This window comes from Acanthochromis polyacanthus, chromosome 19 (assembly GCF_021347895.1).
Source record: "Acanthochromis polyacanthus isolate Apoly-LR-REF ecotype Palm Island chromosome 19, KAUST_Apoly_ChrSc, whole genome shotgun sequence".
In the NCBI taxonomy this organism is placed as follows: domain Eukaryota; kingdom Metazoa; phylum Chordata; class Actinopteri; family Pomacentridae; genus Acanthochromis; species Acanthochromis polyacanthus.
The window spans coordinates 13,272,589-13,559,051 of record NC_067131.1 but is presented as its reverse complement, the minus strand read 5'-3'; the positions used below and the strand labels follow the sequence as shown (position 1 = coordinate 13,559,051).

The 286,463-nt window shown below is 40.0% G+C and overlaps 15 protein-coding genes, 3 long non-coding RNA genes and 1 pseudogene across 23 annotated transcripts in view; 9 read left to right on the top strand and 10 right to left on the bottom strand.

Moving 5' to 3' along the window:
• Positions 1-8,724, bottom strand: part of mmp25b (matrix metallopeptidase 25b) — a 12,124-nt gene extending 3,400 nt beyond the window's left edge. The window contains exons 1-10 of the mRNA XM_022219561.2: positions 8,624-8,724; positions 8,423-8,514; positions 6,735-6,867; positions 6,462-6,603; positions 5,431-5,726; positions 5,064-5,246; positions 4,045-4,129; positions 3,711-3,793; positions 3,420-3,572; positions 246-539 (exon numbers count right to left, since the gene is read on the bottom strand). Coding sequence (XP_022075253.1) covers positions 246-539; positions 3,420-3,572; positions 3,711-3,793; positions 4,045-4,129; positions 5,064-5,246; positions 5,431-5,726; positions 6,462-6,603; positions 6,735-6,867; positions 8,423-8,506 — 1,453 coding nt within the window. The 5' untranslated portion in view covers positions 8,507-8,514; positions 8,624-8,724. The remainder of the gene's footprint in view (positions 1-245; positions 540-3,419; positions 3,573-3,710; positions 3,794-4,044; positions 4,130-5,063; positions 5,247-5,430; positions 5,727-6,461; positions 6,604-6,734; positions 6,868-8,422; positions 8,515-8,623) is intronic.
• Positions 8,725-12,410: 3,686 nt separating this feature from the next.
• On the bottom strand, positions 12,411-20,881 carry LOC110969534 (paired box protein Pax-6-like). Its single transcript, XM_022219622.2, is given in 9 exon segments — positions 12,411-14,822; positions 14,935-15,067; positions 16,980-17,053; positions 17,401-17,557; positions 17,650-17,732; positions 19,403-19,555; positions 19,558-19,596; positions 19,754-19,980; positions 20,773-20,881. Coding segments are annotated over 8 exon segments (846 nt in total). The 5' UTR covers positions 19,860-19,980; positions 20,773-20,881; the 3' UTR covers positions 12,411-14,721.
• Positions 20,882-27,810: 6,929 nt separating this feature from the next.
• Positions 27,811-33,939, top strand: zgc:92313 (uncharacterized protein LOC436869 homolog). The gene is made up of 6 exons (XM_022219551.2): positions 27,811-28,135; positions 28,334-28,446; positions 28,609-28,688; positions 31,165-31,436; positions 33,080-33,240; positions 33,419-33,939. The coding sequence occupies exons 1-6, from the start codon at positions 28,090-28,092 to the stop codon at positions 33,671-33,673; spliced, it is 927 nt and encodes a 308-aa protein (XP_022075243.2). The 5' UTR covers positions 27,811-28,089; the 3' UTR covers positions 33,674-33,939.
• Positions 33,940-34,193: 254 nt separating this feature from the next.
• On the bottom strand, positions 34,194-41,293 carry mapk7 (mitogen-activated protein kinase 7). Its single transcript, XM_022219702.2, has 7 exons — positions 41,138-41,293; positions 39,029-39,306; positions 38,738-38,903; positions 36,681-38,221; positions 35,486-36,582; positions 35,148-35,272; positions 34,194-34,539 (listed from the first exon to the last, which is right to left on the bottom strand). Exons 2-7 carry the CDS (start codon positions 39,300-39,302, stop codon positions 34,392-34,394), a joined length of 3,351 nt encoding a protein of 1,116 aa, XP_022075394.2. The 5' UTR covers positions 39,303-39,306; positions 41,138-41,293; the 3' UTR covers positions 34,194-34,391.
• Positions 41,294-42,459: 1,166 nt separating this feature from the next.
• On the top strand, positions 42,460-45,000 carry vkorc1 (vitamin K epoxide reductase complex, subunit 1). The gene is made up of 3 exons (XM_022219684.2): positions 42,460-42,708; positions 43,344-43,453; positions 44,518-45,000. The coding sequence occupies exons 1-3, from the start codon at positions 42,527-42,529 to the stop codon at positions 44,727-44,729; spliced, it is 504 nt and encodes a 167-aa protein (XP_022075376.1). The 5' UTR covers positions 42,460-42,526; the 3' UTR covers positions 44,730-45,000.
• Positions 45,001-53,075: 8,075 nt separating this feature from the next.
• On the top strand, positions 53,076-56,048 carry si:dkey-32n7.7 (serine protease 27). Its single transcript, XM_051939982.1, has 9 exons — positions 53,076-53,225; positions 53,819-53,839; positions 54,050-54,212; positions 54,401-54,669; positions 54,777-54,922; positions 55,010-55,310; positions 55,425-55,596; positions 55,685-55,950; positions 56,044-56,048. Exons 1-9 carry the CDS (start codon positions 53,153-53,155, stop codon positions 56,046-56,048), a joined length of 1,416 nt encoding a protein of 471 aa, XP_051795942.1. The 5' UTR covers positions 53,076-53,152.
• A 925-nt stretch (positions 56,049-56,973) lies between these two features.
• On the bottom strand, positions 56,974-186,878 carry LOC127531196 (integrin alpha-M-like). Its single transcript, XM_051939992.1, is given in 31 exon segments — positions 56,974-57,793; positions 57,998-58,108; positions 58,192-58,305; positions 58,414-58,524; positions 58,629-58,712; positions 78,923-79,021; positions 79,115-79,184; positions 104,221-104,307; positions 104,393-104,472; positions 104,566-104,664; positions 143,017-143,158; positions 144,357-144,430; positions 144,574-144,699; positions 174,240-174,394; positions 174,477-174,619; positions 174,789-174,922; positions 175,052-175,264; positions 175,371-175,517; positions 175,634-175,770; positions 177,135-177,255; positions 177,414-177,487; positions 177,636-177,749; positions 177,752-177,782; positions 178,090-178,240; positions 178,630-178,775; positions 178,894-179,018; positions 179,279-179,393; positions 180,656-180,732; positions 182,797-182,885; positions 183,086-183,188; positions 186,651-186,878. Coding segments are annotated over 31 exon segments (3,402 nt in total). The 5' UTR covers positions 186,688-186,878; the 3' UTR covers positions 56,974-57,700.
• On the bottom strand, positions 135,030-135,849 carry LOC127531197 (uncharacterized). Its single transcript, XR_007938178.1, has 2 exons — positions 135,455-135,849; positions 135,030-135,265 (listed from the first exon to the last, which is right to left on the bottom strand). It is a non-coding gene; the product is annotated as an uncharacterized LOC127531197 (long non-coding RNA).
• Positions 147,501-148,218, top strand: LOC127531199 (uncharacterized). The gene is made up of 2 exons (XR_007938180.1): positions 147,501-147,627; positions 148,136-148,218. It is a non-coding gene; the product is annotated as an uncharacterized LOC127531199 (long non-coding RNA).
• On the bottom strand, positions 167,218-167,820 carry LOC127531198 (uncharacterized). Its single transcript, XR_007938179.1, has 2 exons — positions 167,713-167,820; positions 167,218-167,522 (listed from the first exon to the last, which is right to left on the bottom strand). It is a non-coding gene; the product is annotated as an uncharacterized LOC127531198 (long non-coding RNA).
• On the top strand, positions 167,519-194,531 carry aldoab (aldolase a, fructose-bisphosphate, b). The gene is made up of 10 exons (XM_051939995.1): positions 167,519-168,379; positions 168,524-168,633; positions 168,747-168,860; positions 189,576-189,702; positions 190,974-191,090; positions 191,375-191,641; positions 191,731-191,891; positions 193,097-193,355; positions 193,714-193,913; positions 194,070-194,531. The coding sequence occupies exons 5-10, from the start codon at positions 190,979-190,981 to the stop codon at positions 194,160-194,162; spliced, it is 1,092 nt and encodes a 363-aa protein (XP_051795955.1). The 5' UTR covers positions 167,519-168,379; positions 168,524-168,633; positions 168,747-168,860; positions 189,576-189,702; positions 190,974-190,978; the 3' UTR covers positions 194,163-194,531.
• Positions 194,532-196,231: 1,700 nt separating this feature from the next.
• zgc:123217 (uncharacterized protein LOC641414 homolog) lies at positions 196,232-204,155 on the bottom strand. The gene is made up of 6 exons (XM_051939996.1): positions 204,058-204,155; positions 203,306-203,320; positions 203,050-203,212; positions 198,822-199,090; positions 197,283-197,431; positions 196,232-197,044 (listed from the first exon to the last, which is right to left on the bottom strand). The coding sequence occupies exons 1-6, from the start codon at positions 204,110-204,112 to the stop codon at positions 196,736-196,738; spliced, it is 960 nt and encodes a 319-aa protein (XP_051795956.1). The 5' UTR covers positions 204,113-204,155; the 3' UTR covers positions 196,232-196,735.
• A 6,881-nt stretch (positions 204,156-211,036) lies between these two features.
• si:ch211-180a12.2 (uncharacterized) lies at positions 211,037-224,964 on the top strand. 2 transcript variants are annotated; one of them, XM_051939994.1, is made up of 13 exons: positions 211,037-211,288; positions 216,170-216,496; positions 217,289-217,582; positions 217,744-218,049; positions 218,295-218,405; positions 218,869-219,030; positions 220,094-220,324; positions 220,413-220,463; positions 220,550-220,804; positions 220,884-221,231; positions 221,322-221,594; positions 224,190-224,465; positions 224,660-224,964. In XM_051939994.1, the coding sequence occupies exons 1-13, from the start codon at positions 211,237-211,239 to the stop codon at positions 224,689-224,691; spliced, it is 2,718 nt and encodes a 905-aa protein (XP_051795954.1). In that variant the 5' UTR covers positions 211,037-211,236; the 3' UTR covers positions 224,692-224,964. The 2 variants fall into 2 exon arrangements, with proteins under 2 accessions (XP_051795954.1, XP_051795953.1); XM_051939993.1 differs by having other exon boundaries at positions 220,010-220,324.
• Positions 224,965-227,203: 2,239 nt separating this feature from the next.
• si:ch211-136m16.8 (titin homolog) lies at positions 227,204-235,201 on the top strand. 2 transcript variants are annotated; one of them, XM_051939991.1, is made up of 6 exons: positions 227,204-227,577; positions 230,737-234,123; positions 234,213-234,408; positions 234,499-234,578; positions 234,798-234,889; positions 234,985-235,201. In XM_051939991.1, exons 1-6 carry the CDS (start codon positions 227,524-227,526, stop codon positions 235,049-235,051), a joined length of 3,876 nt encoding a protein of 1,291 aa, XP_051795951.1. In that variant the 5' UTR covers positions 227,204-227,523; the 3' UTR covers positions 235,052-235,201. The 2 variants fall into 2 exon arrangements, with proteins under 2 accessions (XP_051795951.1, XP_051795950.1); XM_051939990.1 differs by having other exon boundaries at positions 227,210-227,577; positions 234,795-234,889.
• A 1,259-nt stretch (positions 235,202-236,460) lies between these two features.
• Positions 236,461-247,488, top strand: LOC110969040 (uncharacterized). 2 transcript variants are annotated; one of them, XM_022219067.2, is made up of 11 exons: positions 236,461-236,591; positions 240,444-242,814; positions 242,971-243,016; positions 243,275-243,403; positions 243,999-244,088; positions 244,239-244,349; positions 244,623-244,739; positions 244,873-244,995; positions 245,507-245,578; positions 246,646-246,708; positions 247,020-247,488. In XM_022219067.2, exons 2-11 carry the CDS (start codon positions 240,538-240,540, stop codon positions 247,079-247,081), a joined length of 3,090 nt encoding a protein of 1,029 aa, XP_022074759.2. In that variant the 5' UTR covers positions 236,461-236,591; positions 240,444-240,537; the 3' UTR covers positions 247,082-247,488. The 2 variants fall into 2 exon arrangements, with proteins under 2 accessions (XP_022074759.2, XP_022074758.2); XM_022219066.2 differs by having other exon boundaries at positions 244,873-245,004.
• Positions 247,489-248,464: 976 nt separating this feature from the next.
• eif3c (eukaryotic translation initiation factor 3, subunit C) lies at positions 248,465-258,629 on the top strand. 2 transcript variants are annotated; one of them, XM_022219062.2, is made up of 23 exons: positions 248,465-248,607; positions 250,129-250,246; positions 250,333-250,398; positions 250,486-250,675; positions 250,782-250,907; positions 251,213-251,264; positions 251,669-251,793; positions 251,929-252,059; positions 252,240-252,393; positions 252,517-252,620; positions 253,318-253,459; positions 253,661-253,789; positions 254,379-254,472; positions 254,710-254,897; positions 255,098-255,322; positions 255,429-255,620; positions 256,526-256,697; positions 256,785-256,944; positions 257,239-257,304; positions 257,467-257,554; positions 257,651-257,816; positions 258,006-258,047; positions 258,293-258,629. In XM_022219062.2, exons 2-23 carry the CDS (start codon positions 250,149-250,151, stop codon positions 258,370-258,372), a joined length of 2,790 nt encoding a protein of 929 aa, XP_022074754.1. In that variant the 5' UTR covers positions 248,465-248,607; positions 250,129-250,148; the 3' UTR covers positions 258,373-258,629. The 2 variants fall into 2 exon arrangements, with proteins under 2 accessions (XP_022074754.1, XP_022074753.1); XM_022219061.2 differs by having other exon boundaries at positions 258,006-258,056.
• Positions 258,630-258,908: 279 nt separating this feature from the next.
• Positions 258,909-268,161, bottom strand: prodh2 (proline dehydrogenase 2). 2 transcript variants are annotated; one of them, XM_051939566.1, is made up of 11 exons: positions 267,536-268,161; positions 266,925-267,356; positions 266,527-266,717; positions 264,985-265,111; positions 263,943-264,014; positions 263,758-263,838; positions 263,481-263,636; positions 262,734-262,900; positions 261,926-262,036; positions 260,085-260,173; positions 258,909-259,444 (listed from the first exon to the last, which is right to left on the bottom strand). In XM_051939566.1, exons 2-11 carry the CDS (start codon positions 267,150-267,152, stop codon positions 259,263-259,265), a joined length of 1,404 nt encoding a protein of 467 aa, XP_051795526.1. In that variant the 5' UTR covers positions 267,153-267,356; positions 267,536-268,161; the 3' UTR covers positions 258,909-259,262. The 2 variants fall into 2 exon arrangements, with proteins under 2 accessions (XP_051795526.1, XP_022074755.2); XM_022219063.2 differs by having other exon boundaries at positions 263,493-263,636; positions 267,536-268,129.
• An 819-nt stretch (positions 268,162-268,980) lies between these two features.
• LOC127531110 (nicotinamide riboside kinase 2-like) lies at positions 268,981-270,719 on the bottom strand (annotated as a pseudogene).
• A 5,269-nt stretch (positions 270,720-275,988) lies between these two features.
• The window catches only part of tbx6 (T-box transcription factor 6), a 15,689-nt gene continuing 5,214 nt past the window's right edge, over positions 275,989-286,463 (bottom strand). The window contains exons 1-8 of the mRNA XM_022219056.2: positions 284,811-286,463; positions 284,132-284,345; positions 282,693-282,960; positions 282,445-282,588; positions 281,757-281,827; positions 281,608-281,666; positions 281,202-281,481; positions 275,989-278,379 (exon numbers count right to left, since the gene is read on the bottom strand). The exon at positions 284,811-286,463 is cut by the window's right edge and continues 5,214 nt beyond it. Of these exons, the coding sequence (XP_022074748.2) occupies positions 277,245-278,379; positions 281,202-281,481; positions 281,608-281,666; positions 281,757-281,827; positions 282,445-282,588; positions 282,693-282,960; positions 284,132-284,345; positions 284,811-284,880 (2,241 nt within the window). The 5' untranslated portion in view covers positions 284,881-286,463 and the 3' untranslated portion in view covers positions 275,989-277,244. The remainder of the gene's footprint in view (positions 278,380-281,201; positions 281,482-281,607; positions 281,667-281,756; positions 281,828-282,444; positions 282,589-282,692; positions 282,961-284,131; positions 284,346-284,810) is intronic.

Below are 286,463 nucleotides of genomic sequence, written 5' to 3'. Positions count from 1 at the left end.
TTTCATCTGTGTTCCTGCCCAACACCTGGGTTTCTGAATCATGTGTGACTAATAATTTGTATCTTCTCATCTCGACTTCTATCAGTTACCTGGCATTGCCCTGAATACTCCCCATTCCTTTCAGCATCTTGTGCGTGCAAACTGAAAAATGTTCCCAAACTCGAAACCTCCTCAAGCCTAGTTCATTTATCTACAGTTTGTGGCACAGATTTATTGCATGTGAACGCATGACAGCGCAATGTTACCTTCACCCCAGCTGATGATGTCGTCCATGTGGAGGGGGATTCCTTCCCACAGTTTGTTCTCTCGTGGGTAGTCCAAATCGGGCTGCCTGGTCGCCTGCTCACCCTTCCGGCTCTCATCAAACCTCCAGTACTCCCCTCCGCTGAACAGGTAGGTCTTTCCGTTATGAGCCCAGATGAAGGCTGCATCCACCCTGTCCACCAGCTGGCCGTTCTTCCTCCTCATGCCCCAGTCAGAGAGGGGCCGGGGGTATCCAGCCATGGCCTCTGTGTCCTTGAAGACCCAGTACTTAGATCCTGGACAGGTGGAGGGAGGTGTAAAATATCTACAATTATGTGGTAGGGTTTCTTTTTTGCATTTATGACTAATATTAGGACAGCACTATGAGGTATGAAAGGTGGAACCAGTCCAACCGTGGTCCCAGCTGGAAGAGTTCTATAATATCGTTTGCAGGGCCAATAGAAAAATCATAGTTTTCCAGCTCACAGTGCTTCAAGAAAAGTAATACATGATTAAAGCTAATTTTGATGCCGATTACAGTGAATAAAAATTAGCCTCTTAGGGTGGAAAATTAAGGTTATGATTGGTAGAATACCGAAATTGAAGAATTTTTTTTTGACCAAATCTGCACCATCATACAGCTGGTTTGTATTCTATCAAAGCAGGGCTGTGCCATTGAAGATCAGATCTACATATCAATGAGCTCACAACATTTCAGGACTCTAGCTACATTATTTTTCAAGTTGTGGCACTGTAAACATTGCTCCACAGACTGGCGTGAAGAAAATGCCGTAACAGTTGTCTGACTCTTCATCAGACAGCCTGTTACTAAGAAGTTCTAGAGCAGCCAGTTGAGTTTACATGTTTTGCTTTGGCGTTTCCTTCTTTTGTGTTTTATTTTGGAAGAGTGGGCGATTTACTCATTTCTGCCTGACAGAATCATAAAAAAAGTTACTGAAATCAGTAATGACAGCATACTTGAAACCATGTTGTCTGCACTAGCGTCTAGCGTGACAAAGAACAGTCAGTGGTTTGTTTTAAATTATTATTAAGACTCTTACATCTTTAGAAGCTGTTTCCATGAAAACAATGCCCTGATATGCAACTCTCTCCTCATGCACCCCTTCCCACTTGGTGCAGCTCGAGCACACCAGCTCGCCTATGATTCTGCTTAAACACTGTAAAACTACTCTAAGTGTAAGTGGTGATGTTGGAGTAATTCAGAGGCATGTGTGAAACGAAAACTGATTCTGTGGAGAGGAATGACACACGCTGTTCATCAAACTTGTTACATATCAAACCATTTGCTGCACTTTCAATGCTTATTTGGTTCATGATGTTTCTTCCAGGATATAAATCCACGTGATTTGTCTTAGTGGGGGTCTGTTATGATCCCTCGTCTGGCTCTGATCCTTTCCCCTCCTTTCCTCCTTTCTTTCCCCTCATAACCATATCTGTCTGTTATCTCTCTCTTCCTGTCTCTGTCTCTCTACTTCTTTCTCCTCTCAGCTGCCTGCACTCTGCTGATTACTGCAGCTGACACTCATTACAGTAATCAGTCACTCAGCTCACCTGCTCACTATAAAAGCTCACCTCATTCAGTCACTCCCTGCTGGACCATTTAGACTGCAGGTCCACATATAGGTCCACTCATTTTCCTCTTTTGGATTCCCACCTGTCCCTGTTCTGCCCCCAGCCTGCTGTAACTCTGTCTGGTGTTCCACCAACTCCCAGATTCCCCGAGCCTGTTTACCTGCCCCCTTTAGTCTATTTTTCCCCGTCGAAAGTACCCACTTTTGTTTTATTAGTTTAGTTTATTCATCTGTGGGTTTTGTAAATTAAATTTCCCCTGTGTTGTTAGTTGTGTTTTCATTGATTTTTGTTGTCTTGCTTGTTTTCTCAATTAGGTTTGGTTTGTCAGATTTCAGCCCTTCCTCCCTGTCAAGTTATCCCTCCTGTTTCGAGTTCCCTCCCTAGTTTGCATCCTTAGGGTTTTGTTTAAATAAAGTACCTTTTTCTGCCAAAACCAGTTTGTCTACTTCCTCCAGCCCCCCCCACCCCCAAACCCCCTACCGTAACAGGGTCTTTAAATATAGTCCTCCTCCAGTAACTATAGTTAAACATCCTGCCACAAAATCTCCCCTTTAAAGAATAGCATCAAACTGTGAGAACCGTGTTCACACCTCCTACTCCACTGATGAGCGTCAGTCACCACGTCTCACGTCTGACCGTCTTCAATTTGACAGAATTTTTTTTTAAAGTGGTGAATACTGAGTTGACCACGTGTAAAATCTGGGGTCACAGGTATATATATATATATATATATATATATATATTTAGCTAAAAATTCTTTGAGAGGACGATTTCTGTTCCATTTTTCTTCACGTAGGTGGCAAATTTTGTCAAGATGTCATTGTTTGTTCTATTCCGATATTTCACCAACCGCAACGCGTTTCATTTTCACTCTAAGAGGCCGAATTCTTTTACCTGTTATTGGCACCAAGAGCAATTTAAAAAGGAGGGTATGGTGTGAGAGGCCAACTTTATGAGAGAAATATTTTAGATTATGTGGGTTTTTTGCATTTATGGCCAATATTAGGGCAGTATTAGGAAGTATGTTGGCTGAAACCAATCCAATAGTGGTCCCAACTGGAAGAGTTCTATAATATTGTTAGCTGGGCTAAAAGAAAAATCATGGTTTTCCAGCTCACAGTGCTCAAGAAAATTAGTGCATGATGAAAGCTACTTTTGATGTCGATTACAGTGAAGAGAAAAAAATCAGCTTCTTAGGGTGGAAAATGAAGGTCATGTGATTGGTAGAATACTGGAATTAAAGAAAACATTTTTTGACTAAATTTGCACCATCATAACTGGATTGTATTATTCTGTCAAAGCAGGGTTGAACCATTGAAGTCCAGATCTACATATCGGTGAGCTCACAAAATCTCAGGACTCTAGCTACATTATTTTTCAAGTTATGGCACTTTAAACATTGCTAAACACTTCTTTTTAATCTCAGTGTTACCCGTGACCTCAGATTTCACACAGATTTAACATTCACAGAAAATAATCTGACGAGATGATCGAGCATGAACTATTTTTTAAAACTTGGTAAATTGAGGTGGAATGACCCACGAGTCAAAGCTGCAGCTGAACCACAAGATTTAGTTTCCTACCAATGAAGAAGATGATTTTGCTGTCGCTCTTCCTCTCATAAACAGCATCAATCTTGTTTGTTCCCGGTGGAAGGCCTCTCCAGAAGTTTTTGATCTGAGCCGGATTCAGGGACACTAAAGACCTGTCGCGCTGAATCCTCCAGAAATGTGAACCTTTCCAAGACAAAAAGATACCAACATGATCACTGTTTGTTCATAAATAGATGGTAAAGAGGATCACTAGGAGTACATATAATAACCTCCTGAAATATCTATTTGTTACATGAACAAGTCCCAATGTTTTCTTTCTACCTTTGAAAAAGAAGACCTCTCCCCTGATGTTTGCGATCGCGTCAAAGCCTCCCTGACAGCGCTCATGGAACGATGGATCAGAGCTGGAACACACAAGGCTCAGTCAAACCTCCCATCAAATTGTCATTTTCTTGGATGTAATTTGATCGAACATTCACTAGAGGGTGCAACAATATACAGAGCTGCTCCATCACAAGGCTTTTAACTTTAACTGATCATTAATCTGACATGATTCATCTGCATCTAATTGCTCATGAGTGCATTACGAGCATAAACAAATAAGTGCTTGTTGTCTGGATGGAGTAGCAGCGGGATGTTTTCTGGTTTGACTCACGGCTGCGTTGGTTTTGGTTGAGGTTTACTGGGCAGACGGGGCAGGTTAGGATCAACAACACCTGGTCGATCGGCGTCCTTCACACCTACAACCGGAACAGTGACAGCAGACAACGATGACTAAAAGATGACGGCACAAGAGAACTTTGCGAGCAGCCCACATTCTTCTCAGCAGCCAGTTAGTGCAAAACACACAGAATGCAACCTGTTTCTTTTTTAAGGACATGAGGGGAAATAGTGCATGAGGAGTGCACTTTTACACACATTATTACAGGATGAGTAAAATATTTCATGAGAGGGGATTTTTTCCTTTTCACTGGGGAATGAATCATCAAGCTGTAAAATAATATGCCTGTGACGGATGATGGAAAACAAACATTTGAGAGTTTTGAGGAAATTTTCCATGTAGCATAAGCTGTTAAAATACTTTTAAAAAATGTTTTTACAAGCACAGGGCCACTTCTTCTTCATTTAAGAAAGAGATTACAAATTCATAGCCAACCACAAACTGAAAGGAGAACATGTCTTGATGGACTGTTACTAAATAAAGTGTGAATTTTAAGCAAGATAGCAGAGTGAAAAGGAACTCACGGAGTGCCTTAGCCCCTCTGATGGCACAACAAGGCAGTATGCATCCGTCTATTACCCAATCATTTACCACAACAACAGTTGAACTGGTTCCTCAATCAATAAATTAAAAACTACAAAGAGCTCATAACTCACTGAGAATGTTGCCTCCCCATTTTTTAAACCTATGGTTTGAGTTTCCTGTGGCGTAAATTCCATGGAAGTACTTTGATTCGCTGAAATAAAACCACAGAATGAAGGTGTAGGGGACTGCAGCATCCTGCCCAGCTGCAAAGTTATTCTCAGCCCCAACAGGAGGTTTTGTTTGGCCCACGGTTTCCTCAGGTTTCCTTTTGCAAACTGAGGTGAAGATGCAAACACATGAAAGCACAGCACACTTGTATGCTGGACGTAACACATGTGACATATGATGGCGCAGTAAGTCAGACTGACCGTAAAGCTGCTGGATGGCCAGCCTGTCGTCCATCGGCAGCGTAAATGTGGAAACATCTCCCACCGGACCCTGGTAGTACGGCCTCATGATGGACGGATCGGAGGAGGAATGAGACAGGCCGAGCGCGTGGCCAAACTCGTGCACTGCAACTGTGAACAAGTCTGTGCTGCTGCTGCTGTCACCTGAGAAAGTGTGAAGTCAAAGTGTTAGTGGATCACATAGGAAAACACAAACGGGGCAGTTTGTGTCACTGAATCAGTGGATGTGTTTTGTCTTTTGAATGCTGTTTTTGATTACTTTAGCTGTTTGTCTTGACTACCTCAGGTTTTCTACATATCCTATATCCTGTTTTCAATCAATAAATACCTCCATAGCTCCAGATCTCATGATCGTCAAAGTGTGTGTCACCCGCCACCGCATCCCTGCCGGGAAAGAAGGCGTGGGCCAGGGTGCCACCCCGCCCGTCAAAAGGGTATCCGTCGTCATGGAGCAAACTTGCAAAAGATACTCTGATGTCTCCTCCAGTGCTGCCGTCGCCGGACAGCTGCTGGAACTTTAAGGGGGTCACATCACTCCAGGCTTTGAAGCCGTAACGCATGAGGTCATCCACCAAAGTGTTGGAGAGGCCGGGTGATATGGAGGGAGATGGGTAGCTGTGGATACTGAAGACAAGAACACACTTTGAATAAGAGATTATTTTTAAAATTTTCCTCTGAATCTGTTCACTGTGAGGCTATTGTTTTACTATCTGTTTAATTTATCACCAAATTCCATATGGCATTTTAATTGCATGATCAAAACGTCATCAGCCATTCAGCTGATTAAAACTTCTACATCTTAAAGGGATATTTTGCATTTCCCCCCATCCTTAATGCCTAAATCTTTCATGATAAATCTGTCTGTGTTCTATATTTTTCTTGTCAACAACCCAATCAAAGACCAAAACTAACTGTGAAACCCGTCTACGAAGTACTCTCTGTATTCCCAAAACCTGATATCTAATTCCTCTGAGCCACGGATGCACAAACTGTTTGTTTTAAATGAAACCCAAATACACCGTCCCGGTATTTTGTGTTAATCATTATTTTAAGAAGTAATAATAAAAAAGACAACAAATACCCAGAGGCCATTTCTTCTCAAATCATCATATTTTTAAAACAATTTTTGCCGGACTATCTCTGATTTGCTTGAAATTTTGATGGCACAACGTGAATATTTATGAAGATATTTGTGAAACTGACAATCCAGTGATATATTTAAAAACGAACCAGACTTTGCTATATTAGGATCTGTTTGGGATGTCATGATAAATTAGTGGAAATTTTGAGGCAATGGTGGCTGAATATGATTCATGCGGGGAAGTTAAAAGCCACAGAGTAACATGACAGGAAACACACCTCCATGTGAGGTCTGTCTTATGCCACCTCAGGCCTGACAGGGCGTATCTCTTCCTCCTCCTCCTCCTCAGCAGGTCCACTCTTTCAACAATGTCAGGGAGGGAGCAGCGTGGTGTGGACATGAGTTTCAGGGTTTCACTGTCTGCAAGACAAGTTGATCACAAATGTGGAAACTAAAAAGCAGATTAAAGGCAGTCCGAGACCTCATATGATCCTGGACATGTGAAATTTAACATATATTGTCTTGATAGATGCAAGTTAAGAGGTTTTTACCGATCACCCCAGTTTCCTGGATCCCTCCGAATCTCTGCATGACTCGAATAGCCTCCTCGATCCCCTCTTTGGTCTGCAGTTTGCTTGTGCGTGGGTCAGGAGGAGGAAGGTAGCCATACCTACTCAGCCAGTCCTGCACAGAGAACAAGGAAAAAAGATGTTTGACAATGACACAAAACATGATTACCACAGGTGTCAGAAAACACATATTTATTGTCTTAATGGGCCATCAACGAACGCCAAACCACAGTGAAGCAGCGACATCACTGGAATTCATCGGGAGCTTGAGTTCACTTTGAGGCCATGTGATACATAAACTGCTCCACTTCCACTTTAAATCATCAGTGTTCACAAAGCAGCGTGCCAGACACTTTTTTTCTCGTCAATATTTCATTTCAGTGTTCAGTAATTTGGTGGATGACGGAAAGCCAAACAAGACAAATGAATCATAATAACTGAAAGAGAGAACAGCAGGTGTAAAATCTGTCTCTTTGAAGTGATTTTGAAACTACACCCTGACTACACCCTCCACTCTGCACTGCAAGCAAAGGAAATGCCGCTCACTCTGTCAACAGTTTCTGGGTTTTACACTGTAAAAAAAAATCTTCATTTCAATTGACTGAATTCACTTCTTAGTGTTTATATTTTATTTACAACAAAAACAGATATATTCTGCTGTTTCTTTTCAGCAAAACTGTGTGAGTTATTATTTTTTTCCCCGTATTATTTATTATTACTGATTTCAACTCGGCACATTGAATTTCTGTGTTCAAACATGCTGTGCGTTCTTATCCTCAATCTGAAATACTATGCCACCTCATAAGGCTTTCCCCTGCACTCAGATTTATCTGCATCTGCAGAAGTGAAACAATGCCTTTTTTCTCATAGCAAAGAAACAATGATTCCCATCAATGTGAAGTTGTGCAAAAGCAAGCGATATTTATACAATTTCTAAGGAAGTGTGTGAACGTGGGAAGCTCGCAGATTTCCAAATTGTGTTGCATTTGTGGTTTGAGACCTTTGCGTCACTCTCTACATGTGACTGCACTTAACTGAAATCGGCTTTTCTCATATGTTCATCACACTGTTCACTTATTTAGTGCAAAAAATAAAAATGACCATTCCCTGAAAACCATAAAAACTGACCCAACGCGCAAACAAAAGTTTTTTTCATGTTTTTATGATCCTCATGAGTCATCCGGACGCTGCCTTATGTGCACTATAACCCCCTTCTTCGCCATATGTTTCCTCTCTCATATCAGCCAGAGAAAAGCATTCATATTACAATATAAAAATACATGCAAGTAAGTGGGGATTGTCCCTAAACAAGTAAAATGTGTGACTAAAAGATATGATTGAGATAGAAAATGCACACACACACACACACACACACACACACACACACACACACACACACACACACACACACACACACACACACACACACACACACACACACACACACACACACATAATAATCCTAATCATCAAAGTGATATTTATCATCCTTTAGTGCTTTATCACACACTCAGACATAAGAAAATGTTCAACTATTTCGACTGCAGAACTGGAAAATGAATGGTAGTTTTGCTCAGTCACACTATATGCATCTCCACAGCTACAGAGCAGCGACACAAACATCTTAACATTGTGTGAAAGCGTATTTCTTGTTAATATCTTCTACTCACCACTGCTCTGCTGTACTGGTCGGGTACCACTGGTGTGCTTCCCACTAAGGTGAAAATCATCCCCAACAGAAGACCCAGCTCCATTCCAGCAGCTGCAAAAGAAGTGCCTCATTATTAACAGGATGCTTATTATGTGCAGGAAATGCAGACTTTTCTTCCTACAAAGCATCTCACATTCTAAAGAACCGAAACAAAGCTTACCGTTGTTTCTCCACTACAGCTTCTGTCTCTCTTGGGACTAGGCGGGCTTGATCAATATCTCCTCTCTGCCTCTCTCCCTGACTGTAGAGCAAGTGGCTTACTTTTTTTTTTCTTCAGTCTTTGTCTCTACGTCTATATAACGTGCATAATGCATGCATGTGGGGATGGTTTCCTTCTGTCGTCACACACAGTAAAGGAAGTGAGCACACACTCAAAACTGCACCTTTATGGAGCCATGCCAGTAAGATTGAAAGTTCAATGTTTGTATTTTCGCTTTGAATTCAACATTTTTCAATGCCAAAACTTACTGTCAGCATTATGGCTCCATACCACCTTGCATTACTTTTTAGATGAATAGTATCAATAGTTCAAGAATATTTACTCTGATACCAAACCTCAAAACTAAAAATTTAGATGTATTATATTAAAAATACAAGTCTACACTCACAGTAGTGAAGGTCAGTACATCTTTAATTATTGAGATTCAAATCCTTTTTTTAAAATCCTGCATATGTCCAACTTTGTTTTTTCATTCCATCCATTTTACTTTAATTTCTTTCATTACAATTCTGTAATTCGACTCCTTATACAATCATACTGCTAAGTTCATGTACAGTCACTTGCACCATTTTAGCACCTCATGTACATAATTTTCAAAATGATGTTTTACTGTATTGTTATCTCAGCATAATCCCGTTTTGATTTTTAAATTTAATTCTGTTTATCCTATTTTAACAACCACATAGCTGCTATTGTACAGTTGACACTAAAGCTTTTCTTAATTAATTTATTTTTTTAATTGATTTTGGATTGAATTGAATTTTCTGCACACTGCTTTAACCTGCAGGGTGTGATTGTATTTTATTGTTTCTAAAATGGGAAAGTCAAGGACCAGCATGAACAATGCAATTCTATTTTCAACCTTAAGCAACATTCGTGAAAAATAGGGATGAGTTGATTCAACGATTAAATATTATTAACCGTCAATATTTCAGCACCAGATATACTAGTTAGTTAAATTAATCCTTGATAGTTTACTGATGCACAACTGTTGCATCTAAGGTTTAGATGAGCATGTTAGCTTGGGGGACTACAGCAAGTGGCTAACTATAACCCTAAAACAGTCATATTTAGCCGCATTTTGATTCTGAAAATGCTGCTGAAAATAAATTTGTATTGTATATAGGTTGTGTAATAAACTGGCACATACGCACTTGAGCAATTCATAACTTCACTTAGCACAGCTCAGTCGATGCTAACATGCTAGCGGTGCTAGCCATAGCACCACAGTGCAGCAACCTGACAGTAGCATGTATGGCATTTTAAGTGTTAATTGTTAGTTTGTATCTAGTGAATTATTTTCATGTTTTGTGGGATAACGTGCAATGTACATATGTATTTACTACTGAAGAAATTCACTGTTTCAAATGGGACCGGTTTTAGTCTTGCTGTTAAATTGTGCTACATTTTGATGGTTTTATGAATGCTTCCTCACTTTGGGACTTCTCTAAATTTAGATTTCTGTTCAACTGGCCAGGAAATTGCTTGTTCCCTGGTAAAGGGGAAAAAAGAGAACAGCAGTCATAGATTTGTCCAAGATTAGAGTTTCTATTTGATGGTTGACTAAACGGTTTAAAAAAAAGAGACCTTTGACAGACCAGAGAAAAGGATATTATTAAAATGTCAAATTCATTAGAAATAATCTAAAACCAAATCCTAATTTTAGGATAAAAGTCCAAATTCATTTTTAAAGTTGAAGTGGTATAAAATTTTAGGAAAAGAAATTCATCATAATAGCACTTAAAGAATATATTTTATACTAAAACTGGTAGATTTTTAATTTTATCAATTATTGCAGATTACAGTTACAGATTTTTATTCTCATAATGCTTTAACTTAGAGTACATTTAAAATGATCCTAAAGTCTCAAATTGATTAAATTAATTGCATTTATTTTTGGCTCCCGTGGAGTTCCAAAGGCCTTCCATTGGAGTGAAAAATTATGAAAAATTAAGTTTGAAATGTAGTTATCATATTAAAAAGTAATGTTTTGAGTGTGTAGTTCAACAGAGATAATAAATTTGAGGAGTATTGGCAAGGCTGCATTAAGCTGGAGTGCTCTGGCATCTCACATCACATCTCAGAGTCCCATTACATTTGTGGCTCTGCATTTTTATTCTCTCTGCAAAGCATCACTGGTGTTATCTTACCCCGTTCCTCCCTCCCTCCCCCTCTTCCCCTCCTCCCGTCTTTAATTTCTGTTCATCCTCCAGGGCCCAAGTGAGTCATGCCATTAGCACAGAATGCAGTCCGGCTAATGGCTGGCCAGTTTCCATCATGTCCACTTCATGTCGCTGCTCTGTGGAAAATGAACAGTCTTTTAGCTGCTCAATATTTAGTAGTTGAGGTTATGATGCACAGTGTATGTCAGCTTAGACTGTTGGCCTTTGGATGACGTGAAATTAAATCTGAACAATGACCTCTGGGAAATGGAGTCTATACTAAACACTCTCCCCAGACTCCTGATGTTTGAGTGCTTTCACCAGATTTATTGTCAGATCTACATATATAGCATTTTCATGTCTTTATTCTTCACCTTTGCCTTAAACAAGTGTGATATCTTAAATCTGCATTAGCTGCTTTTTGTCCACCCTGTAGAACAGACACAAGCTTGGACACTAACAGTCAAAATCATCACCTCTTAAAGTTGGAGTGCAGGACTTTTACATATAAATGAGTTCACAAACTGCTAATTGAGTCTATCAATGCCTGGTGAATATTTGTATTTTGCAGTATACTGGAGTTTTTAATCTGATTTCTGTTGTGTTTTTCCCATACTGGAGCTCCAGTAGTGAAGCTTTTTACCTCCACCAGTAAAAATTGATTGGACGGAGCTGGTCAGGAGACAAAACAGGCTACAGCAGCTATGAATTTATAAGAAAGAACCAGGAATCTGACGCTGCATAAAGAAACTCTGCTTTCAGGGGAACAGTTATACTTCCTAGAAAAGAAAGCAGCCATGGCGATAATATACAACATGAGCATTTGTCTGCAGAGTTGGTGTATTTACTCTCAGTACCAGCAGGGGGAGACAAAACTTCCACACTGGAGGTTTAGTAGCAACAATGTGCCCAGAGTACCATTTGTATTGATTTGGGTCCATATTTCTGTCTTTTTATTAAGTTTCGCTCTTAATAAATGCATACATTTTTGATGTTTTTTGTTGCTTAACTCATCAATTTGCTCTCCAGACAATGACTAACTTTGTCAGTCTGCTGTTTGATGTAGGGAAGGAAATGAACAATGAGGCAGTCATTGAAAACAGCCGTCTGCTAAGACCGCAAATGATGCTGATAAAAGCAGTGAGATGGCACACTTCCTGAAAACTAAAAAAAGACAAAAAGATGATGAAAATGCTTGTTAGGAATTTAGAGTTTGTACACTAATCACTGAGTGAATCATTTTACATGAAAATAGTCATGTGATTCATTGTTGACATAAAAATAATGATTATATCAGCTTTAAATAAACCAAATGTTAGCATCCTATTACAATCTGTGACCCTGATAGTCTGTTAGGCAATTTAGTTCAAGTGATCTATTATTTTAGACATATTATCTTGGAAGTAAAGTAGAAATTCAGTTAAATTGCATTTTACTTGGATAACTGTGATGTCATCGTATCACATTTGTCAAACATCCTCCTTGTCTTTCTGTTATTAAAACTGCCATGTTGAGTTGTTAATCTTTTCTTCCTGACACCACAAATGCAGACTCATGAATTCATACTCATTACACACAGTTTTATTTTCATTAAAGGGATCCAAGGCCTTCACAAAAGGGTTGACTCTTGGTAGCTATACAGTACTAACACAACACGCGACGACAACCAAAACAACACAAAGGACTTATGTGAACGAGTGAAAAGACAAAGAAATAAGAGCTGAAAGACATTTTTCATATGAGATGCATCAACGGAACCGACAGTCGGAGGAAAAGTGAGCAGAGATTCAGACTCTCTTTGTACAACGCTTGCTTCGTTTTCTGCGAGTTGCTGATTGTCTAGAGCGGCTTGTTTTTGGTCATGCACGGTTGTTAAAGCCATTTGCTGTTGTAGTGTTGCGGTAATTTCACAGTTTATCCTTTTCTGATTTCCTCCACCGCCAGCTTTGATTGTCATTTTCTGTCCAGTGTTTTGCATTTGACGTTTTGCAGGCAGCTTTGTTTTACTGCAATGATGCTTGATTGTCACCGGCTGATGAATATGTGTCATTAGTGATGTACAAAATAAAATAAAATAAAGATACCCCGCCCATACAAGTAAGTGTCGCTGCTAATTCTGCTGTGCAATTGTTTTTTGATTAACTAGTAAAAAACAAAGTCCACATATATACAAAATAAAGAGAAAACTTTAAAAAAAACATTATTTTTTTTCTCTAACACCTGTAAATCTGTGACGTTTTCTTAATATTTATATTAATTTCATGTTTCACGGAGCATCCCTAACAATTTACTCGGGCAAATTAAACTTGTGCTTTCAGGATGATTTGAGTCCACAGCGTGCTACATTCTTCCCTCCTGTAACATCTGACAATATTCCACAGTTTTCTTCATCATACACAGATGTCTGTACAAAAATATGCAGTCTGAGTGTAACGTTGCTGGCAGGAGAGGCAGGATTTACACTTTTTATGGTATGTTTTTTGTTCTTTTTTTTAGTTTTAGTACAAGTGATTGCCATAAGCAAGTCTAAAATCTTCACAGTAGCCTCACACAGCTTTTGCTCAGGGAACAGGCTAACTATCACAATATCATTGAGCTGCTCAAGTAACAAGAAACTGTGGTTACACTTCACAATACACCTGGCATCTGCTGGCACTTACTCAGTACTACAGAATCACTTATTGAGGCATTTTTGTGCGACAGAATTATGATTTTAAGTCTGTCGTTTAGACTGAATATAGGAGTCAAAATCTCATTTTCATGTTTGATATTTGAAAAGCTGCTGTTTACAATTTATGTCCTACAATAACTTGGGAGAAATTGAAGGTAATCAGCAGTCTTTTATCACATCTTTGACAAAAAGTATATTTTAAAAAAAAGAAAGAATTGAACCTCAAAAGTTTTGATATTTAGACTCGCATTCTGTCTTATGTTCTATTTTCGACGGGGTTTCTTGGCTTTTCAATCATAAAATTTATAAAAATAAAAGCCAAAATGTGTGTAAAATTTATACTAAAAACAAAGTGAAACTAACTTACTAGAGTTTTGGTGTTTAGACAGATTTGTATCCAGTTTTTTTCTCCCACTATTTTGATATTGTAATTTAAACTTCTAAAAATAAAAGCCAACATGTGTGTAAAATTTGCACAAAAAACAAAACAAAAAAATAATTGAATTCAAAATTTCACTTGCTCGAGTCTGGTGTTTACTCAGACATGTATCCAGTCTTTCATCCTGTTTTTAGGTGGATTTCAAACTTAAACTTACAAAAATAAAAGCTAAAATGTGTGTAAAATTTGGACTTAAAAAAAGAATTGAAACTCCACTAGAGTTCTGACATTTAGTCAGACATGTACCCAGTCAGTTCCTGTGTTTTTTTTGTTTTTTTTTAAACCACTAAGCTTATAAAATTAATAGCCAAAATACGTGGCACAATAAATTGCAAAGGGTCCAATGCTAATTCTCAACTATACGTGATGAAAAAGTTCAGCTTGCTGCATCTCCACAAATATCAAACCCTGACTTCAGCCTGATTCTAATCCCATTTTAATCCTAAACACACCTCAGACGGATCCTATTCCTAATCCTGACTACAGCCCTATAATAATTAACACACTATCCAAAGAAAAAATAAAACAAAAGTGCGACCTGATAATACTAAGACAACACCAGTATGACCAGAGTACTGTTAAGTGCAACCAAAGCTGCTCTTGGCTGGATTTGTAAACATTTAATGCATTTCGGGCTCTGCAACCCATCGAGGCCCCTCTGTAGCTCAGCCCTGTGCTTCCTTAAAACCTGTTTTCTTGCCACTTTTTTTTTTTACATGCCCTTTTTTTCCCCTTCTTCTTCTGCTACGCAGCGATTGTCTGTTGCTCACTGTAATCTGGCCCAGTATTGACCCAGGTTCTGACTCATGCTCTGCGGCTCGGTTCCTGGGACCTGGACTGGCACTGACACTCCAGGAGATATGAGGCCTGAAAGGGAGGAGACGGAGGAGGAAAGGCTGTCAGTTTGGGGGCTCAGTTTACAGGTTAATTCACTGCGCATGTCAGTAAGACATAAGGGGCGTGTTCAATAAACGCTCACCTGTGTTGGAGTTGGCGGAAGGCGGAGTCTGCAGGTGAGGGGAGGAGTACGCCGAGGAGTCAAAGCTGCGCGGTGCAGAGGGAGATGGAGGTAACATGCAGGAGTAGGAGGAGGCCGACTGAGGAGGAATCGACTGAGAGTGGACACAGGAGGAGAGGCAAGATTAGATTTATAATCCCAAAATGACTGTATTATCATCTAAGAAAGTCTGTTTTGAAGTATGTAGCCATTCTAGAAATTGGAGGACATTTTACTTCCCATCCATCAAATTTCAAATAATTCACTAACAAAATAATAAAACATGCAATTGTTGTGTAAATGTACTTAAAGAAAGAAAAAGAAAAAGAAAACTAGAAGAAAAAAGTGTAAAACTAGTTTTAAAATACCAAATAAGGCTGGAGTACCTAAAAATTAAATTTAACTCTCACTTTTTTGGTATTATTTTTTCCATCGATGTCTTGTAATTGTGGGATTTTTTCCCCCTCTTCTATTATTCATATTTTTATGACATTGTCAGCCTTGACTGAATGTCTCACTCTGTTTCATACTATCAGGAGAAGACTAATTCTTTTGACCATTTTCTTTGCATTTTTCCATGAGTAAGTTTGTCCTCTTGGTCAGCAGTAACAGCTAGCTAAATATCTGACTTCTACATCTGAGAAAAAGCTAACATTAGCATGGATTAGCAACCCTGTTACTGCGATTAGAACAGAGTCAGCAAATGAAACATGTATTAAAAATGCCATCATTGATGTGTAAGCTGAGCCAACCAAGCCTTTGATAGTTTATTACCTATTATTGATAAATATGCAGCAGAAATTTGTAAAAGAAAAGGTTAATTTTTCAAAAAAATTTGAAGCCTAAATGTCAATTTCACTCTAACCACACGGAGGCGCTAGAGTATTACAGTGCAGCAGGAGCCGAATTCCTGACACCAATCCCTGATCATTCTCAAGTACAGCAGAGCATATTTTAACATAAATGTTAAACTGGAAACCAAAAATGTGTATTTTGATGTTGAGGTTGAAGTGACAATTTGCTACAATGAAACCAACGTCAGCGCTTAGAATAGGAGCCTCAAGAAACATATCTGTGACTATGAGAATTATTAATTAAGTGCTCTTCATTCAAAAAATATCTCCAGGTTGAGCGGAATTTAGTAAAGCATCTAGTTTTAGAATCAGTCTGATAATTCGTAATTTCCAAACAGTAGCAGGGTCTAATGAGACCTTCGATACCACAGATTCTGCGCATTAAAATCTAAATAAATCTGCACTTTCGCTGTTGAGAAATCTCCTTGATTTACTAACTCATAAAAATAGGGCTGCTCTGGGTGCAAATATACATATAACATAAATAAGCAAAGAGGCTGCGCTCACATCTACACTGCAGTTTTATTTTATTACCAAGAGGAAACCTTCCAACTTAAGGATATCATCTGTGAGTGCACTTCACCGCACAAATTAACGCCTTTTTGCAGTCAGGATTTGACAGATCGTATCGAAAATCAGCATATAACTAACATTTATTTCCAACAGCCTGATAAATGTATTAACTGAAAGATATTTCATTTACTGTCATGTGTGACAAGTAAAAGCAGCTAATCCTCACATTTAAGAAGCAGAAACCATCAAACACTGACACTGCTTGAAAAATAACTTAAATGATCTTTCAATCGATCATCTAACTAGATGTCGCTCTCATTATTTACATATTTGCTGTCTCTTTGTGGTTTTTGAATGATTTGTAGTAGTAATTGTAATGAATTCCAACAGCTGGACTGGGACAAGAGCAACAATAATAGGTGTGATCATATTAACAAGAGATTATGCAACACTACAAGATGTTTCATTATTAATATTAGAAGCTGTGGTTCTGGTAGTGTTACTGTGTGTCGTAGTATTAATTTCTTTGCATGTTTACTCTGATCACTGGGGTTTCAGACTCTAGAGTGGATAATGTACGGGTCGGGCTGTGTGCTGATGGTGACGTGCTTCGCTATAGTTTGGAAGGTGCTGATGAATGATGAATGATGAATGTCCAACCTGGACTCCAGATGAGAAAACTGACAGCGAGCTGTAGCTGGGCAGGGACGACTCAGCCTGACTCAACATGGACCCTGGAGAGAGACGCACGGAGCAGAGTGAGGCGGTGAGCTCACACACACTCACACACACACACACACTCAGTCACATGTGATGGGAGCAGAGGAAATGTTTTAATATGGATGCACTCTAATGGAGAAACTCTAATGGTTTGCCTGCCTGAGAACGTCAAAGAAGACGAGCTCAGGGGTTTGTAATTATGAACTAGTAAATATTCCTGCCAGCAGATGTACAGTATAAATCATACAGAGCAAATGTAAACTCCTCATTCCCTGCAGTGTGAGCAAACAAACAAGAATGTGTGTAATTAGAGGTGGTGATTATGGTTATAATCAGGCAGCTGTGGTGACCTGGGGTTTACCTGAACTGCTGCCGTGCTGCTGGTGATACACGGACGTGTTGAACGAAGTGCTCAGAGGGGCTTGGCTCTGCGAACACGAAGTCACGCCGCCTGACCTCCTTTGGTTGCGCAGCTTCTCCTCCCTCCTCCACTTGGCTCTTCGGTTTGAAAACCACACCTGCCAATCACAGAGTCCCGTCAGGCCCGCTCCTCGTGTAATCATCTATCGGCAGGAAAACACGTTTTGCTGCAGCTTAAGTGTTGACGTACCTGTATCCTGGCCTCGGGTAAATCAATCTTGTTCGCCAATCTCTCCCTCGCAAACACATCTGGATAATGTGTCCTTTCAAACTCTGTGGACGATATTAACTCATGTCAAACACACAATGTGAGTCTTAATCCAGGCTGACAGCACTACAGGAAAACAGCTTGCCTGATAGCCCCCGCTGAGCGGCGTCCGCATATTTTGGATTCATCGGCGCATCTTCAAGTTTCACTTATAATTAACAACAAAAAGGACTAATTTCAGCGGATATTAACCTGCATTTTGAGCAATAACTGCTTAATATCAGCATCACTAATTATCTTTCCGTGGAACGTATAAATCCAGGAGGCTGAGCTGTGTCCTTACAACCATATTTGAAATATTTATCTGTTGCACTTTGTTTAAATTATTTATCATTATGGAACACGCAGAAAGTTCAAGTGAAAGGATTCAAGTTGAGAAGCTGCCTAAGCACTTTATTTCAAAGAAGACCTACTAAAGCAAAGGAGAATCCTTACAGGTTTACATTCTGTCGTCATTTATGGTTTCTTAATCCTGAGCATCTATTGTGTCTCACAATGTCAGAGTTATTAGTGGCTTATTGTAAAGTGCACAAGAGGCACAGCAGCTTAATGTAAATGAATTCTGAGCTTGTTTGAACATCAGTGAGTTCATACTAATGAGACTTTCGGTTTCAGAGTATCATTTCTCACGGTGGCAGTTAATTTATAGTTGACAGACTGCTGACATTTTTGTTGTTGACAAGTCGAAATGAGAATCTGCCTCGCCCTCTGACAGCCTGACTCATCCTCATGAACTCTCATGAAGTTCCAGGTCTGGTACCAGAGACGTCTTAATGGATTGAAGTGTCTGCGCTCCTGATGCTCAGCATTAGTTTAGTGTGTCAGGCAATCAATTAATGGTTTGTTAAGGTCGCAGATGGTTCCCGCCGAAAAGGCAGCCAAACTTCTAATTACGTTTACAGCCGAGCATATTACATATTAAAGGGTAAAGTTGACACTGGTAACACATGGTTAAGAAAGACTTTTTCTCAAGACAGGGATGGCTCTGTAAATTAAGTCTGTCTCACAAATTGTTCTAATTGGCCTGGTTATAATTGGCGTCTGTGTCAACACATGATTGTTATTGTGCCGTGGCTGTGCACTGAGGTCAGTGTACCTCATTAATGTCATTTGCACAGAGTGACCACACTGATACGTTTCCACTCAGCTGCACAGTGGACATTGCGTCCTTATTTAGCTCAAGGGCCCTCTGCAGCCATATCCAGTCAAGGGTGGCTTTCTGATCCCTCTCAGTGGTTATCAGGCCACGAGGGCCAGATCTCGCTGCATAATACAGCCACAGTAATGATGCATTATCAAAACTCTGCTGTTCATGCTGCCAGGGGCTTTTTTGGAGCAGATCAGGAATATTTTGTGGAGTTAAGATTGTGGATGGATAATTTGCATGTGGACATTTTCATGGCAATGCTTCGTCTCCCTCAGAGGGATTGATGAAGATTCTGACCTGCTAAAATACACACAGCCTGATTGTTGAGGTAATTGCTCATTTGCTTTGATTTAAATTTGAATTTAAAGCTGTAAACATGTTTAAAGACTACAACCCAGTAACAAAGGTGTTGGCAGGGGGAAAAAGCAGCAGGACAAGCTGCGTCATGACACACTCTGCTCTGGCTGGCGCCCACGGAGGGCAGCGATTGGCTGGAACAGGGAGCTGTGCGTGCTTGCATGGCCTGACCTTTCTCCAAAGCCTCGATCTGCTCCTGTGTGAAGCTGGTCCTGTTCCTCTGCAGCTTCCTCTTGAGCTGCAGCCTCAGCTGAGACTCCTCGCCGTCGTCCCGCTCCACGGGCACTCCTCCCCCTCGGCCCGCTCCTCCTCCCCCGGCCTCACCCCCAGGCTGCCCTCCGTGTCCAGCAGACAGCCCTCAGACACTGGCGGAAAAGGAAAGGTGACAAAAGAGATGCATCAAGACAAAAATCCCTACAACAGAGCGTCACATTTTCAGCAAACAGAAGGGCGGGGAGACAGCCACAAGTGCAGTTTTAATGTCTACGTGACCTGAATTTGGTTTACCTGATGCTTTCTCACCTGTGCTGTGTTGCGTCTGAACGCCGGTGGGGTCATGGTACCAGTTGTTGGGCCCACTCCAGTTCGAGCCGCTCTGCAGGTTCAGCATGGTTAACTTCTCATACATACTACGAGTGTCCGAACCACCATGAAGAAGAAATAAAAGCAAATCCTGTCCTGTGTGCGTTCGCCCTGTTTACTGTCACCTTGGCTCCTCTCTGCCTCCCTCAATCCTCCAATCCTTTCTCCTGGGGGGGGCGGCGGGAGGGTTTTGAGGTGGGAGCAAAGATAAGAAGAAGAAGGAGGGGTTCATATCGCATGAGTTCACACATGGTTGGCATTGTGGTGAATTAGCTTCATGATGACAGACAGAAACGGAGTTAGTTACATGCTCGCTGTCGTAGCGTGTGTGTGTTATACATTGCTACGCTGGTATACCACGGGGAGATAAGGTACATTAGAAGCCACTCTGAACGTCATGACATTTATGATGCTGCTCGCTTTTAGCTCTATTTTTTCCTGATAAGCTCGAGCATGCATGTATGCACGAGATGAATTTATACGCATACAAACAGCGGCTGTGTGAAGAATTTCACATAAAACGCCCAAACCAAGCTCAAGTTTAACATTCAGTACAAGACATAAGGTGCACAAGTGTGTCCTTCATCATCATCACGATCTACCTGAGTAAATATGTGGGAACTAAGAGATGAATAAAACCGATTTTGTTCTGCTTTTAACCTGTGCTGAGAATAAAAACAGGAGCCAAAGCCATGTCGATACTGAGCAAAATCTCACAAAGTAGAGCAGCAGCACAATGTCAAAGGTCAAATTTGATTCGTTTGGACGTAGCCGTCACGAGAGAACAATTCAGTAACCTCGTTTTCAAGTAAATTCCAGAAAATATTTATGCACTCGGTCTTCGGCGAGGCTGAGCTCAAAGCTTGCACTAAAGTCTGAAGAAGAAGAAGTGATATCAGCGCCGAGCGAAACACGGGAAAAATAAAATACTCAGATTGATGGGATTTTTGCAAACTTACCGAGTGTCCAGGTGAAATGATGCGGGGGGCGTCCTGCGTGTCACTCTCCTCCTCCGTGGACCTTTATTCCCCTGTTTCCCCCCAACGTCCCTTGTTCTCCAGCTTTGTTGACAATACTGTGAGTGTGTAAAGGAGAGAGTGGGAGAGAGATGGAGGGAGTTAGACAGGGTGAGAGAGAGTGAAAACCAGAGGGGGGGGCTCTGGAGAGAAATGCGTCTGCGGGCACTCTTGTCCTCCGAGCGATGGGGAGAGAGAGAGAGTGAGAGAGAGAGTGAGGGAGAGGGTGAGGGTGAGGGAGAGAGGGAGCCACCGAGGGGTGACAAAGTGAGTCAACATCAGTGTCAAGTTTGAACTTAATGCCAGCGAGAGGAGGAGGGGAGGCCTAGAGAGTGGAGCATAAAGCACAGATAATGGAGAGATAGTGGATGATAAATAGATGATGGAATTCAATTTTAGCCATAAATTACACATAAATATTGAGCACAACTGGCAGACAAGTGTGTCGCGATCAGACAATTGACATTATTAGATTATTAGACTCAACGTTCACACGAGTGACGACTGATTGGTGTGAATTCTTGTTTGGATGCTTAAAAGATTTGATCGTTCAAAGTGTAATAAAGCGTCCATATGTAGCTGCTGTTTAATTATGTCACTACTAAAAGAGAACAGAAGAATAAAAGACTGGTGGGAATTATTATGATTAATGGGAAAAGAATATTAGGGATAATAAGACATTGTTATATTATCCGCAATAAATAATTTTATACATCACAGTGTGAGAAATGTGATAATTAAGAGGTATTTTGTTACAGTAGAGACATTAGTAAAATATAATTTTATGATTTTTCTATCATCTAAAGACACTTAATATTAAATAAAATGTCAAGTAAAATAACAACATAGAAAAAATATAAAATCATAAACAATGAGAAACTACTATTAAGAAATGTTAATCTAATAAAGAGATATTTCAAAGTGTTAAATGAGCAATATCAGGATCAAAGGTTGATTCCAATTTATTTAAGATAATGGATTGGATATTGATGATCAACATTTTTTAGTCATTAAATACATTTAAAAAGTTCTTTACAACCAGGTATTAGTTAGCTAAGAGTGTGACATTTTCAGCTCACTGATAACTTATTGTGTTGTATTTCAATAAAATGGATTTAGATGATTTATTTCATTTAAATATTAGGGTTATTGATTGATTACAATCTTTCTGAGATGCTGGATGGATAAAGGTGATCAGTCATGTTACTGATTCATTCAATGAAACAATTTGATACTTTCAGCTCATTAATAACTTATTTTGGTCATTTATTTCATTTAAATAAATATTAAAGTCATAATAATGATTTAAATTAAATTTTAAATCCCTACTTGTTTGTTTAGAAAAAAATGAGGGACAATGAGGCATCATTTTTGTTCAATCTGTAACTCATTAGGCTCCAGAGATGTTTTTAGAATAACATAACATGACAATATGCGTTTAGAAAAATCTCAATTTACGGGCTGTATTTAAATACTGTTCCACAAAAGTCTGCTCGCTCTGCATTTTATCATTTCTTATCATCTGTTGGTTATTTTCTCGGTTAAGCGATTCATTTTTTTTGGTCCCAAAACAGGGAAAATGTTCATTACAATTCATTTCATATTGCTTGTTTTTTTGCAAAGCTGACATGCGATTATAAACTGATCAAATTAGAATATGGTGTGACAAGAAATAGCAGCAAATATACAGATTTAAGAAGCTGGCAGCAGCAAGTTTTACTATTTACATTTAAGGAACAATTGAAATATTGATCTAGTTATTAAAAGTGCTCATGATTTCATTTTCTGTCCGTCGTCTAAGTGATTATTTGGCTCTTCTTCTGTTACAGGCCTGCAGAGCTGCAGTAGGTGGGCAGCGGCGGCTACATGAGGGTTAACAAGTGCTCACAGTCTGAGTTACCGCTGCTTTTCTGAGAACACCTGGGTATTGTTCTCCGACCACAGCAGTATTGTTCTCCTGCTGATAGCCCGCTGAGCTTAAAGCTATGGGACAATAAACAAAGGCATTGTCTGGGGCCCAGAGCGGGTTAAAGGAGCACCACACAGAAACCCCCAGCCGTAGAAACACAGGCCTGATGTGAGGCGTAAGTAATGACGCAGGTATGACGGTATGTATGGCGGAGTCAAAGAGCGAGAGCAGAGCAGGACCGGGGGTTTATATATATCTCTTTGCAACGGAAGGGAGAGAAGAAGTGAGAGATGGAAGATGGAGGCAGAGGGGAGAGATAGAGGGAGTGAAGAGGAAGTATGTGACTTTGGGGTGGGTGCAGGGGCTTGGGGATGGGGAGGGTGCCAGCTTGTTTTATTTCCGGTTGACAAGACTTTGCGCTCCCTTTCTCTCTGTCGCTCCCTCTCTCTTTCATACTCTGCTATTCTTTCTCCTCTGCCCCCATTGCTCCGTCTCCCCCTCCACCCACCCACCCACCTCCCCTCTTTCTCTGTTACTTTCCTCCGAGACGTGCCTCGGAGAAAGGAAAGGACTTGACAAGTTCAAAGGTAAAAACAAGTAAGAACAGTGGTGGGAGAAGCATTTAGACACGCTAAAAGAATTAAAACATTCACTTAAAAGCCAAAAAGCATCCGGCATTTGAGATTATACTTGAGTAAAAGTGAAAATATACCATCAGAAAACAGAAGAAAATAGAGCTCATTGTGCAGAAAGAGCATGCATGCATGCATACATAAGGAGTGCTTTACTGCCATAAGTTCATAAAGCATTCTTGCAATCTTGCACAAGACAAACACGATTATCCTTTGTAAAATCATAATCTGCAAAGTCAAATAAATGTAGTGGAGTTTAAATATATATGAATACCATGTACCTGCCTCTGGAATTAAGTCCAGCAGAAGTATGAAGTAGCAAAAATCTGCACGCACAAGTACCTCAATGATGTACTTTTTGCATCAAATGGACTCTGAACACGGGATTTCGGGGCTAAATGAGGGAAAGTTGAGCAACAAAAGCTAAACCTAAAAACGTGATATTAACACCACACACCCACTCATCCACCCCCTTTTGTTTTCTAGCTGGTTACCCTTTTGCTTTGCCTTTATTCAGAAATCGTGGCCGCATCTTATTGTGTTGCAGTCGTTGGAATGTGGCTTAACCTATGTGCTGAGTGCAATAATGTCTGTGTGAGAGAGAGAGAGTGTGTGTCTGTGTGTGTGTGTGTGACGGCGCGTGCTTCACTGCAAAGATTCATGTAGCTCCAGGACATGCATTTTTTTTAGTGCATCTTGTTAGTTCATTCCTGTCACCTCTCTCTCCCTCTCTCTCTCCCTCCCTCTCGCCATCCCTTGCTTTTTCAGCGCTGAAGGGGGGATGGGGAAGGGGGGGGACTGACGGGGCTGGGAGGGGAGAGAAGGGGGGAGGCGGTGGCGGTGGAGGCAGTCACCATGGCTACAATGCCACGACAAATATTCATCAAGTCGTTAAAATAAAAACAAACGGGAGTGCATTATAATTGCTCTTACTGACTGGATCCAATAATGCGTTCATATATTATGAGTGAGAGGAGCGGAGTGGAAGGACTAGCACACACAAAACTCATGTTAGTGATTTAAAAAAAAGTGAATATCTGCTGACCTGCGGGCCAACGAATGTGACACACACACACGCAGTCTCACTCGCACGCATTTCAACTCTTTTTGTGCAACTTTACTTCCCCCATTACCTGCTTATGGAATTCCCTATGAGTACTTTCGTGAGTCTCTCCTCTCTTTTCTCTTTGTCCCTCCATCTCTCGCTCTTCCTTTACTGTTGTGTAGCCTCAGGCGATACTGTGATGTGTCCTCCCTCTGTCCCTCCCTCCCTCTCCCTCTCTCTCTGTCCCTGTCACCTTCAATTGCTCTGTGAAACTAGACACAGTGCCTGGGGCAGGGAGAGAGGGAGGCAGGGAGGGAGGGATGGAAGGGAGGGAGGAAAAGAGAGAGGAAATAAGAGAGACAGACAGCTTTATAGACAGACAGAGGGAATAAACATTTGGTGTCATGTAAAAAAAACAAATAGGATTACCACGGTCCAGATGTGTGGAAAATCAATCGACTGAGACGTCTTCATTTTTAGGATTGAGCCAAAAAGACGGAACGCTCAAATACCGTCGTACTGGAAACAACAGAAACACAAATCTGCCCAATTTAGGGCAGAGTTTGACCCTTGACCTGGCTGTGTGTCTTTCAGTCAGTTCTTGTGTGTGCTTCACCACAAACACCTGTTAAACTGGTTTGTACTTCCACTTCTGCTATTTATCCTTGGACACACTGAGAACAGTTCCTTCCTCTCAATACCTGGAGCACAAACACTGCCAGGCCTCTTTCAAGCAGGTTTGATAACTACAGTGATGCAAATTTAGGATAATAACTTCTTTTCATGCTCTGACATTGTTCTCACATGAGCCATAACCTCCCTTTCACCCATAAATGACTAAATGGATGCGGTGTAAATGAACAAAGAAGCTCTGATTGACAAGTGAATACCTGAAGCTTTGCTAATTTTCACGTGAACCTGCTCATTTGTAAAAATAAAAAGATTTTTTTTTGCACTTTTAGAAACACTTTGCAATATCTATTTTCTACAAATACTAAAACATGTACTATATCAGTATTTTTTACGTAGGTGCAGTCTGTGCAATATTAATACTATTATTTCTATTTGTCAAAAAACGTGCAATACCACCGATATGTGCAATACTGTTATGTCTATATCTAGTACTTATGCATATATGGGTGTATTTCATCATTATTTACACTATCTATGCTGCTGTAACACGACAAATGTCCCCATTGTGCGATTAATAAAGATTTATCTTATCTTCATAGATGCTCTTGTTAAAACATGAATTCAGGGTGTCCAAGCAGGAGAAGACATTTTTACTTAAAATTACACACATTATGAGAATATTATGAAAATCTGATATGACAAACTCAAGAAATATATATTAAAAAAAACATTCACTCTCTCATAGGAGAGCCCAGTAGGTATGAAATATAACTCACTAATCCCCAAACTGAACTTTATTAATCCCAAAAGCAAGTCTTGTACTAAATATTTCTTAGGAAAAAATGATCATAATGTGAGAATAATGCAGCACCTATACATGCAGTCATGGCAAAAAAATATTTAACCCCCCTTGTTTTCTTCAATTCTTTTGTTCATTTTAATGCCTGGTACAACTAAAGGTACATTTGTTTGGACAAACGTAATGATAACAATAAAAATAGCTCATAAGAGTTTAATTTAAGAGCTGATATCTAGCCATTTTCCATGGTTTTCTTGATAATAACCAAAATCACTGAAGTTCTTACATCAACAGCTACAGCATTGTACTGCCAAAAACAGAGCTTTTAGGCATTACATATTTTCTGTTTTAGTCACATAATTCACACAGGAGTTAGTACTTGATTGCATAACTATTGTTTGATGACTGCAGCCATGCGTCTTGGCATGCTCTCCACCAGCTTCTGACATTGTTCTGCTGTCACAGCAGCCCATTCCTGCTGCACAAATTCAAACTAATTTGCTTTGTTTGGGGCTTGTGGTTCTCCACTTTGCGTTTGATGATTTTCCACAGGTTTGCAATTGGATTTAGATCTGTGATTGAGCAAGCCAAAGCATGGTTCCAGTGTTCTGGTTCTCCATCCAGGCTTTAACTGACCTTGCTATGTGGCAAAGGGCATTGTCTTGTTGGAAAATTCAGTCATTGGAGGCAGGAAAGAGTTTTCTAGCTGATGGAAGAAGACTGTTTTCAAGAGTAGCCCTGTGCATGACCTGGTTCATTTGGCCTTTGCCCTGTTCCACCCAAACTGAAACAACCCAAGATCATCACTGGTCCACCTCCATGTTTTACTGTAGGGGCAGACAGTCTGGTTTGTAGGCTTCTCCAGGCTTCCTCCTAAGCACTAAGTTGGCTGGAGTGGACAGCAACTGAAAATTGGATTCATCATTGAAGAGAACCTAAGCCCAATCATCAACAGTCCAATCTTTGTGATCCCCAGCAAAGAGTTATCAGGCTTTCCTGTGGCTTTCGTTGATGAACGGCCTCTTCCATGCCCTGTGTGACTTCAGACCAGCTTCAAGAAGTCAGTTTCCAACTGTCCCTGCCGAACAAGTCACATTTCTCCACAGTGCCCATTCATTTTTAAGGTCCCTGGACGTCTGATGACGATTCCTGGCACAGGAACAGATGAGTGCACGGTCGCCTCGTGGGAAAGAAGGATGTTTCCTGCCGAGACCAGCTAGCAATTTGGTAGAACCATTTTCGGCTTCTTTTTTCTTGGTGTAATGAACTGATGTCTGGATATCTTCAGTTTTTTTTTGCTACCTGTCTCTCACTCATGCCAATTTCCAGCAGTGCCAAGATGGCTGCCTTTGTGGCTTCACATAATTCTTTTGTTTTAGGCATTATGTGAGAGCTGACAACTTTTGAGTTGTGTTACAGCTTGAATGTAAGCAGGAAACCACATTAGGCCTTTGTATGTGCAGTGCTGCTTATGACATGAAATGGCCTCTTATCTACCCTGGGAATACAATTAGGCTTAAGCATGTCAAATAGGACATAAAGAGTTATGTAAACAGCTCCATTTTTTGTCATGTTCATTGTATTCTTCAGGTAATATACCTTTAATGGTACCAGGCAATAACATGAGCAAGAAATTGAAGAAAACAAGGATGGTCTAATAATTTTTTCCATGACTGTAAGTATAATAGTACAATTGGCAAATAGATAAATAAATAAATAGAAAAATTAGTATGATAAAATAATGGATTAGATGCCAGTAATTTATCAACCTAAATACTAACCTTTGCAGCACCCTAAAGGCGTTTGTCAGAGCTTCAGTTCTTGGAATCAGGGATCATTTTACCCACAAAAGGCTACCTCTTCCTAAATATTCCATGGTGGAATCTGATTGGTCGGCCGTTAAATTATTTCCATTCCAATGGCTGAGATGGACTAAGGGGGCGGGACATAAGTTTGATAGGTTGCAGGTGGGGCTACAGGTAGCAGCTGATGGAAACCGAAGCGTTTACTCGGAATTTAGTAGATACAAAGGGATTTTGTTAAACCTGAGATCCTGTGAGGATTTATTATCGACCGAAGAACGCGATTTTAACACGTGACTTTATTAATTAGTTTTTCTGTTGGAGTTTCTGTTACAAGACAAAATAAATTCTACATTAAATGTAGTTTTATTGAAGTAAAATTTGATTTATCTGCGTCCAAGGTATAGTTGTGATAGATTTGTAGCGCAAAACGCAACAAAATGTCGCTGAAACTACGGTTCTTTGCTACTTTCTGGTGTTTAACAGGTGAGTGTCCACCGTTATGTTGTTTCTCCTCCCTGTCTTTTCCTCCTCTCGCCATGTTTCTTTGTCCGCCTGAAAAACACATTTTATGCTCGTATCTAATTAAACCAAACAGAATAGTCGTGTTTTACGGTTAAAAAAAAAAAGCTCACTTGCTTTAGTCTGGGTGGAGTAAAAATGTAAATAATGCACATTTTTAAGGTATTTCGGCTTCATATGCGCAAGAATGTGGTCGACCCCCGTTAATGGAGAACAGGATTGTGGGAGGGATGGATGCCTCAGACGGGGCTTGGCCGTGGCAGGTGGATATCCAGGTAGGAAACACGGGTTTTTACACCCTAATCCTGTGATGGTGTTTGGTCCAAGTTGTGCCTGTGGGCAGATACACGTGTGGTTTCAGTGTATCAGACTGCTGAGAGAGAGGGTTTGCCTGTGATGCTGAGGTGACTCACCCTTCCTCTCCCCTCGGCTTGCAGAAAGGCCGTGATGGTCATGTCTGTGGAGGCTCCATCATCACCGAGAACTGGGTCCTATCAGCCGCACACTGTTTCCCCAAGTAAGAAAGCTCTCCTCAGACACACAAATCATCAGGTAACCTGGATTAGCTGCTATCTGTGGACTTCTGTTGTGAGTCTGTCCTGACAAAAGCCTTTAACACATATTTTCAAAAGCAAAATGTTTTAACCATCCATTATATTCAAGTAGTACGTTCAAGTTAGAAGAGTGGCATATTTTCACTACTGTCCAAAAGTTTGGGATCACTGAGGTGAAATTTTAAATAACTTTATTTATATAGCATATATATATAAACTGCTCTGACAGACTGTATATAAAGATGGACGTAGCATCTGGCTCCAAAATTGAAGCCAACCCGGAAGTGTCAAAAACTTGCAATATCACGCCGTCCGCTAGGGCTGGCTCCAAAAAGCTTTTGCTCCATAGACCCCAATTCATTTTTGGAAAAAGTAAAATTTGATAGACTGATGTTCTACAGCTCAGGATTTTTCCCCGTTTGTTTTCATGGTCAAAATGAGAGATCAGGTGGCCAATCTTAAAATAAATCCATACTGAATTTTAAATAAATCCTTAAAGTTGGCAGAGCCAGGGGGCGTGGCTATACCTGATTGACAGTCCCATAGACTAGTCCTGCCCCTAGTTGCTCTCCAGTCCAGCCTGTTTGATGACGCTTTTTACGTCACTGGCTCCAAAAATTTCAAAATGGCGACTAGGAAGTAGCAAAATTCGGGCTTCATTTTCTCGGCGTTGAAACCAACGGGTGACGTCATGGTTAGTTCACGCCTGCTCTGACAGTTAAAACATGTAACAGACAATCAAGCAAGACATTTCACTTGAATCAGACGCTTTAAAGCAGATGTTGCACCTCATTTCACTATCAAAACTTTTTTAAAAATACTTGTTTCTGTTTACTTGTGTATATATATTTAATACTTGTTTTATACAACTGTTTGTTGTTTGTTATACTTTGTTTTGGGTTTTTTTTGGGAAGTGCCAACAAAGTTTTGTTGCAGAAAATGCAATGACAATAAATATCCTTGAATCCTCGAATCTGTAGGAGACAAGTCAGAGCAGTCAATTAAAATAAATAGTAATGATAGATTAGCATGCAAATCAAACAAGGAAACTAGGCAGTTAGAACATTAAATAATAAGCTTGAGGGTTAAAATTTAAAGTTAAAAAAAAAATGGAGAATTAAAGAATTACAGAGACAACACCAAAACAACCAGGCAGCTAAAATTAAAATAAAACAAGGAAGAGCATCTAAAATAAACAGGACTTGATACAGAATGAAACGCTAAGGCTAAATAAAGCTACAAATCAACTAAACATAAAAACAGGTCTATAAAAGTGGGCTTTAAAAAGTGATTTACTTTGTTTGAGTTGGTCGAAATGTAAAACCTCAGTCAGAGATATTGGGTGTTATGACGGTGGTTTTCTGTTTTGTTTGTTAATCCAAGGTTTTCTCCACTAGGCTTTGTGCACGGTACTATAAAAGGGTCTGCCCTCTACACAAAATGAACCGATACTGTGCCGCCCACTTCAGTCAACACTAATTGTTTGTTATACTGGATGGCTACAAGGAATGTAAAAGTCGTTACTGTAACCTTGTTAAACATCAATCATTAAACTTGTTAACCATCGAAGTTATATATTAATTTTTCCACTCTCAAAGCAGCGGCTAATTTCAAATATGACAGCTGCACAATCCATCTCTTAAACTTCATTCATTAAATTCTAATGAATCAATTTAATTCTGACACTGTCCCATAATGGAGGATAGTTGGATGTCATATTAGTTTTTGTCCATATCAAACTGAAATTAATGTTACTGATTGAATATTTTCTGTGATAAACACCAATAAACTAAGCAATTTACTAATCTGTGCTCTACTAGCTGCAGTACCGGCAGTGTAAAACAGACTTGGTAGCAAATCAGGATCCAATATACAAACCTGTTTGTGCATTTTCTGCGACTGAATGCATTCATGTTCCTGTTGCAACTTCACAGCTTTGTTCAGTGTCATTAGTAGCATCCAGTTTAATAGGTTTTCAGATATGATGGTTTCATTAGCTGAAAATCTGAATATTGTCAGGAAAACATTTGGTGAAAGGCTGGTGCTTCTTGAAATTTCAAACTCGAAGTTATCAGCATCAGTTACCATGGTGATCTAGCAAGTCAAAAATGAGCCACCTTCATTACATCGAAAACTGTGGATTTAGGCTCGACATAACTCTAACCCATTCTACTTGATTCATAGTACAGCCCTCTGAAAGTCTTGTAGACAAGGATTCTGGACACAAATCCTGCAAAGTTGTGCTCTTCATTTGATTCATTGCATGTTTTAAATTTCCAACCTATAATGTGACCATCACCCGCATTTCAGGGAACATCTGCTCGGCATACATTCAAACTTTAGTTACTATAAAATATACATGTAAAGGTTTCACATTTCACATCCCCCTAGATTTCCAGTCGAGCAGGTTTCATGTGTTGTCCGTCTGTCCTCTTTCAGTCCATCTGACTTGAGCTCCTACATCATCTACGTCGGCCGATACCACCTGAACGGATACAACCCGTACGAGTCGTCGCACCGTGTGAGCCGGGTGGTGATCCCGTACGACTACGACGAGCCGCACAGTGGGAAAGATGTGGCGCTGGTGCAGCTGTCCAGCCCGGTAACCTGGTCAGATCGTGTCCGCCCCGTGTGCCTGCCCTCCTCTGGCACCTCATTCCCAGATGGCATGATGTGCTATGTGACCGGCTGGGGGAACATCCGGGAAGGCGGTAAGGCTTGCTGAATTCTGCATGCAGCTTTTATTTATTTACATCACAAACTTTTATGTCGAAAGTCAAACGATTGAAGAAAACTGAAGTTTCCGTTATGATTTGTGTTGCACTTTAAACATGATCATTGCTTGCAGGTGCATGGTATACGACAGGCGGGGTTACATTTCTTTGTTTTTTTTGGTATTCAATTTAACCCTTTACGCTTCAGTGCGTCGTAGGTGTACCGCCGGCGGTACACCTACTAATTTGCATAGGAATTTCAAGAAGGTCCGACGGCTGCAAACACGATTATACAAACACTATACGCCGATGGAAAGCTTAGATTCTCATGAATCCGCCGGTATAAACCACTTTCAGATGCGATTACTACAGCGGGTGAGAAAAACACATTTGTCCGACAAAAACGAATATTCATCCATCCGTTCTCTATACACGGCTTCAACGCACACAGCGCGACTCACATTTCCGGGTTCATTACTACACACAAAAAAAAGATTCCACAAAAAACGGCCATAATCCAACCTTTTACATCCAGACGACACAAGTCAGTAAACTATTTTGTCCAAAAAATGTCCTGAAGTCGTATAAAATCCCCGAATCGGTCATTTTCAAGGAAATGCACCTCGTGATGCCCATCCAATATTCCCCGTATTTTTCGTAATTTTTTTTATTTAAAAATAGAATATTAGCGATTTTTTTGTACTGAAAACGGCTGGAATTGACTGAAGCTTAAAGGGTTAATTAAATTCAAAAACTTTATTTGTCCCCTGTGGGCAAAGAATTGCAGCAAAAACTGTGCAACAGTAGTAGGAGCCATGTGGTAGTTAAATGAGGATAAATTAAAATATTAGAAATAGAATATGCCGAGATAAGAATAAACATCATGTTGACAACAAATCATGTACACAAGGTGCTAAAATGGACCAAAGGCGCAATGGCTGGGTTAGAATAAATATTTTTGATGACTGTGCTGCTAAAAGCTGTCACCAAATTGATCATTCTGCCTTTTTTTTCCACAGTAAACGGTCTTGCCTGATGCAATGCATGATGCAATACATGCAGTAGAACAGACTTAATTATATGTGTATAAATATTTAAGTTTTGTTTTTTTTTACAAAAAAAGCTCAGTGCCTTGTGGATGTTTTTAGCAGCTGTAAGAGAGACAAATATGCGAGACATATGTTGAAAAGTCAGTGTGTCTGTTCAAATGCCCCTCTGTTCTTTGATTAAACCCCTACAGACTTACCTGTGTGTATCAGTGTTTCATATTTGGAGGTTTTTCTGCTTTATGTTACATAAAGTTGTATTTCAGGGATATATGTTTGGACTAGAGAAAGATTCTGAACAACGGTGATACAAAAAGTCCTACTCCACAAGTTTACAGGATCGGTTCCTTAGGTTTTTTTAAACTCCGAAAGTCTAATTTAGTTTTTGAAACTGTCATTGATACGCCACATTTTTAAGGTAGAAATGCTCAGCCATGGTGTTCACAGCTTATTCTCCTGCCTTATAAAGACCACCATATGGCACCTGTCACCACAATGGGTGGTTTCTTTTGTACCATATTAGGTAGTAGCAAGAAAGAAGTTCTGAAACTCCTTTTGTTCTTCGTCTTCCATCTGTCGTCGTGCCCCTCTCAGTCCCTCTGTCAGGAACCGGGCCTCTGCAGGTAGTGCAGGTGCCAATCATCTCCCAGAGTTCATGTCAGGAGATGTACCAAACAGACCCGAAGGAGCAGGTGGACATCCTGTATGACATGATCTGTGCTGGATTCCAGGAGGGCGGCAAGGACTCCTGCCAGGTACTGCTGGATCAGCTGTTTGTGTTTTTGTGTTTACATTCACAAAACAAGAACCTGCAACGAAAATAACTTGGATTACTGCAGTCAGATCGTGCCTAGTGTGTAAAAACTTGTTTTAGCACTTTGATTCCTCCCAGGGGTGAAAGCCAAGTGAGTCTGTGTGTACTTTTCTTCTCAGGGGGATTCAGGAGGGCCCCTCGTCTGCCAGATGGTAAATGGGACCTGGGTGCAGGCAGGGGTGGTGAGTTTTGGTCTGGGCTGTGGTAACAGAAACAAGCCAGGTGTGTATGCCAGACTGACCAGCTACTCACGCTTCATCAGAGACACGATACCAGAGATCCGACTGCACGGCCGAGCTAATCAGAACTGGTGTAGTTGGTCCGTCATGTCGGTCAGCGTCCTGTCCACGCTGCTGATGCTGCTTCACAGATGAGACGCTTTAAAAACTGGATTTTAGGGAGGCAGAATGTAAAACAGTCTGAATGAAGGAGATTGCTTGTGAATGTCTGGCTCAAAGTGGTCCTGAATAGTCCAAGTCTGTCACATGCACATCAAGCCATATCAAACCTAAAATCCTAATTTTTAAAACTGCATTATGAACTCTGATTCAAAGTAGTTTTGATAGGTTTGTATTTTAAATCAGAATTATGAACTAAATAAATCATGTCTTTTTGTATTTGAAATAAATTGTTAATTTGATTTTTAAAATCAGCTCTTTGGTCTTTTCAGCCACCTTTGTGTCGTGTTATTTATGGACTCATTCTTCAGTTTTCTCCTAAGGCAGCCGTTTCAGCTGGAAATACGGAAGAAGTTAGTGTGAAGTAATTTTACCTTGCTTGGGTAAAAGTATTTAGCGTACAATATGTTACATTTTTTTCTTTAAATGACCGACATATTTTAAATGACCTTATCTAGGCTTACTGTAGTTTAATAAATATCCAGACACAGACAGGTGATGACAGTTTTCTTTATTAAAAACAAAGCACCGCATGTCATAATGGTAAAAAACAAAACAAAAAACAACTGTTTAATCGTGCCTATTAAAAAAGCCAGCTTTTAAATTAATTTTATAATTTTTAAAATCAGGGTTCTCATGGTAAAAAAAACAAACATTTACACCAATCCAAGTGTCGTCTTCAGGAAAGGGTCAGTCAGGCATCTGGGGGAATGGTATCGGAGAGAATCATGGGAGAACCGAGCTGCAACTCCTGCTGCAGCGACTCCAAATCAGCTGGAGTCATGCGGTGAATCTCGCTCCAATCAGATAAGAGGGAGGCCGAGAGAGGGGCCGAGTCGTAGCTGACGGAGGCAAAGAAAATGCAGAAGGCATGAAAGAAAGTGCCAACACCAAAAGTCAACACTGTCCTGAATATTACTTGGAAGCAGCACATTTTATTTGTACAAAAAGCTAGTCCAAATTTAAGTCCACTTTTTCAGTGTTTGGTCAATGTTAATTAAATTTGCTGCTTGGACACTTTCTCATTTACTTTATTATTAAGGATAACTCTGAAGACATCAGCTAATTCATTTACTGAAATTAAACCATCCAGAGGAAACATGAAGCAGGTTGGAGGACTCTGATTACATTATACTTTTGACATGACAGCGAGATCTGTTGTTTGCACTTGGTGTGTTGACATGCGTCATCCGACTTGACACTGCAACTCTGTTCCTCTGCTGGGTTTAATGACCGTCTAAAGCTTCCATGTACAAGTAATATTCTAACAGAATAACAGAAGTGGAGCTATTGTGCAGGTGTACAGCAATGGCTACCAGGTGCATGGCTGCAAATAACTGTCTTCACTTGAATGGGTTATACTGAGGCCAAAACACGTTTTTTTTGTGGTTGTTTTTTTCCCAGCAGCAGACATCCTTCTTTCCCCCATAAACGCTGTATTAGACCTCACCTGTCAGAGTGTTGCAGGTCAGTGAGGGACTGGTTGAGAAGGTCATCCAGATCAAAGCCCACGCCGTACCCAGCCCCACTGCCCTTAGGGGTGACTGAGAACACAGGGGGTAAAACGTCCTCTACCTGACAGGAGAAGGTGGAAAACATTGGGTCAAGTGAACTCTGTAGCCTCTGGATCACTTCAAGGCAAGCAGAAGATTGTGACTTTTAAACCTGGTATATATGTACAAGAACATAATATATTTAAGGCATCAGTAGTGTGTTGTTTATATATGTAACATCTTACGGGGAAAAATGCTTCTTGGGAAAAACTTTGCATTAAATTACTATGCACACCTGGGACTTCGAGAGTTGTAGCGTCACAGTGTGGATGTCAGGGGCGATGGAAGGTCCTTGCTGTCCAGTATCTGTGAATCCTAAGCTGGGATGAGGCTGAGAAGGGACCCCTAAAGCCCCACAGAGAGGGTTTGTCGACTGCGGTCCGGTTTTCTCTCCTACAGAGGGACAGAGCTTCTCCATCGGCCCGGCATTTGCAGTCAAGGAGTTGTTGTGGGAGTTGAGGTTGTTCTGACCCCTGATATCCACGTTCCCGTTTGTCTCTCTGGTGCTCAGCGTTGGAGCTTTAGACAAAAAACTCTCCAGGGGAAGCAGCTGCGACTGAGTTTGAGCATCAGGCTGGGTTTGACTCTGAGGCTGGAGAAAGCTCGACGGTTGTGACGTCCTGTTTGGCTGTTGCGGTGGCCTCGTCTCTAATTGCTGCCCACTCCAGTTCCCCAAGCAGTTGAATCCGCTTTGCCCATTGCTCTCATTGTGAGGTTTGAGTGTGTTGTTTTTAACAAAGCCACCAGTGACGGTCATTATATCCAGCCCTCCGCTTACAGCAACAACCATATCCGCTGGAGGCTTCCTCTGGCTCATGGAGAAAAGTAATGATGGCTGCTGGGCGCTGGGAGGCTGGAACAAGCCCGGCTGGTTGGGTTTTACTTGAGAAATTAACTGTTCGTGAGGCTGAATTTTCCGGCCCTCCTTGTCTGTTTTGCTGTTCAGTGCTCCTTGAGTGTTGTCGCCAATAACAACACCTCTGTGCGAGTTCACATTACAGTCCTTCTTAGCTCCGTCGTTATTATTAGAGGTCTGCGATTTCTCATTGCAGCTGTCCATCATCTTTGTCCAGCGCTGCAGAAGGCTTTTATCATTGTCACTCAGCAGAACCCCACCCAGCGAATCCCCTTTCTTTCCCTCTCTTCTTTCCTTTTCCTTCATTTTCCTCTCCCTCTCTCTTGCTCGCTCCTGCCTCTTCCTCCTTTTCTCCTCTCTCTCTCGTTGACGCTCCTGGGCTGTGACAGGCCGACGCGACTCTGGAACAGAAGACAGGGCAGACGATGCACCTCCTCCTGCGCCAGCGTCAATGCCCAGAGCAGAGGTACCTCCATCTGCAATGAAGACATCAGATTCAGAGGAAGCAAGGTTAAAAGATGGCGTGTCGGTGGGAAAAAAGCAAAGTGTATCAGGAAAACAATGAACTACCCACCCCTGGCTTTGTGTCTGTGAGCTGATTTCATTAAAGCCGCTCTAAGTGCAGCTTTGGTGTCCTCTGAAATGGCGCCTTCTTTTCTGGTTCCCTCTGCTGCACACGGAGGAGGCCTGACATTCTTGGACAGTGACTGTGAAAGGGACTGAGAAAGCGACTGGGCCTGTGCCACAGAGAGGGAAAGGGAAGGCACAGCGGTGGGAAGGGGAGTCACGGTCTGTGCTGGTGTGGCAGGAATGGAGGTGGGAGCCTGGCTCATGGGCTGGCTCTGGGTGTTTGGAGCCAGGGGAGCTTGACTGCTAGTCAGCTGCTCCTGAGCCTCACTGTCTCTCATTGTTTCTGATGGTGCATCCTGACTAGACACCGGTGTTGTTAAATCTATGGTCTCGGGCTGACCGCTGTCCGAGTTGGCGCTGGGCATGTCCACGTCAACCGGGCCGCCTTCGCTTTTAGTGAGGAGAGGCAAATCATGGGTCACATGAGGCGGGGCGACTTCTAACAGAGATGCGGGCTTATTAAATGTCTTCATCTGATTTGTAAATGCGTGGCTCCCCTCTGCTGGTGCGTGGTCCTGTTGCTGCTGAGATTTCACCTCTCTCATTTGCCGCGGCTGTATCTGTGCCGTTTGTGCCAGGGGAACCAGTGTCGACTTGCTCAGGTTGACAGTCGCAGGCTGAGCGGTACTCTGGTTGCCGTTTTGTGCTGCAGGTCCGCCGTTTATCCTCGCCAAGGGCCTGAACTGCAGCCTCTGACGGCAGCTCTGTTTGTTTTGGTGAAAGTCCTGAATCTCCATCAGTATTGCCTCTTTGATTTGTTCTCTGTTCATCTGGAGCTTGTCGAACTCAAAGTCAAAAGCTGGCACGCAAATCGGCTCGTCGTCTGGGTCGTGGTACTTCGCCAGGTAAGAGTGCTCCAGAGCTTCTGTCACGCCGATTCGTTCACGAGGGTCAAAGCGCAACATGGCCGCCAGCAGGTTCAAAGCCTCTGGTTCAGCTTGTGGGTACAGTTCGGCCAAAGGCACAGCGGACCGTGATGGAAGACTCTGGACATAAGAGCGCACCCTGTCAGCCCTAATAGCACCTATTAAACCCTCAGGAGGAGTGCCTAACACATTCAAAATGAGCTGTAGCTGGTGTACGTAGTGCTTCCCGGGAAAAAGCTGCTTCCGCCCCAACATTTCGGCAAAGATGCAGCCCACCGACCACAAGTCGATGGCCAAGCTGTAGTGATTCAGAGACAGCAGGAGTTCAGGAGCACGGTACCATCGAGTTGCGACGTATTCGGTCATGAAGGAATGCGACTCCTCCGGATGTGAACTGAGACCCCTTGCCATGCCGAAGTCGCCAATCTTTAGCTCACAGTTTTCGTTCACCAGCAGGTTGGAGGGTTTGAGGTCACGGTGGATGACGTTGGCAGAGTGCACGTACTTAAGGCCACGGAGGAGCTGGTACAGAAAGTAGCGTGTGTGCTCTGGGGTTAGCGTCTGGGCGGAGTGTATGATCTGGTGCAGGTCACTCTCCATGAGGTCCAACACCACATACCTGCAGGCACACAGGAAGAGGAAGAGTGAGATGAGGTAAGTACACGATCTGCTCATTTGACAGAAAGAACGAACGTCATTTTGAATCACTGGCTGAGAGCAAACTGTGGCCAAGTGATGAGAATATGAATAGTGGTGGAATTTAATGTACAGCAGAAAATGACACTAGGACTTACAAAATTCAACCAAAACCTACGAAACAGACCTAAATCTCCTAAACATGAATCATCTGAAAAAACTCCCTTCATTTATGATGGTTTTCCTGCATATCTTACAAAATATTCCATCTCAAGTTTTCAGGTCAATATTTTTGGTTTATAGTGAGAAACTCAAGTCAAATAATGAGATGTGGGTGAAAAGTGCCTTAAAATTAACCAAATGATTAATAATTAATAATAAAACAACCATCACTGTGAATATCTCAATACATTTCTAGATCTAAATTTTAATAATAAACTCAGAGGTCTACAGACTGCTCTGGCATAAGGAAGTTAGAATGAAAATAAAAAGTACATACACAGACTTGAAGGCAGAATGAGGAAGGTTCGGCTGCAGGATGTCTTTGATGGCAATAATGTTGTCATGTTTGAAGTGCTTCAGAATCTTCAGCTCTCGCAAGGTGCGTTTGGCATTTGTCACCACTTCAAAAGCATTGGAGATCTTCTTTATTGCCACCTGCTGGCCTGTGAAAGGTAAATGTAGAGCACGGTTTGAAGTGCAATGTAAACTGATGTCTATGCTCATTCCATTATGAGTGAGAACTGTAGCGCCGACAGAATGAGTGTTTACTCTACTAAATGAGCCCTACCGTTATCCCTCCTCCTGGCGGATGAAACGACGCCATAGGCCCCAGTGCCGATGGTTTCGATAACGTCATATTCCTCCCCGACGTCAAACTTCACGTCGAGGGAGTGTGCTTTAAGCAAAGCCAAGTTTTTTGCTGCTGTGCTGGTGTCTGCGCTGCTGCCTGTAGCCTCGACTCCACGCTGGTTCTGGGTTTCTCTGCTTTTGTTGGTGGCCATTCTTTCAGGGGACGCTGCCGGTTGACCATTTTTGCGTTCCCCACCCTCCTTAGTTGACATTTTTCTGTTAAAAAAAAAAAAATCACGGATAAAAACGGATTCATATTTGTACTGCTCAAATTTGGCCCAGCTGTGTGTTTGGCTTTTTTTTTTTTAAAGGCAACTAAGCCTTATATCAATAAGTGCGATCATTATTATGAGACTGAATATTTTCTAATAATTTACACTACAATATGCCAAACGCAGGCAACAATCACAAAACTCTAAATGACTAAATACTTTTTTTTAATGCTTACAATCGCACTGAAGAATCATTTGTTTGGACAATAGAATTACGTAGTTCAACATAATCTCATCATAATGCGATTCTGCTGAAAGTTGAAGAACAAAAATAGTTACTGACCAGCTTGAGATGACATGAAAGTGGAGCTAAAGCAAGTATCAGCTATTTGATGATCAAATAAATCAATGAGCCAAAAATGGCCGAAAAATACAATCACAATTGTTTTTTCTAACTTCTCAACAGTTCTTAATTTTACGCTCTTGTTTGGACAGAGTTGAATTAGTTGATTTTAGCTCTTGGATTCTTGACACTTAACAGACTACACAGTTGGTTATTCAAAAAATAATAATAATAAGCACTTAAAATCAATGTGGAAATAATTGTGATTAGTAGTGGCATTTAACAATAGTGGTGTGTTCTTTAAAAACAAAATCAGTGTCATCTGAGAGTGAGCAAAATGTGATAGAAAAGAAAATTCATAGTGGCCCAACGCTGCCTTCAACACTAACCTGTGTTCTTGCAATAATTAACTCTTAGTGAATGAAACGAAAAACAAAATCCACCGAGCCTCTGGTCCTGAACCAAGAGCCACTGATTCAAACTAGTATTTACTTTGAGACAGTGTGAACTTTAATGCAAATCTGTCAATCTGCACAACTGATCTGTTTTTTTAGGAACAACTGGAAATATAGTTCATGGATGGGCAACCACACATGGATTTTGAATTTAATCTACTTCATCAGTGTTTGATGGGACTACAATATGTGGTTTGAAAAAATACTATGAATAATGAGGTTGAAAGCATAAAAAAAAGTCTCCTTATAATGAAATATGAACACTGAACCATTTTACCCAGTGATGAGTTAAGATGAAACACTATTTGCTAAAGTATATTTTGAAAAGGATCTGTTTGTAGTAATTGTTTCTCAAACTACTAACAAGGAATGTTAATAATGTTGTTCTGTAAACAAAGCATCCATTGTGATTTGTCAGTGTCAATCTACTTATTCTGTTTGAGGAAACCAGAAACTGCCTAAGACACCACCTTTTACCTTAAAGGTCATTCAGTAGTTGTCAAGGTACAGCTGAGACTAAACAATCACAAGTGTAACTTCGATTGATTAAGATATAAAACAGCAATCTTGACGTGTTTCCGATGAAAAAAACACGTGTATTTCACCTTTTAAAAGGTGACAAACCAAACTAATTAAGTGAGAAGAAGCTAATAGGACAGAAATGAGGTGTGACCAGCACGTTTCCTGGCGGCAACTTCACACCGTTAGGCCTGACGGTGAAGTGGTCGAAACCTGTAGCTCTCAGCCAAACAACATCTCCACATCATAGCTGGGGTCTATGAACAAGTAGCTAGAGGACAAATCCCCGAGAGCCTACAAGGACGATTTAGTTTCCCTACAAAATAGCGAGAAATAAGCCAACTGCATGCTAAAGACGCAGCCTTACCCACTTCTAGACGCAGGGGCGTAGGCTAGTTAACGTTACCTGAACCTCTGGCTTTCTAGGAACGTAAGCTGTTAAACCACATCTTAACCGTTTAAATAACCCAGCAAGAAGGCACAGATAAGTGTTTCAATATAACGGAATATACTCTCACCTTTTGAGTCAACCACCACATCCGTAGTTGTGTTTTTAATCCCGTAGCAGCACGACTATCTCTTGTTTTTGTCTGCCGCTTCCTCGTACAGTTCCGTATTAGGTTTGAGTGCCATGCGGCGGACCAATGAGATGACGGTACTTCGACGGGGCCGTCCAATAGGAGAGAAGGACAGGGCAGAAGGCGGGACATTACGACAGATAGTAGGGTCTCTGTTTTGATTTATTTATTTATTTTTTAGGGGGTGGTGACGCTGTTTTCAACGACTTAATTACTTTAGGAGGGGCCACAATTGGAGAAAATTACTTGCAGTTTAGACGGATGAAGCACAACAATAACAACTGCGGAACAAACACCAGGAACACTGGAAAATATTAATATTACTACTAATAATAATATTAGTACTAAAAATAATACAAATCCAAAAAAAGAAAGAAAGAAAGCTTACAAGAAAGTTTTATTTACACTTGGCTGCAACTCAGAAGGAAATGATGTACTTTTCACTCCAGTACATTTGGAATATTTTATCTATAGTATTAGAAATAAAAAAAACAATATAGTGGTCTCAAGACAGTCTGATTCAACACATTTTTGTTTAACCATAGCTATCCATCTTGTGTGTACAATAGAAAGCTAAAATAAGCTTTAAATATAAGGCTTTCACACAAGATTCCTGATAAAAAAGAAATTATAGACGAGTATCTGTTTTTATTGAGTGACGCTGCAGATTGGAATTTTAAATCCCATTCTTGGAATTATTGTATCTGCGTTATTAAAGGTTAATTCCTCAAGAAAAACAACAGACATATCGGATAACAATGTAAGACCCACTATAGTTGATATGCATGATAGACTTGAATATTAATTGTGCAGAACAAACTACTACTGATGCTACTATTAGTAGTACCATTAATAACTGTAATAATAACAACAAAACATGTTTGATTGTCCCGGGTAAACTATTACACTTACATTTAAGTGATAGAGGTTTCTTTGCTTGAACCAAAATTTGAATGCAGGATTTGTACCTTGTCTAATGTATTATTTAATACTTGCTACTTTTATTGGAGTAAATCCGGGTACTTCTTCCCCTACGTGTTGTTTATGAGGTAATAGTTCAAATAACATATTGTACAGTAAACAGATGCGGCTGTGTGGGAACAGTGAGAGCAGTTAACATTTTTTCAAACAGACTGAAGTTCACAGTAAATATACAGTAAACGCCCATCTGGACCAGAGCGTCCAATCAGAGGCGGCTGCAAAACTCAGCTGGGCCAATCAGAAACGAGGATCTGACTTTTAACACGTCGCCCAGAGGATAGTTGAGCGACTGATTCCAGACTGTTTCTAGACTCCTCGTTCTGTCATACATTCATCCAAAGTGTCCACATGGCTGCGGCTGACGGGTTGCCGAAGTGGGAGAGAAAAGTGCGCATATTTTTGTGCCTTTTCGGTTTGGTTTTGTCCCTTTACGCGCTTCACGTGGAGCTGTCCCGAGAAAACGACCCAGACTACAGAGCGATGTGCGACCTGGGGGAGTCTGTGAGCTGCTCCAAAGTCTTCACCTCCAGGTAGGGCTTTATCTGTTTGTTTTCCCACCCAACGCATCCGTGCGCAATCGGTCTCCTTTTACCTGCGCTTCAGTGACCTATGATTCACATTTGGGTTCAACTTTTACTTGCAAAACTGAAAATTTGGGACATTTTATGACAGTTCCAACCCCCTTCATTGCCACGTGTTACAAATTCCTCTGGAAACGCTTCACGTCATGTACGATTTCACAATTTGAGAATACAAAGTTCAGATTTTTCTTTGGTTTTCAAGTTACAAGACCACGTCTACACATGATGTTTTTTAAAAGATAAACTATGTTAATCCTGGGGAAAATTCGTGTGCTCGATATTGCTTAGAAGAAAAAAAACATGAGAATAAATCTAGATTCTGATAGAGTAACATTACTAAATGTAAAAAAAAAAAAAAAAAAAAAGGCAGCTAAAGTAAAACTATAATAGAAAAGTAAGAAGTAACAGAGTCAGAGAGTAAAGTAATATTGGAAGCAGTACTGGAACACATTCAGTTCAGAAAGTAATATTGCAAAGGATATTGATCATATTGTTTAGTGTTAAAATGAAATGCAAAGAATTTTTCATTTTATTTTCAAGAATGTGCTCTTCTAACTGTTCCCTCTTTTTGTTTTTTTTGGCAGATGGGGACGCGGTTTTGGTTTGGTCCAGTTGTTTGTGGCCCAAGATCACCCCCTGAACCAGCCCAACAGCGTGCTTGGCATCCTATTTTACACTCTGCAGATGGGCCTTGGTTAGTCTGTCATTGTATTCTGCAAATTACAGTGCAATTCTGAGTGGTTTCAGGCAGAATATTCTTTGCAATCCATGGCTGGGCATGCATTTCGGCTATTTGAGTATTGCATCTTTTCTAAGTTAAACAATGCCTTTGCTTTTACATGTACACTCCCCTCTGAAAGTACTGGAACAGTGAGGCCGCTTCTTTTGTTTTTGCTGTAGAATGAAAACATCTGGGTTTGACATCAAGCGATGAATATGAGACGAGTGATAAACATTTCAGCTTTTATTTCCAGGTCTGCAGCAAAAACAAGAAAAGCACTCAGAGCGCAATACTCCACCAAGACTGCTCAGTTGTACCTTTATCGACGGATAAAATCTTGAAAAAATTCGTGGCAGAAATCACGGCAAAATAGTGTGACCTTTTAATATAGATGTACCCACAAACAAAATGACCTTACACAGAGCACAGGCGTGTGTTATGCAGGTGTGTATGTACGGATACCAAATTGAGGGACCTAAATATGTAGCGGGCAGCGGGAATCGATGGCACTCGGAAACACCCCCGTAATTGAATCAATTTTTCCTTGTATCATTTCCGAAAGAAAAGTCCCAATAAGTCCTCAACGGTCAATTTATAGTAGGATCACAATCATGTGATTATCAGCAGGCAGCTGATGTAGTGTTCACATGTTGTCATGGTTACAGTGCCGCTACCTCACAATGATACAGAAATCTTTAACAAATCCATGGTTCCAGACTATAAGCCGTATCTCTTCCAAAATCTAATGACATTGTCTGTGCTTCCCTGAAAATTTCACCCAAATCCATTTGTCCATTTTTGAATAATGTTGCTAACAGACAGACAGACAAACCAACACTGATCGTCGCATAACTCCTTGGTGGAGTGACAAAGAAATTGGCCTCATTGTTCCAATACTTTCAGAAGTGTGTATGTATTAAATTCCAACTCTATTTTTAAGTCTTTGTTAGTTTGTGTTAGGTTTCCAAATAATCCTCAGGTAGTGTTTTTTTTTTTATTCCAACCGATGATCTGAAATCCTTTGTTTTCGTCTGCAGGATTGTCTCTGTCTAAAAAAGCAGCAGCGTTTCTGGTGTTCGCCTCCTGGGTGTCTGTGGCCGGTTCGCTCTACCTTGCATCTATTCTCGCCTTCGTTCTGGGGGATTTCTGCATGGTCTGCGTGTCAACATATATTGTAAACTTTGTGTTGCTCTACACCAACCTGAAACGAAGGGGAGCCATTGAAGGAATGAAGGAAAAGGCTGGATAGAAAATGTTACTTGTGAAATGCAATGCCTTCCCCCCCCCTGCTAACCTGAAGCCACACTGGATCTGAAAAACAAATTTCTCTCACAGTATTTCTGCCATGCTCACAAGTGCATGTTCACAACTGTTTAGCTCAGTGTATTTAGAGAAAAAAGACTGGATATTCATCTCAGAAGATCTATAGGAGGATTTTCAGGAGAGGAACTTGATGAAACGGCAGTTATTCTTGTATGTCATTGTGCATTTGTGCTGCTGATATACATTTTTGAATACTACCTCTTGTGTGATGTGATTTAGTCCTGACTTGTTAAGCAGACAGAAGTCCTTAAAGTGGATGTTTGCTAATCTACAGTGAATTACTCGCTGGTATCGCACACACGCAATGACTCGATTATACCAGCAGAGGGAGCTAAATGCCCAAGTATGATTTCATTTCAATTCAAACCAGCTTTACTGACATGAATGTTGCAGATGCATTATAGTCAGACTATATTATTGACTAACAACAACTTACACAAGCAAAATGTTCATTAGAGCAAATGTACACAAACAGAACCTGACTGAACAAAGGAGATTTAGGTTTTTTCAATTGCGTGGTTGAGAATTTCTGGATTCATGATACTTATGAAGGATATTTCTGAACACTTGACACATTCAGTCAGGAAGTGAATTATCCACACTGACAGAGGGCAAATGTTGTGTTATTTTTAATATCACATTCACCTATAAACCACATTATTAGGGTAAAGTGAGGAAAGTTGATCATCTTACAGTGAAATGTCTTGAAGCCTGTTGTTTATGTACATGTTCTCCCACACAGGACTGCCAAATGAGCTCAGAAATAATTTGAGGAAAATGACAAACAGCTCAAGGTACTAATCTGTCGTCTTACCTCACAATACACCAATCTGATGGAGCATCTGTAGGGTGCATCAGAACAAACTAGATCCACAATAACCCAGAATACCCCAAGGCTCCACAGAGGATTTGACAGGACAAGTAGTACTTGCACAGTACTAAAAATATGGTGTAAAATTACTAACAGGGTTGTGAGACAGTAGTTTATTTCCACGAGCCTAAAAGAATACTTTTAAAGAATGAAAATCAAAATCTCACTCTTTTATGTTCAAGCTGCTGATTCTCCACAGAAGGGAATTATTCATTAATAGTCAGAGCAGACACATGCAGCACTGTGTTAAAGAAATCCTTTATCAAGTTTATTAAGTTAGCAGTGCTGCCATTAGCAGAAGCACAGCCTTCAGCACAGAAGGAAATGGTCTCTCACACTCTGACACCCAACAACAATTTGAATAGTCACAGAAACCACACCTGCACGGTTACACGCATCAATGTGGGGCCTTGGAAACTTCTACCACCGTTTGCATGCAAAGAGTGTCAAATTTGCAGACTGCGGTTGTGAACATTAAAGTGTCCCACTGAGCAGCTAGCCCTCATCTGTTAGTGCTGTTGCTTTGGCGGGGACATTTGGATGGTAGATTTAGTTTAATTTAATTAAACTACACTATATTGCCAAAAGTATTTGCTCACCCATCCAGATAATCAGAATCAGGTGTTCCAATCACTTCCATGGCCACATGTGTATAAAATAAAGCACTTAGGCATGCAGACTGCTTCTACAAACATTTGTCAAAGAATGACCCGCTCTCAGGTGCTCAGTGAATTCCCGGTTGCCAGGAGAACGATACTTGTCGGGCCGCATTGTGCCAAGTGTAAAGTTTGGTGGAGGGGGGATTATGGTGTGGGGTTGTTTATCAGGAGCTGGGCTTGGCCCCTTAGTTCCAACTTTGTGGGAACAGTTTGGAGTTGGCCCCTTCCTCTTCCAGCATGACTGTGCACAAAGCAAAGTCCACAAAGACATGGATGACTGAGTCTGGTGTGGATGAACTTGACTGGCCTGCACAGAGTCCTGACCTCAACCGGATACACCTTTGGGATGAATTGGAGCGGAGACTGAGAGCCAGTCCTTCTGGTCCAACATCAGTCTGTGACCTCACAAATGCACTTCTGGAAGAATGGTCAAAAATTCCCATAAACACACTCCTAAACCTTGTAGACAGCCTTCCCAGAAGAGTTGAAGCTGTTGCAGCTGCAAAGGGTGGACTGACATCTTATTGAACCCTATGGATTAGGAATGGGATGTCCCTTACCTTCATATGCGAGTCAAGGCAGGTAAGCGAATGCTTTTAGCAATGTAGTGTATGTCTGATTGAATGTTCTTTGCTAGAGCACTGTAGCAAAAATATATCATAGCATAAACATAGCATAGCACACTTAAATTATATATAATTAGTTATTTATAGAATAAGGAATTCATTTTTAACATCACTCAACACACAACTTGTCAAATACCCAAAAAACCAACAATACCTACATGCTAATTTTATTTACTAATGCAGTATCTATTCTTGCTTCACTAAGTTAAACTTCTGATATCTACACACAGCTTTTAATATGGTTACACATGAATCTTTTGCATTTTAAATCATCATGTAAACCATGTCGTCCTGTCATCTCAGTCCAGCTTACTGTCTTCACATGAGCTGTTTGCAGTAGCAGGAAAACTGGATGACTTCATCACATCCTGTGCTTTATCTGAGTTTACAGATTTTTACTGAGTACTGATGAGCAACCTGCAGACACACAGTCATGTTTCAATCATTTCTGATTGCATTTTATTTCCTGATGTAATCTAAAACCAAGTCTTTACCTCAGAAATTTCCATTTGTTCTTACTACTTCTTTTTGTCATGTAAACCTTTACTGTTCTTTGCTTCATAGGGCAAAACTATTTGGATAAACTTCCAAATAACATAAGGACACATGAACACAGTCACAAAAAACATAGAAAATAGATATTTAAGCACCTTTAATGTAATCAAACAACACAACAAAATGTATATAGACAATCTTTTGAAATGATACCGAGATCATAGAGAAGTGTCTTTAAACGGAAAGTAAATATTGCAGGTTTTGCTCATGTGAAGTAGTTACCGCTGAGTCTAATAGCACACTGACGTCACAAATAATGAGGCGGCAAAGCTAAATTTCTTTCTTTTAACAAAAATTATAGCCAATTTTTTGGTTCTGACTTCCCTGATGTGAACATTTATTGCTTTTGTCTTTATTTTACATAACCGGAAGCTGAGTATTGGCAAATAAAACAACATTTGAACACTTTAAACTTCAATTAATTTTTCATATTATGGCAATAATCAATAATTAAACTTCTTCTTGAAATCAGCAGATGAATGTTAATGACAGCTGACTAGACAGATGAAAGAAATTTCATCTTTTCTAATTTAATCTAGTTATTCTTCCTCTCCTCTTTATTTCAGCTGTTGTGCTTTATCGCCCATGTCAGTCCCTCAGATAATGAGTTACTCTTTCTCTTATCCATTTCACAGCTTACTTCCTCGTGGAGAAGTTTTCCATTAAATGCTGTGATTTTTTTTTTTTGGAACGCCAGTGACTTATTAAGTTGTCATATTTAATCTGTCATGTTCACCATGACAAGGCTGCTTCTTATCTTGACAAATAATGACCAGGAACAATATTTTGACTTTAGCATCCTTTCCTTCTGATAAAACTGTGAGCACAAAGGTTGCATTTTGCATTTCACAGCACTGCAAATGAAGTAGGTAAACCTATCCTTGATGTCTTTAATATTTCACATGCACAGTGGCTTATAATTAATCAGAAATACTTAATAAACCTTCAGATTTAAATTAATCATCACATACATGAGGTACTTTGTAATTTTTGTTATAAGAATGACCGGTGACATCATGTGACATCAAGCAAGCTTGGAAAACCTGATTCACCAACATGATTTAGTCCTTTATTTTGAAACGTCAAAGCTAAAACTGTCATTTTTTGTCTCATTTTTCTATATTAATACTTTCTTAGGCACAATGTATAGTTGTCACAATCCAGGGGGCCCTTCAAACAACGCAGCCTACAAAGGACATGTCTTTGAAAGATATAAAGCTCAAACTCAGTGTTGTTAAATGGACGCTCCGGCCTTTGAAGGATCTCCTGTTTTCATCACCAACTGTTCCCGCCCTTAGCTTAGCGTCTCAGAGCGCCACTCCTCGTGTCGAGCAACATGACGGCCGAAGTTGACATTTGGCACAAAAGCTGAGACTTTAGTCGGTTTTGACAAGATGGAACTGGAAATTTTGATTATAATTTTTGTATGTTATCATATGCAGGAGGGAATGGAGATAACCCAATACTTTTGTTAAAAAGTGCAATCTTTGACCATCAAAGTTTGGCCTGTGAAGTCCACTAAATTCATTAAAAAAAAAATCTATCAATTTCTGGCTCATAGTGAGTCTTGGAATAGGTTGAGCAATGAAGGAATCAACCCGCTGGATGCTACAGGGTCCAGGTATAGATACATATTTTAGGAGTCTTTGAAACGAAACGGTCCTCGTCGTGCCCCTGTGACAGATTCGATCTTTAAAGCCCTTGAATAAGGACAGACTATGCGTAATTTCTGCTGCAAACTGTCTCTCAATCAAAGTAGTTTGATGGCATCTTGAAGTAGTGTGGGATCATGGGAGCTGTTTTCTTTACCACAACTGTCCATGAATATCTCATTCATGATCACGTTCACAGATGAGTCTTTTTCACGTCATGTTTAGTCATGTACATTAACATTCTGTCATTTCATTCTAATGAAATGGCTGCAAGTAAGACTCATTAACAGCTAATTCATATTAAATAAGTCACGTACCCACTCATCTACAAATGATCAACGGATACAGCTCCGTGGATAAAGCACTACAATGAAGCATTACATTGAATAAAATTGTGAATATCTCTGAATTAGGGGACTGTTGGAAACATTAGATAAAATACATAATATTGGGAATCATTTATTATCATTTAACTGAACTGGATGTGAATTACCTGGTTGACATCAGATCTGCAAATGTCCAAACATGGTTTTGAGGACAATGTGTCAGTTTGTCTATTCTTGATCAAAACAACTCTGAAATCAAATCATATTTTAGGTGTTTCTAGTGTTTCAACAAGACTAAAAAGAAGAAGAAAACACCGTAAATGAATCCTACTAATAGCAATAACTGAAACAATGACTAACTAACCATAATTCTGGTTTAATTTATGAGTGTGCCTGGTCATGCAGTGACTCCAGGAAGTAGGAACTTGGTTACTTATTGTCTAACAGTGCACTGACAATGGGTTAATGTACTTATATTTGCCTGCCGTTGATTCTGTGAGGCATTCTCGCTTATTTTATGCCACTCATGATGACAGCTGTATACATAATATCTCAGGAAAGTCTTGAGAGATTTGCTTCAAGTTTGCCTCAAACATCCAATTTGGCTTTAGGATGAACTGATTAGATTTTGGTCAAACATCACTGTGACCTCACAAAACACGTTTTGGGTTAGAACTCAAGAGTTTATACGCTGGTTCTGACAAACTGCATATAAATGTCTGATTGGATAAAATTATTACCCAAAAGGTCAACTTCAATGTGACATCTTGATGTTATACAAAAACCAGCCTGAACTCAGAAACAGAAGGGGAGATGGTGATCATATTTTACATTTGACTGGACTCAAACTTGCTGACGCTAAAAATCTTTGATATAAACTGATCAGGCATAACATTATGACCACCTTCCTAACATTGTGGTGTTCCCCCCCTTTGTTGCCAAAACAGGCCTGACTCGTGGAGGCATGGACTCTACTAGACCCCTGAAGGTCTGCGTGGTATCTGGCACCAAGATGTTAGCAGAAGATCCTTTAAGTCCTGTAAGTTGCGATGTGGGGGCTCCATGGATTGGACTTGTTTGTCCAGGACATCTGGGGAAATGGAGGACAAGTCAATCCCTCAAACTCGTTGTTGTGCTCCTAAAACCATTCCTGAACCATTTTTGCTTTGTGGCACGGTGCATTATCCTGCTGAAAGAGGCCACAGCCATCAGGAAATACCGTTTCCATGAAAGGGTGCACATTGTCTGCAACAATGCTTAGGTAGGTGATAAATAACATCCACATGGAGGGCAGGACCAAAGGTTTCCCAGCAGAGCATTGCCCAAAGCATCACGCAGCCTCCACCGGCTTGCCTTCTTCCAATACTGCATCCTGGTGCCATGTGTTCCCCAGGTAAGCACCACACACACACACTGGACCATCCAAGTGATGTAAAACAAAACATGATTCACCAGACCATGCCACCTTTTTCCATTGCTCCATCGTCCAGTGCTGATGCTCACGTTCCCATTGCTTTTGACGGTGCACAAGGGTCAGCATAGGCACCCTGATTAGTCTGCAGCAAAGCAGCCCCATAAGCAACAGACTGTGATGCACTGTGTATTCTGACGCCTTTCTATCAGAACCAGCATTAACTTCTGAATCAATTTGAGCAACAGCAGATCTGTTGGATTGGCCCACGTGCATCAATGAGCCTTGGCCTCCCATGACCCAGTCGATGGTTCTCCACTGTTCCTTCCTTGGACCACTTTTGATAGATACTGCCCCATAAGAGCTGCAGTTTTGGAGATGCTCTGACCCAGTAGTCTAGCCTTTGTCAGACTCCCTCAAATCCTTACTCTTGCTCATTTTTGCTACTTCTGTCCCATCACCTCTGAGGACAAAATGTTCACTTGCTGCCTAATATATCCTACCAACTAGCAAGTGCCGTGATGAAGAGATAATCAGTGTTATTCACTTCACCTGCCAGTGGTCACAATGTTATGCCTGTTTGGTGTATTTAGGCTATATAAATCTGGACATTCATGGATGTAAACTGCTGCTGGACTGCACTGGTAAGCACATGTGTACAACTATAGCGATGAAATATAAGCGATGATTCTACTTTGAGTAATTCAACAACCAGAAACGCTACAGCAACAGGAGCACTTGCATATAAATTCTGTTAAAATGGAGTATGTTGTTCATTTATGCTTTATTAGTATTATGTCACTGTAATTTTACTGAGCAACCTATTAAACTGGTTTGCTCTAAATATCGTCGCTCGCTTGCTAAAATGAGTGTATTTTATGGTTGTGACCTCTTATGGGAACAAACGCAACTCGCATTTCACCAAGAAGAGTAGAAACATGTTAATCAAGCAAACGGCATCCTGCGTGGTTTGAAATGTTATATAACAGCATTCGAAAAGGCCGTTCTCCTCTTTGTCAGACTGTATATCAGGACATGCACACAAAAAATGATTGATTAGGCGTAAAGGTTGCCGTCATAATAGGTGCTTGTCTAGCTTTGTTCTTTGTTACATGAGACTTGTCAACAGTGTGTCAGAAAAAGCCATTTGTCACTCTGGTTTAAATTCCTTACCTTTGCGCAGAGGTTGCGTGTGTTTCTAGGAAAGATAAGGACGGTGGTTGTCAGTGATGAGTGGTAGAGTTAAGATGTTAATGGAAATGTTTCAGTGTGCAGTATCTGAGTGACGTACTTTGACATGTTTGCTAATATGTGTGGACAGAAGTGACAGTACTGCAGCTGATCCTCCTGAATTCATGACCAGCAAATCCCATAACTGACACATGATAATTATTATTTTCAACTATAATTGATTATGCTGCCACTAGTTTGTATGAAGAGTCAGATCATTTGTGTGACTTGAAAAGCAGGATGTAAGCCTGCATTTAGTCAATCAACTGACCACACTCTGGATATATTTGTTTTAATCTGATTAGAAACGTTAGCAATTAATTGGTGTATTTAAAAAAAAAAAAGGAGTCATGTGTAGATGCCTCAGCATCCTGGTAAATCATGACAGCACAGTGATAACGGTTATCCTCAAGACACGAGTGACATAACGAGAAGGTGTTTTGTCAATGAAATACCATTCAGAGTCTATTTTTGGCCCACAGACAATGACGGCAGACTCTTTTGTGTAACTTTGTAAAAAAAAAAAAAACTCTTCCACTGCAGACTGTTTCCCAACTGTGGGACATGTTAAGTATTTGCACCTTCTCACATTGTATTTGCAAATGTCCATGTGGGACTGGTTTGTCCACACCTTTGAAATGCATGCAGAAATACTATTTTTTACTATGCAACATTCCATGATGAAAACCACAATCAAGTTAAAATCAAAAGTAAAATAAAATTAAGATTTCCTCTGCACTTATCTTATCTTCTAGTTGTCAATTTAGCCATCTGCCTTCAATATGCCTTTAATTCTTGCTTTTAAAAGACTTGCTGTGTAATGTATTATGGACAACCTAAAATAATATTGGACTACTTTAACCTTTGTCCCAAAAATTAATGCGAAAGGAACAAGGAAATGGTTGATTTTTATTTTTTATTTTTTTTGGCTTTGGGGTGCATTATGGGAGGGGCAGATCTCGTGGTCAGGGACAGGTACACCAAAGTATATAAAGAGTGACACAGAAGAACTGTGCACAATGGCACAAAGCCACACAATGGCTTTGAGGAGATGGATGCTCGTTTTGACTCTGGTGAATCTTCTGTCTGCAGGTGAGTCACTCATTAGTTAGAAATACAGACTTTGGTTGGAAATTTTCTTTTAACTGAGTTTAGTGCACAAAGAACTGAAGTACTAGAGACTTGATTTTTAGATTGATATCCAGAACACATGATCATTGAAATATATCATTGAACTATTTGTTGAAAAATTCAATATGGTTCTGCTGTAAAGGTAATGGCAAATGGTCACAACAAGAAATGTTTCCGATTAAGTTTTTGTTGAAAATTAGAGGCGTTATGGCAACTAATGAACATTTGCAATTTTGGCTGGTTGAATCCAAAACTGACAACTGAAACACCTTGACTGTACGTGATTTTTTTTTTTAAATAGAAAATTAGTATTTTTAATTGGTTCACAATCTCATTTTCAACAGGAGACAATATTTTTTTTCCTGCTTTTAGTATGTTTGCGAGTCTTCAGGACTATTATTTTTATCTATCCATCCATTATCTATACACCGCTTATTATTAGTATTTGTATTATTATTACTTGCTGGTTAAACAAAAATATATAGTTCCATTAAAAACTGAAGCCTGCTTGCTTATTTATTTAAATGTAATATTGCTCTTTGTCTCTCTTCCAGAAACACATGCTCAGCTTGATGGTAGGTCAAAATAAGAATTTCTCTAATTTCATGTAAAGTGCTACAGTTTAATATTGAGATCTGATAACAAAGCCTGATATAATCTAGTCTAGTGTCTATGTGGATAAACCATTTTCCACTCAGAATTTTAAGTAATTTATTGAATTTGTTTTTGACTTTATCTTGGCTTCTCTTGCCTCTCATGTTTACTCCAACTCATCTCTCTTTCAGTCTGTGGCACTGCTCAACTCAACCCCAGGATAGTTGGAGGTGAAGATGCTGCAGCTGGAAGCTGGCCCTGGCAGGCCAGTCTGCAGAGATTTGGCAGTCATGTCTGTGGAGGTTCCCTCATCAACAAAGAGTTTGTGCTGTCAGCTGCTCACTGCTTCTCCAGGTAAGTAGAACAAACTAGTCTTTATTACAAATCCAGGCAGGACTGAGGTGTGACAAGTATTTGGCTATGATATCAGATTGGAGATGCTGAATATTGAAATTGCCAACATTCCTGAACTACTTTGTATAGGCAAAGATTATCAAACTGACTTTTTCTTATATTTGTTTCATGTTATATTTAACCTTAAGCTCAGATCCAGATGGCTGGACTGTCGTGTTAGGTCGGCAAAACCTGCAGGGTGAAGATCCAAATGAAGCGTCCAGAAGTGTTGCCGGAGTAATCTTGCATCCAAACTATGATAGTGACACCAACGACAATGATATTGCTCTGCTCAGACTGTCCTCACCAGTCCAGTTCACGGACTACATCAGACCTGTGTGTCTGGCAGCAAGTGACAGTGTGTTCAACAGTGGCACTGATAGCTGGGTCACTGGCTGGGGTGCAGTTGCAGAAAATGGTGAGTTTGATTGCTGCTACTTATTAGGTTTTGTGTACTTTAGAGTTTATTTGTTCTGACATCTGTTGGTTTATGTGTGAATTTCCTCCCATGTTCTTTCTCCTCAGTATTGTTACCATCCCCTAAAACTCTCCAGGAAGTGGAGGTGCCAGTTGTGGGAAACAGACAGTGTAACTGTCTGAATGGAGTCGACACAATCACAGACAACATGATCTGTGCTGGTGTTCTGGCAGGAGGCAAAGACTCATGTCAGGTGACTGTTTCTTTTCATTTGTCACTTGATGATAAATGTTTTTAAGATTTTTTTCAAATTCTCAATGTGTCCTCTGCATCTTCTCAGGGAGACTCAGGAGGTCCAATGGTGAATCGGCAGGGCTCTGTGTGGGTCCAGTCTGGAATTGTTAGTTTTGGTTTTGGCTGTGCTCGGCCCAATCTTCCAGGAGTCTACGCCAGAGTGTCCCGTTACCAGACCTGGATCAACTCCCACATCAGCTCTGATAAGCCAGGCTTTGTCCAGTTCACCTCCAGTGGTCTGGATGCTGACAGCAGCTACACCTGTCCTGGCCTGCAACTTTCCACAACAGCTTCACCCACAACACCATCCATTCCTTCTCCTCCTACTTCTCCAACAACTCCTTCAAGTTAGTGTCTCTCATATTTCTAAACTTTTCACTTTCTGATAACATATGAATGACTTACGTTTTCCACATCAGTCTTTTTTCTGCATTTCTAAATCTTTCAATTTTCTGACTTAGGACCAGTTTGTGGCAAAGATCCTCTGAACAGTCGTGTTGTAGGTGATCGTGGCATTGTCACTGGAGGAACATGGCCCTGGATGGCGAGCCTCTCCAAAAATGGGGTCTACACATGTGGAGGAACTTTGATCGCTAACAAGTTTGTGCTCACCACTGCACTGTGCTTTTCTACGTAAGTACTTCTGCAACATGTGTCTTTTTATTAACAACGATAAGAACTGAAGATCTATTTCTAAAGTTACTTCCCATCCTCCTGACAGTTCCAATCCTGATGTCCGTGAGTGGAGAGTGTTTGTGGGTCAACGACTTGTGAACGGATTTGATGAGTTTGAGATGTCTTTGGGTGTTGTACGCATTCTATTGAGTGAATTGCCGGGGTTCAATATTGCACTACTGGAACTGGATGAACGCATCAACTTCAGTAATTACATCCAGCCTGCATGTTTGGACGTTGACAATGCCAGATCCTTCCCTGTTGGGACTCCATGTTGGGTGGCAGGCTGGGGCACTGGCAGCAAGAACAGAGGTAAGGATTTATCAAGGCTTTGTGTTTGATGCAATCTTTGCTCTTAAAACACGCAAAATATGTGTGGATCCTTCATTTATTTCCTCATTACAGATTGATGATTCACAGAAACTGCTTTCATGTGAATAAATGTGATTCTTGTAGGTGTTGGTAAAGCTGGTTCAACTCTTCAAGATCTTGAAACTCAAGTGGCAAGTTGTGGCAATGCTTCTGACACAGACAGCATTTGCACTTTCACCATGGACCTTCAACAGGTAAAACATAACAGATCCCATCGACCAGTTTTTCTCTCACAATTGCGGTTCAGAAACTTTCAGACTGGTAGTGTTGGTAGGTCTCTGATGATTCATCTGTTTTGTATCCACAGGGAGATCAAGGCAGCCCTCTGCTGTGTAAGTCAGACTCATCATGGTTCCAAGTAGCTGTCGTAACAATGAGTGGAAATAAATCAGGCTGTGCAGATGTTCAGGTCTTTGAAAAAGCTTCGAAATTTGCTTCAGTGGTAAAGGAGACAGTTGGCGACATCCCCTCCCCTGAAGCTGTAGCAGGAAATTCTCCAGGTTTCTCCATTTCGTTTTTCCTGTCTTTCACTGTCCCCATTACCTTGATGTTCCTGTTGCTTTGAGCTGCTTGAAGTCTTATATTGCACTGAAATTTTAATTAAATGCACTTACACCACTCAGGTCAAACTGAAGAGCATCTTCATATGAGGCACTTCCAATGAAGTTTACATTTTAAGAACAATAAATAGTATCTTATAGTCATGTCATGCTTTTCTATTAACTATACAGGAAAACGTCATTTGAAACTGTTCTACTGAATATCATTAAATGGACAGCGTTTACATTATTTGTTCTGCCACATCTCATTATACTCATGTTGTGCCTTTTTTTCTTGCTGCCTCCTAATGTTATAAATTACGGTTTGTCTTCACATGCAATGTAATTTTATTCACATACATAAAAAAATATTGAAGCATAAAATGAATGGCTTGTGTGAATAAAAATTCAAAATACTGCAATATTGCACATTTCATAATTTATTTCTTAACAAGGCAGTTCACATTGTCAGCAGTAATAATATAGCTATTTTTGTAGCAAGCTAGCAACTTGAAGCATTTTTAGAAGTTTTACAGTACATAATGTGATAAAAAACTAGAATATAACAGATCATACTGTACAGAATTTCTTGTATGATACATTTAACTGTTTGATGGAAAATCTTGAAATTAACAATGTTTGAGTAAATATAAATTCAGAAATGTATCACTGTCAACCAGCAAAAGGTGGTTCATAAAATATACATTCTAAAGATCCTATCACATTACATCACCTGTCTGGTCACTTAGGTTATGTTCAAAAACATTGCAGATAAGCTCTACTTGTGCAAAGTGCGCCCTAAAAAAGAACATAACATTGATAACTGAAATTCATTTGTGACCCCAGGTAGGGAACCTCTGTTATAGATAATAATGAATGACTATGCAAGGGAGGGATTTCACATGAAAACAAGCTGTATTTTAGGATAACAAATCAGAACTGGTAGCACAGAACCATGTTCACTCCTATAAATCTCAAGATGTTCATTTCAGGTATAAAAACCCTCAACACTGGTACAAATTAACTAATGAGAGATAACAGTTCCACCGGAGATGTGTGGCTGGCTTTGCTTTGATGTCAGCACCAGACACTAAGATAACGGATCTGAAAAAAAGCTGACGTCTTTGAAATATCAACAGTTTTTTAAATTTTTATTCTGGTGCCTCTCCATTAGCCCCTGGATCTGCTCCATCTTCTGCATTTTCATTAATCATGTCTTGGTATTTACTCTTGAAAAATTCATCCTGAGAGAATAGAAAAAGGTATAGGTATTACTTAAAACTGCTGCAATCAGAGTCATCATACAGAAATGAAAGGAAACAAAACCGATATGGTGAAAACTATTAATTACGTATTTGAAAATGAAAAGTCACTGTGAATACATATTTTGCCATAAAGATGTCCTTCCCTGTCTAATAAACTGAAAAAGTGTATGAACATTGCCCCACCTTATACAAGCCAGCAGTGAGTAAAGTCAGAAAAGCCAATCCTCCCAGGGAGCCTCCAAAAATCTCTTTAGCGAAATCTGGTTCAGGATACACCTTGACCTCAGTCTCAATCTGAGAGAGAAAGTCACAGAATGTGGATGAAATTGAAGCTCTTTTATAACACAAATTAATTAGAGAATCCAATGTGTACTCACTTTGAGAACAGGTGGACTGTTGTTAGACCCCGTTGAAAAGAAGATGTACTGGTTTGTGTCATACTCCAGACTGGCTGTGCTGGTCAGCAGAAATTTTGCAGATTTAAGTCCAACCTGAGAATAAAAAGCAGTTGTGTGAGCCTTTTGATTATATATATTTTTTTTGTCTTTTTTCGATTGTCTTAGAAAATTTCAGACTGCGTCTCAATGCAGCAAAATTACCTGCTCTATCCACCCTGAACTAATGTTGGCAGAGATCGTGTACGTCTTAGTATCCAGGCTTTCCATGAATCTGGTGCACCGGAACACTCTACATCTGGCTACAGAGCAGTCCTGAGAGGGAATAGAGAAAACTGAATGCAAAGAAAGCCACAGTATAATTTTTAAATGTAAAAATAGGTCAAATTTCAACAGATAAATTGTAGAGGCATACTTACCACCACCATAGTTTTCCGTATCTGAGCAACAAAGTCTCGGACAACAGGTTCTTCACTGTTTGTTTCTCTTTGGCAATCTGGAATCTGTAAATGAGCTCATTTTTGTCAGTTTGACTCTCTCAATCAGACATTTATGGGATCAGTAACATATATTACCTGCAAGCTGCTGAAATCCGCCCAAATGTCTTTATCATTGAGCTTAACTGGAACCCTGATCACCACAGTGAAATTCGGAGCCCTGATGTCATTTGTAACCTAAGGAAAAGGAGAAAAGATAATTAAACATTGAGATCAAGTCTGAATCAAAGCAGTTGAAAAATAATGCTATTATTATATGAAGTAAAATGTTACCTTAATTGGCTGCAGGACTGGCTTCTGCAAATCATTCTTTCCAAAGCTGAAATTGTTGTAGCTGAGGGAGCTAAGCAGATATTTTGAACATGTATTAGATATAAGGAAAAGGCTCTTTATTAATATTATATACTATATATCACTACATACTAAAGATTACTATCACTTTATATATGGTTTCTTTTGTTTTAGCGAGAATCACACAAACCTTTCGATGGTAACGAATATGCTGTATTTCACATTAATCCCTTTCTTTTGGTAGAATTCACTTTTAGGGTCGTGCTCCTTATTTCCACTGAAAGAAAAAAGGGAAAATAATCATATATGTCATTATAGATCTGTTACACAAATGAGGCATGTCTGTAGCAGATGAACAGTACCTGCTGGCATTGGCTGTGATGTAGATTCTTTCATCCAGTTGACTGTTGGTTTCAATCCCATAGGAAACAACGAATAAAGCCTAAAGAAAATGAAATGAGTGAGAGCAATCAGACTGTCTCCTGCTTGACTTGGTGGTCTGTGCAGCAGCGAGGAGGCAAACAACCAACAAACCTTAGCGTTGTTCTTGAAAATAGGCTTATCAATGGTGCAATCTGTCTTTCCAACCACTAAACCATCCTCACTGTCCAAGGATCTGCACTCAATTCTTCCCTTTATTAAGAAAAAAAACACGATAAATTACTGCTGTGTGGCTTTGGAGAGCAGAGATGAACTAAAACAGATTTGATCCTGATGTCTTACCTGAAGTATTGTGAACTTCCTATAAGAGATCCCTGGCGGGTATGTGAGTGTAACCAGGCTGTTGTAGGAGTTTTCTCCATGGTTCTCCACTGAGACTGTGACATTCAAGAGCTCATCGATGCCCACTTTAACCTCTGAGGAGCTGACAGATTATGAGGAGGGACAAGAATGAAGGTTGATGCCACAGACAATGTGACACAGGATTACTTTGAAATGAACTCTGACATGGTCAGAGTGGAAATGCTAACAAGCTGATAAGAAGTCAGTATGATATTTACTGTTGTCGCTAGCTTAAGTTAGCATGCCAGCATTTTCTAATAGCAACAACAGTGGAGGCTGTCATTCGTTTTACAGGTATTGGTTGCAGACCAAATAAAAATTGCCCTGGTGATGATGCGACATGAAAAATTAAAGGTCCAACGTGCAGTATTTAGGGGGATGTATTGGTTGTAATTGGTATTAATCACCTGAAAATGGTAGCACAATGGAAATTTCTATATTTTACTGGGTTTTAACCCTTTAAGCTTCAGTCAATTCCAGCCGTTTTCAGTACAAAAAAATGCTAATATTCTATTTTTAAATAAAAAAATTACGAAAAATACAGGGAATATTGGACGGGCATCGCGAGGTGCATTTCCTTGAAAATGACCGATTCGGGGATTTTATACCGACTTCAGGACATGTTTTGGATAAAATAGTTTACTGGCTTGTGTCATCTGGATGTAAAAGGTTGGATTATGGCCGTTTTTTGTGGAATCTTTTTTTTTGTGTGTAATAATAAACCCGGAAATGTGAGTCGCGCTGTGTGCGTTGAAGCCGTGTATAGAGAACGGATGGATGAATATTTGTTTTTGTCGGACAAATGTGTTTTTCTCACCCGCTGTGGTAATCGCATCTGAAAGTGGTTTATACCGGCGGATTCATGAGAATCTAAGCTTTCCATCTGCGTATAGTGTTTGTATAATCGTGTTTGCAGCCGTCGGACATTCTTGAAATTCCAATGCAAATTAGTAGGTGTACCGCCGGCGGTACACTGAAGCTTAAGGGGTTTTAATATATTTCTGCTAACACTATTTACTTTGCTTATTTAATATATTAACTGTATATATATATTCATGATGTGAAGGCCAAAGACAGTCTTGTTCGTCCAAGAGTTTGAAAAACCGTGTTTCATGGCACTTATTCAGGTTGTTTTCTCCTGACTAGATTCTCGCTTGTGTTGTGTCTACTCTCAGATGTACTTTGCTTTGGATTCAAGTGTCTGCCAAATCAAACTGTAGAATTGTGGAAAATCATAAGAGACTAAACCTCAACTTCTTTTCCCTCAACTAGAAAGTGCATGAAAGACCAACCTCTCTATGAGCTGAAATTTTACTCATTGGTTCTTTTCTTTGGGAGCAAGAGTTCATTGCACCAAGTTATTCTGATGGACACTTGTTCTTTCTGAAATTAGTTTTTGTAGAATTTCTCCAACAAATACTTCTTTTGTTATTTTAGAAATTGCCCTTTATACACACGTGGACAAAATTGTTGGTACCCCTCAGTTAAAGAAGGAAAAACCCACAATTCTCACTGAAATCACTTGAAACTCACAAAAGTAACAATAAATAAAAATTTATTGAAAATTAAATAATCAAAAACAGCCATTACTTTTGAATTGTTGATTAACATAATTATTTAAAAAACAAACTAATGAAACAGGCCTGGACAAAAATGATGGTACCTCTATAAAAGATTGAAAACTATTTGACCAGAGTGACATGATTAACTCAGGTGTGTCATTTAATTGACATCACAGGTGTTTCCAAACTCATAATCAGTCAGTCTGCCTATTTAAAGGGAGACAAGTAGTCACCCTGCTGTTTGGTGAAAAGGTGTGTACCACACTGAACATGGACAACAGAAAGCGAAGGAGAGAATTGTCCCAGGACATCCGAAAAAAAATTATAGACAAACATCTTAAAGGTAAAGGCTATAAGACCATCTCTAAACAGCTTGAAGTTCCTGTGACAACAGTGGCTCATATTATTCAGAAGTTCAAGACCCACGGGACAGTAGCCAACCTCCCTGGACGTGGCCGCAAGAGGAAAATTGAAGACAAATTGAAGAGACGGATCGTTGGAATTGTATCCAAAGAGCCCAGAGCAACCTCCAAAGAAATTAAAGATGAACTCCAAGGCCAAGGTACATCAGTGTCAGATCGCACCATTCGTCGTTGTTTGAGCCAAAGTGGACTTCATGGGAGACGACCAAGGAGGACACCACTGCTGAAAAAAACTCATAAAAAAAGCGAGACTGGAATTTGCAAAAATGCATGTTGACAAGCCACAAAGCTTCTGGGAGAATGTCCTTTGGACAGAGGAGACCAAACTGGAGCTTTTTGGTAAGGCACATCAACTCTATGTTCATAGACTCAAAAACCAAGCACACGAAGAAAAGAACACTGTCCCTACGGTGAAACATGGAGGAGGCTCAGTAATGTTTTGGGGCTGCTTTGCTGCATCTGGCACAGGGTGTCTTGAAAGTGTGCAAGGTACGATGAAATCTGAAGACTATCAAGGCATTCTGGAGAGAAATGTGCTGCCTAGTGTCAGAAAGCTTGGTCTCAGTCGCAGGTCATGGGTCTTCCAACAGGACAACCATCCAAAACACACAGCCAAAAACACCCAAGAATGGCTGAGAGAAAAGCGTTGGACTATTCTAAAGTGGCCTTCTATGAGCCCAGATCTGAATCCCATTGAACATATGTGGAAGGAGCTGAAACATGCCATTTGGAGAAGACACCCATCAAACCTGAGACAACTGGAGCTGTTTGCTCATGAGGAGTGGGCCAAAATACCTGTTGACAGCTGCAGAACGCTCATTGACAAATACAAAAATCGTTTAATTGCAGTGATTGCCTCAAAAGGTTGTGCAACAAAATATTAAGTTATGGGTACCATCATTTTTGTCCAGCCCTATTTCATTAGTTTGTTTTTTTAAATAATTATGTTAATCAACAATTCAAAAGTGATGGCTGATTTTGATTATTTAATTTTCAATAAATTTTTATTTATTGTTACTTTTGTGAGTTTCAAGTGATTTCAGTGAGAATTGTGGGTTTTTCCTTCTTTAACTGAGGGGTACCAACAATTTTGCCCACGTGTGTATCTACAGGGTTAAATGGAGTCCACCATGTTCCCAAAACTGATTCTCTGAAAGCCTCGGAAGGGAAGGGCGATGTAAGAGTTGTTCAAATAACATAGTTTATTGATTTTGCAAAGTAAAATGTGTCCACATATTCAATCAAAGCTTTACTTTTGTAACTTGGCCTCACCTGGAGAAGTTGAAATCCACTTTGAGGTCATCTACACATTTGTCATCTATGCCACAGTTGATCTCAAACCCAATCTGTGGAAGGCAATGTGAAATAAAATGTATTTGTTCAGAGAGTCTATGCAAAATCAGATTTGAACAATGACTGAGTCACATGATGACTTCTGGAGATGTTATAGCACAGTGCAGCACACATACACAATATGTGATCATGTGCCAGCCATGAAATCAATTCATAAAGACAAGGCTTTGCTATTCAGGTCATCAGGTGTTTCTGAAGGTTACTTACAGGATGAAAGGTTGTTGTTTGAGCCTGCTGAGCAAGACTTGGTCTGAGATTTGTATTAGAGGGCAAACCATCAAATGTGAATCTGACCTCATTGGACAGTTCATTGAGAGCATCTTCTGGACAAGCCTGCAAGGAGGAGGCATTAATATTAAAGAGCATTTCTAAAAGTTCTGGGAGTTAGTTTTTCTTAAAAACAAAATAGGAATCAGAAATATTTTATTGGCCAAATTATCCATTGTTATTTGTACTCAGTCTTCCTGGTGTGATTGGATTTTTACCTCAATGAGGAAGTTCACAGGGATGCACTTTTGCATACTTAAGTCAACAATTAGGGATCCGGTCTCTGCTTGCTGTTTGTCACTGATATAAGCTCGGTTATTTGGCGGCTTGCGAGTGGCATCCAGCGTGAAAGTAAAATTAATCCTTGCTTGAGCTTAAATAGAATAGAGTTTCAGGAAAATGTTACAAATGTACATTGAATTTAAATGGAAGTAAAGGTGAGGTGAATGAGGAACCTGTGTTCACTGTAGAGACTCTGGTCATGGTGAAGCAGATCGTAGCTTTCCCGTTCAGGGGCTGTGTGCAGTCTGTATTCTGAGTGGGGATCTGGGTTGGGTTGAATGACACCTCAGTTTCCACCATTACGATAGGCCTTGACCTGAGAAAGGACATAGTAGGAAGATACATGTCAGCAAGTTTTAGTTTTGGGGTTAATAATCCAACAGAATAACAAACTGACACTTTTCTGGCCCCCTAATGGAGTCCATGAATAAGTGACCACCACTAACTTCATACTTGTTTAAACTTTTCCTCTTCTTCAAATCTCACCTGAGTAAGACAACTGTGCCCATTGAACCCACCGCTAAGTCAGGTAGTTTGTCATTACTCTGGTCAAAGGACGACTGACTGATCGACATGCCGAAGAACTTCAGTCCCGACTGGACTTCAGAGGCAGCTATTCTCTGTGTAAATGGAAATATGATATTTTATATCATTTTGCAAACTGCATCACTCTCATGCACAAAAACATTAGACTTTATACAACTGACGGTGTTCAGTCTTCTCTGTGAGGTTTTGAAAGTTGTTCACCTGTGAAAAAGGAGGACTGATTCTTAATCCTCCTTCACCATGGAATATGTAGATGCTGCCTTGACCCTCGTTCTCCAAAGGTGCTCCAACTGCCAAGTCTCTGAATCCATCTGTGTTCAGGTCAGGCAGCACAGCGAGAGAAGACCCAAACCTTCCATTGTCAGATTCATCTCCTCTTAGGACTAATGGAGCATCAAACTGACACTCGACTTTCTGGTGAAAATACAAGAAAGAGAGTGAATGCTTCAAGCTCAATGAAAAGTAGATAAAAGAAAACAGATGGATGCATTGAGTGACCCTACATATAACTGCCATTTACCAAACGAACTACTCTGCAAACATAAACTCTTCCCTCCCTGTTGGGTTCCTTGTACATTGGGGCAGATATGAGGACGAGGTCAGAGTAGCCGTCAGAGTTCAGATCCATGGCACAAACCTCAGCCCCAAAATATTCACCAGTCTGAAACTGCAACAAATCAGCAACGAAAAGATAAACAAAAGCAGGAAGTTTTTATTGAAGAAAATAATTGAAATGTGATTTAAGTTGTCCCTCAGGACCACCTGGCTCTGTACTGTATGTACCTGCCATGGATGGGGATCAATCTTTTGGCTTGAGCTTTCTCTGTAAACAGCCATTGCAATTCCTCTGTGTTCGTATCTCGGAGCACCAAGAACTGTCAGGAGGCCATTCCTGGTTTTAACAGCTGCCATGGAGTAACCTAGAGTTTAACAGTTAGGGGGCCAAGGCAGAAGAGAAAAACTGTTACAATATACAGAAGTTTAGCCAATGTAGACAGGTTGTGTATCATTACCTCTGCAGGGAACAACCAAATGTTCCATAAAGAATCCTACATTTTATTGTCTTGTGTCCACTGCATGTCTTTACATTGTTCTTCCCTGAATACATTTACAAGCTACTGCAGTTTCTAAGTCAAAACTGTATGAGGTTTATCAAGTATTGTATTTTTTTTTTAAATTCCTCTTACGTTTACTAAATCTAACTGTGATGACTGATTTACTATTCCAGTGTATTTTATTATTTTCATTTTGTGTGTGTGTGTGTGGGGGGGGGGGGGGGGGGGGGGGCTTTTTCGGCTTTATTAACAGGACAGCAATGAGCGAGAGACAGGAAAGTGGGGAGAAGAATAGGGAAAGGACCTGCAGCAAAAAGTCCTGCACCCATGGCCGCTATGTCAGGGACTATAGCCGGTGTTTTTGGGTCACCTGCTCAACCTGTTGAGCTACTGGGTCGCCCCTGTTCCAGTGTATCTTTGTAAAGAAAAATGGAATATTTTATCTTTAAAAAATACAGACCGTCATGATATTTCAAACTCCCTATTCCGCCTTTGCATCTTTCATGTCACTTTTCCCAAAATTATGAGTGTGTTCTTAAAAACTTGGATGAAGGATTACAGTAGAGCTGTACATATACCAACTGTCTTGAGATAATATGCGTTGTGAATTGGTGATACAGTATATAAATTGAATTGAACATAATTGAACTGAAATGAATGGAATTTAATTGAATTGAATTTATTAATTGAACTGAACTGAATTGAGGGCTGCACACCCTGGACAGCTCACCAGTCTATCACAGGGCTACAGATACAGACAAACAATCACACTCACATTTACACTTACAGGCAATTAAGAGTAACAAATTAACCTCAGCATATTTTTGGACTGTGGGAGGAAGCCAGAGTGCCCGGAGAAAACCCATGCATGCACAGGGAGAACATGCAAACTCCATGCAGAAAGATCCCAGGCTCAGGCTGGGATTTGAACAGGGGATCTTCTTGCTGCAAGACGAAAGTGCTAACCACGACACCACTGTGCAGCCCAGTCCAAAAACATGCTGAGGTTAATTGGTGATTCTAAATTGTACGTAGAGGTGAATGTGATTGTTTGTCTGTATATGTAGGCCCTGTGATAGACTGGTGACCTGTCCAGGTGTAACCTGCCTTCACCCTCAGTCAGCTGGGATAGACTCCAGCCCCACTGTGACCCTCGTGAGGATTCAACCGTGTATAGATAATGGATGGATGGGTGATAATGGATGAATTGAACTGATTGAATTAAATATACATAATCACACATGTAAATGCTGGTTTGTTCTTGCTGTAATATTCTTACCTAGATAACTGTCAGGCTTCATAGATTCAGGCTCATATGAGTTAATTCTGTCGCCTCGTCTTGTGTATTGTGTGTAGCCTCCCTTCCACTGGTTTGCACCAACAACAGCCATCAGAATCCCCTGCAAAATAAACAAATGTGCAAAATCTATTTGTTTGGTGCAAAATGTCAGGCAAAGAAGCTCAGTTTTCACATCTGATTATGAGATCGTGAGTCTGCTTTCCGAAGAATATAATAATGTATGTAGCCCGTTGAGTTTCCAGAGTTTTCTGTTACCCCTGGGACATAAGTTGCACTGAATCCCTCTTGAGACATTTCCATTTTCAGTGATTCACCACCGCTTTGAGATCCTGCAACAGCAAAGTAAATGTGCATTTAAAGGGAGACGCAATTAAACAATCACAATTTACAAGTTCAAGTTTAGACTGTAGATTTGAAATTATTGTTTTCTGATCGACATTAACAGGAATTTCAACACAATGAAGTTTGCATTTGTACCTTCGATAGTGAAGATGCTGTCCTGCAAAGTCTGTCTTATTCCTTCGAGGGCGTCAAAACTTTCCACTTGAAACATGTGTTTTGCCGTGGGAGAAGATGCAATGGTGTTCAGTTCATTTCTTGCACTCTGATCATGAAATGCACTCCCCACCTAAGTTCATTGAAAAAAACATGTTGTATGGTCTCGATTCACTGAATTTTGTAGCCACATGTAATATATTACTGAGTTAATTCATATTAATTACAGTGTCAATGAACAAACTAACATGTGATGCTGTAAAAGGATTTATACACATCATCTTTTGTAGTAGAAAAACAGGCTGACATTTAGATTGAGATTTAAAAAAAAACAAAAAACTCTGAGATTTGACCATCAGACAGTATCATGTGACCCTGCAGTCTCAAAACTGGCAGAAATACAATGTCAGTATAAAACTACCTTATACATAAAACCAGACTACTCACCCCAATAGCAAATCGAACAATTTTTTTACTTTCGGCTAACCGTGCTGCATTTGACAATCTATTCCGGTCATGAGATGCTCCATCAGTGATGACTATCAAGATCTTCTTCACGTTTAATCTGGAACCTCTTTGTGCATTGAAAACGTTATTGCTGTCAAATAAAAAAATCAATTTTCAATTCAACTTTTTTCACAGTATATTTTATCATCTTACAAGACTAACTGCATGATTGATTCTATAATATTTAAATATGTTTTTATTGTATCATCTATCAACATCACAGAAATGTTTGTACTGCGCTGGATGTTTGCAGCTTGTGTTTTTAAAATCTGAGCAATTTATCTCAGTAGTACAAGTATAATTTTACAAATTTAGCCACTTTTTACATCAGGCCTTGGTTGGGTTTTTTTCATCCACGTCACACAGTGTACAGTGTGCTCACATTCATTGGAAATTAAAGACAGAGTGTCCAGATAGAAAATCAACATGACAATTACAATGTCAGTTGTAGCTCATTAGTAATATCATGGCAGCACTTACACGACATATTCAATGGCCTTAGCTGTGTAAGTTGCACCCTTTTGTTGACTTATCTCATTAATGTTGCGCTCCCAATTATTATATGAGAAAAAATCATCAAAGTAATAATGGACCTCAGGTGATCTGGAGAACTGGGAAACTGAAAACTGAAATAAAGGAAGAAAAATGATCAAACACATGTTTAGCAAATTTCCTTTTGTCTTTTTGAGGTTAAATACATTGAAACCGTGGAGTTATTTTGTGCATGTGCTTTAATTTCACCTGTGTGTCTTCTGACAGAAATGACCGGACCATTTTTTTCACAAAATCCTTCATTTTTTGAAAATCTTGGTCAGAAACGCTGCCTGAACCATCCAACAGGAAGGCAATGTCTGCTTTTGTGCACTCTGTCAAAGTGATGAGTCAGAAATGAGATTTATGAATTAATCACACCATGCAACAAATGGATTCAGTGTTTTTTAACAAACTGACTGAATCCCTGCATTTCCTGGGTGACAACAACAATAATCACGTCTTACTGACTGTAACTGTGAATATATTTGATGCTTAAAAAAAATCTTCCAAGGTGTGTGTGTGTGTGTGTGTGTGTGTGTGTGTGTGTGTGTGTGTGTGTGTGTGTGTGTGTGTGTGTGTGTGTGTGTGTGTGTGTGTGTGTGTGTGTGTGTGTGTGTGTGTGTGTAATGATATATGCATGCTTTTTACAAACTCAACAAACAGTTACTTTCAAGAGAAGAAGGCATAGGAGATCCAAATCCGTTCTGGCTGGATATCTGAAAGCAGACACCGTTATACAGGGTGATACTTTTGCAGTCCCTAGGGATGGTTGGGCCGCATGCCTGAAAGCAAACAAAGGTTTAGATCTGAATAAGAGGTTCATTATTTTCTGGCCCTTCAACATTTTCAAGATGCAACAACTGGGATTTCTGGGTTTTCACCAGTGCAAACAGGATAAGAGATTTGTATATGGGTCAATGTATAATTGCAGGACTTTTTGTAACAGAGTTGATATTTTTTGCTGTTTTCAGGCCGAAAATCAACATGGCCGCCTAGAACCAAACACCACATGGTATTTTAGAGAAAGATTCTTCTAAAATATTATATATACGATTAAGTAAAATGGAAATTGAAAGTTATTTATAAAGATATTGTAATAAACCTGTTGACTCACACATTACTTTATGTTAAATAACTCAGAAAGCCTTGGAGTCTTTCCAGTCTTTTCTTCAGGAGGAAATGACATCATGTGGAGCAGGTCATGTGATCTGGAATTAACACACTTCCTTGAGAAGTGTTTTTGTAACGGGTAACTCAGTTGAAAGTGATTTCTCAGACACAGATATAACTTATTTTCCATGTAAAATTTGATATATTGCCAAAAAAGAAATATCTGTCATGATTGTCTCAACTTAAAAAGAACACAATCAAAACAGCTTTTGAATGAGCTCATTTTATAACTGTTTAGCTAATTAGAAGGTGGTTGTTTTTAACTTCGTGTGGTCATTTAGTTGACATTTTAGTGATCTCGTTATTTTTTTTTAATAAACAATTGTTTAAATAATTATGGAATTTGTCAAGACATGATCATAATGAACAAAAACAACATTTGTTTTTTTGCTTTTAATATAAATGTATGCAAGACATATCCCATGGATTTCAAAAGTCCCTCAATTATATATTGACCCATATGATCTCTGCACTGATGTTGATATCTGCAGTTCACCAACTCACTATCGTGTTTTGTGTGTCAGGATCACTTTTCATCGTCAAACCCAGGGACATATTGACTGCAGCATTTAGCCCTGCAACTAAAACATTAAAGTATATTAAAACATTCATTAAAACACTTCAGGGAAGCAAGAGAACAGTGAAACCACCAAAAGTAAAGCACTTTCCAAGTGTTAGCAGCATGATCTCATCCAGACTCAGTGTGATTTAAATTCCCAAATACATTTAACAGGACTGAACATAAAACACAATTTTGCCCTAAAAATGTAGAAATAAAAGAAACTTCAGAAGGAACAAATTCAATCTCATTTAACTCCAAGTCAGGATCATTTTTGAGTATCAACACCAGCATTTTTCTGAGATATATGAGTATTTATCACCTGAGCCATACAAGGTCCAGTCCCAAGATTGGTTTATGAACTCCTAGAAAATAACTTTTATCATTTCTGCTATGTTTACTGTCTTAGGACATCATGTGAAGATATTTAGAAATGAATGCTTTCCTACCTATGTTTGTGCAGTTGTCGTTGGTGCAGCTGTATATTTGGCCCCTTCCATTTTCTGAATACTGTTCAAGTGGGGCGCTTACGAGCAAACTGAGGAAATGAAACCAGAACAAAACACATATCTGGTCAGCACAGAGCAGAGAAATAAACCCCATATTTTCTTGATAATAGACCCTGTCATGTGTAGACATCACAGAGAGAAAAGCTGGGGGGGAAAAAGCTTAAGTAGCAGATAGATGTAGTTTAGTTTTAAACCCACATTCAACACAACAATGCACAAAGTCACTCACTCTGATTGTCTTTGCACCACCTGGTTGCCAAAACCTGCAGCAGGGTTGCTCAGAGTCTTCCAAGCCACAGGATCAATATTGTAACAAAGTGCACCTTGAAACACTGAGGAAGGAAAGTTATTTGTCTTGTTTAAAGTCACTTAGTTCCTGATGATATTGTGTTTGTAGCACCTTTGCTGTAACTGTGTGGGCTCTTTTTTTCAGCTTATGTGTTACTTTAATTCCAGATTGCTGCCCTGTGAACAGTGGTCTGCCACATGCCTTTGATAGGCACCACCAGGGAGCACCAAAGTCAGAAATGTTCAAATTCTGAACAGAGTGGCTCATTGCGACTGAAAAAACACATTCTCAAGGTTTAGTTCTGCATTCAGCCTTTCTGTGCTTGTTCGTCTCTGTTATATTTCCTGCATTTGGCAGAAACAAAATACTACAGAAAAAGGTACTTTTTTTTTACAACAGCAGGTAAGAGGTCTTTATCTGTACAATGATTCTGTATTATTATTCTGCACAAGAATATCCTTCAGAATAAATAAAAATGTGTCTTATCTTCTTTCCTGACACTGACTAAAATTCTATGAATTACAACAAAGTGTTAGTATTTGACACTTTGGTTTCCTGTACATTTAAGGAAGTGAAATGCTGTTCTGTGATCGTTTTGTTATCATGGACAAAAAACGATATAAAATGGTACGATGAGAAGCCCACAGGTTCTTCTTTTTTTTCACCAGTGCAGTTTCAGTTTAGTCACTGTGGCTTTGAGGGCTTCAACAGCAGTTACAGAAAATATTCTCACGGATCTACCTGCAGTTATTTAGTTTTTGTCAAACATTTCTGATGTGGTTTAACACAGTCTTAGTTGTGTAGAAAGTCATTAGGTAGATCCAGAAGAAATGTAAGCCACTAAATACATAAAAGGAAGCTATAAAAGTAGTGTAAGTGGGACTTGTAAGTAGTAGTATTAGTTTTAATGTTCAAAAAGTTATCATGAATGACAAAACCTCCACTCTCCTGCAGCCCTTCACCACATGAGTGGGTAACAATTTAGGCTCATACATTCAATTGCACAGATGGTTATGGGTCCAGGTTCAAGTATTTAGTTTAGTTGTTGTTTCTGTAGCACATTTTCACTCAAAACATTGAAATAATCTCATTCAAAATCCCAGAGGACTATACAGTACAGCTGTTTTCACAGTCAAGACTTATTGAGCTGGTCACTTCCTCAAGCAGGTAGTTTGATTTACAGAAGAAAATTGTCTTCAAATGTTTTATTAATTCTTATTGTTAATATTGTGGTCATTAATCTGTTAGCTGCGGTGTTTTTGTTTATATGCCGCAAATAACAATGCCGGCTTTAAGAGGGTAAACGAAGCAGCTGCCAAAAATGTGAATAAAGTCATATTTTTAATGCAAGGTAGAAACTCACTGTCTTACCTGACAAGATCAGTGTGGCAGTAATTATCCAGTCCATTGTGTGACTCTTTTGACTTAAAGTATGATGTACCCTCAAAGCTCCAATAAATGCATTTAGACACTATGTGAGGTAAATAACTACTCCCACTTCTGCAAGTGTCAAAGGCAAACGTTGACAGCAGAGTGCAGAAATCATTCAGCGGCAGCTCAAAGTCCAGGCAGTTGGTTAGAGGTGGGATTAAAATACGGCTGTTTTATTTAGCACACTCTGTGTTGTTACTTGATTGCAGAAACCATCGGTATTGTCTAATTTTGCTCAGATGCTTTAAGGAACTTAAAAAGCACAAATGTAAATTATTATTTAATCAGCAGAAGTACACAATTTCTTAGTTTATTTCAGGGAAATCAGATGAGAGTATGTGAAAAATGACAGAAAACAAAGCGGCAGAGATAAATTCTGTGTTGAGTAAAAAGAAGCAGGTTTAAGACGGTGAGTCAAACTCTAGATAGTATTCTTTGCAACAAAAAGACTTACCAACAACACCATATAAGGTACATTTACTGATGGAAATGCTGATAAAAATAATTTTCTGTGGAAGTTTGTCTTCTTCCCAGACTGGTGGACAAAACAGGAAGTGAATTTTTTTGTGAAATCCCAATATCATCTCTTCTAAGCTTCCTCATGATTAAAAAAAATCTGAAAATAAATAGGTTCATTTTTCCTTTTCTCAACTTTCTCAACACTGTCATTCCATCTGTTAGTCCCAATATTAGATAATGTGTCAGTTTTGTAAGTGACAGCCTGTCTGAGTTGGTAAAATAGTACTAGATTCAATATGTGGTCACTTCATGTCTACGTTACCAAAATAACACTGAATATGTTCTATTCAAGTTTTCTTTCTGTATTATGTTGCTATGTATCAGCATTTCAGCTGTGTGGATATATACACTATCTTGCCAAAAGTATTCGCTCACCCATCCAAAGAATCAGAATCAGGCGTTCCAATCACTTCCATGGCCACAGGTGTATAAAATCAAGCACTTAAGGCCCTGTCACACTCTAGCGTATAGAGCCAGCATGTGAGGAACGTATGGACTTTTTGGGCATACGCTGACATACGCTGAAACACGCTAGGGGTACGCTGGAATACGTTTCGAGTACGCCGAGGTACGTCGGTGTACGCTGATGTACGCTGACGGCCAAAAAATGTTTTGAACATACACAAAAATTTTCAGCGTATGCCGATGTGTGAACTTTACGCTCCTCATACGTTCCTCATACGCTGAACACGCTAGAGGTACGCTGAAGGTACGTTACTCATACGTCGAGTATGCTTCTCATACATCGAAATTGAGTGGGTCAGGAAACCTAGCGTTAGAGGAGCGTATAACGAACGTGTGTCTGACGTGTGTCTAACGAATGGCTAACGTTATGATGGTAGTTCTAACGACAGTCTAACGTACTCAACTTATGAACTTATGCCTAACGTGTTCTGAGCGTACAGCCAACTTATCCCATGCGTATTACATGCGTATTTCCAGCGTATGGGGGGTATATAAAGTCTCACATTTCCAAATCTGTATCAGTTTGTACCAGCAGTTCAGAGATGGAGGTTGCTGTGCTGCAACATCACCAAGATTTGTTACAGTTGACAGCTGAGTATGCTAGACACAGAAGAAGGCGGCGAAGAATGAGAGGTGCAATCTGGGTGAAACCTTGGATTGGAAGGCAGCGTCAATTTGGCCTTTATGACCAGCCTATGGTTGAATTGATAATTTTATACCCCTCCGCTGTGTACGCTCCTCATACGTTAGGCTGATGTTCCGCGTACGTTTCTCATATGTCGGAGGTACGCTGATATACGTTACTCATACGTCGGTATACGTCCAACTCAAATACACATCACATCACACACGCTCACATACTCTGACATACGCTATGCGTATGCTACTCATACGCTGACGGTACGCTAGGCTCACGTTACTCTAATGGTCATTAACCGAAAATCGACCTCATACGCTGAAAAGTTGTGCGTACAAACAATTTTTCGAAATATTCGTTACGTTCCTCATACGCTGGCTCTATATGCTAGAGTGTGACAGGGCCTTTAGGCATGCAGACTGCTTTTACATACATTTGTCAAAGAATGGCTCAGGAGCTCAGTGAATTCCAGCGTGGAACTGTGATAGGATGCCACCTGTGCAACAAATCCAGTCGTGACATTTCCTCACTCCTAAATATTCCACAGTCGACTGTCAGCTGTATTATAAGAAAGTGGAAGTGTTTGGGAACGACAGCAACTCAGCCACCAAGTGGTAGGCCATGTAAACTGATGGAGCAGGGTCAGCAGATGCTGAGGCGCATAGTGCCAAGAGGTGGCCAACTTTCTGCAGAGTCAATGGCTACAGACCTTCAAACTTCATGTGTCCTTCAGATTAGCTCAAGAACATGAACAGAGCTTCATGGAATGGGTTTCCATGGCCGAGCAGCTGCATCCAAGCCATACATCACCAAGTGCAATGCAAAGCGTGGGATGCAGTGGTGTAAAGCACACCGCCACTGGACTCTAGAGCAGTGGAAATGCCTTCCCTGGAGTGACCAATCGCGCTTCTCTATCTGATGGACCAGTCTGGGTTTGGCGGTTGCCAGGAGAACGATACTTGTCCGACTGCACTGTGCCAAATGTAAAGTTAGGTGGAGGGGGGATTATGGTGTGGGCTTGTTTATCAGGAGCTGGGCTTGGCCTCTTAGTTCCAGTGAAAGGAACTCTGAATGCTTCAGCATATCAAGAAATTTTGGACAATTCCATGCTCCTAACTTTGTGGGAACAGTTTGGAGCTGGCCCCTTCCTCTTCCGACATGACTGTGCACCAGTGTGCAAAGCAAGGTCCACAAAGACATGGATGTCAGAGTCTGGTGTGGATGAACTTGACTGGCCTGCACAGAGTCCTGACCTCAGCTTGATAGAATACCTTTGGGATGAATTAGAGCGGAGACTGAGAGCCAGGCCTTCTGGTCCAACATCAGTCTGTGACCTCACAAATGCGCTTCTGGAAGAATGGTCAAAAATTCCCATAAACACACTCCTAAACCTTGTGGACAACCTTCCCAGAAGAGTTGAAGCTGTTATAGCTGCAAAGGGTGGACTGACGTCATATTGAACCCTATGGATTAGGAATGGGATGTCACTTACCTTCATATGCGAGTCAAGGCAGGTGAACGAATATTTTTTTGGCAATATAGTGTATCTAGTATCATTACACTGTGAACGCTCGGAGTAGTTTGCTTTATTTAAAATAAAAAATCCCACTTGTCTTTTGCTATTTGAGACAAAAAAAGGCATGCTACAGTTTATACTGTCATGTTGTAAAGGGAAGATGTTGCCTTTGAGTGCTTTTTTACATTTAATAATGGCCAAATTAATTTGTGTTTTTTTGACTAGAATTTCCTGGAAAAAGTGTTTTTCATGCCAAAGTGAAACCATATTTCTGCAAAGAAATGTCAATTAATTTGAAATATTAAATGTAAAATAACCGGGCCTATGTGGATAGGTCTCAGTCTCAGTAATTTTACCATATTCTTCAGGTTGCACAGGAATTGTGAATGAACAACCCTTTTTCAAGATCAGCCACAAATTCTCAGTTAGAACATTCACCTTATTGTTTAAAACTATTTCTGTGTAGCTGTCTGTGTGTTTTGGGTCATTATCTTGCTGGAAAACAAATCTTCTCCCAAGTTTCAGTTTCTCTGGCAGACTGCATCGGGTTGTACTCTAGAGACTTCCGTATACTTTGCTTTGCTGTATTAATTTTACCTTTTAACTTGAAGTTCACCCGGAAGTGTCAAAAACTTGCAATATCCCGCCGTCCGCTAGGGTTGGCTCCAAAAAGCTTTTGCTCCATAGACCCCAATTCATTTTTGGAAAAAATAAAATTTGATAGACTGATTTTCTACAGCTCAGGATTTTTTTCCCGTTAGTTTTCATGGTCAAAATGAGAGATCAGGTGGCCGATCTTAAAATAAATCAATACTGAATTTTAAATAAATTGTTAAAGTTGGCGGAGCCAGGGGGCGTGGCTATACTTGATAGACAGCAACAGAAGCCTCTGCGGTAAAACGTGGGCGGGATAAGAGAGGATTCTACAGGCCAAAGCCAAAATCAACTTTTAGTGGCCAAAAAAATTGAATCCTACTTTTTGCATCCTTTGTGCGTAATAATTTGTCTGTGTGTCACATGGAGATGTTTAGTGCATTTTATGTGCCCTTGGGCCTCTGTCATCCTCTGCAGCATGCCTGTTGGAACTTAACATAGCTGCATGATGAGTGGTAGTATTACAGTGCTTGGTGCTGGGTATAGTTCTGTTACTGTTAAGAGTAGACCAAAATTGGAAAATGCCTGTTGTATTTGCTTCCTGCTAATTGCTTGCACTCTTTTTTCTGCACATTCCATTATTTTTTAGAAATTATATTTTATTTTTCAGCACTGCAATGCATTCTACACAATAGCCACATGGTCCTTAGCCAGGCAACCACAGGAGGACCTGGGCCTGTACTAAGTACTGTACAGGAGTAAGTTCAAGAATTACTTGTGAATTCTTGATCTTACTGGCTCCATCAGGAGATGCACTAACAACCAGATTATTATGAAATCAAAGACAACACAGTACTTTGTCACACTCTTCACAGTTGAGTAGACTATTTAATAACGCGTATTCATGCTACACAAATGTAAAACATGTTGAGTGGCAAAACAGCATTGTAAAAAATATCCGAGCACCTTGTATAGTAGCTACACGTGTGACGTTTCTAAAAATCAAACAGTTTGGCAATCGGTTCAAAATTCAGCGAATAATTCCACTTTGAGATTCAGCAGTACCTCTTGCCTCCGTAGATGTCTATGCACCGCTGCCTCCGCTGGTCCCGTTCCGAGATGGCGGCGCTGCAGGCACGTCTCTCGACAGCCTATGAGGCGTCTACGTATGTTGACCGAGCGCCGGGAATCATGGGAGGTTAATGACATCATACAAAATTACTGTCCCCATGAAGAAAACATAGGCGGTTCAGCTCTGTGATTTTTGGCTAAAACTTGGATTTGGAGGTCAGTCGCCAAAATCAAAATATTTTGGCCCCTAACCAGGGTGGTTTATGTCATTTTTGGTCGCCAAAATCATTTTTTAGTCGCAAATGGCGACCTGGCGACCGTCTAAATCGAGCGCTGCATCACCTGTCTGGTCACTTGGGTTATGTTCAAAAACATTGCAGATAAGCGCTACACGTGCAAAGTGCAAACTTTATGCTCAATATAATTCATGAAATTCTCTTTAGTTTACCACAAAGCAAATTACTGAATGTCTACCATGTAAAAAGGGGATTCCCAACCTTTGGTTGTCCTGTGAACCAATCATGTGAGCAGTTGATTGGCAACTGTTTTTTCTCACACTGTTTTATTTGAATATTTTTTAAGCTATTGAAAGCTAAAAATTTAAAGTATTCACTCTGTATTTTAAGTGCGCCCTAAAAAGGAACACAACATTGATACCTAAAGTTCATTTGTGACCCCCAGGTAGGGAACCTCTGTTATAGATAATAATGAATGACTATGCAAGGGAGGGATTTCACATGAAAACAAGCTGTATTTTAGGATAACAAATCAGAACTGGTAGCACAGAACCATGTTCACTCCTATAAATCTCAAGATGTTCATTTCAGGTATTAAAACCCTCAACACTGGTACAAATTAACTAATGAGAGATAACAGTTCCACCGGAGATGTGTGGCTGGCTTTGCTTTGATGTCAGCACCAGCCACTAAGATAACGGATCTGAAAAAAAGCTGATGTCTCTGAAATAAAAACAGTTTTTTAATTTTTATTCTGGTGCCTCTCCGTCAGTCTCTGAAGCCGCTCCATCTTCTGCATTTTCATTCATCATGTTTTGGTATTTACTCTTGAAAAATCCAGCCTGAGAGAATAGAGGAAGGTATAGGTATTACTTAAAACTGCTGCAATCAGAGTCATCATACAGAAATGAAAGAAACCAAAGCAGATAGGACGAAAACTGGTTATTTCGTATTTGAAAATGAAAAGTCACTGCTAATACATATTTTGCCATAAAGATGTCCTTCCCTGTCTGATAAACTGAAAAAGTGTATGAATATTGCCCCACCTTATACAAGCCAGCAGTGAGTAAAGCCAGGAAAGCCAATCCTCCCAGGGAGCCTCCAACAATCTCTTTGGTGAAATCTGGTTCAGGATACACCTCGACCTCAGTCTCAATCTGAGAGAGAAAGTCACAGAATGTGGATGAAACCGAAGCTCATTTGTAATGCAAATTAATTAGAGAATCTAATGTGTACTCACTTTGCGAACAGGTGGATTGTTGTTGGTCCCCGTTGAAAAGAAGATGTACTGGTTTGTGTCATACTCCAGACTGGCTGTGCTGGTCAGCAGGAATTTTGCAGATTTAAGTCCAACCTGAGAATAAAAAACAGTTGTGTGAGCCTTTTGATTAAATTTTTTTTTTTGTCTTTTTTCGATTGTCTTAGAAAATTTCAGACTGCGTCTCAATGCAGCAAAATTACCTGCTCTATCCACCCTGAACTAATGTTGGCAGAGATTGTGTATGTCTTAGTATCCAGGCTTTCCATGAATCTGGTGCACCGGAACACTCTACATCTGGCTACAGAGCAGTCCTGAGAGGGAATAGAGAAAAGTGAATGCAAAGAAAGCCACAGTATAATTTCTAAATGTCAAATTTCAACAGATAAATTGTAGAGGCATACTTACCACCACCATAGTTTTCCGTATCTGAGCAACAAAGTCTCGGACAACAGGTTCTTCATCATTTGTTTCTCTTTGGCAATCTGGAATCTGAAAATGAGCTCATTTTTGTCAGTTTGACTCTCTCAATCTAGACATTTATGGGATCAGTAACATATATTACCTGCAAGCTGCTCAAATCCGCCCAAATGTCTTTATCATTGAGCTGAACTGGAACCCTGATCACCACAGTGAAATTCAGAGCCCTGATGTCATTTGTAACCTAAGGAAAAGGAGAAAAGATAATTAAACATTGAGATCAAGTCTGAATCAAGGTGGTTGACCATTAATACTATTATATGAAGAAAAATGTTACCTTAATTGGCTGCAGGACTGGCTTCTGCAAATCATTCTTTCCAAAGCTGAAATTGTTGTAGCTGAGGGAGCTAAGCAGATATTTTGAACATTTATTAGATATAAGGAAAAGGTCCTTTATTATGATTATATACTATATATCACTACATACTAAAGATTACTATCACTTTATATATGGTTTCTTTTGTTTTAGCTAGAATCACACAAACCTTTCGAGTGTAATGAATATGCTGTATTTCACATTAATCCCTTTCATTTGGTAGAGTTCACTTTTAGGGTCGTGCTCCTTATTTCCACTGAAAGAAAAAAGTGAAAATAATCATATATGTCATTATAGATCTGTTATACAAATGAGGCATGTCTGAAGCAGATGAACAGTACCTGCTGGCATTGGCTGTGATGTAGATTCTTTCATCCAGTTGACTGTTGGTTTCAATCCCATAAGAAATAACGAATAAAGCCTAAAGAAAATGAAATGAGTGAGAGCAATCAGACTGTCTCCTGCCTGACTTGGTGGTCTGTGCAGCAGTGAGGAGGCAAACAACCAACAAACCTTAGCATTGTTCTTGAAAATAGGCTTATCAACAGTGCAGTCTGTCTTTCCAACCACTAAACCATCCTCACTGTCCAAGGATCTGCACTCAATTCTTCCCTTTATTAAGAAAAAAAACACGATAAATTACTGCTGTGTGGCTTTGGAGAGCAGAGATGAACTATAACAGATTTGACCCTGATGTCTTACCTGAAGTATTGTGAACTTCCTATAAGAGATCCCTGGTGGGTATGTGAGTGTAACCAGGCTGTTGTAGGAGTTTTCTCCACGGTTCTCCACTGAGACTGTGACATTCAAGAGCTCATCGATGCCCACTTTAACCTCTGAGGAGCTGACAGATTATGTGGAAGGACCAGAATGAAGGTTGACACCACAGACAATGTGACACAGGATTACTTTGAAATGAACTCTAACATGGTCAGAGTGGAAATGCTAACAAGCTGATAAGAAGTCAGTATGATATTTACTGTGGTCGCTAGCTTAAGTTAGCATGCCAACATTTCCTAATAGCAAAGAACACTGATTGCTGTCATCAGTTATACAGGTATTAGTTGCAGACCAACAAAAAATTACAAATAAAAATTGCCCTGGTGATGATGATGACATGAAAAATTAAAGGTCCAATGTGTAGTATTTAGGGGGATATATTGGTTGTAATTGGTATGTAATCACCTGAAAATAGAAGCGCAATGAAAATTTCTACATTTTACTGGGGTTTAATATATGTTTCTGCTAACACTATTTACTTTGCTTATTTAATATATTAACTGTATATATATTCAAGATGTGAAGGCCAAAGACAGTCTTGTTCGTGGAAGAGTTGGACAACACCGTGTTTCATAGCACTTATTCAGGTTGTTTTTTCCTCACTAGGTTCTCGCTTGTGTTGTATCTACTCTCAGATGTACTTTGCTTTGGATTCAAGTGTCTGCCAAATCAAACTGTAGAATTGTGGAAAACCATAAGAGATTAAATCTCAACTTCTTTTCCCTCAACTAGAAAGACAAACCTCCCTATGAGCTGAAATTTTACTCATTGGTTCTTTTCTTTGGGAAGCAAGAGTTCATTACACCAAATTACTCTGATGGACACTTGTTCTTTCTGAAATTAGTTTTTGTAGAAATTCTCCAACAAATATTTCTTTTGTTACTTTAGAATTTGCCCTTTATATCTACAGGATAAAATGGAGTTTACCATGTTCCCAACACTGATGATAGAGACCCTTTTGCATTTGAAGTGGCCACAGTAGGTTCTCCGAAAGGCTCGGAAGGGAAGGGCGATGTAAGAGTTGTTCAACCTGTTGCAATGTGAAACCTCACTGCTTGAGGCCACAAAATCTTATATACTGGACATTTAAGACATAACCAAAGAGTTCACCCTGAAGGAACAAATGATATATGCACCAAATGTCCATCCATCCATTTTCTTCCGCTTATCCGGGGCCGTGTCGCGGAGGCAGCAGGCGAAGCAGGTCGTTCCAGACGTCCCTACCCCCAGCAACGCTTTCCAGCTCTTCCTGGGGGATCCCGAGGCGTTCCCAGGCCAGATGAGATATATAATCCCTCCAGGGAGTTCTGGGTCTACCCCGGGGTCTCCTCCCAGACGGACGTGCTCGGAAAACCTCCAAAGGAAGTTTCCCTGGAGGCATCCGAATCAGATGGCCAAACTACCTCAACTGGCTCCTTTCGATGCGAAGGAGCAACGGCTCTACTCTGAGCTCCCTCCGGATGTCTGAGCTCCTCACCCTATCTCTGAGGCTGAGTCCAAGCACCCTACGGAGGAAGCTCATTTCGGTCGCTTGTATCCGCGATCTTGTTCTTTTACCCAAAGGTCATGCCCATAGGTGAGGGTTGGAACGTAGATGGACCGGTAAATCGAGAGTTTCGCTTTACGGCTCAGCTCCCTCTTCACGACGGTTCGGTACAATCCCCGCATTACTGCTGACGCCGCACCAATCCGCCTGTCCATCTCTCGCTCCATTTTCCCATCACTCGTGAACAAGATCCCGAGATACTTGAACTCCTTCGCTTGGGGAAGGACCTCCCCCCCCCCCCCCCAACCCAGAGGAAGCAATCCACCGGTTTCCGGCAGAGAACCATGGCTTCGGACTTGGAGGTGCTGATCCGCATCCCTGCCGCTTCACACTCGGCTGCAATCCGCTCCAGTGCGTGCTGGAGGTCACGGTCTGAGGACGCCAACAAAACCACATCATCTGCAAAAAGCAGACATGCGATCCTGAGGCACCCAAACTGGAAACCCTTCCCACCATGACTGCGCCTTGAAATCCTGTCCATGAAGACCACAAACAGGATTGGAGACAAGGGGCAGCCCTGGCGGAGTCCAACACCCACTGGAAACGTGCCTGACTTAGTGCAGAGTATGCGGACACAGCTCTCACTTTGGTCGTACAGGGACCGACTCATAGCAACGAGCTCGGTACCCCATACTCCCTCCCGCAGTGCCTCCCACAGAGCTTCTCGGGGGACACGGTCGTAGGCCTTCTCCAGATCCACAAAACACATGAAGACTGGCAGGTCAAACTCCCATGCCCCCCTCAGCAGCTCCGCAAGGGTAAAGAGCTGGTCCGCTGTTCCACGACCGGGATGGAATCGGCATTGCTCCTCCTGAATCCGAGGTTCGACTATCGGTCGGAGCCTCCCTTCCAGCACCCTAGAGTAAACTTTCCCGGGGAGGCTGAGAAGTGTGATATCCCGGTAGTTGGCACACACTCTCCGGTCCCCCTTTATGAAAATAGGGACCACCACCCCGGTCTGCTACTCCACAGGTACTGTACCCGATGCCCACGTGACATTGTATAGACGTGTCAACCAAGACAGTCCAACAATGTCCAGAGCCTTCAGCATCTCAGGGTGAATCTCGTTCACACCTGGCGCCTTGGCACCGAGGAGCTTCTTAACTACCTCGGCGACCTCTGCCACGGATATGGACGGAGATCCCCCCGATACCAAATGTCATTGCAGTTTGTCAAATATGTAGCTGAAGAAGTAAAGCAGCAACTCGAGCCATAAATTGACACCAAAGGGGGATGATCTCAGTGTAAATCTTTGTATTTCATCCTTTGGAAACCAGGATTGTTTTTGACCAAAATTGATTGACAAAAGTTTGGTGTTTGGCCCAAAGTATCAACCGACCTTTACTCTATTGTACTGAATCCAAAACTAAAACAAAAGCAATAAGAACATGCTGACCTGTTAAACCATGCAAACTATTTGTACTAGCAGAGAAAAGAAAAATACAATGTGCCCACACATTCAAACAAAGCTTCACTTACGTAACTTGACCTCACCTGGAGAAGTTGAAATCCACTTTCAGATTATCTACACATTTGTCATCCATGCCGCAGTTGATCTCAAACCCAATCTGTGGAAGACGATATGAAATAAAATGTATTTGTTCAGAAAGTCCAAGTGAATCATCAGGTTCAGGTCATCAGGTGTCTTTGAAGTTTACTTACAGAATAAAAGGTTGTTGTTTGAGCCTGCTGAGCAAGACTTGGTCTGAGATTTGTGTTCGAGGGCAAACCATCAAATGTGAATCTGACCTCATTGGAAAGTTCATTGAGAGCATCTTCTGGACAAGCCTGCAAGGAGGAGGCATTATTATTAAAGAGCATTTCTAAAGGTTCTGGGAGTTAGTTTGGATTCACAGCTAGAGGACTCTTAAAAACAAAAAAGGTGTCAGAAATGTTTTATTGGCCAAATTAACCATTGATAGTTGTACTCAGTCTTCCTTGTGTGATTGGATTTTTACCTCAATGATGAAGTTCACACGGGTGCACTTTTGCGTACTTAAGTCAACAATTAGGGATCCGGCCTCTGCTTGCTGTTTGTCACTGATGTAAGCTCGATTATTTGGTGGCTTGTGAGTGGCGTCCAACGTGAAAGTAAAATTAATCCTTGCTTGAGCTGAAATAGATTAGAGTTTCAGGAAAATGCTACAAATGCACACTGAATTTAAATGGAAGAAAAGGTGAGGTGAATGAGGAACCTGTGTTCACTGTAGAGACTCTGGTCATGGTGAAGCAGATCGTAGCTTTCCCGTTCAGGGGCTGTGTGCAGTCTGTATTCTGAGTGGGGATCTGGGTTGGGTTGAATGACACCTCAGTTTCCACCATTACGATAGGCCTTGACCTGAGAAAGGACATAGTAGGAAGATACATGTCAGCAAGTTTTAGTTTTGGGGTTAATAATCACTACGACCACCACTAACTTCATACTTGTCACTTTGCTTTAGTCTCCATACACTGCAGAGCTATATATATATTTTTTTTTAAAAACATATGGTTCCATGTAAATACAGCAAGATTACAAATGGCAGGATTACAGTAGACAGCAGAAATGCATTTCATCAAATCTCACCTGAGTAAGACAACTGTGCCCATTGAACCCACCGCTAAGTCAGGTAGTCTGTCACCACTCTGGTCGAAAGACGACTGACTGATCGACATGCCGAAGAACTTCAGTCCTGACTGGACTTCAGAGGCAGCTATTCTCTGTGTAAATGGAAATATGATATTTTATATAATCATTTTGCAAACTGCATAGCTCTCATGCACAAAAACACGAGACTTTACACCTGACGGTGTTCAGTCTTCTCTGTGAGGTCTTGAAAGTTGTTCACCTGTGATAAAGCAGGACTGATTCTTACTCCTCCTTCACCATGGAATATGTAGATACTGCCTTGACCCTCGTTCTCCAAAGGTGCTCCAACTGCCAAGTCTCTGAATCCATCTGCGTTCAGGTCAGGCAGCACAGCGAGAGAAGACCCAAACCTTCCATTGTCAGATTCATCTCCTCTTAGGACTAATGGAGCATCAAACTGACACTCAACTTTCTGGTGAAAATACAAGAAAGAGAGTGAATGCTTCAAGCTCAATGAAAAGTAGATAAAAGAAAACAGATGGATGCATTTAGTGGCACTAGATATAACTGCCATTTACCAAACGAACTACTCTGCAAACGTAAACTCTTCCCTCCCTGTTGGGTTCCTTGTACATTGGGGCGGATATGAGGACGAGATCAGAGTAGCCGTCAGAGTTCAGATCCATGGCACAAACCTCAGCCCCAAAATATTCACCAGTCTGAAACTGCAACAAATCAGCAACAAAAAGATAAACAAAAGCAGGAAGTTTTATTGAAGAAAATAATTGAAATGTGATTTAAGTTGCCCCTCAGGACCACCTGGCTCTGTACTGTATGTACCTGCCATGGATGGGGATCAATCCTTTGGTTAAAGCTTTCTCTGTAAACAGCCATTGCAATTCCTCTGTGTTCGTATCTCGGAGCACCAAGAACTGTCAGGAGGCCGTCCCTGGTTTTAACAGCTGCCATGGAGTAACCTAGAGTTTAACAGTTAGGGGGCCAAGGCAAAAGAGAAAAACTGTTACAATATACAGAAGTTTAGCCAATGTAGACAGGTTGTGTATCATTACCTCTGCAGGGAACAACCAAATGTTCCATAAAGAATCCTACATTTTATTGTCTTGTGTCCACTGCATGTCTTTACATTGTTCTTCCCTGAACACATTGATAAGCTACTGCAGATTCTAAATCTTAATTTTTTATTTATTTATTTATTTTATTTTATTTTATTTTTTTTGGGGGGGGGGGGTTGGGCTTTATTGGCTTTGTTAACAGGACAGCAATGACAGAGACACAGGAATGTGGGGAGAAGAAAATAATAGGGAAAGAACCTGCAGCAAAAATTCCTCGGCCTATAGCCGCTGTTTATGTGTTGCCCGCACAACCTGTTGAGCTACTGGGTCGCCCCGGTTCCAGTGTATTTTTGCAAAGGGAAATGGAATATTTTATCTTTAAAATTACAGGCCGTCATGGTGTTTCAAACTCGCTATTCCACCTTTACATCTTTCCTGCCACTTTTCCAAACTTATTAGTGTGTTATTAAAAACTTGGATGAAGAATTACAGTAGAGCTGTACATACATGTGCGTTGTGAATTGGTGATAATTGAATTGAAATGAACCTAATTGAGCTGAGCTGAGCTAAAATGAATGGAATTTAATTAAATTGAATGAATTAATTGAATTGAACTTAAATCAACTAAAACAAACTGAACTGAACTGGGGCTGCACAGTGGCTCGGTGGTTAGCAATTTGGCCTTGCAGCTAGAAGATCCCCGGTCTACGTCCCCACCTTCCCCGGATCTTTCTGCATGGAGTTTGCATGTTCTCCCTGTGCATACGTCGGCTCTGTCCAGGTACTTCGACTTCCTCCCACAGTCCAAAAAAATGCTGAGGTTAATTGGTGATTCTAAATTGTCTGTAGGTGTGAATGCGAGTGTGATTGTTTGTCTGTATCTGTAGCCCTGTGATAGACTGGTGAGCTGTCTCGGTTTCCCCTGCCTTCACCCCAAATCAGCTGGGATAGACTCCAGCCCCACTGTGACCCTTGTGAGGATTCAACAGTCTATAGATAATGGATGGATGGGTGATAATGGATGAATTGAACTGATCAAATTGAATTAAATATACATAATCACACATGCGATTATGGTTTGTTCTTGCTGTAATATTCTTACCTAGATAACTGTCAGGCTTCATAGATTCAGGCTCATATGAGTTAATTCTGTCGCCTCGTCTTATATATTGTGTGTAGCCTCCCTTCCACTGGTTTGCACCAACAACAGCCATCTGAATCCCCTGCAAAATAGGCAAAAGTACAAAATCTATTTGTTTGGTGCAAAACCTCTGGCAAATAAAAAGCTCAGTTTTCACATCTGATTATGAGATCGTGAGTCTGTTTTCCGAAGAATATAATAATGTATGTAGCCCGTTGAGTTTCCAGAGTTTTCTGTTACCCCTGGTACATAAGTTGCACTGAATCCCTCTTGAGACATTTGCATTTTCAGGGATTCACCACCGCTTTGAGATCCTGCAACAGCAAAGTAAATGAGCATTTAAAGGGAGACGCAATTAAACAATCACAATTTACAAGTTCAAGTTTAGACTGCAGATTTGAAATTATTGTTTTCTGATCGACATTAACAGGAATTTCAACACAATGAAGTTTGCATTTGTACCTTCGATAGCGAAGATGCTGTCCTGCAACGTCTGTCTGATTATTTCGAGGGCATCAAAACTTTCCACTTGAAACACGTGTTTTGCCGCGGGAGAAGATGCAATGATGTTCAGTTCATCTTTTGCCTTCTGATCATGAAATGCACTCCCCACCTAAGTTCATTGAAAAAAGCATGTTGTATGGACTCTGTTCACTGAATTTTGTAGCCACATGTAATATATTACTGAGTTAATTCATATTAATTACAGTGTCAATGAACAAACTAACATGTGATGCTGTAAAAGGATTTATACACATCATCTTTTGTAGTAGAAAAACAGGCTGACATTTAAATTGAGATTTTAAAAAAAAACTCTGAGATTTGACCATCAGACAGTATCATGTGATCCTACAGTCTCAAAACTGGCAGAAATACAATGTCAGTATAAAACTACCTTATACATAAAACCAGACTACTCACCCCAATAGCAAATCGAACAATTTTTTTCCCTTCAGCTAACCGTGCTGCACTTGGCAAACTCTTTCGGTCATGAGATGCTCCGTCAGTGATGACTATCAAGATCTTCTTCACGTTTAATCTGGAACCTCTTTGTGCATTGAAAACGTTATTGCTGTCAAATAAAAGAATCTATTTTCAATTCAACTTTTTTCACAGTATATTTTATCATCTTACAAGACTAACTGCATGATTGATTCTATAATATTTAAAGATGTTTTTATTGTATCATCTATCAACATCACAGAAATGTTTGTACTGCGCTGGATGTTTGCAGCTTGTGTTTCTAAAAATCTGAGCAATTTATCTCAGTAGTACAAGTATAATTTTCCAAATTTAGCCACTTTTTACATCAGGCCTTGGTTGGGTTTTTTTCATCCACGTCACACAGTGTACAGTGTGCTCACATTCATTGGAAATTAAAGACAGAGTGTCCAGATAGAAAATCAACATGACAATTACAATGTCAGTTGTAGCTCATTAGTAATATCATGGCAGCACTTACACGACATATTCAATGGCCTTAGCTGTGTAAGTTGTTTCCCTATGTTGATATATCCCATCAATGTTCTGCTCCCAGTTTCCACTTGAGAAAAAATCATCAAAGTAATAATGGACCTGGGGTGATCTGGAGAACTGGGAAACTGAAAACTGAAATAAAGGAAAGAAAAATGATCAAATCTCGCAAATTTCCTTTTGTCTTTTTGAGGTTAAATACATTGAAACCGTGGAGTTATTTTGTGCATGTGCTTCAATTTTACCTGTGTGTCTTCTGACAGAAATGACCGGACCATTTTTTTCACAAAATCCTTCATTTTTTGAAAATCTTGTGGAGAAACGCTGCCTGAACCGTCCAACAGGAAGGCAATGTCTGCTTTTGTGCACTCTGTCAAAGTGATGAGTCAGAAATGAGATTTATGAATTAATCACACCATGCAACAAATGGATTCAGTGTTTTTTAACAAACTGACTGAATCCCTGCATTTCCTGGGTGACAACAACAATAATCACTCTTTACTGATTGTAACTGTGAATATATTTTTTGCTTAGTTTAAAAAATCGTGGACATGATTTGATTTCTTTTCTGTTTTGGTTATAAAATATGACATGAGCAGCAGATTAAGAAGACATGTAGAGTTCATTTGAAACTCCATTTTATAAATTTTCAGAAAGCTTATTTTTTTTTATTGTTTACATGAGAGAATAATAATTACAATAATAATTTATTTTTTCTCTGTTTTGTCATGTATATTTCTACTGAGTTAAATCCACTTAACTTCAGTTTGATTGATATTATCTCAAGTAAATAATAAAAGGAAAAAGTTTTCTGAAAATTTGTCAAAACGGAGTTATCTGTTTTTGCAAATAAACTCTTCAAATGCTTCTCGAGATGGTAATGACAAATGTCTAACTATAAATATAATTATTCACCGTGGAGGCCAACATTTCTCAGTATTCTGTAACATTTTTCCTTTGAAAATGTGTGTTTTTCTAGGAGGTTTTTTAGAGGTTTATAAAGTAATATTGTAGCGCACAGTTTGATTCCCATCCTTATCTCAGGGACTCAAGACAAAGAAAAAAATCAAATGCAACAAATTTGATGTCAGTTTGTTTTGCTGCTGTTGGATATCTGAAATTTGTCATGTTTCATTACTATTACTATTTTGATTTACTATTTGAATTACTCTTTGGTTTAAGGATAACAAAGCCACCCATTTTAAATGCAGTTAGTGTTATTCCTTTCTGCAGGCTGTAAGAAATCACATCAGACTGACTGATTTGAAAAATGTGTTGAGCTGTTAGTATCATGACCTGAGAATAAAATGAACAGATTCCAGGATCTAATGATGTGCATGTTGTGTGTGTGTGTGTGTGTGTGTCTGTGTGTGTGTGTGTGTGTGTGTGTGTGTGTGTACTTGTTTCTGCTATACCGGTGGGGACTTTGACCTGACTATTTGCTATAAAGGTGGGGACCTAAAATGAGGTCCCCACGGGTGGCAACACCGTTTTCTTGGCCATATTGTTGTTAATAAAAAATGTAAAAGTGCAAAAATGTTTGTTTAGGGTTAGGCATTGATTTGGTGATGGTTAAGGTTAGGGTTAGGGTAAGGGTTAGGAATTAGATATGAATGGGAGTCAATGGTAAGTCCCCACCGGTATAGAAAAACAAACATATGTGTGTGTGTGTGTTCCTGTACTTGCTACATGATGAGTACCATTTTCTGCATTTAACTATCAAAGTGAGGACATTTTTACAAAGTGAGGACATTTTGGCCGGTCCTCACTTTGAAACAGCCATGTTTGAGGGTGAAGACCTCTTTTTAGAGAACAGGTATGAATTGAGGTTTGGTTAGGGTTAGGGTAAGGATTAAGTTTTGGCAATCAGTTGTGATAGTTAAGGTTAGGGTAAGGCTCTAGGAAATGCATTACGCCTATGGATGTCCTCACTAAGATAGAAGTACAAACGTGTGTGTGTGTGTGTGTGTGTGTGTGTGTGTGTGTGTGTGTGTGTGTGTTTGTGTGTGTGTAATGGCATATGGATGTTTTGTACAAACTCAACAAACAGTTACCTTCAAGAGAAGAAGGCATAGGAGATCCAAATCTGTTCTGGCTGGATATCTGAAAGCAGACACCGTTATACATGGTGATACTTTTGCAGTCCCTAGGGATGGTTGGGCCACATGCCTGAAAGCAAACAAAGGTTTAGATCTGAATAAGAGGTTCATTATTTTCTGGCCCTTCAACATTTTCAAGATGCAACAACTGGGATTTCTGGGTTTTCACCAGTGCAAACAGGATAAGAGATTTGTATATGGGTCAATGTATAATTGCAGGACTTTTTGTAACAGAGTTGACATTTTTTGCTGTTTTCAGGCCTAAAATCAGCATGGCCGCCTAGAACCAAACACCACATGGTATTTTTACAGAAAGATTCTTCTAAAATATTGCATATACAATTGAATAAAAGTGAAATTGAACGTTATATGTCATGATATTTGTTACAAATTTATGATGATGTTGTGATTAAATGCTCTTTATGATTTCAAACTACTGTATAACTGTGTGACTCGGAACTCATATCACACAATGTACCCAGTAAATTTCCATGATTTAACTTTGACCATGAAAATATAACAAGTTAGTCCTGCAAGCAGCCAGCAGAAACTGGCTGCTCAGAAACTGATGATACCAGTGTAACTTGTTTATGCGCCTGCTCAAAAGCTGAACTGTTTCCACCTGTTGTCAGTTACTCATTCAGACTCTGCTCTGTTCAAGTTATTTCTTGCACAAGAAAAACTTTTCTTTGACTTAAGAGATGACTCAAGAATTTTCCTGACAGTATACTAGTAAGCCTGTTGACATGCGATAAATCCACTCTTGACTCACATACTACTCTATATTAAATAACTCAGAAACTTGGAGATTTGGAGTCTTTAAGTTTGTTTTTCTCCAGGAGGAAATGACATCATGTGGAGCAGGTCATGTGATCTAGAATTAACACACTTCCTTGAGAAGTGTTTTTGTAACGGGTAACTTAGTTGAAAGTGATTTCTCAGACACAGATAAAATGTGTCATTTTCCAAAATGAAATTTGATATATTGCCAAAACAGAAATATCTGTCATGATTATCTCAACTGAATAAAAGGAACACAATCAAAACAGTTTTTGACGAAGCTCATTTTATCATTCTTTAGCTAATTAGAAGGTGGTTGTTTGTAAATACGGACAGTTATTTAGTTGACATTTTAGTGATATCCAGTCATTTTTTAAATAAACAATTGTTTAAATAATTATGGAATTGTCAAGACATGATCATAATGAACATAAAAAACTTTAATATAAATGTTTGCAAGACATATCCCATGGATTTCAAAAGTCGCTCAGTTATACAATGGGTACGGAAAGTATTCAGACCCCTTGAAATTTTTCACTCTGTGTCATTGCAGCCATTTGCCAAAATCAAAAAAGTTCATTTTATTTCTCATTAATGTACACTCAGCACCCCATTTTGACAGAAAAAAAGAGAAATGTAAAAATGTTTGCAAATTTATTAAAAAAGAAAAACTGAAATATCATATGGTCATAAGTATTCAGACCCTGTGCTCAGTATGGAGTAGAAGCACCCTTTTCAGCTAGTACAGCCATGAGTCTTCTTGGGAATGAGGCAACAAGTTTTTCACACCTGGATTTGGGGATCCTCTGCCATTCTTCCTTGCAGATCCTCTCCAGTTCTGTCAGGTTGGATGGTGAACATTGGTGGACAGCCATTTTGAGTTCTCTCCAGAGATGTTCAGTTGGGTTTAGGTCAGGGCTCTGGCTGGGCCTGTCAAGAACGGTCACAGAGTTGTTCTGAAGCCACTCCTTTGTTATTTTAGCTGTGTGCTTAGGGTCATTGTCCTGTTGAAAGGTGAACCTTCGGCCCAGTCTGAGGTCCTGAGCACTCTGGAAGAGGTTTTCCTCAAGGATATCTCTGTACTTGGCCGCATTCATCCTTCCTTCAATTGCAACCAGTCGTCCTGTCCCTGCAGCGTAAAAACACCCCCACAACATGATGCTCCCACCACCATGTTTCACTGTAGGATTGTATTGGGCAGGTGATGAGCAGTGCCTAGTTTTCTCCACACATACCGCTTAGAATTAACACCAAAAAGTTCAATCTTGGTCTCATCAGACCAGAGAATCTTATTTCTCATAGTCTGGGAGTCCTTCATGTGTTTTTTGGCAAACTCTATGCAGGCTTTCATGTGTCTTGCACTGAGGAGAGGCTTCCGTCGGGCCACTCTGCCATAAAGCCCCGACTGGTGGAGGGCTGCAGTGATAGTTGACTTTGTGGAACTTTCTCCGATCTCCCGACTGCATCTCTGGAGCTCAGCCACAGTGATCTTTGAGTTCTTCTTTACCTCTCTCACCAAGGCTCTTCTCCCACCATTGCTCAGTTTGGCTGGACGGCCAGGTCTAGGAAGAGTTGTGGTCGTCCCAAACTTCTTCCATTTGAGCATTATGGAGGCCACTGTGCTCTGAGGAACCTTGAGTGCTGCAGAAATTCTTTTGTAACCTTGGCCAGATCTGTGCCTTGCCACAGTTCTGTCTCTGAGCTCCTTGGGCAGTTCCTTTGACCTCATGATTCTCATTTGCTCTGACATGCACTGTGAGCTGTAAGGTCTTATATAGACAGGTGTGTGCCTTTCCTAATCAAGTCCAATCAGTTTAATTAAACACAGCTGGACTCCAATAAAGAAGCAGAACCATCTCGAGGAGGATCAGAAGAAATGGACAGCATGTGAGTTAAATATGAATGTCGCTGCAAAGGGTCTGAATACTTATGACCATGTGATATTTCAGTTTTTCTTTTTTATAAATTTGCAAAAAATTCTACATTTCTGTTTTTTTCTGTCAAGATGGGGTGCTGAGTGTTCATTAATGAGAAATAAAATTAACTTTTTTGATTTTGGCAAATGGCTGCAATGACAGAGAGTGAAAAATTTCAAGGGGTCTGAATACTTCCCGTACCCACTGTATATTGACCCATATCTCTGCACTGATGTTGATATCTGCAGTTCACCAACTCACAATAGTGTTTTGTGTGTCAGGATCACTTTTCATCATCAAACCCAGGGACATATTGACTGCAGCATTTAGCCCTGCAACTAAAGCATTGAAGTCTTGTTAAAACATTCATAAACACTTCAGAGAAGCAAGAGAACAGTGAAACCACCAAAAGTAAAGCACTTTCCAAGTGTTAGCAGCATGATCTCATCCAGACTCAGTGTGATTTAAATTCCCAAATACATTTAACAGGACTGAACAGAAAACACAATTTTGCCCTAAAAATGTACAAATAAAAGAAACTTCATCAGGAACAAATTCACTCTCATTTAACTGCAAGTCAGGATCATTTTTGAGTGTCAACACCAGCATTTTTCTGAGCTATATGAGTATCTATCACCTGAGCCATACAAGGTCCAGTCCCAAGATTGGTTTATGAACTCCCAGAAAATAACTTATCATTTCTGCTGTTTACTGTCTTAGGACATCATGTGTAGATATTTAGAAATGAATGCTTTCCTACCTATGTTTCTGCAGTTGTCGTTGGTGCAGCTGTATATTTGGCCCCTTCCATTTTCTGAATACTGTTCAAGTGGGGCGCTTACGAGCAAACTGAGGAAATGAAACCAGAACAGGACACATATCTGGTCAGCACAATACAGTGAAATAAACCCCATATTTTCCTATTAATAGACCCTCTCATGTGTAGACATGTTGTGACTCAGTCTGCCTGCTAAGGGCCAGTGATGATCAGGCAGCTTTGCCACACACAGTCAAAAACCAATTCTGGATCAAAACTTGGAGTCTTTAAAAAGTTCTCAAGAAAGAGTCTTCAAGCAGTCTTCAGAGTCTGATGTGAATAATGTTTATTCAATGCAGAGGCTGTAAGAACCAACATGAGCAAAATCTCGAGATTTTTACTGCCGAAACAAAGCATTGCATCAACTTTTATTGCAAATTTATATGCAAATTTCTTCTAAACTCACTTCTTCCACCCTTAAAAGCCACAGCCCATCGTCTTAAGACCCAATCAGGATTCCCATGAAGTAATCGTACCCAAAGTTTGGACCCCTCCTCTCTTTTATTTCTGCGAGGTTGGCATTTTTTCTGCTTAGCTCGGCGAGTTTCAAGTAACGAGCGCCGACGTAGAGAGGACATGAACTTCCTGTCTCATGCCTGATATGGGCTTCCATAGAATTCCACTGGGTTGCCGCTTCACACAGGATTATTTAATGCACTCATAACTTCAGCTGACCTGTTTGGTCTCCTGATCTCATCTTTATTAGCTCTGAAATTTGATTCACACATTCCACTTTGTCTAGTTTTGTCTTTTGTTCAATTTTAAACCACAACAGATATCACAGAGATGAAACCTGGGGGGGGGAAAGCTTAAGTAGCAGATAGATGTCATTTAGTTTTAAACCCACATTCAACACAACAATGCACAAAGTCACTCACTCTGATTGTCTTTGCACCACCTGGTAGCCAAAACCTGCAGCAGGGTTCCTCAGAGTCTTCCAAGCCACAGGATCAATATTGTAACAAAGTGCACCTTGAAACACTGAGGAAGGAAGGTTATTTGTCTTTTTTAAAGTCACTTAGTGCCTGATGATATTGTGTTTGTAGCACCTTTGTTGTAACTGTGTGGGTTCTTTTTTTTTCTTTTTACAGCAATAAGTAAGAGGTCTTTATCTGTACAATGATTCTGTATTATTATTCTGCACAAGAATATCCTTCAGAATAAATAAAAAATATCTTATCTTCTTTCCTGACACTGACTAAAATTATACAAATTACAACATCGTGTTAGTATTTGACACTTTGGTTTCCTGTACATTTAAGTAAGTGAAATGCTGTTATGTGATAGTTTTGCTGTCATGGACAAAAAACGATACAAAATGGTACAATGAGAAGCCCACAGGTTCATCTTTTTTTCATACCAGTGCAGTTTCAGTTTAGTCACTGTGACTTTTAGGGCTTCAACAGCAGTTACAGAAAATATTCTCACGAATCTACCTGCAGTTATTTAGTTTTTGTCAAACATTATTAATGTGGTTTTAACATGGTCTTAGTTGTGTAGCAAGTCACTAGGTAAATCTAGAAGAAAATTAAATACATAAAAGGAAGCTATAAAGGCAGTGTAAGTGGGACTTATAAGTAGGAATATTAGTTTTAATGTTCAAAAAGTTATAATCAATGACAAAACCTCCACTCTCCTGCAGCCCTTCACCACATGAGTGGGTAACAATTTAGGCTCATACATTCAATTGCACAGATGGTTATGGGTCCAGGTTCAAGTATTTAGTTTAGTTGTTGTTTCTGTAGCACATTTTCACTAAAAACATTGAAATAATCTCATTCAAAATCCCAGAGGACTATACAGTACAGCTGTTTTCACAGTCAGGACTTATTGAGCTGGTCACTTCCTCAAGCAGGTAGTTTGATTTACAGAAGAAAATTGTCTTCAAATGTTTTATTAATTCTTATTGTTAATATTGTGGTCATTAATCTGTTAACTGTGGTGTGTTTGTTTAAATGCCGCAAATAACAACGCTGGCTTTAAGAGGGTAAACGAAGCAGCTGCCATAAATGTGAATAAAGTCATATTTTTAATGCAAGGTAGAAACTCACTGTCTTACCTGACAAGATCAGTGTGGCAGTAATTATCCAGTCCATTGTGTTAATCCTTTGACTTAAAGTATGATGTACCCTCAAAGCTCCAACAAATGCATTTAGACACTATGTGAGGTAACTTAACTACTCCCACTTCTGCAAGTGTCAAAGACAGATGTTGACAGCAGAGTGCAGAAATCATTCAGTGGCAGCTCAAAGTCGAGGCAGTCGGTTAGAGGTGGGATTAAAATACGGCTGTTTTATTTAGCACACTCTGTGTTGTCACTTTATTGCACAAACCATTGGTGTTGTCTAATTTTGCTCAGATGCTTTAAGAAACTTAAAAAGCACAAATGTGAATTATTATTTAATCAGCAGAAGTACACAATGTCTTAGTTCATTTCAGGGAAATCAGATGAGAGTATATGAAAAATGACAGAAAACAAAGCCCTGTCTCTAACTTGATCAGAGATAAATTCTGTGTTGAGTAAAAGGAAGCAGGTTTCATGAAGGTGAGTCAAACTCTAGATAGTATTCTTTACAACAAAAAGACTTAGCGACAACACCATATAAGATACATTTACTGATGGAAATGCTGATAAAAATAATTTTCTGTGGAAGTTTGTCTTCTTCCCAGACTGGTGGACAAAATAGGAAGTGAATATTTTTATTGTGAAATCCTAATTATCAGCTCTTCTAAGCTTCCTCATGATTCAAAAAAATCTTAAAATAAATAGGTTCATTTCTCCTTTTCTCAACTTACTCAACACTGTGTGATTCCATTTGTTCGTCACAACAATAGATAATATGTCAGTTTTGTAAGTGACAGCCTGTCTGACTTAAAATAGTACTAGATTCAGTATGTGGTCACTTCATGTCTACGTTACCAAAATAACACTGGATATGTTCTATTCAAGTTTTCTTTCTGTATTATGTTGCTATGTTTCAGCATTTCAGCTGAGTGGATATATACACTATCTTGTCAAACGTATTCGCTCACCCATCCAAATAATCAGAATCAGGTGTTCCAATCACTTCCATGGCCACAGGTGTATAAAATCAAGCACGTAGGCATTCAGACTGGTTTTACAAACATTTGTCAAAGAATTGGTCACTCTCAGGAGCTCAGTGAATTCCAGCATGTAACTGTAATGGGAAGCCACCTGTGCAACAAATCCAGTCATGACATTTCCTCGCTCCTAAATATTCCACAGTCAACTGTCAGCTGTATTATAAGAAAGTGGAAGTGTGTGGGAACGACAGCAACTCAGCCACCAAGTGGTAGGCCATGTAAACTGACGGAGCAGGGTCAGTGGATGCTGAGGCGCACAGTGCCAAGAGGTGGCCAACTTTCTGCAGAGTCAATGGCTACAGACCTTCAAACTTCATGTGTCCTTCAGATTAGCTCAAGAACAGTGCTTCAGCAGAGAGCTTCATGGAATGGGTTTCCATGGCCGAGCAGCTGCATCCAAGCCATACATCACCAAGTGCAATGCAAAGCATCAGATGCTGTGGTGTAAAGCAGTGATTCCCAACAAGGGGTACACAAACAGATTGCAGGGGGTACGTGGAAACATTTAATAATTTATTTCCAACCTGGGAGTATTGAGATAAGCCCATCAATAAAATGGAACGTGCGCTACAACTAGTTTCTCCGGGGAGACAATAATCTGAGGCACAGTCGCGCCAAAATGTAAACAGCGGCTAACCTGCAGCCAGGCAAACATGGGTAAATGTCAAGAGGCATTCGACAGGGATGTCCAATCTCTCCAAAGCTTTTCATCCTAGCAACCCAATTACTAACTACTCTCATTAACCATTCAAGCGAAATAGAAGGCATTACAATTTTCGATAAAGAATTTAAATTGAGTCAATTTGCCGATGATACAGTAATTTTTCTGAAAGACAAATCAATGATTCATAAAACCCTTGATATGATCTCCCTTTTTTCAAATGCTTCAGGTTTATCTCTTAATTTAAGTAAATGTGAACTACTCCCAATTCATACCAGTACGGACTCTACAATTTCTTCAATTAAAATAGCGACAGAAGTGAAATACTTAGGAATTACAATATCTAAAAACATCATCAGACGTGAAGACATAAATATCTCTAACCGTATATCAGCTGTTAAAAAATCCCTCAGTCACTGGCTGACCAGAGACCTTACTATTTTTGGTAGAATGTTACTGTCTAAAACTGAAGGTGTCTCTAAATTAATTTACCCTTGCCACTCCATGTATATTTCCACTAACAATATCAATAAAGTCAGTTCAATTATTTTTCAGTTTGTATGGAGAAATAAAACCCACTACATCAAGAAGTCACAACTAGTTAAAGTATATGATAAAGGTGGTGTTAAAGCTCTAAACTTTGAGTCAATGGTTGGCACCTTTAAAATAAATTGGATTAAAGCTTGTCTGTCTCAGCCAAACTCCATGTGGTTTCATATCCCAAGATCTTTGTTTACCAGAATGGGAGGTCTTGACTTCCTCCTAAAGTGTGATTTTGAGATCAACAAAATTCCCATTAAACTCTCCAACTTCCACAGACAGGCTCTTCAGTTTTGGAAGATGATATTTACTCATAATTTTTCTCCTCATGGTTCAACCTTATGGAATAATAGAGTCATCTTAGTTAAAAATAAATGTGTATTTAAGAAAGATTGGTTTGAGCGAGGTATAGTTTTTGTAACTGATTTATTGGACTCCAGTGGCAAATTATTCGATTACACAACTTTTATAACCAACTATGATTTAAATTGCTGCTACCGAGATTATCATAAAATCTGTAAGGCAATTCCCCTGCCTTTGATTCAGATGATTCAGAGTATCATGAACTATACAAACGTGAAGGCTACATTGCCAAAATTACTTATTGATGACTGTAGTTTATTTGACAGGAAATGTAGCAACAAATTAATTAATGCTGCTTTTAAATCTAAAGCTTTTCATGACTATCATAGAGAGGCACGCATTCAAGCTCCGGGGGCACGAAGTGTTTCTCTTTGGATCAAGGCTCTCACCAAATATCTTAAATGGCCCATCCCCCCAAAAGTTAAAGAAACTCATTTTAAGATAATCCACAACATTTATCCAACAAGTGCTTTTCTCAAGAACAGGTTTAGATTTGAAGTAGATCCCTGTGTCTTTTGTCACGAAGAAGAAGAAACACTGGAACACATGTTCTTTTTATGTCCTGTGTCTCAGAAATTCTGGTCTGATATAAGAAGCTGGCCGTTGACTAAAATTAAGGACATTCCAACCCTTGATATCCTTCACGTTATGTTTTATATGGACAATATGAATTCATCTGTCTCTGTTATGGTAAATATTGTTTTGCTTCTGGGTAAACATCATCTTTCATCATCATTGTTGTAAGTGGAGAAATGTGAAGCCCTCCTTTAATTGGTTTATAAGTGACTTCAAGCTGTACTATCTGTCACTCAATAAGACAAATTCCAATTCACTTGCCAGAATGATCAGTGCTGACTTTTCTAATTTTCTCTAATTTTAATTTTGTTTTTTGGACTACAAGGCTATTGCTCCTTTTTCTCAAGTATATGCCTGGACTTATGCACAGTTTTTTCTTTTCAACTCCCCCTTTCCTTTAGGAAAAACTATATTTTATATGGATTTACTTCGACGTCGGCTGACCCACCGCAGCCTCAGTGCTTCTTTTGCGGTGCAATCCTCGCAAATAATTCAATGAAGCCAGCTCATTTACAGCGACACCAGAGCACAAAAAAGGTGAAAAAGGTAAATCCCGACATTAAATGGATGCATTGTATTATTTATCGTGAAGCACTGGCTAGTAAGAGACTGGGTGTGTTGCTGTGTTTGTTGCATTGTTTGCTCTTAAAACACGCAAAATATGTGTGGATCCTTCATTTATTTCCTCGTTACAAATTGATGATTCACAGAAACTGCATTCATGTGAATAAATGATTCTTGTAGGCCTTGGTAAAGCTGGTTCAACTCTTTGAGATCTTGAACCTCAAGTGGGAAGTTGTGGGGATGCTTCTGACACAGACAGCATTTGCACTTTCACCATGGACCTTCAACAGGTAAAACATAACAGATCCCATCGACCAGTTTTTCTCTCACAATTTCAGTTAAGAAACTTTCAGATTGGTAGTGTTGGTAGGTCTCTGATGATTCATCTGTTTTGTATCCACAGGGAGAGATGTTGCAGATGTTCAGGTCTTTAAGAAAGCTTTGAAATTCGCTTCAGTGGTAAAGGAGACAGTTGGCGACATCCCCTCCCCTTAAGCTGTAGCAGGAAATTCTCCAGGTTTCTCCGTTTCGTTATTCCTGTCTTTCACTGTCCCCATTACCTTGATGTTCCTGTTGCTTTCAGCTGCTTGAAGTCTTATATTGCACTGAAATTTCAATTAAATGCACTTACAACACTCAGGTCAAACTGAAGAGCATCTTCATATGAGGCACTTCTAATGAAGTTTACATTTTAAGATCAATAAATAATACTTTATAGTCATGTCATGCTTTTCGATTAACTATACAGGAAAACGTCTTTATTTGAATCTTATTAAATATCGCAAAATTATAGACAGCGTTTAGATTATTTGTTCTGTCACATCTCGTTATACTCATTGTCGCTCCCGTTCAGTCAATCACCGACACAAGGCGTTCTTTTGGTACAGGCGTTTAATTTCACCTTCATGGCGTGAAATTATGTCGTAAGAACTAAACAAACACAAACATAAATTAAACTGAGGTTACACAGAGTACGCTTACAAATATGGAAATAAAATGAAATATATACACACAGACACGTACCTCATTGGCCGCATTAACCAAACGGAATTAAAGAAACTTCAGTCTTCATACGCATCTTTAACGTCTTATACTCCGGTCATTCACGTCTGCTTCAATCATAACGTCCGTCAATTAAAATGAACCTGACGCTACTGCAACCAAAGAACATTAGTTCCGCCTGATGCTTCTCAATCGGGACATAGAAAAGAACAACATTCTCTTATTTGTACAGCAAATAATTGTAGTTCTAATTCAAAATTACATTAACTTAAAATGAACAATCAATATGAACTTAGAACTGCATAGGTTGCTCATATGGCAGCTACACTCATGTTGTGCCTTTTTTGTCTTGTTACCTCATAATGCCATAAATTACGGTTTGTCTTCACATGCAATTTAATTTTATTCTCATACATAAAAAAATATTGAAGCATAAAATGAATGGCTTGTTAGAATACAAATTTAAAACACTGCAACATTACACATTTCGTAATTTATTTCTTAACAAGGCGGTTCACATTGTCAGCAGTAATAATATAGCTATTTTTGTAGCAAGCTAGGAACTTTAAGCATTTTTCGAAGTTTTACAGTATATAATGTGACAAAACCAGAATATAACAGATCATACTGTACAGAATTTCTTCTGATACATTTAACTGTTTGATGGAAAATCTAGAAATTAACACAATGTTTGAGTAAATATAAATTCAGAAATGTATCACTGTCAACCAGCAAAAGGTGGTTCATAAAATATACATTCTAAAGATCCTACCACATTACATCACCTGTCTGGTCACTTAGGTTATGCTCAAAAACATTTCAGATGAGCGCTACATGTGCAAAGTGCAAACTTTATGCTCAATATAATTCATGAAATTCTCTTCACAGTTTACGACAAAGCAAATTACTGAGTGTCTACCATATAAAACAGGGATTCCCAACCTTTGGTTGTCCTGTGAACCACTCACGTGAGCAGTTGATTATCAACTGTTTTTTTCTCTGCTCACACTGTTTATTTGAATATTTTTTAAGCTATTGAAAGCTAAAAATTTAAAGTATTCACTCTGTATTTTAAGTGCGCCCTAAAAAGGAACATAACATTGATAGCTAAAGTTCATTTGTGACCCCCAGGTAGGGAACCTCTGTTATAGATAATAATGAATGACTACGCAAGGGAGGGATTTCACATGAAAACAAGCTGTATTTTAGGATAGCAAATCAGAACTGGTAGCACAGAACCATGTTCACTCCTATAAATCTCAAGATGTTCATTTCAGGTATAAAAACCCTCAACACTGGTACAAATTAACTAATGAGAGATAACAGTTCCACCGGAGATGTGTGGCTGGCTTTGCTTTGATGTCAGCACCAGCCAGCCAGATAACGGATCTGAAAAAAAGCTGACGTCTGTGAGAAAGCAGCAGTTTTTTAAAATTTTTATTCTGGTGCCTCTCCGTCTGTCCCTGGATCTGCTCCATCTTCTGCATTTTCGTTAATCATGTCTTGGTATTTACTCTTGAAAAATCCAGCCTGAGAGAATGGAAAAAGGTATAGGTATTAGTAAAAACTGCTGCAATCAGAGTCATCATACAGAAATGAAAGGAACCAAACAGATATGGTGAAAACTATTAATTACGTATTTGAAAATGATACATATATACATAATGCATATTTTGCCATAAAGATGTCCTTCCCTGTCTGATAAACTGAAAAAGTGTATGAACGTTGCCCCACCTTATACAAGCCAGCAGTGAGTAAAGCCAGGAAAGCCAATCCTCCCAAGGAGCCTCCAACAATCTCTTTGGTGAAATCTGGTTCAGGATACACCTCGACCTCAGTCTCAATCTGAGAGAGAAGGTCACAGGATGTGGATGAAACCGAAGCTCATTTGTAATGCCAATTAATTAGAGAATCCAATGTAAACTCACTTTGCGAACAGGTGGACTGTTGTTAGACCCCGTTGAAAAGAAGATGTACTGGTTTGTGTCATACTCCAGACTGGCTGTGCTGGTCAGCAGGAATTTTGCAGATTCAAGTCCAATCTGAGAATAAAAAAAAAGGTTTTCTGAGCCTTTTGATTACAGTTTTTTGTGTTGTTAGATGTGACAAAAAGATGACTGTCTTAGAAAATTTCAGACTGCATCTAGTCCTGAAAGGACCATAAAATGCTTTCAAGAAGAAAAATTATTTATATAGATGTTTTTTAAAATTAAGGTCAAACAAAGCAGAGGATAGGTATAAGAAATATAAAAATAAATTAGTATGGATAATAAGAAGACATAAAAAGGACTACTATGGTGACTTACTAAATAAAAACAGAAACAATATGAAAGCTACTTGGGGAATAATAAATAGTGTCATCAAAAATGACAGTAAAATCAGCTTATCCAAATTATTTTGTGAAAAATAATTATGATACTGAAAATAAAACTCTCCTGGAGCCCCCGGCCTGTTTCCAGCCCCAAACACCGCTCCACCAGTTGCTTCCCCGCTCCTGCATCCTGGCTTCTCTCACCCTCCGCCATAATCCACATCCCCAACAATAAAGCACATTCTCATTCCAACCAGCCTTGGTAGTGTGGCTCTCTGCTCGGGTCCAACCCGCTAAGTCGTGACACATTTTTTGTTGTGAAAAGCACTAATTTAATTGTAATTGGAGAATTAAATGGTATGTCACTGCCTGTGTTGGCCAGCAGCTTTTTCATTTTGTGTGTGTGTGTGTGTGTGTGTGTGTGTGTGTGTGTGTGTGTGTGTGTGTGTGTGTGTGTGTGTGTGTGTGTGTGTGTGTGTGTGTGTTTATAGGGGTTGTGGGGACCTAATGTCCTCACAACCATAGGAAAACTAAAAGTAATGTCAGTTGAAAGTTTAAACAGTGTTTTCTTGGCCATGTTGTTGTTACTGAAAAAAGTTAATGTTTCTTTAAAACGTTTCTTTAGGGTTAGGCATTGGTTTGGTAAGGGTTAGGGGTTAGATATGAATGGGAGTCAATGGTAGGTCCCTACAAGGATAGGAATACAGAGTGTGAGTGTGTGTGTGTGTGTGTGTGTGTGTGTGTGTGTGTGTATGCGTGCATGTATGTATGTATATATGTATATATTTTCATGTTTCTTTGTTGTTGTTTTTAAGTTCACTTTTTTGTAATTGATTTATCGGGATAAAAGGGCAGACATAATATGACTTGTATTCTTTCTGCTCCCTTTCATTTGTGTTTGGTGACTGTTGTATTTACATGAAACATTTTTTTTCCAAATGAATGAAATAACACAAACAAGCAAACAATCAATGCAGCACAAGTACCTGCTCTATCCATCTTGAACTAATGTTGGCAGAGATCGTGTACGTCTTAGTATCCAGTCTTCCCATGAATCTGGTGCACCTGAACACTCTACATCTGGCAACAGAGCAGTCCTGAGAGGGAATAGAGAAAACTGAATGCAAAGAAAGCCACAGTATAATTTCTAAATGTCAAATTTCAACAGATAAATTGTAGAGGCATACTTACCACCACCATAGTTTTCCGTATCTGAGCAACAAAGTCTCGGACAACAGGTTCTTCATCATTTGTTTCTCTTTGGCAATCTGGAATCTGAAAATGAGCTCATTTTTGTCAGTTTGACTCTCTCAATCTAGACATTTATGGGATCAGTAACATATATTACCTGCAAGCTGCTCAAATCCGCCCAAATGTCTTTATCATTGAGCTGAACTGGAACCCTGATCACCACAGTGAAATTCAGAGCCCTGATGTCATTTGTAACCTAAGGAAAAGGAGAAAAGATCATTAAACATTGAGATCAAGTCTGAATCAAGGTGCTTGAACATTAATATTATTATTATATGAAGTAAAATGTTACCTTAATTGGCTGCATTACTGGCTTCTGCAAATCATTCTTTCCAAAGCTGAAATTGTTGTAGCTGAGGGAGCTAAGCAGATATTTTGAACATTTATTAGATATAAGGAAAAGGCTCTTTATTACAATTATATACTATATATCACTACATACTAAAGATTACTATCACTTTATATATGGTTTCTTTTGTTTTAGCGAGAATCACACAAACCTTTCGATGGTAACAAATATGCTGTATTTCACATTAATCCCTCTCTTTTGGTAGAATTCACTTTTAGGGTCGTGCTCCTTATTTCCACTGAAAGAAAAAAGGGAAAATAATCATATATGTCATTATAGATCTGTTACACAAATGAGGCATGTCTGAAGCAGATGAACAGTACCTGCTGGCATTGGTTGTGATGTAGATTCTTTCATCCAGTTGACTGTTGGTTTCAATCCCATAGGAGACAACGAATAAAGCCTAAAGAAAATGAAATGAGTGAGAGCAATCAGACTGTCTCCTGCTTGACTTTGGTGGTCTGTGCAGCAGTGAGGAGGCAAACAACCAACAAACCTTAGCGTTGTTCTTGAAAATAGGCTTATCAACGGTGCAGTCCGTCTTTCCAACCACTAAACCATCCTCACTGTCCAAGGATCTGCACTCAATTCTTCCCTTTATTAAGAAAAAAAACACGATAAATTACTGCTGTGTGGCTTTGGAGAGCAGAGATGAACTAAAACAGATTTGATCCTGATGTCTTACCTGAAGTATTGTGAACTTCCTATAAGAGATCCCTGGCGGGTATGTGAGTGTAACCAGGCTGTTGTAGGAGTTTTCTCCATGGTTCTCCACTGAGACTGTGACATTCAAGAGCTCATCGATGCCCACTTTAACCTCTGAGGAGCTGACAGATTATGAGGAAGGACAAGAATGAAAGTTGATGCCACAGACAATGTGACACAGAATTACAAGGTCCAACGTGCAGTATTTAGGGGGATATATTGGTTGTAATTGGTATGTAATCACCTGAAAATAGTAGCGCAATGGAAATTTCTATATTTTGCTGGGGTTTAATATATGTTTATGCTAATGCTATTTACTTTGCTTATTTAATATATTAACTGTATATATATATTCAGGATGTGAAGGCCAAAGACAGTCTTGTTCGTGGAAGAGTTTGACAAAACCGTGTTTCATGGCACTTATTACCTCCGCCAGGAGGTTATGTAATCACCGGAGTTTGTTTGTCTGTCTGTCCGTCTGTGTGTGTGTGTGTGTGTGTCTGTTTGTCTGTTAACAGCATAACTCAAAAAGTTTTCCGGATCACCGTCTGGATCCAGGATTTTTTTGAAGGTCTCGGCCATCTCTCAATTGGACAGAGACCTTCAAAAAAATCCTGGATCCAGACGGTGATCCGGATCACCTCCAAAATCGAATCGATTCTTACTTTTGCTCTTCCGGACATCCTGTAAAAATTTGGTGAAAATCCGTCCATGACTTTTTGAGTTATGCTGTTAACGGACAAACAGACACACACACACACACAGACGGACAGACAGACAAACAGACAAACGGCATGGCGGAGGTATGCGCTCTCCGAGTGCTTTTCTAGTTCAGGTTGTTTTCTCCTGACTAGATTCTCGCTTGTGTTGTATCTACCCACAGATGTACTTCGCTTTGGATTCAAGTGTCTGCCAAATCAAACTGTAGAATTGTGGGAAACCATAAGAGACTAAACCTCAACTTCTTTTCCCTCAACGAGAAAGTGTATGAAAGACAAACCTCCCTATAAGCTGAAATTTTACTCATTGGTTCTTTTCTTTGGGAAGCAAGAGTTCATTGTACCAAATTACTCTGATGGACACTTGTTCTTTTTGAAATTAGTTTTTTAGAATTTCTCCAACAAATATTTTGTTATTTTAGAATTTGCCCTTTATATCTACAGGGTAAAATGGAGTCCACCATGTTCCCAAAACTGATTCTCTGAAAGCCTCAGAAGGGAAGGGCGATGTAAGAGTTGTTCAAATAACATACTTTATTGATTTTGAAAAGTAAAATGTGTCCAAATATTCAATCAAAGCTTCACTTTTGTAACTTGACCTCACCTGGAGAAGTTGAAATCCACTTTGAGGTTATCTACACATTTGTCATCTACGCCACAGTTGATCTCAAACCCAATCTGTGGAAGGCAATGTGAAATAAAAGGTATTTGTTCAGAGAGTCTAAGCGAAATCAGATTTGAACAATGGCTGAGTCACATGATGACATCTGGAGACAAGGCTTTGTTGTTCAGGTCATCAGGTGTCTTTGAAAGTTACTTACAGGATAAAAGGTTGTTGTTTGAGCCTGCTGAGCAAGACTTGGTCTGAGATTTGTATTAGAGGGCAAACCATCAAATGTGAATCTGACCTCATTGGAAAGTTCACTGAGAGCATCTTCTGGACAAGCCTGCAAGGAGGAGGCATTATTATTAAAGAGCATTTCTAAAGGTTCTGGGAGTTAGTTTGGATTCACAGCTGGAGGACTCTTAAAAACAAAAAAGGTGTCAGAAATGTTTTATTGGCCAAATTATCCATTGTTATTTGTACTCAGTTTTCCTGGTGTGACTGGATTTTTACCTCAATGGTGAAGTTCACACGGGTGCACTTTTGCATACTTAAGTCAACAATTAGGGATCCGGCCTCTGCTTGTTGTTTGTCGCTGATATAAGCTCGGTTATTTGGCGGCTTGCGAGTGGCATCCAGCGTGAAAGTAAAATTAATCCTTGCTTGAGCTGAAATAGAATAGAGTTTCAGAAAAATGTTACAAATGTACACTGAATTTAAATGGAAAAAAAAGGTGAGGTGAATGAGGAACCTGTGTTCACTGTAGAGACTCTGGTCATGGTGAAGCAGATCGTAGCTTTCCCATTCAGGGGCTGTGTGCAGTCTGTATTCTGAGTGGGGATCTGGGTTGGGTTGAATGACACCTCAGTTTCCACCATTACAATAGGCCTTGACCTGAGAAAGGACGTAGTAGGAAGATACATGTCAGCAAGTTTTAGTTTTGGGGTTAATAATCCAACAGAATAACAAACTGACACTTTTCTGGCCCCCTAATGGAGTCCATGAACTGGCAACCACCACTAACTTCATACTTGTTTAAACTTTTCCTCTTCTTCAAATCTCACCTGAGTAAGACAACTGTGCCCATTGAACCCACCGCTAAGTCAGGTAGTTTGTCATTACTCTGGTCAAAGGACGACTGACTGATCGACATGCCGAAGAACTTCAGTCCCGACTGGACTTCAGATGCAGCTATTCTCTGTGTAAATGGAAATATGATATTTTATATTATTTTGCAAACTGCATCACTCTCATGCGCAAAAATATGAGACTTTACACAGCTGACGGTGTTCAGTCTTCTCTGTGAGGTCTTGAAAGTTGTTCACCTGTGAAAAAGCAGGATCGATTCTTAATCCTCCTTCACCATGGAATATGTAGATGCTGCCTTGACCCTCGTTCTCCAAAGGTGCTCCAACTGCCAAGTCTCTGAATCTATCTGCGTTCAGGTCAGGCAGCACAGCGAGAGAAGACCCAAACCTTCCACTGTCAGATTCATCTCCTCTTAGGACTAATGGAGCATCAAACTGACACTCGACTTTCTGGTGAAAATACAAGAAAGAGAGTGAATGCTTCAAGCTCAATGAAAAGTAGATAAAAGAAAACAGATAGATGCATTTAGTGGCACTAAATATAACTGCCATTTACCAAACGAACTACTCTGCAAACGTAAACTCTTCCCTCCCTGTTGGGTTCCTTGTACATTGGGGCGGATATGAGGACGAGATCAGAGTAGCCGTCAGAGTTCAGATCCATGGCACAAACCTCAGCCCCAAAATATTCACCAGTCTGAAACTGCAACAAATCAGCAACAAAAAGATAAACAAAAGCAGGAAGTTTTTATTGAAGAAAATAATTGTAATGTGATTTAAGTTGTCCCTCAGGACCACCTGGCTCTGTACTGTATGTACCTGCCATGGATAGGGATCAATCTTTTGGCTTGAGCTTTCTCTGTAAACAGCCATTGCAATTCCTCTGTGTTCGTATCTCGGAGCACCAAGAACTGTCAGGAGGCCGTCCCTGGTTTTAACAGCTGCCATGGAGTAACCTGGAGTTTAACAGTTAGGGGGCCAAGGCAGAAGAGAAAAACTGTTACAATATACAGAAGTTTAGCCAATGTAGACAGGTTGTGTATCATTACCTCTGCAGAGAACAACCAAATGTTCCATAAAGAATCCTACATTTTATGTTCTTGTGTCCACTGCATGTCTTTACATTGTTCTTCCCTGAACACATTGATAAGCTACTGCAGATTCTAAATCTAAATTGTATGAGGTTTATTGTATGTACTCATTTTTAATTCCTCTTCTTTCAACTAAATCTAACTGTGATGACTGATTTACTATTCCACTGTATTATTTTTATTTCTTTAGTTTTTTCAGTTTTTTTTTCTTGGCCTGTTTTGGCTTTGACAGGACAGCAATGAGAGAGAGACAGGAAAGTGGGGAGAAGAATACAATAGAGAAAGGACCTGCAGCAAAAAGTCATGGGCCCATGGCCGCTGTTCTTGGGTCACCTGCTCAACCTGTTGAGGTACTGGGGCGCAGAGTCCTGCACTGGGTCAGCTGATTTGCGGGTGGTCTTTAAAAACTTTTTTTTTCTCGGGTTCGGGTCTGGGTGGGAAAAATAGCTTGCGGGTCGGGTCGCGGGTTGTAGATTGACTCATGAGAATCAATATACAATAATAATAAATAAATAAAAACTTAAGTTGGAAGCTGTTTGTAAAGCTGTGACGTGATCCATCAGCTGCGACTGCAGCTTGCACCACGTCTCTTCTGCATCCATTTCCGGGTTACCAAAACAACAAAAATGGCGGAGGACGTGAGTGTAAAGCTGCAGAGCGGAGAGTACACATTAGCCGAAAATTCATCCTCGAGAGCTAAGTCTAAAGTTTGGGAGCATTTTGGTGTTATCATAGATGAAGAAAATAATCAAGTCGCTGGGTTCGCTGCCTGTAAAAAGTGCAGTGAAGTGTTGTCTTACGATAGCCGCAAAGTGGGAACTTCATCATTGAAGAAACACTCGGAGTCGAGCTGCTCTGGAAATGCCGCTGCTGCAAAACCAATCGATCACTTCTTCACAAAAAAAGGTGAACTTAAAGCACCAAGAAAGCAAGATAAAGAGACTGTTACAAAACTAGCAGTAAAGTTTGTATGCAGGGACATCAGATCTTTCGAAACGGTGTGTGGGGACGGCTTCACGGAATTAGCACAGGGACTAATCGACGTTGGTGTGAGGGCTGGCCCAGAGCCTTAGAGATAGTAAGAGTTGCGACACTCCCATAGGGTGCCGTTGTACGCTTTCTTTCGGTCTACTTCCGGGTTGTGGAGGCTTGTTTAGTTCCAAGCACCGCTTCGACAGTGACAGCCACCGTTCATTTGCACTGCAGGTTGTTGAGTATATGTGGAGGTAAGTTGATGAAATGCCTACCTCTTTTGAATTGTCAACTGCCTATATTTTATCAGAGGCTCTTTATGATGCATATGCTGAGCTTTATTTGTATTTGCGTAGCGTAATTATATATATTTTTTATCTTGGTAGACGACCGAATTTCTGCTACTTTTTTTTAGCTCGACTCTGCTGTTAACTGTGAAGTTATCTCCAGGGATATATTGGCGGATTAATTGTTGATGAGTCGCTACCTCTTCTTAATTTTAACGTCTTTATATTATATCAGAAGCCTTTTGTGGTGCATACATTTATCTATATTTGTGAATATTGGCAGACTTTCAGGCATTGCCATGTGCTTGTTAGCTCTTCTTTGAAAGCTACCTAGCTACATCGCTACCTCTTTTTAATTGTCAAGACTACGTCCTTTATATGAGACCCTTTATAATGCATAAACTTATACTTGTAAGTATTTAACAAATATATTTATTAATATCTATCGTATCTATCGTATCTATCTATCCGCCAGTATCCCGAGAGCCCTCACTGAAGACACGAAGACCCTCATTGTTTCTCCCATTGTCAATAAAACATACTATTTCATTCATCAAAGCATAATGAGTTGTTATTCTTGAATATATATTTTGTGCATGTCTTAAAATGGTTATAGTGAGTCAACTCCTGCCTCATCAGAAGTGGCTGGACACTATCTGCTGAATGGACTGTTGTTACTCTGCTTTTCAATAACTCCCAGACTACGGGTAAGTGAATCAGAGAAATATAGACATTGTCTGGAAATACAATAATCCAGCTGGGCAAAAATTAACATCTTCAATCATCTTACATTTCTGTGTAAAAGTCGATTTTCCATGCGAACACGAATGTGAAACATTCCCTCCAAAACCCCAAAAGTGTCTTTAATATGTCACCTTACGGCTCAAAATGTAAAACTGACATTTACATACATACTCCAATGAATTAATAATCAAACAAGGACTTGGAGGTGTGATTTTATTCCTTTTTTTTTACCGTGAAATCGCCGCTCTCAGTCCCATAGAAAGAAATGACAGCGCTGCCTGTTTGGAACTATTCAGGCTTACATGAACCACGTGACCGCCCCGTTGCGAGAGCATGAGTGTCGCAACTCTTACTTTCTCTAGGGCTCTGGGCTGGCCGTGTCGATGCAACGCAGCTGTTACCAGATCCAACAACTGTATCTCGCAGAGTGAGTAAATGTGCTGAAGAAATTCGCCAAAGCATCATTCCTGAGCTGAAAGAACAGTTAAGTGAGTTTAACGGAGCAGTCACTGTGGACTGATGACTATAGAAAAATAGGCTACATCTGTCACACACTACACTATATCAACAGCAACTGGGAGCTGGTGGAACGAGTGCTTTCTACGTCGGAGTGGGACAGTACGCTACGTAAAACGGCTGAAAACATCAAACCAGCAGTCATCCAAGCCCTGAGAAGATACAACATTGAGGAGTTCTTCTCCAAACTTGTGTATGTTACAGACAGGGGTTCAAACATAGTGGCAGCCCTTCGCACAGTCACAAGACTAAGCTGTGCTGCGCATGTGCTAAACACTGTACTGTACACTACCATTGGGAAACCAGATGAGGGGGATGTGTTTGGAGAGGAGGTTTCTGCACTTATCAATGGAGCAGAGTCACTGGTGACCTACTTTAAGCACACAAGTCTCCAGACGCGGCTGAAAAAAACACTGAAGGCATCAGTGGAAACGCGCTGGAATTCAATCCATACTATGTTGGAGTCGATCAGCTGTCAGTATGAGGACGTTCGTTCCTTGCTGCTGGAAAGAGGGGGAGAGGGTCGTCTTAATGACTTGCCTGAAGAAACATTGCATGCAATGGTGATATTTTTTGAGAAGTTCAAGGAGGCTACCAAGGCACTGGAGGCATCCAAAACTCCATCCCTTCACCTCACTGCTGTGTGGTTTGACCGCCTGAAACGCCACCTGCAACCATCCTCCACTGATAACCAAACATTTTCCTCTCTGAAGGGAAAATGCCTCAAAATCCTGCTCGACAAGTACGAGGTCCACCTCCTGCATAAGCTGGCCATGTTTCTGCATCCAAAGCTGAAAAGTCTTAAACTTCTTGCAGATGAACATGAAGTGGCAACAGTGCACCACGAAGTGCGACGTCTTCTTAAAGATGAAAATTAATGTATTTTTCACAGTGTATTTATTTGTGTGTGTATACTGGTAGCCTAATTTGTATATATTATGTACGTATCACTTTGGATTTTCATGTTTTTTTTTCATTTGCCTTTGTTTTGTGCTTAGTATTATAAAGTTGCATAGCCATAATATTGCTCCCTCTATTACACCACTTTAGACTTAAAAGACAAGCGTGGATCGCCTGAACACCGTGTCACTGCTTGTGTCCCACCACCTGAGAAGAAATCCCGAGCAAGGATGGAGGCATTATCTGATGTCGAAGATTCTACTTCTAGCGATGATTCCAGCACCCAGGATGAAGTGACCAAATACATCAACTTCAAGACAAAGAAGGTGGATAATTTCGACATTCTCAACTGGTGGAAGGAGCATGCATCAGTCTTCCCAGTTTCGGCACACATTGCTCGTTCGATCTTGTCAATTCCAGCTTCAAGTGCAGCAAGTGAGCGAGACTTTTCCACAGCTGGATTTGTGATCCAAGAGCGCAGAAGCCAGTTGAAACCAGGGACAGTGGATGACATTCTTTTTCTGCATAGCAATTTAAAGAGACACTGAGTCGGAAGTTTGCTTCAAAGTGGCAAGGATGTTGACTGCAACACTGCCTTAGTTTGTTGGCTGCAGTGCATCCTACTCTCACTCATGCCATGGTTGCCACTAAAAAAAAAAAGAGTATTTTTTACATTTGGTTTATCTTTTTCTTGCACGTGTTTTGATGTTTACAGTGGTGGATTAGTTACTTTCCTGCCAGAATGTTCACCTTTGGGTCTATATTTGTTTATTAATCCATGCTATTTTGCTCTCAGGCAATCTATTGGCCAGTCACTTTAGGTTCTAATATGTTGCAGTATAACAGTGGCTACAGAGATGTTACTGAGAATGTTAAGACTGTTAATTTGTTTTAATATTGGAATATCTGGTCTGAAAATTCTCAAAGTGGAATATTTTTCAGGTGCCTACAAGTCACAGTTTTGTGGCATGAACCAGATCTACCTCAGTTTATGTACAGTATTTTATGTGTTGTGTCACTGTACTGGTTTACTTGCACTGATTTATTTTTGTATTAGCCAGCCTGGCTGTAATGACACAGAGACGTGCTTTTTGTTTACCTCTTTTGTTTTAATTTTTGAGCTGGACTTAAAATTTGACTTTTATTGTCCATAAGGGCAGTTAAAAAACAGTATTCTGTCAGTAGCCCATACTACCTTAAATAAATTGATGTGATGCATTCATTCAGTTATGAATTTTTGTTTTTGTATATGATTGTTAAAGTAGATGGCTTAATAATTGAGCTCAAACGAATCTTTTCAGTTAGTTGAGCAAACTACAGAAAACTATCTTGGTCATTATTTACTCTCTGAGGATCGCTTCCGCTATTTTGCGACAGTCATTGACTCAGCTGTTGAAACGCGTTTCACCATCTAATAACACAATTTGTAATTGGACGAGAGCATCAAACGGTCTGCCACCGTCTAACAAGCGCCACTTCCAAAACAGTTAATAGCTATTGAGATATTTGAGAAATAAGTGGATAAAACGTACAACTATCACTTTGTAATGTTCCTGAAGTGTTCAAACATTACACAGTGTTTCCCTGATGGATTACTTTTCTCCTCGATGGATTCTAAAACATGTCACGGCTCGTAACTGCTGAACGCCGCTCAAGTCTGGACAGAAAGTAAGTCTACTATTACACACGTAAAGTTCCCTCTAAAGGTCCTTACACACCGGGAGCGATGCGAATAAACGATGCGAAATTGTGAAATATTCGGATGCGAGTTTTGACGCACCTGTCCATACATATCAAGCACGATGCGTTTTTGCAACTTTCCGAAGGAGAGGAAGACGTTGCCGTAATGTATTTCCACCTCTTCTTCTGTTTTCCACCTGCCTGGCCACTCCTCGTCATTTCTCCCTCCTCTCTCTTCTTTCTCACGTACGTGTCCCTCAAATTCCTCCACATCTTCTTCACTTCTTCAACTATAAAGTATGAATAATAATAATATCTACCATATGCCACAGATACTAAAAGCAGAAAACACAACACCGGACGGATTATTTTCAGTTCTGATTAGATGCGTTGCGATGTCTTTCTGTCTTGATGTCATGTACTGTAATGTGAGTCGGGGCCAGTACCGAGTAAGCAAAACATTAAACTATAATCCATAAACGTAAGGTAACAACCGAGACCTAATTGACGACCGTGACATCAACGCAATTGACAGTGAAAAGTATGTTGAATGCCGGTGAATGGGACGTCGCAACAACACGCAATCTGATTGGTCAGAAGTGGTCACAAAGAATGCGAAACTTTAGAAAAATCGACCATGATCCGAAAAAATAAATGCCGCAAAATCGCTGAGCGAGAAAACGTTGCCGATGTGAACGCGTGTAAAAACGCACGTAAAAAACGCACCCGGTGTGTAAGGACCTTTAAGGTCCTTTATGTGCGTTTTTTTCGGACGTCAATATTTTTTTTCGAACCTGTATCCTGTCAAAACACGCGTTCACATCGGCAACGTTTTCTCGCTCAGCGATTTTGCGGCATTTATTTTTTCGGATCATGGTTGATTTTTCTAAAGTTTTGCATTCTTTGTGACCACTTCTGACCAATCAGATTGTGTGTTGTTGCGACGTCCCATTCACCGGCATACAACATACTTTTCACTGTCAATTGCGTTGATGTCACGGTCATCAATTAGGTCTCGGTTGTTACCTTACGTTTATGGATTATAGTTTAATGTTTTGCTTACCCGGTACTGGCCCCGACTCACATTACAGTACATGACATCAAGACAGAAAGACATCGCAACGCATCTAATCAGAACTGAAAATAATCCGTCCGGTGTTGTGTTTTCTGCTTTTAGTATCTGTGGCATATGGTAGATATTATTATTATTCATACTTTATAGTTGAAGAAGTGAAGATGTGGAGGAATTTGAGGGACACGTACGTGAGAAAGAAGAGAGAGGAGGGAGAAATGACGAGGAGTGGCCAGGCAGGTGGAAAACAGAAGAAGAGGTGGAAATACATTACGGCAACGTCTTCCTCCCCTTCGGAAAGTCGCAAAAACGCATCGTGCTTGATATGTATGGACAGGTGCGTCAAAACTCGCATCCGAATATTTCGCAATTTCGCATCGTTTATTCGCATCGCTCCCGGTGTGTAAGGACCTTAAGAGATTAAAAGTTTAAAAGCATTAAATGTAACAAACGAGTGGTTTTACAGTTGTATGGGAGAAGAGCACGCAGGGTTGATGATTCATGACTGAAGTCAGGCTTTTATTGGAAGAGCTGCTTCATTCAGGTGCGTTGTTTACTCACTGGCACCTTAACTGTGGCGATATGCTGTTCAGTATTCAGACAATATGACCCAAAATGATTATTTTAAATACTGGTTACGGGTCGGGCTGCGGGTCGTGTTTCAACGGGTCGGATCGGGTCGCGGTACTAATCGGGCTGATGCGCGGGTTTGTACGTCCCCGGGTCGGGTCGGGGTGGATCTTGAAAATTGGACCCGTGCAGGACTCTGCTGGGCGCCCCTGTTCCAGTGTATTTTTGAGAAGGAAAATGGAATATTTTATAATTAAAAATACAGATCGTCGTGGTGTTCCAAACTTGGATTCCTTTTTCTGCATTTTGCATTTTTCCGGCCACTTTTCCAAACTGATTAGTGTGTTTTTAAAAACTTGGATGAAGGATTACAGTAGAGCTGTACATATACCAAGTGTCTTGAGATAACGTGTTCTAAATTGGTGATATATAAATTAAATTGAACCTAACTGAACTGAGCTGAGCTGAAATAAATAGAATTTAATTAAACTGAATTAATGGAATTGAACTGAAATGAACTAAAATGAACCGAATTGAGCTGAATTAAATGAATGAATGAAATGAATTATACTGAACTGAATTGAACTGGGGCTGCACAGTGGCTCGGTGGTTAGCATTTTGGCCTTGCAGCTAGAAGATTCCCAGTTGGTGTCCTGGCTTGAGACTGGGATCTTTCTGCATGGAGTTTGCATGCTCTCCTTGTGCATGCATGGGCTTTGTCGACTTATTCCCACAGTTCAAAAAATGCTGAGGTTAATTGGTGATTCTAAATTGTCTGTAGGTGTAAATGTGAGTGTGATTGTTTGTCTTTATATGTAGCCCTGTGATAGACTGGTGACCTGTCCAGGTGTAACCTGCCTTCACCCTCAGTCAGCTGGGATAGGCTCCAGCCACACTGTGACCCTAGTTAGGATTAAGCGGTGTATAGAGAATGGATGGATTGAACTGATCAAATTGAATTAAATATACACAATCACACATGTGATTATGGTTTGTTCTTGCTGTAATATTCTTACCGAGATAACTGTCAGGCTTCATAGATTCAGGCTCATATGAGTTAATTCTGTCGCCTCGTCTTATGTATTGTGTGTAGCCTCCCTTCCACTGGTTTGCACCAACAACAGCCATCTGAATCCCCTGCAAAATAGGCGAAAGTACAAAATCTATTTGTTTGGTGCAAAACCTCTGGCAAAGAAAAAGCTCAGTTTTCACATCTGATTATGAGATCGTGAGTCTGTTTTCCGAAGAACATAATACTGTATGTAGCCCGTTGAGTGTCCAGAGCTTTTTGTTACCCCTGGTACATAAGTCGCACTGAATCCCTCTTGAGACATTTGCATTTTCAGGGATTCACCACCGCTTTGAGATCCTGCAACAGCAAAGTAAATGAGCATTTAAAGGGAGACGCAATTAAACAATCACAATGTACAAGTTCAAGTTTAGACTGTAGATTTGAAATTATTGTTTTCTGATCGACATTAACAGGAATTTCAACACAATGAAGTTTGCATTTGTACCTTCGATAGCAAAGATGCTGTCCTGCAAAGTCTGTCTTATTCCTTCGAGGGCGTCAAAACTTTCCACTTGAAACACGTGTTTTGCCGTGGGAGACGATGCAATGGTGTTCAGTTCATCTTTTGCCTTCTGAACATGAAATGCACTCCCCACCTAAGTTCATTGAAAAAAGCATGTTGTATGGACTCTGTTCACTGAATTTTGTAGCCACATGTAATATATTACTGAGTTAATTCATATTAATTACAGTGTCAATGAACAAACTAACATGTGATGCTGTAAAAGGATTTATACACATCATCTTTTGTAGTAGAAAAACAGGCTGACATTTATATTGAGATTTAAAAAAAAAAACTCTGAGATTTGACCATCAGACAGTATCATGTGACCCTGCAGTCTCAAAACTGGCAGAAATATAATGTCAGTATAAAACTACCTTATACATAAAACCAGACTACTCACCCCAATAGCAAATCGAACAATTTTTTTCCCTTCAGCTAATTGTGCTGCACTTGGCAAACTATTCCGGTCATGAGATGCTCCATCAGTGATGACTATCAAGATCTTCTTCACGTTTAATCTGGAACCTCTTTCTGGTACGAAAACCCTTTTGCTGTCAAATGAAAAATCAATTTTCAATACAACTTTTTTCACAGTATATTTTATCATCTTACAAGACTAACTGCATGATTGATTCTATAATATTTAAATATGTTTTTATTGTATCATCTATCAACATCACAGAAATGTTTGTACTGCGCTGGATGTTTGCAGCTTGTGTTTCTAAAATCTGAGCAATTTATCTCAGTAGTACAAGTATAATTTTACAAATTTAGCCACTTTTTACATCAGGCCTTGGTTGGGTTTTTTTCATCCACGTCACACAGTGTACAGTGTGCTCACATTCATTGGAAATTAAAGACAGAGTGTCCAGATAGAAAATCAACATGACAATTACAATGTCAGTTGTAGCTCATTAGTAATATCATGGCAGCACTTACACGACATATTCAATGGCCTTAGCTGTGTAAGTTAGGCCCTTTTGTTGACTTATCTCATTAATGTTGCGCTTCCAATTATTATTTGAGAAAAAATCATCAAAGTAATAATGGACTTGGGGTTCAGTGGAGTACTGGGAAACTGAAAACTGAAATAAAGGAAAGAAAAATGATCAAATACAAATATTTAACAAATTTCCTTTTGTCTTTTTGAGGTTAAATACATTGAAATTGTGAAGTTATTTTATGCATGTGCTTTAATTTCACCTGTGTGTCTTCTGACAGAAATGACCAGACCATTTTTTTCACAAAATCCTTCATTTTTTGAAAATCTTGTGGAGCAACGCTGCCTGAACCATCCAACAGGAAGGCAATGTCTGCTTTTGTGCACTCTGTCAAAGCGATGAGTCAGAAATGAGATTTATGAATTAATCACACCATGCAACAAATGGATTCAGTGCTTTTTAACAAACTGACTGAATCCCTGCATTTCCTGGGTGACAACAACAATAATCACGTCTTACTGACTGTAACTGTGAATATATTTGATGCTTACTTTAAAAAAAATTTCCAAGGTGTGTGTGTGTGTGTGTGTGTGTGTGTGTGTGCCCATGTTTTTGCTATATTGTGGGGACCAAATGCCCCCACAACTGTAGGAAAACCGAAAACTATGTCACTTGTGGGGACCTCATTTCGGTCCCCACAAGTTTAAACAGTGTTTTCTTGGCCATGTTGTTACTGAAAAAGTAAAAGTGCAAAAATGTTTCTTTCGGGTTAGCCATTGTTTTGGTTAGGGTTTGGTTAGGGTTAGGGTAAGGGTTAGGGGTTAGATATGAATGGGAGTCAATGGTAAGTCCCCACAATGATAGAAAAACATAGAACATAGTGTGTGTGTGTGTGTGTGTGTGTGTGTGTGTGTGTGTGTGTGTGTGTGTGTGTGTGTGTGTGTGTGTGTGTGTGTGTGTGTGTAATGATATATGCATGCTTTTTTACAAACTCAACAAACAGTTACTTTCAAGAGAAGAAGGCATAGGAGATCCAAATCTGTTCTGGCTGGATATCTGAAAGCAGACACCGTTATACAGGGTGATACTTTTACAGTCCCTAGGGATGGTTGGGCCGCATGTCTGAAAGCAAACAAAGGTTTAGATCTGAATAAGAGGTTCATTATTTTCTGGCCCTTCAACACTTTCAAGGTGCAACATTTGGATAACAGGATAAGAGATTTGTATATGGTTCAGTATATATCTGCAGGACTTTTTGGAACAGAGTTGACATTTTTTTTGCTGTTTTCAGGCCTAAAATCAACATGGCCGCCTCGAACCAAACACCACATGGTATTTTAGAGAAAGATTCTTCTAAAATATTATATATACAATTGAGTAAAATGGAAATTGAAAGTTATTTATAAAGATACTGTAGTAAACCTGTTGACTCACACATTACTTTATGTTAAATAACTCAGAAAGCCTTGGAGTCTTTCCAGTCTTTTCTTCAGGAGGAAATGACATCATGTGGAGCAGGTCATGTGATCTGGAATTAACACACTTCCTTGAGAGGTGCTTTTGTAATGAGTTACTTATTTGATAGTGATTTCTCGGACACAGATATAACTTATTTTCCATGTAAACCCTAATTTGATATATTGTCAAAACAAAGAAATATCTGATAATATATATCATGATTGTGGGCTGCATAGTGGAGCAGTGATTAGCACTTTCGCCTTACAGCAAGAAGATCCCCGGTTCAAATCCCAGCCTGAGCCTGGGATCTTTCTGCATGGAGTTTGCATGTTCTCCCTGTGCATGCATTAGTTTTCTCTGGGTGCTCCGGCTTCCTCCCACAGTCCAAAAATATGCTGAGGTTAACTGATCACTCTAAATTGCCCGTAGGTGTGAGTGTGATTGTTTTTCTGCAACGTAGCCCTGTGACAGACTGGCTACCTGTCCAGGGTGTCCCCTGCCTTCGCCCGAGTCAGCTGAGATAGGCTCCAGCACCCCCGCGACCCTAGTGAGGTTAAAGCGGTGTATAGAGAATGGATGGATGTCATGATTGTCTCAACTTAAAAAGAACACAATCAAAACAGCTTTTGAATGAGCTAATTTTATAACTGTTTAGCTAATTAGAAGGTGGTTGTTTTTAACTTCGTGTGGTCATTTAGTTGACATTTTAGTGATATCTGGTCATTTTTTATTAATAAACAATTGTTTATATAATTATGGAATTTGTAAAGACATGATCATAATGAACAAAAACATTATTTTTTTTTACTTTTAATATAAATGTATGCAAGACATATCCCATGGATTTCAAAAGTCCCTCAATTATATATTGACCCATATGATCTCTGCACTGATGTTGATATCTGCAGTTCACCAACTCACTATCGTGTTTTGTGTGTCAGGATCACTTTTCATCGTCAAACCCAGGGACATATTGACTGCAGCATTTAGCCCTGCAACTAAAACATGTTAAAACATTCATTAAAACACTTCAGGGAAGCAAGAGAACAGTGAAACTACCAAAAGTAAAGCACTTTCCAAGTAGCTTTTATCATTTCTGCTGTTTACTGCCTTCGGACATCATGTGAAGATATTTAGAAATGAATGCTTTCCTACCTATGTTTCTGCAGTTGTCGTTGGTGCAGCTGTATATTTGGCCCCTTCCATTTTCTGAATACTGTTCAAGTGGGGCGCTTATGAGCAAACTGAGGAAATGAAACCAGAACAGAACACATATCTGGTCAGCACAGTGCAGAGAAATAAACCCCATATTTTCCTGTTCAGAGGCCTTGTCGTGCAGACATCACAGAGAGAAAAGCTGAGGGGTGGGGGAAGCTTAAGTAGCAGATAGATGTAGTTTAGTTTTAAAAACACATTCAACACAACAATGCACAAAGTCACTCACTCTGATTGTCTTTGCACCACCTGGTAGCCAAAACCTGCAGCAGGGTTCCTCAGAGTCTTCCAAGCCACAGGATCAATATTGTAACAAAGTGCACCTTGAAACACTGAGGAAGGAAAGTTATTTGTCTTGTTTAAAGTCACCTAGTGCCTGATGATATTGTGTTTGTAGCACCTTTGTTGTAACTGTGTGGGCTCTTTTTTTCAGCTTATGTGTTACTTTCACTCTTGATTGCTGCCCTGTGAACTGTGGTCTGCCACATGTCTTTGACAGGCAACACCAGGGAGCACCAAAGTCAGAAATGTTCAAATTCTGAGTGGCTCATTGTGACTGAAAACACACATTCTCAATGTTCAGTTCTGCATTCAGCCTTTCTGTGCTTGTTAGTCTCTGTTATATTTCCTGGATTTGGCAGAAACAAAATACTACAGAAAAAGATACTTTTTTTTTTTCAACAGCAGGTAAGAGGTTTTTATCTGTACAATGATTCTGTATTATTATTCTGCACAAGAATATCCTTCAGAATAAATAAAAATTTATCTTATCTTATTTCCTGACACTGACTAAAATTCTATGAATTACAACAAAGTGTTAGTATTTGACACTTTGGTTTCCTGTACATTTAAATAAGTGAAATGCTGTTATGTGATAGTTTTGCTGTCATGGACAAAAAACAATACAACATGATAATATGAGAAGCCCACAGGTTCATCTTTTTTTTTTTATACTAGTGCAGTTTCAGTTTAGTCACTGTGGCTTTTAGGGCTTCAACAGCAGTTACAGAAAATATTCTCACAGATCTACCTGCAGTTATTTAGTTTTTGTCAAACATTATTAATGTGGTTTTAACACGTTCTTCGTTGTGTAGCAAGTCATTAGGTCGATCCAGAAGAAAATTATGCCACTAAATACATAAAAGGAAGCTATAAAAGTAGTGTAAGTGGGACTTGTAAGTAGTAGTATTAGTTTTAATGTTCAAAAAGTTATCATGAATGACAAAACCTCCACTCTCCTGCAGCCCTTCACCACATGAGTGGGTAACAATTTCGGCTCATACATTCAATTGCACAGATGGTTATGGGTCCAGGTTCAAGTATGTAGTTTAGTTGTTGTTTCTGTAGCACATTTTCACTCAAAACATTGAAATAATCTCATTCAAAATCCCAGAGGACTATGCAGTACAGCTGTTTTCACAGTCAAGACTTATTGAGCTGGTCACTTCCTCAAGCAGGTAGTTTGATTTACAGAAGAAAATTGTCTTCAAATGTTTTATTAATTGTTATTGTTAATATTGTGGTCATTAATCTGTTAGCTGTGGTGTGTTTGTTTAAATGCCGCAAATAACAATGCCGGCTTTAAGAGGGTAAACGAAGCAGCTGCCATAAATGTGAATAAAGTCATATTTTTAATGCAAGGTAGAAACTAACTGTCTTACCTGACAAGATCAGTGTGGCAGTAATTATCCAGTCCATTGTGTTAATCCTTTGACTTAAAGTATGATGTACCCTCGAAGTTTCAACAAATGCATTTAGACACTATGTGAGGTAACTTAACTACTCCCACTTCTGTAAGTGTCAAAGACAGATGTTGACAGCAGAGTGCAGAAATCATTCAGCGGCAGCTCAAAGTCGAGGCAGTCGGTTAGAGGAGGGATTAAAATACGGCTGTTTTATTTAGCACACTCTGTGTTGTCACTTGATTACAGAAACAGTTGGTGTTGTCTAATTTTGCTCAGATGCTTTAAGAAACTTAAAAAGCACAAATGTGAATTCTTATTTAATCAGCAGAAGTACACAACGTCACAATGTCAGATGAGAGTATGTGAAAAATGACAGAAAACAAAGCCTTGTCTCTAACTTGATGTCTTGCTGGCAGATGCAGAGATAAATTCTGTGTTGAGTAAAAGGAAGCAGGTTTAAGACGGTGAGCCAAACTCGAGATCAGGGGTGTCAAGATCCGTTCCTGGAGGGCCACTATCCTGCATGTTTTAGATGTTTCCCTCTTGCAACACACCTGATTCAAATGATCAGGCTCGTTATCAGGCTTCTGCTGAGCTTAATGATAAGCTGATCATTGAATCGGGTGTGTTGGAAGAGGGAAACATCTAAAACATGCAGGATAGTGGCCCTCCAGGAACTGAGTTTGACACCCCTGCTCTAGATAGTATTCTTTGCAACAAAAAGACTATCCGACAACACCATATAAGATACATTTACTGATGGAAATGCTGATAAAAAATAATTTTCTGTGGAAGTTTGTCTTCTTCCCAGACTGGTGGACAAAATAGGAAGTGAATATTTTTTTGCGAAATCCGAATTATCAGCTCTTCTGAGCTTCCTCATGATTAAAAAAAATCCTAAATAAATAGGTTCATTTTTCCTTTTCTCAACTTTCTCAACACTGTCATTCCATCTGTTAGTCCCAATAATAGATAATGTGTCAGTTTTGTAAGTGACAGCCTGTCTGACTTAAAATAGTACTAGATTCAATATGTGGTCACTTCATGTCTACATTACCAAAATAACACTGGATATGTTCTATTCAAGTTTTCTTTCTGTATTATGTTGCTATGTTTCAGCATTTCAGCTGAGTGGATATATACACTATCTTGTCAAAAGTATTCGCTCACCCATCCAAATAATCAGAATCAGGTGTTCCAATCACTTCCATGGCCACAGGTGTATAAAATCAAGCACTTAGGCATTCAGACTGGTTTTACAAACATTTGTCAAAGAATTGGTCACTCTCAGGAGCTCAGTGAATTCCAGCATGTAACTGTAATGGGATGCCACCTGTGCAACAAATCCAGTCATGACATTTCCTCGCTCCTAAATATTCCACAGTCAACTGTCAGCTGTATTATAAGAAAGTGGAAGTGTGTGGGAACGACAGCAACTCAGCCACCAAGTGGTAGGCCATGTAAACTGACGGAGCAGGGTCAGTGGATGCTGAGGCGCACAGTGCCAAGAGGTGGCCAACTTTCTGCAGAGTCAATGGCGACAGACCTTCAAACTTCATGTGGCCTTCAGATTAGCTCAAGAACAGTGCTTCAGCAGAGAGCTTCATGGAATGGGTTTCCATGGCCGAGCAGCTGCATCCAAGCCATACATCACCAAGTGCAATGCAAAGCGTGGGATGCAGTGGTGTAAAGCACGCCACCAATGGACTCTGGAGTAGTGGAGACGCCTTCTCCGGAGTGACCAATCGCGCTTCTCCATCTGGCAATCTGATGGACCAGTCTGGGTTTGGCGGTTTACAGGAGAATGATACTTGTCGGACTGCATTGTGCTAAGCATAGGCATCAATTTAGGGGGGATGGTGGGGATGTGTCCCCCCCACTTTTTGTCAGGGGTCATTTTGTCTCCAACACATTCAAATTCTTCACACGTAAGCCGTTGTAAACCCAGTTATTTTCAGCAGTATAGAAAATTCCGACGCTCCTGAACGCACCATCCGCACTCGGCCGAGAGTTGCACAGACATGTAGCACACCTTCGTGAGGTTAAAAAAAAACGCGCAGATGCTAAATTTGCGCCCGTGCCCAGTGGAAGCTCCAACCAGAGGCGTGCAGGGGCAAAATTTCAGCCCGGGAGAATTAGTACTATAGCGGCCCACAGACCCCTCTCCCTGCATGTACCGATAGCTCAACAGATTAAGCCTTTGCCTTTGGTGCAGTGGTCGTGAGTTTGAGCCCAGCTTGTGGCATTTTGCCGCCGTTCTTCGACATTTTCTTAAAGTGCTGTCTTACCAACGACACAGAAGCATATGAGAAAAGCAGGCATGCCGCACCAATGCTAAACTTTGATCTCAAGTAGAGGGCCACAAAATATCGTCCCACGGGCCGCAGTTGGCCCGCGAGTTTGAGACCCATGATTTAAAGCATTATTATTATTATTATTATTATTATTTTATGACTGGAGCGGCCCAACAATAAAGCGGCCCACCGGGGATATCCCCGGTGTTCCCGATTACCCAGCACGCCACCGAGGGTGTGCATTTCCATCTGACAATGGCTGTGGTCTCCATCCCCCCCACTTTTAAAAACAAACTGACACCCTTGGTGCTAAGTGTAAAGTTTGGTGGAGGGGGGGATTATGGTGTGGGATTGTTTGTCAGGAGCTGGGCTTGGCCCCTTAGTTCCAGTGAAAGGAACTCTGAATGCTTCATCATACCAAGACATTTTGGATAATTTCATGCTCCTAACTTTGTGGGAACAGTTTGGAGCTGGCCCCTTCCTCTTCCAACATGACTGTGCACAAAGCAAGGTCCATAAAGACATGGATGACTGAGTCTGGTGTGGATGAACTTGACTGGCCTGCACAGAGTCCTGACCTCAAGCTGATAGAACACCTTTGGGATGAATTAGAGCGGAGACTGAGAGCCAGGCCTTCTGGTCCAACATCAGTGTGTGTGACCTCACAAATGCGCTTCTGGAAGAATGGTCAAAAATTCCCATAAACACACTCCTTAACAAGCCCTGCGACAGACTGGTGACATGTCCAGGGTGTCCCCTGCCTTCGCCCGAGTCAGCTGAGATAGGCTCCAGCACCCCCCGCGATCCTAGTGAGGATAAAGCGGTGTATAGAGAATGGATGGATGGATGGACACGCCTAAACCTTGTGGACAGCCTTCCCAGAAGAGTTGAAGCTGATCTAGCTGCAAAGGGTGAACCGACATCATATTGAACCCGATGGATTAGGAATGGGATGTCACTTACCTTCATATGCGAGTCAAGGCAGGTGAGCGAATACTTTTGGCAATATAGTGTATCTAGTATAATTACACTGTGATAGTAGTAGTAGTTTTCTTTATTTAAAATAAAAAATCCTACTTGTCTTTTGCTATTTGAGACAAAAATGTGTGCTACAGTTTATACTGTCATGTTGTAAAGGGAAGATGCTGCCTTTTAGTGCTTTTTTACATTTAAAAATGGCCAAATTAATTTGTCTTTTTTTGACTAGAATTTCCTGAAAAAGTGTCTTTCATGCCAAAGTGAAAGCAAATTTCTACAAAAAAATGTCAATTATTAGAAATACAGACCTGATCAAAATCTTAAGACCAGTTGAAAAATTGTTAGATTTTACCTTTTGCACATTTGCATCTTAATGAGGTTTTAAGTAGAGCTACAATATGCAAAAGCAAGAAGGGGGAGTGTGACAAAAAGCACTGTGGAAAAAGTAATTTATTGAAAACAACAAGTAAACTAAAATAGGCTGTTCATCAGCTGATCAAAAGTTAAAGACCACAGGCTATAAAAGCCAAAATCTGCTCAAAATTCTCATTTTCTGTCAGCCATTCACACAGTCATGCCCTCCTGATGTCTAAAGCTAAGAAGCTTTCTCTTCTTGAACATGGTCGGATCGTCAAGCTGCATAAGCAAGGCCTCTCACAGCGTGCCATTGCTGCTGAGGTTGGACGCAGTAAGACAGTCATTCTAAATTTTTTGAAAGATCCTGAGCATTATGGAACAAAAAATTTCAGTGGTAGATCCAAAAAAATTACACCTTCGCTGAGCCGGAGGATCCGATTGGCTGTCCGTCCAGACACATTGCGGTCCTCGACCCAAATTAAGGCCCTTACTGGTGCCGACTGCAGTGCAATAACCATCAGACAGCATCTGCCGGAAAAGGGTTTCTAAAACAAAAACGAATTCAAAGGCCTCATCTCCTTCAACACCACAAAACTGCCCGTTTAGACTTTGCCAGGGAGCATCAAACATGGGACATTGAAAGGTGGAAAAAAGTTTTATTCTCTGATGAGAAAAAATGTAACCTTGACGGTCCAGATGGCTTCCAACGTTACTGGCATGACAAGGAGATCCCACCTGAGATGTTTCTACCCGGCACAGTGGAGGGGGGTCCATCATGATCTGGGGTGCTTTTTCATTCAGTGGAACACTGGAGCTTCAGGTGGTGCAGTGTCGTCAAACGGCGACTTGTTACGTGCAGATGTTGCAGCAAGCATCCCTCATGACTGAGGGCCCTCGTCGGTGTGGTAACAGCTGGGTTTTTCAACAGGACATGTCAATATTCCTGGTCATGGATATGGGATCCCTAGTCAGCCATAAGGATGGAATTGTGAAGGAGTGGCAGCAGAATGAGAGAGCACGGTATGATATTATAACCTGTGATTTATAATGCAATACGCTATGACCTAATGAATGTGTGAATTAACCAAATGCATTATTACATTTTTATCTTCCTTAATTTTGAAACAAGTGTAGAAATCAAAAGAGTGCCTTATTCAGAAGAATGATGGGTTGATTATTTTTGAAGAATGTCTTTTTATCTTCTTTTATTCCTTATGCATTTTTATAAGTTAGTTGTTTCTTTAAATATATCCATATATCCTTTTTACATTTTTTGATGTTGAATAATGAATACTGGTCTGATAGGATTCAGAAGGAGAGGAGTAATTGTTTTCTAGGAAATGACCACTTGAGGGCAGCACCTCACTGGGAGCAGTGAGGGCCTTTGGTTTCAGGACAGGTCAGAAGATGGATGGTGTTTGCTATTACTATATCAATGAAAATGCTTTCAACGGTTTGATTACTGTGAAATAAAGATGTTTACAGAAGAGTTTGATCACCCTGGGAAGATAGGGGATTACTATACTAGTGAGTAATTCAAAGAGCTAAGTTAGTATTAAATTTTGACCTTCGAGGTTCCTTAGCTATGTAAATATTTTTGGGGAATTTTTCGTAAGTCTGTGTGATGGGTGCAGAAATGTGTAGTGCATATGTCAGCAAATTTTAGACGCTGACATACGCTTCTTCCGGTTCCCGACCGGAGGCCTGGGTGATGAATGGAACAAAACAAGTATTAATAGAAAGTTGAAGTCTGGGGCGTGCTAGGGCCACTAGGTCGGGATATGGGGAAGTGCACATGTGCGGAGGGGGGTGGACGTGTGCTGCAATTTGCATACATAGGTTGAGGTATGCTGTCAACACGTATGCAAAATTAAGAGAGCTGTGATGTATAAATTGTACCTGTTGGAAGAATTTCGTGGGAGTTGTTGCGGGTAGCCACCTAGCCGCAATCCAGACATCAGTCTGAGCACAAGGGAGGATTACCACGTAACTTTGGATGAGTGAAATAACTTGGTCTGCAAAAGGAATAACTCTTCTGATGGAATTGTGGATTAAAGGAACTACTCTCTCTCTGCATTGTTGAAGGATTACAGGACTGTGATCTGGATTTGACATTGGCTGATGGAGTACTACTGGAATTTATCATTTTCACAGGAATAACACCAGAGTGGATTTACAAAGTTTTTATTGGCCCAAACACAAAATGGGACACAGGCAGACCTGAAATCTGGATTAACACTCTCTCCAGCTTCCCCCTGGGTTCCTTTCCGGGCTCAGGTGAGCAGCCGGGTGTGGCCACACCGCGCTGCTCTACCCCCTCCAAATTACATATATTAGGTGATTTTTACTCTTCTTTTAGGAAAGCATGATACCAGTTAGGAGTTAGGATATGTGATTTGAATATTATCTAATGTTTGATTATTTGTCCAATGATTCATTGGCTATGCTTTTGCCCTGCTTTAATATATATTTCAATAAAGCATTATTCTGCAATTACACACGTGGACAAAATTGTTGGTACCCCTCAGTTAAAGAAGGAAAAACCCACAATTCTCACTGAAATCACTTGAAACTCACAAAAGTAACAATAAATAAAAATTTATTGAAAATTAAATAATCAAAATCAGCCATCACTTTGAATTGTTGATTAACATAATTATTTTAAAAAACAAACTAATGAAATAGGGCTGGACAAAATGATGGTACCCATAACTTAATATTTTGTTGCACAACCTTTTGAGGCAATCACTGCAATTAAACGATTTCTGTATTTGTCAATGAGCGTTCTGCAGCTGTCAACAGGTATTTTGGCCCACTCCTCATGAGCAAACAGCTCCAGTTGTCTCAGGTTTGATGGGTGTCTTCTCCAAATGGCATGTTTCAGCTCCTTCCACATATGTTCAATGGGATTCAGATCTGGGCTCATAGAAGGCCACTTTAGAATAGTCCAACGCTTTTCTCTCAGCCATTCTTGGGTGTTTTTGGCTGTGTGTTTTGGATCGTTGTCCTGTTGGAAGACCCATGACCTGCGACTGAGACCAAGCTTTCTGACACTAGGCAGCACATTTCTCTCCAGAATGCCTTGATAGTCTTCAGATTTCATCGTACCTTGCACACTTTCAAGACACCCTGTGCCAGATGCAGCAAAGCAGCCCCAAAACATTACTGAGCCTCCTCCATGTTTCACCGTAGGGACAGTGTTCTTTTCTTCGTATGCTTGGTTTTTGAGTCTATGAACATAGAGTTGATGTGCCTTACCAAAAAGCTCCAGTTTGGTCTCATCTGTCCAAAGGACATTCTCCCAGAAGCTTTGTGGCTTGTCAACATGCATTTTTGCAAATTCCAGTCTGGCTTTTTTATGAGTTTTTTTCAGCAGTGGTGTCCTCCTTGGTCGTCTCCCATGAAGTCCACTTTGGCTCAAACAACGACGAATGGTGCGATCTGACACTGATGTACCTTGGCCTTGGAGTTCACCTTTAATTTCTTTGGAGGTTGCTCTGGGCTCTTTGGATACAATTCCAACGATCCGTCTCTTCAATTTGTCATCAATTTTCCTCTTGCGGCCACGTCCAGGGAGGTTGGCTACTGTCCCGTGGGTCTTGAACTTCTGAATAATATGAGCCACTGTTGTCACAGGAACTTCAAGCTGTTTAGAGATGGTCTTATAGCCTTTACCTTTAAGATGTTTGTCTATCATTTTTTTTCGGATGTCCTGGGACAATTCTCTCCTTCGCTTTCTGTTGTCCATGTTCAGTGTGGTACACACCTTTTCACCAAACAGCAGGGTGACTACTTGTCTCCCTTTAAATAGGCAGACTGACTGATTATGAGTTTGGAAACACCTGTGATGTCAATTAAATGACACACCTGAGTTAATCATGCCACTCTGGTCAAATGGTTTTCAATCTTTTATAGAGGTACCATCATTTTTGTCCAGGCCTGTTTCATTAGTTTGTTTTTTATAATAATTATGTTAATCAACAATTCAAAAGTAATGGCTGTTTTTGATTATTTAATTTTCAATAAATTTTTATTTATTGTTACTTTTGTGAGTTTCAAGTGATTTCAGTGAGAATTGTGGGTTTTTCCTTCTTTAACTGAGGGGTACCAACAATTTTGTCCACGTGTGTAAAGACAACAAATTGCAAGTGCTATTTTAATTTTTTTCCCTTTTTATTTCTATTTTATTTTTATCCCTGAATGATACTTATACATCTAGCTCTGGATGTAAAAAGTCAGATTATTGCGTGCACAACAATAGTAGAGGTTCTGAAAGGTTACCTAATTATAGGGGCCAGATAGGCCCGGGATAAACATATCCTAGAGGTTATCTATATGTTCATAATCTCTGAATTAAACCTAGCAATTTACCAAGTGCAAGATCCATGAGAGGAAAAGCTGCCGTTAACAGGCGTGACTGGTGATTAAGTTTAACTATACCGAAGTGGCTACTCGGTTAAATTAATTATCAGAGGAAGCAGGGATAGGCGTCTGGATGTAGGCAGTGAGAAAGCTAGGCAAATTTTCCTCGTTTACCAGCTTAACAGTTCTGCAGCATCCCTCTGAGTTAGATCTCAGGGGGCGGTGGAACCGGACCTGTAAGACGGAGAGCTGGTCCGGCCATTCCCTGACAGCTGAATAAGTTGATTAGGGGGTTACTGGCCCTGAGGATCAACAGACAACGCTGCAGTTCACAATGCTCGCTTGACCAAGGACTTCTTCAGGGAGAATAACATCACTCTTTTGGACCATCCCGCATGTTCCCTTGATTTAAATCCCATAGAGAACATTTGGGGATGGATGGCAAGGGAAGTTTATAAAAATGGCCATCAGTTCCAGACAGTTGATGCCCTTCATGAAGCCATCTTCACCACTTGGAGCAATGTTCCCAAAAGCTTCCTGAAAACACTAGCATCAAGCATGCCCAAAAGAATTTTTGAAATGATTAACACGAATGGTGGAGCTACTCATTACTGAGTCCTACTGAGAAAATTTTTTGTTCTGGTTTGGAGAGTTTTTTGTAATTTTTTGACCAACGGTCTTAAACTTTTGATCATCTGATAAACAGCCTATTTCAGTTTACTTGTTTTCAATAAATTACTTTTTCAAAGTGCTTTTTGTCACACTCCCCCTTCTTGCTTTTGCATATTGTAGCTCTACTTATACAGTGCCTATCATAAGTATTCACCCCCTTTGATGTTTTACCGTTTTATTACTTTCATAAATCAATCATGGTCAATAAAATTTAGCTTTTTTAACAAAAATATTTATTGGAAAAAACTCTTTAATGTCAAATTGAAAACAGATTTCTATAAAGTAATGTTAATGAAAGAAAATTATATAAATGAAAATAATTGTTTGCATAATTATCCACCCCCTTCAAGTCAGTATTTAGTAGATGCACCTTTGGCTGCAATCACAGCAGTGAGTCTGTGTGGATAGGTCTCAATCAGTCTTGCATATCTGCCCACTGCAATTTTGCTTCATTCTTCTTTGCAAAACTGCTCAAGCTCTGTCAGGTTGCGCGGGTATCGGCCATGAACAGCCCTTTTCAAGTCCAGCCACAAATTCTCTATAGGAATGAGGTCTGGGCTTTGACTCGGGCACTCCAGAACATTTACCTGGTTCTTTTTTAACCATTCCTGTGTAGCTTTTGCAGTATGTTTGGGATCATTGTCTTGCTGGAAAATAAATCTTCTCCCAAGACGTAGTTCTCTTGCAGACTGAAAAAGATTGTCCCCCAGGATTTCAGTGTATTTTGCAGCATTCATTCTGCCCTCTATCTTTACAAGCCTTCCAGGTCCAGTTGCTGAGAAACATCCCCACAGCATGATGCTGCCACCACCATGCTTCACAGTGGGGATGGTGTGTTTTTGGTGATGTGCAGTGTTTGGTTTCTGCCAAACATGACGTCTTGTCTGATGGCCAAAAAGCTCCATTTTGGTCTCCTCAGACCAAAGAATCTTCTTCCACTTGACCATGGAGTCTTCCACGTGCTTTCTGGCAAACTCTAGTCGAGATCTAATATGACTTTTCTTCAACAGTGGCTTTCTCTTTGCCACTCTCCCATAAAGCTTTGACCAGTGAAGAACCCGGGCAGCAGTTGCTACATGCACAGTCTCTCCCATCTCAGCAGCTGAAGCTTGAAACTCCTTCAGAGTAGTTGTAGGGGTCTTGGTGGCTTCTCTCACTAGTCTCCTATTTGCACGGTCACTCAGTTTACAAGGGCGGCCTGATCTAGGCAGATTCACACAAGTGCCATATTCCTTCCATTTCTTGATAATTGATTTCACTGAACTCCGGGGGATGTTCAGTGCCTTGGAATTTTTTTTGTAACCATCCCCTGAATTGTACTTCTCAATAACCCTTTCCCTGAGTTGCTTAGAGTGTTCTTCTGTCTTCATGGTGTAATGGTAGCCAGGAATACTGATCAACCACTCTCTGGACCCTTCAGACACAGATGTTTTACAACTCAATCACTTGAAACACACCCACACCACTCAGGTGATCTTCATTTCACTAATTGTGAGACTACTGGCAACAGTTTGATGGACCTCTATTGAATTAGACCATTAAATTAAAAAGGGGGTGAATAATTATGCAAACAATTATTTTTATTTATATAATTTTCTTTCATTAACATTACTTTATAGAAATCTGTTTTCACTTTGACATTGAAGAGTTTTTTCCAATAAATTTTTTTGTTAAAAAAGCTAAATTTTATTGACCATGATTGATTTATGAAAGCAATAAAAGGGTAAAACATCAAAGGGGGTGAATACTTATGATAGGCACTGTAACGTCATGAAGATCCAAATGTGCAAAAGGTAAATTCTAGCAATTTTTCAACTGGTCTTAAGATTTTGATCAGGTCTGTACAATGTAAAATAACCGGGCCTATGTGGATGGGTCTCAGTCTCAGTAATTTTACCATATTCTTCAGGTTGCACAGGAATTGTGAATGAACAACCCTTTTTCAAGATCAGCCACAAATTCTCAGTTAGGACATTCACCTTATTGTTTAAAACCATTTCTGTGTAGCTGTCTGTGTGTTTTGGGTCATTATCTTGCTGGAAAACAAATCTTCTCCCAAGTCTCAGTTTCTCTGGCAGACTGCATCGGGTTGTACTCTGGAGACTTCCGTATACTTTGCTTTGCTGTATAAGTTTTACCTTTTAACTTTTCAAGCCTTCCAGTACCTGCTCCTGAGAAACATCCGGACATTATTATGCTGCCACCACCATGCTTCATAGTGATGATGATGAGTTTGTAATGACTTGCAGTGTTCACCAAACATAGCCTCTCATGATGGCCAGAAAGCTCAATCTTGGTCTATTTTTGCTACAAAGCAAAGAACCTTCTTCTAGTTGACTTCAGAGTCTCCCACATTCTTGCATTCACCCAGTGTCAATCCAAGATATTTATACTGCTCAGTATATGACAGCACCTTTACTCCCAGGTTAGAGGCCTTAATCTGAATAGCTAAATCATTCACATGAATTGAAAAGCATTGGTGACAAAATATGTCATTGCTTCACACCGAATTGTTGGTAAAACCGTCCTGTTCTGTATTCAATAACTGGAATGCAAGCAACAGGAGCCTGATAATGGGACTTAATGGCATTGTAAAACTTTCCATTAACACCTGATTTAAAAGGCTGTATTGAAGAAGCTCTCTATTAATTAAATCAAACGCCCTCCTAAAGTCAATAAATCAAGCAAATGTAGATCTATTCTCCTTAATTCTTGCTCATATCAGGGAACTGACTACAAAAAGTCTGATTGTGTTTTTTTCATTAGGCTTGGTTAGGCTTTGTCTTCATGTGTCCTGTAATCTGTAAGCTTTTGTGTTAAATGCCTCCCATTCTCTGCTTTCTCCGTAGTGTGGTTACCATCCCCTGAAGCTCTCCAGGAAGTGGAGGTGCCAGTTGTGGGAAACAGACAGTGTAACTGTCTGAATGGAGTCGGCACAATCACAGTCAACATGATCTGTGCTGGTGTTCTGGCAGGAGGCAAAGACTCATGTCAGGTAACTGTTTCATTTCATTTGTCACCTGATAGGAAATATGCTAAAGATTTTGTCAAATTCTCAATGTGTCCTCTGCATCTTCTCAGGGAGCCTCAGGAGGTCCAATGGTGAATCAGCAGGGCTCTCCCACATCAGCTCTGATAAGCCAGGCTTTGTCCAGTTCACCTCCAGTGCTCTGGATGCTGACAGCAGCTACACCTGTCCTGGCCTGCCACTTTCCACAACAGCTTCACCCACAACACCATCCATTCCTTCTCCTCCTACTTCTCCAACAACTCCTTCAAGTTAGTGTCTCTCATATTTCTAAACTTTTCACTTTCTGATAACATATGAATGACTTACGTTTTCCACATCAGTCTTTTTTCTGCATTTCTAAATCTTTCAATTTTCTGACTTAGGACCAGTTTGTGGCAAAGATCCTCTGAACAGTCGTGTTGTAGGTGATCGTGGCGTTGTCACTGGAGGAACATGGCCCTGGATGGCGAGCTTCTACAAAAATGGGGTCTACACATGTGGAGGAACTTTGATCGCTAACAAGTTTGTGCTCACCACTGCACTGTACTTCTCTACGCAAGTACTTATGCAACATGTGTCTTTTTATTAACAACAATAAGGATTGAAGATCTATTTCTAAAGTTACCTCCCATCCTCCTGACAGTTCCAATCCCGATGTCTGGGAGCAGAGAGTGTTTGTGGGTCAACGACTTGTGAACGGATTTAATGAGTTTGAGATGTCTTTGGGTGTTGTACGTGTCACAGCGCGACTCTACACGAGCACAAGGTACATTGTACCACTTCAAAATTAAGTCTGATGTCTGACAAAACGCCACCCTGGGAATTTCACCGAGGGAATTATTTTCCTTTAACACTGAAGGCACACAAGTTCGTTCGGAGGCTGAGACGTGGATCCAAATTTAAAACAATTTATTATAATTTTTCTAAAAGAGCAGAATAAAAAAATAGATAAACACCATTCACACCAGGGGCCAAAAGAAAAAGAAACAAAAGAGAACTATAATCAGTTGCTGGCCGCTAGGTGGATGGGGCTAGTGGAGGTGAAGGAAGTACCCCCAAAATAATATTTTTAAAAAACACCCCAAACACACGTGACACACACTCTGGAAGTGAACCAATTCCCCAGGGACACAGCCAAGCGTGAACTGTGACGTCACCCGCTGGTTTCAACACTGAGAAAATGAAACACGGATTTTGCTACTTCCTGGTCCCCGTTTTGGATTTTTTGGAGCCAGTGAGGTAAAAAGAGTCATCAAACAGGACCAGCTGAAGACTCTCTTATCCCGCCCACATTTTACCGGAGAGGCTTCTGTTGCTGTCTATCAAATATAGCCCCGGCCCCCAGCTCCACCAACTTTAACGATTTATTTAAAATTCAGTATTGATTTATTTTAAGATCGGCCACCTGATCTCTCATTTTGACCAAGAAAACTAACAGGAAAAAAATCCTGAGCAGTCGAAAATCAGTCTATCAAATTTTATTTTTTCCATAAATGAATTAGGGTCTATGGAGCAAAAGCTTTTTGGAGCCAACCCTAGCAGACGGTGTGATATTGCAAGTTTTTGACACTTCCGGGTGGGCTTCAGTTTTGGAGCCAGATGCTACGTCCACTTTATATACAGTCTAAGGACACAGCACACCAAAAGGAGTGGAACGCACCCACCCGACACCAGCACCACCACTGCAGGCCCTCAGGGACTGGAAAGCAAACAAAAACAAATTAGTGGGAGAAAACAAGAGATGAATACAACTAAATATACTAATGACACAAAATATACTAAATAGCAGGGGTTCAAGTTAAACTATATACATTATATCGAACACTAAATGCTCCAAATAAACAAAAATAAACAGAAACAATGAATCAATAAACAAAATAATTCATACCAATTAATCCCATTTCTCAATCATACAATAAAGATTTAGGTGGTAAAATACGGCGTGTGGGTCCCCATGCGCAAACACAAAAGTCTGCAGGTGACGAAACAGAAATCCACACTGCAGTGATAAGCAGTGGCAGAAAACAACGGCGGCGAGAGCAAGCATCTTTGAGGAGACAAACCAGCCAGAGACAAAGCAGCAGGAGTCCCAGTTGGCTGACTTCAGCAGCGAGAAGTGTCGCGGCAAGCGAGGAGGGAGGACGGAAACCCAGGCAGCTCGGCACGTTTCCACTGCAGCTAGGAGCGGGTGACGCGCGCACTACACACACGGACTCACAGAGTGCACCAAATGGGGCCACCACTTGCTCTGTTACACGGACGTGACGCAGAGGCAGCAGAGGCAGAAACGGGGGAAAGGCTGCTCCACTTCAGTGGTTGGCCACCAGTTGAAGCAGCCCAGCATTAACAGCTGTAATATACATGCTGCTACATAGGCATTATATTGAGTAAATTTCTGTTGTTCAATCTCACACTGCTGGAACTGGATGAACGCGTCAACTTCAGTAATTACATCCAGCCTGCATGTTTGGACGTTGACAATGCCAGCTCCTTCCCTGTTGGGACTCTATGTTGGGTGGACTCATCATGGTTCCAAGTAGCTGTCGTAACAATGAGTAGAAGTAAATCAGGCCGTGCAGATGTTCAGGTCTTTGAAAAAGCTTGGAAACTTGCTTCAGTGGTAAAGGAGACAGTTGGCGACATCCCCTCCCCTGAAGCTGTAGCAGGAAATTCTCCAGGTTTCTCCATTTTGTTATTCCTGTCTTTCACTGTCCCCATTACCTTGATGTTCCTGTTGCTTTGAGCTGCTTGAAGTCTTATATTGCACTGAAATTTCAATTAAATGCACTTACAACACTCAGGTCAAACTGAAGAGCATCTTCATATGAGGCACTTCCAATGAAGTTTACATTTTAAGAACAATAAATAATACTTTATAGTCATGTCATGCTTTTCTATTAACTATACAGGTAAACATCTTTATTTGAATCTTATTAAATATAGCTAAATTAAGGACAGCGTTTAGATTATTTGTTCAGTCACATCTCATTATACTCATGTTGTGCCTTTTTTGTCTTGTTACCTCATAATGCCATAAATTACGGTTTGTCTTCACATGCAATTTAATTTTATTCACATACATAAAAAAAATATTGAAGCATAAAATGAATGGCTTGTTTGAATACAAATTCAAAACACTGCAACATTACAGATTTCATAATTTATTTCTTAACAAGGCAGTTCACATTGTCAGCAGTAATAATATCGCTATTTTTGTAGCAAGCTAGGAACTTTAAGCATTTTCAGAAGTTTTACAGTACATAATGTGATAAAAACTAGAATCTAACTGATCATACTGTACAGAATTTCTTCTATGATACATTTAACTGTTTGATGGAAAATCTAGAAATTAACACAATGTTTGAGTAAATATAAATTCAGAAATGTATCACTGTCAACCATGCTACATGTGCAAAGTGCAAACTTTATGCTCAATATAATTCATGAAATTCTCTTTAGTTTACCACAAAGCAAATTACTGAGTGTCTACCATATAACACAGCGATTCCCAACCTTTGGTTGTCCTGTGAACCAATCATGTGAGCAGTTGATTGGCAACTGTTTTTTTTCTCTGCTCACACTGTTTTATTTGAATATTTTTTAAGCTATTGAAAGCTAAAAATTTAAGTGCGCCCTAAAAAGGAACATAACATTGATAGCTAAAGTTAATTTGTGACCCCCAGGTAGGGAACCTCTGTTATAGATAATAATGAATGACTATGCAAGGGAGGGATTTCACATGAAAACAAGCTGTATTTTAGGATAACAAATCAGAACTGGTAGCACAGAACCATGTTCACTCCTATAAATCTCAAGATGTTCATTTCAGATTTAAAAACCTTCAACACTGGTACAAATGAATGAGCGATGACAGTTCCACCGGAGATGTGTGGCTGGCTTTGCTTTGATGTCAGCACCAGCCAGTAAGATAACGGATGTGAAAAAAGCTGACGTCTGTGAGAAAGCAGCAGTGTTTTTTTAATTTTTATTCTGGTGCCTCTCCGTCAGTCCCTGGATCTGCTCCATCTTCTGCATTTTCGTTAATCATGTCTTGGTATTTACTCTTGAAAAATCCAGCCTGAGAGAATGGAAAAAGGTATAGGTATTAGTAAAAACTGCTGCAATCAGAGTCATCATACAGAAATGAAAGGAACCAAACAGATATGGTGAAAACTATTAATTACGTATTTGAAAATGATACATATATACATAATGCATATTTTGCCATAAAGATGTCCTTCCCTGTCTGATAAACTGAAAAAGTGTATGAATATTGCCCCACCTTATACAAGCCAGCAGTGAGTAAAGCCAGGAAAGCCAATCCTCCCAAGGAGCCTCCAACAATCTCTTTGGTGAAATCTGGTTCAGGATACACCTCGACCTCAGTCTCAATCTGAGAGAGAAGGTCACAGGATGAGGATGAAACCGAAGCTCATTTGTAATGCCAATTAATTAGAGAATCCAATGTAAACTCACTTTGCGAACAGGTGGATTGTTGTTAGACCCCGTTGAAAAGAAGATGTACTGGTTTGTGTCATACTCCAGACTGGCTGTGCTGGTCAGCAGGAATTTTGCAGATTCAAGTCCAATCTGAGAATTAAAAAAAAAAGGTTTTCTGAGCCTTTTGATTACAGTTTTTTGTGTTGTTAGATGCGACAAAAAGATGACTGTCTTAGAAAATTTCAGACTGCGTTTAGTCCTGAAAGGACTATAAAATGCTTTCAAGAAGAAAAATTATTTATATAGATGTTTTTTAAAATTAAGGTCAAACGAAGCAGAAGATAGGTATAAGAAATATAAAAATAAATTAGTATGGATAATAAGAAGACATAAAAAGGACTACTATGGTGACTTACTAAATAAAAACAGAAACAATATGAAAGCTACTTGGGGAATAATAAATAGTGTCATCAAAAATGACAGTAAAATCAGCTTATCCAAATTATTTTGTGAAAAATAATTATGATACTGAAAATAAAACTGAAATAGTAAATGAGTTTAAGGATTTCTTTGTAAATGTAGGCCCTAGACTTGCAGCAAACATACCTACTATAAAAGACAATGCCGATAAAAACATAATTATGGATAATGTGGATAGTTATTTTCTTGGTAAGGTAGGAAAAGATGAAATACTGAATATTGTAAAAAGTTGTGCAGATAAAGGTTTCACTGACTGTGTCGGAATAGATATGATATTAGTAAAAAATATAATTGAACTGGTTATTGAACCATTTACATACATTTGTAATTTGTCATTTTTAACAGGGGTATTTCCTGAGAATATGAAAATAGCCAAAGTAGTTCCACTTTATAAAAATGGAGATAAACATGTTTTCTCCAACTACAGACCGGTATCCTTACTTCCACAATTTTCAAAAATACTGGAGAAATTGTTTGTAATCAGGTTAGACAAATTCATAGACAGATACAATATTTTGAGCAATAGTCGGTATGGATTTAGACCCAATCACTCCACATCATTGGCACTTATGGAATTAACTGAAGAAATATCCACCGCAATAGATAAGAAACAATTTTTTGTAAGTGTTTTTGTTGACCTCAAAAAGGCTTTTGATACCATTGATCATACCATACTTCTTAAAAAACTGAGCAAATACGGTATTAGAGGGGTGACGCATGAATGGATTTCAAGTTGCTTAGACAGGAGAAAGCAGTTTGTGCAGATATATAATTCTAAATCCAAATTGCATTATATTACATGTGGAGTACCTCAGGGATCGGTCCTCGGGCCAAAACTCTTTATTTTGTGCATCAATGATTGTGTTTATGTATCCAAATTGCTCAAATGTATTCTGTTTGCAGACGATACATTATTTTATTGTGGGGAAGACTTAGCACAGGTGTTAAATGTGGTTAAACAAGAATTTAAAAGAATAAAAACATGGTTTGATGTAAATAAATTATCACTGAGTCTCGACAAAACAAACTTTTTGATATTTAGTTACAGAGGGAGAGACACTGGTGCTTCAATTACTATAGATGGCATTGAAATCAATGGAGTAAGGGAAACCAAGTTTCTGGGTGTTATTTTGGATGAAAATTTGTGTTGGAAATCACATATCCAGTACACAAAGGCAAAAATATTGAAAACAATAGCTATGTTACACAAAGTAAAGGATTCACTGGATAACAAAGCATTGTACATGTTATATAACACCATGATTGTTCCACATCTGACCTACTGCATTGAAGTATGGGGAAATGCCTGCAAAGCATATACTCAGTCAGTTTTCATATTGCAGAAAAGAGCCATAAGAATAATCAGCAGAAAACGATATAGAGATCCTACTAATCCATTATTTCTTCAATTAAAATTGCTGAAATTCCAAGAATTAGTAGATTATAGTATTCTGCAAATTATGCTGAAAGCTCACACAAACACGTTGCCAGTTAACATCCAGAAAAGATTTGGAAAAAGAGAAAGCAAGTATAACTTAAAAGGAACAGAGATCTTTAAAAAAAACAAGGTTTAGGACTAAAATGATGGAATGTTGTGTGACTATAAAAAGAATCAGTTTATGGAACAATCTGAAGAAAGAAATCAAAGAATCTAAGTCAAGCACCACATTTAAAAGATTAATTAAATCCAGTATGTTAAAGAAATTTAATGAAATATATGAGTTACATTTCATTGTCATTTTGTCAGGGCTCCCTCCTCACCCCCGTCCTTCCCACCTGACATCCCAAATACCCCTTTTCCCATCTGTTCCTCTCTTCCTCTCTCTCTCATGCTCCTCTCTCCCTCTCCTGCTCCTCTCCCACTCATGCTCCCCTCTCTCTCTCTGTTCCTCGGTTTCTGTCTCTGTGTCTCCCTTCAGTCTCCCATCCGTTCCTCTGTCCCTGTCTCTCCCTCTGTCTCCTCCTGGTCTCCCATCCTCTCCACTGCCTCTGTTCCTTCCCCAGTGTGACACCTGAGTGGAGTGCAGGCGCACACCTGCCTCCACTCAGGTAATCAGCCTCCTCCGTGGGTCCCGGATAGCTGACGGACATCACTCTGATTACTCTCCACTGCAATAAGAACCGACTCATCCTTCCACTCCCTGCCAGATTGTTGAACAAGACTGCACAGTTCAGTTCGCTCTCTAGCCTCCTGTAAAGTCTGTTGAGTTTTTTGCCATTTCTCTTACGTTGCTTTCTCCTGCCCCTCGTCTAGACCCAGCTGTCCGGGATCCCCGCCGTCCTCCTTCCCCTCCGGCTCTCCCCACACCATTTGGTACCGGTTTCCCCCCTCACTCGGACCCTCCTTTCCGCCCCGACCTCTCCTGGAGCCCCCGGCCTGTTTCCAGCCCCAAACACCACTCCACCAGTTGCTTCCCCGCTCCTGCATCCTGGCTTCTCTCACCCTCCGCCATAATCCACATCCCCAACAATAAAGCACATTCTCATTCCAACCAGCCTTGGTAGTGTGGCTCTCTGCTCGGGTCCAACCCGCTAAGTCGTGACACATTTTTTTGTTGTGAAAAGCACTAATATAATAGTAATTGGAGAACTAAATGGTATGTCACTGCCTGTGTTGGCCAGCAGCGTGTGTGTGTGTGTGTGTGTGTGTGTGTGTGTGTGTGTGTGTGTGTGTGTGTGTGTGTGTGTGTGTGTGTGTGTGTGTGTGTGTGTGTGTGTGTGTGTGTGTGTGTGTGTGTGTGATTATAAGGGTTGTGGGGACCTAATGTCCTCACAACCATAGGAAAACCAAAAGAAATGTCACTTGTGGGGCCCTCATTTCGGTCCCCACAAGTTTAAACAGTGTTTTCTTGGCCATGTTGTTGTTACTGAAAAAAGTTGACGTGCAAAAATGTTTCTTTAGGGTTAGGCATTGTTTTGGTAAGGGTTAGGGGTTAGATATGAATGGGAGTCAATGGTAGGTCCCTACAAGGATAGGAATACACAGTGTGTGTGTGTGTGTGTGTGTGTATACGTGTATGTATATATGTATATATTTTCATGTTTCTTTGTTGTTGTTTTTAAGTTCACTTTTTTGTAATTGATTTATCGGGATAAAAGTGCAGACATAATATGACTTGTATTCTTTCTGCTCCCTTTCATTTGTGTTTGGTGACTGTTGTATTTACATGAAACATTTTTTTTCCAAATGAATGAAATAACACAAACAAGCAAACAATCAATGCAGCACAAGTACCTGCTCTATCCATCTTGAACTAATGTTGGCAGAGATTGTGTACGTCTTAGTATCCAGTCTTCCCATGAATCTGGTGCACCTGAACACTCTACATCTGGCTACAGAGCAGTCCTGAGAGGGAATAGAGAAAACTGAATGCAAAGAAAGCCACAGTATAATTTCTAAATGTCAAATTTCAACAGATAAATTGTAGAGGCATACTTACCACCACCATAGTTCTCTGTATTTGAGCAACAAAGTCTCGGACAACAGGTTCTTCATCATTTGTTTCTCTTTGGCAATCTGAAATCTGAAAATGAGCTCATTTTTGTCAGTTTGACTCTCTCAATCTAGACATTTATGGGATCAGCAACATATATTACCTGCAAGGTGTTCAAATCCTCCCAAATGTCTTTATCATTGAGTTGAACTGGAACCCTGATCACCACAGTGAAATTCAGAGCCCTGATGTCATTTGTAACCTAAGGAAAAGGAGAAAATAGAATTAAACATTGAGATAAAGTCTGAATCAAAGCAGTTGAAAAATAATACTATTATTATATGAAGAAAAATGTTACCTTAATTGGCTGCAGGACTGGCTTCTGCAAATCATTCTTTCCAAAGCTGAAATTGTTGTAGCTGAGGGAGCTAAGCAGATATTTTGAACATTTATTAGATATAAGGAAAAGGCTCTTTATTACAATTATATACTATATATCACTACATACTAAAGATTACTATCACTTTATATATGGTTTCTTTTGTTTTAGCAAGAATCACACAAACCTTTCGATGGTAACAAGTATGCTGTATTTCACATTAATCCCTCTCTTTTGGTAGAGTTCACTTTTAGGGTCGTGCTCCTTATTTCCACTGAAAGAAAAAAGTGAAAATAATCATATATGTCATTATAGATCTGTTACACAAATGAGGCATGTCTGAAGCAGATGAACAGTACCTGCTGGCATTGGTTGTGATGTAGATTCTTTCATCCAGTTGACTGTTGGTTTCAATCCCATAGGAAACAACGAATAAAGCCTAAAGAAAACGAAATGAGTAATCAGACTGTCTCCTGCCTGACTTTGGTGGTCTGTGCAGCAGTGAGGAGGCAAACAACCAACAAACCTTAGCGTTGTTCTTGAAAATAGGTTTATCAACGGTGCAGTCTGTCTTTCCAACCACTAAACCATCCTCACTGTCCAAGGATCTGCACTCAATTCTTCCCTTTATTTAAAAAAAAAAAACACGATAAATTACTGCTGTGTGGCTTTGGAGAGCAGAGATGAACTAAAACAGATTTGATCCTGATGTCTTACCTGAAGTATTGTGAACTTCCTATAAGAGATCCCTGGCGGGTATGTGAGTGTAACCAGGCTGTTGTAGGAGTTTTCTCCACGGTTCTCCACTGAGACTGTGACATTCAAGAGCTCATCGATGCCCACTTTAACCTCTGAGGAGCTGACAGATTATGAGAAAGGACAAGAATGAAAGTTGATGCCACAGACAATGTGACACAGAATTACAAGGTCCAACGTGCAGTATTTAGGGGGATATATTGGTTGTAATTGGTATGTAATCACCTGAAAATAGTAGCGCAATGGAAATTTCTATATTTTGCTGGGGTGTAATATATGTTTATGCTAATGCTATATACTTTGCTTATTTAATATATTAACTGTATATATATATTCAGGATGTGAAGGCCAAAGACAGTCTTGTTCGTGGAAGAGTTTGACAAAACTGTGTTTCATGGCACTTATTACCTCCGCCAGGAGGTTATGTAATCACCGGAGTTTGTTTGTCTGTCTGTCCGTCTGTGTGTGTGTGTGTGTGTGTGTCTGTTTGTCTGTTAACAGCATAACTCAAAAAGTTATCCGGATCAAAGTCTGGATCCAGGATTTTTTTGAAGGTCTCGGCCATCTCTCAATTGGACAGAGACCTTCAAAAAAATCCTGGATCCAGACAGTGATCCGGATCACCTCCAAAATCGAATCGATTCTTACTTTTGCTCTTCCGGACATCCTGTAAAAATTTGGTGAAAATCCGTCCATGACTTTTTGAGTTATGCTGTTAACAGACAAACAGACACACACACAGACGGACAGACAGACAAACAGACAAACGGCATGGCGGAGGTATGCGCTCTCCGAGTGCTTTTCTAGTTCAGGTTGTTTTCTCCTGACTAGATTCTCGCTTGTGTTGTATCTACCCACAGATGTACTTCGCTTTGGATTCAAGTGTTTGCCAAATCAGACTGTAGAATTGTGGGAAACCATGAGCGACTAAACCTCAACTTCTTTTCCCTCAACTAGAAAGTGTATGAAAGACCAACCTCCCTATAAGCTGAAATTTTTCTCATTGGGTCTTTTCTTTGGGAAGCAAGAGTTCATTGCACCAAATTACTCTGATGGACACTTGTTCTTTTTGAAATTAGTTTTTTAGAATTTCTCCAACAAATATTTTGTTATTTTAGAATTTGCCCTTTATATCTACAGGGTTAAATGGAGTCCACCATGTTCCCAAAACTGATTCTCTGAAAGCCTCAGAAGGGAAGGGCGATGTAAGAGTTGTTCAAATAACATAGTTTATTGATTTTAAAAAAGTAAAATGTGTCCAAATATTCAATCAAAGCTTCACTTTTGTAACTTGACCTCACCTGGAGAAGTTGAAATCCACTTTGAGGTTATCTACACATTTGTCATCCATGCCGCAGTTGATCTCAAACCCAATCTGTGGAAGGCAATGTGAAATAAAAGGTATTTGTTCAGAGAGTCTAAGCGAAATCAGATTTGAACAATGGCTGAGTCACATGATGACATCTGGAGACAAGGCTTTGTTGTTCAGGTCATCAGGTGTCTTTGAAAGTTACTTACAGGATGAAAGGTTGTTGTTTGAGCCTGCTGAGCAAGACTTGGTCTGAGATATGTATTAGAGGGCAAACCATCAAATGTGAATCTGACCTCATTGGAAAGTTCACTGAGAGCATCTTCTGGACAAGCCTGCAAGGAGGAGGCATTATTATTAAAGAGCATTTCTGGGAGTTAGTTTGGATTCACAGCTAGAGGACTCTTAAAAACAAAAAAGGTGTCAGAAATGTTTTATTGGCCAAATTATCCATTGTTATTTGTACTCAGTTTTCCTGGTGTGACTGGATTTTTACCTCAATGGTGAAGTTCACACGGGTGCACTTTTGCATACTTAAGTCAACAATTAGGGATCCGGTCTCTGCTTGTTGTTTGTCGCTGATATAAGCTCGGTTATTTGGCGGCTTGCGAGTGGCATCCAGCGTGAAAGTAAAATTAATCCTTGCTTGAGCTGAAATAGATTAGAGTTTCAGGAAAATGTTACAAATGCACACTGAATTTAAATGGAAAAAAAGGTGAGGTGAATGAGGAACCTGTGTTCACTGTAGAGACTTTGGTCATGGTGAAGCAGATCGTAGCTTTCCCATTCAGGGGCTGTGTGCAGTCTGGATTCTGAGTGGGGATCTGGGTTGGGTTGAATGACACCTCAGTTTCCACCATTACGATAGGCCTTGACCTGAGAAAGGACGTAGTAGGAAGATACATGTCAGCAAGTTTTAGTTTTGGGGTTAATAATCCAACAGAATAACAAACTGACACTTTTCTGGCCCCCTAATGGAGTCCATGAACTGGCGACCAACACTAACTTCATACTTGTTGAAACTTTTCCTCTTCTTCAAATCTCACCTGAGTAAGACAACTGTGCCCATTGAACCCACCGCTAAGTCAGGTAGTTTGTCATTACTCTGGTCAAAGGACGACTGACTGATCGACATGCCGAAGAACTTCAGTCCCGACTGGACTTCAGATGCAGCTATTCTCTGTGTAAATGAAAATATGATATTTTATATTATTTTGCAAACTGCATCACTCTCATGCGCAAAAATATGAGACTTTACACAGCTGACGGTGTTCAGTCTTCTCTGTGAGGTCTTGAAAGTTGTTCACCTGTGAAAAAGCAGGATTGATTCTTAATCCTCCTTCACCATGAAATATGTAGATGCTGCCTTGACCCTCGTTCTCCAAAGGTGCTCCAACTGCCAAGTCTCTGAATCTATCTGCGTTCAGGTCAGGCAGCACAGCGAGAGAAGACCCAAACCTTCCATTGTCAGATTCATCTCCTCTTAGGACTAATGGAGCATCAAACTGACACTCGACTTTCTGGTGAAAATACAAGAAAGAGAGTGAATGCTTCAAGCTCAATGAAAAGTAGATAAAAGAAAACAGATAGATGCATTGAGTGACCCTACATATAACTGCCATTTACCAAACGAACTACTCTGCAAACGTAAACTCTTCCCTCCCTGTTGGGTTCCTTGTACATTGGGGCGGATATGAGGACGAGATCAGAGTAGCCGTCAGAGTTCAGATCCATGGCACAAACCTCAGCCCCAAAATATTCACCAGTCTGAAACTGCAACAAATCAGCAACGAAAAGATAAACAAAAGAAGGAAGTTTTTACTGAAGAAAATAATTGAAATGTGATTTAAGTTGCCCCTCAGGACCACCTGGCTCTGTACTGTATGTACCTGCCATGGATGGGGATCAATCTTTTGGCTTGAGCTTTCTCTGTAAACAGCCATTGCAATTCCTCTGTGTTCGTATCTCGGAGCACCAAGAACTGTCAGGAGGCCGTCCCTGGTTTTAACAGCTGCCATGGAATAACCTAGAGTTTAACAGTTAGGGGGCCAAGGCAGAAGAGAAAAACTGTTACAATATACAGAAGTTTAGCCAATGTAGACAGGTTGTGTATCATTACCTCTGCAGAGAACAACCAAATGTTCCATAAAGAATCCTACATTTTATGTTCTTGTGTCCACTGCATGTCTTTACATTGTTCTTCCCTGAACACACTGATAAGCTACTGCAGATTCTAAATCTAAATTGTATGAGGTTTATCAGGTATTGTATGTATTCATTTTTAATTCCTCTTCTTTCAACTAAATCTAACTGTGATGACTGATTTACTATTCCAGTGTATTATTTTTATTTCTTTAGTTTTTTCAGTTTTTTTTCTTGGCCTTTTTTGGCTTTGACAGGACAGCAATGAGAGAGAGACAGGAAAGTGGGGAGAAGAATACAATAGAGAAAGGACCTGCAGCAAAAAGTCATGGGCCCATGGCCGCTGTTCTTGGGTCACCTGCTCAACCTGTTGAGGTACTGGGGCGCAGAGTCCTGCACTGGGTCGGGTACCCGCAAAAACAGCTGATTTGCGGGTGGTTTTTAAAAACTTTTTTTTTCTCGGGTTCGGGTCTGGGTGGGAAAAATAGCTTGCGGGTAGGGTCACGGGTTGTAGATTGACTCATGAGAATCAATATACAATAATGATAAATAAATAAAAACTTAAGTTGGAAGCTGTTTGTAAAGCTGTGACGTGATCCATCTGCTGCGACTGCAGCTTGCACCGCGTCTCTTCTGCATCCATTTCCGGGTTACCAAAACAACAAAAATGGCGGAGGACGTGAGTGTAAAGCTGCAGAGCGGAGAAAGTGGGAACTTCATCATTGAAGAAACACTCGGAGTCGAGCTGCTCTGGAAATGCCGCTGCTGCAAAACCAATCGATCACTTCTTCACAAAAAAAGGTGAACTTAAAGCACCAAGAAAGCAAGATAAAGAGACTGTTACAAAACTAGCAGTAAAGTTTGTATGCAGGGACATCAGATCTTTCGAAACGGTGTGTGGGGACGGCTTCACAGAATTAGCACAGGGACTAATCGACGTTGGTGTGAGGGCTGGCCCAGAGCCTTAGAGATAGTAAGAGTTGTGACACTCCCATAGGGTGCCGTTGTACGCTTTCTTTCGGTCTACTTCCGGGTTGTGGAGGCTTGTTTAGTTCCAAGCACCGCTTCGACAGTGATAGCCACCGTTCATTTGCACTGCAGGTTGTTGAGTATATGTGGAGGTAAGTTGATGAAATGCCTACCTCTTTTGAATTGTCAACTGCCTATATTTTATCAGAGGCTCTTTATGATGCATATGCTGAGCTTTATTTGTATTTGCGTAGCGTAATTATATATATTTTTTATCTTGGTAGACGACCGAATTTCTGCTACTTTTTTTTAGCTCGACTCTGCTGTTAACTGTGAAGTTATCTCCAGGGATATATTGGCGGATTAATTGTTGATGAGTCGCTACCTCTTCTTAATTTTAACGTCTTTATATTATATCAGAAGCCTTTTGTGGTGCATACATTTATCTGTATTTGTGAATATTGGCAGACTTTCAGGCATTGCCATGTGCTTGTTCGCTCTTCTTTGAAAGCTACCTAGCTACATCGCTACCTCTTTTTAATTGTCAAGACTACGTCCTTTATATGAGACCCTTTATAATGCATAAACTTATACTTGTAAGTATTTAACAAATATATTTATTAATATCTATCGTATCTATCGTATCTATCTATCCGCCAGTATCCCGAGAGCCCTCACTGAAGACACGAAGACCCTCATTGTTTCTCCCATTGTCAATAAAACATACTATTTCATTCATCAAAGCATAATGAGTTGTTATTCTTGAATATATATTTTGTGCATGTCTTAAAATGGTTATAGTGAGTCAACTCCTGCCTCATCAGAAGTGGCTGGACACTATCTGCTGAATGGACTGTTGTTACTCTGCTTTTCAATAACTCCCAGACTACGGATAAGTGAATCAGAGAAATATAGACATTGTCTGGAAATACAATAATCCAGCTGGGCAAAAATTAACATCTTCAATCATCTTACATTTCTGTGTAAAAGTCGATTTTCCATGCTAACACGAATGTGAAACATTCCCTCCAAAACCCCAAAAGTGTCTTTAATATGTCACCTTACGGCTCAAAATGTAAAACTGACATTTACATACATACTCCAATGAATTAATAATCAAACAAGGACTTGGAGGTGTGATTTTATTCCTTTTTTTTTACCATGAAATCGCCGCTCTCAGTCCCATACAAGGAAATGACAGCGCTGCCTGTTTGGAACTATTCAGGCTTACATGAACCACGTGACCGCCCCGTTGCGAGAGCATGAGTGTCGCAACTCTTACTTTCTCTAGGGCTCTGGGCTGGCCGTGTCGATGCAACGCAGCTGTTACCAGATCCAACAACTGTATCTCGCAGAGTGAGTAAATGTGCTGAAGAAATTCGCCAAAGCATCATTCCTGAGCTGAAAGAACAGTTAAGTGAGTTTAACGGAGCAGTCACTGTGGACTGATGACTATAGAAAAATAGGCTACATCTGTCACACACTACACTATATCAACAGCAACTGGGAGCTGGTGGAACGAGTGCTTTCTACGTCGGCGTGGGACAGTACGCTACGTAAAACGGCTGAAAACATCAAACCAGCAGTCATCCAAGCCCTGAGAAGATACAACATTGAGGAGTTCTTCTCCAAACTTGTGTATGTTACAGACAGGGGTTCAAACATAGTGGCAGCCCTTCGCACAGTCACAAGACTAAGCTGTGCTGCACATGTGCTAAACACTGTACTGTACACTACCATTGGGAAACCAGATGAGGGGGATGTGTTTGGAGAGGAGGTTTCTGCACTTATCAATGGAGCAGAGTCACTGGTGACCTACTTTAAGCACACAAGTCTCCAGACGCGGCTGAAAAAAACACTGAAGGCATCAGTGGAAACGCGCTGGAATTCAATCCATACTATGCTGGAGTCGATCAGCTGTCAGTATGAGGACGTTCGTTCCTTGCTGCTGGAAAGAGGGGGAGAGGGTCGTCTTAATGACTTGCCTGAAGAAACATTGCATGCAATGGTGATATTTCTTGAGAAGTTCAAGGAGGCTACCAAGGCACTGGAGGCATCCAAAACTCCATCCCTTCACCTCACTGCTGTGTGGTTTGACCGCCTGAAACGCCACCTGCAACCATCCTCCACTGATAACCAAACATTTTCCTCTCTGAAGGGAAAATGCCTCAAAATCCTGCTCGACAAGTACGAGGTCCACCTCCTGCATAAGCTGGCCATGTTTCTGCATCCAAAGCTGAAAAGTCTTAAACTTCTTGCAGAGGAACATGAAGTGGCAACAGTGCACCACGAAGTGCGACGTCTTCTTAAAGGTGAAAATTAATGTATTTTTCACAGTGTATTTATTTGTGTGTGTATACTGGTAGCCTAATTTGTATATATTATGTACGTATCACTTTGGATTTTCATGTTTTTTTTTCATTTGCCTTTGTTTTGTGCTTAGTATTATAAAGTTGCATAGCCATAATATTGCTCCCTCTATTACACCACTTTAGACTTAAAAGACAAGCGTGGATCGCCTGAACACCGTGTCACTGCTTGTGTCCCACCACCTGAGAAGAAATCCCGAGCAAGGATGGAGGCATTATCTGATGTCGAAGATTCTACTTCTAGCGATGATTCCAGCACCCAGGATGAAGTGACCAAATACATCAACTTCAAGACAAAGAAGGTGGATAATTTCGACATTCTCAACTGGTGGAAGGAGCATGCATCAGTCTTCCCAGTTTTGGCACACATTGCTCGTTCGATCTTGTCAATTCCAGCTTCAAGTGCAGCAAGTGAGCGAGACTTTTCCACAGCTGGATTTGTGATCCAAGAGTGCAGAAGCCAGTTGAAACCAGGGACAGTGGATGACATTCTTTTTCTGCATAGCAATTTAAAGAGACACTGAGTCGGAAGTTTGCTTCAAAGTGGCAAGGATGTTGACTGCAACACTGCCTTAGTTTGTTGGCTGCAGTGCATCCGACTCTCACTCATGCCATGGTTGCCACTTAAAAAAAAAGAGTATTTTTAACGTTTGGTTTATCTTTTTTCTTGCACGTGTTTTGATGTTTACAGTGGTGGATTAGTTACTTTCCTGCCAAAATGTTCACCTTTGGGTCTATATTTGTTTATTAATCCATGCTATTTTGCTCTCAGGCAATCTATTGGCCAGTCACTTTAGGTTCTAATATGTTGCAGTATAACAGTGGCTACAGAGATGTTACTGAGAATGTTAAGACTGTTAATTTGTTTTAATGTTGGAATATCTGGTCTGAAAATTCTCAAAGTGGAATATTTTTCAGGTGCCTACTAGTCACAGTTTTGTGGCATGAACCAGATCTACCTCAGTTTATGTACAGTATTTTATGTGTTGTGTCACTGTACTGGTTTACTTGCACTGATTTATTTTTGTATTAGCCAGCCTGGCTGTAATGACAGAGACGTGCTTTTTGTTTACCTCTTTTGTTTTAATTTTTGAGCTGGACTTAAAATTTGACTTTTATTGTCCATAAGGGCAGTTAAAAAACAGTATTCTGTCAGTAGCCCATACTGCCTTAAATAAATTGATGTGATGCATTCATTCAGTTATGAATTTTTGTTTTTGTATATGATTGTTAAAGTAGATGGCTTAATAATTGAGCTCAAACGAATCTTTTCAGTTAGTTGAGCAAACTACAGAAAACTATCTTGGTCATTATTTACTCTCTGAGGATCGCTTCCGCTATTTTGCGACAGTCATTGGCTCAGCTGTTGAAACGCGTTTCACCATCTAATAACACAATTTGTGATTGGACGAGAGCATCAAACGGTCTGCCACCGTCTGACAAGCGCCACTTCCAAAACAGTTAATAGCTATTGAGATATTTGAGAAATAAGTGGATAAAACGTACAACTATCACTTTGTAATGTTCCTGAAGTGTTCAAACATTACACAGTGTTTCCCTGATGGATTACTTTTCTCCTCGATGGATTCTAAAACATGTCACGGCTCGTAACTGCTGAACGCCGCTCAAGTCTGGACAGAAAGTAAGTCTACTATTACACACGTAAAGTTCCCTCTAAGAGATTAAAAGTTTAAAAGCATTAAATGTAACAAACGAGTGGTTTTACAGTTGTATGGGAGAAGAACACGCAGGGTTGATGATTTATGACTGAAGTCAGGCTTTTGTTGGAAGAGCTGCTTCATTCAGGTGCGTTGTTTACTCACTGGCACCTTAACTGTGGCGATATGCTGTTCAGTATTCAGACAATATGACCCAAAATGATTATTTTAAATACGGGTTACGGGTCGGGCTGCGGGTCGTGTTTCAACGGGTCGGATCGGGTCGCGGTACTAATCGGGCTGATGCGCGGGTTTGCGGGTCGGTTGCGGGTTTGTACGTCCCCGGGTCACTGCGGTCAAGTGAGCCGCCCGCACTCTGGGCGTTGCGCAACTATTCCGTGTAATACGGTAATGCGATCACAGGCGCTGAGGAGCCAGGCTGAGAGACGTCCGCTGCAAATACATGCTGTTATACAGATTTTGACTGTCCATATCTGGAAATCTTTAGGCGGTGACAAAGATCTCTCACTGTGGCTTTGTCAGGGGCCATCCCAGCTACCACCATGCACAATATCACCTGATTTTACTGTAGAATTTTAGAGAAAATTAATGTCAAAGTGTGCTGCAATTTCAATCGCCAATGTTCATAATTGCAGATTTTGACTGTCCATATCTGGAAATCCTTAGGCGGTGACAAAGATCTGTCACTTTGGCTTTGTCAGGGGTCATCCCAGCTACTACCATGCACAATATCACCTGATTTTACTGTAGAATTGTAGAGAAAATTAATGTCAAAGTGTGCTGCAATTTCAATCGCCTATGTTCATAATTGCTGATTTTGACTGTCCATATCTGGAAATCCTTAGGCGGTGACAAAGATCTGTCACTTTGGCTTTGTCAGGGGTCATCCCAGCTACTACCATGCACAATATCACCTGATTTTACTGTAAAATATTAGAGAAAATTAATGTCAAAGTATGTTGTAATTTCAATCGTCTACGTCCAGAATTGCTGATTTTGACTGTTCATATCTGGAAATCCTTAGGCGGTGACACAGATCTGTCACTGTGGCCTTGTCAGGGGTCATCCCAGCTACCACCACGTACAATATCACCTGATTTTACTGTAAAATTTTTGAGAAAATTAATGTCAAAGTGTGCTGCAATTTCTATCGCCAATGGCTGATTTTGACTGTCCATATCTGGAAATCCTTAGGCGGTGACAAAGATCTCTCACTGTGGCTTTGACAGGGGTCATCCCAGCTACCACCACGTACAATATCACCTGGTTTTACTGTAAAATTCTGGAGAAAATTAATGTCAAAGTATGCTGCAATTTCAGTTGTGTTGATACATCATGGCTGATACTCTATTCAATTCCGTTCAATTTCGCCATTATAAAAACATAACTTTTTCACGTGATTTATTGACATAATATGTCAATAATTCCAGAGCTTAGTTGATCCCCAGAGTGTCCAGAGGCAAAAGTCCAGAATCGGGAAAGCAGTTTGGTGTGAGTGAGCAGTTGGAAGTAGCAGGGTGGAGCAGAAACTGCAGCAGCGCCCTACAGCAACCTCTGACCACCTCTGCTCTGGAGCAGGAACGGCCGGAGACAGAGACAGACAGAGAGACAGGGGGACACGAAGTGACTGACATGCAATTGATACAGAAAATACATAGGTCATAAAACGAGGAGCTCAGTGCATCAAGACAGATCCAACAGCAGCCTCAGCCTATAGCAGCATAATTAATGTTTGGGTCAGGGTCACCGAGAGAGTCCATTCACTCGTTTACTTGGGTAACAATTCAGACATTGGTTGTTTTGACAACTCTCGGGTGGAACTAATTCTTCAAAATGTGCAAAGGATGGTCATTTTCCTAAGGAGCCACATAACAGTGGCTGAGGTGGCCCCCATGTTTCCATTATGTAGACGATTGAAATTACAACATATTTTGACATTAATTTTCTCTAATATTTTACAGTAAAATCAGGTGATATTGTGCATGGTGGTAGCTGGGATGACCCCTGACAAAGCCACAGTGAGAGATCTTTGTCACCGCCTAAGGATTTGGAGATATGGACAGTCGAAATCAGCAATTATGAACATAGACGATTGAAATTGCAGCACACTTTGACATTAATTTTCTCTAAAATTTTACTGTAAAATCAGGTGATATTGTACGTGGTGGTAGCTGGGATGACCCCTGACAAAGCCACAGTGAGAGATCTTTGTCACCGCCTAAAGATTTCCAGATATGAACAGTCAAAATCAGCAATTCTGGACGTAGACGATTGAAACTGCAGCATACTTTGACATTAATTTTCTCTAATATTTTACAGTAAAATCAGGTGATATTGTACGTGGTGGTAGCTGGGATGACCCCTGTCAAAGCCAAAGTGACAGATCTTTGTCACAGCCTAAGGATTTCCAGATATGGACAGTCAAAATCAGCAATTATGAACATAGGTGATTTAAATTGCAGCACACTTTGACATTAATTTTCTCAAAAATTTTACAGTAAAATCAGGTGATATTGTGCATGGTGGTAGCTGGGATGGCCCCTGACTAAGCCACAGTAAGAGATCTTTGTCACCGCCTAAGGATTTCCAGATATGGACAGTCAAAATCAGCCATAGGCGATAGAAAGTGCAGCATACTTTGACATTAATTTTCTCAAAAATTTTACAGTAAAATCAGGTGATATTGTACGTAGTGGTAGCTGGGATGACCCCTGACAAGGCCACAGTGACAGATTTGTGTCACCGCCTAAGGATTTCCAGATATGAACAGTCAAAATCAGCAATTCTGGACGTAGACGATTGAAATTACAACATACTTTGACATTAATTTTCTCTAATATTTTACAGTAAAATCAGGTGATATTGTGCATGGTAGTAGCTGGGATGGCCCCTGTCAAAGCCAAAGTGACAGATCTTTGTCACCGCCTAAGGATTTCCAGATATGAACAGTCAAAATCAGCAATTATGAACATAGGCGATTGAAATTGCAGCACACTTTGACATTAATTTTCTCTAAAATTCTACAGTAAAATCAGGTGATATTGTACGTAGTGGTAGCTGGGATGACCCCTGACAAGGCCACAGTGACAGATTTGTGTCACCGCCTAAGGATTTCCAGATATGAACAGTCAAAATCAGCAATTCTGGACGTAGACGATTGAAATTACAACATACTTTGACATTAATTTTCTCTAATATTTTACAGTAAAATCAGGTGATATTGTGCATGGTAGTAGCTGGGATGGCCCCTGTCAAAGCCAAAGTGACAGATCTTTGTCACCGCCTAAGGATTTCCAGATATGAACAGTCAAAATCAGCAATTATGAACATAGGCGATTGAAATTGCAGCACACTTTGACATTAATTTTCTCTAAAATTCTACAGTAAAATCAGGTGATATTGTGCATGGTGGTAGCTGGGATGGCCCCTGACAAAGCCACAGTGAGAGATCTTTGTCACCGCCTAAAGATTTCCAGATATGGACAGTCAAAATCTGTATAACAGCATGTATTTGCAGCGGACGTCTCTCAGCCTGGCTCCTCAGCGCCTGTGATCGCATTACCGTATTACACGGAATAGTTGCGCAACGCCCAGAGTGCGGGCGGCTCACTTGACCGCAGTCCCGGGTCGGGTCGGGTCGGATCTTGAAAATTGGACCCGTGCAGGACTCTGCTGGGGCGCCCTTGTTCCAGTGTATTTTTGAGAAGGGAAATGGAATATTTTATAATTAAAAATACAGATCGTCGTGGTGTTCCAAACTTGGATTCCTTATTCTGCATTTTGCATTTTTCCAGCCACTTTTCCAAACTGATTAGTGTGTTTTTAAAAACTTGGATGAAGGATTACAGTAGAGCTGTACATATACCAAGTGTCTTGAGATAACGTGTTCTAAATTGGTGATATATAAATTAAATTGAACCTAACTGAACTGAGCTGAGCTGAAATAAATAGAATTTAATTAAACTGAATTAATGGAATTGAACTGAAATGAACTATACTGAACCGAATTGAGCTGAATTAAATGAATGAATGAAATGAATTATACTGAACTGAATTGAACTGGGGCTGCACAGTGACTCGGTGGTTAGCACTTTGGCAGTGCAGCTAGAAGATTCCCAGTTGGTGTCCTGGCTTGAGCCTGGGATCTTTCTGCATGGAGTTTGCATGTTCTTCCTGTGCATGCATGGGTTTTGTCGACTTATTCCCACAGTTCAAAAAATGCTGACGTTAATTGGTGATTCTAAATTGTCTGTAGGTGTAAATGTGAGTGTGATTGTTTGTATATGTAGCCCTGTGATAGACTGGTGACCTGTCCAGGGCGTCCCCTGCCTTCACCCTAAATCAGCTGGGATAGACTCCAGCCCTACTGTGACCCTAGTTAGGATTCAACAGTGTATAGATAATGGATGGATGGGTGATAATGGATGAATTGAACTGATCAAATTGAATTTAATATTCATAATCACACATGTAAATGCTGGTTTGTTCTTGCTGTAATATTCTTACCGAGATAACTGTCAGGCTTCATAGATTCAGGTTCATATGAGTTAATTCTGTCTCCTCGTCTTGTGTATTGTGTGTAGCCTCCCTTCCACTGGTTTGCACCAACAACAGCCATCTGAATCCCCTGCACAATAGGTGAAAGTACAAAATCTATTTGTTTGGTGCAAAACCTCAGGCAAAGAAAAAGCTCAGTTTTCACATCTGATTATGAGATCGTGAGTCTGTTTTCCGAAGAACATAATACTGTATGTAGCCCGTTGAGTTTCCAGAGCTTTTTGTTACCCCTGGTACATAAGTTGCACTGAATCCCTCTTGAGACATTTCCATTTTCAGGGATTCACCACCGCTTTGAGATCCTGCAACAGCAAAGTAAATGAGCATTTAGAGGTTGATGCAATTAAACAATCACAATTTACAAGTTCAAGTTTAGACTGTAGATTTGAAATTATTGTTTTCTGATCGACATTAACAGGAATTTCAACACAATGAAGTTTGCATTTGTACCTTCGATAGCGAAGATGCTGTCCTGCAAAGTCTGTCTGATTATTTCGAGGGCGTCAAAATTTTCCACTTGAAACACGTGTTTTGCCGCGGGAGACGATGCAATGGTGTTCAGTTCATCTTTTGCCTTCTGAACATGAAATGCACTCCCCACCTAAGTTCATTGAAAAAAACATGTTGTATGGACTCTGTTCACTGGATTTTGTAGCCACATGTAATATATTACTGAGTTAATTCATATTAATTACAGTGTCAATGAACAAACTAACATGTGATGCTGTAAAAGGATTTATACACATCATCTTTTGTAGTAGAAAAACAGGCTGACATTTATATTGAGATTTAAAAAAAAAAAAACTCTGAGATTTGACCATCAGACAGTATCATGTGACCCTGCAGTCTCAAAACTGGCAGAAATATAATGTCAGTATAAAACTACCTTATACATAAAACCAGACTACTCACCCCAATAGCAAATCGAACAATTTTTTCCCTTCAGCTAATTGTGCTGCACTTGGCAAACTATTCCGGTCATGAGATGCTCCATCAGTGATGACTATCAAGATCTTCTTCACGTTTAATCTGGAACCTCTTTGTGAATCGAAAACTTTATTGCTGTCAAATAAAAAAAATCAATTTTCAGTTCAACTTTTTTCACAGTATATTTTATCATCTTACAAGACTAACTGCATGATTGATTCTATAATATTTAAAGATGTTTTTATTGTATCATCTATCAACATCACAGAAATGTTTGTACTGTGCTGGATGTTTGCAGCTTGTTTTTAAAATCTGAGCAATTTATCTCAGTAGTACAAGTATAATTTTACAAATTTAGCCACTTTTTACATCAGGCCTTGGTTGGGTTTTTTTCATCCACGTCACACAGTGTACAGTGTGCTCACATTCATTGGAAATTAAAGACAGAGTGTCCAGATAGAAAATCAACATGACAATTACAATGTCAGTTGTAGCTCATTAGTAACATCATGGCAGCACTTACACGACATATTCAATGGCCTTAGCTGTGTAAGTTGTTTCCCTATGTTGATATATCCCATCAATGTTCTGCTCCCAGTTTCCACTTGAGAAAAAATCATCAAAGTAATAATGGACCTCAGGTGATCTGGAGAACTGGGAAACTGAAAACTGAAATAAAGGAAAGAAAAATGATCAAACACATATCTTGCAAATTTCCTTTTGTCTTTTTGAGGTTAAATACATTGAAACCGTGGAGTTATTTTGTGCATGTGCTTTAATTTCACCTGTGTGTCTTCTGACAGAAATGACCGGACCATTTTTTTCACAAAATCCTTCATTGTTTGAAAATCTTCGTCAGAAACGCTGCCTGAACCGTCCAACAGGAAGGCAATGTCTGCTTTTGTGCACTCTGTAAAAGCGATGAGTCAGAAATGAGATTTATGAATTAATCACACCATGCAACAAATGGATTCAGTGTTTTTTAACAAACTGACTGAATCCCTGCATTTCCTGGGTGACAACAACAATAATCATTCTTTACTGATTGTAGCTGTGAATATATTTGATGCTTAGCTTAAAAAATATTGAACATGATATAATTTCTTTTCTTTATTGATTCTAAAAATCTGACATGAGCAGCAGATTTAGAAGAAATGCTTCTTGAGGCGTTAATGCCAAGCGTCTAACGGAGGCCAACATTTCTCACTATTCTGTAACATTTTTTCTTTGAAAATTTGTGTTTTCTACCACTTTCTGCGTTAAAGTTGAGCCCAATGTTCAAATATCATATTTTTAAAAAAAGTTTTTTAAAAAAAGATAAAGTAATATTATAGCATATAGTTTGATTTCCCATCCTTATCTCATGGACTCAAGACAAAGAATAAATCAAATGCAACAAATTTGATGTCAAAGTTTGTTTTGCTGCTGTTGGATATCTGAAATTTGTCATGTTTCATTACTATTACTATTTTGATTTACTATTTGATTTACTCTTTGGTTTAAGGATAACAAAGCCACCCATTTTAAATGCAGTTAGTGTTATTCCTTTCTGCAGGCTGTAAGAAATCACATCAGACTGACTGATTTGAAAAATGTGTTGAGCTGTTAGTATCATGACCTGAGAATAAAATGAACAGATTCCAGGATCTAATGATGTGCATGTCGTGTGTGTGTGTGTGTGTGTGGGTAATGGCATATGGATGTTTTGTACAAACTCAACAAACAGTTACTTTCAAGAGAAGAAGGCATAGGAGATCCAAATCCGTTCTGGCTGGATATCTGAAAGCAGACACCGTTATACATGGTGATACTTTTGCAGTCCCTCGGGATGGTTGGGCCGCATGCCTGAAAGCAAACAAAGGTTTAGATCTGAATAAGAGGTTAATTATTTTCTGGCCCGTCAACATTTTCAAGATGCCAAAATTGGGTTTTCACCGGTGCAAACAAGATAAGAGATTTGTATATGGGTCAATGTATAATTGCAGGATTTGTTGTATCATAGTTGACATTTTTGCTGTTTTCAGGCCGAAAATCAACATGGCCGCCTAGAACCAAACACCACATGGTATTTTTCAAGAAAGATTCTTGTCAAATATTATGTATATACAGTTGAGTAAAATTGAAATTGAAATTTGTTTATAAAGATATTGTAGTAAACCTGTTGACTCACACATTACTTTATATTAAATAACTCTGAAAGCCTTGGAGTCTTTCCAGTCTTTTCTTCAGGAGGAAATGACATCATGTGGAGCAGGTCATGTGATCTGGAATAAACACATTTCCTTGAGAAGTGCTTTTGTAACGGGTAACTTAGTTGAAAGTAATTTCTCGGACACAGATACAATTTGCTATTTTCCTTTAAAATTTGATATATTGTCAAAAAAGAAATGTCTGTCATGATTATCTCAACTTAAAGCTGCTGTCCGGAGTTTGAATCGCAGTGTCTCCCAAAACACTGTTGGTCCCACCCTCCCTCTGATTTCGCCCCTTTATTTGTGCATGCGCGCAGTACCTGAGAGGAGTGCCCGGAGTGCTGCAGCATCTTGCCTGTTTTGCTGTTTTCCCCTCTTCTACATTTAGTACATTTAGTAAATAATAAAGGAATTACGTTAGAATGCTGTATTGAGTCCAACTTGTCCTAATACCAAAATAACATGAATCTGCTAGGACGAACTAGTAAAGTTTCAATATGTGATTACACTCGTGTATCCCTCTCGATGACGTTGTTTATCAAACTTAGTGCATTTACGCTTGTATATGTGCTACATTGTTTATTTATTTCTATCTAGAGTTCAGAATTGCATGACTCCTCTGACGAAGAGTATGTCCCAGACGCCCCAACATCTTCCTCCAGAGGTCGGGCATCTAAACGAAGCCGTCAGGCGGGCTATGGAGGCCGTGGTCGGGGAGCGACGCGAGCACCCCGAGCCAAAAAACGTCCTGCAGTCTCTTGGCCTGACAAGCCGTGGGATTGGTAACTTTTCTGGAAGTTGCTGAGCCCTGATGCTCTCTCCTCCACAAGCAAAACAAATGTGCGCGCGGTTGCGTAGTGCGTAGCTCGCCCACCTCTGCATGGGCTTGCTTGCTGTACGCGTAACCGTTGATTGACAGCATGACAAAGCTGAAGCTCGAACTTGATTGGTCGGCAGCAACCGGCGCTTTTTGGAATAACATGGGGGTCTATGAGAGGAAGGCGGAGCTCAGGAATAAATTTTCATATCGCGTTATACTAACTTTATATTATAGTATGGAACTAGACTAACACATTTAAGCTTTGTTAAAAAATGATACATAAATTGAAAACAAACGGAAACTCCGGACAGCAGCTTTAAGTAACAAATTTTAAATAAGTTCATTTCATAATTGTTTAGCTAATTAGAAGGTGGTTCTTATTAAATTCGGACAGTTATTTAGTTGACATTTTAGTAATATCCGGTCAGTTTTTTTATTAAGTGATTGTTTTCATAATAAATAATTATGGCATTTGTAAAGACATTATCATAATGAACATAAAAAACATTTGTTTGTTTTTTTACTTTTAATATAAATGTATGCAAGACATATCCCATGGATTTCAAAAGTCCCTCAGTTATATATTGACCCATATGATCTCTGCACTGATGTTGATATCTGCAGTTCACCAACTCACTATAGTGTTTTGTGTGTCAGGATCACTTTTCATCGTCAAACCCAGGGACATATTGACTGTAGCATTTAGCCCTGCAACTAAAACATTAAAGTCTTGTTAAAACATTCATTAAAACACTTCAGGGAAGCAAGAGAACAGTGATAACTACAAACCACCAAAAGTAAAGCACTTTCCAAGTGTTAGCAGCATGATCTCATCCAGACTCAGTGTGATTTAAATTCCCAAATACATTTAACAGGACTGAACATAAAACACAATTTTGCCCTAAAAATGTAGAAATAAAAGAAACTTCATCAGGAACAAATTCACTCTCATTTAACTGCAAGTCAGGATCATTTTTGAGTGTCAACACCAGCATTTTTCTGAGATATATGAGTATTTATCACCTGAGCCATACAAGGTCCAGTCCCAAGATTGGTTTATGAACTCCAAGAAAATAACTTTTATCATTTCTGCTGTTTACTGTCTTAGGACATCATGTGAAGATATTTAGAAATGAATGCTTTCCTACCTATGTTTCTGCAGTTGTCGTTGGTGCAGCTGTATATTTGGCCCCTTCCATTTTCTGAATACTGTTCAAGTGGGGCGCTTACGAGCAAACTGAGGAAATGAAACCAGAACAGAACACATATCTGGTCAGCACAATGCAGAGAAATAAACCCCATATTTTCCTGTTCAGAGGCCTTGTCGTGTAGACATCACAGAGATAAAAGCTGAGGGGTGGGGGAAGCTTAAGTAGCAGATAGATGTAGTTTAGTTTTAAACCCACATTCAACACAACAATGCACAAAGTCACTCACTCTGATTGTCTTTGCACCACCTGGTAGCCAAAACCTGCAGCAGGGTTGCTCAGGGTCTTCCAAGCCACAGGATCAATATTGTAACAAAGTGCACCTTGAAACACTGAGGAAGGAAAGTTATTTGTCTTGTTTAAAGTCACTTAGTTCCTGATGATATTGTGTTTGTAGCACCTTTGTTGTAACTGTGTGGGTTCTTTTTTTCCAGCTTATGCGTTACTTTCACTCTCGATTGCTGCCCTGTGAACTGTGGTCTGCCACATGCCTTTGATAGGCACCACCAGGGAGCACCAAAGTCAGAAATGTTCAAATTCTGAAAAACACATTCTCAAGGTTTAGTTCTGCATGCAGCCTTTCTGTGCTTGTTAGTCTCTGTTATATTTCCTGGATGAAACAAAATACGACAGAAAAAGATACTTTTTTTTTTACAACAGCAGGTAAGAGGTCTTTATCTGTACAATGATTCAGAAAATGATGCTCTGAGAAGCCCACAGGTTCATCTTTTTTTTTTTCACCAGTGCAGTTTCAGTTTAGTCACTGTGGCTTTTAGGGCTTCAACAGCAGTTACAGAAAATATTCTCACGGATCTACCTGCAGTTATTTAATTTTTGTCAAACATTATTAATGTGGTTTTAACACGTTCTTAGTTGTGTAGCAAGTCATTAGGTAGATCCAGAAGAAAATTATGCCACTAAATACATAAAAGGAAGCTATAAAAGTAGTGTAAGTGGGACTTGTAAGTAGTAGTATTAGTTTTAATGTTCAAAAAGTTATCATGAATGACAAAACCTCCACTCTCCTGCAGCCCTTCACCACATGAGTGGGTAACAATTTAGGTTCATACATTCAATTGCACAGATGGTTATGGGTCCAGGTTCAAGTATTTAGTTTAGTTGTTGTTTCTGTAGCACATTTTCACTCAAAACATTGAAATAATCTCATTCAAAATCCCAGAGGACTATGCAGTACAGCTGTTTTCACAGTCAAGACTTATTGAGCTGGTCACTTCCTCAAGCAGGTAGTTTGATTTACAGAAGAAAATTATCTTCAAATGTTTTATTAATTCTTATTGTTAATATTGTGGTCATTGATCTGTTAGCTGTGGTGTGTTTGTTTAAATGCCGCAAATAACAATGCCGGCTTTAAGAGGGTAAACGAAGCAGCTGCCAAAAATGTGAATAAAGTCATATTTTCAATGCAAGGTACAAACTCACTGTCTTACCTGACAAGATCAGTGTGGCAGTAATTATCCAGTCCATTGTGTTACTCCTTTGACTTAAAGTATGATGTACCCTCGAAGCTCCAACAAATGCATTTAGACACTATGTGAGGTAACTTAACTACTCCCACTTCTGCAAGTGTCAAAGGCAAACGTTGACAGCAGAGTGCAGAAATCATTCAGCGGCAGCTCAAAGTCGAGGCAGTCAGTTAGAGGAGGGATTAAAATACGGCTGTTTTATTTAGCACACTCTGTGTTGTCACTTGATTGCAGAAACCATTGGTGTTGTCTGATTTTGCTCAGATGCTTTAAGAAACTTAAAAAGCACAAATGTAAATTATTATTTAATCAATAGAAGTACACAATTTCTTAGTTAAATTCAGGGAAATCAGATGAGAGTATGTGAAAAATGACAGAAAACAAAGGCTTGTCTCTAACTTGATCTCTTTCTGGCAGATGCAGAGATAAATTCTGTGTTGAGTAAAAGGAAGTAGGTTTAAGACGGTGAGTCAAACTCGAGATAGTATTCTTTGCAACAAAAAGACTTACTGACAAAACCACATAAGATACATTTACTGATGGAAATGCTGATAAAAATAATTTTCTGTGGAAGTTTGTCTTCTTCCCAGACTGATGGACAAAACAGGAAATGAATATTTTTATTGTGAAATCCTTATTATCAGCTCTTCTGAGCTTCCTCATGATTAAAAAAAAGTCTTAAAAAAAATAGGTTCATCTCAACTTTCTCAACACTGTCATTCCATCTGTTAGTTCCAATATTAGATAATGTGTCAGTTTTGTAAGTGACAGCCTGCCTGACTTGGTAAAATAGTACTAGATTCAGTATGTGGTCACTTCATGTCTACGTTACCAAAATAACACTGAATATGTTCTATTCAAGTTTTCTTTCTGTATTATGTTGCTATGTTTCAGCATTTCAGCTGTGTGGATATATACACTATCTTGTCAAACGTATTCGCTCACCCATCCAAATAATCAGAATCAGGTGTTCCAATCACTTCCATGGCCACAGGTGTATAAAATCAAGCACGTAGGCATTCAGACTGGTTTTACAAACATTTGTCAAAGAATTGGTCACTCTCAGGAGCTCAGTGAATTCCAGCATGGAACTGTGATAGGATGTTACCTGTGCAACAAATCCAGTCATGACATTTCCTCGCTCCTAAATATTCCACAGTCGACTGTCAGCTGTATTATAAGAAAGTAGAAGTGTGTGGGAACGACAGCAACTCAGCCACCAAGTGGTAGGCCACGTAATCTGATGGAGCAGGGTCAGTGGATGCTGAGGCGCATAGTGCCAAGAGGTGGCCAACTTTCTGCAGAGTCAATCGCTACAGACCTTCAAACTTCATGTGCCCTTCAGATTAGCTCAAGAACAGTGCTTCAGCAGAGAGCTTCATGGAATGGGTTTCCATGGCCGAGCAGCTGCATCCAAGCCATACATCACCAAGTGCAATGCAAAGCGTGGGATGCAGTGGTGTAAAGCACACCGCCACTGGACTCTAGAGATGTGGAGACGCCTCCTCTGGAGTGAACAATCACGCTTCTCCATCTGGTCAATCTGATGGACGAGTCTGGGTTTGGCAGTTGCCAGGAGAACGTTACTTGTCGGACTGCATTGTGCCAAATGTAAAGTTTGGTGGAGGGGGGGATTATGGTGTGGGATTGTTTTTCAGGAGCTGGGCTTGGCCCCTTAGTTCCAGTGAAAGGAACCCTGAATGCTTCAGCATACCAAGCCATTTTGGACAATTCCATGCTCCCAACTTGTGGGAACAGTTTGGAGCTGGTCCCCTCCTCTTCCGACATGACTGTGCACCAGTGCGCAAAGCAAGGTCCATAAAGACATGGATGACAGAGTCTGGTGTGGATAACCTTGACTGGCCTGCACAGAGTCCCGACCTCAACTCGATAGAACACCTTTGGGATGAATTAGAGCGGAGACTGAGAGCCAGGCCTTCTGGTCCAACATCAGTCTGTGACCTCACAAATGTGCTTCTGGAAGAATGGTCAAAAATTCCCATAAACACACTCCTAAACCTTGTGGACAGCCTTCCCAGAAGAGTTGAAGCTGTTATAGCTGCAAAGGGTGGACCGACGTCATATTGAACCCTATGGATTAGGAATGGGATGTCACTTACCTTCATATGCGAGTCAAGGCAGGTGAACGAATATTTTTGGCAATATAGTGTATCTAGTATCATTACACTGTGAACGCTCGGAGTAGTTTGCTTTATTTAAAATAAAAAATCCTACTTGTCTTTTGCTATTTGAGACCAAAAAAAGCATGCTACAGTTTATACTGTCATGTTGTAAAGGGAAGCTGTTGCCTTTTAGTGCTTTTTTACATTTAATAATGGCCAAATTAATTTGTCTTTTTTGACTAGAATTTTCTGAAAAAGTGTCTTTCGTGTCAAAGTGAAAACAAATTTCTACAAAGAAATGTCAATTCATTAGAAATATTAAATGTAAAATAACTGGGCCTATGTGGAGAAATCTCAGTCTCAGTACTTTTACCATATTCTTCAGGTTGCACAGGAATTGTGAATGAACAACCCTTTTTCAAGATCAGCCACAAATTCTCAGTTAGGACTTAGGACATTCACCTTATTGTTTAAAACCATTTCTGTGTAGCTGTCTGTGTGTTTTGGGTCATTATCTTGCTGGAAAACAAATCTTCTCCCAAGTCTCAGTTTCTCTGGCAGACTGCATCGGGTTGTACTCTGGAGACTTCCGTATACTTTGCTTTGCTGTATAAATTTTACCTTTTAACTTTTCAAGCCTTCCAGTACCTGCTCCTGAGAAACATCCGGACATTATTATGCTGCCACCACCATGCTTCATAGTGATGATGATGAGTTTGTAATGACTTGCAGTGTTCACCAAACATAGCCTCTCATGATGGCCAGAAAGCTCAATCTTGGTCTATTTTTGCTACAAAGCAAAGAACCTTCTTCTAGTTGACTTCAGAGTCTCCCACATTCTTGCATTCACCCAGTGTCAATCCAAGATATTTATACTGCTCAGTATATGACAGCACCTTTACTCCCAGGTTAGAGGCCTTAATCTGAATAGCTAAATCATTCACATGAATTGAAAAGCATTGGTGACAAAATATGTCATTGCTTCACACCGAATTGTTGGTAAAACCGTCCTGTATTCAATAACTGGAATGCAAGCAACAGGAGCCTGATAATGGGACTTAATGGCATTGTAAAACTTTCCATTAACACCTGATTTAAAAGGCTGTATTGAAGAAGCTCTCTATTAATTAAATCAAACGCCCTCCTAAAGTCAATAAATCAAGCAAATGTAGATCTATTCTCCTTAATTCTTGCTCATATCAGGGAACTGACTACAAAAAGTCTGATTGTGTTTTTTTCATTAGGCTTGGTTAGGCTTTGTCTTCATGTGTCCTGTAATCTGTAAGCTTTTGTGTTAAATGCCTCCCTTTCTCTTCTTTCTCCGTAGTGTGGTTACCATCCCCTGAAGCTCTCCAGGAAGTGGAGGTGCCAGTTGTGGGAAACAGACAGTGTAACTGTCTGAATGGAGTCGGCACAATCACAGTCAACATGATCTGTGCTGGTGTTCTGGCAGGAGGCAAAGACTCATGTCAGGTAACTGTTTCATTTCATTTGTCACCTGATAGGAAATATGCTAAAGATTTTGTCAAATTCTCAATGTGTCCTCTGCATCTTCTCAGGGAGCCTCAGGAGGTCCAATGGTGAATCAGCAGGGCTCTCCCACATCAGCTCTGATAAGCCAGGCTTTGTCCAGTTCACCTCCAGTGCTCTGGATGCTGACAGCAGCTACACCTGTCCTGGCCTGCCACTTTCCACAACAGCTTCACCCACAACACCATCCATTCCTTCTCCTCCTACTTCTCCAACAACTCCTTCAAGTTAGTGTCTCTCATATTTCTAACCTTTTCACTTTCTGATAACATATGAATGACTTACGTTTTCCACATCAGTCTTTTTTCTGCATTTCTAAATCTTTCAATTTTCTGACTTAGGACCAGTTTGTGGCAAAGATCCTCTGAACAGTCGTGTTGTAGGTGATCGTGGCGTTGTCACTGGAGGAACATGGCCCTGGATGGCGAGCTTCTACAAAAATGGGGTCTACACATGTGGAGGAACTTTGATCGCTAACAAGTTTGTGCTCACCACTGCACTGTACTTCTCTACGCAAGTACTTATGCAACATGTGTCTTTTTATTAACAACAATAAGGATTGAAGATCTATTTCTAAAGTTACCTCCCATCCTCCTGACAGTTCCAATCCCGATGTCTGGGAGCAGAGAGTGTTTGTGGGTCAATGACTTGTGAACGGATTTAATGAGTTTGAGATGTCTTTGGGTGTTGTACGTGTCACAGCGCGATTCTACACGAGCACAAGGTACATTGTACCACTTCAAAATTAAGTCTGATGTCTGACAACGCCACCCTGGGAATTTCACCCAGGGAATTGTTTTCCTTTAACACTTAAGGCACACAAGTTCGTTACTCCAGGAGGCTGAGACGTGGATCCAAATTTAAAACAATTTATTATAATTTTTCTAAAAGAGCAGAATAAAAAAAGAGATAAACACCATTCACACCAGGGGCCAAAAGAAAAAGAAACAAAAGAGAACTATAATCAGTTGCTGGCCGGTAGGTGGATGGGGCTAGTGGAGGTGAAGGAAGTACCCCCAAAATAATATTTTTAAAAAACACCCCAAACACACGTGACACACACTCTGGAAGTGAACCAATTCCCCAGGGACACAGCACACCAAAAGGAGGGGAACGCACCCACCGGACACCAGCACCACCACCGCAGGCCCTCAGCAACTGAAAAGCAAACAAAAACAAATTACTGGGTGAAAACAAGCAATGAATACAAGAAAATATACCAATGACATAAAATATACTAAATAGCAGGGGTTCAAGTTAAACTATATACATTATATTGAACACTAAATGCCCCCAAATAAACAAAAATAAACAGAAACAATGAATCCGTAAACAAAATAATCCATACCAAAGTAATACCATTTCTCAATCATACAATAAAGACTGAGGTGGTAAAATACGGCGTGTGGGTCCCCATGCGCAAACACAAAAGTCTGCAGGTGACAAAACAGAAATCCACACTGCAGAGATAAGCAGTGGCAGAAAACAACGGCGGCGAGAGCAAGCATCTTTGAGGAGACAAACCAGCCAGAGACAAAGCAGCAGGAGTCCCAGTTGGCTGACTTCAGCAGAGAAAAGGGTCGCGGCAAGCACACACACACTAGCGAGGAGGGAGGACGGAAACCCAGGCAGCTCAGTACGTTTCCACTGCAGCGAGGAGCAGGTGATGCGCGCACTACACACACGGACTCACAGAGTGCACCAAATGGGGCCACCACTTGCTCTGTTACACGGACGTGAAGCAGAGGCAGAAACGGGGGAAGGGCTGCTCCACTTCAGTGGTTGGTCACCAGTTGAAGCAGCCCAGCATTAACAGCTGTAATATACATGCTGCTACATAGGCATTATATTGAGTAAATTTCCGGTGTTCAATCTCGCAGTGCTGAAACTGGATGAACGCGTCAACTTCAGTAATTACATCCAGCCTGCATGTTTGGACGTTGACAATGCCAGATCCTTCCCTGTTGGGACTCCATGTTGGGTGGCAGGCTGGGGCACTGGCAGCAACAACAGAGGTAAGGCTTTATCAAGGCTTTATGCTTGTTGCAAAGTTTGCTCTTAAAACACGCAAAATATGTGTGGATCCTTCATTTATTTCCTCGTTACAGATTGATGATTCACAGAAACTGCATTCATGTGAATAAATGTGATTCTTGTAGGCGTTGGTAAAGCTGGTTCAACTCTTCGAGATCTTGAAACTCAAGTGGGAAGTTGTGGGAATGCTTCTGACACAGACAGCATTTGCACTTTCACCATGGCCCTTCAACAGGTAAAACATAACAGATCCCATCGACCAGTTTTTCTCTCACAATTTTGGTTCAGAAACTTTCAGACTGGTAGTGTTGGTAGGTCTCTGATGATTCATCTGTTTTGTATCCATAGGGAGAAATATTGCAGATGTTCAGGTATTTGAAAAAGCTTCGAAATTCGCTTCAGTGATAAAGGAGACAGTTGGCGACATCCCCTCCCCTGAAGCAGTAGCAGGAAATTCTCCAGGTTTCTCCATTTCGTTATTCCTGTCTTTCACTGTCCCCATTACCTTGATGTTCCTGTTGCTTTCAGCTGCTTGAAGTCTTATATTGCACTGAAATTTCAGTTAAAAGCACTTACAACACTCAGGTCAAACTGAAGAGCATCTTCATATGAGGCACTTCCAATGAAGTTTACATTTTAAGAACAATAAATAGTACTTTATAGTAATGTCATGCTTTTCTATAAACTATACAGGAAAACATCTTTATTTGAATCTTATTAAATATCGCTAAATTATGGACAGCATTTACATTATTTGTTCGGTCACATCTCATTATACTCATTTTGTGCCTTTTTTTTCTTGCTGCCTCCTAATGTTATAAATTACGGTTTGTCTTCACGTGCAATTTAATTTATTCACATACATAAAAAATATTGAAGCATAAAATGAATGGCTTGTTTGAATACAAATTCAAAACACTGCAACATTACACATTTCATAATTTATTTCTTACCAAAGCAGTTCATTGTCAGCAGTAATAATATAGCTATTTTTGTAGCAAGTTAGGAACTTTAAGCATTTTTAGAAGTTTTACAGTACATAATGTGACAAAACAAGAATATAACAGATCATAGTGTACAGAATTTCTTCTATGATACATTTAACTGTTTGATGGAAAATCTAGAAATTAACACAAGGTTTGCATAAATATAAATTCAGAAATGTATCACTGTCTACCAGTGATACATTCATGGTTCATAAAATATACATTCTAAAGATCCTACCACATTACATCACCTGTCTGGTCACTTAGGTTATGTTCAAAAACATTGCAGATGAGCGCTACATGTGCAAAGTGCAAACTTTATGCTCAATATAATTCATGAAACAGTTGACGACAAAGCAAATTACTGAATGTCTACTATATAAAACAGGGATTCCCACCTTTGGTTGTCCTGTGAACCAATCATGTGAGCAGTTGATTGGCAAATGTTTTTTCTCACACTGTTTTATTTGAATATTTTTAAGCTATTGAAAGCTAAAAATTTAAAGTATTCACTCTGTATTTTAAGTGCGCCCTAAAAAGGAACATAACATTGATACCTAAAGTTCATTTGTGACCCCCAGGTATGGAACCTCTGTTATAGATAATAATGAATGACTATGCAAGGGAGGGATTTCACATGCAAACAAGCTGTATTTTAGGATAACAAATCAGAACTGGTAGCACAGAACCATGTTCACTCTTATAAATCTCAAGATGTTCATTTCAGATATAAAAACCCTCAACACTGGTACAAATTAATGAGAGATTACAGTTCCACCGGAGATGTGTGGCTGGCTTTGCTTTGATGTCAGCACCAGCCAGCCAGATAACGGATGTGAAAAAAAAGCTGACGTCACTGAAATATCAACAGTTTTTTAATTTTTATTCTGGTGCCTCTCCATCAGTCCCTGGAGCCGCTCCATCTTCTGCATTTTCATTAATCATGTCTTGGTATTTACTCTTGAAAAATCCAGCCTGAGAGAACAGAAGAAGGTATAGGTATTACTTAAAACTGCCGCAATCAGAGTCATCATACAGAAATGAAAGGAACCAAAGCAGATAGGCCGAAAACTGGTCATTTTGCCATAAAGATGTCCTTCCCTGTCTGATAAACTGAAAAAGTGTATGAACGTTGCCCCACCTTATACAAGCCAGCAGTGAGTAAAGCCAGGAAAGCCAATCCTCCCAGGGAGCCGCCAACAATCTCTTTGGTGAAATCTGGTTCAGGATACACCTCGACCTCTGTCTCAATCTGAGAGAGAAGGTCACAGAATGTGGATGAAACCGAAGCTCATTTGTAATGCAAATTAATTAGAGAATCCAATGTGTACTCACTTTGAGAACAGGTGGACTGTTGTTAGACCCGTTGAAAAGAAGATGTACTGGTTTTGTGTCGTACTCCAGACTGGCTGTGCTGGTCAGCAGGAATTTTGCAGATTCAAGTCCAATCTGAGAATAAAAAAAAGGTTTTCTGAGCCTTTTGATTAGATTTTTTTGTGTCGTTAGATGCGACAAGAAAATGATTGTCTTAGAAAATTACAGACTGCGTCTCAATGCAGCACAATTACCTGCTCTATCCACCCTGAACTAATGTTGGCAGAGATTGTGTACGTCTTAGTATCCAGTCTTCCCATGAATCTGGTGCACCTGAACACTCTACACCTGGCTACAGAGCAGTCCTGAGAGGGAATAGAGAAAACTGATGCAAAGAAAGCCACAGTATAATTTCTAAATGTAAAAATAGGTCAAATTTTCAACAGATAAATTGTAGAGGCATACTTACCCCACCATAGTTCTCTGTATTTGAGCAACAAAGTCTCGGACAACAGGTTCTTCATTGTTTGTTTCTCTTTGGCAATCTGGAATCTGAAAATGAGCACATTTTCTCAGTTTGACTCTCTCAATCTAGACATTTATGGGATCAGTAACATATATTACCTGCAAGCTGCTCAATCCGCCCAAATGTCTTTACCATTGAGCTGAACTGGAACCCTGATCACCACAGTGAAATTCAGAGCCCTGATGTCATTTGTAACCTAAGGAAAAGGAGAAAGATCATTAAACATTGAGATCAAGTCTGAATCAAGGCGCTTGAACATTAATACTATTATTATATGAAGTAAAATGTACCTTAATTGGCTGCAGGACTGGCTTCTGCAAATCATTCTTTCCAAAGCTGAAATTGTTGTAGCTGAGGGAGCTAAGCAGATATTTTGAACATTTATTAGATATAAGGAAAAGGCTCTTTATTAACGATTATATACTATATATCACTACATACTAAAGATTACTATCACTTTATATATGGTTTCTTTTGTTTTAGCAAGAATCACACAAACCTTTCGAGCGTAACGAATATGCTGTATTTCACATTAATCCTTTCTTTTGGTAGAGTTCACTTTTAGGGTCGTGCTCCTTATTTCCACTGAAAGAAAAGTGAAAATAATCATATATGTCATAATAGAGCTGTTACACTAATGAGGCGTGTCTGTAGCAGATGAACAGTACCTGCTGGCATTGACTGTGATGTTGATTCTTTCATCCAGTTGACTGTTGGTTTCAATCCCATAGGAAACAACAAATAAAGCCTAAAGAAAATGAAATGAATGAGAGCAATCAGACTATCTCTGCTTAACTTGGTGGTCTGTGCAGCAGCAAGGAGGCAAACAACCAACAAACCTTAGCGCTGTTCTTGAAAATAGGCTTATCAACGGTGCAATCCGTCTTTCCAACCACTAAACCATCCTCACTGTCCAAGGATCTGCACTCAATTCTTCCCTTTATTAAAAAAAACACGATAAGTTACTGCTGTGTGGCTTTGGAGAGCAGAGATGAATTAAAACAGATTTGATCCTGATGTCTTACCTGAAGTATTGTGAACTTCCTATAAGAGATCCTGGTGGGTATGTGAGTGTAACCAGGCTGTTGTAGGAGTTTTCTCCATGGTTCTCCACTGAACTGTGACATTCAAGAGCTCATCGATGCCCACTTTAACCTCTGAGGAGCTGACAGATTATGAGGAAGGACAAGAATGAAGGTTGACACCACAGACAATGTGACACAGGATTACTTTGAAATGGACTCTAACATGGTCAGAGTGGAAATGCTAACAAGCTGATAAGAAGTCAGTATGATAGTTACTGTGGTCGCTAGCTTAAGTTAGCTTGCCAACATTTTCTAATAGCAAAGAACAGTGGAGGCTGTCATCAGTTTTACAGGTATGGTTGCAGACCAAATAAAAATTGCCCTGGTGATGATGCGACATGAAAATTATCGGTCCAGTGTGCAGTATTTAGGGGGATATATTGGTTGTAATTGGTATGTAATCACCTGTAAATAGAAGCACAATGGAAATTTCTATATTTTACTGGGTTTTAATATATGTTTATGCTAACACTATGCTAACACTATTTACTTTGCTTATTTAATATATTAACTTTCATATATATTACTGTCATGATGTGAAGGCCAAGGAGAGTCTTGTTTGTGGAAGAGTTAACAAAACCGTGTTCATGGCACTTATTCAGGTTGTTCTTTCTCACTAGGTTCTCGCTTGTGTTGTATCTTCTCGCAGATGTACTTTGCTTTGGATTCAAGTGTCTGCCAAATCAACTGTAGAATGTGGAAAAGCATAAGAGACTAAACCTCAACTTCTTTCCCTCGACTAGAAAGTGTATGAAAGTCCAACCTCCCTATAAGCTGAAATTTTACTCATTGGTTCTTTTCTTTGGGAAACCTCACTGCTAGAGCCCACTAAATCCTATTTACTGACATTTAAGACATAACCAAAAGTTCACCCTGAAGGAGCAAAACAATATATGCACCATGTAAAGCACCAAATGCAGTTATCAAATATGTAGCTGAAGAAGTTAAAGCAGAAACGCGAGCCATAAATTGGCATCAAAGGGGATGATCTCAGAGTAAATCTCTGTATTTCATCCTTTGGAAACCAGGATTGTGTGCACTAAATTCTCTGGTAATCCATGAAACAGTAGTCCACTATTTTCGTCTGGACCAAAGTGCTGGACCGAGGATGTCATCCATAGAGCCACACCACTAACAGGGTTAAAACATTGTACAGGAGCGTTTGAGTTTCGAGTAGTATCAGTCCAGCAAGTAGAGTTTCTCAACCTAAATACTAAACCTCTTCCACTGTAGGATCTTACACACTGAGAAAAGTTGAACAAATAACATAGTTTGTTGATTCTGAAATGTAAAATGTGTCCACACATTCAAAGTTTCACTTATGTAACCTGACCTCACCTAGAGAAGTTGAAATCCACTTTCAGGTTATCTACACATTTTTCGTCTTCGCCACAGTTAGATCTCAAACCCAATCTGTGGAAGACAATGTGAAAAAAAGGTATTTGTTAAGAGAGTCTAAATGTAATCAGATTTGAAACAATGGCCGAGTCACATGATGACTGGAGATGTTATAGCACAGTGCAGCACACATACACAATATTTGATCATGTGCCAGCCATGAAATCAATTCATAAAGACAAGGCTTTGCTATTCAGGTCATCAGGTGTTTCTGAAGGTTACTTACAGGATGAAAGGTTGTTGTTTGAGCCTGCTGAGCAAGACTTGGTCTGAGATTTGTATTAGAGGGCAAACCATCAAATGTGAATCTGACCTCAATTGGACAGTTCATTGAGAGCATCTTCTGGACAAGCCTGCAAGGAGGAGGCATTAATATTAAAGAGCATTTCTAAAGGTTCTGGGAGTTAGTTTGGATTCACAGCTCTTTGGATTCACAGGACTCTTAAAAACAAAATAGGAGTCAGAAATGTTTTATTGGCTAAATAAACCATTGTTAGTTGTACTCAGTCTTCCTGGTGTGATGGATTTTTACCTCAATGAGGAAGTTCACAGGGATGCACTTTTGCATACTTAAGTCAGCAATTAGGGATCCGGCCTCTGCTTGTTGTTTGTCGCTGATATAAGCTCGGTTATTTGGCGGCTTGCGAGTGGCATCCAGCGTGAAAGTAAAATTAATCCTTGCTTGAGCTGAAATAGAATAGAGTTTCAGAAAAATGTTACAAATGTGCACTGAATTTAAATGGAAGTAAAGGTGAGGTGAATGAGGAACCTGTGTTCACTGTAGAGACTTTGGTCATGGTGAAGCAGATCGTAGCTTTCCCGTTCAGGGGCTGTGTGCAGTCTGTATTCTGAGTGGGGATCTGGGTTGGGTTGAATGACACCTCAGTTTCCACCATTACGATAGGCCTTGACCTGAGAAAGGACATAGTAGGAAGATACATGTCAGCAAGTTTTAGTTTTGGGGTTAATAATCCAACAGAATAACAAACTGACACTTTCTGGCCCCCTAATGGAGTCAATGAATAAGTGACCACCACTAACTTCATACTTGTTGAAACTTTTCTTCTTGTTCAAATCTCACCTGAGTAAGACAACTGTGCCCATTGAACCCACCGCTAAGTCAGGTAGTTTGTCATTACTCCAGTCGAAAGACGACTGACTGATCGACATGCCGAAGAACTTCAGTCCCGACTGGACTTCAGAGGCAGCTATTCTCTGTGTAAATGGAAATATGATATTTTATATAATCATTTTGCAAACTGCATAGCTCTCATGCACAAAACATTAGACTTTACACAGTTGACGGTGTTCAGTCTTCTCTGTAAGTTCTTGAAAGTTGTTCACCTGTGAAAAAGCAGGACTGATTCTTACTCCTCCTTCACCGTGGAATATGTAGATACTGCCTTGACCCTCGTTCTCCAAAGGTGCTCCAACTGCCAAGTCTCTGAATCTATCTGCGTTCAGGTCAGGCAGCACAGCGAGAGAAGACCCAAACCTTCCATTGTCAGATTCATCTCCTCTTAGGACTAATGGAGCATCAAACTGACACTCGACTTTCTGGTGAAAATACAAGAAAGAGAGTGAATGCTTCAAGCTCAATGAAAAGTAGATAAAAGAAAACAGATAGATGCATTTAGTGGCACTAAATATAACTGCCATTTACCAAACGAACTACTCTGCAAACGTAAACTCTTCCCTCCCTGTTGGGTTCCTTGTACATTGGGGCAGATATGAGGACGAGATCAGAGTAGCCGTCAGAGTTCAGATCCATGGCACAAACCTCAGCCCCAAAATATTCACCAGTCTGAAACTGCAACAAATCAGCAACGAAAAGATAAACAAAAGAAGGAAGTTTTTATAGAAGAAAATAATTGAAATGTGATTTAAGTTGCCCCTCAGGACCACCTGGCTCTGTACTGTATGTACCTGCCATGGATAGGGATCAATATTTTGGTTAAAGCTTTCTCTGTAAACAGCCATTGCAATTCCTCTGTGTTCGTATCTCGGAGCACCAAGAACTGTCAGGAGGCCGTCCCTGGTTTTAACAGCTGCCATGGAGTAACCTAGAGTTTAACAGTTAGGGGGCCAAGGTAGAAGAGAAAAACTGTTACAATATACAGAAGTTTAGCCAATGTAGACAGGTTGTGTATCATTACCTCTGCAGGGAACAACCAAATGTTCCATAAAGAATCCTACATTTTATTGTCTTGTGTCCACTGCATGTCTTTACATTGTTCTTCCCTGAACACATTGATAAGCTACTGCAGTTTCTAAATCTAAATTGTATGAGGTTTATCAGGTATTGTATGTATTTATTTTTAATTCCTCTTCTGTCAACTAAATCTAACTGTGATGATTGATTTACTATTCCAGTGTATATTATTATTTTCATTTATTTTAGGGTTTTTTTTAGTCCTTTTTTGGCTTTATTAACAGGACAGCAATGAGAGAGAGACAGGAAAGTGGGGAGAAGAATAGGGAAAGGACCTGCAGCAAAAAGTCATGCGTCCATGGCTGCTATGTCGGGGACTATAGCCGGTGTTTTTGGGTCACCTGCTCAACCTGTTGAGCAACTGGATCAACCCTGTTCCAGTGCATTTTGAGAAGGAAAATGAAATATTTTATCTTTAAAAATACAGACCGTCATGATATTTCAAACTCCCTATTCCACCTTTGCATCTTTCATGCCACTTTTCCAAACTTATTAGTGTGTTTTTAAAAACTTAGATGAAGAATTGCAGTAGAGCTGTACATATATCAGCTGTCTTGAGATGATGTGTTCTGAATTGGTGATATATAAATTAAATTGAACATAACTGAACTGAACTGAGCTGAAATGAATGGAATTATATAATATTTAATTAATTGAATTGAACTGAAATGAACTAAAATGAACTGAACTGAGCTAAACAAAATGAACTAAATTGAATTCACATGAATGAAATGAATTGTGCTGAACTGAACTGAACTGGGGCTGCACAGTGGTTCAGTGGTTAGCACTTTGGCCTTGCAGCTAGAAGATCCACGGTTCGCGTCCCGGCCTTCCTGGGATCTTTCTGCATGGAGTTTGCATGTTCTTCCTGTGCATGTGTGTCTTTTGTCCAGGTACTTCAGCTTTCTGCCACAGTCCAAAAACATGCTGAGGTTAATTGGTGATTCTAAATTGTACGTAGGTGTGCATGTGAGTGTGATTGTTTGTCTGTATATGTAGCCCTGTCATACACTGGTGAGCTGTCCAGGGTGTCCCCTGCCTTCCCCCCAAATCAGCTGGGATAGACTCCAGCCACACTGTGACCCTAGTTAGGATTCAACAGTCTATAGATAATGGATGGATGGGTGATAATGGATGAATTGAACTGATCAAATTGAATTAAATATACATAATCACACATGTGATTATGGTTTGTTCTTGCTGTAATATTCTTACCTAGATAACTGTCAGGCTTCATAGATTCAGGCTCATATGAGTTAATTCTGTCGCCTCGTCTTGTGTATTGTGTGTAGCCTCCCTTCCACTGGTTTGCACCAACAACAGCCATCTGAATCCCCTGCACAATAGGCGAAAGTACAAAATCTATTTGTTTGGTGCAAAACCTCAGGCAAATAAAAAGCTCAGTTTTCACATCTGATTATGAGCTCGTAAGTCTGCTTTCTGAGGAACATAATACTGTATGTAGCCCGTTGAGTTTCCAGAGCTTTTTGTTACCCCTGGTACATAAGTTGCACTGAATCCCTCTTGAGACATTTGCATTTTCAGGGATTCACCACCGCTTTGAGATCCTGCAACAGCAAAGTAAATGAGCATTTAAAGGGAGACGCAATTAAACAATCACAATTTACAAGTTCAAGTTTAGACTGTAGATTTGAAATTATTGTTTTCTGATCGACATTAACAGGAATTTCAACACAATGAAGTTTGCATTTGTACCTTCGATAGCGAAGATGCTGTCCTGCAAAGTCTGTCTGATTATTTCGAGGGCGTCAAAACTTTCCACTTGAAACACGTGTTTTTCCGCGGAAGATGCAATGGTGTTCAGTTCAATTTTGCATTCTGAACATTAAATGCACTCCCCACCTAAGATCATTGAAAAAAGCATGTTGTATGGACTCTGTTCACTGAATGTTGTAGCCACATGTAATATATTACCATGTTAATTCATATTAATTATAGTGTCAATGAACAAACTAACATGTGATGCTGTAAAAGGATTTATACACATCATCTTTTGTAGTAGAAAAACAGGCTGACATTTAGATTGAGATTTTTTTTAAAACTCTGAGATTTGACCATCAGACAGTATCATGTGACCCTGCAGTCTCAAAACTGGCAGAAATACAATGTCAGTACAAAACTACCTTATACATAAAACCAGACTACTCACCCCAATAGCAAATCGAACAATTTGTTTCCCTTCAGCTAACTGTGCTGCACTTGACAAACTGCCCGAGTCATGAGATACTCCGTCAGTGATGACTATCAAGATCTTCTTCACGTTTAATCTGGAACCTCTTTGTGAATCGAAAACGTTATTGCTGTCAAATAAAAAAATCAATTTTCAGTTCAACTTTTTTCACAGTATATTTTATCATCTTACAAGACTAACTGCATGATTGATTCTATAATATTTAAATATGTTTTTATTGTATCATCTATCAACATCACAGAAATGTTTGTACTGTGCTGGATGTTTGCAGCTTGTGTTTTTAAAATCTGAGCAATTTATCTCAGTAGTACAAGTATAATTTTACAAATTTAGCCACTTTTTACATCAGGCCTTGGTTGGGTTTTTTTCATCCATGTCACACAGTGTACAGTGTGCTCACATTCATTGGAAATTAAAGACAGAGTGTCCAGATAGAAAATCAACATGACAATTACAATGTCAGTTGTAGCTCATTAGTAATATCATGGCAGCACTTACACGACATATTTAATGGCCTTAGCTGTGTAAGTTGCACCCTTTTGTTGACTTATCTCATTAATGTTGCGCTCCCAATTATTATATGAGAAAAAATCATCAAAGTAATAATGGACCTGGGGTGCAGTGGAGTACTGGGAAACTGAAAACTGAAATAAAGGAAAGAAAAATGATCAAACACAAATATTTAACAAATTTCCTTTTGTCTTTTTGAGGTAAAATACATTGAAACTGTGAAGTTATTTTATGCATGTGCTTTAATTTTACCTGTGTGTCTTCTGACAGAAATGACCGGACCATTTTTTTCACAAAATCCTTCATTTTTTGAAAATCTTGGTCAGAAACGCTGCCTGAACCGTCCAACAGGAAGGCAATGTCTGCTTTTGTGCACTCTGTCAAAGTGATGAGTCAGAAATGAGATTTATGAATTAATCACACCATGCAACAAATGGATTCAGTGTTTTTTAACAAACTGACTGAATCCCTGCATTTCCTGGGTGACAACAACAATAATCACATCTTACTGACTGTAACTGTGAATATATTTGATGCTTAGTTTAAAAAAATCTTCCAAGTAGTGTGTGTCTGTGTGTGTGTCTGTCTGTGTGTAATGATATATGGATACTTTTTTACAAACTCAACAAACAGTTACTTTCAAGAGAAGAAGGCATAGGAGATCCAAATCCGTTCTGGCTGGATATCTGAAAGCAGACACCGTTATACAGGGTGATACTTTTGCAGTCCCTCGGGATGGTTGGGCCGCATGCCTGAAAGCAAAAAAAGGTTTAGATCTGAATCAGAGGTTCATTATTTTCTGGCCCTTCAACATTTTCAAGATGCAACATTTGGATAACAGGATAAGAAATTTGTATATGGTTCAGTATATATCTGCAGGATTTTTTGGAACAGAGTTGACATTTTTTTCTGTTTTCAGGCCTAAAATCAATATGGCCGCCGAGAACCAAACACCACATGGCATTTTAGAGAAAGATTCTTCTAAAATATTATATATACACGATTGAGTAAAATGGAAATTGAAAGTTATTTATAAAGATACTGTAGTAAACCTGTTGACTCACACATTACTTTATGTTAAATAACTCAGAAAGCCTTGGAGTCTTTCCAGTCTTTTCTTCAGGAGGAAATGACATCATGTGGAGCAGGTCATGTGATCTGGAATTAACACACTTCCTTGAGAGGTGTTTTTGTAATGAGTTACTTATTTGATAGCGATTTCTCGTACACAGATATAACTTATTTTCCATGTAAACCCTAATTTGAGATATTGTCAAAACAAAGAAATATCTGATAATATATTTATATTATGATTGCGGGCTGCATAGTGCAGCAGTGATTAGCACTTTCGCCTTGCAGCAAGAAGATCCCCGGTTCAAATCCCGGCCTGAGCCTGGAATCTTTCTGCATGGAGTTTGCATGTTCTCCCTGTGCATGCATTAGTTTTCTCTGGGTGCTCCGGCTTCCTCCCACAGTCCAAAAATATGCTGAGGTTAACTGATCACTCTAAATTGCCCATAGGTGTGAGTGTGATTGTTTTTCTGCAACGTAGCCCTGTGACAGACTGGCTACCTGTCCAGGGTGTCCCCTGCCTTCGCCCGAGTCAGCTGAGATAGGCTCCAGCACCCCCGCGACCCTAGTGAGGTTAAAGCGGTGTATAGAGAATGGATGGATGTCATGATTGTCTCAACTTAAAAAGAACACAATCAAAACAGCTTTTGAATGAGCTAATTTTATAACTGTTTAGCTAATTAGAAGGTGGTTGTTTTTAACTTTGTGTGGTCATTTAGTTGACATTTTAGTGATATCTGGTCATTTTTTTATTAATCAACAATTGTTTATATATTTATGGAATTTGTAAAGACATGATCATAATGAACAAAAAACATTATTTTTTTTACTTTTAATATAAATGTATGCAAGACATATCCCATGGATTTCAAAAGTCCCTCAGTTATATATTGACCCATATGATCTCTGCACTGATGTTGATATCTGCAGTTCACCAACTCACTATAGTGTTTTGTGTGTCAGGATCACTTTTCATCGTCAAACCCAGGGACATATTGACTTCAGCATTTAGCCCTGCAACTAAAACATTAAAGTCTTGTTAAAACATTCATTCAAACACTTCAGGGAAGCAAGAGAACAGTGAAACCACCAAAAGTAAAGCACTTTCCAAGTGTTAGCAGCATGATCTCACCCAGACTCAGTGTGATTTAAATTCCCAAATACATTTAACAGGACTGAACATAAAACACAGTTCAGCCCTAAAAATGTACACACGTGGACAAAATTGTTGGTACCCCTCAGTTAAAGAAGGAAAAACCCACAATTCTCACTGAAATCACTTGAAACTCACAAAAGTAACAATACATAAAAATTTATTGAAAATTAAATAATCAAAAACAGCCATTACTTTTGAATTGTTGATTAACATAATTATTTAAAAAAACAAACTAATGAAACAGGCCTGGACAAAAATGATGGTACCTCTATAAAAGATTGAAAACTATTTGACCAGAGTGACATGATTAACTCAGGTGTGTCATTTAATTGACATCACAGGTGTTTCCAAACTCATAATCAGTCAGTCTGCCTATTTAAAGGGAGACAAGTAGTCACCCTGCTGTTTGGTGAAAAGGTGTGTACCACACTGAACATGGACAACAGAAAGCGAAGGAGAGAATTGTCCCAGGACATCCGAAAAAAATTATAGACAAACATCTTAAAGGTAAAGGCTATAAGACCATCTCTAAACAGCTTGAAGTTCCTGTGACAACAGTGGCTCATATTATTCAGAAGTTCAAGACCCACGGGACAGTAGCCAACCTCCCTGGACGTGGCCGCAAGAGGAAAATTGATGACAAATTGAAGAGACGGATCGTTGGAATTGTATCCAAAGAGCCCAGAGCAACCTCCAAAGAAATTAAAGGTGAACTCCAAGGCCAAGGTACATCAGTGTCAGATCGCACCATTCGTCGTTGTTTGAGCCAAAGTGGACTTCATGGGAGACGACCAAGGAGGACACCACTGCTGAAAAAAACTCATAAAAAAGCCAGACTGGAATTTGCAAAAATGCATGTTGACAAGCCACAAAGCTTCTGGGAGAATGTCCTTTGGACAGATGAGACCAAACTGGAGCTTTTTGGTAAGGCACATCAACTCTATGTTCATAGACTCAAAAACCAAGCATACGAAGAAAAGAACACTGTCCCTACGGTGAAACATGGAGGAGGCTCAGTAATGTTTTGGGGCTGCTTTGCTGCATCTGGCACAGGGTGTCTTGAAAGTGTGCAAGGTACGATGAAATCTGAAGACTATCAAGGCATTCTGGAGAGAAATGTGCTGCCTAGTGTCAGAAAGCTTGGTCTCAGTCGCAGGTCATGGGTCTTCCAACAGGACAACGATCCAAAACACACAGCCAAAAACACCCAAGAATGGCTGAGAGTAAAGCGTTGACTATTCTAAAGTGGCCTTCTATGAGCCCAGATCTGAATCCCATTGAACATATGTGGAAGGAGCTGAAACATGCCATTTGGAGAAGACACCCATCAAACCTGAGACAACTGGAGCTGTTTGCTCATGAGGAGTGGGCCAAAATACCTGTTGACAGCTGCAGAACGCTCATTGACAAATACAGAAATCGTTTAATTGCAGTGATTGCCTCAAAAGGTTGTGCAACAAAATATTAAGTTATGAGTACCATCATTTTTGTCCAGCCCTATTTCATTAGTTTGTTTTTTTTAAATAATTATGTTAATCAACAATTCAAAAGTGATGGCTGATTTTGATTATTTAATTTTCAATAAATTTTTATTTATTGTTACTTTTGTGAGTTTCAAGTGATTTCAGTGAGAATTGTGGGTTTTTCCTTCTTTAACTGAGGGGTACCAACAATTTTGTCCACGTGTGTAGAAATCAAAGAAACTTCAGAAGGAACAAATTCAATCTCATTTAACTGCAAGTCAGGATCATTTTTGAGTGTCAACACCAGCATTTTTCTGAGATATATGAGTATTTATCACCTGAGCCATACAAGGTCCAGTCCCAAGATTGGTTTATGAACTCCTAGAAAATAACTTTTATCATTTCTGCTATGTTTACTGTCTTAGGACATCATGTGAAGATATTTAGAAATGAATGCTTTCCTACCTATGTTTCTGCAGTTGTTGTTGGTGCAGCTGTATATTTGGCCCCTTCCATTTTCTGAATACTGTTCAAGTGGGGCGCTTACGAGCAAACTGAGGAAATGAAACCAGAACAGAACACATATCTGGTCAGCACAGTGCAGAGAAATAAACCCCATATTTTCTTGTTAATAGACCCTGTCATGTGTAGACATCACAGAGATAAAAGCTGGGGGGAAAAAAGCTTAAGTAGCAGATAGATGTAGTTTAGTTTTAAACCCACATTCAACACAACAATGCACAAAGTCACTTACTCTGATTGTCTTTGCACCACCTGGTAGCCAAAACCTGCAGCAGGGTTGCTCAGGGTCTTCCAAGCCACAGGATCAATATTGTAACAAAGTGCACCTTGAAACACTGAGGAAGGAAAGTAATTTGTCTTGTTTAAAGTCACTTAGTTCCTGATGATATTGTGTTTGTAGCACCTTTGTTGTAACTGTGTGGGCTCTTTTTTCAGCTTATGTGTTACTTCCAGATTGCTGCACTGTGAACTGTGGTCTGCCACATGCCTTTGATAGGCACCACCAGGGAGCACCAAAGTCAGAAATGCTCAAATTCTGAACAGAGTGGCTCATTGGGACTAAAAAAACACATTCTCAAGGTTTAGTTCTGCATTCAGCCTTTCTGTGTTATATTTCCTGCATTTGGCAGAAGCAAAATACTACAGAAAAGATATTCTTTCTTTTTTTAACAACAGCAGGTAAGAGGTCTTGATAGATAGATAGATAGATAGATAGATAGATACTTTATTAATCCTGAGGGAAATTTAAGCTGCACAATGATTCTGTATTATTATACTGTACAAGAATTTCCTTCAGCATAAATGAAAATTTGTCTTATCTTATTTCCTGACACTGACTAAAATTATGTGAATTACAACAAAGTGTTAGTATTTGACACTTTGGTTTCCTGTACATTTAAGTCAGTGAAATGCTGTTATGTGATCGTTTTGTTATCATGGACAAAAAACAGAGAAAATGATGCTCTGAGAAGCCCACAGGTTCATCTTTTTTTTCACCAGGGCGGTTTCAGTTTAGTCACTGTGGCTGTTAGGGCTTCAACAGCAGCTACAGAAAATACTCTCATGGATCTACCTCCAGTTATTTAGTTTTTGTCAAACATTTCTGATGTGGTTTAACACAGTCTTAGTTGTGTAGCAAGTCATTAGGTAGATCCAGAAGAAAATTAAATACATAAAAGAAGCTGTTGAAGGGGCTAAGCCAATGCTTTAAGCAACTGAGAGCCTCCAACTGGTAATCATAAAAAAGTAATTAAGGCGCTTACTAACCACATTAATTAATTAAAGTCCAACTCGTTTTAACTTTCCTTGCAAACTGTGTCTTTGTTTCCCAAACCTCCAAACTTAACTACGCAAGCAGCTCCAGATGTGTGTAGTGTTGAGTCGTTAACTTTCTGTTTTTCTGTGTACCTATCGCGGTCCGTTTGACACTGAGGTGAGCAGACAGTTGGATTATAGGCTGTTGCATTAATGTTGCACAAGAAATATTACAGTGTTAAAACTTTGAAACGTGCTACGTGCAGCGACGACTGCATCCGTACATGTCTCCTGTCACTCCACTTCTGTATCTTGGTTCGGCAGAAATCATTCAGATGAACTTGGTCATCTGTTAATCGGCAAACTGACAGAAAATGTTGCTCAGCTCTGGAGAAGCTGACATTACTTTAGTGTGATGTGTAGCTCTTACTATCATTCCCTGTGGAGTTTTCAGAGAAGAAAAACTGTTTCATTTATTATTCTAAATGATGAACTTTATCCTATTAGTCACTCCATGTGGAATGAATCAGTGCCTCCACCTGACCGGCTCAGAATCAGCTGACCTTTGCATCATTTGTGGCGTTTTACAGCAAATTTAGGAAAAAAAAGAATTGTAATTAAAAAGCCAGAGAGGCCACTTTGTCAGTAAACTATACTGCTTACCGCATAAAAAAACTTTTTTTATGCGGTAAGCTAGTAAGCTAGTGCGGTGAGCTATGCGGTAAGCAAGTTAAGCGTACAGCATTCCGCGTTAGCGTTAGCGTTTGCGGTCAAAAACTGATTGGTCCTTTCCGGCTGGAAACCCTACCTAGACACAAGGTTCCTACCTTATATAGGTAATCTGACAAATCAAAGTGTGAAACCCATAGACAACAATATAATTCCACAAATTTCAAATCTGCTCCTACGGAAGCTATAAAGGCCGTGTAAGTGGGACTTGTAAGTAGGAATATTAGTTTTAATGTTCAAAAAGTTATAAATGACAAAACCTCCACTCTCCTGCGGCCCTTCACCCAGTGGTGTAGTCTACGTGATATGCAGGTATACGCCGTATCAATGACGTATATATAAATGCGTCATTGCGCCGTATACTCACTAGAAAAGGTCCCGAATTTCTGTATACCCACTTAAAAATGCGCAAAGATACATATACCCAGGGGTGTAAACACGCAGGTATACGCCTTATACTCACTGGAAAAGGTCCCGAATTTTCATACAACCACTTAAAAATGCGCAAAAATATGCATCAGTATGTTTTTTTGACATAACGTTCACTTTCCCGTTCATAAATTTGTCTTCTCTGTGTCAGGAAGCGATGAAGTTGTATGGGACGTTGGAAGGTGTCTGGCTGAGATCAGGGCTCACTAAAAGGCGGACCGCGGTCCGGATCCGGACCCAGATGCCGTCTATACGGGTGTAAATTTGACAGGTTGCTTCTATTTTACCGGTGCGGCTTTCTAGTGTTTATCATTGGTCTATCAGCTCAGAAACGCACAGACCAATTATGTACGAGTTCAGGCATCCGACATGACACTGCTCAGCCAATGACGTCGCTACATTGCATCACAGCTCTGCCTTCAAAAACCAGGCATGGCTTCCAAAGAAAAGCTGGCTCTTTCGGCTCCCAAACGGCTCCTAATTTATTATTGTTTTTAGCCTCATATTTAGCCTAACCTGACAAATATGAATCATTTGTGTTATGACAAACTCTTTTTCATTCAGTGTTTTTATGAGAAGCCTTATAATTGACTCATTTTGTGCATTTGTTTTGTTACAAAAACAGGCATTCTTATTTTTGTTTAATATTTCAATAATAATTTTTATATTTCAAAAATAAATGAACAAAACTCTGCACATGATAAGGAGGAAACAACAGCTCTACCTGATGGCAGGAGGAGCTGCTGACGCTATAATGTCTATAAGTATCTAATTGGTAGTTTGAAATAAAGGAGATGCTGTTACTGTGTGTGTGCGTGCGTGCGTGCGTGCGTGCGTGCGTGCGTGCGTGCGTGCGTGCGTGCGTGCGCGCGCACGTGTGAGTGCACGCGCACATATATGAGAACCTGACCTGGCTTTGGTTTATGAGGCCGGAGTATACCCACTAGAAAAAACTAGACTACACCACGCCCTTCACCACATGAGTGGGTAACAATTTAGGCTCATACATTCAATTGCACAGATGGTTATGGGTCCAGGTTCAAGTATGTAGTTTAGTTGTTGTTTCTGTAGCACATTTTCACTCAAAACGTTGAAATAATCTCATTCAAAATCCCAGAGGACTATGCAGTACAGCTGTTTTCACAGTCAGGACTTATTGAGCTGGTCACTTCCTCAAGCAGGTAGTTTGATTTACAGAAGAAAATTGTCTTCAAATGTTTTATTAATTCTTATTGTTAATATTGTGGTCATTGATCTGTTAGCTGTGGCATTTTTGTTTAAATGGCGAAAATAACAATGCTGAATTTAAGAGGGTAAACGAAGCAGCTGCCATAAATGTGAATAAAGTCATATTTTCAATGCAAGGTACAAACTCACTGTCTTACCTGACAAGATCAGTGTGGCAGTAATTATCCAGTCCATTGTGTTAATCCTTTGACTTAAAGTATGATGTACCCTCAAAGCTCCAACAAATACATTTAGACACTATGTGAGGTAACTTAACTACTCCCACTTCTGTAAGTGTCAAAGACAGATGTTGACAGCAGAGTGCAGAAATCATTCAGTGGCAGCTCAAAGTCCAGGCAGTTGGTTAGAGGAGGGATTAAAATACGGCTGTTTTATTTAGCACACTCTGTGTTGTCACTTGATTGCACAAACCATTGGTGTTGTCTAATTTTGCTCAGATGCTTTAAGGAACTTCAAAAGCACAAATGTGAATTATTATTTAATCAGCAGAAGTACACAATTTCTTAGTTCATTTCAGGGAAATCAGATGAAAGTATGTGGAAAAAGTAATGACAGAAAACAAAGCCTTGTCTCTAACTTGATCTCTTGCTGGCAGATGCAGAGAAAAATTCTGTGTTGAGTAAAAGGAAGCAGGTTTAAGACGGTGAGTCAAACTCTAGATAGTATTCCTCGCAACAAAAAGACTTTCCGACAATATAAGGTTTACTTTATAATGGAAATGCTGATAAAAATAGCCTCCTCTGGGAGTGTGCTATCTTCCCAGACTGGTGGGCAAAATAGGAAGTGAATATTTTTATTATGAAATCCGAATTATCAGCTCTTCTGAGCTTCCTCATGGTTAAAAAAAAATCCTAAAATAAATAAGTTCATTTCTCCTTTTCTTGACTTCCCCAACACTGTGTCATTCCATCTGTTAGTCACAACATTAGATGTGCCAGTTTTGTAAGTGACAGCCTGTCTGACTTGGTAGAATAGCACTGTGGTCACTTCATGTCTACCGTTACGGGAAAGAAGACTGAATATGTTCTATTCAAGTTTTCTTTCTGTATTATGTTGCTATGTGTCAAAATAAACAAACAGAGGAGCATTTCAGCAGAGTGGATATATATCTTGTATAATTACACTGTGAACACTTGGAATAGTTTGCTTTATTTTATTTTTTTTAAAAACCTATTTGACACAAAAACTGTATGCTGCAGTTTATACTGTGATGTTGTAAAGTGAAGTTGTTGCCTTTCAGTGCTTTTTTACATTTAATGATGGTCAAATTAGTTTGTCTTTTTTGACTAGTGAAAACAGACTCCTACAAAGAAATTAATTAGAAATATAAAATGTAAAATAACCGGGCCTATGTGGATAGGTCTCAGTCTCAGTACTTTTACCATATTCTTCAGGTTGCACAGGAATTGTGAATGAACAACCCTTTTCAAGATCAGCCACAAATTCTCAGTTAGGACTTAGGACATTCACCTTATTGTTTAAAACCATTTCTGTGTAGCTGTCTGTGTGTTTTGGGTCATTATCTTGCTGAAAAACAAATCTCCTCCCAAGTCTCAGTTTCTCTTACAGACTGCATCAGGTTGTTCTCTAGAGACTTCCGTATACTTTGCTTTGCTGATTTAATTTCACCTTTTATCTTTTCAAGTCTTCCAGTACCTGCTCCTGAGAAACATCCGGACATTATTATGCTGCCACCACCATTCTTAAACGTGATGATGATGTGTTTGTAGTGTTCGCCAAACATAGCCTCTCACATGATGGCCAGAAAGTTCATATTTTGGTCTATTTTTGCTCCAAAGCAAAGAACCTTTTTCTAGTTGACTTCAGAGTCTCCCACATTCTTTCTGGTAAGTCGAGCTGACATTTGATCTGAGGTTTTTTTCAGCTGTGGTTTTCTCTTTGCCACTTTCGGATAAAGCTCTGACTGGTGAAGAACAGGCAGCACTTGCTGTATGTATGCACAGTCTCTCGCATGTCAGGCAGTGAAGCTTGAAACACCCTTAGAGGAGTCATAGATGTCTTGATGGCCCCGTAGTTTTTCTGGACGGCCTACTCTAGGCAGGATTGTGCTGTACTTCTTCCATTTCTTAATGATAGATTTAAGGGATATTCACTGACTTGGAAATTTCCTTTAATCAATCTTCTCACTTCTGCTTTTCTGCCTGACTGATAGGTGATAAACCAAGTGGTTCTACCGCTAGTATGTTCTCCTCTGCTCAGGAAGTGAGCTTTATTTGTCCTTCCGCTCAGAAGTGATAAAGAGTACCTTTTTGTCAGCACCACCACCCACACTCTTACTGCTTCCACCATGCACAATTTGGCATCTTTGATTTCTTGTCTGAATGAGAGAGCGCTAAACAGACCCAAAGTGTTATACAACTTGACTGTGTGCACGTGTAACCTTTGCCAAGCTCGCTGGTTGAACCCATCTTGCAAGGCACAGATGATCGAGAAAGGTCATGGAAAGGTCAAGGATCAGCACTCTGTGTTGCCGTGTCTGGCTTGGATTTCTAAGGGCAGGTTAGCAATGTTGTCACATGTTCTCCAAGCCCCTGTTTGAGTGTGTGCTATTAGCGCATACTACACATAAACCGAAGTTATCTTGCTCCACGTACCCTTTAAATTGACCTCTGGGGGATAAGATGCTCTTCATGGGTGTGACTGAAAATTTGAATCTGAGATAAAGCTAAGCTGAGCTAAAACCAGTGTACACTTTTTATTACAGCATGCAGTCATGAAAGGGTGTGAAGTGTACAGGGATGTACATGAAAGATTCATTTGTTTAAAGAGGATGTTGGTACTTCAAAGTGAGGCGAATTCACATGTGTCAGTAAAAATTTATGTATAATATCATCTACTAATCTATTTATTTTCTTATGAAACACTTCTACCTTTACTTCCCCTATGCATCCTCCCCTAACTGTCCCTCACTCTGTTGCATTTTCTGCCATTCACTGAAACACTCTTTGCCCTTTTACTGGCTGCTCTCCAACATGTTACTCCAGCCCCAGTCTTGCTGAATGTCACAAGCCATCTCTGGTTGCGTCCTGTTCTTTTTATAGCTGGGCAGCTGAAATGTGAGGGGTCACAATGGGAGGATAAATACAAGGGCCAGCAGGCTACAGGGGTGTCGCAGACGAAGGCCGGATCTTCTCCTTCCCTCTCTCAGCTCTCCTCTCAAACTCAAAGGTAAAAGAACAGAAAATGTCATTAAGATATATGAAATAACCCAGTTACTTTAACTGGATTTGTTTGCTACCTAACCTACTGAACATTTTGTTTCTGTAAAGCATGAGACTGTTCACATCTACTAGAGATGCCGATCAGGCTTTCACAAATATGCGGTTACTGGGCCTAGCTGAAGGTACATCAGACTATCTAGTGTGATAGGAGCATCGCATTTAACCCAGAGAAACACCTCTGTGGGTGAACTATAACTGTGGTTGAAGCCTTACTGACATCTTAATGCGGTAAACTGAGCACAGTGTCATAAACTGCTTCACTTGCTGGCTAGTGCCGACGTTGCGTGACACTTCTTCTTCTGTGTTAAATATTTTGACATACACCGAACATTAATACTCATGACTGAGCAGCTTAGCTCATCCTCAGTGCATCACAGGTTGTTGCTACACGCTCAATTAAGTGATGCAAAGTTTCCACGGACAGCTTGCTCACCAGTGACTGACTAGTTCCAACTTTAAACCATCTAACTTTCTGGAGACTGACTCTTGCTTGTCTCTGCAAACAACGTGCAGGCCAAGTGTCATGGCTCCTGCACGGTGGGGGTTTGAAGCTGCTCGTTTCACTTTTATTTAATGCCTCCTCGCTGAGACACAGTGCTTTCATTGCCTTGTGCAGTGCAGCAGCACACTCTATATATTTAGTCCAACCTATTGATAGTGGAGACACAGACGGGGTGGAGAGCAGGCGGGGGTGGGTGGGAGGTGCAACATGGAGGGGGAATGGAAAGGTCAGGGATAAGAGGTTAGAAAACGGAATAGGTCACACACACATGCTTGTCAGAATTTTTCAAGGGTCGTCAGACACGGGGAGGGTGGGGCAGATGAGAGTGACACTAGATCCCCAGTGCCACCATGTATATTGTGCCTGGGGACTAGTGTGTAACACCTGCACATAAGCCACCGCCAGTTATAGCAGCAACAACTGCAGTCACCCACACGGGGAACCAGCTGGTCTGATGTTTCAGCAGATCACAGACAGACAGGGAAACCGGCAAGTGTGTGTGGTCAGACTCGCAGACTCAACTTCCTGTACATAGTCAGCCTGATGTTCTACTCTCCATTCCCCCAAACGCTTTCCCACACATACAAGAAGAACCACAACTCCAAATGCAGCTTTGCAATTCGATTGAACTTTTGCCCCCAAGGTTCTCTGAAACTACGAGTATGAGTCGTCGCTATTTGCTCATGTCTTTTTCTTCCCCCTTTTCTTCTACACAGTCAGGATGCCTCACTCATACCCCTTCCTCACTCCTGAGCAGAAGAAGGAGCTCAGTGATATTGCTCAGAGGATCGTCACTCCCGGCAAGGGAATCCTTGCCGCAGACGAGTCCACCGGTAAGCAACTCCCAGAAAATCAACTGAGTTTTTACAGTTCTGATGGGAGAAAGCTCCAAACAATGACTTATTAAAGTGAAACTGAGACCATTTTCTAACACCCACAACACATCTGGCATATGTGCATTGGTGAAGAGGACGTTTTCAAAAAAGTACTAATTAAGAGCACAGTTTCTGGTCTAAATGTAAATTTCTCAGAACTGAGCAAAATTTTTCTGCACATCCATCAGCGCAGTTAAAAGTCTTCTGTGTTTTCATCAACCTAATGTGTTTATATCCTTCAGGCAGCGTGGCCAAGCGCTTCCAGAGCATCAATGCTGAGAACACTGAGGAGAACAGGAGGCTGTACCGCCAGCTCCTCTTCACCGCCGACGACCGCATCAACCCTTGCATTGGTGGCGTCATCCTCTTCCACGAGACCATGTACCAGAAGACCGACGATGGCAAGCCCTTCCCACAGTACCTCAAAGAAAGAGGCATGGTGGTGGGCATCAAGGTCGACAAAGGTGTTGTCCCCCTGGCCGGAACCAACGGCGAGACAACCACCCAGGGTGAGCGCAGAAAAGACGTATAAACAAAGAGAGTATCAGCATCTATGTAATACTGCATCTCACTCAGCATGTCTTCTCTCTGTCAACAGGTCTTGATGGACTGTATGAGCGCTGCGCCCAGTACAAGAAGGATGGTGCTGACTTCGCCAAGTGGCGTTGCGTTCTGAAGATCACCCCAACTACTCCCTCCAAGCTGGCCATCCTTGAGAACGCCAACGTCCTGGCTCGCTATGCCAGCATCTGCCAGATGGTAAGACTCAACAGATAGATCCTGGAATGACAATATTGGGAAGAAACTTTATTTATGTTCCACCTTTTAAAGTTACAAAGAGAACCAGAACCAAACATGGAGTAAGGTATGAACGAAGAGCTTAATAAAAGGATGAACAGCAAAAGCCAAATCACCTTTCATGACAAAATGAGAATTAGGAAGCATTTGTAGCATTAGGATCTTACACAGTCAGGCTCATAGGGGATTTCCAAGATCAACCAAGGCTTTAAAAAGTAGCAAAAAAAATCTTAACACTAAGTAGCCAGTGAAGGGCAGCAGAGTTTGCTGCAATGTATTTGCTTATCTGAGTCAGTGTTAAAAGCCCAGCAGCAGAGGTTTGTATCAGCTTCAGGCTTTGGATGCCACCAGATTAAAATGCTTTGTGCAACAGTCAAGTCTGGTAGAGATAAAAGCACTGATGGCCTTTATCACAGTATGCATAAGAAAAGAAGGACCTTGTCTTTGTCAACTATCTGGGCTGAGTAAATCTACGCTATTTTAGTCGCCTGAGCATCAAAAGATAATTCAGGATCAAAAATAGCACCGAAGTAACAGCTGACGAGCTAGAAAAAGCAGGCAAGACAGGTCTGTGTATGTAAGTTATCAGTGGAAAAATGTGCCCTTTTAACACTCTGTGTGGCCATTATGATTGCGTCGGGAGTTAAATGGCAGTTAAAATGCTGATCAAAACTCTTCAACAGGTTTACCAATACTTAAACAGCATTGCTTAGTAAACAGCAGCTGTACTGCAGCTAGACATGCACATGAGACTGTCATGCTACTTCCTGTATGGGCTGGTGGGAGACACAGACATGTATATGATAAACTGGAAACCTCAAAATAGGAAACCAAATGTTTCTGCCAGGAAATATATTTTTATAATGGTACAAGAGCTGATAAAAGACTGGGGAAGAATTCTAATACTTAGAAATGGCAAAACAAGTCTTTCTTTATCTACACCTGTGGAATCATAAAAAACTAAGATTCTACAATTCTACAATTCTACAATTTCATTTAGCAGACGCTTTTGTCCAAAGCGACGTACAACACAAGCAAGAAGAAGATCTAACATATACAGTATGTTTCAGCATTCATTCTTGTTTCTTGCCTCTTTATTGAGAGCTTGACTTTGTTAACCAGTTGTATTGCTAACACAGTCCTTTTTCTGCTTTTGCCTCCTTCAGCATGGCATCGTCCCCATCGTGGAGCCTGAGATTCTCCCCGATGGCGACCATGACCTGAAGCGCTGCCAGTACATCACCGAGAAGGTCCTGGCTGCCGTCTACAAGGCCCTGTCCGACCACCACGTCTACCTGGAGGGCACCCTGCTCAAACCCAACATGGTTACTGCCGGACACTCCTGTTCACACAAGTACAGCAACCAGGAGATCGCCATGGCAACTGTTACTGCCCTGCGCCGCACCGTGCCCCCTGCAGTTCCTGGTAAACAGGATACACACAACATTGTCTTATCATCAAATCTGCAAATGTTGTGCACCCGCATAGCTCAATGAGTTAAGCAAAGGCAAACCATGTGCAGGGGCTGGTCCCCGTTGCAGCGGCCTGGGTTTGATTTCCGCCCGTGGCCCTTTGCTGCGTGTCTTCCCCCTACTCTTCTCCCCCGTTTCCTCTCTGGCTCTCACTTGCCTATCTCAATAAAAGGCTAAAAAAATGTTGCAGACATGAAGTTGTGCAAATCTTTTGCATATACATTGAATTCTTGATTGAATGTTCTGAAAGAGGTTAAATCGGCTGTTTGGAGAAGTGCACATTGCCCGACTGTCATGCTCTTCCTGTACAGGCATTACCTTCCTGTCTGGTGGCCAGAGTGAGGAGGAGGCCTCCGTCAACCTGAACGCCATGAACCAGTGCCCTCTGCACAGACCTTGGGCCCTGACCTTCTCATATGGTCGTGCTCTGCAGGCCTCTGCCCTCAAAGCCTGGGGTGGAAAGAAGGAAAATGGCAAAGCATGCCAGGATGAGTTCATCAAGAGAGCTCTGGTATGTGTGACTATACATATAAACATGACCTTAAGAAGTACTCCAAATGCTAAAATTCTAGTCATGTGAGAGAACTGTTTGGATTGTTAGCATGAACATTATTGTTTCTGTGTTGTATGGTGCAATCATTAACACTGTTCTTGTCTCCTCTTACAGGCTAACAGCCTGGCCTGCCAGGGCAAATACGTCACCTCGGGAACCAGTGCTGCTGGTGGAGAGTCTCTGTTTGTGGCTAATCATGCTTATTAAGCATGGACACCATATCCACCTTCTTCCCTCCATCATCACACCACTGTGGAAAAGGGCACGTCCTCTGTTGCACTGTCCATGAAATTCTCTCGTACCTACAGCAAGAGCAGCAACGGCACTGTTGCGACACCTTGGTTGAAAGCAAAAGAGAAAGAAGAATAAAACTTTCCCTTAGGTTGCTGCTTCAGCTAGGAGATTCTGGAAGTTTTCTGCCTCCATTCCCTTACGTTTTGTTTTTAAACACCTTTTTTTTTTAGGTGAAAATTCCCTCACTGTTTTTACACAACTTGTACTATTTTCCTTGGTCTGATCCCATCAAGTCCAGTATAGGATTTATACTGGCGCCACGGAATAAAGTATTCACCCTAACATGTTGCTTTGCTTCCTTTTTCGTTGTACTTGCCACATTTACTTCTCATTGTGCAACATTGTTTAAAGGTCGCATGAAACCACCGGGTTTCAGGTTTACAGTATTTTCTACTAGAAAGTGAAATCTGTGGGTGAAAATCATTAAAAAACCTTAAAAATACAGAAAGGATGGTTTCCACTCCCAAAGAAAGTGGCTTGCTGTCTGCGAAGCTATTCTGGTTTTGGCAATTCTAAAAACTTCAGTAGAAGGCACATAGACTTCTCTTTTCAGTTCTTGAAAACGTTTCACTTCTCATCCAAGAGAATTCTTCAGATCTAAAAGACTGATGGAGAGTCCTTTGAATACAGTGGTTAAAAAAAAACAGAGACTTGCAAATTTTCTTCTAATTAATGTGTTTTAATAATATTTTAACAGAGTTGCTTGGAGTTTTCTTTAGTCTTCATGGTGTAGTTATATCCAGTAGTACTGATTCATCAGTGACTGGACCTTCCAGATACAGATGTCTTTATACGATGATCACTTGAGACATGTTCGCTGCATTCAGTTGATCTGCATTTCACTCACTGTGTAACTTCTAGCACCAACTGGCTGCCCTCAGTGTCTCATTTCAGTAATAATTCCAGTCAATCATCCCATTTGTGAACCTGGCCCAAAATATTGCATCTCATGAGTCCTCAAACTCATACGACCACAGGTCGTATGTAACGTGCCCCTGAATACGACCCATGAGAGCGTATTTACGTTAGCGCCCCTACGGGGAATAGGAAGGCATTATGGGATTTAATTTGCGAAAAGGCTTTTCCCTCGCAAAACGGCTTTTCCCTCACTTTCGCAAGACGGGTTTAGGGTTAGGGTTAGGGTTAGGTCAAAGTTTGTTCATGGTGATGTTTCAGCTGTACAGACGATCTATGTGGTCGTTTTTTCAATGAGGAAAGTCTCCATAATTGAGTTTATTTTCATCTTGGATATCTGGAACATCAGTTAAAAATTGCATTCGCAGGAGAGGCACTCTATATTAGGTCTTGATCTTTACCACACATCTATAGCAGAGTATTATTGGCATTTGTGGGTAGTTCTGAATGAATTAAAGGTTTTTCATGTGGCTCATATTAATTACATTATTTAAAGGATCCGTCATGCTCCTGCAAGCTTTATAATGTTTTACTTATCTGAGGATCCTCAGGCAAACCCAGGTTTTATGTTATTGATTTGAAGACACTATTTAAATTCACATGCTGGTTGCTTGTTCTTCATTTTCACTTCCTTGTTTGTATCATGAGCCATATACAGTATGTATAAAGTAGAACTGCACATGGAACTCAAAGATGTCAGCCAGCCACCAGGTCAGCTAGCATCACATTTCTTCGTATCTCTGCAGGAGCACATTTTGAGCGTTACAAGATTCCAAAAGGAACATCACCGGATTCATCCCAAAAATAATCCACAGAGAACAAAGGGAAGAAGGGGAAGATAAAGAACCAGACAGGGTCGTAGAAACTTTAAGGCCCACTGCTGCATCAATGCTCTGGGATTTGTCATGATGTGCCCCCAGCTGTTTGCATATTAGACCTTGTGATCAAACCTCAGAACTACAAGCTGCACATTTGTCACATGATGCACATGAAGTCTATGGATGCATGATGGCCCCAAAACCATCTTCCCACCGAGTATCGCGGTGAAAAAGCCAACTGAACAATAGTGCATATAATACATGTTGTTTTTTTATTTGCAGATCACATATAAATAACAGAAAATCACAAGCACAGTGTCTCCGTTAATTTACTAAAAGCGAGCAGAATGCTGCTAGTGAAATGCTCTTCAAGTTAGTGAAATTTAGAACTTGTGTTTCTATGAAGAATCTGTATATTTCTTCCATCACTGTATACACTGCCAAGTAGCACCATTTCTATTTAGCTAAATCTGTAAATTTTATTTAGTAAATTATTTGTTTGATTATTTGTTGTTTGCATAAAAATGCATTGCTGTGCAGCTAGTAATAAACACCTTTAACTTTCAAAATACTTATTTCCTGCAAAGATAATTAAACAAAATTTGCATTGAGTGCAGTGCAAATTTTCAAAGACAAAGCTAAAATGAGGTGATTCTTTCATCATATAAACTCACCTACACTCATCATTGTGTATTAGCCCTTAAAAATGAATCAAAAGGCAAACAGAGCAGAAAAGGAGAAGCTCTATGGAGCTCAAATGTGATGCAGCAACGCTGTCACTAAGACTCCAACAAATGCAAGCTCAATAGCAACCTTGTTTGAACTTCCAGAGTCTGTGTTTCTGCACACAAAGCTGTTGTCCGGGTCAGTGCCATTAGAAGCGAACGTGACAAAGCTAACATTCGCTCCTGCCACTTGATCCATGATCCACGACTGGAATTCAGACACACGGGTGAAAACTTCAGGGAAGCCAGCCAGGGCACAAGGTACTCCAAAACTGGCAAGGCCGGCCTGGACCCATGAAGAGCCTTGTTTACACTGCAAAGGTCCCCCAGAGTCCCCCTGAAAGAAGCAAGACGAACACAAACAGCTGAAAGACACAGCCGGTAACATGCATAGAATGATAGATTAAACCTGCAAAATTCACTGACGAACATTTTCATAGCAAAATTATAACATATTAGTCTTGTGACGCTCCATAGTTACATTGTGGTGCTGGTGACAGTTAAGCTGACTCTCAAGATTTAGTGTGTCAACTAAGTAAACACTCGATATTACAGCAATTTGCTACGGCTCTAACCTGGCATACTCCTTTGTTTTCTTGCCCGGCGCAGATCATCAGGTCAGTGATAACTGCATTTGGACTTGGCATGTAATTGCAGGTGCACTGCTTTAATCCAATGATAGGAACCTGAACCTCCTGCAGCGCTGAAGAAGCTGGCAAAGGCTCTGTGAAGGAGAGAGAGAGTGGAAGATTAATGTGCTGCCATCCAACTTCCAAAATATTACTTACAAGTTGACAGGTCAGTGACCCACAAACACAAATGCTGATACAGAACTTGTGCACATTTGTTTCTCTGCCAAAGAACACGGTTGAGTGATTGAATATGGGCATATGTCTGTCTGTCTGTCTGTCTTCCTGTGCGCACCATAACTCAGAAATGGACAAATGGATTTGGATGAAATTTTCAGGGAAGGTCAGAAATCACACAATGACCACCTCATTAGATTTTGCCAGTGACACAGATTGTAGTCTAGATCCACAAATCTGTTAAAGATTTCTATATCATTGCAAGATAGCGTCACAGCGTCACTGTAGCTATGACAACAAGTAAACTCTACGCCAGCTGCCTGCGGACGATCACATGACTGCGATCCTACTACAAATACACAACCCGGTCTCACGGGGATTCGTGAAACTGTCACGTAAGTTTTAGTTTCGGTTTCGTGCGCACCAACACGATTTCGTCATGTTTTTCGTGCCGCTCACCACGAAATGTTTTTCGCTGTGGTAATCACATCTGAAAGTGGTTTATACCGGCGGATTCATGACGATCTAAGCTGTCCATCGGCGTATACTGCTTGTGTGATCGCGTTTGCGGCCGCCGGACATTCTTGAAATTCCTATGCAAATTGGTAAGTGTACCACCGGCTTATGGTTAGGTTATGGTTAGGTTATGGTTAGGATTATGGTTAGGGTTATGTTTAGGGACGATGTCATGCAAAATATAGCGTTGGATTCGCTGCGGTTTTACATTAAAAATATAATATACACATTCTTTTGAAATACGTTCTGAGTGGCACGAAAAGTCCGCCGTTTAAAATACATTGGTGTGCATTTCGTGGTGAGTGGCACGAAAAACATGATGAAATCGTGTTGGTGCGCACGAAGCCGAAACAAAAATTTACGTGACAGTTTCACGAATCCTCGTGAGATCGGGCTGAAATACACCGCTGTGAACTTTTCAGGACTTAGCCGTTGGAAATCATACGACTGAACAGCCTTCGGAGAGTACTGCGCTGTAAGTGCTTTTCTTGTTTGACGGTTGGTTCTTCCAACATGGATTGTGACAACATTTGCACAGCTTTCGGGATGCATTCCCATCCTCCGCCCTCCTTTTTTACTTACTCTGGTTAATTGGTTAATACCGAAACCAGTTTCTAACAGCAACTATTCTTAAAGAGGAATTCATTATAGCTGCAATGAAACAGAAGAAAAATTCAAATGTGAATGACATAAAACACTTTTTCTACCATGTTATGGCCCGTGGTGGCCGTGTGTGCCCTAGAGGTTGGATCGTAGCATGCCACCAGACACAAAATCTGAAAGGATACTCACCGTCCTTGGCCAGGTTTCCCCAGCCGGTGGCCCAGCAGAGAGTAGCGTTGAAGAACTGACTGGTGTTACTTGCTAGGCAGATAGGTCTGATAAAGTTAGTGAAATTGATGGCGCTGTTGACCTTCATTAGGGCGATGTCGTTGTTGTAGAGCGTGTCATTGTAGTTAGGATGCATTGTGATCTGGACCACAGAGCGCGACACCTCATTGGGATTAGGGCCAGCCTGAGTTTCTCTTCCGAAGTAGAGAGTCCATGGACTAAGTTCATTTCTGTAATTTAAAAAAAAGCATTCATTAAATCAATAAGTGTGTACATAATACTACATGAATGCAAATGAAAATACTTTTTGATAGAACAAGCAAAGACAGTCCAATCTGGATTTTAAATTAGAAACAATGTGTGTGGCTGGATCTGCAATATAAAAAAAGCACTAGAGTTCAGTTTAATGTCAGTCCATTAGGAAATAGTTGAAATAAGTACATTATAGCCTGTAATCAATACTGTGAGTTTAACTAGCTGTGACTGGTCTGTCTCAGAAAGTGTCAGATGTAGACAGAATAACAGTGTAGTGAGTAATTTGTGGACTAAAGCTGCCTTGCGAAACTTTAAAATGCAGAAGCTGTGTGTTACAGTTACAAAAGTTAAAGATATCAATCATTTACAGTGCAGGTTGTGGCAAAGCTCTGAGGTTGGACAGAAAAGACCCTCATTAAAGCAGTTTTTTTGTTTGTTTGTTTTAATGAGTGTGCTGTGAAATAATTTGTCCAGTTTTTCAGTAGGTTTCATCAAGTTGTAGTTTCATCAGAAGTGAACTGCGTCTGCACCAGTGAATTTCAGTTCCTCAAGTAAAAGGGCAGGGAGTGGCCAGATTACTCAGAGGTTAACAAATATACCTCGTTTATTGGTGGTGAGTTCCTGGTTTAATTTCCAGTTACTTGACATTTACTGTATACATAAATGTCAACCCCCATCTCTCTTTGCTCAAATTCCCCAGTCTAATAAAGGCACCAAAAACATGTATCAGGTGAATTTTTAGCAATGCTGGATCACACTTAAATTGCTATGTCAGTGCACATTTTTGGAACAAACCCAACAAATCCTAAAAGGCGACTATGCGCATATTATGTGCTCACAAAGTCAAATCAGGCCCAGCTCCTGGTTGCAGTTGGATGTTGACACTGATGTTGCATTTAAGCAAAGGAAGTGCTCCACTCCAGCCGCTGCTGTCTGACTTTTAACTTCTGTCAATACAAAAATGGGAAGTTGTGTTGCAGCTTTACAACTGCAGGGTGTCGTCAAACTGCTCATATATTTTACCAAATAGCCGAATGTTTCTCTCACAGTGGTCTGATCGACATCTACCTGTATTTGGTACTGGATCATTTACCAGCAGATCCACAAAGATATCAGTGTGTAAGTTTGAGGAAAATCACATGAAAAATTCAACAAAATTAATTTGTACATAAGAGGCCATTATGTCTGAAATCCCTGATAAGCGCAAGTTTCTAAAAGGAAAAAAGTTAATGGCATATTTATATTAGTTCGTTGTAACTAATATGTTTGATTATATAATGATGCAAATAAATCCTCAAAAAACTTTGCTCATCAAGTGTCAGTTTACTGTCAATGTGTCCACTAACAGGACAAGCAAAAACTGCCCAAAAAATAAAGCAGAATAATGTGAGTTTACATTCATCACCTGACTCAAACATAGAGCTTTACATGTCAAAAGACAATATTTAAAATATGTACTGTGTGTTGTACAACTGCACATAAAATGTAGTTTGTAAATCAACTAATAAAGCAATTTTCCCTGCCAAAGCTGATCCAAAGTATTCAAACAGTATGCACATCTCAACAAGAAGCACTACGCAGAAGGAAATCTTCATTTTGTCATACAAAAGAACATCCCCTTTTCTTTTGTATGACAACAGGATATGATAGCAGAGTGTGCTAGTTTGTGATACACACGTGGACAAAATTGTTGGTACCCCTCAGTTAAAGAAGGAAAAACCCACAATTCTCACTGAAATCACTTGAAACTCACAAAAGTAACAATAAATAAAAATTTATTGAAAATTAAATAATCAAAATCAGCCATCACTTTTGAATTGTTGATTAACATAATTATTTAAAAAAACAAACTAATGAAATAGGGCTGGACAAAAATGATGGTACCCATAACTTAATATTTTGTTGCACAACCTTTTGAGGCAATCACTGCAATTAAACCATTTCTGTATTTGTCAATGAGCGTTCTGCAGCTGTCAACAGGTATTTTGGCCCACTCCTCATGAGCAAACAGCTCCAGTTGTCTCAGGTTTGATGGGTGTCTTCTCCAAATGGCATGTTTCAGCTCCTTCCACATATGCTCAATGGGATTCAGATCTGGGCTCATAGAAGGCCACTTTAGAATAGTCCAACGCTTTTCTCTCAGCCATTCTTGGGTGTTTTTGGCTGTGTGTTTTGGATCGTTGTCCTGTTGGAAGACCCATGACCTGCGACTGAGACCAAGCTTTCTGACACTAGGCAGCACATTTCTCTCCAGAATGCCTTGATAGTCTTCAGATTTCATCGTACGTTGCACACTTTCAAGACACCCTGTGTCGGATGCAGTAAAGCAGCCCCAAAACATTACTGAGCCTCCTCCATGTTTCACCGTAGGGACAGTGTTCTTTTCTTCGTATGCTTGGTTTTTGAGTCTATGAACATAGAGTTGATGTGCCTTACCAAAAAGCTCCAGTTTGGTCTCATCTGTCCAAAGGACATTCTCCCAGAAGCTTTGTGGCTTGTCAACATGCATTTTTGCAAATTCCAGTCTGGCTTTTTTATGAGTTTTTTTCAGCAGTGGTGTCCTCCTTGGTCGTCTCCCATGAAGTCCACTTTGGCTCAAACAACGACGAATGGTGCGATCTGACACTGATGTACCTTGGCCTTGGAGTTCACCTTTAATTTCTTTGGAGGTTGCTCTGGGCTCTTTGGATACAATTCGAACGATCCGTCTCTTCAATTTGTCATCAATTTTCCTCTTGCGGCCACGTCCAGGGAGGTTGGCTACTGTCCCGTGGGTCTTGAACTTCTGAATAATATGAGCCACTGTTGTCACAGGAACTTCAAGCTGTTTAGAGATGGTCTTATAGCCTTTACCTTTAAGATGTTTGTCTATCATTTTTTTTCGGATGTCCTGGGACAATTCTCTCCTTCGCTTTCTGTTGTCCATGTTCAGTGTGGTACACACCTTTTCACCAAACAGCAGGGTGACTACTTGTCTCCCTTTAAATAGGCAGACTGACTGATTATGAGTTTGGAAACACCTGTGATGTCAATTAAATGACACACCTGAGTTAATCATGTCACTCTGGTCAAATAGTTTTCAATCTTTTATAGAGGTACCATCATTTTTGTCCAGGCCTGTTTCATTAGTTTGTTTTTTTAAATAATTATGTTAATCAACAATTCAAAAGTAATGGCTGTTTTTGATTATTTAATTTTCAATAAATTTTTATTTATTGTTACTTTTGTGAGTTTCAAGTGATTTCAGTGAGAATTGTGGGTTTTTCCTTCTTTAACTGAGGGGTACCAACAATTTTGTCCACGTGTGTAGTTGTCATAGTTTTCCGTGACATGGGCTTACAATTATGCAACAAACAAATCATTCTAAGTCTACAAAATGTCACTTGCTAAAAAAAAAACAAGTACACTGTATTTTAAAAGTCTAGTGTGTGAGATTTCATCTAGTGGCAGAAATGGAATGTAAGTTGATGCTTGTGTTTTTTAGTGTATTATCACCTGAAAATAAGAGCCATTGTGTTTTTGTTACCTTAAACGAGCCTAGAAAGACAAACCAAACATTGGTCTTATAGGGTGTTTCACTTTTTTTTTTTTTTACATATTTAGTGGTCGTAGTCATTTCTACTTCATGCTTTGAAGAGGAGGGTGAGGGGAAATCAGCACTTATCACCAGACCTTTAATTGCCACTTATGATTTCAGACCAAAAAAAATGATCTAGTGTGATGACTGTCGGTGAGAAACCGCAGATAAAACAATAACGTGAGTTGAACATTTTCAAATTAAATAGGTTTTGAGTCAGTAATTGGAAACAGAATTTTATGCCCAACCTAAAGTCAGATCTGTGATCAGGTGCAATTAGTGAGAAGAATTTATAATCTAGGAGGTTCCCTGGAGAAATGTAAAGCACAGGAAAAGAAAAGGTAGCTGATGTCTTACGTCAAAATGCAGTGGGCTGCTGTGAGAACCCACTCGGCGCTGATGATGGTCCCTCCACAGATGTGAGAGCCCTGCAGGTGTATGCTGACCTGCCAGGGCCACGAGCCGGCCGACGAGTTTGTACCGCCCACTACTCTGGTGTTCAGAGGGGCCTCTCCACAGTCTGACAGACAGCAGACATGCAGTAAAGTTACACCGATTCATCTTCAAAAGCAAAAGTGGCTGTGTGGAAGATTTGAAATGTGACTTTACTTACTCTGAGCGTTGGACCCTGCAGAAATAAGAGGTAAATAAAAAAAAGGTTAGTTCCAGCTGAGTATCAACAGTGTGGTAGATTTCTATAACTGCAGTCACAAGGTGGCACTATAGTTCAAGCAGCTTCCTCTTACAGATCAGCTGTGTTTTATTAATTATTCATATTTTATTCCATTACATAATTTTTTTTCACAACTCATCACTAGCATGTGTTGGTTTGATACAGCTGAAAGCTAATAGAAGAAATGAAACAACTTTGATTCCATGCAGATCTTACAGGATTTTTTCTTTATGTAAATCATCAACAGACTTATTCCCCATGTTCTAATATTACATTGTGATTTGTTTTGAGGCCTAAAAGAGACGAGTCATTATACCAAGCAAGCGTTGACCTTTTCAAATCAGCTAAAATGAAGCTTAATTAAGCAGCTACTTGGCGATTAAACCTCTCAGTGGTTTATGAATTCATTAGTCACACATAATTACTTCATTTTCAAAACATGTTAGTTAGTATTAGTGTAAGCTTGGTACAGTGAAACAGCTCTGCAGTAATTTAGCTTGTATTCACAGCAGCAGTAGTTTGATTTTCTGTGCTATTTTTAAAAAATGATCATTGGAGACCATCATTATCTCAAAAACACCTATAAAGTCTAATCAAAACCTGAAAATCTGCTACAGAAAGAGGAGATTCAAGGCTCTCAAATTGAGCGTACAGGTGAACATAAGAGTAATAAACTGGGTGTAAAAGCTCACCTCGCTCCATCAGGGCTACACACAGCAGCAGTATACTTACAGTCCAGCCTTCCATCCTAGACGCTCACTAACCTTCTGACTTCAGAGAGAGGAGGCCGTCTCTAAGAAACAAAAAAAAATTACAGTGCGAACAATCACATGCACTGGTTAGTGCAGTGAACACTCCCTGTTCAAACCTGTTTCTCTCCATTCCAGTGTGAGTGACTCTGTCCATCAAAGCATACAGTAAACCTCAGAGCAATCATTTGTTTGCACTGAACCATTTCCGTGTAGAATACCTTGCTACCGAACATACTATGTGCTTTATTTTGTTGCATAATCACCACTGTAGAAAAATCATATGAGCTTCACGTGCGCTTTTCACGTGGGAAACGTGACGGCGGAACATTTTCATGGTTTATATGTGTGTGACACCCATGTGTGTCCCCATGGAATTACACATTAAAAACATCAATTATAGTATCATTGCAACAGATACAACCAAATGCAGTCTAAGTCAGAGGTCAAATGTCACTTTACAGCACTACAGGAGCAGATAAAGTTCAGTGTGGTGGATCTGAGGCTTATATTCTGAACTCCTGATCAGTAGCCCAGAGCCCTAACCACAAAATCAACACTAATACATGACCCATGTAGAGGGAAAGATGCTAGTTCAATGCACATAAAGCACTGCAACTGCAGGACGGAGGAAGATGCTTTGTGAGAAAGTGGAGACAGGTGAATACTCTGTATCTTACCTATAATATTATTTTTCAATTTTTTATTTAACCCTTATTTATCGCAGGTGATCTCATTGAGACACAGGGTCTCATTCTCAAGAGAGACCTGTGTAATCCCACAGGTTCCAGACTGTCCCTGCTTCAGGTAAGTTTTCCTCTCCTACCTTCGGCCTGTTGCACCTGGAGAAACGGTTCACACATTCATTGAGCCATTTTTAATTTTGTTTATTAAACCTTTGTTTAACCAGGAGAAATCCTGTTGAATCTCTTTTCCAAGATAGACAGCAGCAAATATGAAGCACAGTTAGAAAATCACACAGTTATTAAAATACAAACAAACAAACAAACAAACAAAACACTGAATTTACAAGCAAGTCATGAAAAGCAAGTGCATGTTGTGGAATTATCCTTGAGAGCTCGCAGTTTAGATTTTAAAGCACTCGTTTAGCATTTGTTTCATTCACCGAAAACAAACACGACATAAATACATATACAACAAAAATATTTGAATGAAAGGGTGGCAGAAAGAAGTAAAAAAAAAACTGACCTCTGTCAACATAAAAATCATTGACAAGTCATTGTCAAGTTCTGCTGTTGAACACAGCCACTCAATGAGATCCATCCATCCATTCTCTACACACCGCTTTATCCTCACTAGGGTCGTGGGGGGTGCTGGAGCCTATCCCAGCTGACCCGGGCGAAGGCAAGGGACACCCTGGACAGGTCGCCAGTCTGTCACAGGGCTACATATACAGACAAAAAATCACTCTCGCATTCACACCTATGGGCCAATTAGAGTTATCAATTAACCTCAGCAAATTTTTGGACTGTGGGAGGAAGCCGGCGTACCCGGAGAAAACCCACACATGCACAGGGAGAACATGTAAACTCCATGCAGAAAGATCCCAGGCCCAGCACTCAATGAGATAAACTCGGTAAATTTCCAGTCTTTCTGCAACACATTCCATGCAAAAGGTGCAAAACAAACAAAAGCCTTTTTACTCAGTTCAGAACGAACATATGGAACAAAAAGCAACAAATGATCTTGTGTTATGATCCTGCTCTAGCTCCTGCCCTTCTTTCTCTTTCTTCCTCTTTTTTTCCTCCTTTCTCCCTTGGGTCCTGATCTGTTTCTGTTTTGACCGGTCTCTCTTTGGCTCCCTCTGTCTCCTCTCCCTCATGTCTCTCTCTCTCCGTTTCACCTGCCTGCATTCTGCTACTTGCTGATTATGAGCATCAGCTGCAGTGATCAGCTCACTGCGGACACCTGTTCACAATCACCTCTTGCAGTATTAAAGCTCAGCTCATTCAGTTACGCCTCATTGGATCATAAACTCACATCCTGTCATGGACTCCGTACTTGCTTTTGGATTTGCTTCCCCACTTTTTGGACTCTGTTTTCGCTCCTCCTGGATTTTCTCACATATGGACTCATTTCTCCTCCCGGATTCTCGTCAGCCCCGCTTCAGTCTCCAGCCAGTTGTTCCTATCTCATCTCCATTTGCCCCTGGATTTCCTCAGCCTGTTTTCCCCTCTACATTCAGTTCCCCTATCTTGTGAGTACCCCTTGTTGAAAACACATTCCAATGATAGTGGTAAAAAATTAATACCACATGTATTTCAGGTTTCATTGGTGGTAAACAACCTGTCATGAATCATATCGGAGCAGATACGATATGACCAGTGTCAGCGTGAGGCCACGCTTAGGTTAGTCTTGTAAATTCAGTTTAGTCTTGGTAGACTTCTGTTTTTTTATTCCTAGTGTTTATTGTAGAGTTTTGAGTTGTTTGGTTTAGTTCAGTTCTCCATTCATGTATTGGTTTAGTTTTATGCGTTAAATAAATGTCTTGCCTTTATTCACCTGTCTGCCAGTTTCTGTGTGCCTGCGCTTCCGTTCTCCAGCTCCTCCCGTAACATCTTGTGAACAGAGCGAGTGCAGATGAGAACTTTTCTGTGCAGTTAGACAATAAATGTAGGTGGGCAGTAGTCCAAGTATTGCTTTCCATATGAAGTATACCAATGATGGATCCTGCTGGTGGCTAAAATGGGCCATCCCACCAAAGATCACAACTTGTAGTGGTGCGTTGACACTTTATAGTTCGTAGTAAACCTCAAAGAAGAATGTCAACCATTCCAAGACACTGATCATGTTACTGGACTTGGATGTGCAATATTTGTGACATGGCACCACATTGTAAGAAATTACCCTCATGTGCTCCACATACTATAACTTGTGGTGACATGTTTTACACATGTGCTCTACATCACACCACATGCTTCACCTGTGTGTCCATATGTTGTGAAATGTGACTTTGTAAGGGAACCAGCCAGTAATTTAAAAAGTCAGCCTTTCTTCTGACTGCATTGGAGATTTGTCCCCTACTATGACAGATCTGTATTCTTAATTACTGTATAACTCTGCTCTGGACAACGTTCCCCAAAGGTTCACTGATGTTTGATTTAGTTTCTGGAAAGTCTGTTTTGGAATGAAGATCTGTTGTGTAGGACTAGATATTGACATCCCTTCTTGCAGACATGAGACACCTAAGACTATGTGGGATGGTCAAGTGAGTGAGGGCATCCTGTGGGTTAGCAAGTAGGCGCCCTCCTTCATCGGTGTTTCACTGATGGGCACACAACCCCTCCAGAGGCTTCAGCAGTGAATCCCAGTGTCCCAGGTTCAGCCCCTAGATGCCATCTACTCATTTGAAGGCCCAGGTGGAGGAGTCCTTCCTCTTCATCCACAGCTACTGCCCTCTCTTTTCAGTGGCTCTGGAGAGGTCTTTAATCACCTCCCAGTGGGCCTTCCTATGTACTCCCATCTCCTGGAGAAGCTTAGGTGTCCAGGTGGCTACGAAGCCTCTGCAGCCTACTTTGACAGGTTGGACCCTCGCATTCCAGCCTCGCAGTTTTACATTGGCAGCAAGCTCCATATATCTCAGCTTCTTGCGCTCATAGGCCTCCTCTACTGAGCTCTCCCATGGCACCATGAGCTCGATGATGTAGACGTGCCTGAGCGAAGTTGACCGCAGCACCAGGTCTAGTGGCAGGTTGGTGGATGTGATCTCCGGTAGGAAGCAGAGCTGTTGGTCCAGGTCTACCAGCATCCTCCAATCCCAAGCCCCTCTCAAGTGCCCAGGATCTGGTTAGTTGAGGGGTCTGCCTAAGAGGCCCCTCACCCTCCCGAACAAAAGTTGTTTCTTAACCCTCCTGTTGTCTTCATTTACAGGCAACAAAAAATGTCTTCCTTGTCTGAAAAAATCCAAAATTTGCCAAACCTTCAAGAAGAAAATTCCAATAATTCCTTAAAATAATTCCAAATTTGGCAAGGAAATTCTTTTTAAAGAGTAAAAACTTCCAAAAAATGACTAAAAACATCTAAAGTGATTATTTATATATACATATCTGTAAAACTTCTAATATTTTTTAAGAACATTGACCAAAATCCAGTGAAATTCGCTGGAATTTGGTTGAGTCTTTTTGTGTGTCTGTGTGTGAATGTTCTTAAACATTTTTACCATTTTTTTTTCTGATGTGAACATCAGAAGTTTCAGCACCACCCCCCCCCCCCCCCCACCACCACCACCACACACACACACACACACACACACACACACACACACACACACACACACACACAAACTTTAAAATGGGTCAATTTGTCCTGGAGGACAACATGAGGGTTAAAATTTTATTTATTTTTTTTATGAAAAAATTCCATTGATCCCAGTTGGAGAAAATCTTTTTATTTATGCTATTCTGCTCAGTGTGACAAACACTCATCAAGCTGCTTATTTACCCCTGTGCAACTGCATATTTACTGTTATTGATTGTAAAGATAGAATCTGGTGCAACATTACAGTTGAACCTGTGCAGTCCATTCATTTTACTGACAGCACCACACCTCTGCAGTCAGCATTCTATTTAGTGTTATACTATAAATTTATATTTGTATATTTATCTTACTGATAATTGAATATGCCCTAGTTTTGTGTTGTAATATTTGTGTTTGCAGGAGGAGTATTGCTTTCTGTCATTCGTTCATTCTCTACTATATTAACCGTGCTCCTCTGCACTCTCCTTTTGCAAATAAAAGCAAAACTAATTATGAGAATAAATGTTGATCTGAAACTACAAAGTAAATAGCAACTGAAGATTCGCAAACAAATGTGATGAAGTAAAAAGTACAATATCCTGATATCAGCACGGTAAAACACTGAAGGTATATGAAATAAAATGTGATTCTGAAAGTACAAGTATACGGTTTTAGTGTATTTAGTTACTTTTTAATATATGAAAGCTACTGTGAACACGTTTTTAAGCCTCGTGCTGTCAAAATTGACCCAGTTTAAATTTTGAAAATGGGGGGGGGATACAGTGAGACTTCTGATGTCCACATTTTCAACATTCTTGGGAAATCTTTGAACATTTTTTGGTGGGGGAAAAAAAAGATGTTAAAAATGTTTCTTAAGAACATTCACCAAAAAAATCAACCAAAATCCAGCGAAATTCGCTGGATTTTGGTTGATTTTTATGAGAAAGTATTAGTTTTACTGATATATATGTAATCACTTTAAATATTTTTAGGATTATTTGGAAGATTTTTATTCATTTTTTGAAAATATTTACAAGAATTCTCGCCAAAGTTGGGGCATTTTTTAAAATATAACTTTACAGGGAAACTTTTAAGGAATTATTGGAATTTTTTTCCTGAAGGTTTTGCAAATTTTCAGAAATTTGGGAATTTTTTTGTGGAATTTTTGGATATTTTTCAGACAAGGAAACGATATTTTTTGGTGCCTGTAAATGAGGACAACAGGAGGGTTGAGAAACCGAGATCACAGCACCACCACCACCGGGGCACAACTTTGAACGCCCACCTCTTATTATTAATGCAAAACTCCTCATGGAAATGTGAACGTACTTCTCAGGTTGTTAACTACTTGAGTTTGGTTCTGTTTGAACATCCGGCATTTTTTTTTCTGTTACAAATGTCATAAAAGGTAAAACGACAAAAATTTGACATTTAATATCGCAAAGGTCAAAGGTCATCTTCACTTCAACATCATTTTGTTTTATAACGATGCTTTTCTTGCCATAATTCAACACCAAAACACAGGAAAAAATGATTGTCACCATATTTCACACTGATAATAACCTTGGATGCCAACATAATAAATCTTTTGGTTTCCTCACTGCCTGTATCGTGTGAATTTGGACAGGCATGAATTCCGATCACAGTTGGCAGAGGTTTAAAACCACAAGGCAGGAACTGTAGTTTTTTGTATAGTTGATAAAGTTGCACCACTCACAGTTATAGGACTTTTGACTTTATCTCCCTTTCTTACCAAAAGTTAAAATCTGCCCACATTAATAGTATTCATTTCAGTTTATTGTGGTTGTATTTCAACACCAGAACATTTTTGCTCTTGTCATGATGACATTAAAGGCAACCAGGAAGCCTTTTCACAATATACCAGTCACTTCATTCCTTCCATCAGCTGTTGTGAATTCCATCAAACCCACATGTTCCGTTTTTTTCCAACACTCCTAACAACCTCGATCAATCTTTCAATCTGATAAAAGCAAAATGAACGTCAGACAAAGAAAGAAGAGAAAACACGGCGCTGAATCACAGAGTCCTATGTGAACACAGACGCCAAAGACAAACAGGGACCTGGAACACATTAATCACTTTCTTTTCAAGACTTTCAAGCCTCACTTTTGTTTTCCAGCAAAAGCAAAATAAAGCAGAGAGGGAATGGAGTGACACAGATCCACTGTGTGATCTCCAAATAAAAACTTGACCCAGACTGGTGTGTTTAAAGGCCAATTAAAGTGCAAAGTCAAACAATCTAAACAGCTAATCAAGTTAATGAATATTCAGATGGGGGATGAAACAGATGACACCTTTTCCTTCAGACATCAAGCGCTTGTTGTGGCTAAACATTAACTATCAGAGGGACCGATCATAGCAGCAGCTGACTGGAGAGACAGACGAAGGGGAAAAAAGAGCCTCCTTTTTCTCCAAAATGTAACACCACGCTAACTTTTCCCCAGATAGAAAGGAGTTGTGGTCTCGCCTGAGTGTTTGCCCACATAAGCTCAGTGGGATTACTCTCTCCGTTTGTTCATGGCAACACTGCACCAATGTAAAGTAGCCCCAAAACCTTGGCCAGAGGCCCGTCTGAATCTTAAGTGACCAGTCTCCCCACTTGTTCGTCACTGCACATCTCCCTTCTTGTTCTTTCTCCCTTTCTCGCTCTGTTGCTCCTCTGGGCTTGATTATTTCGGAGGACGTGCACATATCAAGGGCCTCCATTCACTTCTGTGAGGCCCAGGAACCATATTTCTTATTTCCCAACTGGCAGGGCCAAACCCGCCCACTGCCACCCCATGGCTCTATAAAAGACGGCAATAGGACCTGATGATAAGAAGTCGGCGTTGAACGAACCTGGCCATGCAGTGTAAAGTCCTCGTCCATGTCGTCCTGCTGACGCTCGTAAAGCATGGTGAGTGTTGTGTTGCTACACTTGCAGAGGAAACGTTCAGGTTTCTTTACCTCTCAGCTAAGTTTGAGCTTCTCAGGTGAAGTTAGAAATGTTGACAGTGAAATATTTCAGATGCCTTCTGCATTAGAAGGCTTGAGTACTTGACAGTTAAGTCCTAAACTAAGCCATTAGTTTCTGTGGTTCTTATAATGGTTTACTGGGTGACAGCTGAGTAAAAGTACTTCTGGTACATGCTGATTGTGCTATTACATGTTCATTTAACTTTGTTTTGCTGTGTTTTGTGGTAAACAGCAGTGTGTATGTCAGAACTGGGCGCAGTTTACACTTTTACACATTTTACTGTTTATATTGATGTAGCTTCATCTCGAGTCATATTAATGATCGATGCTATAAATCAATAACTGGGCCTGCTCAGTTGGACTTTTACAATTTTTGCATCTATGGAATGGAGTGCTGTGATTTGCAAGATTCTGAATTATCTGGTTATTCCAGAAAATGTAAATTTTTTGATTGAATTTCTACAAGTTTTACAACACGTACTGCAATGTAAAGTTAAATGTGCACCCTGAGGACTAAAAATTGGCAGAATTCTGACTAAAGTTTCTGTGCAAAGGTGTGAAAAAGGTGAACTCACAATTAAAATACAAGATAACATTGTTGTCTGTGTACTACTTAATTAGATGATGATAATTAGCATTGTTACAAGCAGTGAAAAGTCCTTTTAGACAACATGTGATCAATATTGAATCCTCTGATGTGATGTTTTAAATAATGAATTTGAATCAGTGTGACGTTTGCTGCCAAGTGGTTTGAACTATTTATGTCTTTGCAGTCAAAAAATAAGTGTGTCAGAGGCATTAGTCATGTTTGCTGACCTTCATTCTTTTCCCTCCTGTCAGCCTGATATTATCGACCCATTTGTCACACTTAGCAAGAGGTGCAGCGTAATTACTCCACACTAAAGAAAGTTTTCCACTCAAGCTATATCTGCCAAGGAGTATTTATTGTACTAGTTACTAATTAAGCTGATTGGATGGTCAGAGCTGTCTGAAAGGCTTTATATTTACACTGATTTATTGGCGTACACTGAGATTACTGATTTACTCTTTTGGATGAAAAGAAAGAATGCAGAGTGGATTTCATGGAACTCAAACCCTCCTGACTCTAATTTTCTTATCACTGCTCATTCAGAATTATGGTATGTGTCAGTTTAAATAAACAAAGTGGACAAATGGTATTTGCTTCCATGGTTTTACTTTGATCATGTGGCGTTATAAGAGCACTTACTGGATTAGCTAACCAAAGACATGAGAGACATATTGTAACTCCTGCTCAACAGTGTCTGTAAATGCAAACAATGTCCTGATCTATTAAGTAAACATTCCATTGAACTGCATTTATACTGCTATTTTAATTGTACTGAGTTTTCTGTATTTTTGTACTTGTGACATTTAATAATTTGTACTGAATTCATGAGAATATGAAAATTTAGTAAGCATTAATGTTGAAGTACAAATCATTAATTTAGTTGTGATCATTATTTCACTCATGTTGTGTTTGGACTTTGGTGGATGTCAATCTGTGATGGATTTCCAAGTTGGCTGAGAACACTTTAAAGGTTCCAAGTGGGCACAAAGACTGAGCCTCCTGTAGCGGTTAATGATTTCCAAGCAGCTTTTGCATTCAGGGTTGTTGTTCAAAGATAAATTATCACAGTAAAGCTGTAGTTATGCAATGTAGGGGACACAAGAATTACAACATAAAATGAGATATTCGACCTCAACACTTAATGTCAATGCAGTGTACAAGTATACTTAACTTTATAAGGAACAAAAAAACTAGATGTTCGATGCACAATGACATTTTCTGAGTTGATTAATTTTTTTAAGCAGCTAAAGTGAGGTAGATTTGGTGCATCTTATTTAATAACTAGAAAAGCACTCAGTGAACGCAGTACTCCACCAAAGCTGATCAGTTGTATCATTTCCAGCAGCTGAAATCTTGAACAAATTTGTGGCAGAAATCAGGGTAACATAGAACGTAGCCATTTAACAGATGTACCCACAAACAAAATGACCTTGCACTGAGCACGGGTGTGTGCAACAAGTCCTCCAATTCATACGACCGCATCGGTCGTTTTCACCGTGCACCGGAATACGACCTATGCGGTCGTATGAACGTTTGCGCCCCTACGGGGAAAACGAACGCATTACGGGATTTAATTCGCAAAACGGCTTTTCCGTCGCAAAACGGCTTTTTTCTCACTTTCCCAACACGTTTTTAGGGTTATGGTTAAGGTTAGGGTTAGAGATAGGGACAGGGATAGTGTTAGATAAAAGTTTGTTCATGATGACGTTTCACCTGCGACTCCAGAGTGTCGATATTTACTCAACCGCTAGAGGTCGCATAGTCAAAACGTAACACTGGGTCGTAATACTGGCATGTACAGATGACCTATGTGGTCGTTTTTTGTTTGAGGACAGGCTCGGTGTGTGTTATGCATGTGTACATTATCTACAATACTTATTCGCGTGACCTAAATATGTAGAGGGCAGCGGGAATTGATGGGACTCGGAAACAACCCCACAATTTAATCAATTGTTCCTCATGCCGTTTCCGATGGATAAATCCGCAGCAGTCGATTTGTAGTAGGATCGCAATCGTGTGATCATGAGCAGAGAGTTGTTGTCGTGGTTACAGTGACGCCATGCTGCTGTCTCGTAATGATACAGAAATCTTTAGCAAATCTGTGGATCCAGACTATAAGCCGCATCACTGCCAAAATCTAATCATTCTAATCCTTGTGTCATTTCTGACCTTCCCTGAAAATTTCATCCGGATCGTTCGTTGAGTAATTTTGCTAACAGACAGACAAACCAACGCCAGTCGTCACATAACTCCGTCGAGGTGCCGCCTCCTTGGCAGATTAATAAGTAGACCTGACTTACTTTGACACAGCATATTAAGTTCATGTGGCTCAATTGTAGAAACTGATGACATTTTGGTTTGTACACTTTGCTCAAATAATTCTAAACATAATCATTTCACTTAAATCGATGCAGTTTCGATCTGTTACTTAATGTTCCGAATGTAAACATTTTTAAAGTAAATTTCATGTATTAGAAATTACTGTTTGGAAGTTGACACCTTGTTTGATGTAGATTAAAAAAACCACTGAAAGTCTGTTCCTCTGTTCAGATGTGTGATCGGGTCAAAAGCAGGCCAGTTGTACAGCAAGACCGGCCTTTTTAAGAGGAAGATTGTGATATTTCTCCTTTTCAAAGAAGAAATGTCATCAGTTGTTGCACAGATAACTAAATACATGTTCGTTTGACATTTCTAAACCCTTGAAACCTCAAGCAGTTCCCGGGTGTCGTTTTGCTCCTGTCACATTAGTCTTCACTGTGTGCTCATTTTTCATTGCGACATAAAGTCCTGTACCTCTGTTGAAACAGTACGACCAAGGCTAGAGGCAGAGAGAACGCAAAAATGTCTTCTGTGTAGTGTAACAAAGTTATAATGCAATAACTCTTTGCTAAAGAAAGACAGAAAAGTTGAATTGATGTGATTATTTGTTTTGAAAAAAAGGAAAAATTCAACATGTCCAGTGTTTTTCCAAGTGTCCACACCTTTTAATAATACCGGGGAAGAGGGGTGACTCTACTTTACTGTCTACATTTTTATTTATTTCTGTACTTCTGCAATTCAGATGAAAAGTCCGTAACTTTTTGTTGAATCACAACTGAGTCACTAATGATTTCACATACTTTTTTTTGGTTTTATTACAGAATCTGGTTAAAGCAAACTGTTATGACCCGGCTGTCTAGGGTAACCGAACCATAAAAAAAGCAAGTGGAACAAACACTGAGTTTCCAGAGTTTAAGAGCAGGTTTAAAAAAAGACACACACACACACACAATAGTGAGGGGGCTTAAAGCAAGTGGGTGCTGCTGAAACTAAAGAAATAAATAGAACAAAAAGCAACCTTCTTTAGGAAGTAGATTCTACCAAACAAGAGGAAGAATAAAAGATATCAAGCACAAAGAAAAGTCCAAACCCAAAATACAGAGGCAGCAGCACCCTAACTAAAACTAGCAAAGATCTCTGACATCATTTTAACTAGCAAGTCACAAACTTCTAAGTAGCTTTCACCCCCACACATCCCAAATGTCCACAAAGTCCTGCGAGCAGCTCAACCTGTCCCAGTATGAACTGCCACCGAATGCTGGCATGAATGAGCCTTTGAACAGCAACTGGAGCCCCGATTGGAGCGGTAGTCCCTCCAATGGTCCAATCCGACCTCAGAGCCTCAGCTCCAGGGGTTGTAGGCGTGGCAGGACACAGAGACGAGGCGAACGACAGCACAGGACTCACAGCTGAAACAAAACAGAAAATAACAGACAGAAGAGGCCCAGAGCCAAAACACAAACATTTCTTTTTTTTTAGAAATTGTAAAATGTATAATATATATACATATATTGTGATTTTAAAGAAATATCACGATTTTAAGCTTAAATTGAGTTGTTTCCTGTTGGAAGAACACGTTCAAACACCATCAGAAAATTTTGTAATGTGATCATTCTTTCTGTTTTTACATTTTCTGGTTAATAAATTATGTAATTTTGGTGTTTTTTTTTTTTTTTTGAAAGACAGCAGGCCTTCTGAACCACATGAGGATTTCAGAGGGTTAAAAAAGAGTTTATTGCAGCCATTTATTGAACTTATTTTGTTTTGACGGATACATTTTTAATGAAATCTACAGCTAAAGCTCAGATCATCTCATGGAGAACTTCCTGTGTTGCAGTAATGAGCATCGACGACAGCTGTCCAGTAAAAGCTCTTTACTTTCCCTCCATCTAAATTTTGTCTTTCTGCTTACAGTGTCTTCAAGTGAAGTCCAAGCCAGCCCGAACACAAATGCGACCCTGCCCTGCAATGTGACGCTCCCTGTCCCTGTAAAAGGGGGCAAAATAGACGAGTCTCTAATCGCAGTCAGCTGGAGAAATAATGGCTCTGATGTCGCCTTGTTTGGAAAAGCAGCAACACGGATAAAGGAGGGTTTCAGCTGGGACACCAGTGATTTCATCAATGGGGACTTTTCATTGACTGTCCTCAAAGCCAGCCTGGACCTGCAGGGGGTTTATGAATGCACGGTTGGCTACAACTCCTCATTCCTGCACTCCAGTAATGTCACATTCAGTATCCTCGGTATGTCTCCGCTCAGTCCTTTGATTAGCACCTTAATTTGAGCTTGAATAAAATACACTGACAGTCATTAAAAGCTTTGAGACCATATTTTTCAACATAATTTTTATTTTGAAGCCCGAAACTGGATTTTCTTCATATGAATCATTTGTTTAGCATATTGGCATACAGAAACAAAAATCTAAAGTTTCAAGAATGATTTCAAAATAAAGAATTTCACAAAAGAAAACGGCCCCTGCCAAACACAAAGTCACAACAGTCAATACTGAGTATGGCCTCCATTTGCTTCGATGCAGGCAGCAATCCATCGGCGCATGCTTTGGACCAGGCTTCTGATTGTGGGTTGGGAACAGCCCATACGCCTGGCTACATCACTGTAGCTCAAACCGGCCTCCACCATACCCAGAGCCCGGAGACGTTGTTCATGTGATAGACGCGGCATGATGCTGTTCACTGGACTAACAATGGTGGCCTTTTTTGGGCCTTTATATTAGGCCTTCAAAACCCATTCTCAAATTGTGCAGATACTCACTGAGTATTGCTTGGTGTGTATTTGGTTCACTTTTGCAAAGTGGCCAACCCATGTGCAGTGAATCATGACAAAATGACAACTCATCATTATCTCAACTACCAGGGCACTAGATCATCAGTAAATCCACAATGAATAATTACAACCCCCCTACAAGTAGAATTCTGCGTACATTTCTACCTCAAAGTTTCTATTGACTGTCACTATACAAAACTAAACTTAGCTTTTTTTATTTACTTCTGTTTCCCCCACTGTTCCCTCTTCAGCCTCTCCGACTCTCTCAGTCCCTCAGCAGTGGTTGGTGTTAGAAACAGAGAGCCAGCTTCAGTGCCAAGCGCATGGTTTCTACCCTGCTCCGGTCTCTTTCTCCTGGACCAGAGATGGACAAGTGATTCAGCCTCCCCTCCAGGTCGAAGCTGACCTTGCTCCAGATGGATACTACACGGCTGCAGACAATCTGACCTTCTATCCTTCGCGTGAGGACCAGAATGTGACCTTTGGCTGCAGGGTGTCACACGGTGGCAGCGATCACGAGCTGGATTTCCAACTCAACATCACCTGTGAGTGACACAAGGATTCATTATGTCACATCTGAGCAACCAACTCGGTGACTCATCGCATTCTTGTTTATTTAAAGATCACATCTGTCATCAAATGATTAACTATGACAGCATGTCTAGTTCCTTTGACTGCGTGATGGAAGTCTGTTGTCTGTCCTCAGATCTGTCCTCCGTTCGACTGTCTGTCGTGCCGCCAAGCTCCAAAAACACCCCCCTGACTCTTTACTGTGACTTGGAGAGTTTCTACCCAGAGGAAGTGTCTGTGTCCTGGTATCAAAATGGCACCTCCCTCCCTGAACCTCCTGTTCCCAAGCAGAACCCAGATGGGTCCTACAGAACCAGACATTATTACACTCTGAGCCCTGAGCAGAGAGGCCGAGGAGGGAAGGTGGAGTGTTCGGTAAACCAACCCGGGGCAGTGGATCCTGTCCTCGGCTCAGCATACCTGGACAAACTGGATCCTCAAGGTAGGATTTTAATGTCCCTGTTCGACCCACATGATCACACCAAGGTTACTCACCTAGGGGCTTTTTTGGAAAGATATGGTCCCTAAACATGATTTGGCAAAACTTAAGAAGAACAAGTCTGGCTGCCTCACAAGCACAAACTACATAACAGGCGCTACTGTTTACATTTGATTCATCTTGTTCTTCCTGCTGCCTCTGCTTCCTTGATTCTTTAAATTTCTCTTTCTCGCTCCGTTTCCTGTTAGATGAGCCTCCGGTGCTGACTAAATCGGCCAAAGCATCTGTGGCTATGATGTGCATTTCTATAGTGCTGGTCTTCTTGCTGTGTTTCGGCTTTTCTTGGAGGAGAAGAGATGGTAAGTAAAATATATCATGCGGTGAAAGCAGTATAAGCTTAAAAGACATTCAAATAAAGTCCGTTTATAACCTGGATATGAACCGCTCCACTTCTTCTCAAACTGTTTCATTTCATTTTTTTAAGTGGCCTACAGAAGGAAAAGAACACCACCAGGAAATCCACAGATGCTTAAAGCATATTTGTGTAAAGATGCACAGTGTCATGACAAAGCCATTGTCGTCATAGTAAAACGGAAAGCTTAAACCTTCAGCACCAACAATGCAACAACTGCCCTTTGTTTGAGTAGCTCTCCTATTAACTGCATTGTTGTATCACATTTCCATCAATCTACCACATTCAATTCACTGAGCAGTACTCACAGATTTACATACAGTGTTCAAAATACACTTGGTCAGGAATTATGGTAACATTTCTTCCACCTCCACCCTCTGTTCCTCTCATGAACTATTTCATTTCCTCAGAGAAACAGAAGTCCCTCAATGTGTCGGGTATCATCCTTCCTCCGCGAGTGACTGTAGGTCAAAAGGGCCGAGTGTCGGTGAGCATCGAGGGCAGGAGGGTGGACCGAGTCCAGACTGCATGGTTTCTCAATGACACCCCCATCACTGACACCTCAGTCACAGGTAGGAGAGCTTATAGCCTACTAAAAGAAAGAAACACCTCTTAATCCTCAAACTGCTGCTGTGCTCACATTTAAAGTCATGTCTTTTCTATTCTAGTGCTCATCAAAGCTTGCAAAGTTTTACTGAGTGTAAGAGTTAGATATTGATCAAATGAAGAAAACTCATGTAGAATATGTTTGATTAGTACCAGACAGTGGAAAAAAATTATTGTACAGGCAGGAAAGTGGTGTCAACATTCTCAAACTCTTGTCAAGGAAGCAAATAAATGCATTTTCTTTAAAAAAAAAAAAACTATTCCCTTAATCCTCCTGTTGTCCGCATTTACAGGCACCAAAAAATATCGTTTCCTTGTCTGAAAAAGATCCAGAAAAAAAAATTCCCCAAATTTCTGAAAATTTGCAAAACCTTCAGGAAGAAAATTCCAAAAATTCCTTAAATATTTCCCCTAAATGTTTTTTTTAAATCCTCCGAATTTAGCAAGAAAATTCTTGTAAATATTTTCAAAAAATGAGTAAAAATCTTCCCAAAAAAATCCCAAAAATATCTAAAATGATCCCATATATATCAGTTAAGCTTCTAATATTTTCTTAAGAACATTCACAAAAAAAATTTGTGAATGTTCTTAAGAAACATTTTTAACATTTCTTTTTCCCACCAAAAACATGTTCAAAGATTTCCCCAAAATATTGAAAATGTGGACATCAGAAGTTTCACTGTGAAAATATATTTTTATTCCATATTTTCAAACTTTAAAATCGCTCAATTTTGACCCGCAGGACGACACGAGGGTTAAAGTGGAAATAAAAGGGCTAACTGGGTGTATAAAAGTTTGTAAGCAGACGAATTTGGGAATAAAATGACTTTAGACTTTAAAATGAATGATTTCACACACAAAAAAATCAGTCACTTGTATTGCAGCTGTTCCTAAAACACTCCATGTCGTCTCTTCTTCTAACAATTTACAACCTTACACACATAGGAACCTCCAAAGCTAACTTTAACTGCCTCTACAGCCCCCTAACCACCATCCATCTCCCCTACGGTCTAACTCTCACCTCCCCAGCCTCAGAGAAAGGTCCTCTCCTGGCCTCCAGAGGCGAGCTGGGATACTACAAGCTGCACACTCAGGGGCCGCTGCACTCATCTGGAAACGGCATCCAGCAGCTCATCTCCTCGCTCACCTTCATCCCCCAGATCTCCATCCACAAGAGCGCCGTGTTCAAGTGTCAGGTGTCGTACATGGGCAAGGACAAGATCGTGGAGGAGAGGGTGTCGGAGAAGTTCACTATTCTCTGTAAGGAAAGGTTTTCTTCTCATATTTACTTTGCTTTTGGTTTAATTTTCATGCTGTCTGCAACAGCGTGTTCTGTCTGTTCTCTCAGCTCCTCCAGAGGTGTCAGAAATACAGCTGGCCGAGACACAGAATGACTCAGGTAAAGCCAACAGATTAGTCTTTTATTGCATGTTCAAAACCTCCTTCACTGGATGAGGCTACAACCCTGCGGTTTCTCTCCTCCAGATGTCATCAGCATGACAGTCCGAGCGTCCCACTTCCATCCAGATGTCATCACCTTCCGCTGGTTCTGTCAGGGCGGTGAGCTCAGCCCTGTGGCTTCCCAGGCCTCGTCCTCCCCTCGTCCAAACTCTGAGGGATTCTTTTCGGCCTTCAGCCAGTGTAAGCTTCCCCGAAGTGAACTGGAACGAGGAGCCGCTAAAGTGTGGGTCAGCGTTCACCACATCGCCCTGAGGCAGCCGGTCATCCGAGAGACCAGAGGTAAGACTGAGGGATAAAACATGCTTTAAATTTAAGTGTTAAAGCGTCTAAGATTAATTCTCCGTTTTATCCCAAACAGGCTTCATCAAGAGGCCGACGGTGTCCGACATTGTCAGCTCCACCTGCTCCTCGGATCAGACTTCAACTCTGGGATGTGAAATCACAGATTTCTACCCTCCGAACATATCAGTCACTTGGCTGAAGCTCAGAGAGGGAGAGCAGGATGACAGAGAGGAGGAGGTGATAGAGGGAGGAGAGATGTGGGGTCCTATTCAGACTCTAACCAGACTGTACAGGGCGACAGCCACTCTGAAGAGGAGGGCAACAGATCAGGACATAAAGGACAGAAGAGGAGGGATTATCTGCAGAGTGGAGCACTGTTCACTGCATGAACCTATTGAGAGACACTGGAGAAACGGTGACATGGGTATGAATCATTAAAGACACTTTCACTGTCAGCTATTTTGTGTTGTACGTTTTCATTCGTTCACTTTCTGCCTGTGTCCCTTTTCATCAGCTGCTCCCTCCATCCCTCCCTCCATCTCGGTCTGCTGGAGCAGTGAAGGCGTCGGCGTGTTCTCTCTCCTGCTGAAGGGAGGTCACCCGAAGGTCAAACTACTGTGGGCAGCAGGAGGAGCGACGCTCTCACCGCTGGTGTCCAGCGAGACTGAGGAGATCGGAGACGACGGACTGAGAGAGCTGAAAAGTGTGTGTGCTCTGGAGAGGTCAACAGGCCTGCCCAGTTCCACAAGCAAACAGCCGGGCAGACACAAGAATGGACATGCAATAAGTAAGTGTCAATAATGTAAACTGTATATAGATTCATCTTTATTGGAGAGAGTCCAGGAGACCCTCCATAGATACCATCTGGATCCATTAGAATCAGACTGAGAGCATTTCTTTCACTGACTTTTGAAAAGAAGTTAAACACGATAAACAGAACAATGAATGATCAGTAGGATCTATCTTAGATTACATATTGCAGAGTAAAAAAACATATCAGGAACTAAAATCTGAACATTTACACATCTGCTGTGTATTTATTTCACCCTAATTCTGGGGGTCGGCTCTTAAAGGACTAAATCATTCAAATATCTCCTTCAGTTTTTCAAAGTAAGTTAGTTTAATTCAATGCTTTAACTTCTAACAATATACTTAAAAACATCAGATGTGCAAGTTTGATTTATAATTGTAGATCCATTCATCCATTATCAATACACCTCTTAATCCTCATTAGGGTGATGGGGGGGCTGGAGTTTATTCCAGTTGACCCTGCACAGGTCACCAGTCTATCACACAAAGAGACAAACAATCACACTCACATTCACACCTACGGACAATTTAGAATCATCAGTTAACCTCAGCATATTTTGGACTGTGAGAGGAAGCCGGAGAACCCGGAGGAAGCCCACACATGCACAGGGAGAACATGCAAGCTCCATGCAGAAAGATCCCAGACCGGGACACAAACCGGGGATCTTCTAGCTACAAGGCGACAGTGCTAACCACCGATCCAGTGCGCAGCCCTATTGTAGATCTAGTTTATTTTTTCTCATGGATCAAACACTTTAACACAAATATTTGCCAATTAAAAGTGGGGAAACCCTGCTCCTATCTTCTACAGTCCACCTTTGAGCAGATCAGTTAGCGCTGCTCTCTTGCTCACTGTGGCCTTCAGATGCGTCACAGAGGACGATCATTATTTAAAACCAGAATTGCACTCAAATCTTGACCTTTTAACCCTTAGATAGACGAGTGATTGAATCATACATGCTTCCATAAGTTGGTCAAAGATGACTCGTTTAAGAATATGTGCGTTTTAATGCCATTTTTGTCATTTTGGTTAAGAATAATATTTTTTATTGTCGTTTGTTTTATATTTTTGTCCACACAAAAATGATTTCATGTTTAAAATATGTTGTTTTTTTTCACTTTCGAACAGATTTTGAACATTCTGATATTTGAAAAAGAAGAATATTACACAGAACATCTTTGTTCTGCTCCATCTTTTCACCAAGTTTCATGAAATCCGGCTAAGCAGTTTTTTTTCTTAATCCGGCTGACAAACAAGCAAGTATCACAGAAAACATACATGGTAAAATATTGTAACTTAAATTCTTTTTCACGTGAAACCAGGAATTCAATGAATGAGATTCAAAACTATTGCCTTTGTTGGAATTAAACTCCCCACAGAGACTCTTCTAGTTTGCAATTGGAAGAAAACAGGCATGATGGAAACTTTATGTTCATCTTTTGTGCATCTTATATGAAGTTATGAGTGTTTGTTTCCAGAATAGTGCCATTCTGACTCTCTGGATTTAGACTTTAGGTATAAATGTGCCATTGGCTGCTAATTTCAGGCCACTTTCTCCTCTCCAACTTGTTACCATTTTCAATATCTGCTTCACTTTAGGAAACAACATAACCTCTGGCCTAATAACCTATCACACTATAAAAAAAAAAAATCAAGTTTTCAAGGATTTAGAGATTTTTTTAAGCATGAAGACAGCCTCCCTGCATACAACAATTCCACCTGTCCCTATTTAAAGGGAACATCAAGGCCAGATCCTTCACTTAACCCCATCCAAGACAATCTTGCTACAAACAAACCAGTGCATTTTCCATCCATCCATCCATTCTCTATACACCGCTTTATCTACACTAGGGTCATGGGGGGTGCTGGAGCCTATCCCAGCTGACTCAGGCGAAGGCAGGGGGCACCCTGGACAGGTCGCCAGTCTGTCACAGGGCTACATATACAGACAAACGATCACAGTCACATTCACACCTACGGGCAATTTAGAGTGATCAATTAACCTCAGCATATTTTTGGACTGTGGGAGGAAGCCGGAGTGCCCGGAGAAAACCCACGCATGCACAGGGAGAACATCCAAACTCCATGCAGAAAGATCCCAGGCCGGGATTTGAACCGGGATCTTCTTGCTGCAAGGCGAAAGTGCTAACCTGTACACCACTGTGCAGCCCAGTGCATTTTCCTCTGTCTAAATCACCGAGAACTACATTAAAAGCTGTCTTCTGTTTATTTTGTATTCTGATACAAGATATTTTTAACAGCTACAAGATTTTCATTTCAACAGAAGAAGAAACTCTTTAAACTGAGAAAATGTCAGATGAAAGCAAGGCGACTCAATTTCATATCTTAAGTTTGTTGGAATTTACTTTTTCAACCTTATAGGTGACTCTGCCAGCTTTGCAATTCCAAAACTTATAAAATGAACGAACTAATGAGCATTTTTAGGAGGCAGAGGAATTTATGTACCGAATTTGAACAAACTTAAAATGATTTACAGTAAAGAAACCATGTGCAAACTTTACTTTGTGAGTATTGGTGCTGTTTTAACGTTGTCACTGTGTCCCTTCACAGAAACTAAAGCAGCAGTCGCAGACCCTGACGCAGAAGGAATAGAATACATCGACGAAAAAGTGGACGGAGATAACAACAACACTGAAAGAGAGGAAGAAACACTGTCGGAAGTGGACGAGGACAGCGACAAAGAAGTAGAGGACGACCCCGGAGCTCTGCACATCAACAAGGTCAGCCTGAGGAGAAGTCCCAGAGAAAACGAGAGGGCGCGTCTGAGAGTCTGCGTGGAGATCACACACCCTGCACTCAAACTTCCTGTTTATCGAACCTGGACAGGTAAGACGCACAATGAATAGAACATCTAACCTGCCATTTTTTTTAAAACATGCTTGCACATTTTAGAGTGTACATCATGAAACACGTTCAGTTGGTTGAGTGAAAGTTTTGTGCTGTGTTGCAGAGGACGAAAGCCAATAAGCCAATCCTCCTCTCAACAGGAAGTTTGCTCATGTTTTGTTTCTCTCTTCCAGAGCCCAATGAGGAAATTTCATCTTCTGCATAAACGCCCTGCAAGAACACTTCTCTATTTCACATATCCCATGTAATGTATCTAATATTTATCTCGACAGTGCATATAAACCTGTAGTTTTGTGTTTTTTTTAGGGCATCCAACTGTATTAAATCTGATCAACAAGTGTGGCTCTGCTTCCAACATTTTATCGTTACGTTTTATATTCTTAGATATTTCCTTTATATATACATATTTTTGTACAAATAATTTTACTGTGGATATTTTACTGAATCTGCATTTGAGAATAAAAAACTAAATCATGTAGTTGGAGCTTCTTTGTCGTTGCCTTTATGACAATGAGTCACCAGCCGAAGTTCCTGCAGCTCTCTTCTGTTCGGCATTGAACGGATATCTGCTGTTGGTCAACTGCTGCGTCTGAAATAAGTTCTCATTTCAAAACCGACTTCTGTATTTTTTTCTCTGTCCCCCTCCGACCACAGAGACGTCACTTGGCCGTGATGAGCAGAGGAGGTGCTGCGTGGTTGAAGTGAGAAATTAAGATGGTCTTTAGTTTGCAACTTCCCCCTCTGATTGTACAGCAAATACTACACATTATACGTTTACATCAGAGTCACGCAGTTATCTTTTATGCCCTTCATGTTCAGTAAAAACACACACGGCTGCTCAACTATTATGAATACACTGTTATGTATGCTGTAAAACATTATGCAAGATAGAAAAGGGTTTACATTTGGCACAAATGCAATAAAAAGACAACTATATTTGATGTGACAGAGACGATAAAAATCTAAATATTCATTTAGATACAAGGACCCTAAAGTGACATCGTGCATTTTTGCTGAAGATTCACATCATAGCATTCATGTAAAAAGCTAAAAATGTTCTTGAAACGTAAACAGAGTGCTATTTTCCACTCCTAAAACGCTGTCTTACTCATGATAAAGCTTCTTTAAAAAATCCATGCAGTATAACCAGGAATATTATCCTTTTCATTCCACACATTCTTATTACTTTTCACATTATATCTACGTATGCCATGCTGGGAGATGAGGAACACAGTACAGAGGTCTGGTCAACTCACTTCTGTCTAACTCTGAGCCCACAGATTTTTATTTTTAAGCCTGTAGCTGTCAGGCGACTGAAGCAGTTTCTCAGATGTTTTCCGGCATACAGTGGACAAGCGGAGTTGCTCAGTACAAAGTGTAACAGCAGCTGAAGTATAAAAGAGCATCATAAAGTCTTGAAAGTGTCTCAGTAAAGTTAGATTTACAACCAAACTGTGCACAAATCAATCAGGCTACTGGCCATACTAGACAACGTAAGACTGTAGGAGCAAACCTCTGTGTGTACTGAGAATGAGAAAAGGTGCGATTCATTGTTTTAATCTGTAAGATGTCAAATCTGTTTTTAAATGACTCTAAGTTTGTTGTATGCAAAGTATGCTTTCAGTCCTCTTTTAGACAGTGTGTGGGTGGAACGTCTCTTAAATACCCGTAAAGTTCCTCGAGTCAAGTATTTGTATATTTATGGTTCCCATTTAAGTGTTTTTCAGCAGAGAAATAAGAGCGATGCTAATTTACTTAATGCATTGAAATATTAAAGTTAAGACACTATTATCTACTGTACCATATTACTTAAATAATTTATCCATTTCACCCTCACCCCAGCCAGTCGAGGCAGATATCTGCCCTCTCTGGTTCTACCTGACGTTTCTTCCTGTTCCTCTTCGCTGTCACCTATTTGGTTTTCCACAGGAAATTTTTAGATTTGTTGGATTTTCCTTGTATAATTAGGTGGGATTTTAACATTATGTTTAAATTAGTCTGTAATCTGGTACATTTAAGTTAGTCAGGCTCATTTGCATCATATACAGTCCAGAATGATGTTGAATGATTTTAAATATTCAGTTAAATTCACATAATAAATAATACTATAGAGTCTTTATATTAATATTTAAACTTGCCAGGTGTGTTTGTAAAATTAGTCTTATTTCTTTAATAGAAAGCACTTTGGCTCATTGACTGTTGTTTAAATTAAGTAATATAAATACAGTATAAAAACCAATTTAGGGGACTTATTCCCACTGTTTAGTTAAACACATGGTTGCAAAAAAAAGAGAAAAAGAAGAAGCACTGATTCAGATAAAAAGAGAAATGATAATAATGTTGGATAATAATGCTGCATCAACTTAATGAAATGATTTGATTAATATATTTTTGAAACATTTTTCTTCCCCTTTCCTGCCTACTAAAAATGACAATTTCAACCAGTTGAGGCTGGTATTTTAAATACAAATTTAAAAAAAAAAAAAGATACCAGAAGAATTTTCCCTGACTCATTATATTTTGTGGGTTGGGCACACTTTTATTCGAAGTTTCTATAACTCAGAAGGATTGATACCAACTGTTGCATTGTTTTTGTTGTAGTTGAGGCAACACATTATATTTTTAGAGTGACTTTGTTGAACGTTGCAGATGTAATCGTGCAGAAATGCTCCATATGTTTGACTGCTGTGAGTGAGCACACCTCTTTTCTTTTTTTAAACAGCGACTCACACACCAGCAAGGTTTCGCGAAACACCTCACGCATTTTTGTGGCCTGGCAGATCAGAAAACCTCAGCTCACATCCGCAAACTGTGCAGCACTTCGGCCTGATGCACTTGATCGTCCTCTTCCTCATTATGACCCCGGACATGCTGCGTAAATGAAGCGCACTGACTCACAGCTGATGCGCTCACACAAGAACGCTGCTCTCTGTCGAGTTTTCTGAGAAATTAAAGCGGCTTCATTTGGCAACACGGACACATCCTGAGCAGAAATCAAGTCAGATGATCAGAGAACCACCGAGGGAGCAGAGCGAACATGGACCCCGACAGTCCTTTATCCAGGGTGGAGAGGACTCTGTGGACAGTTTGGGTGAGCTGCTGCGTCAGATCAGCAAATGACTGCTTGAATTTTGAACTTTGAAGCCAGGAAGTATGGATGGAAAGTCTCTCTCATATACTCTGTAGATTGTATGAATCTACATGAATGCTTCTCTCGCCACCCCTCTTTACCCCCCTCCCATGCTGTTTTCCTGTGTTAGTGCAACTTGGACATTTTGCATGAGCACAATTAAGCACCTAAATGCCAAAGATGACAGTTCAATGTGCACCAGTGAGAGGAAAGTAGTAGGGCACCAAAACATTAGACCTCTATGCGAGTAGCTTTCCAGAAGGTGTTTGAATCTGTCTGCAGGGAGTTTTTTTAGCTTTATTTTGAAATAATATCTCAAAAATGTCATGAAATACACTTTAATTTAAAGCAAATTTCCATAAATAGGCACAAAGCTTGGACACTGTTTGAAGGAGCTGATGGTTTTCATGGGAAGTTCCTAGAAAGAACTCCAAATCCATTGTAGCCCAGGAAAGAAACGCCATTTAGTGTTACTCCATCGATGTTGATTGAGAATGAGAAGAACATCAATGATTTTTAAAAAAAGAATTCTTTAAAAATCCATAGAAAGAGTAAAAATTATATACCTGGATGTCCACATAAATGAAGGATCTCCTGTGATGGTTGTAATCTTTAGCCACTCCTCTGGTGAATAACAACAGATGACGTTGTCTGAAATCTCCACAGCTGCATGCAGAACGTCCAGATCCACAAGCAGGACTGAACAGGCGATACAAAATAAGTTCACTGAGTCTTCACCTTCTGGTTTTTGCTTCATGCGTCAAACCACATTGTAGAAACTGACTCTGACCACCATCAGCATGTTAAAAAGTACACCACAGGACTGCAGCCTTAGCAGAAAAAAGAGTCGACTCTGGTCCTTTGCTCAGTCTAGTTTACGGTCCAAGATATTTACACTCTGGTACCATCTCCACAGTGTTTTGGAAACAGGAGTTGCAGGAGTCCTGGATCTAAGCTGACATAATGACTTAACCCTCATGTCATCCTGTGGGTCAAATTGACCCGTTTTAAATTTTGAAAATGTGGAGAAAAAAATATATTTTCACAGTGAAACTTCTGATCTCCACATTTTTGGGAAACTTTTGAGCATTTTTTGGTGGAAAAAAAGAAATGTTAAAAAAATGTTTCTTTAAGAACATTCACATAAAATCAACCAAAATCCAGTGAATGTTCTAAAGAAAATATTAGAAGTTTTACTGATGTATATGTAATCACTTTAGATATTGTTAGGATTTTTTTGAAGATTTTTATTCATTTTTTGAAAATATTTGCAAGAATTTTCTTGCTAAATGTGGGTTGTTGTTGTTTTTTTTTTTTACATAAAACTTTTAAGAGAAACTTTTAAGGAATTATTGAAATTTTCCTCCTGAAGATTTTGCAAATTTTCAGAAACTTGGGGAATTTTTTTGCGGAATTTTGGGATTTTTGTCAGACAAGGGAAAAAAAAATTTTGGTGTCTGTAAATGAAGACAACAGTTTAGAGGTTTTACAAGCTTAGTGCATTTATTTGGAATGGAAATTATTCTTTGAAAATACAGAGACAATTCTTTTTTTTTTCGACCTGCAAAGTAAAGTGTTGTTGAGTTTGTTTTTCCTATACAGCATGAGACCATTAGTGAGGTTTGGTGTAATGTATTGTTTCACTCATTTCCTCAGTGTTGTTTGTACCACAGAATGATTGACACAGGAAACATTCAAGTGCAGCTGACATAAGTAGGGGTGGCTGCTGTTGATAACACAGAGAAGCTCATTTATCCTCAAAACTGCTTTAATCAATGTTTTCATATTAACAGTAGATCACACAACTGTGTTGGTTTTGCTTGGACTGACGAGCCCATAGGTAGAAATCGCCCAATTCTGTATTTCCCATTGTGTCCACTGAGCGTTTTGACGCCTTTCAGCTCATTGTTTTGGTTTCACACCTGCAACTTCACTGTTTTGGTTCAGTCTAGTAGCTCTTATCAGCTGTGTTTGAGTTGCAACAGGCGGTTATTTTCTTACACACACAAAAAAAAACGCTGTTTACTTGCATGATATTTAGACTGAAGAGCCATTTTGCTTCACTTCATTCACTGATATGCATCGCTACTCACATTTAGAGGCTTGAAACCAGAGTGCCAGTATTTGCTACCTGCTTAGCAACAAACACACACAGTTTGCAAATAGCTGGTGAACACACTGCATCATTTAGCACCTAACAGAGCTAGCGTTGCTGCATGTGCACTGTCTGTCATGTTTGCTAAGCTTATACAAGGTCAGTCAGTGTTTTGTTTGCATATTGTGTTGCCCTGAGATGGTTTTAAAAAAAAAAAAAAAGCTTCCTGGTTGCAGTTGAATCATCTTTTTTGAAGGTTCCTTATTGAGTGAAATGACCAGGAAGTAAATAAGTGGCAGTTGTTATAAGAGTTGAGTTCCCTAAATACTACAGAAAGGAAAGAGTGTTTTGTTTCTTATCTCTTTTAGCGTAGGATACACTACTCCATCCTTTAAAAATGGAAAGGAGATAATGCTGAACCACACTTCCTTGCATCCATGCACAGCAGATCCATTAGTACAGTAAAGTCTATATTTCTAAATGTTGTCTTTTTGGATGTTCTCATGAATTCTCCTTTAGATCTTTCTGTCAATTTGAGATGTTTTCTTCTGAGTTTAAGAACTATAGTGTAGGAAAAAAAACATTCCATTTATTCAAATTTTTTTTAACTGTTAGACTGCAAATCAGTTTAAATGGAACCCTGATTAATATTTATAGATGCACTTGATGTGAAAAAAGAAACCTTTTTCTTGGGATTGGGTGGGGTTGAAGTCAGGACTTTGTGGAAGGCCGGTTAAGTTCTTCCAGCTCCAAACTCTGAAAACCATTTATGGATGTCGCTTTGTGGACGGGTGCATTGTTGTGTCGAAACAGGAAAGGACCTTCCCCAAATTAGCTGCAAAGCTGGAAGGACTATTGTGTAAATAACCTTGTATGCTGCAGCATTGAGATTTTCCTCAAGAGGAAATAAAACATCAGACTGTATGCATAGTAACTGAAATGACTGAAAACAAAACATTGGAGAAAAATGAATGATTCGATTCCTTTGTGTGTTTTTGCCAACTTTCTCTCCATCTCCTTCTCAGGCTTACATAACCGGAGCCGTGAACAGATTTCTCAGGCCGCAGCCCGCTAACGACGGCTACAATGATCCAAACTCCTTCCAGGAATCTGCAGTTGACTGCGAACCTGCTGACTGTTTCCCTGCAGAGGGTGACGCTGGCAGAGGGAGAGTCGATGAGGAACAACCTCCTGCAGCAGCCGCTCAGCTTAGCTCATCTCGGCCGGTTGTTGTCTGGGAACTTTCCCCCACCGACATCCACATGGAAGCAGATGAAGAAAGCGTTCGATACCAAACACAGTCGAGTAGAAGCAGTGAGAAGGAAGAATCTACAGACGGTGAGGAACAAATCAGTCAAACACATGATGCTGAAAATGCAAACGTAAAAGAAGACAAACAAGAAAAAAGGGAGATTGGAGAATTTGGTTCACGAGATGAGGCTCCAGAGGGTGATAAACAGCATGTGGATGCATCACAGATTCTCATTGATGATGGAATGAGGGAAGACATCCAGAAAAGTGAAGGGAAAGTAGATGACAAGGAGGAGGCGATGGCAACAGACGAACATCAGGAAATAAACGAAACAGTGACAAAGACCCATGTACAGGAAGAAGAATGTAAAATGCGCGATGAAGGAGAACAAGACTTGAAGGCAGGTGAGGTAAAACTGTGCTCGATGATGGATTCAAGTCCAGAAGAGGAGGATGAAATGCTGAGAGAAGAGGAAGACATGCAGAAGGACGATGCAGCTTCAGAGGTGACAGAAGAAAAAGCAGAAACCTGTGATGATGCATTACAGCAGGTCACTGAAACGAAGTCAGATGAGGGAACAGAACAAGAAGAAAATCGGGTCATAATCTGTGAAGTGGTGTCAGAAGTTTTAGATGATGAGCTAACTGCTGTTGGACAAGAGAACATGACAGTTGGTAGACGTGAAAGTTATACGTCTGAGGACGAGGGAGTGAAAGAGGATGAGCAGGAAGAACAGAACACTGAAGCTACACTCAACCAGACAACAGACGAAGAGCCTGAGCAGGAAAAGAACATCACAACAGTTACAGACGACAGTCAAGAAGAAAACATTTTAACCGAATACGAAAAAGCTATGCATAACACTGAAACATGGCTACAACTGTCTGAATTGACAGATATAGAACAAGAGGACGTGTCAGTCACAGAAGTGCAAAGCAAAACAAGAGATGTGGCGACAATATGCGTTTCATTAGATGATAAAGATCAAGCAGAAGAGGAGAGGCTCTCCAGTGAAGTGGGCAACAAAGACGTGGAAGTAGAATGTACGAGCACCTCAGTTACGGTAAAACCCGAAGGCGAAACTGGACAGGAAATGAGCGGAGAGCTGGGAAATACTCCCACGAGGATCAACGAAGGCCAGGTTGTTGTGTCACAGCAGCTAAATAGTCCGACATGCGAGGAAACGCAAGAGGGAGTTCCTGGATACAACAATGAGCTCGGGCCAGATGAAAACACAACACGAAGGTTCCTGGAAGTAGGAGATTACGAGGAAACACGGACCACTTGGTTACCAGAAGAGGTGGAGAGCACAGAGCAGGAGAGCCTTCAAAACAGTGGCGGTAGCACAGGAGCTGACCTTTTAGCGTTGAAGGAGCCTATGGAAGAGAAACAAGAAGGCACAGAAGGTGTTAAGAATAGCTTGGACACTGGAATACAGCAGTTTACTGATATTGGATTGACACAAGAAGCGGAGAAACCTCGTGCTGAACCATTAGAATCAGGACACCTGTTTGAAGGAGAAGAAGAGAAATTATTGGAAAGCTCAATGAAGACGGAGATCAAACACACTGGTTTGAGTGAGGAGCTATTGATTGATTTTGGAATAGATGGAGGGTTCTGCGAGTCCAAAGAAGCTGATGCTGGGAGAGCTGTAGCTGCAGATGGAGCAGTCAGATTTGCTGATGAAATTTCAGAATTCCTTCAGACTGAAGTGCAAAAGATGACCGAGACAAGCTTCTCCCAGGAGTCAGTGCTTGATGTACAAACAGAGCAAAACAGCAGCAGGACTCCTAGTTTACTAGAAGACACATATGAATTTGGATTCTTGAGACCTTTAGTTGAAATTGAGCCTGGATTACTTGATGATAGTAGTTTAGAAGTGATTGATGCAGAGATAATACTGGATGAAATAGAGTATGGAGAAAAGGAGGAGGAAGCTGAAGATGACACGCACCTACAGGAAGCAGGAGCGGCAGCTGAGCTAATCACAGAAGTGAAAGAAAAAGTAAATAATGTGATCACAGAATCTGTATTATCTCAATCACCAGACAGAGAACTTGAGATAAGTGAGGAGGAGATGATAACAGAAGCAGCTGATGAATTAAAGGCAACAGAGGTCAAACCAAAAGATTTATCAGCAGATGAAAAGGCAGAACATGTGAGAGAATCAGACTGTAGCCACACAGAGGAAACAAGCGACTCAATCAGTGGACATCAAGATGTGATTGATGAAGAAATCCTTGACTTGTGGATTGAGACGGCGATGTCAGCGGATACTGACGAGATAAAATCTGAGCCAAAACAACAAATAGACACAGAAAGAGACCCTTTAAATGAGAAACAAGGTAACATAACATCAGAGGAGGACAAAGAGCAGCTAATGGAGCCAAATTCTGGGGAATCTGGGTTAGCAAGTGACGCAGAAATGTCTTTGTCGACTGTAGAGTCTGGACTTTTTAACCAGTCTATCAGTGAGTGGGATGCTCAGAACAGCGAAAATCAGCCATCGAAATCTGCGAGCACTGGGTCACTTCACGGCATACAGGACACGTTGGTTAGTGCATCAGAGTCAGCAGACATCTCTGAATTCTCACCTAACTCTGAATCTAAGGATAGATTGATAGAGGAAACGGCAGAGAGAGTGCAGTTTTACGTGAAAGAGGAGATGGGATTTTACTCAAATTCACCAGAGGAGAGGAATCTAAATCAGGAGACTGATGAATCACAAGAAAAAACGGATGAAAAAAGAGTCGAAGCAACGTCTACATCACAAACAGAGATTGATGTGGAGGTGACAAAGCAAGCAGAGAAGACTGACTGGAAAGACAATGAAGATGTGGATGTCACATCACTGACAAAAGTGAGCACTTTTTTCCAAATTGAGGAAACAAAATTTGAAAATGAGCCTCTGGAGATAAGCGTGTCTGACTCTGCACGTGAAATCAAACAGACTGAGTCTAGAAGTGGCTCTGAAGCTTCATTAGAGGAAGAAATCGTGTCAATAGAGCCTGATTCACAAAGCGAAACCTGGACTCAGAAGAGGTTATTGACGTTGCCTTCACCTGATCAACACGACTGGTCTGAAACTGAATCACTGTCCGAGCTAGAGAGGGCTGAGGAGGCAGAAGAACCAGTGACAATGTCTGATGCTCAAGACAAGGTAAAGTTTCTGTTGTAATATTATGAATAATATCAGACAGTCATCATAACCTACATATGGAGTGGATTCAGCTGTTTTTGTCAATACAGGTTTTTGCTCCTGCGCTGGATTTCACTGTGCAACGGTCACGAATTGCTGTGAAAAACCCTCGTGTAAGACCACCCAAAGATCCCCGCTCCCTGCTTCATATGCCCTCAGTAGATCCAACTCCTGCTACACATGGACCAGTCAAAGCCCCGAAAGGTGTACCTCTAGGAGGGCTGGGGATCGGGATAAAACTGCCCGGTAGGTCACTCAAGACACACAGAAAGCAACTACCTTTTACCCCTCTTAAGCCTGCTTCTTTTTCCTAATCTAGATGTTATGTCTTTTCAGGGCTTGGTGCAGGTTTTCCAGTCTTAAAAAAGACACAACGGGTGGTGAAAGAAGAAAACAGCCAGGAATCCCTCTCACAGGTATTATTGTTAATCTTTGAGTACCTTTTTGTAGATTAATACTGAAGATCAACACTTTTTTAGTTTACATAATTCCATATGTATTCTTTTATAGTTTTGATGTCTTCAGTATTAATCTACAATGTATAAAATAATAAAATATAAAGCAATGAATGAGAAAGTATGTCCAAACTTTTGACTGGTGGTGTATATATTGTTAAAATGTCCCAATGTCAGAAGGAACCTGAGGTAAAGCCAGAGGAGAAGAGTGATGCTCCCCAACAGGATGAGGCACAACACAAACCTAAATGGATGCCACCAAGACATCCAGGGTAAAAAAATAAAATAAGGAAAAGCAACAGCAAAACAATATTGAGGCATCTTGTGTTTGCATTTTCCAATTCTTGCTTTTCTTATGTCTTCCCAGATTCGGAAATCCGCTCATGTCTGAGCTGAAGACCAAACTGAGGAAAACCACTCAGGAGTCAGAATAATAACTGCAGTTATTTTGTGTGAATGCCTGAATGAAGTATAGAAGTCGCTATGTTTTTGTTTGTTAAATTTGAATATAATGATGAAACTTTCATCATGTCAGTGATTTGCCCAGTGCTTAGTTTTTATAATAAAGAAAACCTGTAAAGGAATGGCCTCAAATGTCAGTCATTGAATAGGAAAAGCACAATATTCCCAAACATGAAGAATCTAAGTTTTTATGTTTATGTAAATGTGGATAAATTACAAATGAGAGCTTGGTATTGATAATTAAAAGGATGGACACCACTGTACAATAAGCTATCCCTCAATTTGTGTTTTGAAAATCATGAAGGATTGCACTTGTTCTTAAGCGTTTGTTTTACCACTAAAATATAAGATATGTGGAAATGTAAGTTTTCTGAAGTGTTTGTGAAGAGCTTTAAAATCCAATATGACAATACCACTTCATCAGATTTTATTTCAACAGAAAATTGATCAACATTTTGAAGTTGCTTTTGTTGGGTTGATATTAATGCTAATATTGTCATGCACAGACAGACACTGTATTTCCACAAAGTATAAAGTGCAGTTTAAAAAAAGGAAGGAAACCGATGAGAGGGCTACTTGTTCTAATAAGTTTTAAAAAAGTCATATTTGCATATCACTTTGAAAAAACAAGGGTTTACGAACATCTTTAACAGACAATGAGGAAGCAAGGAAACATAATGAAAATTAAGATAAAGGTAAAAACGGATCATAACAGATGCAAAAATGACATATAACATGTCGATACTCGTCAATCACCATTATTTATATTGCACATTTAAAGCAACAGTGATGTACCCAGTATGCTTTCCAATGAAGAAATAAGATTGGTGTTACTGATTTAGTTTTACAAGTTAAAATGTTAATGTTAAAACCCCACAGCAACATTTATTATGCAAATGTACTTGAAAAGGTTGAATATCCATGGAAGACCTTACAATGCTATAGAATATTAAAGTTCATCTGGTTAAATTAAATACTGTGATTAAGAGACTACAGTGTTTTAGTTTATGTATAATGGACTTGACTGATTAAAATACTAACATTAAGACTTGACAATTTTACGTTTTTCTAACTTAAATGTCGGGATTAAGTACGTTTAGGATTATTTATCATAAAAAATAAGCAGACCAATTTTTAAAAAATATATACTGTCAAAAATAGGACAACTACATTAATCAAATGTTTCTCTGATGAGAAAATATATACAGTTTTTAAAGAAGAAAACTTTTAAGTCTCCCAACAGGACAGAAATTAGAAGAATGTACTCGGTTTCTAAATCTAGAAACAGTAGATGGCGCTGCGACTTCATCGTGTTAGCAGTCACCCACTTTTAAATACACGAAGAAGAAATCTGCCGCTGTGATTGGCTGGAATCATCCAATGAGCGTGAAGGAAACTGGCATTTGAACAGGAACGTAGCTACGCTGCTGTTTAGTGTTTTTCTGACTTTCAGTAGACGTTAGTGATCTAACTTAACAAGCATTAATATCTACCAAGAAGTCTGTGTGATAGGTGAGTAAACCTGTTCATTCTACAGGCAAACGTTACCAAACTAACATTAGCTTAACGTTGGTCGAGAGCGTCTCACAGTTCAGGGCTGTAACAACTAAACATAAATAATTTCCTGTCAGTGTTTTCCTTACTAAACTGTCGTGTTGTGTTTGTTACCTGTCCCATCTGTGACCTTTCCCTGTTGTGTAAAGTTGCCATGTTATTGTATACATTAGTTTACGTTGTGTGTCTTCGGCCTGAAACAAGCTAGTGTCTTTTAAAACTGCGGTCAAGTGAGCCGCCCGCACTCTGGGCGTTGCGCAACTATTCCGTGTAATACGGTAATACGATCACAGGCGCTGAGGAGCCAGGCTGAGAGACGTCCGCTGCAAATACATGCTGTTATACAGATTTTGACTGTCCATATCTGGAAATCTTTAGGCGGTGACAAAGATCTCTCACTGTGGCTTTGTCAGGGGCCATCCCAGCTACCACCATGCACAATATCACCTGATTTTACTGTAGAATTTTAGAGAAAATTAATGTCAAAGTGTGCTGCAATTTCTATCGCCTATGTTCATAATTGCTGATTTTGACTGTCCATATCTGGAAATCCTTAGGTGGTGAAACAGATCTGTCACTGTGGCCTTGTCAGGGGTCATCCCAGCTACCACCACGTACAATATCACCTGATTTTACTGTAGAATTTTAGAGAAAATTAATGTCAAAGTGTGCTGCAATTTCAATCGCCTATGTTCATAATTGCTGATTTTGACTGTCCATATCTGGAAATCCTTAGGCTGTGACAAAGATCTGTCACTTTGGCTTTGTCAGGGGTCATCCCAGCTACTACCATGCACAATATCACCTGATTTTACTGTAAAATTTTAGAGAAAATGAATGTCAAAGTGTGCTGCAGTTTCAATCGTCTACGTCCACAATTACTGATTTTGACTGTCCATATCTCCAAATCCTTAGGCGGTGACACAGATCCGTCACTGTGGCTTTGACAGGGGTCATCCCAGCTACCACCATGCACAATATCACCTGATTTTACTGTAAAATTTTTGAGAAAATTAATGTCAAAGTATGCTGCAGTTTCAATCGTCTACGTCCAGAATTGCTGATTTTGACTGTCCATATCTGGAAATCCTTAGGCGGTGACACAAATCTGTCACTGTGGCCTTGTCAGGGGTCATCCCAGCTACCACTACGTACAATATCACCTGATTTTACTGTAGAATTCTGGAGAAAATTAGGTCAAAGTATGCTGCAATTTCAATCGTCTACATAATGGAAACATGGGGGCCACCTCAGCCACTGTTATGTGGCTCCTTAGGAAAATGACCATCCTTTGCACATTTTGAAGAATTAGTTCCACCCGAGAGTTGTCAAAACAACCAATGTCTGAATTGTTACCCAAGTAAACGAGTGAATGGACTCTCTCGGTGACCCTGACCCAAACATTAATTATGCTGCTATAGGCTGAGGCTGCTGTTGGATCTGTCTTGATGCACTGAGCTCCTCGTTTTATGACCTATGTATTTTCTGTATCATTTGCATGTCAGTCACTTCGTGTCCCCCTGTCTCTCTGTCTGTCTCTGTCTCCGGCCGTTCCTGCTCCAGAGCAGAGGTGGTCAGAGGTTGCTGTAGGGCGCTGCTGCAGTTTCTGCTCCACCCTGCTACTTCCAGCTGCTCACTCACACCAAACTGCTTTCCCGATTCTGGACTTTTGCCTCTGGACACTCTGGGGATCAACTAAGCTCTGGAATTATTGACATATTATGTCAATAAATCACGTGAAAAAGTTATGTTTTTATAATGGCTAAATTGAACGGAATTGAATAGAGTATCAGCCATGATGTATCAACACAACTGAAATTGCAGCATACTTTGACATTAATTTTCTCCAGAATTCTACAGTAAAATCAGGTGATATTGTGCATGGTGGTAGCTGGGATGACCCCTGACAAAGCCACAGTGACAGATCTTTGTCACAGCCTAAGGATTTCCAGATATGGACAGTCAAAATCAGCAATTCTGGACGTAGACGATTGAAATTGCAGCACACTTTGACCTAATTTTCTCCAGAATTCTACAGTAAAATCAGGTGATATTGTGCATGGTGGTAGCTGGGATGACCCCTGACAAGGCCACAGTGAGAGAACTTTGTCACCGCCTAAGGATTTCCAGATATGGACAGTCAAAATCAGCCATAGGCGATAGAAAGTGCAGCATACTTTGACATTAATTTTCTCAAAAATTTTACAGTAAAATCAGGTGATATTGTACGTGGTGGTAGCTGGGATGACCCCTGACAAGGCCACAGTGAGAGATCTGTGTCACCGCCTAAGGATTTCCAGATATGGACAGTCAAAATCAGCAATTATGGACGTAGACAATTGAAATTACAACATAGTTTGACATTAATTTTCTCTAATATTTTACAGTAAAATCAGGTGATATTGTGCATGGTAGTAGCTGGGATGACCCCTGACAAAGCCAAAGTGACAGATCTTTGTCACAGCCTAAGGATTTCCAGATATGGACAGTCAAAATCAGCAATTATGAACATAGGCGATTGAAATTGCAGCACACTTTGACATTAATTTTCTCTAAAATTCTACAGTAAAATCAGGTGATATTGTACGTGGTGGTAGCTGGGATGACCCCTGACAAGGCCACAGTGACAGATCTGTGTCACCACCTAAGGATTTGGAGATATGGACAGTCAAAATCAGCAATTATGAACATAGACGATTGAAATTGCAGCACACTGACATTAATTTTCTCTAAAATTTTACAGTAAAATCAGGTGATATTGTGCATGGTAGTAGCTGGGATGGCCCCTGACAAAGCCACAGTGAGAGATCTTTGTCACCGCCTAAAGATTTCCAGATATGGACAGTCAAAATCTGTATAACAGCATGTATTTGCAGCGGACGTCTCTCAGCCTGGCTCCTCAGCGCCTGTGATCGCATTACCGTATTACACGGAATAGTTGCGCAACGCCCAGAGTGCGGGCGGCTCACTTGACCGCAGTCTTTTAAAGTTGGTCAAATAGCCCTAAGACACTACTACTGATAGTACTACTGTGATCATCGTCCGCTGTCAGTGCTAAATTATGTCTGAGATGGACGACACGACTCATTGGTAATCATTTGGCTTTATTTCTTGCTGTTTCACTGGTCTGTCTGCATTAAAAAAGAAAAAAATAACTTGTACTTCAAATGTCACAAACATAATCCAGTGAATGGAACTGAGTATTTAAATTCTCTGATTGTAGCTTCTTAAATTTGAATATTTTCAGGTTTCTTTACTCTTCTCTGATAGTAAATTCAATGTCTTTGGGCTGTGGACAAAAAAAGACAACTGAAGACATCAGCTTGGACTTTTAAAATACACTGATTGGCATTTTTAACCACTTTCTAACATTTTATAGACCAAACAACGAATCATTTATTTGAAAAAACAAATACCAGAATCGTCTACAATGAAAATAACCATAAGATGCTGCCATACTAGTGACATTTTGGTCTCAAAGCAAATTGCAGTCCAGTGTAACAGTTAATTAGCTATTAGTGTAAAATTAAAAATGTATTGCATTAGAACCCAATTGATTCAAATCAATATTTGCAAATCACAAAGGCTGCAAGCTGTCGTTGGTTTCACAAGCTCGTGCCATTCTGCTTGTGTGACAGTCATGTCATTGATGGGATCTCGTGTGGTAATTTGTCAATCTAATAAACAGTGGATATTGAAATGAAGCTTGACTTTAAAAATAGATTGCGAATCAAAACGCAATCTCAATATCTCTCAAAAGAATCACAGTTAGATATTTTTACCAAATTGTCCAAATCTGTCCATCCACAGGCTGCAGGCGCGGAGAGTCTGAGAAGACAACAGGAAGTATGTGTGAAGAAATCTAAGCTTTATTTGAGTGGAAGCAAAAGCAAAATCATCCGTCATGGCCAATGAGACAACAGCACAAGCCTTGGATATTCAGGAAAATCTAGAGTCTGATGAAAATATTCCCCCTGGAGTCATTTCTGCAGCTGGAGCTCCAAAGCTCAAGGTCCAGGTGGAAGATGTGATAGGATGTTCCTCTCCACAGCGACGTGAGGAAAATAAGACCCTTTCTGACAGCTTCACCTTTGCGACTCCAGCTCCAGCCATTGGCAATGGTGGTGGCAAGACAAAGTCACGACTCTCTACTCTTCAGTCTGCTCTAACACCAGTTTTAAAATGCCTAAATATTGGCAACAAATGTCCTTCTCTGCGATCAGCAGGTGGTACGGAGACTCCTGTGTACTGTCTGGCTGATGAATCCTTGCCAGAAATTACTTTACTTGATGATACATGTGATTCCGCAATGCATCTGACGAGGAATGACTCCGCTCTTCCTGACAGTACATGTGTGACACCAGTAACAACCAGGTTTGCCACTGCCCAACGCCCCCAGTTTAGTTTCTCCACTAACTTAAAGTTAAATCCTGAAGTCCAACCTCCCAAACTGCCAAAGCATATTAATACAACAGCAGGTACAGAGAATAATGAAAGCAAGTGTGCTCCTGAATTCTGGCTGGTTGACTACTTTCCAGAAATTACTCTTCTTGACATTACACGTGATTCAGAGGTAGGAGAGCAAATATCACCCGTGGATGTAAAACGGGATGTTCCAGAGCTCGGTGGACAAATTTCTTCAGAGTCTGGTAGATCAGACATGATTCAAAGCGAAGAGAGGTGTTTGGAGGATAACACAGTTAAAACGTCCTTGGAAACAACTCGGGATATTACAATGGGCAGTGTTTCGGAACACAGTAGGTCTTCATCAGAGCCCAGTGAACAAAGTATGGTGAAGCTTCAGACATCAGCTGAGGACACACTTGGTTCTCAACCTGCTAATGTTACTCATGACATAAGCTCCACTAGTGGGATGTCTGCTCAGTGTCCACAGGTCTGTACTTCTGATATGGAGTGCAACACTAGTTCAAAGACAGTCACCTCAGGGCTGCTTGATGAACACATGGAGTCTCCTGGTACTGTGGAAACTAACAGTGAACTACAGACCAGCCATGACACCAAGTTGACCAGCAAGGTGCCGCAACTGAACTCCACACCAGATGTCTCTGTAAATGGCACATTTAGCAACATGCAGCCCTCTGATCTGAGCACCTCTACCAATTTAAACACTACTCGTCAAATTTCTGGCCCTCAAAATAACACAATTGATCTTCCTCTGTCGAATGCATGCAGTCCAAAGGTGGAGAATGAAAGCACTGAGCAGGCAGCTTCAGTTACCATTGAACTATCCCTCGATGCCAATCAGAACTGCTCAGCTGTTAAGGGAAGTGGTCCATGTGCTGCGCAGAATGCCACATTTGATAAGCATTCTCTTCAGAAGTCCAGTGACAGCATTGTCATGGTAGAAGCTGCTGCTGCAACGCTTCACGTCCAGAACAACACTTTCGATTGTAAACCTCCCTCTAAACAGAATGGCACAATAACTTTGTCAGAAACAAATTCGAGTGACAGTCACCAGAGCACGATGGACAAACTGTCCTCTCCTAAAGTCTGTAATCTAACCGCTAGCCTTAAAGAAAACAATTCAGAAGTCCACCCTCCTGAAATGTCAGAAAATGCAGGGAAAGCAGCTCCTACAGACGATAATGTCGAGATGGCTGAAACCCCTGACGCTGCATGTGAAGCTGATCCTGTTGTGAAGGAAGCATCTGGAGCTGGTAGACGTGATACTAAGGATCATTCCCAGTCAGGTCTTCCTCCATCAGAATGCCTTTCTGACACTTTAAATCAACAAAGCATGGACTCGGAGAACAGCAAACGAAGCACTTTCAATTTGGATGACAGTCTCGATTTAAGGGCAGACTGCTTGGTTACGTCAACGCCAATGACTAAAAACTTTAACTTTGCCACTTTGCCAGTGGAAGGCAAAACCATAGGTGCACAGAAAAAACTGTATGGGGACGGTGTCAGTAAACCAGCTGATCAAGTGCCATCAGATATTCCGTCGAACCTCGTCTGTGACCGTAAAACATTTTTCAGACAACCCGCCACTAGAACCCTTTGCCTTCCTTCGAAAGTCGCATCCCATCTGTGGAGACCCAAACCAGCCTCTGCACTGCCAGCGCCGGCTGAACTGCGGACGTCCTGCCTGCCCATGAAAAGACAAAGAACCCAAGTCGACACTTTAAAAAATGCCGCTGCTTCTGATGCACCACAGGGGGTAGGACTTGAATGTCTTTTTTTGTTATCCTCTGAATGTTCAAAATGTGAATAATGCTGTTTAACTGCAAGTGAAGCTACACATCTGATTACAAATATCGATTGCGTGTATTGATGGCAGTTTTTCAGTAACATCCTCTGATCTTCTGTCTTTAAGACCACAGGAATATCAAGCTCTTACAACTTACGTCCGACAACAACAGGTGCGTAGTGTGTATTCTGGTTTTTAGAAAGGGTGGTGTCGAGTGCACTTATAGTCTTATGTATGTGAGGCATCACTACTAAACTAAACAATTTTTCTGCATTCTGAATAAATGTTTTTTTTTTTTTTTTTTGTCTTGTTTTGCTGCCTTTTTTTTGCCATTTTCCATTCTTACAGCTGCATGCTACTATAATTCCCTTTGAGTGACAGATGTGTGTGGACAGGCAGTATTCAGTTTTTCCCTCTGTGTGGATTTTAGGGTTGCGGAGACCACAGCTGAGCGGCATACCGTCAGGCATCCAGAGAGCTGCCCCAGGTCTCAGGCCACCATCAGCAAGAAGCAATACACAAGCTTCTTCCAGCACTGACAGACTGTGTGGACCTACAGGTACTGGCACAGTAGTCAGAGTGTAATTTTACACTCCTAATCCTGCTGTTCAGATGCAAACATGAAATATAAACATGCATAAATTACACTGTATCTATGCAGCAGCAAACAAATGAACAGAAAAGACAAGCCACAAGAACACTGTTTGATTTTGTGTTGACAAATGCAATGTTGTAGTGAGCTGAAGCTTTTTTGTTTTTTCTTCTAGCTACATGTTTGTTATACTAGCTATATATTGTTCCAGTCCTTTTTCAAACACTGAAAGAGCTCCCACCTTAAAATGTTGCAATTAAATTCTGCTTGAAAAAGCAAAACAAATGCAAAAATCAGTTCTTGAAACCTTCTTTAAAAACTTAAATTTTGCAAAAAAACTTCCTAAAATTACAACTAGTTTTCTTTTGAAACACAACTGGAAAGCCTTATTATTATTATTATTATTTATTTGCTGTTTTATGATTATTGCAATTAAAGAGAGACCAAGTGTCTACGTGATTTATTTGCTGCACTGTTGAATTAAACAGGAATTTAGCTGCTGGTGTGACATGTGTGTTGACTATTTTTAATGTAATACATTTCCATTTTTATACACATACAGCTGTTAATCCTGTGACTAAGACTTCACAAGCAAAGAAGCACCCTTTAACCAGAGGTGAAGCTTTGCCGCTGTCGAAGAGGAAGAAAATGGGTAAATACTGAGCTGCTGCAATAACACAGGCAATCCTCAAAAACTAGGTGACGACACATATGACTAAAACTGTACAGCAGTTGCTATATAGATGTTAAAACTGGACTTCACTGAGCACACCTAATAGACACAACTTACTTATCTTTTCAGATGTACCATCCAGTGGTGGTGAAGCCCCAGAATCTGCTAGTGATGCGAACAAAAAAGCCCTGAAACAACCTGCAACCAGTCAGAAAGCTGCGCCAGCTAAAACCCAAAGAGGTAGGTTTGGACTGTATCAGACTGTGATGATAGTGATGAGGTAGGTAGGTTAGCTGAAAAGGAGTGACTGTAAAGCAATTAAAAATAAATGACAAAGATATCTTGATTAGATACGTGTTTGTGATGCGACACAAACAAATGTTATCTGGTAGAAAATGTGTTTCTCTCAAAGCGTCACTTAAATGCACTTCAGTTGTACGGGAACATAATATCTAGCAGAAAGGGCTGTGTAACTTCAGTAACCTCGACATTTTCTTTCTCACCTTCTTTCAGATGCACCTGCAAGTACATCTGAAGTCTCAACAACTTGCGATGCCACAAGCAGAGCCAGAGCCCTGAAAGCGCCTGCAGGCAGTCAGAGAGCTGTACCTGCTAAGACAAAAAAGGATGGTATGTTAAGACTCTGTTATCCTGTTGTGTATGTAAAACAACTAAGCCAGACTGTGTGTTGTGTTGCTAGTGGTTTTTGTAACTTCAGTAACCTGGTCCCGCTCTGGTATGTTTTTCTTCATCATGTTCTCAGAAGCTGCAGTGCCTACAAGTGCTGCTGTAGCCTCAACAGCTTGTGACGCTTCGAGCAGAGCCAGAGCCCTGAAACCGCCTGCAAACAGCCATAAAAATCTACTTTCTAAACCCCAGGCCCATGGTAAGCTGGGTACGTTTCTGTTGAATCATTATGAAGCTACTTTGGTTGGCTCTATGTGTGCATTAACATCTTGTTCATAAATCTGTCTTTTTACAGCCACTAACATTAGACAGGGTTTAATGTTTTCTGATTTTAGCATTTCTACCAGTAATGCTTGTCCATATAGAACTGACTCAAGCTTATTATATGTGTTAAACACATCTATCAGATCAAACTGTAATAAATGCTACACTAAGACGGAGCAAAGGGGTCATGGATTAATAACGACAGTAATATAAAGTAAGGCAGACTGCAGAAACCACTTTGATAATTTAATGTCAGACTGTGTTTCTGCATAACAACAACTGCACTTAACCACCATAACCATTTAACATCAGCTGGACAAAGCAGGACAGTTATGGGGAAGTTATAAATAAGCTGTTCTGATGGAGTATATTCAGTAGTGGAAGGTAAATGTGTATTTCAAAGACACTATGTTCCCAGTAATGTGCTGATTTAAATTGTGTTGCAGGTTGTGCCAACTGTTCCGTACTTGAACAGCAGCTCAAAGTGAAATCAGAAGAAATCAAGCGACTGAATGAAGGTATGACATTTACCACAGTGGTTTCATGCTTTTAATTTACCTGAAAATGATTGACAGCTGGCTGTAATTTATTGTACTAAAAAATAGATAGAAGCTTACAAATGAGCAGTGTGGGTTAAACAAATCAAGTGAGGATCTTTCATTTTGAAAGATGACTGAATTCTCATGTTAGCTTCAGACGAATGTATTTTGCACTGAATGAGTGGATTTTATCCCTGGTCACTTATTTTGGAGTCACTGTAGGAAGGGATCTTTTTAACAAGTAAAGCCCTTAAAGGGGAACTTCGGTTTTTTTCAACCTGGGGTCTGTTTTCATATGTCATTTCATACATGTGAGTGATGGAGAAATGAATTTTCAACATAGCTCCAGTATTTAGCCAGGCAGTCAGCTTAGCAGCTCAGCTAGCAGCTCAGCTAGCAGCTCAGCGAGCAGCTCAGCGAGCAGCTCAGCTAGCGAAAAGTATGGGGCAACCTCCACATTACTTGGCGATCGCTCTTTGTTGTGGTCTGTATCCAAAGCTCAGGACGCTAGAAAGCAAATCTCGTTCCGAAATCACGGGATAGCTCCCGCCAAAACACTGGTTTTGGACATAAGAGCGATCGCCAAGTAATGTGGAGGTTTTTGTTCACTTCTCATCTCTAGTATGTTGTGGGACACTTGTTGAGACTATCTGAGCCGGTCAGTGTGGGGGGAAAAAAGCACGTTAGGGCGGACTTTGACGCGGGGGGGCCTCTTGTCCCATACTTTTCGCTAGCTGAGCTGCTAGCTGAGCTGCTAAGCTGCCTGCCTGGCTAAATACTGGAGCTATGTTGAAAAATCATTTCTCCATCACTCACATGTATGAAATGACATCTGAAAACAGACCCCAGGTTGAAAAAAAACCGAAGTTCCCCTTTAAGCTCAAACTGTCCACCACGACTGCATAGTTTTTCCTAGAGGATAGAGGATAGAAGAGAGAAGTTACAAACTAAATACTCTGCCTCTTCAGTCTATGTTGGATATAGAAGGCAAAATGATTTTCTGACAGATTTTATCCTCTGTGTTGTATTGATTCACTGTGTTGCAGGTTGTGGTGAACTTGCAGAGCAACTCAAAGAAAAAGAAGAAGAAATAAGGAGACTAAAAGAAGGTATCCCTTATTACTGTTGTTAATAACATTTACAGCAAATAGAACACAAAGTATGCTAAACATTTTTGAAATAAAACCACTAGCAGTGCTTTTTACAGTTCCTCAAGCAACTTTACCGTTCTACATGTGAGATTATTTTGTCACTTTCCCAGCACTTTACTAAATCAGATCCTGCTATAGTTGGATTATTAGTTTCTTTAGTTCTGCACAGTGTACGGATGCATTATGCATTAGGCAATTGTGTCAAGATTCCTAATGTTGATTTATTTCTTTTACATGTTTTTGTCATTAATTTTCCTTTTTTTCCCCAGAGCTGCTAAAGTACAGTAAACAAGAGGAAGAAGCTAACGCGTCAATAAAATCCCAAAGTTAATATTTTATGCCATATATTGTCATTAATAATGTTAACTTAAAGTTAACTTTGAAAACGTTTGTTGAATAAGTGCATTTTATGTTTAATTGTATCCAAAGTACTTATATTTAACACTGCTCTACTAATTACTAATTGAATGAATTAACTGGTCTTCATCAGAATATTGAAAGAACATGATAGAGATTTGTTTGTAATGAGGCTGAAACTGTAATTTTTTGGTAATTATGTGTAGATTAAACACCTTACATCGTACTGTTTGTGTATAACATTGGACTGTGGATGTCTATCCTGTTTAATGGAATAGTGGGGTTTAATGGGGTTGCCAGTGTTTTACTCTGAGATAATTGAAGGCTCTTTAGGGTATGTATGAATCTTATATATTTTAAATAAATATGCTGTGAAATAAATGAGTTTTCCTGTTTTGTACCAGTTAGGCCCCTGATGTTGTTATAAATTTTCCCAGATATAAAATCCTAGGAACGTCCTGCATTAATTTTATAGTCAAAGTGAAGAATGAAAGAGTTTTTATCAGCACAGTGTACTGGCATTTTCTAATCTGTTCACTGCAGCTTTTAATTCAGATGTAATGCTGGAAAGTTTAATGAAACCATTGAATAGTACCCTGATCATTCACATCAACACAATATTAGTGTCTATATATTTTAATTCTTATTCAGTACATGTGAGAAAACAAAATATTCTTTATTCTGTTCTTAATTTATTTTTTGTCTTTAAATAAAAAAAACATCACAAAGAACAGATAAGAATCCCATTAAAGTACTGGACTGATAAGCAGTGAAAGTAGTAGTAGTAGTAGTAGTAGTTAAAATCATAACGGTACCCATCTCCAACTGTGATACTGTCTTTTTGCATATCTCACAGACATAATAAGGCACCCATGGAGCAGGTAGGACTAAGGGCCTTGCTCAAGGGCCCAGCAATAACAGCTTGGCAGCACTGGAGTTTGAACTACTGATCAGAAGCCCAGAGCCTCAACTATAGACTTTAATTGCGGTTATGTATACAGCTTAAATAGCAATGTACTCAAACTAGAAATGAAATAGTGTCATATTTTTAAACAATGGATAACTAATTTTCATGAGCTACAAGCCATAATCATAAAAATGAAAGCAAACAAAAAGAGCTTGAAATATTCCAATTTCAATCTAATGATTATATACATTTACATTTTTAAATAGAAAACTACATTTTTCTTTATTTATTTATGTATTTTTTTAACGATATTAAGATGTTTTTGACTTGCATCTTTAATAGTTCAACTATAGACAGTGTGTGGGTTACGTTTCCATTTTGCCCTCTGTGTGGCAGTAAAACTCGGTACCTGCTTCATGTGAGCGTCGATCCGCTGGTCATGTCCATGTTGTGTGTCGTCACTTCCTTTCCTGACGCAAGTGCCCGGTAAGACTGCTGCACGCCTTTTCTGTAGCCGCACTACAGCAAAACTGGATTTTACAACAACTCTGAGTGGACAGACACATCACAGAATAACTTCTACAAGGACGTAGGTGAGTCTGGTTTGGTGTCTGATGAAGCTGTGGGTGATTTTGTTTCGCTTTGGCGGCGTGTATTTACCGGCTTCACATGCGGGGAGGCCCATGTTCTCCTTCAGTTGATGCTAACATTAGCTTAGCAACGACCCCCGCGCCACGTTAGAGTTAGCCTCCCATTATCCGATATAAATCAGCTTCAGCCTGCTAACTAATAGGCTACATTGTATATCTACACTATATAGATTATCTTAAATCATAATATGTGGTATTTGTGTCTGCAACTACAGTTTGGTGTCGTCTTTGTTGGGCTATTGTAACCCATCTGTTAAAGCTACATACCGTTAGCTATATGTCGTTGCATAGCATGTACAGACCCAGGTTGCTAACGCTAGCAGTGTCAATTCAAGCCTTCATTGACATCTGTATGGAAAATTGTACAGGTTATTACAGACATGCCCCTTAAACACCGTCGATATTAGCTATCTAATTCCTAAAACTGTGCACAACTGTACTAAACGGAAGCTGCTCAATCACGCACTGGTTTAAAGGTTAGCTATGTGTAGCTTAATGAAAATACTAGTGATCATAGTTGGGATCAGTTATCTTTGTAACAGTACTTTACCTAGTTAGTTTATTACATTATAACCAATCTTGCTGTTTCCTACTGGTTGAATAAACTTTAATGGCCAATACAACCCATATAATGCAGTTTGCAGCACGGTGTTTGCAGCCTCTCCATTGTGACTGAAAAGTTTTTAATGCATGAGAATGACTTGATTTCATTCCTGGCAGTATCATTTAAAGATTGCCATCCATAGGATAATTTAAAGAGAGCTAGTTTCTTTAATTTATACATAAACGAACAATCTACTCGGTTATTAGACATAACAACCGAACACATATAGTCTAAACATAAGAAACTGTTCTTTTGTCTGTTGTTCTATAATTTCAGGCCTGGTTGTGCTTTAACATGCAAACATTTTTTATAGATATAATTTTTTATTTATTAATTTTAATGCACAGGCTCTACATATTGAGGTGTTTTATCCGCGTTGCCAGAGAAATTTACGTCAACACATATTTATTGTGGCAGGAGCACATTGAGGATGCCACACAGGTAGTCTTATCTGAGAGATCTAGATTTTTCAGTGTGTTTTTAACTGCAGCAATCACATAAATGAGAAGGTGACACTCCAGCTACATTACTGGAAGTTATGAACCTTTAAACTGAGGCTTTTTTACTTGTGTTTACATGAGCATGATGAATTGATTTGTTTGTTAAAAATGTGTATTATTCCACATCATTTTTGGCATATATTAAGGTCACAGAGCAAACCATCTTTATGTTTAATGGGTAATTAATTGAAGCATTACGGTCTGTTTTTTAAGTAACTAACTCAGGAAGACAGTGTGTTTTTGTAGAGCATCAGATGTTCACAGTTTGTCAGAAATGTATGAAATGCATAACAGAATACTGAAGATGAGGATAATTTGGTGTAATCTCTTTAACATTTAATTATTTTTTTGCTGCTACAGATTGACAGCTTCAGTCAGCGATGTCTCGTTTCTTTGCCACCGGCTCTGACAGCGAGTCAGAGGAGTCCTCATCTGCCGATGAGATCACCCCTAAAGCACCCGGGACCACTTTGAAGCAGTCAGTACAATTTAGAGTAAATGTCATCAACATGAGTCACATTATGCTTTTTCTGTTGATCTTATACATCCATATTGTTTTCACAGGTCTTTGCTTCTTAGTGATGATGAGGAGGACACTAAAAGAGTGGTGCGCAGCGCCAAAGACAAAAGGTTGGTGTTGTATCTTTTAAATGACATCTCTTTAAACTCTACACATTGTTAGTTTTTGTGTTGAATGCATTCACTTTTAAATCTCAGGTTTGAGGAGCTGACCAACCTCATAAAGACCATCCGCAATGCCATGAAGATTCGTGACATGGCCAAATGTCTGGAGGAGTTTGAACAGTTATGTCGAGCTTTCCTCAAAAGCAAGAATATAGTGGACAAGGAGGGTGTTCCCTCTTTCTATATCCGCCTTTTGGCTGACTTGGAGGACTATCTGAACCAGGTCAGTAGCCTGGCATTGAAACACCACTCTGTAAATACAAACTGTGTAATTTATCAATATGATTTGCATTTCCTCTAACAAAAATGTAACATTGCTTTCTTCACAGCTTTGGGAGGACAAAGAAGGCAAGAAGAAGATGAACAAAAACAATGCTAAAGCCCTCAGCACACTCCGTCAAAAGATCCGCAAGTACAACAGAGACTACGAAACAGAAATAGCTGCATACAAGGAGGTACGTCTCAAGAATTCATCACAGCTGTCCTTTGAAATAATGTGTTGTGTACAGAATATTACCTATACTTTCAGATTAAAATGAGTGTTGGGAAGTTGTTTAAACACCTGTGTGAGATCGTGGAAGAGAGGCATGTGCTCATGCTGTCTGATAGAGCTGCTCAGCTGCCAGCAGAGCGGATTGTACTTATACTGCGTAGCTGTCTGGTATACATATGTGTAACTGCAAAACATAGATTGACGGCAGGAGAGCAGCCTGGATAAACACCAGTAAAAAAAAATAAAATAAACAATGTGTCTTGTTAGAACCCACAGGAGTCTGCAGATGAAGAGGAGGAGAAGGAGCCAGAGGATTCTGGTAAGTTTGCTCTTCATGCATGTTTTTATGCCTCATGAACCTTATAAAGCATACAAGAACATGAACAAAGTTTAATGTGTTTATTGTAGCAATGGAGTGAAATGTGTTTACATTTACAATAGATTTAAAGTCTTTTTGCTTCAGACAGTGCTTGTACATCATTGTGTAAACTACAAGCTAAAATCATACAAATATGTGAACCTATAAACATTTACAAAGATTGTAACAAGGACAATTTTACTAGCATTTGCAAAGTAGCATTTTTTTACATTTTGTGTTAAAACTTGTTACAAGCATTTTAGTTTTTGTAATCAGGTGAACATCAGACTGTTCAGCCATGGAAATGGTTACAATGAATGAGTGCGAACATCCTCTGAAATTGATCCTAATCTTTGTTCCACAAGGCTCCTCATCTGACAGCGATGCAGAGGGAGGTGATGAAGGAGTGTCGAGCACGTCCTTCTTAAAGAAGAAGCCTGAGGCTGCTTCGGAGGCCAGCAAGTTCCTCAAGTCTGCCAAAGGATCCGGGGTAAGACGCCAACATGCCATACAAGATGGAGCACAGATACAAGGATGAGAAACCTCATGGAAAATACCTGAAACTTGTTCTCATATCTGACGGACCATCTGAGTTAATGTGCTGTGAATTTACTCCTTTTGACAGGATGAGTCCTCCTCTAGTGACGACGATGATGATGATGAAGACTGGGGCTCAGACACCGTTGACAGTGGCAGCGAGAGTTCAGATGAAGGGAAAGGAAGGAGCGCTTCCCTGGCAATGGTCTTCCTCCGGAAGTAAGTCGTCTCCTTTAGTTTTTTTTAAAATAACTTTTGTGGCAGATTTTTGTAATTATTGATGAGAAATGATTGAATAATGAAAACAAAGATCATTTGCAGCCTGTTATTATTTACAATCCTGTGCTATCATGTAAACTGTAAATGATTTATCCCCACACTTTCTGTGTCTGTCCTTAGGACCCAGGATTCTGACAAACCCAGCGAAAAGAAGCTCGGGAAGAAGAAGAAGCCCAAAAAGAAAGAGCGGCTTGAGGAGGAGCCCGAGGAGGAGGGAGGAGAGGAGGCTGGAGAAGGCTGGGAGAAGGTCAAGGGAGGCGTCCCTCTGGTCAAGGTAAAGAAGAAGAGATTGTTTTAAAAGAGCCGAAGTACATTTTGCATTAAAATAAACAAACATTAAAGTAAACCAAGAAATCCCCTGTCATATTAACGTTTTGCGCTGCTTTTTATCTGTCAGGAGAAGCCCAAGATGTTTGCTAAAGGCACAGAGATCAACACAGCGGTGGTGGTGAAGAAGCTGAATGAGATCCTTCAAGCCAGAGGCAAAAAGGGCACGGACAGGTAACGCTGCGTCCTTCACTAAAGCTCCCATTAACACAAAATGTGACTGCCCTCTTTATTTATAGTTTAAAAGAAATAGTGCTGATAGCTAATCCTCATTTCGGTGTAATTAGTTATAAATATGTGCATTAAAGAGGCTGCATAAAGAAAATATTTATTGAAATAGAGATGTGTATCGTTAAGGATTTGATGGTGCTGCTGCTTTTGGTGATACTGTTTATCAATCCAATACTTTCACAATATTCTTAGTGACACTTTTTTCTTGGTTTTACTTGTTTGTGTTGTTTTAAAGAGAAAATGCTAAACAAATTGTGAATAGAATAAAGATTGTTTTATTTTCTCATATGTATAAGAATTAAAATATGTAGAGAAATTGTTGATGTGTTTGTGAATAATCAGAGCACTATGGGTCAGAGTCACGGAGTTACTCACAAAATAAAACATTATGCAGTGTGTTTCATTAAACTGTCCAGCATTATTTCAGGAATAAAAATTCCACTTTGAACAAATACTAGGTGAGTTTCAGCACATTGGACTGATAGAAATGACTTTGCGTACCAATTTCATCCAGCAAAGAGAAACCAAATTCCTCATAGTTCACTTGCTTGTTTTATTATGTGTTGATTATCAAAGATATTGGGTCTGTATCACATTGTCTGATCTTATCCCTCTGTTTTCCCTCTCCTCTCCCCAACAGAGCTGCTCAGATTGAGCTGCTTCATGCTCTGGCAGCCATCGCTGCTGAGAATAACTTGGGTCAGGGAATTCTGGTCAAGATTAAGTTCAACATTATTGCCTCCCTGTACGACTACAACCCCAACTTGGCAGCCTTCATGAAGGTGAGGGCCACTGTTTAGTACTTGGTCTGTTAATTTTAGGTAAATATTTACACTTGAATATAACAGACCCATTGACAGGCCTTCTAATGTCTGATGAACAGATTTTTAAATCGGCAAAAAAATGCTCAAATGCAGTGAAATATGTTAAGTTGTCTAGACCGGAGAACCGGGACTGATTTTTCTGACTTTGCTTCCCTTCAGCCTGACATGTGGAAGAAGTGCCTGGATTGTATAGATGAGCTGTTGGACATCCTCTTTGACAACAACAACCACATCTTCATTGGGGAGAACATTGCAGAGGACAGCGAGAATCTGGCCATCTCTGACCAGGTAGCACATCTTCACTTCCCATTTTTGTTCTACACATCTGTTATGTTCTAGTACGTTTGGGTGGCAGCTTGTAGGTTTTGAGAAAACGGGAATAGGAGTCGACTTTGAACCTAACGTGCTTCCTTACAGCAGTCATGAGTCTTTAAGTACCACACATGATGGATTCACATCATTAGCTCAGTATACAGTCTATACACTGTTCATCTTTGTGTTTACGCTTACATGTTGAAATATGTTTGTTGCTCTTGTGGAATAGACACGAAAAACCTAAAGTCAGTTTTAAACTTTGTACTGTTTTGACGTCAACGTTGCTTGATGCCACCAGAACTGCATTCTTTTTGCTGTACACCTGTATGAATACGTTTTTTATTTTAATATAGCATATGTAGGTTTCCAGCACATTATCTCCCAAGAGCGAAATTCACTTCTCCTAAATGAAGAATTAAGTGGACAAAAGTAAATAAAATACAATACTGTTAATTTACGAGCTGTTTTCTCCACTCAGGCCTGGGCTCTCACTGCTGTTACAGTGTTACCAAATGTGAATCATGTAATAAATATTAATTACTTCATTGTGCTTGTTCTTCAGCCTTTCAGGGTGCGTGGATGCGTCCTAACGCTGGTAGAGAGGATGGATGAAGAGTTTACCAAGATCATGCAGAACACTGATCCCCACTCACAAGGTCAGAAATGACTCAAGAATTATTTTTGACTTGAAATACTTTACTGTTCGAACATATCAACTTCATTGAGTATTGAAATTTTAAAAGTGACTATGAAGAATCAAAAGAAAAGAAATCTTAATGTTGATGCAAAGCCCAGAATTGTTCAAGTATCCTCCTCCTCATATGGCTCTTTATTCTGTTTCTGCTCTTCCTACTTGCTCATTGTGTTGTCTGTTTTTTTTGGACTGCCTTCAGAATATGTTGACAATCTCAAAGATGAGGGACGAGTTTGTGGCATCGTTGACCGGCTGCTCGCCTACATGGAGAACAAAGGCAGCACAGAGGAGATTTGCCGCATCTACCTGCGCAGAATCATGCACACCTACTACAAGTTTGACTACAAAGCTCACAGACGCAGCCTCGGCCTCCAGGGAGAGTCCAAGGTGAGGAAAACACATGGATGATACAGCCTGCATTTTAAAGAAACAATGACCTGCAGTATGACAAACATGCCTTTTAAATAATGGAGTAGAATTTGAAGTGTATTTAATGCCAGTGTAACGTCTTATCGTAAGCCGAGCGGTTTCCCTGTCAGATCTTTTGTCAGCGGGATGTGCTAACTGTGTTCCAATCTGCCGTTTAGTCCGAGCAGGACCAGGAGGAGAGCGAGGGGGAGGACAGCGCTGTGATCATGGACCGTCTCTGCAAGTTCATCTACGCCAAGGATCGTACCGACCGTATCCGTACTTGCGCTATCCTCTGCCACATCTACCATCACGCTCTGCATTCACGCTGGTACCAGGCACGCGACCTGATGCTCATGAGCCACCTGCAGGACAACATCCAACACGCTGACCCACCTGTACAGGTAACAGGACAAAAATGTAGCTGCACAGAAATACAGTATTTACTCCCAATGACAATGAAGCAAATTAGAGTATTAAGCACTTGTTTTTTCTTATTTTTTTCCCCAGATCTTGTACAACAGAACTATGGTCCAACTTGGCATTTGCGCCTTTAGGCAGGGCATGATCAAAGACGCCCACAACGCGCTGTTGGACATCCAGTCGTCTGGCCGTGCGAAGGAGCTCCTGGGTCAAGGTTTGCTCATGAGGAACATGCAGGAGAGAAACGCCGAGCAGGAGAAGATTGAAAAGAGACGACAAGTAAGTCCTCCATGAGCAGTGAACTCCTCTTCATTTCTTTTGCTGATCACCTGCTTTGCTAAATGCACAAGAAACTCTATAAACTTTGTTGGACTCTGCAACACTACATGTGCATATTCTTTGTCTTTTAGTTATTGCTTGACCTTTTCTTAAGCTACCAGATTGGCCTTTGTGGCTTTGAGTGAAATGTTACTGCTATTGAATGGATGGCTGTGAAATTTGCTTCACGTGTTTCTGTCTCGGCAAAACATTGATTGGCCTTCACTGCTGTGCTCAAATGCAGACTCGGAACTATTAGCAGGCCTTTACAGTCATAAGTTTGCTCAGTTATTATTGTACTGTTTTGTACTCTTTGGTCCAAAATGTGAATCGGGCACATGCTGCACCTTTCAAACATTGGGAGGAATCTAACAATTAGGTTTATTTTATGTTAATCTGTCAGTGATTTACTTGATTAATTGTTTGTTCTACTTAAATATGAAAAATGTTGAATAGTGTTTCACAAAGCCAAATATGATGTCCTCACATCTTATTTTGTTCACCGAAAGATAATCAGTTTACTGTTATTGAGGAGAATAGAACTGTTATTGAGGAGAGTAGAATAGAAGCTACAATTTTGATCTTTTTTTTTTTTTCCTGTTAAAAATTACTCGGAGGGCGTCCCATGAACAGCGCCTAGTCCAAGATGCAGCATCCTAGGTTGAATTCCCGCTCACAGCCCTTTACTACATGTCTTCTCCCTGCTTTCCTGTCTGCCTCTCAACTGTACCTATCTAATAAAGCCAAAAGTCCAAAAAAATAATAATTACTCAGACTGATTAGCAAATTATCACAATACCTGTTGATGAATTTATCAAACAGCTAATGAGTTAAATGTTTCTGCTGTAATTATCCCAACATCTTAGGTGCCGTTCCACATGCACATCAACCTGGAGCTGCTGGAGTGCGTCTACCTGGTGTCGGCCATGCTGTTGGAAATCCCCTACATGGCCGCCCACGAGTTTGATGCCCGTCGCAGAATGATCAGCAAACAGTTCCATCACCAGCTGAGGGTGGGGGAGAGGCAGCCGCTGCTCGGTACGAATCACTACGACCTCGTTTCCACGACGTTTAGAGCACAGATAAACCAGAGAGGATAACTGTCGCTGAATGTTTGTCCTGCAGGACCTCCAGAGAGCATGAGGGAACACGTGGTGGCAGCCAGCAAGGCCATGAAGATGGGAGACTGGCGGACCTGCCACTCATTCATCATCAATGAGAAGATGAACAGTAAAGTCTGGGATCTGTTCCCTGAGACGCAGAGAGTACGAGAGATGCTTGTCAGGTTTGTATACTGTTATTATTGTTACTTTGTACTGCCAGATTTGTTGAGCCTTCAGTCTCGTTGGATAAGCAGCAGCTTATGTAGCAATAAATATAGTTATAAAATAATAACAAAATAGTAGTAATAATATTTACAATAAGTACAAGGATGAGAATGAAATAGTGCAGTATTGACACACTGTAAACAATAGAGTATAAAGTGGCTTCTCAGTTTCTTATTGTAGCTGTTATTTGAATTATTACAAGTTGTCTTAATATTTGTGGAATTTGAACAGTCCTGATTTGCTTCTTATAGGAAGATTCAAGAGGAGTCACTGAGGACTTACCTGTTCACGTACAGCAGCGTATACGACTCCATCAGGTAAGCACAAGATCCCCACATGTTTAGTCAGAATTAAATCACTAGTTTGTGTAGAGCAGCAGGACTTTGGCTTTAAATTAAAGCTTCAGTTTGTATCCCTCTGGACCAGAAATGTCTTTAATGTGAAGCTATGAGTTGATGCAATTTCTGTGTCTGCTTCAGCATGGAGACACTGTCTGAGATGTTTGAGCTGGAGATCTCCACAGTTCACAGCATCATCAGCAAGATGATCATCAATGAGGAGCTGATGGTTAGTCTGAAGATTCTGATTTTAGTCACAATAGATGCAGCAGAAATCCAATGTGTTTTCCTGTGCTCTAAATGTTTTCCGTCGTTTTTCCGCCAGGCGTCCCTCGACCAGCCCACACAGACGGTGGTGATGCACCGCACAGAGCCCACCTCTCTGCAGAACATGGCTCTGCAGCTGGCAGAGAAACTGGGCAGCTTGGTGGAGAACAACGAGCGCGTCTTCGACCTCAAACAGGGCGTCTATGGAGGCTACTTCAACAGAGGTGAGTTTAAACAGCAGCTTTCACTGTATGCTGCCCTCTTTCTGACTCACTACACATTCCATTAAACTACTACTGCTATGATTAAAATCTTGTATAATTCCCTGAGCATCTCTGGCACAGCCTTTTCAGTTAGAGGCTGTATTTTGTTTTTTGGCAAACAATGATAATCGTGTGTTCTTTGCATTACAGATCAGAAAGGTGGCTACCAACAGAAGCAGTCGTACCAGAGAGGTACGTTAAGTACGTTAAGTTGAATATTTGACTCCTTTGGGTTTAACAAATAACACACTGGTTGTCTATTAATGCGTCCAGTGAGTGATAAGGGTCGGGTTATGGCAGTGACACTAGTTTTGATTTGTCACATGTAAAATTGTTTGTACTCTTTAGAAGTATGTCAGCATAAGTATTTGTTTTTTGACGTGCTGTCCTGTGGATACTGCTTGGTAATAGTGTTCTTCTTCTCTGTGGGGTCACAGATCAGAAAGGCGGCTACCAGCAGAAGCAGGGAGGCTACCAGCGAGGCGGCTACAGGAACCAGAACCAAAGCAACTACTGAGCTTGAAGTGGATTTCAGTTTGGCCTCCTGAACTAGTCGTCATTCCATTACAACATCAGCAACAGCCTGGGTCTTCCTCATCAAAACTGTTTTTCACCGACCCTGAAGCCGCCGCTTAGCGTGTTATTTCAGAACTACCAACTTCTGTGGATCGACATGAAGAATTTTATTATTACTAAAAAAAGCATTGGCTTGTGGGAGTGCAGTCAGATGACAGACATGTCGAGTTATTAACAAATAAAAGTTATTAAACAGTGTATTTTGAGTTTTGTCAGATTTGTGTTGATATAAATTCCATTTTTAAGCTGCTCTTCAGTGAAAATCATCAAGCTTGGCTGTCTCAGACCAGACGTTCTAAATCTTGGTCTGGAAAATCGGTTCACAACGGTTTCATTTTCCATAATGCCCGCTACCAGTCAAAAATTTGGACACCTTTTCATTCAATGGTTTTAAAAAAAATATTTTACACATTATAGATTAATACTGAAGACATTAAAATTGTAAAAGGATCAATCAGACAAAAAAGTGAAAACGGGTAGTCCACACATTTAGTTTATTCTAATAAAACATGAATAAATTGTTTTTATTGCACAGCAGGAATAGAGCATGTATTTAAAATGGCATCAAACTTAGCGAAACACATTGATCTCACTTGTTGAAACATTATTAGTTTACCCACAAATTAAATTAGATGAACAGTATAACAAGTTTTGTGCTTGTTTTACATTTACCACAGTTCTTCATTACACTGTTGGTTACATTAGAGCTTAAAGCGTACATGGATTTGACTTTCTTGTTCAGCAGGGTTCTCCTCATGGCTTCCTTTCCCACTGTTTCCTGAGCATTAAAATGAGTGTCAAGTGGCTCAGAGGAGTTTCATTGTAACTCTGTCATCTTCCCCCCGTCAGACTCCGCCTCATTCTGCGGTTCAGCTCCTGCCTCAGTAGGTCTCTCTCTTTCCTGATTCCCTGCAGCACTGTTCGGTTCTCCTGAGCCCGACGCACCAAGTAGGGCAGAGTGTCGTCCACCGAGCCGTACGGAACTGACTTGTACACAGTGTAGCCCTCCTTAGCTGAAATCAAACGGTCATTAATACCGATCAGCCCAAAGGCAAAATCGATCCAACGTCTGTCTGATTTTTGCCTTTGGACTGATGCCAACTAGCTGCTTTCGTGTACTCACTACCGACATCACCAAACATTTCCTAAAATCACAGTTTCAGGAAAATGCAAGCAGTTAAAGTTCATGTAGTGTTTTCCTTAAGGTGGATATTTGAGCGTTCAAATGTTTAATCGTGTTCATTTACCCTGTAAAACCCACTGTTGCAGAAATACATCAGTATTATTTTTTTCAAATTTTGTTTTCTATTATATATATATATATATATATATATATATGTGTGTGTGTGTGTGTGTGTATGTATATATAGTTTTTGCTCACTTTTTCTATATTTTTTATATTTTTTATTTTATTTTTTTATATTTGGGTTAATATATTATCATTATTTCTTTTTAAAATTAATTTATTTTGCTCTTTTTTCTATATTTGGGTTCACATGTTTTTGTGTGGGGTTTTTTGGCTCTTTTTTTTCTATATTTGGGTCAAACAGGGTTAAATGGAGATGTTGGCTGGTCAGAGCTGCTTTTCTACTACTTGCTGCGTAATGTTGAGCTGTAATTTAAGAGAATCTAAACGTGAAAAATGAGGCTCACCCAGTGTGAGGGAGACGTGGTCACACATTCCCAGCAGCTGGCCGAAACACACCGAGCCTCCATCTTTGTCGATCCCCAACTCTTCCATCCTGAACATCGCATGCACAGTATTTCCATCATAAATGACAACAAAACAGCTGCTCAACCCGATGCTGAAGTTGCAAGATATATATTTGCAACAATTAAAGACGTAGTGAACCAATTTAGTCGGCATTTCTCTCCTACAACATCATTGTTGGACTGATGATTGATAGTTTATTACAAAGAATGTAAAATGATTAAAACTGAAACAGCGATATGGTGGTTTTTATTCCACATACTGTCCTAGGACTGACACCTGCCTGACCCACAATGCAGCCTGATAGGCAACATTTTAGTTAATTGCACAAATTAATTTTATTTTCTCAAATAGATTCTGTGACTATGCTGTTAAAATGACATATCAATTTTACGGTAAAATGTGCAGTAGTGGAGAAAATAGTCCCATTATTCACTTAAAGTTTTGTAAAAGTATGCAGGTACTATCAGGAGAATGTACTGAAATTATTAAGAGGAAAAGTAGTCAATGCAGACTCCACCAAGCAACGCCGCAGAGTTATGTGAAGATCGGCGTACGTTTGTCCGTCTGTTATTCCATCTGTATGCAACATTACACAAAAGCAGACCAACGGATTTGGATAAAATTTTCAGGGAAGGTCAGAAATGACACAAGGACCACCTGATTAGATTTTGGCAGTGATGCAACTTATAGTCTGGATCCACAGATTTGTTAAAGATTTCTGCATCATTGAGAGATAGCGCTAGCCTAGCCGCGCTAGACCCATGCTCTGAAGACACAAGGGTCTAGGCACACTCGACAGGGAGGGAGGCGGGCTAAAAGGTTGTCTATCAAATAACTCTGCAGCAATTGGGTAGGTATACAACCAATCAGCACAAGGAATAGGCTCCTAGAGCACCGGAAATCAGAGGATGCGGTAGATCGGTGAAGCCTTATTTATTCAGTCAATGGGTGAAGCTCAAGTATATTACAGACATGTTAACAGAAAGATTATTCAGAGTCGGTGCTAATGGAGCTCAACGACTGTTGTCGTTTTTGTTGTCGACCCTGGCAGAGAATTGAATTCGTTGCCGTGGGTTGTCTAGCGTGGCTAGGCTAGTTGTTTCCGGTTGTTTCTGTCAGAATCGTTGCGCCTCTGTCGTCACTTAGTTACGCCCGCCTTCTGACTCTACACTTCATGGTGATTCGTCCGGCCAGTTTTAGGAGCATCCAACCTCGAGCCTTATGGAGGGTAACTCGACCCACCTTGGCACAGAATTAAATTCGTTGCCGTGGGTTGTCTAGCGTGGCTAGGCTAAGATAGCGCCACAGCGTCAATGTAACTATGACAACAAGTGAACGCTAGTCAGCTGCCTGCCTTTATTCTACTACAAATCCACCACAGTGGACTTATCGGGACTGATCCATTGGAAATGACACAAGAAACAATTGATTAAATTGTGGGGGTGTTTCCCAGTCCTATCAATTCCCGCCACCAGCTACATATTTAGGTCACGTGATTCAGCATCCGTACATAACGTACACATGCATAACACACGCCTGTGTTCAGTGCAAGGTCATTTTGTTTGTGGGTACATCTATATTGAATGGACATTTTCTATGCTGCCATGATTTCTGATCATCAATAACTACTAAAACAAATGCTGCATTTCTTTAACAATGCCACATGATGGAATGAACAGCCTTGGCAGAGCACTGTGCTCTCTGAGTACTTGTCTTGTATTTAAATAGCTATCTTGTTTCATTGAAATGTAAATGTCATTTTCTCTTTAATTGGTCTCACCGTTTGGCAGCTCGTCTCACTGACTCCTCGTTGTGAGTGGCGACTATGATCCTGTAGCCATCAGGTTTCTGCGATATGACTTCCAGCATCACATCCAGGGAGCCGTTATAGCTGCACACACACAAGGACATATTTTTTAAAAAGTGTCAAGAGTCAAGTTTACTGTCAGAGAAGAGCTGTGATTTCAAAAAGATGTTTACTGTGTGCAAAAGGAATTTATGTCACAGCAAAACTGGGTTAAGTTTTACATCAGAGCACATTTTATAACTGAACAGTTTATAGATTTTCACAGTTTTGTTAAATTATGAATAACAAAGAGTAAAAGCACAGGCCAAAGTAACAGGCCAATAAATGGAATTAAGATCTACAAATAATTTCTGTTTTGCAGTTGATTTTTCTCACGTTTTAACGGCATTTTAACTTTACTATTTCGAACGACTAAAACTTTTACCTTTTACTTTACTATTTGTGTACTAAAAGGACTTTTTCATGTTGATTTTTTTCCAAATATTTTTCATACAAATTGTAATAAATTCATAGTTCATTCTGTTATTCTTCAGGTGACAATTGAACCAGTTATCATTACATACGCCTGTATTTTAAGTTGGTTACTACTGCATCTGTGATATTTTTTAGTTTTTTGATGTTTATTTTTTAGTTAAATTGCAATAGATAAATAATTAAATTAGTAAAAACTAGCATATGCTGAATTTGGGGTACATACAGTGCAGTACAGTTTTTAACATATATTTTTTCTGACACCAAGTGTGTGTGTTTTTTTGCTAATTGTTTAACAATTTGTACTCACCTGTCATTGGTGTCATTCCAGGACTTGTGAATGGGATCTGTACGACCTTCTTTCTCTGCAAGCTTCCTCTCTTTGTCCATGTAGGCTCCTCGGACCAACTTGATGCCCAAACAGAAGCCTTGATTCTTGGACAGACGTAGAGCCTCTAACAGGAGAGACCTGGACTCCTGAAGGACAAACACACAGAGGTGAACGTCTGATCCTGTCTGCTGTTAACCCTCCTGTGGTCCTCATTTACAGGTACCAGAAAATATTCTTTCCTTGTCTGAAAAAAATCCAAAAATTCAGCAAAAAAAAATTCCCTTTCAGGAAGAAGTTTCCAATAATTCCTTAAGTTTCCCTAAAAAGTTTTTTTTTAAATCCCTCCATTTTGGCAAGAAAATTCTTGTGAATATTTTCAAAAAATGAGTAAAAATCTTCCCAAAAAAACTCCTAAAAATATCTAAAGTGATTACATATACATCAGTAAAACTTCTTTTATTTTCACAAAAAATATTTTTTGTGAATGTTCTTAAGAAACATTTTTAACATTTCTTTTTTTCCACCAAAAAATGTTCAAAAATTTCCCAAAAATGTTGAAAATGTGGACATCAGAAGTTTCACTGTGAAAATATATATTTTTTCCCACATTTTCAAACTTTAAAACGAGTCAATTTGACCCGCAGGACGACAAGAGAGTTAACAAACTGCAGCATTAAGAGCAAACACCTAAAAACGTTCTCATGTTTGCAAAAATGAAACAGAAACCCGAGTGATTGCCTTCAGGTAGCATTGATACGTGTTCCAAATCCAGGCACTGTCTTTGTTAAACTTCTTCATCATCGCCATGGTGACCAGGGAGAGGGCGGGGTTCATGTAGGTGTACTCTGCATCCACCAGGACTCTGACTTTGTTCACGCTGGCCTGGAAACAACCAATCTTTGTGATGAATTCACAACTGAACCTTGATTAAAACTAGCTAGAGTGAACTCAAAGTTGATGCTCCCATGCAGCATAAACACCCAGTCGCCCTTCACATCTGTACCTCTGATATTTTGTTGAGTCTCTTTAGGCCACACAGAAAGTGAGCAGCTTCTTTCTCATCCAAACCAGGAAAGGTGACCATCTGAAAGAGGCAGTGTCAGGAAAACGTTGTTTATCACTAATATAAAATCCCAATTAGCATCATGAACACCACAAGGAGTACATGTTGGTGGATCGTGGACTCACCTCTCCATCCATCGCTCTGATGAGGAGATCCAGATCATAGGGTTGTTGTGCAATGAGGGTTGTGAGTTTAACCTTTGACATAAGTATAAAAAGTACTCAGATTTAGTATTTCAGCGAAAGTAAAAAGTGTAGAAATACTTTACATTAAGTAAAAGTGCTACATTTATATTTTAACTTCAGTAAAAGCACAAAATTAAGAAAAAATACCATACAAATATACTCAAAGTACCAAAAGTAAAAGGACTAATTGCTTAAACGACGTATATTCTATTATTTTAGTTACAATCACTGATGTATTTATCACTTTAATTTTGCAGGGTAGTTTGTAAAATTTCATCTTGGGGAATATTACTCTTCATTTTAATAATAAGTTGTTTCGGTGGAACTTTCCAACATAAATTGCCATTTATTTGTTGATCATATTTTGTGTTATTAAACTGAAGTAACAGGAAGCGATTTAGGTTATCAAATAAATGTAGTAGAGTAAAAAGTAGTGAAATATTAGCCTTTGAGTTGTAGTTGGGTGGGTGTATAAAGTAGCAGAAAATGGACATACTCCATACCCCAAAATTGCACTAATGTACAGTACTTGAATAAACGTACTTATTTATTCTACACCACTAGACACAAGCAGTGAGAGCAAATGTACAGTGTCAGCTTTGAATCCAAAGAGCGGTGGGTGGGTGTTAGGAAGAAGGTTCTAGAACAACCTGGACCAGCTGTGGACAAATCAAACACTACAATGTGTACTCTTATCTCTCTTTCCCACATACTTAAACATCCAAACGCTGACACGCTGAGACCTCCGTCACCTGGAATTTGCACAAATGTGTGCCCTCATAACCAAAATGCTCATAAAACGAATCAGTTACTCTGGTATGTGTCACTGGAGCGTCCCCAAAATCATTATCAGAGGCTCAACTGTATTGATCATTTTAAAAAGTTAACCAAAGTGCCATCTTTTCAGGTTCACTAAAAATGGCCTGGAAGTAAATTTCCGTCATTCACACTGTGCATGTTGTCTGTGAAGTGGAGTCCTTACACACAGCTCCGGGCTGAGCAGCGCCGTGATCTTCAGCTGCATCATCGGGTCTTTGCACCAGGCGTTGCTGTGGGACATTCGCACACATTCCAGCATGGCCTCCATGTTGTCGTCATATCGTTTCTCCCTGGTAGGTGATGAACACAAACAAGACACTGGGATGGACTTCACACTTTAGCACGTGCCCAAAAGAGATGCAGGTTGTTAAACTGTGAGTACGTATGAGGTCCTTTAACTTTCAGGCTTATGTGCTCTAAACTGTGGAAGTCTTTGCAACTGTGCATGGTGACAATAACAACAGTTTCACAAAATTATGAAAATATTTTAAACCTACAACTACAATGATTTACATTGGCATTCCTGATCAGCACATGAAGTCTGCATAGAGTGGTGCCTCTTTAACCCTGTAAAACCCACTGTTGCAAAAGTACATCAGTTTTATTTGTTGTGTGTGTATATATATATATATATATATATATATATATGTTTGTTTGTTTTAGCTTTTTTTTTTTTGGCTAATTTTGTTGTATTTGGCTCTTAAAGGGATAAAATGATCATCAAATTTGCAATAATATTATTACTAAATAAATCCACTAAGGCATGACCGATAGAATCTGGGAGAATCACACAATCGCACAAACGAACATACTATCAATATGTACTGGACTCCAGTTCATAGACACACATCGTAAACATTTTCCAGGAAATCAAGCTTGTGCTGTATTGCATTGAACAGCCTGGCGGCACATGGCTTCACCTGAACTTTTGCTAAAAACACAGTGCAGAATGTTTTTTTCTGCCAGAGGTGAGCTGCACCTCTAGCAGAAAGACAAGCCCAAGGCGTAAACAGCACATAGATATTTTAACAGTCTATGTTCCGGGGAATCTCTGTTATTCGTCTCCAGATAAACTCTCAAAGGAGCAGAAAGACAAATCTAAACTTGTCTTTCTTGCAGAACCACTTATGAAGATACATGGTGGATGCAAAGATCCCAGGAGGGTGTGTAAAGACATTAATGTGGGTATTAAGTGCACCTCAGCTGCTTTCTTCTTCCCTCATCAGCATCAAATTGGGATTTCGGATGTTTTCTGTTTTGTCAGGATTTTGGAAGTCTTTTTGTTTGGTGAACTGTCACACACTCGCACATTTACCTGTTTAGTTGTGGTACACATTTACCTGTCGAGCTGTGTGTCAGGACTCCAATTCACAGACAACATTCACAATGTTTTCCAGAAATTAACTTCCAGGCCATTTTTAATGACCTAAAATTAGGATTTCTGATGTTTCCTGTTTTGTCAGGATTTCGAAAGAGTCTTTTTGTTTGGTGAACTGTCACACACTCGCACATTTACCTGTTTAGTTGTGTGTGTTTTGTTGATTTCTCGTGTAGTTTGTTGTGTTTGCAGCTCACAGCATTAAAGTATAGAGAATGTTCTCAGCGGATGCAAACATTACAAGTAAAAGCTAAAATCAGAGGTAGCTAAAACCGATCCACATGATGGCAAAGTTTGAGAAAACCGCTTATGACATGTGAGTGGTACCCGGTGCTCTCTCCCAGGTCCTCCTCTATAGGAACAGCCAGCATGGGCCTCAAGCCCAGCGAGCTCATCTTCTCCATGGACTGAGAGATCTCACTCTCATTCTCTCCGGCCACAAACTGGGCATAGACGGTGGGTCGCAGCAGCAGAGAAAACCCCCTCCTGCCGAGGAGAGTACGAGCTACCGACATCAGCTGAGAGAGAAGAGAAGAAGAGGTGAAAAGGTAAACATTCTGTCATGCATTCAGACACACTGTTGCACCACAGTACCAACTATCAAAACAATCCATCAGGACAACATTCCTGTTAAACAAGTGACCCAGATTATCTCCTCTCCATTCAGAGCACAATTCATCTAATTCCCCTCCGTGTGATGATCATCAAACAAACTAGAATCTCACCTTTCCACAGTTGTTAACCAGCACTGGGAAGGAGCAGAGCCTAAAGACGCCCAGAGCCCGGAGCAGCTCACCCAGACTCTTCACCCTGAAGGCGCCGGAATCCTCGAAGGCCAGAGTCGCTGACAGAAGCTCAGGCTGCTTGACCGCTATAGTCCTAGAGGCCGCAGTACCCAGAAGCCTCAGCGACAGGAGGCGAGGTAGCGAGGGACGCAAATGTGAGCACAACATCCCCTCGAGAGACGTGGACCTATATGTTGAAGTGTGTGTCACGGCTCAGCTCGTAGGCGGCGTCTGATTGTTTAAGTGTTTGTATCACTCTTTTGTAATTTTGAGGTATGTCTGCTGAGAAGCAGCCGTGTGTGCGAGAGAAATATACAGCTGATCAGTCTGAGGAGTCAACTCAGATAAAAGATCATCCTCTCATGTCAGAACCTGTTGGAAAGTGATAAAGGCATGTCAGTACAGCTACCTGCCTTACTGCAGAATAGGATCAGAAGTTGCTGCAGAACAAGTGGCAGCATTTAGTGCGTTTCTGCTTCTCTCCGTTACTCCAAAAGTCATTTAAAAAAAAAAGCAGAAATATAGGAAAAAGTAGTTGAAATCCACCTTACCCTCCGTCCTGCGTGCAGCCCTCTCAGCATGGTGAAGAAGTGCAATATGAGGGTTTGAGTATGAACCAGTAAAATTCATCACATTTTGCTCCACGCTGGTTAATAAATGACTCTATTGGATTGAGTAAACATCAGGTTGACCGTTGGCATCAACCCACAAATGTTCCCCCGGTCTGAACTGAGATGAATGGATGTGAAAAGCTCCCTCATGTCAAGATAGTGTTTACGAAAGTGTTGAATCTGGCACTTTTTTTAAAGCCTACATTTGGCTGTAAAATGCAGTTCTGTCCTGTGAGCATGCATTTTGATGGGAGCCCCATTAAAGCGCGTCAAATACAAAGAGCAATACGCAGCTCACCGCATTTATGTTTTAGATAAAGTGATGCTTTTGTGATCTATTGATGGGATTTTTATGCATGTTTAGGTGTTTACTGTAATAGATTACTAACAGCAGTGTACAACTTTCATAAAGGCAATTAAATAATGTAACATCTGGAGTTATTTTGTAGCTAGTTGAAGAAAAAAAGGGTTTGCACAGCAGTTCATAAAGTACTGTTTGACGCCGCAACTTGATTTAGACCGCTAATAATGTTATTGATAACTCAACACTAATGCTGCAAGTTCAGAAAAGATATTTGCTTGATTTTGAAAGTATATTTATTAGTGTACACTTTCTCATACATTGCTACTTAGAAACAAATGTTACTGACGTGTAAAATTTTTTAAAAAATATATAAATATACATATATTTAAAAATGTTGAACAGATTTCTTCATTCTGCATTCTAAAAATTAAAGGGACATTGTTATTTATGGTATATGGATATAGAAGAGGAAAATGTTAGTAGGAGTGAGTAAATTCCATTAGCACACTGTAAAAATACAGGAAAACGTTGACAACTACAGCTTTTACTGTAATTTAACAGGAGAATTTGCTACATTGTAGAAACAATGGAAATATATTACAAATTCCAGAGAGCGAGGAGGGTTAACTTAAACATCTTTCCCAAAAAAGCCAAGCGAAGCAGCCAGGAGAGAAAATGATTAACTGCTGCCATCCCCGTCGTACGTCTCTGACCCGACAAGTTGAAAATCCACTCAGGTTTTTGCTTTGCTAGCACAGATAACAAACCAAGCATGGGCTGTTCACAAAATGATTGATGCTGCCGTTATCTGCACTGTAGCCCAGAACATGCAGAGTTTAACCTGCTTTTCATCTTCAAGACAAACCGGCCGAACGCTTCTGATCGATCAAGTTTAAGTGGGATCCTAGACATGAAGTCACCTGCAGCTACCAGTGCTGCTCGTACCCATAAGGAGGGACTTTTCCTGTTTGTTTCGGGGTAATGCTTTAATCAGTACCAGTGGTGGCACTGAAATAAGACTACATGTTTACAGTTCCACATCCTGATCTACTCTGTTTTTATTCTCTGTCCAGGAGGGGAACATAGAAGTGCTGCAGAACAACATGGCACATCGACTAAGCTCCAGTTTCTGCTGTTGCTGGTACGTTTTCGTAAGCGTCTGAGTCTTTGTGTGCAATCAGACACAGCAATTGCTTGTGTTTTCCCGCATTGCCACACAACGAAAGACGGCAGTCTCAGACCGTCACTCTCTTAAAATAATGGACGAAGTAATTTTTTCAGGTTTTTCAAAACACGAAAACTGAACCACATCACAGTAAACCTTGACCTAGGCAATTATACTGCAGCAGTAGAATCACATAATCTGTTCAACTAAAGATGGAGGTGATTTTACCAGAGGTGGGCAGTATCATGACGAGATGATATAGGCAAAAGAATCACTGTCGTTAAAAAAAAATGACATCAGCCATTAATTTAGGAAGGTGATAATATGTTAGCAATGTCTCTGATCAGGGGCGGATCCAGATTCATTTTAGTGGGGGGGCACACGGGGGTACAACGGATATTTTGGGAGGCCACCAAAAAGTTGTAAAAAAAATGAAAGCTGCAACCGACCTCTCGCTTTTAAAAAGTATTTTTCATGAGTTTTTTTTTCTGGCTCTTTAACCCAGTAGGAAAGCTCTATATGACCTTTTCATTTTGGACTGTTAACATTCAAATTATAATGGACTCGTTTCCTTATTTATGTGAATCACAGTATCATCAGCTGCAGCATCTGCCTGTTATGTAAAACTGGTAAGCTCAACGACAGTATCCTGAGGGCAATTAAGTGAGAAATATTGTGCAAGAACAGCACTATACACAAACCTGTTAATTTCCACTTCTTAGAACATTTACTGACAATTATCACACCTAAAATAAGAAATAATATTCTGTACTTTTAGCAACTAGTCCTCAGCTGTATACCATAAACATCACAGGGTTCTGTATGCTAATCAGTCTAAATCAAAATGATACTACCCAATACACAGTGAACAACAACAATCTGTACCCTTGATCTGTGGTAAAAAAAATTTAAATGTTCTGTGCAGTAATGTAAATTTTAAAATACAATAAAATACAGGAAGTAGCACTCTATACATTTAATAGTAAACCGAGAACAATAATAAACAGTAGCAATATTCCATATTCATAAGTCATTTAATAGTGCACAGCTCAGCAAACATCATAGTGTTCTGCATAGAAATCACAAAAAGCTGCTCTCAATAATCTTTCACAGTGAGCAGATGTTCTTGTGTTGCAGGTCCATGGTCCAGACGTGGCCATCGAACAGGCCGGGGGGGATCTGGCACCGTGGACTTCCTAGAGCACCTCCTCTTTTTGCATTCTTCATATGGGATGGAAATAAAGTAATGTTGGTTTAGCATGTCCGTCAAAGGCCTGTAGGTGTAAAGCAGGAAGCCCTCCACAATGAGGATGTGAGTCTCCTCCTCCTCCTTGTGGTCGGACTTTGGGACGATCTCTGTGTCCAGGGTGTTATTAACGCCATAAGACTTCTCAAACTTCCCCGGATTCTCCAGCCATGTGCAGATTCTACTCATCATGGCGTCCATGTCCAGAGCAGTGATGACATCGTACTGCTTAAAGCCATCTTCACCAACTTCAATCTGATCTTGGTGCTTGAAGAAGTCATCCTGATGGACCACGCAGCAGTTGGGCTGGTTCTTGATCAGGCGGTTGGTGAGGGTGGTTTTCCCTCCATTGGTTACTCCGCCGATGCCGATGATGTACTTCATGTTCTCAGATTGGTCAAAGCTCGGAAAAAGGGTCGGGAGTGATCAGACGTGGAAGAAAGCTGAAACAGCAGGAAATGTCATCTACTCCAGTCCTCCATGGCACTTGAGTTTAGTGAGTAAGGTAAGAGCAGAAAGGGAGCTGCCACTCGGACTTCCACCAAAAGAGGACCTCTTTGGGTTGTCACTGCTACACATACTGTCCTAGTTGAGGTTTTAGGTGGAATATTCCTTTTAACCAGCCCCTCAGGTCTCTTTGAGGATTTTGGATGGAATACTCGGTTAAAACAACATTCTAGGTGCATGTCCAGGGATTTTTGTTGGAATGTTCCTTTAAGGTGGATGTGTGAGGACCTTGTAGGTGGAATACTTCCTGAAACCAACATTTTAGGTCAACATTCAAAGATTTAAGGTGGAATGTTCCTTTAAACCAACCTCAATTTCATGTTTTGATCATTATCAAGTGAGAAACCTCAATCCAGATTCCTCATAATGACATTTGAGATTTATGCTGCTGTTATTTGTTAAGTCCAGACTAAATGACAGAAATCCACAACTGTAATTTTATTTCAGGACTCTGTTATTAAATGTCAAAACAATCCATGTGACTCTAAAAACTCAACAGCTTTACAAACTCTAAGTTTAAACTCTTCACAAGGATCCAAAAGAAGTTGGACTTCCACATGAGAGCTTTAATTATTCTTCATCTGCTTCCTGAAAAGTTTGGTCAATAAAAAAGACAAAAACTAATATTTTCAGCTGAACTAAAGACAGACTTTGTGATTTTTCTGCTCACATGCTGTGTTGTTGTTTGTTGTTTGTGTGTCGCTCCTCGGCGACCCGAGACAGCCGGTTGTAATGTTTTTTGAGCAACACACCATACTATGACGTTTTTACAGTGAAGCCAGTTTGACATGTTCAGGCGTTCTATGTGTGAAAACGATTTCAAGGTATCAGAAGGTGGTTTTCAACTTTCTCTGTTAACTTTCTGCTTCAACTTTAAACTAAATTTACTTCACTCAGCCAGCCTTCTGGACTTCCAGTAAGATGCGTTCCTATTGGCTGTCCAGGTGGCTGCTTGGTGTTATCAGGAACACCTGAGCAGCTCAGTGTCTTCCTGCTTTATGGCTGCAGTCAAACATTTCCTCTGCTTCTCTTCACTGAACCGGATTTGGTTCTGTTGCCTTAGTTTGTTCTTTAGGTGTTGGCTTGCAGCTTCCAGCAGTAAAATTGTCTTTAATGTGTTTCTTGGTGTTTTTTAGGGCTTTGTACTGGATAATTGTCTTGGTAAATGTGGTTCTTTAGTCACAGTTAGCACATGGTGCTAACATGTGCAGTGATTAGTGGATTTGGTGCAGCTGAGTTGTGTCTTTATCTTGGCTGTAGTGAGTCTTTAGAGGTTTTTGGTCAGACACATTCTGTATTCTTGTTTATGAACCAATGTTGGTTGTCCAGAAGGTAAGAGTTCCTGTCCTGATTCTCTGTTTAAAGAGGTTCTCTGGTAGGCTGCAGGAGACTTTAGCGTTTGGGTTGTGCTAGTTTGGTTTTTGTATGGTGTCATTTGGACGACTATCTTGAGGCCCCTCCATGTGGTTTAGTGAGGTTTTCTGTAACAGTTCTACAAAGCAACCAGCAGAAGAGACTTTGACAGTTTTGGGGAGTTCTGGAGACCAGACTTTAGAGCAGCAGAAACATTTGTCAGCAGTTTGAGCAGGAGAAGGTGAGCTTCAGAGTAGAAATGAGAAGGAAACCTTCTTGACCCGTGTGGTGAGGTCCTGTATGAAGAGTTTGAGCAGGTTGTGAAGAGTCTGTAGTTCTTTAGTCTGAAAGCACCAGAAGATTCGACTCATTAAAGGAGAAAACGGGAGATACTGTTGGTTCTTCTGTTGCTCCGGAGTTTCTTTAGACTGAATATCAAGTTTCTATTTTACATGATTTACTGTGTGAGCCCAAAGACTTCAATAAACTCTCTCATCCCCTGAACACAACACATTTTATTACCTTGTTAAATCATTTTTTAGTGTTTTTGAGTTTTAATAATAGTTTTAGCATATATTTTTTTTCTCTTTGCTTGTTTAGTTTTGTCATCTGTGTGAAAGGTGCTAAACAAATAAAGTTGAATTGATAAACTGAATAATTGACTAACTCATGATTGTGACAAAAGTATTTTTATTGTGATTTAAGGGTTTGTTTCATTTTTAAGGCTGGGGTTAAAATCTTGACAGAAAAAAAGATTAAAGAAATAAACTACACTAAAAAGCAATTTAAATCAAAGGAAAAAAACATGTAATACAATAAAACTTTTTAAAAGAAAATTAAACATTAAATACAATTAAATTATATAAAAGACAAAATATTTAATTAGATAATTGAACAGATGATACAAAACATGTAATTATGAAATTAACATTTTTTTAACAAAAATATTAAACATTGAAGACTAAATATTTTAGATAATTAGATTTTTAAAAATACAGTCAAACAAGAAGAATATTACACATTTAAAAAATACAAAACATTTAATTAAAAAATGAAATATTAATCTTAAAGACAAAACTTTAAATTGGAATTAAACAGAAAATACAATGAAGCATTTAGAAAAAATAAACAAAAGATGGTGAAACATTTAAAAAGAAAAACCTTAAAGATTTATTCTAAAAATTAAACATCGGGAAAGAAAAGGAAATTTTTCGAAAAGCCGATAAAACATTTGAAAAAACAACAATTAAACATTAAAAAGACAAAACATTTCAAAATCAAATCAGACATTAGAAAAGAATAAAAGGTGAGAAAAGAGCAAAACTAACAATTTAAGAAGAATCAAACTAAAGACAAAACATCTGAAAAGACACCAGTTAGGCTTTAGAAGATCAAATTAAACAGAAGAGACAATAAAATGATCAAAAAGAGCAAAAACAGATAAAGGTCTTAAAGCATTTTCTAGTCTTAAGTGTAAACATCAAGTTGTTTTTTCAAACATTTCCTCTTTCTATGCTCTTGGTTTGACAGTGGACAGATTTACTAAGAGCTCATTTCAGAAAACTGTTTTCCAGATAAAATCTACTAGTAGTTGAAGGCATGAATCAAACTAATATTTCCTTCTGATCTCCACAAACTTTACTGTTCAGTGAAGAGAATCAAAGTTTGTTCAGGATTTCTAAAGAACCCACAGGTGAAGGTCTGAGAAGAACTCAGATGGATGTTCTAAATGTGAAATCAAGACTCATGGTCACAAGTTTTAAGGCTTCTGTTAACCACAAAGTTCAAACTAACAGTGAACTACTCAAGAACTTTCAAAATTCCAGTCCTCAGACTGTCGAAAAGTTCAAACTAACAGAGATCTACTGTGGGACTTAGAAAGTTTCAGCCATCAGACTGTGTGAAGTTTCAAACCAACAGGGATCTACTCAGGAACTTAGAAGATATCGGCCCTTGGACTGTCTGAAAGTTAAATCTAACAGGGATCTACTGTGGGACTTAGAAAATTTCAGCCCTCAGACTGTGTGAAAGCTCAGGTCCTGGGGACTCGGGAGATCTCAAGGCTTTGGAAAGTCTTGAAACTGAGGGTTCAACCCTCCAGCACAAAGGCTGAAGTCCCACCTCCTGAGAAAAATGGTTGAGACGAGACTCGAGTTAAAAAAAAACTCGAAAACGGCAAAAAGTCGATGATAAATCCGCAAAAAAAAGAAGAATTAGTATCTGAGTGAGTAGCTCAAGAGGATAAGAGGAGAGACTACCAAGTGGAAGGTAGCAGGATCAAGTCCCACCACTGGCAGTTTTCTTTCTTTCTTTGTCTACATTTTTCAAAAAATTTAAGAAGGTCTGGATCTTGAACCAGCAACCTGCAGCTCCATAGGCTAACCCTTAACTCACTGAGCTACAGATCAGTTAAACAAAATATAATTTCGTCGTCCCTTTGACATCGTAGTTTCCAAATGACCACATGGGTGGAGCCAAGGCGGAGTCTGGGTGGAGTCAGGGCGGAGAGTAGGCGGGGAGGTGGGTGGCGGCCTTCCCCCTCTACCCCCCCACTGCCCCCCTCTACTCCCCCACCTCCCCCCACCCCCAACCACTCCTTCCCCCACCCGACGAATTTTTCGAAAATCCGAGTCACGAATGGTTTCCCCGAGTTTCTGGAGTTTCCACCAGGTCAGAGGCAGAAGAACTTGTCATGAAGAGGTGTTAAAGTCGGCGAGGATGGAGTGACTTTTAACCAGTTCTTTAACCAGGATCCCTAAAATCCATGGAATCAACTCCAGAGAAATGAAGGGAGGTCCACTTTTATCAACCTCCATCCAGATGTTCAACTTGATATCTTTACTTTGAGATTTTTAGCACCACAAACCTTTAGTACCACACTTTATCATTTATTAGGACTTTAATGTTTTTGTTGACAAACTTTATTCTTGTTGTCGTGGGACTGCAGGATTTAAAACTGTTCCTTCTATTTGACCTCATGTTTATTAGTTTTAGTGGAGAAAGTTATTTTAGTTGTTAATTAGTCTCTTAAAAAAAAAAAAAAAATTGGATAAGTCAAGAGATTTAAATTTCTTACTTTGTCATATTTTGGTGTAAACTTACGTTACATTAACGTCAGCAGCCACAGTTTTATGAACTTAACCAGATTACAGGAACACAACACACTTCAGCTGCTGACAGGAAACAACACAAACATCATTAGCTTGATGCTACATTTAGCTGCTAATCAGGACTGGTCAGCTAGCTCAGTTATCATCGCTAATTCATATTAAAGCTAATATTCACTGGATGCTAACTCTTTTCTCTGGTCAACACACACACAAATAAACTCCACCAGCTCCTGGGGTTCACTGCTCACATTATATCTTACTCTAAAGTTGAACATAAAGTTCATTAAAACCGGCACCGATCAGTAAATTATCATTTATTACCGACCAGCTGTTCGAGTCCTTCAGTGTCTGTTGGTTCAATCAGCCAAAGGACTGAATTACTTATATGATTGGTTGGCTAAAAGGAACAACAATGAAGCAGTATAGATGAATAATGATAATAAATAAATGGGAAAGAAATGTACTTGTGATAGGATACAAACAAACATTATCCAGAAAAAAATACATTTCCCTCAAAATGTATTTGAGAATGTAGTTTAGTTGTATATGAATGTGATTTTAGACAGGGCGGCTAGTTTACAATACTAGAATGTGCTCATATTTGTGGCTTGAATATTATTTGTTGGTCTTACATGCTCCTACTGTAGTAGTTCTGAAAAGTTGCACAAAGAACCTTTCGTGTTTCATCTGAATTTAGACTCACAAAAGCCTGGATAAGGAAACGCTTTATTTTTCACACTGGAATGAACATTTGAAAATCTTTACCAAGTATATACAAATCAGCATCCAATTCATCAACCTCATCAGCTGGATTGTTGAGAAAACACACACTCACAAAGAACACTACACTAGTACTCAGACTAATTGCTAATTTCCCTAAAAGCGCTTATAGCATCAGCATGACTATAGATAGGTTTCACTGACGTCACACTTCCGGGTCAGTAAGTAGCTCAGCGCCATGGTGAGTGGCAAACTTTGTTGAGTCCATTTGTTGGCTATGGCTGCCACTCAGCTGAAAAAGTATATTGACACACTTGATAGCACTTCAAAAGACCGATAGAGGAAGTTGGAGTCAATTGAGCAAGTTTCAGCCATTTACGCTCACAATATGAGGAAGTAGTACTTCAGACACAGATTTTTTTTGCCGAGATTTTGAACACAGTTTGGTGTAGAATTCGTCCGAAAACAGCATTAATTCAGGTCGCCGATTTAACTAACAATGAACCTAATGATTTTTTTTCTATTAATTAGCGTATCATTGGTCTATCTAAATTAAATTAACTGGAATAAACAGTGGAGTCTGGCTAGGATCACGCTAATGTGAGCTAACCTCCCAGTATGGTGTCCTGTTGGGGCAACGCGAATCCTCGCTTTGAGAAGCAGCTATTTTGAAAAGATCTTTGGGTCAAAGCAAATAACGGTTGAAACACCTAATTTCCACAATTGTCTAAGTTATACATTTGTTATCTTTCATTCGGCACACATTAAAACTCCCGAAATGTTTTTTTTTTTTCAATAAAACAATCAAATTTGAGTAAGACTTTTGGCTGTTTACAAGATTTCAATTGTGTTTTCAAAGCAATTGATGCACTAAAAGTTTATTTTACCACAATAAAGTGTATTTATGGAAGACAAATTGAATGATAGAATACAAAGTAAATGACAATTTCTTAATAATACGGGTTAAAAAACAGATACTAATTGCCAAGTGTGGTGCCTCAGCCAGGTGAGTTTCCTTGTCTGTTCACCCTCAGCTCCGTTTAACTGGGCCTTCTGGGCGTGAACCATTCTTGTCCCCAGTCACACTGCAAACTATATTTATCTTGCTCAATCAACCACTTGTTCCCCCAGGTCACTTCAAAGTACTCATCTTGCTCGCTGACTCCTGACCACAACAATTTCAACACTCGCCACACAATATGGTGGACCCGATTGTGTGACGTCATGTGAAACCTATCTATACTTCAAAACACCGCTCTTGTGCTCATATCCAGGTAGGACCCCTGTGGGTGGGGGTGGCCATGCTGGTGCTGTCTGTACAGATGCCTGAAGGGGATGGAGAGGGACGAGTGAGGGTCCTGACACAGCCGCAGAGGGTAGGACGGAAAGGCCGGGTAGAGGGCTGGAGGAGGGGTGGAGGACGGGAGGGAAGAATCCAGTTGGGGGAGAAGAGACGGGTGGTGCAGCACCACCTCCGGCCTGTAGGGGGGAGCCGGATTAAACTGAGGGACGGCTCCTATTTCTACCGGTGGGTACGAGGAGGTGGAGGAGGATGAGGAGGGATTGGGCAGGTTTTGAAGATGAGCTCCGGCCGACTGCTGGAAAGAAGGCGCCAAGCAAGAGGAGGGCTGGAAAGAAGGGTGAGGAAGGGAGGAGGACGGGTGAGGGAAAGAGGAGGGAGGGAAGGCAGCGGTGAGAGGTTGAGGTGGGAGGTGCAGGGCAGGACTTGGAGAGACATTTGGAAACGAGAGGTTCTGCATAGGTGGAGGGACGGAGGGGAAAGCGAAAGATGTGGAGGCCCCATGAGCAGGTAGAGAACACGGCAGAGTCGGAGCCACTGGTTGGTTTAGAGGCTGAGCGGAATCAGGATTTGTAGGCAGGACGTTTGGGTAGATGAACGCCGCTGAGCTTTGATCGCTGGGTGAGTCGTCTCCACCGGGTTCCTGCTGCAGCGTCTGGTTGAGCAGAGGATGAGCTGACATTTGACCTGTGGAAGACGGGGCGGCAAAGGAGGCGTCGGTTTGGGCGTGGGGGCTGATCGTCTCCGGGACGGCGTGGTAGGGGTTGGAGGAAGGGGAGGAGGATGGAAGGAGGGGCTGCGGGGAGGTGGTGTTGGAAGGAGGGGGAGTGGGGAAGGTGAAGGAGGTCTGCTGCAGCGACGGGGTGGTGGCGGCGGCGGAGAGCGTGGGGGAGGACGAGGAGAGGAGGGAGGGGTAGTCGATGGGAGGGATGGAGGGCTGAGGGTCGGAGGTGTTGGAGGAGGGGAGGGAGGAGAAGGAGGAGGACGGCTGAGGAAGAGGAGCTGAGGGGAAGGAGGAGGAGTTGGGCGGAGGGGCAGGGAGGCTGGAGGTGAACGCCGGTTCAGCCATCGAGTCTGATCTGTGGAGGAGGAAAGAAAGATTAAAATAAATCAGTCATGCAATATTTGATACAGTAGATTACAACCACCTAACCGCCCTTTTATGGAGTTCCTTCCTTCGTGTTTCCAAAGCCGCACAACAAGTTATTACATTCACTGCCCAGCTTGCTAAGAGGCTTATGCTCCAAAAATGGACACATCCATCCTCTTTCCGAATCATAGATGATCTGATACTGCAGCGCATCAGGCTTGAAAAAGGTTTTCTTTAGCCTTTCAATAAAACCTGGCAACCTCTTCTGACCAACAAACTCAACAAACAACTCAACAAACAACTTCCATTTGTACTATTTTACCTTATGTTTCTTATGTTACCTGAATTACATTTTTTAGAATTTAGTTATCGATTTTGTTATTTTTTCATTATTCTGCTTAGATTTACGGACCAACCTCCATGAGTAAATGGGATCTAGAAGTGGTGTGAGTGGGTCTGTCGACTGAAAAACTACAGTTTTTAATGAATTTCATTATTTTTTATCCATCTGCTGGTGATGGCATTTTCACTTTTGTAGATTCTGTCAACTTGAAGTGGCATTTTGTACATTAAACTGGTATTCTGATTGCAGCAAATGTATGAAATTTAGGGTTTTGCGCCTCTAATGTCATGATCTTCACGTTCATCAAAATGTTCAGAGTAAAAAACGGGAAAGAACAGAAAGTCAACACATTTAAGCTGCAAAAATTTTAGATTTCGATTTGGGCTCTCCAAACATCAACTCTTATTTGAGAGAAATTGAATGATTCAAGTACACTGCTGTTACTTAAAACTTTAATTTGGATGAACTAAATTTAATAGTGGTCGACTACATGAAGCAATTCATTCAGGTTTGTCCAACAAGTTGTTTTTCCAGTGTATGAGAATGCATGGGATGGGCTCTGGACACTTCCAACACTACTGCTAACTGTATCCGTTATTATTTTCTGCATTTTGGGTTGAATATTGTCGGCTACATTTCTGATAAATTATTAAGTTCTCAAGTCCCAAAGAGTGGAATGAGGACAAACAACTAACATAAGTTTTGTCATTAACACTTTTTTTTTCTCAGATTACAGATTATTATGTGATGTTTACAGTTTTGAGGTGCTTGTGGGTATTTTTTGTCACCTTTGGCCAGAGCCAGACCAGCTGTTACTGTTTCCAGTCTTAATGCTGAGCTAAGCTAATCATCCACTGGTTATAGTTTAATATTAAGCCTGTACACAACATACATTTTCGTATTCCACTGTTGACAAGAAGGCAAATATCATTTATCAGAAACTATTGATTTAACGTTCACAGGCGAGTGTAATACATGCTGTTATTCTGTGCCAAGGATAAATCGAAGAATAAAGTGTTTAAAAAAAAAAAGAAAATATTTGACTGAACACAACAGGAAGCATTATTATTTTAAGATGCATGTGTGAGTAAAAACATATGATGATCGTATACGCGACAGGCCAGAAGTTTGGAAGCAAGATCACATTTGTAGAAAAAAAGATCATAATTTCATTGGTATATTTTGCAACAAAATAAACATGTTATTACATAAAGATCAGAATACATTTTTACTATAATTATCAGGTAATTGTATCTCTACTCTTGTTTCTTTACTGAGCTGTTTCTTTCCAGCCATTTCTTTGGTAGTTTGTCAGAGATATGGACACAGTTGAGATTTATTGGGATTTTTTTACGCAAACTCTCAAAAGTCAGAGAGCTAAAGTGAATAATGCCAACTGTGATTTGTTTTTTGCACCATAGATGTGACTCTTGTAAATCTTCTTAAGCCTAAAACTAAGCCCTTCTGTTCTTTTGTTACGGTTTATTCAGCAATTATCTGGTAACTTCAGTGCATACCTAAAGGAAAATGGTACATATCAATGAAAGCAGACTCTGATCATGCAGTAAATACATGCTAAAAATCTTTTAAATTCATACTAGATTTTAAGAAAGGCATTGTGAACAGAAACTTAAAGTTCATTCCAAACTTTTGACCTGCACACTGTATAAAAAATTAATAAATATTACAGTGAAAAACTGTCAAATCATGATACTAAAAATCTGTACACTCTAAAACAGTTTGTTTATACGACACTGAAACACCGTAAATAAGGTCATCAGAAGAAAACTTTTTTTTTTAAACATTTTTTTCTCTTGAAAAAATAAATGTTCCTACTGTTACCATAATATGTAAAACATCAAAACTATAACTTTTGCATATTTATCGTAAAGAAAACTAGTTTTCACAGTTGTGCTGATGATCAAAACATGCCGTAATATTTAGAACAAGCAACACGACGATTATAGATATATTTCATGTGAAAAATACAGTTTGTACCGTCAAATAATGTGCTTTTGAACATAAGCTTTAATATTTATGACAGCTATAACTGCAGTTTTTGCATATATGTCATGCTACAGATGCACATATTAAAAATGAAATGCACCACTATTGTGCTGATAATGGAACAATGCTGTAATATCACAAAAGGCCACACAAACTTTTTTTTTTTTTAGTATTTTCATGCAAATTTTAAAGTAAAACTAAAGTTTCTAAAGCTTAAAACCTTTTTTATACTAAAATGTGGAAAGAAGCACATTTTCTAACCATAAAATCAACAATATCAATAGATTTCTTTACCATAAATGAAGAAAATATTTTACAGAGATTTTACAGTAGTGTTCTGGCAACCACAGCTGCTAGAATTTTACTGTAAGAAAACATTTTTTTTTTACAGTGTAGTGTATATATATCACTCTGCACACCCATCAAAAATCAGGCAAGTAAAAAGCCCCAAGCACACCTACCTTTCAATCATATTGTTTGCCACTTCACTCCCCGCTGTGTCCTGCATCCCGTTGGCCATCGTGATGCTGATATCAGTCATCTGAGATGCCATGAATGCCTGGCCGAGGTCTAGCGGCTGCTCTGGAACCAGAGCGTCCGGATACGAAGCCTCATCTGGTCTGAACCCGCATGAAGGGTCAGGAAGTGGAGGCAGGGAGGCCAGAGCGAGAGCCTGAAGGTCTGTGTTGGTGTCTGAGGGCTGCTGCAGGAGCTCAGTGGAGTCGCAGGGATCACAGTTCACTGATAGAAGCAGAGGAGTGGAGATGCTTTGTGATAAATTAACTCAAGAATATGTAAGACGTACGTGAACATAATTATGTCCACGTTAATACTTTAAAATATCATGAGTCGGATTATCTCGCTCACCGATATCCAATGTCTCGTTCAATACAGCAATTTTTCGCTTTTGTCTTGCATCTCTTTGTCTGTAGAGAGAGAGAGAAAAAAAAGGAGTTTAGATTCTTCCTAATATGTAGAGAACAATGGTAAATCTCTATCTCTGTGCTTTTTCTCACTTTTTGCTGTTCATGCCATCCTCCCGGAAGCCTTTAGCGAAGGGGTTGGAGTTGATCTTCAGCTCTGTGATCTGAAAAGAACCAAAAAAACTTATAATTTCACAGCATGTTTTGCTCTTTCTACCTCAATTATTGGCTATTACATTCCTAACCTAATCTCTTAACTCTTGTGTCGTCCTGTGGGTCATAACTGACCTGTTTTAAAGTTTGAAAATGAGGAAAAAATATATATATTTTCACTGTGAAACTTCTGATGTCCACCTTATCAACATTTTTGGGAAATCTTTGAACATTTTTGGTGGGAAAAAAATGTTAAAAGTGTTTCTTAAGAACATTCACAAAAAAAAATCAACCAAAATCCATCGAAGTTCGTTGGATTTTGGTTGATTTTTTGTGAATGTTCTTAAAGAAAATACTAGAAGTTTTACTGATATATATGTAATCATTTTAGATACATTTAGGATTTTTTTTTGGAAGATTTTGACTCATTTTTTTGAACATATTTACAAGAATTATCTAGCCAAATTTGGGGGATTTTCTTAAAAACACAGCTTTTAAGGGAAACGTTTAAGGAATTATTGGAATTTTCTTCCTAAAGGTTTTGCAAATTTTCAGAAATTTGGGGATTTGGTGCCTGTAAATGAGGACAACAGGAAGGTTAAACACAGTCTGACATTCGCTGAGGCACCTTGTTGTTCTGGTAGGCGGTCACAGTGATGAACTGGGTCTCAGGGAAAACGAAGGAGTGCTGCCCTCCCCCCCACCTTAACACATCTCTGGCTTCAATCACATGAACTCTGGGCTGGTAGCGATGCAGCGAATGCAGGATGATCTTGGAAAAAAAGGAAAAAGGTTGACTCAAAGGTGCCCCATAAAGGCAAAAGACTTCATTCCAGCTTATATATACGTATATTTGTGTCAGTCTGCAGTGCTTACATGTCCCTGTGTGTCCAGCGTGTTGTTGGTGAGCTTGGCGTAGTGGAAGGAGATGGTGCGGCTCTGCCAGTGTGCGCCGGTGGCAGGTGAGTCTGGGTGGATGAACACCCGGTCTGGCAGCCTCGCCTCGGCCGAACCAACAGCCTGCCAGCCGCCACCTTGGAAACGATAACGGGAGTTGTCCAGTGGAACGATGTCCAGGAGGAGGATGTAACGCAGAGACGGATTCAGGCCTGACACCTTCAACCTCAACCCTGGAAACATCCGTCTAGGAGAGTGAAGAGAGTGGAGGAAGTTAAGAATAACATTTATTGTCTTGTCATTTGAACTTATTGGCATTTTGTTTGTCACATGCATTCAGATGTAAACTATTTTAGTGGTTTATTCAGCGTTGAAAGGCACACTGGAAAAAATGCTCCTCTCAAAACAATAAAAAAAAAGTTATTTCAAGGAACTTTTACCTTGAAAAAAGTGGAAAAAATCCGCCAATAGAATAAGTGAACAATGGCTTAGTAAGATTTCTTGAAATAAGATATGATATTTAGAATATTGAGATCTTAAATTTAGCTGAGAAAACTTATTTTAAGCTATATTTTACCAGGATTGTCAAGCTTGGGTGTCGTAATCCTGCCGTTGTCCTCAAAAAAAAATTCAAAAATTCAAAAATTCAGCAAAAAAAGTCCCCAAATTTATAAAAATTTGCAAAATCTTCCAGAAGAAAATTCCTTAAAAGTTTTCATTACAAGCTTTATTTAAAAAAAAATAAATCCCCAAATTTGACAAGAAATAAAAATTTAAAAACTAAAAAAAATCTAAAAATTGTAAATATTTTCAAAAAATGACTAAAAATCTTTCCCAAAAAATCCTAAAAATATCTAAAGTGATTCCATATATCAGTAAAACTTGTAATATTTTTTCAGGAATGTTCTTAAAGAAACTTTTTTTAACATTCCTTTTTCCACCAAAAATGTTCAAAAATTTCCCCCAAAATTTTGAAAATGTGGAAGTTTTGACTGTGAAAATAGATTTTCTTTTTCCATATTTTTAAACATTAAAATGGGCCAATTTGACCCGCAGGACGACAGGAGGGTTAAGACTAGATCATTTTAAGATTGTTTGACTGAACAAGATATTTAAGATGCATTGTCTTAAAACAAGTCCCTTCATCTTGCTGAAATGTCACTTGTTAAGTGATTTTATCTTAAATAAAGCGGGATGAGACATTTTGACTGAAAATAAGACAAATAGACTTGGTAATATTTTGAATTTTTGCAGTGCAATTGGTAGCAAGTGAATCCAGAATTGAGAAAGCTCCGCAGACTAAATAACCTGCTTGGTGAGTTTAAGAGCTTTATGAGTAACAGTGAAGACAAAAGTGAATAATTAAAGAAGAGGAGTTGAGCCAAAGGTCACAGGTCAGCAGCCCTCCACAGTCTCACCTGCCCTTCTTTGTAATGATCATCTCTGTGCCCACTGAGCTGAACTGTTTCCATAAGGACGAGTTCTCCAGCTCCATCTTCACCTCATCTTTCTGGGGTTTGGACGAGGGTTCGCTGGGGACGGGAGGAGGAGCCAGCAGCCTCGGAGGCAGAGCTGCTGCCGACACGTCACAGGTGGGAGGAAACAGCGGACGGTGAGCGGGAACCTCCCGGTCTAAATCCAACGTAAAACAATAAAAAACATTTACAGGACTGACAGAAGCAATGCAAATACAGGAGAATACTGTGATTGCACGCCTGTAAATCTAATCAGTTGTAGAAATATTCAACCACTAACTTTCTAAATTCACTACTTTTGAATCCACTTTCATTTCAAGGCTTTTATGTGATTTAACATTATAACCACTTAGAAATGTTTGACATTTTCGTACAAATAAAGTGCTGAACCATCAAAGTACAGCAATAAATGCCCCATAATACCCCCCATCTCTGCTAAATGGTGGCTATTATGTTCTGTCAGAGATGCAGTAGTTGCTCTTTTTCTGAAAACTCGAAGGGCATGAGTTAAAAGGGTAATGATTTATGAAAGAGCATCATTAAATTCATGACGGGGCATTCAAGATCTTTAAAATCACAGATGCACGTCCAGTTTCTCGGTTTCTCATGAAGTCCTTCTCACCTCTGTAGAAACAGTCTCCAATCCTTTGTGGTCCCAGAGCCAAACCGGGAAACATCTCCACGCTCAGCATTCTCCTGGTCAGCGTTCGTTCCTTCACTCGTCCTCTTCACCTGGAACAAAGGAGCATTTCACTCCACAGCTTCTTCTCTCTCAGATATTCCTCTGTGGCTGCACCGGAGATCTCTTCTTTGAGTTGTTTTCTGGCCTTCTAGCTTTGAGTTCCTGTCCGTCTGCTGTCCTTTCGCGATAAGAGCCCACAGCTCTGACCTGCTCTCTTAAATAGGTGTGTGGATCTTCACACATTCGACCAAATGGCCTCATTTTCATTCAACTCTTCATTTACCTCCCGTCTCTCCCCCCCATAGCCTTCTGTCCCTGCTCCACAAACACAAACAACACCGGTTATACTGGAAGTGACTGGAAAAATCAAGGTTTACTTTAATATCTGAAAGGAATTTTACCGTGATGAGTATATTTTTTTCAATAGAAGCAGAATAAGTAACTTTAATATTACTGCAAGTGATGCTTGCTTTTATGCTTTTCCACAACATGTCTGCAACAAATATTTTGATTTAAAGTTTCTCACAACTATTTCATAGCTTTAATTACTTGCAGATGAGCATTTTACATAGTTAACATATAGTTTGGGTAGTTAAACTACCCAAACTACATGTGTGGTGGGTAAAATTTGCTTCAGCTCAACCAGCAACAACATAAAAATGTCATTTACAGAATCAAGCATGAACAATTACATATATAAATTTTATGTTTACATTTTTCCTTGTAATTACTTGCTAAAAAAGCATTTGTATACTTAACCCATCCCTACATGTCTTGAAAAACAGGCTCTAAAAGTGGCCTTTTATTGTGGGCAGTCTAAGGCACACCTGTGCACTAATCATGGTGTCTAATCAGCATCTTGATATGGCACACCTGTGAGGTGGGATGGATTATCTCAGCAAAGGAGAAGTGCTCACTATCACAGATTTAGACAGATTTGTGAACAAGATTTGAGAGAAATGGTGATATTGTCCATCCATTTTCTATACACCGCTTTATCCTCACTAGGGTCGCAGGGGGTGCTGGAGTCTATCCCAGCTGGCTTGGGCAAAGGCAGGGGACACCCTGGACAGGTCGCCAGTCTGTCACAGGGCTACATATACAGACAAACAGTCACACTCACATTCACACCTACGGGCAATTTAGAGTGATCAATTAACCTCAGCATATTTTTGGACTGTGGGAGGAAGCCGGAGTACCGGGAGAAAACCCACACATGCACAGGGAGAACATGCAAACTCCATGCAGAAAGATCCCAGGCCCACCCCGGGATTCGAACTAGGGATCTTCTTGGTGCAAGGCAAAGTGCTAACCACTACTCCACTGTGCAGCCCATGGTGATATTGTGTATGCGGAAAAAGGTTTAGATCTATAAATTCATTTCATAAAAAATGGGAGCAAAAACAAAAGCGTTGCGTTTATATTTTTGAGTGTACATTTACAATCATGGAAAAAATATTAGACCACCCTTGTTTTCTTCAATTTTTTGTTCATTTTAATGCCTGGTACAACTAAAGGCACATTTGGTTGGACAAATATAATGATTACAACAAAAATAGCTCACATGAGTTTAATTGAAGAGTTCCATGGACA

Excerpts from the sequence above, each read along its gene's own strand:
- zgc:92313 (XM_022219551.2), top strand. The coding sequence starts at position 28,090 with ATGTCGCTGAAACTACGGTTCTTTGCTACTTTCTGGTGTTTAACAG. Across the intron at positions 28,136-28,333 it reads TACTTTCTGGTGTTTAACAG|GTATTTCGGCTTCATATGCG; the intron begins GTGAGTGTCCAC and ends CACATTTTTAAG. Across the intron at positions 28,447-28,608 it reads CGTGGCAGGTGGATATCCAG|AAAGGCCGTGATGGTCATGT; the intron begins GTAGGAAACACG and ends CTCGGCTTGCAG.
- mapk7 (XM_022219702.2), bottom strand. The coding sequence starts at position 39,302 with ATGTCAACTAAGGAGGGTGGGGAACGCAAAAATGGTCAACCGGCAGCG. Across the intron at positions 35,273-35,485 it reads TACAACTCTCGAAGTCCCAG|GTAGAGGACGTTTTACCCCC; the intron begins GTGTGCATAGTA and ends TTCTCCTGTCAG. Across the intron at positions 34,540-35,147 it reads GACCTGCAACACTCTGACAG|CTACGACTCGGCCCCTCTCT; the intron begins GTGAGGTCTAAT and ends TGCCTCCGTCAG.
- vkorc1 (XM_022219684.2), top strand. The coding sequence starts at position 42,527 with ATGGCTGCGGCTGACGGGTTGCCGAAGTGGGAGAGAAAAGTGCGCATA. Across the intron at positions 42,709-43,343 it reads TCCAAAGTCTTCACCTCCAG|ATGGGGACGCGGTTTTGGTT; the intron begins GTAGGGCTTTAT and ends TTTTTTTGGCAG. Across the intron at positions 43,454-44,517 it reads CACTCTGCAGATGGGCCTTG|GATTGTCTCTGTCTAAAAAA; the intron begins GTTAGTCTGTCA and ends TTTCGTCTGCAG.
- si:dkey-32n7.7 (XM_051939982.1), top strand. The coding sequence starts at position 53,153 with ATGGCACAAAGCCACACAATGGCTTTGAGGAGATGGATGCTCGTTTTG. Across the intron at positions 55,311-55,424 it reads TTCTCCAACAACTCCTTCAA|GACCAGTTTGTGGCAAAGAT; the intron begins GTTAGTGTCTCT and ends TTTCTGACTTAG. Across the intron at positions 55,597-55,684 it reads ACTGCACTGTGCTTTTCTAC|TTCCAATCCTGATGTCCGTG; the intron begins GTAAGTACTTCT and ends TCCTCCTGACAG.
- aldoab (XM_051939995.1), top strand. The coding sequence starts at position 190,979 with ATGCCTCACTCATACCCCTTCCTCACTCCTGAGCAGAAGAAGGAGCTC. Across the intron at positions 191,091-191,374 it reads TGCCGCAGACGAGTCCACCG|GCAGCGTGGCCAAGCGCTTC; the intron begins GTAAGCAACTCC and ends TATATCCTTCAG. Across the intron at positions 191,642-191,730 it reads CGGCGAGACAACCACCCAGG|GTCTTGATGGACTGTATGAG; the intron begins GTGAGCGCAGAA and ends CTCTGTCAACAG.
- zgc:123217 (XM_051939996.1), bottom strand. The coding sequence starts at position 204,112 with ATGGAAGGCTGGACTGTAAGTATACTGCTGCTGTGTGTAGCCCTGATG. Across the intron at positions 197,432-198,821 it reads GGGAAACCTGGCCAAGGACG|AGCCTTTGCCAGCTTCTTCA; the intron begins GTGAGTATCCTT and ends TCTCCTTCACAG. Across the intron at positions 197,045-197,282 it reads AAAACAAAGGAGTATGCCAG|GGGGACTCTGGGGGACCTTT; the intron begins GTTAGAGCCGTA and ends TGCTTCTTTCAG.
- si:ch211-180a12.2 (XM_051939993.1), top strand. The coding sequence starts at position 211,237 with ATGCAGTGTAAAGTCCTCGTCCATGTCGTCCTGCTGACGCTCGTAAAG. Across the intron at positions 216,497-217,288 it reads TGTCACATTCAGTATCCTCG|CCTCTCCGACTCTCTCAGTC; the intron begins GTATGTCTCCGC and ends TTCCCTCTTCAG. Across the intron at positions 224,466-224,659 it reads TGTTTATCGAACCTGGACAG|AGCCCAATGAGGAAATTTCA; the intron begins GTAAGACGCACA and ends TCTCTCTTCCAG.
- si:ch211-136m16.8 (XM_051939990.1), top strand. The coding sequence starts at position 227,524 with ATGGACCCCGACAGTCCTTTATCCAGGGTGGAGAGGACTCTGTGGACA. Across the intron at positions 234,579-234,794 it reads GCCAGGAATCCCTCTCACAG|AAGGAACCTGAGGTAAAGCC; the intron begins GTATTATTGTTA and ends TCCCAATGTCAG. Across the intron at positions 234,890-234,984 it reads ATGCCACCAAGACATCCAGG|ATTCGGAAATCCGCTCATGT; the intron begins GTAAAAAAATAA and ends ATGTCTTCCCAG.
- LOC110969040 (XM_022219066.2), top strand. The coding sequence starts at position 240,538 with ATGGCCAATGAGACAACAGCACAAGCCTTGGATATTCAGGAAAATCTA. Across the intron at positions 242,815-242,970 it reads CTTCTGATGCACCACAGGGG|ACCACAGGAATATCAAGCTC; the intron begins GTAGGACTTGAA and ends TCTGTCTTTAAG. Across the intron at positions 245,579-246,645 it reads AATCAAGCGACTGAATGAAG|GTTGTGGTGAACTTGCAGAG; the intron begins GTATGACATTTA and ends ACTGTGTTGCAG.
- eif3c (XM_022219061.2), top strand. The coding sequence starts at position 250,149 with ATGTCTCGTTTCTTTGCCACCGGCTCTGACAGCGAGTCAGAGGAGTCC. Across the intron at positions 251,794-251,928 it reads AGTCTGCCAAAGGATCCGGG|GATGAGTCCTCCTCTAGTGA; the intron begins GTAAGACGCCAA and ends TCCTTTTGACAG. Across the intron at positions 254,473-254,709 it reads CACTGATCCCCACTCACAAG|AATATGTTGACAATCTCAAA; the intron begins GTCAGAAATGAC and ends GACTGCCTTCAG.
- prodh2 (XM_051939566.1), bottom strand. The coding sequence starts at position 267,152 with ATGTTGTGCTCACATTTGCGTCCCTCGCTACCTCGCCTCCTGTCGCTG. Across the intron at positions 265,112-266,526 it reads GACCTGGGAGAGAGCACCGG|GGAGAAACGATATGACGACA; the intron begins GTACCACTCACA and ends ATCACCTACCAG. Across the intron at positions 263,839-263,942 it reads TCAGAGCGATGGATGGAGAG|ATGGTCACCTTTCCTGGTTT; the intron begins GTGAGTCCACGA and ends TGCCTCTTTCAG.